We start from the raw sequence: 288358 nt of genomic DNA on the forward strand, positions 1-288358 counted from the left end.
GTGCCCCTCTCTCCATATGAGATCATATGTTTCAGATCTGTGTTTATGTGTTTGTGGTTATGGGCGTGTGCCCTGCTTTTCTGAATGTAATGTTTCTCAAGTTGTTTTGGTTATGAAGAGCACCTCAAACCTCAGTACTGGGAGGAGAGGGCACACCTCAACGGGCACTTTTACCTCTGCTGCACAGGGAAGATAATACACCTTGCGAAGAAAGAAAGAAAAAAAGGTTAAATCCTGAAACATCCATTCTCACATAAGAACGATCTAGTCTTATTTATATCTAAATCAAGTAAGTGCAGCTTTTTAAAATAACAAGTTATATATGAAACTTCCTCTAAACTTTGTCTGAGTTGACAAATATGACATGTGGGGATCCTCAAGGCTCCATCTTGGGGCCTCTTCTCTTTAACGTCTACATGCTACCACTGGCTCAGATAATGAAAAACAACAAAATAAGTTACCATAGCTATGCAGATGACACACAAATGTACGTAACAATTTCACCAGGAGACTATGCTCCAATTCAAACACTGAGTAAGTGCATTGAACAAATCGATGACTGGATGTGTCAGAACTTTCTCCAATTAAACAAAGATAAAACTGAGGTAATGGTTTTTGGAGCCAAGTCAGAACGTATAAAAGTTAGCGCTGAGCTTCAGTGTGCAATGTTCAAAACAACAGATAAAGCCAGAAATCTAGGTAAAGTCATGGACTCTGACCTGAGTTTCAACAGTCACATTAAAACAGTTACTAAATCAGCCTACTATCACCTAAAGAATATATCTAGGATTAAAAGACTAATGTCACAGCAGGATTTGGAAAAACTTGTCCATGCTTTTATCTTCAGTAGACTCGACTACTGTAATGGTGTCTTCACAGGTCTCACTAAAAAATCTATTAGGAAGCTGCAACTGATTCAGAACGCCGCTACTCGAGTCCTCACTAACACTAAGAAAGTGGATCACATCACTCCTGTTCTGAAGTCTTTACACTGGCTTCCTGTGTGTCAAAGAATAGATTTCAAAATACTGCTGCTGGTTTATAAAGCACTGAATGGTTTAGGCCCAAAATACATTTCTGACCTCCTGCTAAATTATGAACCATCCAGATCTCTCAGGTCTTCAGGGACTGGTCAGCTTTCTGTCCCCAGAGTCAGAACTAAACATGGTAAAGCAGCGTTCAGTTATTATGCTCCAAATATCTGGAACAAACTCCCAGAAACCTGCAGGTCCGCTGCAACTCTGACTACTTTTAAATCCAGGCTGAAGACTTTTCTTTTTGTCGCTGCTTTTAATTGAACTATTTATATCTTAGACTGCACTGTAACTTTTATCCATGTATTTTTTCTTTTAATGTTTATTTTATTAGCTTTTCTTTTTAATGACTGATTTTAAATGCCATTTTCTTAATGTCTTTCATTTTTTGTAAAGCACTTTGAATTGCCTTGTGTTGAAAAGTGCTATATAAATAAACTTGCCTTGCCTTGCCTTGCCTTAAAACGTACACATTAACCCAAATATAACAGTCTGAGGCATCACTGACAAACAATGCCGCAAATACAACTTTTTTTTGGTCTTCCCAGCTATCTGTGCCTTTAAGACCTGATATAACCGCTGCGTATTTTGTTTGTAAATCAGTTACCGGCCCGATTCAGGCAGAGATCTTATCCTCAAATACACTGACCCTAATATGTCTCCAGGATAAAGTCAAGCCATCATCATAATAAAAAACACAAGTGCCCGGCCCCGCTCTCCTTATTCCTGTGCGCTTCCGATCTTTACTGCCACATATGGTCAACAGTAGGCTACTGAAATGCTCTTTCATACATTTTTCAGATGTGGATTTGCTGGTACATAATCAGGGTAAATGAATGGATAAGCAGTGCTGCCTTTTTGTAGAAACCTTATATTCAGGAAGCACAGATCTAAGCCATACTGCAAAAAGCACTTCAGCTGATCCTTATCTTGTTTGCATTTGATTTATGTGTTGCTTATGAGGCCACTAGGGCTAATAGAAATCTCTTAGCTGTTTTCATAGCAGTGCTAAATCAGCAATATGAAAACAATAAGAAACAAGAAGCCATAGGACACTACAAACACTTTAAATTAGCCATTAGAGTGATGAAAACTGGAAAGTGTGAAATTCAAGTCAGTGTGATGCAATCCTTCTGACGGAGACCATGCATCTGTGTCAGGAGAATGTGCATTTGAGTGCATGATGGCAGTCGTGTGTGTCAGTGCGCAGGGGCATGCTGTGTTCCTTATTAAATTATGACAGTAAGCTTGAGCAGGGGCTGTGTTTAGGCTGTGTGTGTGTGTGTGTGTGTGTGTGTGTGTGTGTGTGTGTGTGTGTGTGTGTGTGTGTGTGTGTGTGTGTGTGTGTGTGTGTGTGTGTGTGTGTGTGTGTGTGTGTGTGTGTGCATGGATGAGTACGAGTAGGAAGTAGCAGTGAGAAGGTCAGAGGTTACTAGTGTTTGTGTTTCAGTGTCAGTGAAGTGTGCTCCAGGCAGAGATTTATGATCATTGTGTCTGGGAGGCTGCAGAGTGGGGGATAATGAAGATAGATCAGGGTGCTATCTCTCTCTCTGGGCACCACTGGAAACATGGCCTATGGCCCCGTCCGTTCTCGTATCATTAACTTCAGCCTGTGACATCATAACACACTGCCCTGACATCAATCCTGACACAGTGTGCTCTGACAAAAAGTCGAACGCAAGAGAGGCAATTCCTCACAGGAAGTCATCCGGCAAACACAGGCATTGTTCAGCTTTGCAGCTTCTCTGGGTGTGTTTATGAAGATATAAAATATTCATGGTAACATCGTACTCAGTCGTGTGTTTCCACTTTAGATTCAACATATTTGCATTCACAGAGCCATGGAGTAGAGGCCTGAGGCTTGCTGGCAGAGGAAAAGCATGCTAAGGAAAGGAAAGAGGAAAGGGGGGATGATGGTGGGAGCAAAATAGGGAGGAAGTGAGGTTACAGAGGTTAAAGTGAGATGGAGAGGGGGAGGAGGGTCTGAAGGCCAGAGTACAGCGAATGTGAGAGAAAGGGGTGTGAAATAGTAACAGGGAGGGGAAGAAAATCTGGGGGGTGAGATGGAGAGAGGGATGGATTGTAGGCGGAGGGAGAGGAGGGGGGTTTTTGATGGGATTGGTGGTGGGGGCATGTGGCGGCAGGTTTTAATCAGTAACAAGATGCCGGTAATGAGATCACTATTTCCCCACATTCAGATTGATGTCATGTTAAGTTTGGTGCCACACTGAGAGAGGCAGAACACACACACCCCACTAAAGACTAATTTACAAACACACATGCAGAGCCACACACACACACACACACACACACACACACACACACACACACACACACAAATATACACTTGCTTGCACTTTCTTGGTTACGGACTTAAACACACATCCTGTGAAATGAAGGAGCTCATTCATCCAGCCTGGCAAAGTGTGCTCATTTAGAGTCCAACTGCCTTGAAGTAAAAACATACACAGAGGAATAGTAGTCACAGGAAAATGAGTTACTCATGGCCAAATGGAGACATTTATGTGTTAGGGACCGAAGGGCATATGTACTATGTACTCTTCTAACAAAAACAAATGAGCACAAAGCTTGGAACAGTTAGAGCAAGAGCCAAAAGCATTTTTACTGCTGAAGAAACTAAGGGAAAAACGAGAGGGGAAGAGAAAATAAAAAAGAGGAGTGTGTGTGTGCTCTTTTTTGTGCATATTTTGGGGTGCATTCAGAGGCTGTCGACACAACTACCATGGTGTGTGCCAGCACATGAGCGCTCTGCCTATTCCCCAACATGTGTGTCCAATGAAAGGTGAACAGCTCTCCTGTCTATACTTTCCTCAAAAATCAGCCATGATGTCATCATGAACCCATCTTGAACCCACCTCTGTCAAAAAGCATTACGCCGGCCCTCCCTCTTGCTGCCTCATTTTCTGTTCCACCTCTCCCTCCTTCACGCTCCGTTCCTGCCTTTCAAATTCTTAACTGAGCTCCCATTCTTTTGCTTTCCTCTTTTTCATATTTCGGTATTCTTTAACTTTTCCCTTCTCCTGTCCATGTCTCTTTTTTCTCTCCCTCCTCTCTCACTGAAGCACACAAACTCTTTTCTTTTTTTGGCAAGCGTGGTCTAATTGAATCACCAAAGAGCACAGCCATTTGCCAAAAATGCCAGGATCTTCTGATTATCATAAACTTTGTTTAAGCTGTGGTTTTACAAAAAAATGCCCTGAGTGCATGAGGGGTTGCCAAAAAATAAAAGCAGAAAAAATGAGGAATAGGGGAGAATGCAAATGAAAGAGGGGAGAGGGAAAGAGAGAGAACACTGGGGAAGAGAGAGGTGGTGGGGGCAGCGAGAAGGCAGCCAGAGAGCCACATATGGAAGTGATTCTGTAATTACTGCAAATCTGTGAGCTCAAAAGGAAAGGTCTTCTTTTCCATGCCTCCTTCCCTGCACATAAAACTGCCCTTGTGAGAAAGCTGGGCACTAAATACTGAGCAGGAAATATGAAGAAAAAAACAAGTTTTCATTTGCTTTTGCTTTTTGGCAAGAGGTTGGTATAAAGATGTATATGCTTAGTATGTTAGAGGCCATATGTTTTTTGCTTGATCATGAGGTTGATTCCAGAACTCTACCATCCTGGAAAAGTATCTTAATTATTAGCTAATTAACTCGGGATCCCTGACCTTAATCCACCATACTAGAAGATTTTCCAAAAAGAAACTGGAGGGTCTATGAAGTGAAGTCTATCAACAGCCACACACCGAACTGGCATCATTCACATAAAGCACACATTCAACAAGGTGCGTGAGGGAGGGGGGTGGTTAGGGGATGGGTGACAGACATATGGAAAGACAGAAAGGCAGTGATGAAGACTGTCTTCCAAGCCTCAGGCAAAGCAGGGGTTTTGCAGGTGTGTATGTTGGCAACGACTTCTGTTCTGCACAGTCCCCAAACAGTTTCAGCAGCCTGTAATTATCTCGTGCCCTGCCATAACGTGTTCTCATGATGAGTGCTCGAGTCTTACTCACACAAATACAGTAAACACACCCGGACTGACGCAGCTTCAGCTACGTTTATTCTTAGACACATCCAATTAATCAGGCCAGGAGATGATTTATGTAAAGTACACAATCCTACCTTCTTTGACTAGAGAAGCGTTTGCCTCGGCTTCAGAAGCGAGCTCCCCGAGAAGTTTGAAACATAAATAGTGGATGACAAGCGCACGCACAACGAAGTTTTCTGTGAAGGAGACAAAACAAAGTCAGGGCCAAACTCCAGAGAAATCATCAACTACAGAACAGCAGCTTGTAGACACTGCTCCATTTGGTTTTATGCTTCAGAGATCATTTCAGTCATTTGTCAGGTTACCTTCGTTTGTTGCTAATCCGTCACTGGGTCCCGGCAGCAGCTCAAGGGCGTCGATAGGTGCTACCGTGCAAGGGGATTTCTGGCACGGTGTCTCCCCCTAGTGACGGAAGGGAGGGCTGCAGCACTCATTCTGAGGAGAAAGTATGGGCTTAGATATGTCTCATAATTATTTGTGTGAACATAAAAATAATTTGTGTGTAAATATGTGATTTGTAAATGTAAAACACCATCCACAAATGCATTTAAAATATTTGCAAACTCACAAATAAATTTGCAAATGTAAAACGGATCTGCAAATACGCAAAAATATTTTTACAAATAAAAAAAAAGATCTTTGAATATCTCTTTTAACATTTACAACTTTCGATCAGGCATTTGTGAATCCATTTTGTATTTGTCGACCAGAAATGCGCTTGTGGATCTCAAATCTCTGCTTGTGGATCTCAAATCTCTGCTTGTGGATCGTCTTTTTACACACACACTGTGGCCGTTTCTCAATGTCGAGTAAACCTGCTGCAGAGCCACTATTTCAAGTATACTACGTCATCGAGTGGAGCCGAAGGACTGTTTAAATGCCCAGCATTCGGCGCCACTCGATGACGTAGTATACTTGAAATAGTGGCTCTGCAGCAGGTATACTCGACATTGAGGGTGTTTCTCAATGTCGGGCAAGCTTGCTTGGTAGCACATGTCTTCTGAGCGTCTTGCTTCAGAAGCGAGGCAAGAATACTTCCTGGCATTCGGAAAACAAAGAGTGGAACAGGCGAGCAAGTGTTTGTTTGTTTGTAGCCTTTATTTAACCAGGTGAAAGCCCCTTGAGATCAAAAGATCTCTTTTTCAAGGGTGACCTGCAGGACATTAGTTACACATGTAACATAAAAACAACAGAACAACAATAAGGATGACATACAACATAATGTACAGGGTACAGTTTACAAACTCTATTTACAGTGACAGGTACCATGAGTATCAAACAGCATGTCACCCAGCCGAGTTTTAAAATGATGCAGGGGAACCAAAGTGCTCAGTTTTAAACATGTTTGCAGACTGTTCCAATTTAGTGGAGCTGCACAACTAAAAGCTTTCTTCCCTAAGACAGTCCTAGCACTTGGCACATTTAATAAAACAACATCATGAGATCTCAGGCAATACGTACTTTCAATTCGTCGAGAGATCAGAGAGCAGATATAAAAAGGTAGTTTACCCAACATGGCTTTATAAATGAACATGTACCAATGACTGAGCCTCCGTACAGTTAGTGAAGGCAGACCTGCCTTGGCATACAGGGTACAGTGATGAGTAAGTGCTTTACAGTTAGTAACAAATCTCAGAGCACTGTGATAGGCGGCATCTAACTTTTCCAGGCAATGGGCAGGTGCATTCATATAGATCAAATCACCATAGTCCAGCACAGGTAAAAAGGTCACAGTGACTAGCCTTTTCCTGGCTTCAAATGAGAAACAGGACTTGTTTCTGAAAAAGAAACCTAGTCTAACCCTCAGCTTTATAAGCAGATGAATGACCTGAAGTTTAAAAGTAAGACAATCATCAAGCCAGATACCTAGGTATGTATAACAGGTAACCACTTTGAGTACTTGTCCTTGCATAGTAACAATATCCAAAGCAGTGTCTGTAGTCTTTTTAGCTTTAGAAAAGAGCATTACCTTGGTTTTATCAACATTTAAAAGAAGCTTAAGCTCAGCGAGCTGAGTCTGAATAATGTTAAAAACAGCCTGTAATTTAACACCAGCCTCTTTAATGGAGGGACCTGCACAGTACATCACGGTATCATCCGCATAAAAATGTAAAGTAGCTTCATCCACATTTTCACCTAAACTGTTGATATATATAGAGAATAAAAGTGGACCTAAAACAGAACCTTGAGGAACACCATTAGCAATGTTTAACCACTCAGAAGACAGCCCATCAAAGTGAACACATTGGGACCTTTCAGAGAGGTAGTTCACAAACCACCCCACTGCATGGCTGGATATGCCAATACTGAGTAGCCTCTGCTTCAAAATGCGATGATCAACGGTGTCAAACGCTTTGGAAAGGTCAATAAATAGAGCTGCACAACTCTGCTTATTATCTAAAATACTCGTAATGTCATTTACTACTTTCATTGTCGCAGTGATGGTGCTGTGTTGCTTTCTGAAGCCTGACTGATGTTTAGACAGGATATCATTTTTACATAAAAACTCCTTTACTTGTTCACTCACTAGGCATTCGAGCACCTTCGCCAGAACTGATCATTTAGAGATTGGCCTATAGTTATTTAAAATAGTTGCCTCCCCTCCTTTTAGCAAAGGCAAGACATAAGCGCTCCAAGATGGTGGAATGAGCTCCCCATTGACATCAGGACAGCAGATAGCTTGCACATCTTCCGGCGCAGACTGAAAACTCATCTCTTTCGACTCCACTTCGAGCGATAGAACTATTAACAAAGCACTTATATACTAATAAAGGACTGGCTTATCTAAAGCCAGTTGAGTAGCACTTGAAATGTTTTGGCTCTATGAAACCTGATGTACTTATATGATTCTGTTTTCTTCAAGGTTGTGTCTTCCTGGTTGAATGTACTTATTGTAAGTCGCTTTGGATAAAAGCGTCAGCTAAATGCAATGTAATGTAATGTAATAAGCTGACTTCCATACTTTTGGAATTGCATTTGTGCTGAGGGAGAGGTTAAAAAGAGTAGTGAGAGGAAGATCAATAAAATCTGCAGCTATCTTTATAAAGAAAGATTCTACGTTGTCCAGGCCAGCCGGTTTCTTAGGATCTAATTAGATAATGCTTCATGAACAACATTGACAGTAAAAGGAGTCAAACTGAAAGGGTTTTCCAGACCACATTGTTCAGAGTCACGGATTGGGGTGTTCACAGAAGCAGAGTTAGTCACAGAATCAAACATAGAACCGCAGTACACAAAATGCTCATTAAAGCAATTTAGCATTGTGGTCTTGTCCGATATAGAGCCAGATGCTGTGGTAAGGCACGGAGGTAGCTCATTACGGATCTCACCGGTGGATATCGATTTTATGGCTTTCCAAAATTTCCTAGGATTATTTAGGTTTTCTGTGGTAACTGACAAATAGTACTTCGACTTTGCACTTTTGACATGTGAAGTGGTAGCGTAAAACGCAGCCATTCTACCTCTGAGCCTGATTTCCTAGCCTTTGCCCAGGCCTTGTTTCTCTCATGAAGGAGACTAGACAGTTCAGCAGAAAACCAAGGATTGTCTCGTCCCTTTACTCTAAATGTACGCAGGGGCGGATCTACGAGGGGGCAGAGGCCCCCCCACTGTAGAGCCTTGCCCCCCCAGTTGCCCCCCTAACTTTTATTTCCCTAAAACTGTAATAAAACAAACCTACATTATTTCCACAAGCTTCTCAAGCAACACAACAAGCATTACATTAGTTAAAATTGAATCATTTAAAATATAATTTTAGGCCCGTTAAAAACGCAGCTACGGCCCTGCATTAAACTGCGGAGCGGCGTTCACACAGACCGCGGCTCACACCGCTGCAGAGAGGAAGCGAGCTGTCCCAGCACCTATGGATCAGCTTCCCCTTGGAGCATTTCCCTTTCCACTAGTTTTGTTTTACTAAGGACGAGAGCTTGAAACTAAATATTAATAAAACGCTGCCGTTTGAATCGATAGCGTTTAACAGACGGGCACTGTTTGGGGCATTACCTTACAAAATACTACGCAGACAGCGTTAGCTGGGAGATGGATCACTTTGCTAAACTACGCGGTAGCCTACTATTAAATCCACGTAAACTACACATCACAGCCATGAGGCCAGATCAAAGAAACCAGGATACATCCTTTACCGTAAAAACTGGATCCAAACACAGCTGCCTGTGTGCGCTTGATCAATACTTTCTGATGTTATATTTATGATATGCTACATATTAGCTAGGCTACATGGCCCTAACGTGTAAAGTTATACAAGCATTTGTACCAGTGCTTTTCACAAGTAGACTCTTGCAGGCCAGAGTATAGGAGTGATTCAACAACAACAAAAAGACATATGAGAAGTGATCAGGACGAACAGAAAGAGGAAAAGGAAAAGAGAGCTGAAGAGACCAGGAGGGTCAGAGCAGGAGGAAGAGGAGGAGATGAAGACATTAGTGAAGAAGAAGAAATATATGTGAGGAATAAAGATGAAGTATCAGAAAGAGGGCCAGAGGCAGGGATCAGGAGGCAGATGAAACTCCAGCTGGACCACATGGTATGTTCTTATTCTCTTTACATATTCCATTACAGCAGCTCAATCTAGCAGCTCTTAGTATTGACAAATATTGATTGAAATGTGTTGCTGCACAGGTCACCTTTAGCTCTCTAAAGAGATGGGTGATGTCATTTGTGTACTTAATTATAATTAAGTACTTACAGTATGCAGAATTCTGAGTATTCTCTGAATCGGGTGCCTTTTGGGTCTTTACATCTTTGAAAAATGAAACCAAAATGTTTGGTCATAACATCTGGTAGTGGACTACTTACATGTTCCCACCTCAGGCACAACATATAAATAATTACTAGGAATTTCCTTGAAAAAATGTAACATGGTTGAAGTTTTTGACAAAAAGTAGGCATGAGACCTTGTTTAGCTAAGATATGGCACCACATGGAAGTCAAGGACATTACAAAATTGTAACATTTTGCAAAACTATTGTTTATTTTTGTAATAAACAATTATTTACTATTATTAATTCATACAACATAGTTGAAATGTTGAGCTTGTCAATCTTAATCTGAAAATACAAAAACTGAAATATAGGTATGTGATGTAATTCCATGCAGATCACACATGGACTGATCCATTATTTTTAATAGGAGGGTAAATTATATGGCGTGACGGGGTTGAAACAAACTGAGGGACAATATTGCAATTTCATAGATAATTCAAGTATTTTTTCAGAATTGATTTTTGATCAGTTAAAGTTGACAAGCATGTGATTATATTAGCAGCAACATTTTGCGATAATTGGCCATTTTGATTTGTTTAATATTAAATTATTATGTAATAATGCTTAGTGAGGACATGCAAATATGTCTGTCTAAGACAACCAATTTTTTTTAAAACAAAATATATATTTAATTTTACATTGTAATGCAAAACAACCTGTTCCATTAATTAATTGCTTTAAAATACATGTTGTAGTTTCCTTTCATTTAAAATGGTTGAGGTAAGCTTGGGGGACTCAAAGGGCACCCGATTGTTTGTCTGAACACCTTGTTTCTCTTGTGCATTAAGAACACTTGTGTTAGGGCATGAATTAACAATAAATAGGTTATATACAGTATAAAATACCACGTACTGTCCGCCCTCCTATGCCACCCTGGCATGACCTCTTGCCTCCCCTTTGCCCCCCCATGTAAAATGTTCTAGAACCGCCACTGCGCAGGGGTGCATGTCTATCAATCGATCTCCATAAAACCAAGATAAAAATAAGACCATGCAGTTTCTACATCAGCACACAGATACATTTTTCCCCAATCAAACCTAAACAGATCATGAACAAAACCCTGCTCCACAAAATGTTTAGTATCTCTCTTTATGATAATACGAGGTTTAACATTTTGGACCTTAGTGTCCCTAATTGTGGCTACAACACAGTGATCACTCAGATCATTCGCAAATACCCCCACAGATAAGTATTTATAGGGAACATTAGTTAGAATTAGATCAATTAGGGAGGATTTATTAGGGGACTTAATGTTAGGGCGAGTAGGACTGTCAACAATCTGAGTAACATTCAAAGAGATACAAAGGTTTTTTAAATCCTCTGACACTGCAGTTAACCATTCCCAGTTAAAATCTCCAAGTAGCACTATTTCCTTGTAGTCTAGCTGCGATAAAAGATTTGCTAGCGAAGACAAGCAGTCCTTGACAGCTGAGGGGGGTCTGTAACAGCCCACCACCATGACCTGTTTCCCCTTTGCCACTTCTATATTTAAGGCTAAAAATTCGAATTGCTTATTGATAGATTTGGAAACTAATGTGGTTACACTGAATTTATTCTTAACATAAATGACAACGCCACCATCTTTATTAGGCCGGTCGGAACGATACACATTATAACCATTTAAGGCAATATCAGAGGCCAAAATAGATTTATTTAGCCATGTTTCTGATAAAACAACAATCTAATTAGTGTCTACAGTGTGTGCCTATTGAGCTGTTTTGAGCCATTTGGGACAAAACCCGATCATGCCCCTCCCTCTCACTGTCTAAGTGAATGGTGTCTGTAAAAACTAATGTGTGTGGCAAAAAAATAATGACCATAGGGGCACTGAGCTGCCATCCCACATGTCTACCCTACTTTTATAATTTTCTAATCATAAATCTATCGATTAGATTTATGATTTGACTTTTAAAACTAAGAAGATAAGGAGGACTTTTACAAAAAAGTAATAGAGATTTTTGTCCAGAGGGATAGGCAAATGGACTTCATCTTCAAGTCAAGGTAAGACCACCATTTTATTGAAAATGGGACCTTACTAAAAGAGAACAATTCAATATTTAAATGATAAAATTACATTTTTTTGGGTATCCTTTTGTTGAACTGTCTGTTTAAAATTAATCGAAGCATCAGACTAAAAAAGCTTTTGAAAATAATGTTATATTTTGATTTAGGTCAAAATATAATATTTGTAAACCTGAAGAGTCAGTGCCTCGCCAGCCATGAACCTCACTGCACGTCACTGCAGAAGCTTATATAGACATCTACGTTTTTTGTGTCCCACCACTTTTGTACATATAAAAACGTAAGAGCATGATGGTTTGTTTAATGCGCTGTTTTTTTAATGAACAGCGGAACGTTAGATGCATTATATGGGTGTTGAGAGATGTATCCATAGATCTCTTAATTTTGCTCTCAAAGTGCACCAGATTGATGCATTTTACACCGCTCCACACTTGGAACAGCCCTCAATATGGTGGACCCTCCGCGTGAACGTGCAAACGGAGGGGTAGGGTGTAGGGGTAGGGTGTAGGGGTAGGGTGTAGGGGGCGGTTTGGGAATGGGCCTTTGTCTCAAAACTCTGTGGTTGCAGTCGGGTAATCAAAAAATCAGCTCCTAACTTCTAACCCTATAGCGTCTATCCCTTGACCTCTGAGTGAAACGTCATGGGGTTAAGGGATAGTGGATAGGAAAATTCAAAAGGACTTAGGAGAAGAGACTGCGGTACTTTAGAGAATCCGACTGCCCTTTCACTATCCGACGTGTTTATGATGCGCCAGCGGAGGTCATAAATGTGCATCTGCTGCATGATGTAGCCTATAATAAGAACGAGGGACTACTGTAAACTCATCTAGAGACTCTGCACCGTGCTCTGATGCTGTTGCTTTATGCTTTATGAACGTGGACAACAGAGAAACATATTCGTCATGACCAAAGTTGGAATTGAAATAAAAAAGGAAAGTGAAACTTGTGCTCGTCACCCTCTCCCTCCGGTCCACATTAATACAAATGATCCCAACGATTGTATGAACTATGAAAATATCTTAAAATCAATACAAATTTATTTATTTATCACCTTTCAAACATCTTTTAAAAGTTGAACAAACCCCACACAGCTCAGTAAAGACTGTGAAATGTTGACTTTATTTGATAATTTCAGTAAAAACTAACGTTCATATTTCTCTTTTTGATTATAATACTGATGAACGTTCAAAACAAAGCACTTTGGCAAGTTGCCACCTACGTAACTTTCATGATATCATTTCTCGGTCATAATCGGTTGTTTTTAAAAGGAGTGGAAGTTTGAAACCTCCTTTCCTATCATTTAGAGCAGAGGTGCCCAGTACGTCGACCGCGGGCGACCGGTCGTCCGCGGGGGCAATGCTGGTAGATCGCGAGTCATTCATAAAAATAAAAAATCCTGTTCCGTTAAAATAGACAAAACAGGTTTTGATCCCTCCTCCCTTGGCTCCCTGCCACTTAATTCATTAGTTTACTTGATTGACAGAAAAAGCGACCTATCGCTTTCCAGTCTGTTAACCCAGAATGCAAAGCGATACAAAATCAGTCAAGTGCCGGGAAAACTCAAATTAAGTTAAAGAGACAAACAACAAAATGAGTGCGGGACCGAGCAAGAAGCTAAAGACATACCACTTCCACCCAGAATGGGAGGAAGAATATTTGTTTGTGAACCGAAACAACATCCGGTTTCACTATGAGTGGTCGCATTTTCGAGAGCTCCCGCTTTGGCGGTTATTCCTCACGATTTTTTACATATTTCATCCTCCTGACAATATGGATTATGGACTCCTACCTCAACTCATCAATGAGGCAACATCACTTAGAGAAGGAGAGTAATGAAAGCGGGGATACAATGAACCACAATGACTTTTACCTTATCAACGGCTGGGAAAGGAAACACCTCGCTTTTGGAAGTGCAAGCATTCATGCATTATTAACTGCAAACCCGACGCGAAAGTACTTACCCCCGTCAGGCAAACTAGACCGAAGAAGTATGATCGTCTTGGTCTTATTGTTAGCGGGAGACATCTATCTGAATCCGGGCCCGGTGCAGACAAGAAGCCAGTCCTGCAGGCTCGAGGAGCTAGCATCTCAATTAGCATCAGAACTAGCATCTCTTCCGCTGCAACAACAACTACGCAACGACAACAGAGACCGTGGAGACAGCGGAGACCAAGGAATAAACGGAGACTTCGAGATTCCCCCGGGGACGCCTCGGCAGACAGACACGCATGAGGCAGTGACGAGAGGAAGAGAACCGAGATCCGAGGGAACAAATATCCGCCATGTTGTTAGCCACCCTGCTAGCATATCAACGGCTAAAGCTACAACGGAGCCTCCCTCCCCCCACCACCACCACCACCACCCCACACCACCACGACAAGCCGGTTGCTGTAACGGACAAAGACAAATATCTGCAAGCTGACGACATTGTGCATTTAAGCAACAAAAATGGACTACATATTTTTCATCTGAACACTAACAGCCTGAGACACAAACTGGCTGAACTCAGGCAGCTATTCATGAACGGTAAGGCAAGCATATTATGCTTTTCTGAGACCAAATTGGACAATAGACCTATCGCTAAGCCACGCCCCCTTTGAAAACTCGGACAAACAAAGCCGACCGTGAATGACTGTTGACAATGGCCGCGGGGGGAGTTCAAGTTAAAATAACATTAAAATAGAAGCAAGAGCTAATAAAAGCAACAGCAGATGAAAGTTAACAGTTAAAAGCAAGAGTAAAAAGGTAGCCATGTATTTCTTTATATAAAATATCTAATCTTGTTGCCTGTCGTGTGTAGTGGTGACTGTTGTGTAACCATTGAAATGATAATATGATGTTGAATGTTAGCAGTGGTGGTCACTACATTAAATCTATAACTATAACTGTCCTTGTTGGTCATCATTTTCACTGTTATGCACCTGGCTGACTGTAGCGTTACCTTTTTTTGGGTGAGGGTCTGTGTCTTTTCGGAGCAGCACACACGAGAGCCCGGATGGGATCTGATATTCCAGAGTTGGCTTCCCATCTCTGAAGTGCTTTGAGGTGAAAAGACAGTTAGCAAAAGTTAGCTAAAAACACCAGCTAACTAGCGAGGACGAAAAGTCAGACAGCAAACGTTGATGTTGATAACACTGTAGCTAGTTAGCTGGCTAACAAGTTGGCAGCTAACGTTAGCTAGCTGGGCTGGATATACGCTAGCTAGTTGGCAGTCAAAGTCAATCGTTAGCAAACTAATAGTTTGGTCTACGTTTCTAATACATACCGTCAAATAGGATGTCTTTATGAATTGACCTTACCTTTGAGCAAACATAAGTGTCCTTGATAATTGTCTTCACATTCAGTTGTGTATGTGGTTGACGACACAGCATAATCCACCGCTTGCATTTGTTGAGTTTTCTTTTGGGCTTCGGAAAAGGTACGAAATATACTCCTCCATCCAGTCTTTCAGGGTACCTGGTGTCCGAAATTACAGGTACCCCACGCACAGCGTTTCACCATCAGATATTAGCTAGATAATAAACATAGAAACTGAACTCTTCACAGTGGTTTCGATCACAGACGTCTGGTTTTGGTTTGATGCGCCCCACAAACGGCTTTTCTGGTGATGTCCGAGTTTTCTGTCAGGATTTTCGCTGTGATATGATTGGACAAATTCTATTTGGGGCGTGGTTTAGCGATAGGTCTATTCCATTACAGATTCAGAGATTGAAATTGGAGATTATCTTGTAGTGAGAAGGGACAGGAACGTGAATGGAGGTGGTGTCTGCATGTACATACATAAAGACACCAATTTCAAAAACCGTACTGACCTGCATCATGAAAATATTGAATCTGTGTGGGTTGAAATTATTTTTGACAATGCTAAATCTGTAATAGTCGGGACAATCTATAGACCACCGGAACAGAGTGACTTTTATGATACATTAGATGGGTGTTTGGCTGATGTGGGGGATGTAGAGACAATTATTATTGGAGACTGGAACACGGATATGCAACGTAAAGACACGTCCGTCTTCAAGTCCTGTTGTGAAACAACACAAACTACCATTGATCTCATTCTGACCTCTGACAAGTCCAGGATCTCCAGTAAAGGGGTTAAGTGATCATTATATGATGATATTCTGTACCCGCAAAAAGCTAAAACAAAGGGCCGGCTGTCACAAAACAGTCCTATCTAGAGACCTCAAAAACTACTCTAGCGAGGCCTTTAACCTAGAACTGGAGAGCCTGGACTGGTCAGATGAGCTCAGTGGTACACAAGTTGAAGAAACATGGCTTGGTTTCAAAAACAAATTCTCTGCAATACTCAATGATTTGGCCCCCCTAAGAACAACCAGGGTAAAAAATCGCGCTGAGCCGTGGATGCACTCCGGCACACTGACCGCCATGAAAACCAGAGACAAAAAATGCTCTGAGTTTCATAAAAGTCAGTCAATGCTTTCCAAAAGCACGAGCAGTGAACTCCAGGCCCACGTGACTGAACTCAAAATTGAAAGAAACAGACTAAGAAATGACGTAAGCTCCATGATCAAAACTGCCAAAAAGAATTTCATCAATGTCAAAACTGAGGAAAACAAAAATAAACCCCGTGAACTTTGGAAATTACTCAATAACCAGCTTGGCTGCAGTAAAAAACTCAAAACGAGATTTTCTAACTTAAACATAAAGACAGATAACAGGCTCATCACAGACAAACTGGATGTGGCCAAGTACTTGAACATTTTTTTCACAAACATAGCCGCAACTCTTGTAAATAAATTACCCTCCCACTCAGGGCTTTTTGGAGTAGATCACATCATGACCTACTACAAAAACCTAGGGGTACGCAAAGATGATTTCAGTCTAGCAAGGGTAACAACAGCAGAGGTACTCATTAAACTGAGCGCCCTCCAACCTAACAAGGCCACTGGCCACGACAATATCCCCTCCAAATTCCTCAGAGACACAGCAACCGCCATCTCACCAGTCATAGCTCACATAATTAACCTCTCCATAAAACAGGGAAAAGTACCCAAAGACTTCAAAATTGCAAGAGTAACCCCCCTGCACAAAAAGGGCAGCAAATTGGACCCAGGCAACTACCGCCCTGTTTCTATACTTACCTCCATCTCGAAAGTCATGGAAAAAATAGTATATGAACAGGTCGAAAAGTACCTTGCGGAAAATAAACTAATCTATGAATTTCAATCTGGCTTTAGAACATCCCACTCCACTGACACATGCCTTCTTTATTTGAGCGACCACCTCAAACAAGAGGTGGACGAGGGTAAGTACTGCGGCATGGTGATGCTGGACCTACAAAAGGCTTTCGACACTGTCAATCACCCCATTCTGATTGACAAGCTAAAAGCAATTGGTTTTGATAAACTATCGGTGAGCTGGATGCAATCCTACCTGGAGGGGAGAGAACAGATGGTGGAGGTAAACGGTACTCTGTCCCCCCCCCTCCCAGTGAGCTGTGGTGTTCCACAAGGAAGCATATTAGGTCCGTTACTGTTCCTAATTTATGTAAATGACATGTCATCAGCATGTGACTGCAACTTGTTCCTGTTCGCGGACGACTCAGCCCTGCTGGTCTCTGACAGGAGCAGATTGCAGGTTGAAAAAACCCTCAGCTCCGAGCTCGGCAGAATCTGCACCTGGCTCGCCGATAATAAATTATCATTACACCTGGGTAAAACAGAGTCCATTCTCTTCGGTTCGAAACATAATCTCAGCAAATCCGACGACTTCTCAGTTGCAGTGGGTGACATTATTGTCACAAGTAAGAAGGAAATTACATACAGGATCTATTCTTGAGGCAAACCTCTCCTGTGACAAAATGGCATCGAATGTAATAAAAAAAGTCAATCAAAGAACTAGATTCCTATACCGGATCTCCTCTCTGGTAAACAAAAACACCCTGAAAACTCTGGCAGGAGCACTCATTCAAGGGTACTATGACTATGCTTGCACGTCATGGTACCATAGCACCTCCAAGGCGCTAAAAATAAAACTTCAAACATCGCAAAATAAACTGGTCAGACTACTGCTTGACCTTTCATCTAGAACCCACCTCACCTCTGCCCACTTTGACAACCTAGGATGGCTTAGAGTAGACGACAGAGTACAGCTACTTGCAATGGACCTGGTCTACAAGATCCACTACACCTCTATGGTACCCATGTACATGTCAAAATTCTTCCCAAAGGTCAAGGAATACCATGATCATAACACCAGAGGGAGCTCCACAAATCATGTGAAACCCAGATTTGGCACAAAAAAGGGGGAATACACGTTTCGCAATTATGCCACATCAAGGTGGAACGCTCTTCCCACAACTGTAAAGGAAAGTAAAACTATACTTACCTTCAAAACCTCTCTTAAAGAGCACCTTCGGGGGAGAGCATTGCAAAACTGGCCCCGGTAATGGTACAAATCTCAACCTGTCGTTCAATGGACAGCTTCCCCCCCCCCCCCCCCCCCATCTATGTATATACTCGCATTTTAGACTCTGTTACTAACTGTATATCTGTAGACTTGGTATGTCTTAAATGTCCGGTTAGGATGTATTAGAACGAAATCTAAAATGTAAATTGTAAATAAGCCATCTGTATGTCAAATATGTCATATGTCTTAAATGACATGATGAATTGGAAATGGGGGACCCTGATGTAAACAAGACGAAAGTCTTTCTCTGGTCTGCATCCCCTTAACAATTGTATGTTTTGAGCTGTACTGTACTGTACCCAATATACAAGCTGTTAATAAACTTTTCAATCAATCAATCAATGTCACATTCAAAGGTTATTTGCCTTATTTGTAAAGCAAGCGTCGCTCTGCCAAAGAAAGGTAACGTGGAGAGGCATTATCGGAGTGTTCACAAGGCATATGACAGCGACTTCCCTCCGAGTAGCGAGTTGAGAAAGAGAAAGGTCATGTATTATTGCTACACAAATATTATCTCGCAATCTTAGTGTCGCCAACTCGTTTCTAACATGCAAAAAGACAAACAAATGTCGGTGTATTTTCGATCTTTCCAATCGAGACGAGATCTCTCTCCCCCGTCTGTGCGCGAGGGGGCGGGGCAGTTTACACACACGCGGCTGCTACAAGCAGCAACACACGGAGGAGATGGCGGAGAGAAGCGCTCCAAGGTGTGGTTAAATGTTACCCGTCTTGAGGTGGACAATGCTCCTTGCCAAGAGAGTTCAGCATGTGAGGGCGGTAACACGAGCAATGTGTCTAAACATTTAGCAAAAGTGCTCCACATCCAGACGGAGGAATGCACCGGGTTCGACTGTCTTTCTAGCAGCTCTGCAGCCCCATCCACGAGTAACGTTTCCACGTCAGGTGTTATGTATGCTAGCAGCAACACACGCAGTTAACTCAATGATTCAAACATGGGTTAATGATTATAGGAAACTGAGTTACTCTTTATTTTGTTAAAGTTTCAGCTATTCTGTTCACAGTTCTGTCATCAGATTATTTAATACGATTTGTTAAAACATTGTTGTTTCTTTTGATGTGAAATATTATTTATTTAATTTAAATAAAAAGCAATGTTAGTTTTGTTCACAATTTGTTAATTTAATAATATATGTATTTTTGAATCAAGTATTCATCTTTATTGTCTTCATTGTTAGTTTCCACATGCCTAAAACAACCTCAAGCTAAATCTAAAAGTTGATGGCTAAATAAGAGGGTTTGAGAAATTGTGCAAGGCAGACAGTAATAGTCTGAATAGTCGATTAGTCGTTTCATTAATCGATAGATTAATCGATTATCAAATTAGTCGTTTGTTGCAGCCCTATTATCCCATGTATAAATAAAACGTGTTATTCAGCAACCCTTGCAATTTGGGATTTTATTTTTGGTTGGTAGACCTCGGTGAGCTGGTCATTTCAAAAGTAGCTCACCAGCCCAAAAAGTGTGGGCACCCCTGATTTAGAGAATTCGAACGGCACTTATCATGGCTGTACCTCATTCACACCAACGCAACTCCGGTTCAAGCTCCGTGCTAGAGCTTTTCAGGTTCAGAACCGGTTCTTCGGTTTAGCTCCGGCTCTTTTCACACTGCCCAGAGTCCATCTGGTGCTGCGTCATTGCGTCATCGTTTGCGTCATGACGTAACCGTTTGCGTGCCTGCTTCATAAAGCCAAACTGAAACCCCTCACAGCTGACGCCGACAACAACAACAATGGCCGATTGTGCTCCAGCTTCCTCTGTACCTCTTCAGAAGACCATATTCCCAGTAGGTAGCTGGTCTCTTTAGTGGACCACTGCTGCTTGTTAAGTTTCTCCATTGTTGTGTTCAAACTGGATAAAACGCCGGCTTCTTGTTGTTGTTCAGGAGTTGATCCCGCCCCTGCCTCGACGTAAGCGTGACGTATGCGGTGCTTTTGCTCTGGCCGGACAATTTTTTGGTGCTTGAAACTAACCGGATTCCGGAACTAAGAGGCTGCTCCGCTGCGGTGTGAACAGGAAAACCCGGTGCTTTTCAAGCTCCAGCTCCGAACCGGCCCTGAAACACCGTTGGTGTGAATGAGGTATCAGAGGGACTTCCAGGTCATTTCACTCGGTTAGGAAGGAAAAATGTACTATTCGACTGCAGCCCGTGTGTGTGAAAAGACGATCCACAAGCAGAGATTTGAGATCCACAAGCAGAAATGTGAGATCATCCACAAGCGCATTTTTGGTCGACAAATACAAAATTGATTCAAAAATGCTAGATCGAAAGTTGTAAATGTTAAAGAGATATTCAAAGATTTTTTTTTTATTTGTAAAAATATTTTGCGTATTTGCAGATCCGTTTTACATTTGCAAATGTATTTGTGAGTTTGCAAATATTTTAAATGCATTTGTGGATGGTGTTTTACATTTACAAATCACATATTTACACACAAATTATTTTTATGTTCACACAAATCATTATGAGACATATCTAAGCCCATAAGAAAGGAATCCACGAAAAAACAAAAACAAGTAACAAGTAATTACCAGAGGTGGAAGAAGTAGCCTACTCAAAACTATGACTTACCTAAATGGCTAATGCACTTTCTGCCCCCTGCAGTTTAAACGACTCTTGTATTCCCGGTTGTGATTTATATATTTTCTATGTAGGATTGTGTATGTCAATTATTTATATGTAAGGAAAAGTGCAGGAATACTTTATTATATAAGTACAAAAGTATAAGCATCAAAACATACTTAAATGACCCCAACATAAGTACAGATTGGCCTATTTTAGAATAATATATATTATATGTTTTGATTATAATTATTGATGCATTTAAGTTTTATCAAAGCTTGTAAAAGTGCAGCTAATTTTAATTACTTTATATACTGCAGGGTAGCTTTTGAATATTAAGTTATTATTTAAGTGTTGATTATATTTAACATCATTAATCCAAATCTGCAAAGTAACTAAAGGTATAAAATACATGTAGTGAAGTAAAAGTACACGATTTACCTCTGATTTGTAGTGGGGTAGAAGTAGCAAGAAAATGAAATACTCAATTAAAGTACCAATCCCTCAAAATTGTACTTAAGTACAGTACTTTAGTAAATGTACTTAGTTACTGTACACCACTAATTACCATGTATGTATCCTATGTAAATAAATAGCTACTTAATCTGCTCATCCTTGTCAAAATTAAGCAGGATCTACTTTTTTGAGCTAATCAACTTTAAGACGTCTTTATACTGTTTAAATAAGTAACAATGACAAGGGGAATTAAAGAAATGAATTACTAGATGGAAAATAATCATGTACATACATTATTATAATAATAGAACACACTTATTACAGCTTTGTAATACAAAACATTAATTTGGTTCATTTTAAGAATAACCTTTATACCAAAGCAGTGTATTTTTCAGTTGTATGCTTAACTCATGTCTTACTGTTTAAAATGTATTTCTGATTATCAGCAATGTGTGTTGAAAGTAAATCCAACTTAATGTAAGTATTTACAACATATGAAAATATTTCATGACCAAGACTAAATATCTCTGAAGTAACAACATTTAAGTATGCTCTTCCATTAAAACTTCATTTTTTCTTGACAGACAGATCCTGTGTATGCGGCAATGCCATGAATGACCACTGGGTGGCGCTTTCTACACGCTGAGTATGAACCTGCATGTTACGCAGCAGGTTACAGAGTTTGTTGCTGACTGAATGTTATACAACTTAACTTTAGGCAAACATTTAAAATAAGGAGTATGCTTAAGTGAAATAAATATTTGTTTAATACTATGTCCTGGGGAGAGTGGGACTGTTTTCACGAAACAGATACATGCTGAAATAATATGGGATTTGCATTTCCCAGCATTCAATATTTTATCCGCAATTGACTGTTTACGTACGGCTCGTCATATATTATTGTTGTCGTGCCATAGGGTTAGTTGCGCATCTACAGTTCCCTTTGGCACAGGGGCTTTAAACTTTACACTTGCTTGTTGAATGGCATGTCAGTGTTTGGCATGTTTCAGTATTTGCCATCCGTTTGCAGGGCTACTTGTCAGAGAGGCAGCAGTCACGGTGAGCCACGCCTATTGTCCATGTGCTTCATCCTCCAATCTCTCCATCACACGCTCAGTATTTTTTGCATAAAAAGTGTATCAGTAGGGCAGCGCTCTCCCCGGCACATGCAGGGCTCACATGTAGCGTGGCTTTACTGAACTCATGCACGGTCGAATAAACGCATCACACTCCCCTCCGCTCCAGATCCCCGCCAATGAAAATGCACAAAAGCGTGAAGGAGAGAGAGGGAGAGAAGGGAGTCCGCGAGATACAAAGAGTGAGTCAAATCCCACACTAACAGACACAAGTTGATCACTCTAAAAGGCGGTCACATTTCACATACTCACCGACAAACGTGATAGATGTGGGTGTGTGTATCAGTGGGTGTGTATGTCATGCCTGACACTTAGCTCACGGATATGCTGATTTATCTTTTTTTTTCTCATCATGAGAATCTTTTAATCTTCGCTCGTGCAACACCACACTCGCTCGCGTCGAGGCGCAGTATCTCAAGAACAGAAGGCATCCATGTATCTTTGAGAAGACCAGTCTGTTCAACTCACCTCTGCCAGACCTGAGCTGAGCACCAAGAGAGACACATCTCTACAACTTACTGGGAGACAACTTTACGCTCACTGGAAACATTTCCATAACTTCTTGATATTTGTAGCTGTTTGGAGCAGGTGTTTTACGCAAAGCTGTTTTTTGACTTCCTCACCTGTCTTCAAAAGACTTTAGCTCCAGTCTTGTGACTTTCAACTACATCTATTTTCAAGTACGTTTGAAAGTGATAGCCATCTACAAGAGAACATGGATAACAGCCCTGGTGGTGGTAAGTTTCACTTATCCATTATATAAGCAATTCTGAACTAAGATTGCGGAATTGGTTTGCAGCGTTTTCAATGATTTTGTTGCTAACAATCAATAGGGGAAAACTATTAAGATGTGTCTGACTCAATCTAAACCTGAAATAAAAAATATAAAACTTCAGTTTAAGTGTAAGAAATATTTAATAGGCTATAATGCAAAAAGGCATTATTTATTATTTGACTGAAATCTCTACATTTAATTTGTTGCCAAATATGGTAATTGTCAACCGTGTGCAATCTAAAGTGTAAATTATAATTATAGGTCAAACATTAGATTCCAGAAATATAAATTTAGCAGGTTAGACTTATGAGTTTTTCTTTATTATAATAAGACTCGTGCGATTTGGTCTTCGGGAATTATCATGTAAACTTTAATAAAAGTACAATGCAGGAGGACTCTACGCAAACTTTGTTTTTACTTTTTAACTCAGCGGTGCCCCAGTTAGAACACCATAAGGTTGTGGGAAGGCTGGCCACTTCCTGTTACTCTCCATGAAAACAAACTCACGTGGAGCATCAGTGCACTGGCTCTCACTGTATTAATAATCTTCCAGAGCCAGCACTTTATGTGCACTAACCCTTTATCACCTCACGTTGGAAAAAAACAAAGAAAGTTTGGCGTAAAGGTTGTGTTTGTTTCTATTATCGGTGCCTGCAGGTTACATGATAACCGTGAAGATTATTAGACAGGGCTTTCTCGAGGTCAGCCAAAGGTGCACATGCTTTGTGCTTCCCCTTGCTAATTGATGGTGAATCATTTACAACAGCGATAGTCACGTTACAGTACAGGTGATGGGCGCTCCCTGTAAGCAGCGTCATCATGTAACTCTAATCTGAGGGCAATACACTCACCGAGTTATGACTTTCTATTTATGTGGATAAAGTAGGTCAGTGTTTGTCACGGAACAAGCAATGCCGTTAAATGTGTAATCACAGATAGTACAGATGTAGTATTAGCCTATAAAGATGCATACTGGGTTTACTGGTTTTGTGTGATGTTTGAAGGATGTTATTTGTTGTTGAGGGGAAAATTGGTCATTTCAAGCTTTAATTTGATTGTCGATTGATATATTTTCAATATTTTTATTGTATTGCTTATTTTCTATTTAACTGGCAGTGCATCTTGTATCTCTCCATACGTCTTTATGTTGTCTTCCTCTCAGCTTTCTAACTCTAAAAGAACACCTTGAACCGGTTTACCTGAGCTTTAATGTTATTGGAATTCACATGACTTGATTTTATCCATGGGGTCAGTGAAGTGATCAGAGACAAAGCTAATAAACATTAAACTTGGCAAAAAATATGTCTGCAGTGGGGGGCTGTACCGATCATAAAGTCTAGAAGATTAAATGATTGTGTGCATGTGTTTGTTGACACATAACCCCTTCCCTGCAGAAATTATTGGGTAATTGGATTGAACAAGAATTCAAATCCCATTTGTTATACTAGCATACAAAACCAACATAAATATGCAATTATAAGTTTAACGTTTACATCAACATAACATAAGCATTCAGGATCAATTGTAAGAGTTAATCCCATGTTTTGAAAGAAACTAAATCATTTAAATTACACATTTGTACATCCTCATTATGCAAGTTGCAACATACATCCTTGACATAAAGTGAAGAGGTTAACTTAACTGTACTTTGATGTGACTGTCATTTAACAAGACAAGCCCCCTTAATCTCTCAAAGGCAAACACAGTATGGGCCACATTTAAATTAGTATTCTCATTACTTTTATTTGGTAATATTGCAACTTTTTAACCAAAACAATACTGCCTGCGAAGCTTTTCTGAGTGGTAGCCTACAGTTGACCATTTCCAATATTCTTAGGCCATTTACAATAATTAAATTAGTAATTAATTATCATTATAAAAGATGGTTTTACGAAAACTAGGCCATCATTTGGAAGAAATAACGTGATTATTAGAAAAGTAGGTGTTCATATTGCATTTCCTCAGAATTTAAACCTGGGTCACTCTGGCCACATACTTCACATATTGTTCCTAACCTAGAAACAGCCAAGCTGACAGCACGCGCTGCTGATGCTGCTGCACAGACCACCCCGTCACATAACATGCTGCTCTATTTAATGTGGCTCTTTAATTGTGAAGCGCCTGGCGAGCTGTAGAAGCTCGGGCTTCTGGCTGGAGCGCAGATTCGAGTCTTCCCAGAGAACACTCCGTCAAAAGCCTCCTCACGTGGCTTCCCTCTCTGAGCCGCGTGCGACGCGTGAGTTCCCCGGGCCCTCCCCCCGCCACTTCCCCGCTCTCACGGACGCTTTTGTGCGGATGTTGCCTGCGGCGATGGTGAGCCTGGTCAGTGGGTCAGCGATTCTATGCATTTGCTTTTTTCTCTCTCGTCACGTTTTCCCGCCACATGCGCCGTTTGCTTGTATCGAAGCCCCCCCCCCCTCTTGAAACAGAGCTCGCAGTGCGGTAAGAGCTGACTTGATTTCGACTCTGCAACATCTGTAGGCCTACCCATCGCGTCGTTTTAGATCGGATTAGGGTGGGTTTCAGCTGGAAATTGGAACGTGACTCTGCTGTTAAACACAACATCTCTCCTCTCATCGGCTTCCCTCGCCAACGATGCTGTAACAGATATCGGATTAGAAACATTAAGGCTGCATCCCTCATATCCTACAAAAGGATGTTTTTCAATCTATGTTGGATAGCGTGTATGCCAGACATGCAGCAATTTCAGCCACAACAACTGTAAAACCCAGGGCATTAAGACTACTAAGGCTATATATTTCAAATCATATCCTGGTGTTTATGTATTATATCCTCTGTGATGCTCTGATAGCCTATAGTTCCTCATGGTCAGTGCATGAGCCAGAGTGTGTGACAGCATCAGAGATGCTGGAGGCAAATACACAGAGTTCTAACAAGTTCCTGTGATATTGACCTACTTACACAAGCCTATGGAGTATACTGCAAACACCCAAGTAGTGCTCACTCTTTCGCTATTTTAAGTAGCACAACTCTTTATTGGCTTTTACATATAATAAATATTAGTTATAAACGTTACAAGGGCAACACTTATTATGGTCACCTTAACTGTGGGTCTTTTCATGTCCTACATTATAAGTTGATTGAGTGAAAGTAAAAGATAAAAGACAAGAAAGGAACTGCTGTGCCTGTGCTCACTGCTCACGTTTCTCTGCCTCCCACCAGTCCAAGTCAGATTAGGGTTTGCATGGGTAGACTAAACTTTACATGAGCATAAATAGATACATGTGAAACACTGCCAATACTAAGAATATAAAGCAGGGCTGATGACACCTACAGCTTTCTTTGACTTCTTTAACCATATGTGGCAATGATGCTATGATCACAATACAACCACATGTATGAAGGGAGTGTGACATGTTTATATATTAACCTTTTGACTATGGCACTTGACACATGGAGGTTTGATAGTATTTGTCCATCACTACTCGCGGATTGTAAAAGGGATTGTTCATTGACAGTGTTTACAGCAGGGCAGCTATCCAGGTAATTCATAAATACTTCCTGTACATGTGATTCAGGTGGACCTGCAATGTGTTTGGTTGCAGTGGGGGTTGGGCTATGTCTGAATGTAAACTCAGGAAGAGTTGAGGCTCGGGTCTGCTGGTTCTGGCATGAGTCAACAAACCGCCAACATGTGCTGGTTGAGGGATTATCAAAACATAAGGGCTAAAACAAATACTTCCGCCAGCATCACACATACGAGGTCTGCTGCACTTGTGCATGATTTAAAGGCTGAGTTAAACTAATGTATGATGGCACGATTTTGGATGCAAAGTATTCTATAGGCTATTTGAATATTATCCATATTTCATCATGGAAGAAGTTTTACATTGAAACCATATTTGTTTGTATTATTTGGAATATTACCCATTATATAATGTGTCATTAAACGTCACTCTGCTGGACTCTACTGTACACTGAGTTGTTAGTATATTAATACACCAGTCCAGTACAGCTGAGACTTTTTCTCTGCAAAAACGTGACTCACATTCTCCAATTGTTGGTGGTGCATGAACAGCAGTGGCTGAGATATGGTGCCACTTGACGCCCGGGGAGCTTCCCAGTCAGCTTGTGTTTGTAAACAACGATCTGACGTTTAGATTGTTGACGTGTATTTCGACACGAGACTGCGGATTTCAGTCAGAGCACAAACCGTGTCAGCAGTCCATGCATGTGAGGTGGCGGTCAGGTGTCGTGCAGTTAGCTGGCGCAGGCCACGGTGCCAGAAGCGCGAGGCTATTATTGGAGCGGAGAAGGCAGCAGACCCTGCAGACACGTGAGGCCGCGTCTCAGCTCATCCACAACGCATGACTACAAGACAGAGAGGGGCGGGGGGCGAAATGTACAACCATCCTCAGATGAACGACGAAAAGAACATTCCACATATACGGGTTATTTATAAATAGCCTACTGCATGAGCATGACGCAGGAATTATTTACAAAAGGAGCCTTTCGTTGGTTCTCCTTCTCCTGCCTGCTTTGTTGCTGTGCTAACAGCAGTATTTGTGTGAACTGTGAAGACCACTGAGACAAATGTAATATGTGTGATATTGGGCTATATAAATAAACATTTGTTGATTGATTTTTAGCGCCTACTGTATCCGCTCGTGCGCAACATTATGCATATTGAACTCAGGACAAAGACACGGCAAATTAGCAGAGCTGTTCACTGCTGCCCAGAATTTGCGCGACTTTAAATCACGTTAAAAGTTATATAGTTGCTTATTTACAAATAAAAATAGGGATAGCCAACGTAAAAATGTGTGATGTTGATTAAGCCATCACTTTCATATATATGCATATACAAAAGAATAATAATAAAACATATTATTATAATATAATATAATCTTAATAATAATATTTCCAATATCTGGATAATTACATTATGTGCTGCTTTAAGTCTAGAGCTTGAAATGATATTTTTGACCTGATCGCAAACTTTCAGCTCAGAGGTCTGATGTTCTCCATTCTGTCCCTTGTCTGCAGGCGTCATCTTGTACGCAGGGACCTCCGGCAGCTCCAGCCCCAGCCTCGGCAGTCCTGGAAGCCCCTCCAGTGGGTATCAGACCCAGTCCCCTTCTCCACACTCCCAGCCATCATCTCCAGAGGAGGTGGTCTTCACAGAGATTGGGGTTGTTAAACAAAGGGCAGCTTCATGCAGAACCTTATCCTCCAAACTGGTATTCCAGTTTCCACAGCTCCAAAGTGCCCCCCCAGCGGCAGCCACTCCACAGCATACGTTTGCACACCCCATTGCAGGAAAGAGGCCATGCGGGTTCACAGGAGCTTTCACAAGTAAGTGTTTCCTCACTGTTGTTTTGCATTAAGATTTATACTTTAATCGATATTTTGCAGATGATCTAACAGTCTGTGAACCCTTCCTCAGAGACAGGTGGAATGGTCCTGCTTTGCAAAGTCTGTGGTGACATTGCATCTGGTTTCCACTATGGAGTTCATGCATGTGAAGGATGCAAGGTAAGACCCTGATAAGAAAAATCACACAGATTGATTCAACAATGTGTTCCTTTTCAGTGCACCAGTTTCATGTGATTTTATTTTTGTTTCAGGGTTTTTTCCGCCGCAGCATCCAGCAGAACATCAACTACAAGATGTGTGTGAAGAATGAGAGCTGTCTGATCATGCGCATGAACCGCAACCGGTGCCAACACTGCCGCTTCAAGAAATGCCTCTCTGTTGGCATGTCAAGAGATGGTGAGACATCCTGACACATTTTTCATGAGAGAGGCCCTTGTGCAGTTGTGCCAAAATGCCACAGTGCCCTGATTAGCCAAAGCATAGGGGAATTAGGTGGCCTGAAAGAGGCAGAGTGCTGATATCTAGGTCTGTGTGAAAAATGTAATGCGGAAAATCTTTTGAGGTCATCGTGCCAGTAGCTCAGCCACTAACTTAATCAGCAGACCTGCAACTGTCTTGCCCTTCTTTGTCACCGCACTGCCAAACACTACCATCTGGCCTTGTATCACTCTCTTAATGTTCTGTGTGTCTTTCTCGTGCCTTTGCAGCATCCTCCCACAATTTGCTTACCTCTATGCTCTTTCAGTACAGTACCTCCCCCTCCACGTACCCACCATCTCCCCTTCAGACAATGATTTATGAGAAGAGGAGCCTTGGCGTCCCCAAAGCTATCTATCATCCGGAAAACTGCAGCAAACACAGGAATTATTTTAGGAAATTGGAACAGGGTCAACTCGATTACATTGTGTATGCCCATAGAACGTCTTACAGCAATTAATGAGGGACAACATTTTAGCAAGGGATGCAGAACAGCCAATGCGTGATCAGGCATGATGCTCACATCAAGTAGTTTTAGATCTGATTGCTGAACTTTGATTGATGACATATCATTACAGATTAAGAATACAGCTGGGCTGACCTAGAAAAACAATACAGAATTAGGCCTATAGTGTACTCGCACACCCTGACCTACTTGGTATAGTTTGCCTTCCTTCTTCCTCTCAGTATGGTTTCTGCTTATCTCCACCCTCCAGCACCCATCATTGCTTTATCAAGTAAACAGGTGGCTGTTATTTCTGCATGTGCTTGACACTTCTGGTGCACAGAGAATATAGGGTGTCATAATACGACTCAATAAGAAAACAGTTAGGTTGGCCCTCATAGAGGCAAACTTGAAAATGCTAAATAACCACAACCTAGAAACCCATTTTTGCTCTGCTTCAATCATTACGAAAACAGGAAAACCGCATGCAACTGCCTGCAGCCCACAATAATTACTACACCCTGATTTCACACCACGCAGCTGTGTGACTTTAGCTCTGCAGCATAGGCAAATGGTTCAGTCCGTTGGCATGATGGCACATTATTCTTCCTCTAACCAAAGCATTATTTATTTACAAGTGAATCACCTCATTCAATTTAACACTGCAGTTGTATGTAAATGTCATATGTTTAACATAATGGGAGTAACAGTACATTGCTTTGTAATACAAAATATTTATGCAGAAGAATCTTTTGCTACACTTCCAAAAAAATACATTTAAACATACTATACTATAAAACTCGTTCTGCAATCTTTAATCCACCAGCACAGAAACACTAACACACAGTGTTACCCATCAGTCTCTCACATCAGTCCTCTTCATGTTCTTAAAACATGTCTCTGCAACTCGTGTATGCTCTTCAAACCCACCTCTCTCATCCTTCTCCCTATCACGATCTCAGTGCCGGTGACATCATGCTCACGTTGCCCCACTGCCCTACTTACAAAGGGAGGGAGGGAGCTTGAGAGGAAGGAGACGGGTGGATAGAGAAGAGGATGAGGCAGATGGTAGCAGGGGATCTATAAATAGCCTCTCCAGCTGATGGTTACTGTGGGAAGGGGGTGAGGAGAGGAAAGTTTTATCTCATAACTTGGGATGTGACTCTTTAGAATCTTCCACATGTTAGGGTGATTCTGTGGTCTGTGTATAGAGGTTTCATGGGTAACTGGTTCACCAAGCTTAGCTGAATCTATAGCCAGCCTCTTGATCTTTAAGAATGTGTCGAAGGTTTTGTTTGAGAACTTGTCAAAATATCATGTTGTTACAATAGCTGAAAACTGATCTTTTCTCACTGATTGTGTTTCACCAGCTGTGCGTTTTGGCCGCATCCCCAAAAGAGAGAAGCAGCGGCTCCTGGATGAGATGCAGAGCTACATGAATAGCCTGAATGAGTCAGCTGCCATGGAGATGGAATCCCCTTCAGTGAGGGAAACTGCCAGCTGCACAGAAGATGGCAACTCAAAAGAGGCCATCGGGGAAATCTCCAGAGCCTATCGCGACATCTTCACCAGCAGCAACAGCGAAGAGAAACCAACCAAGAGCTCTAACATCTCCTCCAACACATGTCCCTTTTCTCAGGATGCCAGCTTTCCCCAAGTGTCCTCTCACCCCGCCTCCATCCAGAGTTATCAGTCTTACCCTGTTGTCCCTAATGACAACACATCCACATTCCACAATGTTGACAACAATCGCTCCTCCTACTTAGTTTCAACAAATCAGAATCAAGATCAGTCCAACAGTACAACCTCTCAAAGGGGCAGCTCTGCCAATCATAACAGTTTTCACAATGCAGGAAGTTCCCAAAACCAGCCCTCCTGCCCATGGAAATTAGCTTCAGGAGCTAAAGTGCTGGTAAGTGCAGAAAGCATATGATCAGATCATAACTCTTGTGATGTGTCTTATTTGATCAGCAACTTATTAATTGTTCTATTTCTTTTGTCTTTTCTAAAAGGCATGTCCCCTCAATGCGTGGCCTGTATCAGGGGCAGAGTGCACGAGTCAGCAGATATGGGAATCCTTCTCGCAGTGTTTTACTCCTGCTGTCAAGGAGGTGGTAGAGTTCGCCAAGGGCATCCCAGGGTTTCAAGAGCTTGGCCAACAAGACCAAGTCATGCTGCTCAAATCAGGCACTTTCCAGGTAAGGACATACATTTTTGATGATTATGATGAAATATGTAAGGCATGTGGCTCCTTCTTTGCAAGTCCAAATGTTTGCTTAGTGTACGTTTTTGACTCAAACGCATCTTTTTGTTTCTTGTGTGTTTAGGTTTTGATGGTGAGGTTCTGCACCTTGTTCAATGCTGAGGAGCATACAGTAACTTTCCTGAACGGCCTAACTTACCCACTGTCCACCCTGCGGGCCTTAGGCATGGGCACTCTGCTGGACGCAATGTTTGACTTCAGTGAGAAGTTGGGCTCCCTGGGGCTAGAGCCTGATGAAATGGCCCTCTTTATGGCTGTGGTGCTGGTGTCTGCAGGTGAGAGAGGCACACTATTTACATAATGAAAACAGTGACAAAGGAGTAAAATGTTATTAATGAACCAATAGTGTAGTAATTGTTTCAGTCAAACACTGACCTTCCTCTGTGCTCCTTAGATCATTCTGGCATCTTGGACATGCAGGCTGTGGAGCAGCTTCAGGAGGGTCTGATCCGTGCCCTACGGTCACTGATCACTCGCCGTCGCCCAGATGAGAACACCCTCTTCCCTAAACTCCTCCTGCGCTTGCCAGACCTGCGCACCCTCAACAATATGCACTCCGACAAACTGCTGGCCTTTCGCATTGACCCTTAAGCAGGCTGCTTGTTCACGGAGAACACAGACACAAACTGTTTTACAGAAAAACATACAGAACACACACAATTACAGATATTATCTTCCATGGACAGGACCTTCTAGAAAATTGAAGAAAAAGGATTTGTAAAACCTGAGGAGTGGTTTTCAAAGAATAATTGAAGGCAGTAACAAACCTTTTGATTCACTATTGATTATACTTACTCATGTATACACATAAACCTCAACACCTCTTGAAAGACATTGTCTCAGTAGAGAAATGTATGACCACGTAGATTTAGTATTGCTGTTTTGGAGAAATTATGTGGGCACTTGCTCAATATGTCCAGTATACCTAAGAATAAAATCTGTTCACTTCTGTTTATTCCTTATGCTGTGCAGCTTCCATCACTAAGCAGTAGCTAAAAGACAGCACTCACTTAGGGAACATTAGGGCTGACTGACTTTGTATGTCTGTGGTTAAGGTAAAGGGAACCTGTACATAATACATAGTGAAAAGCGAAATATTAAAGGTAAATGTGTATCAATGTTTCACAAACATACCACCTGCATTACTCAAATGAGACCACTATTTTGGCACTTGTACACGACAGGATACATTCAGTCTCTTACTTTTTTGACAAATCTTCCAGGCGCACCTTAAGTCTAAGTTTGACTCCTTCATAAGTGAATGGCATGTTTTATTATTTCAAAAAAACATTGTATACCTGTCACTATATTGTATGACTGCTGGACTGGTCGAGACACGTAATGCATGTTTGGATTTGTAGTTCCTTTGTTTATTTTTGATGCTGTAAATATTATATGACCCTAATGTCAAGGTATCAATGACTGATTTGATGTGATGGACCGGACAGATGAGTTTGGTGTAAAGAAGAATGTACTGACCTTCCCGTAATAGGTTTGGGTTTGGCCATGCCAAGGGGGCTTTGCACAGGAGAATATCAGATAGGGATTTTGACATGGTTTAGACTCATTGATGATGTAACCAACCAGCATAATCCCTGAAGTCACCAGCATTCACTCCAACGTTCACCCTTCCTCTGCCCACAATGTTTGTCATACAAACACAAGAGATATTTTTGTGAGCAATCTTATTTGATTGGTCTTCTCACTGTTTGTTTGTTTGATTTTGGCTGATTGTACATTTTGTAAATAAGTATTCCTATATAGAAATTATATAATGATATAAAGTTCAAATAATCTATTAATCTGTTTTTGTGTCATTATTTGTATCCATTCAGGCAAAATGTAGTAAAGATGAAGTTAGAACCAGTGGTGGAAAGTACACTTATTCAACTATTTTAAGATCAATGTGCTGCTTTAATGCTGCTTTATTTTTTAGGACGTCTTAATTTAAGAGGGAAGTGTTAAACTATTTACCGTAATACATTTATTTGACAGGCATAGTTACTATTTACTTTGCCTATGATACTATTAGGCCTACATTATAAACGTACACATTGTTAAGAGTAAGGATCAAATGACTGGTTGCCAATCTCGTTAACTTTAACGCAAATTTAAAACAAATACATCCAGCATTAGAGAAAGGTCCAAATAATAAATAGCCTACAAATGTGCAGTGATTTGTTCTTTCTTCCTTCCTCTCCAGTTATTCATTTTACGGCCTCGTATTTATCTTGCAACCCTTTGGAGGAGTCCGACCTAAACTACATGTATTGTTAATACACCTTAATCAGCTTCGACAAAACAATTTTGCTTTCACACTGACACATCTGTAGTGACATTTAATACTGACATGTAACAGTAACAGGAACAGGGAACATTTTAGAAAAAGTTATTTCACTATTGATTTACTTAAGCAGGATTTTGGATGCAGAACTTGTAATAGATCCAGCACTTTTTAGGACTGTATGGATATAAGAAATGAGTAGCCTCGTGCAACTAAAAGTGTGCTTTGGCATACATTAAGTTAGACGTACCTTGTCATTATATTACATAATACCCTTTGTGTTGTTTGGGTGTGCATTGTAGGGTTACATAAACGAGTGTTTGCCTAGCTAGAAATCTAGGTCATACATTGGCTAGTGCATTGGCATTAGCCTTTAGCATGCTGTACGCCTACATATGTAGTCTGTGTGCCTATTTCAGAACACGTTCCGTTTTTTTTACAAATAACACTTACTTCACATAACGAACTACCTTTAGAGTTGATAGGTCTGAGAAAGTTGCAAAACAGGAGGTCTGGAAACATGAGAAAACGTGTTCATACCTGCTGGAAACAAAAGGTAAAGTAGTGATGCCATGCCACCTTGTGGTGAAATAAAATAACCCGGATCCCGGAAGTGAATAGTCTGTTTGCTACTCTTACCATTCACCACTTAGTAATGGGTTAATGTACGCCGTTTACTAATATGGGACCGACGTCAAACGGCACGGTAAGATATACCATAAAGTATATAACAATATATCAAAAACATATGGTAGGTTAGTTCCGCAAGTTGTAATTGTATCTCAACGTCTGCAGTAGGTTAGCATGTAGGCTAGCGTTACCATAATAACAAAAGCATTTCGACAGTGTACATTCAACGTGTTAAAGTAAACAAAACGACATTTTGTCACATGTCTAACTTTCCGTCATTGATGCAGGTAACCAAATACACCACTACTATGTCTAGCTAATATTGTATTTGTTGTGTTGTTAACAAAATGTTCTAAAGCAAAAGCTTATTAGCAAAGTTAGCAGCTAATTACCACGACGAATTACTGATTACTGATTCAGTGGCAACGTAAACGCTCTCATTTCTGTCTTTAATCTCCGTTCTCCTGTCTCTCCACAGTTGCTGAGAAATATAAAGAAGAGAGTTGAAAACACCCCAAGACGTCAGGTGTGAGCCCAAGTGGGTGCAGTTTATCACACCATGTTGGTGACAGCATATCTTGCCATAATTTTCCTGCTTGCCCTGTGTGTTGTCCTGGAGCACACAGCACGCCGCCTCACCCCACCTCAGTCTGCCCCTACTGCTGTAGCCAACCCCGCGTTCCGTCGATTCCAGAGTATATTCCTGCGGGCATACCTTTTGGCTTTGTGGGCAGACTGGCTCCAGGGTCCTTACCTCTACAAACTGTACCGCCACTATAGCTTCCTGGAATCCCAAATAGCGATCTTATATGTGTGTGGCCTGGCCTCCTGTGTTCTGTTTGCCCCTTTTTCAGGCTGGCTCCCTCAAGTCTTGGGCCGCAGACAGACATGTCTTCTCTTCTGCGTATCCTACTCTGCTTGTTGTCTCACCAAGCTGTCCACGGACTACTTTGTTTTGATTGTGGGTCGGATCCTGGGGGGTCTGTCCACATCTCTGCTCACCACCACATTTGAATCCTGGTACGTGCACCGTCATGTAGAAGTACACGATTTTCCCAAGGAGTGGATCCCCAGTACCTTCACCAAAGCTGCTACATGGAATCATGGTCTCGCCGTGGGAGCAGGGCTGGTGGCTAACTTGCTGGCTGAGTGGCTCCACTTGGGGCCGGTGGCTCCCTTTCTCCTGGCTGTCCCCTGCTTGGCGTGCTGTGGCTGGGTGGTGCTAACAGACTGGGGCAAGGAAGAGGCTGAAGAAGGTCTTGAAGGGGAAAAACAGAAACTGCCTCTTGGCACCCCAAATACAGGGGTAGCCCGTTTGTCTGCAAGGGCCCGATTCTCACGCAGCTGCCATGATGGGTTGCGCTGCCTGCTCTCAGACAGGAGAGTCATGCTCTTAGGTGGAGTGCAGGCTCTGTTTGAAAGTGTCCTCTACATTTTTGTTTTTCTGTGGACCCCAGTTCTGGACCCCCATGGGCCCCCTTTGGGAATCGTTTTTTCTTGCCTGATGGCTGCAAGCATGGCTGGCTCCTTGCTCTACCGCCTGGCCACCTCCACCCGTTACCGCCTGCAGCCGGGCCACGTTCTCTGCCTGGCTGTGTTGATGGCCTTCTTCTCTCTCTTTATGTTGACCTTTTCCACCACCCCTGGTCAACCTAGGCCACGTGAATCCTTTCTGGCCTTCCTGCTGCTGGAGCTGGCCAGTGGGCTCTACTTCCCTGCAGTCAGCTTTCTCCACGGCAGGGTGATCCCAGAGGAAAAGCGGCAGAGTGTGCTGGCCTGGTTCCGGCTGCCTCTCCACCTGCTGGCCTGCTTCGGGCTGCTGGCTCTTCATGGGGAGACGGCAGGAACAGGTGGAGGGGAGGAGGGGAACGGCACCAGACACATGTTTGGAGGATGTGCTGTTATGATGCTGGCTGCTTTCATGGCTGTCGTCAGTGTGTTCACTCTGGGTAGAAATGACACAGATCTGAGACTGGAGGGAACCAGAGGGGAGGGGGAGATGGAAAACATATTAAATGATGATTGACTGGTTTTATATCAAATGTACCAGTTTTATGTGACTAAAAGTAGAGAACTTGTGTGTTTCACTTAAAAAGTCATAAAACAATATTTTGCCAAATTACAGCGGAGGAAATCAATGTCTAAAGGGGATATTTTGCTAATTTGAAATAAATTTTCATTTTTACATGTTGCCTTATTACTGTTTTTGTTGTTATTTTTGGGAGATAATTTTTCATATCCTGTCTGTGTATGTATGCTTTGCGAACATGGCCGTATCAACTTTAATTTGTCAAGTAAACTGTTGGAATATCGTAAAACTTCTATCATTCCTTAACCAGATATCATGTCATTGCATCATTGTCACCATCTATAGGGAACAGACATGAAATACTTTACAGAGACCTCAATACAAATCTAAAGGAATGTCATGACTGTTAGTTCTTCCAATATTTCTGTATGTGGTTTTTTCCAACATATTTTTATTTTTATTGAAAAGGAATCTCAAGTTGATCCAAGTTTGAATGTTTCTTCTGCACCATTACAATATCTTCTCTCTGCATTACCTTAACAGTTCTCTGCTCTTTACACTCTGAAATAAAGGTGTGCATATTGTACATAATGAAAATGTTGTTAATTCAACTGGAAATATTATCTACTATTTCGTAACATATTAAGAATTGATAATATTTATTCAGTATAAAATGAATCCAAAATTGGAAGTACCAAATGTCTACTTATATATTTATGTTATAGTAAATGCTGCCCTAGTTACTTGAAACTTGTTTTTGCTTCAATTCATTAAACAAATGCTCTTTAGCATAAAAGTCTAATTTGGCACCAATCATTTCAACAAATATAAAACATTTATTATAGTGAAAATAAAAATGAAAGTGAGCTGTAAATTGTTGATCTTTACTTAAAAAGAAGCCACTTGTTTTATGTTATTCAAATGCAACAGGCCTTTTTACATTTACTGAAAAACATTTAAACCATATTTCACTTTCTCCTAGTTGATTCTGCAGGCCATTCTTCCAGAATTATCTGGATTTCACTTATCACGCACCATCCAGGCATCCATCCTCCCCTTTTTCCCTTCTACATTGGTACAGTCCCAGCTTTTCTCTATGATGCAGCTTCACCTGGATGCAGCTAGAACACCCATCAGTGGGTGAGGGAGGGGTAACTGCACAAGCCTTAACTGCGTTGTTTTGGTGGATTACATCACAAAATCGTCACATGGTGTCCAGTCTGAGCAGGCAAGAGGAGCATTATTAATCCACGGTCCTCTCTCACAGCTGTCAGTACTCTGGCCAGACACTGCAAAAAAAACCTTAAAGAAAGGAGACACCAGAGCCCCATTGACTGGTTGGACTACTGAACAAGACAACAGGAAAAACAGACAGGCATCATGACACAGGGCAAGGTATGACTATGCTTTAATGACTTGCAGTTGCTATTTCTGTCTTATTCTGCATTATGATTGTCTGAGTATTCCATAACAGTCACTTGATATGCTTGTCTCTATCCATCCATTGGTATCACTAATGCTAAATTATTTTTGGTAATACCACCTATTTAGTTGTGAAGATCACCATAATTAGTCATTTGAATCAACTAGAACTTGAGGTAGTGGATTTTTAATAAACAAGTATAATTCTAGCTGATTCATTTAGTGACCTTGTGTTTTTTTTAAAATAATTTCTGCAAATATATTTGTTTATGGTGTGCAATGCGTAACAGTTAAGTATTATGTGTATGATATAATGTATGAATGAAGTGCGTCATGTTGTTTTGCCATGTTGCGTCACCATCACAACACATTTGTTTCTGTAGCTCTGGAAACCAATACGTATTCTCAGTGTGTGCCTCACATAATTTTCTTCCAGCTGGTGAGAATAGTATTTAGAGGGTTTTTGAAAAAATCTGCGGAACATAGATAGCTGATTTTAAACGACCTTCTGGCTTTTATAAGCATAGCTGCCGGCTATTAGCCGGTAGATTATCTTCCAACGCAGTTGAAATCCGATGCTGTGATAATAAATAATGTAGCCTATTAGCGTCAATGACGTGCAGTGAGGGCTACGCAAGCTAGTCTGACGTAGTGACGTGCAATTCCAACTGCTCACATTTCCACTACGGAATCCTATAGTTAAATCCTATTGGCGATGATGATGAACATGCTTATAATTGTTGACATACATAGTTTCACATCAGGGTGAGAGTAATAAACTGAGCTCTATAGGGGTCTTTAAAACTAACGCTTGCGCGCACACTCAAACATTATACACTCAGCCATTTTTTTGGTGCCATTTTGCTGGATTTCCATCCATCCATCCATCCATCCATCTTCTCCCGCTTATCCGTGGTGCCCGGGTCGCGGGGGTAGCAGTTCCAGCAGAGAGCCCCAAACTTTATTTTCCCTGGCGACATCAACCAGCTCTGACTGGGGGATCCCAAGGCGCTCCCAGGCCAGCGAAGAGATATAATCCCTCCACCTCCTAGGTCTACCCCTTGGTCTCTTCTTTGCTGGATTTATTTGTCAATATTTATAGCGTTGCTGCCTGCCCATAGTGATAGCCCTATAGTTGAAATCTACTACCCCAAAATAAACATATGGACATGGGTTACTATTTAAAAAAAAATTGCAAATGTATTTAGGAACCTATCCATGTGAACATATTTTAAGTGGGGGTGGACCTAAAATCCTCTAGGGGGGTCCGGGGCATGCTCCCCCAGAAAGATATACTTTTTTATTTTGGAGTTAAATGCATCAATCTGGTGCATTTTGAGGGGGAATGTTGAGATATAACATACATACATGTACATGTATAGTGTATGACTCCATGTATTACTGTGTACCATATTGTCTATGTAAGTAGCTGCGACTACTACTGTGTTCATTGGTTAGCGCTGTACCACATGATTGATGATGTCACTACCTGGGGTATAGACCGTTGGAAGTCACGCCCCTTCTCTCTCTCTGTCCTCAAGTCTCTTGAGATGTGTGCCTATAATAAATAACGCCGTGATGAATGGCTAAACTTGAACTGCTGAGATTATTCACCTTTCTGCTGCAGGAGACAAAAGGTATAAGTCTAAATCTGCTAACAGGGAAATAAAGAGACTAGATCTATGGAAACACCCATATGAAACATAACTACATTTAAATAGTCATAAAATCATAAGAACATGGCATAACCAATAACATACCATATCCAATATTAAAAAACATTGAAACTTGTTTATTTATTTTCGGTTCATTTAAAGTTGCGAGTGCTGGGCTCCTGAACCAGCTGAAAGAAGGGTAGCAAGTTGTAGTCGTTTTTGAAGAAGAGAATGTGTCAGTGCTCCCCTCTGAAACCATGTAAAATATCAATTGCCATGTTGATGGGTGAAAGCAGGTGACATGTGAGTAAAAGTGTAGGCCTGATGATTCACCTTTAATTGCAGCTTATTTATTTGTGATCCCTTGCATCACAGATGTTCACTTTATTTGATATTTTGTAGGGATTTCTTTCCGATTAAAATCTAGTCTTACTCTCAACTAAAATGTGAAACACACTAAATGGAATGTATAACAAATTGTTCTTTTTTTGTGCTATTATATCAGCTGTTACTTGCAAATAAGAGCGCCAATGGCAGTGGAGAAGTCTTAGTGGCGCCAATTCCTCCCAGCTATGAGGAAGCCACTGCAGGTATACCAACAACTTGTCCTACATTTACTCTTACTGTTAGTGTCGTTTTCTTTTCTAAAGTACATATGGTAATGTTTATCATGTTAATTAATTGTTTTTCTCCAGGCACCAGTGCGCCTTGCTACAATGATTGTGAGATGCTCACAGAGTTCACCTGGGATGACCGTAACATCCGGAGGATCTTCATACGTAAGGTATCGAAATCTTTAGCATTAAATTGATCTCAATATTACATAGTGAATGCTGTGTATCATTGATAATTTACTTCATATTAACATGTTACTCTTAAAAGACCCAACCTGCACATATCTGTACATTTACCGTTATGCAAATGTTTTTATTTATAAGGTGTACACCATCTTGATGATCCAGCTTTTGGTCACTCTCTCTATTGTGGCTCTTTTCACATTCTGGTGAGCTTATAATAAAAATGTTGAACAACATTAAACATGTTTTCTTGGTAGAAATCTTACCTAAGACTGTGTTCTTTTTAGTGACCCTGTGAAGGACTACATTCAAACCAACCCTGGCTGGTATTGGGCATCTTAGTAAGTAACAGGTTTATTTAGTAATACACCATTACTCTGTCGGTTTTGGTTCATGTCTTTCTATCTAGCAAAAATATCTAACTATGTTTTTGTTCTTTAACAGTGCTGTGTTCTTTGTCACATATCTGACCCTGTCCTGCTGCTCTGCACCAAGGTAATGTAAAGGTTCTGAAGACCAGAAATTGACATCCTTGATTGATTCTCAAAAATGTTAAAATAATAACACAAATCACTTTGACTTACTCTTACAGGAGACAGTTTCCATGGAATCTGATTCTGCTTGGCATATTTGTAAGTGCAAGGCAAATATGTATCTTTACATAAATGTTGTTTTCTATATTATAAATGTTATTCCAAAATAAATGTATGAATATATTATATGTAACAAATGCCAGATTTTTCACATGACTATCATGTCTTTTTCAGACCCTCTCCCTATCATACATGACAGGGATGTTGTCCAGGTACACTTCTATATTTTATGCACCATTTTATGTAAATGTGTTCAACCTTGCATTATGTTTTGCTGCTTCAGTCTCTCTTCTTAGTTAGCATGATGGCTTTGCTTTCAGATAATTTTAGCAGCAATGTACTTTTCTACGCTATTTGAGGTTATGTGTTTGGTTTGACATTTCTTGAAACATTTTCAGTACGTTTTGTTGCATGTGTCTTTTTTTAATAGTTTCTATAACACCAAGTCAGTGGTATTGTGTCTGGGCATCACAGCAGCAGTCTGTCTCCTGGTTACAGTCTTCAGCTTTCAATCTAAGGTGAGAAAAAAACCCACTATTTCCTTAACTGTATATCATATATTATGTGATATACTGTATGCATGATTAACAGTAAAAATCATGTCAAGTCAGCTTTTCACATTGTGAGAATAACACAGGGTTGATGTCATGTGTTTCCTCCATCCAGATTGATCTGACATCATACCAAGGGGTGCTCTTTGTCTTCTGCATGGTGATGTTTGTCTCCGGGATAGTGCTGGCAATGGTCCTTCCCTATCATTATGTAAGTACGAGAATCCAAATAGAGCCACTACACCAGTTATTTATCAGGCAAGACTAAAACGTGCATTTTGAGTCCACCAAGATAAAGTTTGATCAAATACAAATGTTAATTTAAAGTCTGAGATTCACATAAGACTAGTGCAGACTTTACTAAAAACGGATATCACTGTACCATCATATGCTTTCAAATATGAACGAGTGTCTTTTGTGTGTGGTGACCTAAACACTGACATTGCATGTTTTTCCCATTTAGGTACCCTGGTTGGATGCCACCTACGCTGTCTTGGGAGCAATACTGTTCACCATGGTAAGAGTAATGATGCTGTTAGGCTATATCTAATATCAACTATAAATAACCAGATCCATGAGAATCAAAATAACCAAAAAGATGTCGTGCTTGCTGTTTTTTTTTCTGTTTCAGTTTTTAGCATTTGATACCCAGCTCATCATGGGTAACAAACGCTACAGCATTAGTCCAGAAGAGTACGTCTTTGCCACTCTCAACATCTACCTGGATATCATCTATATCTTCTCCTTCTTCCTCCAAATCTTTGGAACAAAAAATGATTAAACCATTGGCCCACTGGTATACAAGAGTTGGGATTTTAGGTGGACAAGATCAAAGTATTTTGAAGGTTTGTGATTTGTGGTGACAATGCTTCCAATTGTAACAACTTCATTTTTTTCCTGATCCTGATTAGGCCACACATAATTTGTTAATCTTATGTACAGCTATACACTTACATAGATATGTGTCAGTGTTCAAATCCAAAATGTCTACAACCTTTCCCTCTTCTCTAGCATGTTGTAAACCTACACCACATCATAGGGTTAGCTTACTAGCTTTTCCAGCAGGAAACAATCATTGATCTTCCTCCATTTTAAATAGATAAAACATACTGTGAGTGTTCATATAAAGCTGTATTGGTGTCTTTATGTCCATTCCTGCCTATAAATCAAATGTGTATTGCACACAATAGATGTCAGTGCTCTTCAATAGGTATGTGATCTACAATTAAATATGCATGGCTCTTAAAAAGCCTTAACTTTGCCAATATAGTCATCCTACCATTTGGCTATTGGGGGAGTGGATTTTGTGACTGAAGGCACACATATGTCTTTAAAAAATACTATTTTTGTGTTTCCAAGAAGATCCAATGTTGTCTGAATACTGTGAATTACAAGAAACACTTTCACTCTTGACAATCTGAAAATGTTATTTATTTGATTTGGGATGTTGCTTCACTTCTGCCTTGATTTGTTACCCATGTTTACTCTGTAGTCCATGTGTTTATTTTCTCATACTTTTATTCCGCTTAACTTAACTCTGAGGCTGTCATTTATTGCATTCACATTGTTTATTATGTAATTTGTTTAATATGTATGTTTGAATCTAAAATGTTTTGAGTTAAATATATTTAGTGAAAAAATAGATATGTGGCATTCTGGTCCTATTTATTTTTAAGTATTTCATTTGTTTGAAGTGGTGACACTTGATAATTAAATGAAACAGTGCCATACATGCATGGAATCTCATGTAACTTTTGATAAGGCCTGCAGTTGTAGAAAGGCTTGAATGCTGTATTTCATGACATTTGAAGTGTATTTTTTATGACCGAACGAGATATATATTTCAGAAAGTGTGAGTTTAAAACATGAAATGAATTCATAAGTCGTCTAAAGTGGCCTACTATCTTTATTTGATGATATTGATGAAATATATTGTGTTAAGAGCACCCTGCATTTCATCGAAGCATTGGTGTTACTGTTTTTAATTTATTAAAGAGTGGATGTGTATGAATGAACTCTCTTGGTCTCTATCATTTAACCAATAATACATCTCTTTAACTGATTACCTTTATTTAGTCTGTGTTACTCATGTAACTCCATTTAAGAAATTAAGTTATTGCTAAAGTTGTGTACGATAACATAATCTATACATCAATACATTTGGAATGTATTGTTATGATCATAAACATTCTTAATAAAACACAGAACAATAGAAACACTTAAGATGAGTTATTTATTATTGTATAGTGCTGATAAAAAATTAATTAGATTAATAAGGACATATTAATTAAAAGACGCGAGATGTGAAGATTCATTAAGACTCAATGAAACAATAGAGAGAAAATGAGTTGTGAACCTAAAAACATTATTTTAATTATTAAAGATTTGTTCCATACCGCCGGGTGTGACGTGAAGTTAAATGGTCTCCAACAGTCTGCCTTCAGCCAGTAGATGTCGGTTACACTGGGGTTTACAACACCCTGTCAGCCAATCACAATGAGCGATGGTTGAGCGTCCTTTTCAGCCATGTTGTGGTTTTGAATGAGGAAGAAGCGGGAGATAATATTTTTCAACGAGTTTATATACAATTTAAAGTATCGTAAAATATATATAAATGAGTTAGGGTGTAACTCAACATGATACACTTTTTCCCGAAGGCGTTGTTTGCGACTTGTCGCATTCCTGTTGGAATTTAAACATACTTCAATAAATTAGCCGTTTAGCTAGCTCTGTTAGCTAGCGGGGTGGTTAGCGTAGTGGGCTATCTAGGCAACTAGCTAACGGTTAGCTCGTTTCGTGGGAAAGGAAAATGTTAATTGTGAAGAGCGTTAGCCTTTGAAATAGCCTCAGCTTACCTGCGTTAATCGAATGATGCGCGTTAGCTTCATTTTTTTGGGACTATATTGACAGGTAGACTGAAAGCAACTTTAGCTATTTATTTTCAAACCGGCGGTTATATTTCTGAAAGCCATGTTGAATCAAATATACGGCTGGATAGAAACAAGCTTTGCCAATCTTCGCAACGGTGTCCCAGCTGCGGAGCACTCTGATGCTCACCCGGCACAAGCAGACGGTCCGATGAGGAGGAAAAGACCAATTGAATGGTACGAGCTACAACCGCAATATTCCCATGTGTAGTCAAAAGTCAGTATGTTTAAAAAGACCGACCCGAAATTTGTTTTCTGTTATATTATGGGTGAACTTAACAGTTTCTGTAGAGCTGCCATTCATTGTCTCGATTCAACATTTGTTATGTGAATATTTGTATCATCACTTGTCTAAATGAATGTGTTATTAACTGTATAGCGTCAATCTGTTTCCCCTTTAAGTTTGGAAGATGGGCATAACCTCGATGAAGATGGTGTAATAAAGAAATCTCGAATGGGTAAATAATAACTCACTTTGCTACTTGTTATGATGTCCGTGTATGTGATCATATAGTTGAATCAGTGTTATGCTGCTTACAATCTTGTCCGTCTGTTTTACATTTCTCTAGGAGATATTATTGACACAGTAAAGGTTGCAGCTGAAGGGGTTAAGAGTCACAGCTCCAGTATAGCTACATGGATGAGGAACAATGTGAGCCCTGCTCTGAGAGATATACTTCCTGCCACCCCTGGTCCTTCACCTCAAGATCCCCAGCCCTCAACATCTGCAGCAGTCTGGGCAGGGATGCCGGTAAGGATGCTCAGTCTTGGCTGTTGAGATTTGATAACATTTCACGCTTTTAATTAAAGATTTCCTATATTCTTTTGGTTTAAGATTGTTGAAAGGAACTGCCTGGATGAGCACTTTGCTGCTCCTTCGACCACTTTTGATTGGAAAGCATCCAAATCAGGTTAGATGGTCACTAAGAGCATTCTATTGTCATTAGAATGAAGGTTGGTTTGTGCAGACTTAAGGCTCTTGGAGAGAAGTTCATTATTGTACTGTTTTCTTTCAACTCTAGAATGGTCGCGCAATGAGAAGACCAATGTGGGATTCAAAGTCTGTAGGCGACAAGTGTGCATGAGTCCTACACATCGTGAAGTGCCAAAAACAAATGGGCACTCAGTCAACTTGCCAGCCTCCATAACTCCAAAATTGCATCCCTCTCCACGGCTCGGCAGGCCCCTAAACCTGCGACCATATGGAACACCAAGGTATTTCTTTCACCTTTTACCTCAAGACAAAATAGTTCAGGGCTCAACAATAAGGATTGCTGTTGCTTTTTGTTATATGAACTTCAGTAGGTAGATGATTATTATGCTCATTTTGTCTTTGCAGTTTTACTGGAGTGACAAGCAGCTCCTGCACCAGCATGTATGAGAAGAACTTTCCCATCAAAGTGGTGCAGAGCCCAACACACAGCAGCTCATCTGGGCGCCTTCACAATGCCCGGACCCACTGCACAGCACAGGAGGTCAGACATCCGGACTGTTTTAATAACTTCTAACTCAGTTTGTGTGTTTTTTGTTGATGTATTGCTTCTCCTTTGTGTTTGTGCAGTCTGTTTGTGAAGAGGAGAAGGAGGTCTACAAGCAGCTCCTGACCATGGTCTCGGGTGGTCAGTCATCTTCTCTTCACAACTGGGGCTCACACGCCATCGTGAGATCACACAGAGATTTGTACGCAGCCATACAAATGTAGTAGACTTGACCAGTGTCATATTCAAACTGTTAATAGGTATACAAGTGAATACAGAGTAGGGGGGGGGGGGGGGGGCACAGCGGGAAAGTTGTCAGAATTCAGTCACAGGCCAGTTGGGGGCTTCAAAAGCAAATAAGGTCAACCATGGTACTCGATTCAATTCAATTCAAAACCTTTATTTATCCAGGTAAAATCCCATTGAGATCAATGATCTCTTTTTCAAGGGAGACCTCGATCCAAAATGTGTTTTTTTGTTGTTGTTGTTCTGTTGCCAACAGTGATTCAAGCATGCTTAAGGGGTAGTCACATCTATGTTTTGTATTTGGAACCGGCAGGCAAAGAATACAACTAACAGATATATCCATCTATCAAAAACTGAATTAAAAAATAAATATTAATAGTTCCATGTCTATACTTCAGATCTGTGTTCTGGATGGTATCTTCTTCTTATTCCTGTCACTTTCTCATCAGTTCCAGCTTCCTCATTTCCAGCCGCAGAGTGCAACAGTTCACTTCCCCTAGCTTGTCAGCAGCGGGGGAAACTTCAGAGGGTCCGAGCAATCCCCCCAGCCCCAGGGGGACGTCAAGCCACAGTTCCAGCAACCTCCCGAGCCCAGGTGGGGCCTCCAGCAGGCCAGGGGTCCAGACATGGTCTTCGGACATGGACCCCAGTTCCAGCAGAGCAGCCACTCTCCCATCAACGCCCTCGCCATCTGCTCTGCAGGATAACTCCTCTCAGGACACACAGTCATCAGGTACCAGAGATGTTCACAAGTCTTTTTTTGCAAGTCCAAGTCAAGTCTTTGGTCACGAGTCCAAGTCAAGTCTCAAGTCTTTGTGAGGTGAAACTTGATCAAGTCTTTGGTCACGAGTCCAAGTCAAGTCTCAAGTCTCTAAAAAATAAAAGTCTCATGTCTCTTCTGGTTGTAATAAGCCTTCTATTGTCTGCTGCTATCCAGTCTGTTAAGAATACTGCACAGCTATATCTAAGACATTCAAAGCATTTACTGTATTATTATCACTCCTATATCTATTAGCATACAGTATCCGTACTGATTAGTTGTTTGTTATATGATCACTTTAAACAGGCTATTGCAATGCAATATGAGGACAAACATCACACTTTAGCTAAATGCAAACAACTTATAAGCAAAACACTTCAGAATCAGAAATCAGTATCACAAATACTTTATTAATCCCCCGCAGGGAAACTGTGTTAAAGTACTTAAAAGTAAACATTTGTTCTGTGCCATTTGCAACTAAAAAACTATTGCTGCAATATTATCTGAAATATACTGAACTGGTGATATTAAAACATGACCTGTTCCAAAAGAGATATCTACCATTAACACCATTTACCAGCCAAATGCTGGTAAATCATGCAAGTGGCTGGTACTGTATGTTGCACGCACCAGCCACAATTAACAATGGCAATCTATTGAGTGGCTGGTAACATTTCAACATTCACTAGGCTAGCCATTTGGCCAGTGGACTAAAATGTGACCTCTGCAACCGTATTGTTTAATTACACTGGGTCTCTAATGACATCTTTTAAGTCTACTATAAATAAACATATTCCTCTATCCTCTCACTCAAACCCAGTGTAATGGTAACCTGATAAACCTGTAACATTAACGTTACGTGGTCAACAATAAACCTGTAACCTGCCTATAAACCGACAGATGTATTTATGTATGTAACTATGTATTTTTCGACGTTTAACGTTAGCCAGTAGATGGTGGCAGCGGAACGTAATGATTAACGTTACCGACCTTTTTTATGTCATGTCAAGAGTTGGACGCCACTCAACGTAAACAAGTGTGACAACAAGCAAACATTCACTCATCTTTCAAATATTCAGTTACAAAGCTAGTAGCAAGCTAAGTTAACATTACATAGCTGATGCTGAGCTAAACATGTTTGCTAACCGTCCATATGCGTTAATGTGACTGACCTCTCCGAGTGAGTTTTCAAGTCCCTGATGAAATTTGACGTTGTTGCACCAGCATCCTTGATTTTAATATTGCAGACTTTGCAGTGTGCGCTCCTTTTGTTGGTGCCGCCGGCGTTTTGTTCGAAGTTTTTATAGTTGAACCTAATTACAAGCGGTACAGCTGCAGGTGTGCCGACGGTTGCCATGGTGTTACCATGATGTTAATGTTAATGTTAAAGGTGGGGTAGGTAAGTTTGAGAAACCGGCTCGAGATACACTTTTTGTTATATTCCATGGAATGCTCTTAACATCCCGATAGCCGGCCCGGCTAAAGTAACTGGATGGCCTACCTGCCTGTCAGCCTCCCATCGGGGCTCAAACTTATCTTGTGCCCTCATTGGTCATGTGCGCGTTCGTGTGTGTTGGAGGAGGGGCTCTGTGAGGAAGTGGCAGATTTTCTCCGGTTGTGTATTTTCAAATTTTAGCAATCTCGAGCCGGTTTCTCAAACGTACCTACCCCACCTTTAATACGCCAAAAATAGAAAACACAATGATTGTTCACGAGTCCCAAAACACGAGTCCAAGTCGAGTCCGAAGTCTTTTGAGCAGGAGTCCAAGTCAAGTCTGAAGTCTCTGTGTGTGCGACTTACGTGCGACTCGAGTCCGAGTCACAGACTCGAGTCCCCATCTCTGTCAGGTACAGTGGCGAGCCGTGACTTTTATACCTAGGCCCTCTGACCCCCTTCCCTCGAAAAAAAAGAAGAGATATTACGTCACAGCCATAGACGGTATATATAAACACACACACACAGTCACAGGTCACAGCGTATACTTCAGCGGAATATCAAAACAGCGGCCCGGGGTGCAAAACGCATCAATGACAGCGACCCTCTACCACACAAAACAACACCATTTATATAAACACCTATCATGACAGGGCACCCACAGCCAAGTAACAATTACAAATGAATTAAGTCGACACGGCGGCCCACATTGAAAATGACTTAGGCCTACCTTTGATGATAAATCACTGAAACACAAAGTCCATCCTCCTGTCCTTTTGGATGAAGCACTTGATGGCGGGTCATTCAGCTGATCCTTTGCCACTCCAGTTTATCATTGTAACTCAATCTTGAAAATGACTCGGTTAATCATTTCGCAACGATGTCATCACTATCACTGAAGTGAGCCATCATGAACGAACGTATGCTAATCATAAATCTATCGATCATAAATCTATCGTTTAGATTTATGATTCGAAAATTATAAAAGTAGGGTAGACATGTGAATATTATCCGTCTGAACAAAACGTGCATTTATTTATCAGGTTCGTTTTCCACAGACCTTATTTCGAGCTATTTTCCAAAATCCTCTGGAGAAATCCCAATGCTTTCTGTCGAGGGAATCCGAGTGAAGCTTACTTCCGGGTTTTAGGACGCGTCACTGCACCACTTGCATAGACCTCACAGCGGGCGGAACTTGTCATAAAGTCCGCGAAAATAAAGCCCGCCCATTTAGAGGGAAGATATGATTGGTCAATTGTACTGTCATTTGACATTACTCTCTCGTTCAGTTACTATAGCGGGCCCTCTGTGAATGTACAGAGGGACCAACAAGCCCTCCCGTCTTCACATAACTCGCAGAGACGGCATTTAACCCTTCACATTCCAACAGAAACTGAACAGGCAGATTCGAAGGATTTATTTCTTTGGAAATATTATTTTAAATACAATTAAATCAAGTTATTTTGGTAAAACTAATGAAAAATGTAACAACAAAAACATATATAAAAAAATATTTTTAAAAAAAATGTTTTTTTTGTAATGTTTTCAAATATTATTTTTTAGAATATCTTAGGCCCTCACAGAGGGCCTAGAGGGCCCTGACGGCTCGCCACTGGTCAGGTACCATTGCTACATTTTAAACAAGGCATCTTGATATGGGATGTTCATAATAAATTGAATATTAGCTTGCTTCTGTATTTTTTCCTTTTTGCTATAACAACCTTTTCTTTTCTTTCAGCTCATGACAGTGACTCTGTTATTATTGTTAATGAGAAAAAGGGTAAAAAGCAAGACGGCTCAAGGTTAGTATTTATTTTCACTAATCTTTGCAATGTTGTTCCTTGTGTTGTTTCGTCACCATAGGATTTCACTGTAGTTAGTAGAAATTAAACGAGTAATATCATTGTACGTTATCGAAGCATTTGGTGCTGTTAATTTAGAAAGTGTAAATGAGTTTAGTACCATGTAAAGTCTGCTATACTTGGTGGAGTAAAAACAGTGACTAAAGTCAACTCGGGTGTTATGATTGCAGTGTTTCCCACAGATCTGAAATATACTTGGGCGGGTGGTGGAAGCGGCCGGGGGGAAACATTTTTTTTATTTATTGACTTTTCATTCCTGTATAATCATTTTGCGCAAAGATGGCACTGTTTGTCAGAGCACTTCATCCTTCTGGGATTTCATGAAGAACAGCTCCAACGCCTGTGTGTATGGGAACGCCTCTGGTGCTGGTCCATTAACTGCCAGTGTTTCCCACAGATCTGAAATATACTTGGGGGGGGGGGGGGGGGTGGTGGTGGTAGCAGCAGTAGCAGGGGGGTTGAGGTGGTAGCAGCAGTAGCAGGGGGGTTGAGGTGACGTGCAACAACATTAACATTAACCTTTCTATTGGTCGCTTGTTAGCAGACCCTTCACGCGATGGCAGAGCGAACAGGTACAGGCAGGGCCCATAGTGATAGCCCTATAGTTTAAATCTACTACCCACACATGAACATATGGAAACGGTTTACTATTTAAAAAAATAAATGTATTTATAAATGTATTGGGGGTCAACCTCAAATCCTCTAGGGGGGTCCAGGGATTTTATTTTTTATTTTGGAGTTAAATGCATCAATCTGGTGCATTTTGAGGGGAAAATAAAGAGACTAGATCTATGGAAACACCTATATTAAACAGAACTGTATACATTTCAATAATCATAAAATCATGGCCATGACTAATAACATACCATTTCCAATATGAAAAAAACACTGAAACTTGTTTATTAATTTATTTTTGGAATCAGCCTCTCCTGTCTCTCCCCCTGCTCCTCTTTGAGGCAGCAGCAAAGACTAGTTTTCTCTCAACAAGTTTTAAAAGTGTATCTTACCTTTTTTCACCTAGTTAACTTTTTATTTATTTATTCATGCAATTTTACTAATCACTTACAATTTACTTAAATTTCATTTAGCTGACGCTTTTATCCAAAGCGACTTATAATGACCGATTACAGGGACATTCTCCCTGGAGTATTAATGGCTAAGTGCCTTACTCAAGGGCACACTAGTGGTGGTGTTCCTGGTGGGATTTGAACTCACAGCCTTCCGATCTAAATAAATGGTGACCACACCGTTTGAGACCCACTGAGAACTTAGACTAAGTTAACTATCTAAACACTCAGAGTCCTTTACCTCACCTGAGCTGAGGTTATCCCGAGCTTGAATGACACACAGAGACCAATCAAGGGCTTTGATTTATGATCTGTATGACAGTGGCCATGTCGGCAGGCCACATCATGTGGACACCCTGTGTAAGGCAGGCCACTTAACAGGCCAGAAGGAGGCGAGATCAGTGCAAGGGAGCGAGGGATCATTGTCCACAAGTTAATCGATCGCAGATGGCGTCGTGGTCACGGACAAATAAAAAAAAAAATTATTTAAAAAAAAAACAAACCTAAATGGGTCGTGAAATATACTTGGGCGGCCGTTACTATACCTGGGCGGCCCGCCCAAGTATAGTCTATGTGTGGGAAACCCTGGATTGTATGCACAATAACACATTTCTATTCCTTTACAGCCTGCCATGTTTCCAAGCCGAGTTATGGATAAAGGAATTGTAAGTACTTTCCAATGTGTTTAATTATTGATCCAGTATTCACTGATGTTATGATTGAACAGAGGAAACATGAATCTTTTTTTGGCACTGTAGGACGAGTATGTATGACTCCCGTGCCAGAGAGAGGCGGAGACACATTGAAGAGCAGGAGGCGCTGACGGGCCTGCTGCTGCGGCAGGTCAGTGCGCACCACTGCAGCTCTCTTTCAGATCCATTTATCAGCTTCTTCTCCTCCCAGTAACGTATGTTGTGTTGTTACTGGTTCCCAGCGCCTGTCTGAAGAGGGGCAACGCAGCCCAGATGTGGAGGTCCACGTTCGAGTTCCTTTGGAAAAGGAGGTTCCTTTGACTCGTGTGATCGAAGAACCAAAGCCTTTGGAAGAGAAGCCAGAATTCCCTGAACTCACAGAGGTGAGGACTTTTTGTACGACCTCAAGCTTTATGAATTTGGGGACAAATGTGTATATATAATAATACAAATATAGAGGTTAGATCAGGGATGGGCAACTTTGATGGTGGTGGGGGCCACATCATTGATGTACTGGCCACCAGGGGGCCGCAGATTCACAAAATGGGAACATCCTCTAATAAGCTCACTAAACAAATATCAGTTCACAGAAATGTTATTTCATTTTTACAAGTGGCATGTTTGTATTGAACAGGTTATTAAACAGTGGAATACAACTATTTTAAACTATTGGAAAGCACGGAAAATGTGTGTGCATTGAGATTAAGCATTAGATGACATACACATGAAGTCATGAACACTAACCCAGACATTAGTTGTCTAACTTGAACCTAAAACACTTGTAGTCAGTCTCTGCATTCCCCTTATTCCACAATAAGGGGAATGTCAACACGCCCGCACTCTGCTGTTCCTCAGCACCACTCCCCCTCCCTCCCGCTGAAATTATGAATGAAAAGCGTAGTAACCATAGATAACACGGCAGGGTCCGTGACAGTTTGTTTTCATCTGATTTCAAATAAACAAAGTCTTGGTTTTAAGAATATTAAACTTGTTTTGCCAAATTCAGATGATAAAAACAACCTTTAAGCTTGTAAAGGCATAATTACAAGAGGCAACTTAACGTCACAGCAGGCATAGCAACAGCCGGTGTTTCTTGTGAGGGTTTCCCCGGAAACAAACACAATACACACAAATGCGTCACAGATTATTTCGCGGTATTTGAAATCATCTACGCAGCTCGCGACATAACTAGGAGTCTAGTGGATGGTATCAGTACTACAAGTAAAGAGGAGGTGGGGGGCCGCATGCGGCCCGCGGGCCACCATTTGCCCATCCCTGGGTTAGATGAATACTTTGCTTTCTGCTTTTTCACTTGTATGCTCTCTGTGTGTTAAGGAAATGGATGATGAGGTGAACGGGGCGCTGGATGGAGCTCATTATGAAGTCTTGAGTGAAGGTTTTGGTCTCAGTCTCACCCGCAAAGACCTGCAGACCCTCAGCGACCTCAACTGGCTCAATGACGAGGTGAGTGCACTTTATCCCAGAGGTCAGATCTGCGTGTGAATGATCAGCAGGCTGTCCTTTATTGGCAGATGTGTACATCAGATATAAAAATAAGATATACGACCATGATTTTATTTAAGCAATAACCCACTAGTGATTTAAAAACACCTGAAGGGTGTCATTAGTTAGTTTCTTAATGCTTTAATGAAACCATCTTTATCAAATATACCTGGCAAGGTTTCATAAAAAGGAACAAAGCCAAAATAATTGTTATAATAATAACAATGTTCTCTATTCTGTCCCGCTAAACAAACCACTTCACAATATGTGACTAATGGTGCAGTGAAACAATTGTAATGCGATCACAGCTGTTTGAACAGTATTTAACATTGGACTGGAACTATCCTTTTCATAATGCGTCTGTAATTCATGTAGCACAACTTGTTCAGTGAATTGAAACTCTCCCTCCTTAATGTCTCAGGTCATCAACTTTTATATGAACCTGCTGGTGGAGCGCAGCAAGGACCCAAAGCTGCCGTCGGTCAACACCTTCAACACGTTCTTCTACCCCCGGCTGCGCAGCAGCGGCTACTCTGCCGTGCGCCGCTGGACTAAGAAGACAGACATCTTTTCTAAAGACATCCTTCTGGTTCCTGTCCACCTGGGGGTGCACTGGTGCCTCTCGGTGAGTTTTTTTAACATGATTTGAAACCTGGAAGTAACAATTTGGGGATTTTGTCTTGCAGTTTGTTTACTGTGCAACTCTCTCTCTCAGGTGGTGGATTTCCGCAAAAAGGCTATTATGTACTTTGATTCCATGGGAGGAAACAATGACGGCGCGTGCCAAATATTATTGTAAGTTTCAGTATCACATATAAGAGTTTTGTTGAATGGTATATTTCCTGGGAGCTAAATGTAACTAATGCTCATTGTTTTTCATGTGCAAAAAAAAAAATAGTATAAAATGTTATTTGTATTTGTCTTGCCAGAGACTACCTGCTACAGGAAAGTAAAGACAAAAAGGGCAAAGCACTGGATACCTCAGACTGGACTCTCCACAGCAAAAAGCGCAGTGTAAGTCCTAAACACACAAGGGTGCAGAGCATGCATTTGTCTTGCCATTTCATGTTGTGTTTTCAAATGGCATGTGTTTAGGAAGTTTGGCATAGGCTAATTGTCAACACAAAGCTCTGTATAATAGCTTTAGAAAATGGCCAGCTCGTTCAGGTTTGTTTTGCACTGCAGCGTTATAACCCAGTGAAGTCGTTTTTAATCATCATGAAATTCAGGATTCAGAGAGGTGCTGGAAATCCTTTAACACATTCATTTTATTGTGGTTTTTCAATGATTTAAAAAGTAGGTTTTCAGATAAATCATTGGGTTTGTCGAGGGGGAATGTCAAATAACCTCTTTATTTCTCTTCAGGAAATCCCTCAGCAGATGAATGGTAGCGACTGTGGAATGTTCACATGCAAATATGCAGATTACATCACCAAAGACAGGCCAATCACGTTCACACAGGTAATGACAAACAAAGATTCTGGTAATCATCATTTCAGTGGCCTCAAAATGACGTGCTCTTTCTTTTCTTTTCAGAAACACATGCCCTACTTCAGAAGAAGGATTGTTTGGGAGATTCTGAACCACAAACTGTTGTGATATCAGTTCGAGGCTTATGAACTTTGATAGTCAGTCTCGAACGTTGAGAAGTCTTGGCGATGGCTGAGCTCAACAGCAGGATCCACTCACAGTGGTCCTGCTCTGGAAAAGACATGCAGACCAGCTGAGGACATCGGGAACCAGCTCTGCTTCCCTTCATCCCCTCCTGCCAATCCAAACCCTCAGCTGCAACAAGCCCCGCCTCTCAGTACTCTACTCCACTTTATTGTTTATGTGGTGCAGCCGAGCATCAGCACAGCAGGTGAACGACACACTGCTGGTTTTGTAACGCCCAGCAGAAAACTGTACTGACTCACAAACCATACTCTGAGCTGCAATGTTTGGATGCCGTCATACAAAGTGTACTTGTTTTTGTCTTTACAGGGAGAAGAGCGCATTATGGTGTATCATTTGTTTAACAAAAGTAATGGTACATTTTGGTCTCTGTCATTCTTTAATACTCATAGTGCGTTCAAAGTAATATTTCACCTTATTATGAAAACTGAGATTTAAACGGCATCTAAAAGTCTGTCTCTGTGTGTTTTGGTTCATCATATGAACGTTTCAGAAACAGAACTATTTTTGTAATCATTTTTTATTAAAAGGCACAGAAGTCTTCAAGTATTGCCTCAGACTATGATTTATAGTGATAATAAAATGTTTCCCATACCACAGATTTGCTAAAACAAGTCTTGGTCGCACCCTAAAACAGCAGGGTATACAATCCTTATCTGCTTCTCTTTATAAAAGATGTAAATTGAGGTTCAAAGTCTATTTTATGTCATTCAGAGTCTCTTTTGGGCATATTCAGTATATTTTCAACTTTGTACATAAAACACAGCATCTTGAACAGTGTAATGTACTTTTTCTTTACATTTTTCTTATCTATTTTTTATTTAGATGCAAGTGTGTTTTAGAGTAATGCTTATGTATTGTGACTGTTTGTGTATTACCTCAAGCTATCGGGTTTTATATGGAAACTGCCACATTTGATAAAGAGAGAACCTGGTCATGTGTCTCGGCTTATTTGAAACGCTTCATGTCTTTTACGAGGAATCGTGTCGTGTAACAAAAAACACAAACTACAGGGAAAACTATTTATTTTTTAAAAAAATGACACGTTCCAAATCTAAACAAAGTTAAATGTTTAATAGCTGTAGGGTTTTATTCTATGAAGGAGACCGACTGAACATTTACTGAGAAGAGGTTGGTGGATGCACACTACAAACAAAACACACACACACACACACACATCTCTGAACATGAGTTACAAACTGACCCCATGTGACGACCTAAACATGTCTACTAGCAGCAATAGTTATTTACACGTATTACAATTAGCCATCATTACATTTACTTTCAACATTTTGGATGCAAATATTTGAATGATAGTGGAAACGAAGATAGTAATTTAAAAATGTTTCTATGTTGCTTCATGGATCCATGTTCAGAGAAGTTTGATATGACAAACTGTCTTCAACAATAGTGCATGAAATAAAACCAGCCCACCAAATCTGAGTAGCACTTCACTAACCCTTACAGTTAAATCTAAGGCATTTCTGTGAAGTTTAATTTTCTCCTGGAAATGAAGCCATGTCACCTACTTAGCAATTTGACTAACAGGACCAGATTGAAAAAATGTAACCAGAACATAAAAAATGCTACCGGATGGAAGAATGAATTACAGCTTCATGGTGTCCATGTAAAATAGAAGTTGGGTAGATAAGTGGACGACACCTGCCATTTTTATATTTCTTGGAGTTCCTACTTTTTACAGTCATTTAAACAACAACCAGATTTTGGTTTGAAATAGTTCCCTTTTAATGCAGCAATTGTACTAACAGTTAATGAACCAGACATGAATGTGTCAGTCAGAAAGCAAACAATTCTTATCAAAGATCAAATCAGTGAGCCAGAATGTGAAGTCATTGTGAGGTGATCACTTTCATGACGGAAGGGATATCTGGAGTATTGCATTTGTAAGGACCATAAATTAATTGCATAGATCGTCAGACCTTGGGAGTGTTTCCAAACACTGGACGGAGGAGTTGGAAGAAGTGGACACAGTACCAGCTGTGAACAGCCATGAGACCTACTGTTGTTGGTTATTGCCTGTGACCCATGTACACAAACTGAATCTACGTTTCTCTGGCAGGATGAGGTAAGTCGAGGTATTGAGCAGGTATTTCTCTAACATTGTTCCCAAATGCTTGGGGAACAACTCTGTATCTGAACCTAGCATATGTAACTATCAGGAGTAGTGCCAACATACAGAACTGAAATGTCTTTAAAAAACATTGAAGCATCTGACAACAGAACAAGAGAAGTATGCACACTTAAAAACAAATCACTATTTCAAAAAAAGATGAAAACATCTATTTCACACTATGTGAAGCACACACACTATCAAAAATAAACACACAACTTCTTTGAAAAACAGGAAGACATCTTAAACGTATTAAAACTGAATTAAAACAAAACAAGAAAACCTTTAAATAAGAAATGTAAAAAAAAACACGAGGGTGAAAAACAGAAATGCAGTACGTAGGTAGAAGTAAGTAAGCAGATGCAAACACAAAACAATGGCCAGTATTAAAATGGCCATAATAAACCTTGATAGTGTTTTCTGATGGAATAACAGAGCCACACTTTAGCAGTTGTTTTCCATGTCCATAACAACATCTAATTCTTGCTTCAGAAACATTTTTGGGATGTTGTGGAGAATCAGCTTCCCCTCATACAAAAAACACAGCAATACATACATTGCATTGTTCAGACAATTTTGTATAATATTGTTATTAAAAGAACTGAAGCATTACTAGACTGATGATAGGAAATCAAAAGAAAGCCTAAATACATTTAAATCTCTTATTTACAGGCAGCTCTGTGTGAGATGTAAGAAAACTTTGGAGTGGAGCAGCTCATCTTCCTGGGAATAATCTCTGGAATGCTTTAATCTAGCTCTTTAAAATAAATCTTCCTGTGAAATAATCTCTACATGTTGTCTTTTTTGTTATCTTATGATTGTCTGCAGCTTTATCGAGATTGTTGGAACTATAAATTATTTGAAGAGCCAAAAAGAAGCGAGACCACCTCAGGTAAGGTTTCATACCTGATCAAATTGCTGTTACTTTGAGAGACGTCTAAAGCGTGAGCTTCTGGAAATACTTCTCCTTTTAGCCTGGAGAGCCCTGTATTTATACATTTGCATCAGTCAAACTAGGACACATGAAGCAAGAAGCACACCAAAACAAAGAGTTATGTACAAAAAGGCAGGTTCAAAGCCTGAAAGCATCAAACTAACAAAGTAAAATCGGCATGTCTTACAAAAAAGTGAAAAAAACATGACTCAAAATAAAACATGGTGTTGAAATGGTGTTTTCCTGGTTTCATTCTAGCTCCCCGGAGTATTATTCGAAAATAATATAAAACTTTCAAGCATTGACTGTGAGTATCTGTGTTTGACTCTTTTCTTGACCTATATCAAAATAGATGCATCCTTGTTCTGTTCTTCCATTGCCTGCCATCCTCCAGCCGGGGTTGTTTGAAGTTAAAGAGTTTGTTTTAAAATATGAGTTTGTAGAAAATATATATTTTGTTGTCCTTTCTGTGTAACAGTCCGTGTTCCTCCCGAGTGTCTGGTGCCATACGTTCAGAGTCGTGTGCAGAGTTTCAGCACTTTGGGCCCCTTGAGAGAGCAACTCCGGCTCCAGGAGAAGATCTGACAAACAGTAACATCAAAGTGAAGCGAACATTTATTTTTGGATTAATATATGTTCACATACACAGACACAAAACAAGCAAACAACAACTGATTAAAACCCACCTCTGCCACCTCTTCACTTGTTATGCTGGTAGGTGTAGGCTGCGTGTTCTGTGGCTGTCTCTATGGCAACAGGTGGCTGGACGGCACTTTCCTGAGGCAGGAAACAATGATTAATGTTTGTGATTATTTAACATAACACTTAAACTGTTCTCGTGAGGACAAATATAGGTTGTTACCTCAACTGAGATGTTGGCGGAAGGCACTTGGGTGTACTGGGGGATGTAGGTCCCCTGCATAGACGTGTTAGCAGGCATGTACTGCAGGAGAATAGAGAGGATATGACCATTAGACATGGAAGCTACATTGGCGGTAACACTGTCAAATTAAGCTGTACTAGACCCGATGTATAAGCAACATTACAACTTGGTTTATCAGCCAAGGTAGCAAAGCTTAGCTGAAACTCAAGATAACATTCATCGGATTTTAACTCATTTGATTTATCTAATTTGCCAAATAAAAGTCTTCTTCATTATATGGATTCGGCAGATCTATAAAAAGAGTCAGTGAATCCTCAGGAAAAGTTTAGATTATTGCTTTTCTCATAACCTTACTATACACTTATGTAGGTGTCTGTTGATTGTGTTTATAGGTTTATACATATTTCTATATATTATTGTATTTTGTATTCGGGATTGTTGGGAAACGGTATTTTGATTTCTCTGTCTGTACACACAAACTGAAAGATTGACAATAAAGTTGACTTGGACTTTCTTGCATAACACAATCATAGACTGGTTAAACTATCTAACAGCTGAACATCAGCTAGCTAAATGATGAAGGTTCTGCTCTGTACTGACGGTGCCGCTGCTGCCCATGGAGAGGTGGCTGAGCTGCTGCGCCAGGGGCCCCATCATGGAGGTGGGCTGGATGGACATGGCGTGGTCCATTCCTGGCGTCAGGACGGCTCCCTATAAGGAAAACAAATACAGCAGGGTAAGCAGTTGCCGTTAAAATAAAGACACCGTTAGTCAGACAGACAGAGTGTGAAGGCAGCAGAATATTAAAATGCTTCTCCTGCAACAAAAACAGGAAGGAAGGCTTAAAGAAACCTGATACTCACTGCGGGCGGCATGATGTAGGACTGGTGATGTAGCCAGGATGGGTTGTGTACCTGTAGGAACAAGAAAAACATAAATAGTTTCAAGCAAAATAGAAAATAGTCAAGAAAAGCCCCATGCACTGTTTTAAAGATTTCAAGCATTTTTGGCCACTCGTGTTTTACAGTTTACAGGAATTTGACAGCAGGCCTGGGTTTGATTAAGCCACAGTTTAACATCTTTAAAACATATATTTGATTACCAAACAAAAAACAGACAGCATAGATATTGCCAAATTTCAGAATGTGAAAAAATAGTATAAAAACGTAGTTACAAATACAGATATAACATACATACAAAAATGTGTCTTAGTTACAATTAGATTGTATGCTTCTTTTATGTTCAATAACTCATTTCTGAAAAACTTATGAGTGCATCCTTGTGCACTGTTTATTGAATCAACGTGTCGGTTATTTGACAAAATTGTATGACTGTAAGTCAATTAAGAATGTCTTTTGTTAAGGACAACTTTAGTTACAATATATAGATTTTGTATTAAAGTCAGCAGTCAAGTTGACAAAGAGAACTGTCCCCTTAGGTATATTCAGGAGAAACAAGCTAAGCTTCTAGGCATTGTTTTTGTTTGCCAGATACGAGGATAGTAAGTTATTTTTCACAGAGGGGAAAGAAAAAAGGAATGTTTAGCATCTCAACTAACCAACAGCCCAGCTCTGAGGGTCTGAAAGTACCTGGTAGGTGGACATAGGTGAATGCATGTATGGGGAGAGGGAGGTGGGCCCCATCATCCTGTTGGGGGCGATGCTGTATGGAGAGGAGTAGAATCTGAAGAAAGAGACATAACGTTATTAGTCACCACAACATGGTCGCACTCCCTCTGGGTTTTAAAGGGTTTGTCTTAGTAGAAGTACTGACCCGTTCTGTAAGGCTGTGGTGGGGTCATAGGTCAGAGTCATTCCTCCCTGCAGAAAAGGGACAAAGGAATGTGTCACAAGCAAAGTTGCATACTAAAGTGTTTCCACAGAAGACATTAACACTAAGAAATAAACTCACAGTGTCGCCATCTCTCGCCCAGGGCCGGCCGTTCTGCAGATATTTTCCTTGGCTCTGACGCTTCTTCTGGCCTCCGTCAGCAAACTTACACAACAGGGGCTCTGGTGGCACTGGACCAGTGAGAAAATATGATGTTATTTGAAGATAAATATTCAGTACACTAGTAATAAAATGTTATGCTGTATGAAAACATATATTCAGTGCCAAGTAAGAGAATATTACTTGTTGTGTATTATAAATACTATACTCTTTCTTCCTATTATTTCTTAATAATGCTATATTCAAACAAGATGTCATATAAAAGAAACCTCACCTGGAATTCCAGGAGGAGTCTTGATATATTTTCCATTGAAATGTTGGATGATAGCTTCACATTTCTCTGTTGACTCCATCCTATAGAAAAATAATATACAAAATTATTATTTTGTTAACAATAGCAAGTTACAAGATATCGTGCTGAGTCAATATATCCAGTTGGAGATTGGCTACCCTCACTGGCCACCAGAGGGCTCACTCACCATGAAAAATACTGAAACTGGATATTTTCTTCATGGCTCGTGAGGCTACGCCATCATTAATCAATTTGACCAGCTGTCCTAATACATGTAACTCAATAACCAAAGCTTTTAACCTGGCAAAGCCCACTCCTCTGCTGGTTCCGTTGGCGTCACGGAGGATTCGGGTGGAAATGGCCTGGTTGAAGGGCTTCAGCATGCTCTCCAGCTCCTGCTCGTCCATGGACATTGGCAGATTGGAGATGTATAAATTGGTGGGGTCCTGCTCTTGTTGCTGAATGGAGAAAAAAAGCCACACGGTAATTAATGCACGATGAAATTGAGCTGACAGAGCTCTTCTTTTTCCTGCATGGCAGAAACCCAAATGAATTATGATGTCAGGAGCCCTTCAACAATCAAGGGCCACACATTAGCTGCCGGCTAAAGGGAATTGATATAGCGTTTAGAAAGTGTGTAAGGTGTCTGATATTTAGAAGGGTGGCAAGACAGTTGAAAACTGTCTGAGAACGACAGTGGAGTGTCTGGAGTTGATATCAATTTAATTTTGGCGTGAGGTCTAAGGAGAAAAGAGAAATTCAGAGATGGTGGAGATAGTATTGGCTGGACTTCAGCTGAACTAATTTCTCTATTTCTGCCTCTACTTTTACTCTTCCAACTTTACTTCTCCCTGCTTATCTCTCATACTCCATCACCCCACGTTATGCCCAAAAGGGTATCACAGGCTCATTATGAGAGACTAGCCTCTTTTTTCAGGATCCAGGTATTGTAATATCAAAGCATAATTACATTTCATATGGCTCTTCATCCATGGATGATTTAAAATGATGATGTGCTCTCGCTTGGTGGAGAATCATAGAAGAGACATTTTGGAAAGAGACCTTTGGAAATGATCTGAAGAGCATCTAAAGCATTATGCTATCATCGTCCCCACAAGGTTAACATTGTCATCCTGTTTCCTAGGTCATGGTAATATTGTCGCTTGCATTCATGCAGTAATATTCATGGAGTAATCCCGACCTTGAATGCAGGCATGAGGCCAGCACCGTCGGCTTGCATAAATCAGGCATATTATGCAGGTTTTTGAAAACTGACTTGGTAATTATTAATGAACAACATGAAAGAAACTCCTAGAAGTGCTTCAGTTTAGTTTTGTGCATTTGAACTATTTTGTAGGCTTCGTATTTCCTTTCTTTCTAACCCTCCTGCTGAAAATTAGATTTGAACAACAGCATCTTGTAAGATAACCAATCTGTATCACCCTCTAACCATAATGCATATTCATTATCTCAGTGCAGATGTGATTAAACCTGTAAATGCAGTGTGAATTAATTTTCACCCCATGAATAATGCATGCAATAGCTGCGACCTGTGCTGAAGGTGATTTCTCCTTCACCTCCCTCCTCCTCTTCCTCCTCCACAGCAGTGTTACTAGGAGATGAAGCTCGAACCCATGTGAGCAAAGAAGACCTGCTGTGTATTTCAACTGCAAATGAGTCACAATGAGTCAGAGAGAAATCTGACTCAAACATAAGCCTCGCTGTAAACCCGGAGAGAGGAGGTGAGTGAAATCAAGTTGTGAGCAAGAAGCCGTATGAGTGTCAGTGATCCAGCTTACAGGGAGATCAGCTTTCCCAGGGTGTTGGTGGTGTGCGTGTGCGTGACTTGTTTGTGTGTGTCATAATCCGTTTGAGGCAAGGCTGGTGAAGTGCGTGTGTGTGTGTGTGTGTGTGTGTGTGTGTGTGTGTGTGTTTGTGGACAGGGCGGCTGGCTGGGCACAGGGCCCTGCTGACTGGGGAGCTGCTCAGACACTGAGTCAGATGCCACCAGGGAGAACACACAGGTCCTTTGTACAGGGGGCAGGGACACACTCCCCCAACACCGTCCCCACTATGAAGCATAACATGCACATGCACACATCATGTACACGTGCACACACATACCTGGTTGCATCCATGCACTCTTGTTTGTGCACACTTATTCTACAGTGCAGTAATACCCATAAATACACTCATTTAAGCCTACACCAAGGGCACCGCCCAACACAACACACACACACACACCACACACACACACACACACACACACACACACACACACACACACACACACACACACACACACACACACACACACACACACACACACACACACCACCACCACACACACACACACACACACACACACACACACACACACACACACAGCACACGACACCACACACACACACACACACACACACACACACACACACACACACACACACACACCACACACACACACACACACACACACACACACACACACACACATCACACACACACACACACACACACACACACACACACACACACACACACACACCACACACACACTCACTCACATTCACTCACTCACTCACTCACTCACTCACTCACTCACTCACTCACTCACTCACTCACTCACTCACTCACTCACTCTCACACTCACACTCACACAGAGGCTTAATTGGCTTATATTCCTGAACCGTGGCACAAATAACAAAAAACATGGGGAGAGACGACAAGTTGGAGAAAGAGCTTGCGACAGCTCTAAAAGAGACTTTTATAAGCAGCAGATAAGACAGAGGAACAACCACTCTTCTACTGGTTAATAATTCAGCAATTCATTTTTTATTTATAATTAAACCTTGAACTTTTGCTTAGTCACTGTGAACATTTGGGAAAGTCGGATTTTCATGTGCTTATACTTTTACTCCCCACACATTATTTGATTAAAGCCAAAATGAAGTCGTAAGCAATGAACTCTAAATATTAACATCTCAAATGGTGTTTTTACCTTGGCCATCTGAGCCTGCACTCCTCCCGCCTTCAGCGCTGTCACTGCCTTCTGAGCTGAGCCCGAACTGTCAAAGTCAACAAAGCCATAGCCTGCAGGGAGCGATACATACAGCAAGACATACACGTTATGACAATGACATGCATACCGCAGGACTCTGTGGACACAGGCGTGTAATGTGAGCTCATGAAGCTCTTATAGTAAGATTGAATCAGAAAAGACAGCCAGTTAGGTTTGGACTGTGCTTCTTCACATATAACGTTTTACAACACACAATACACACCTGTAAGGTACGTATAGTTGTGAAGCTTAACAAAGTACACCTTTGGCAACGAAATAAAGACTTTAAATAGCTTTATAAAGAAGAAAGAAGTAGCAATGTGGTACCTGCAGAAGAGATGGAAACTATTTAGTGTTGCGCTGATGTAAGTTTCACCTTTTTGTGTTGTAGTGAAATTAAGAACGTGATAATATAGGGTGGTATGAACTTATTTACTGACTATATTAAAGTAATAATCTAAAAATTACAAAATGGAAAAATGCCTGCTGAGGCTTATCCTAATTGAACAATAGGAACTGATTGGAAGTCAAACATAAATAAGTTACACAAAGGGAGAACGTTTTTTAAGAGGGAGAGGAATTTACAAATTGGCTTAACTGACTGTCATAACAAAAGTAATGTAAATGAAACTTTGGCAGGCATTTTTCCTGTAAAATGGTTGCAGTCAAACAAATTGTGAAAACCTCAGACAGTTGTCAAAACAAATGCTACAGAACCTCTGATTCCTTTCCAAGCCTTTGTGTCTTCCTGTGACTTGGGGAGTGTTGGTGTTTCTCTGTCTGAAGTTACATGATTGTAATTTTAGTCTTTATATAACAATTTACTTGTACCACTTCTTGTACCACAATTGATTTGAACCTGCTGAGGCCTTTCCTCTGACCTTTGCACTTGTTGGTAGTCTTGTCCAAGATGGCCTTGGTGGACACGATTTTTCCATACCTGAAAAAGAGTAAGGTTCACACTCAATGACTGGACTGCACTGTTTGCTGAAAATAAAGCCTGGTTTACATTCAATATTAGTATTGCAACATAGCGTGGTTTCTATCTAAACTCAACACACCCTATGGGATTGTACTCCATGATGACTGAATTATAATTCACCTGACAGATTCAATGCAGTGACACTGAATACAATTACACCATCTTATAATAAATGATGTGCATAGGGAAATCTTTAGAGAGGAGGTGGGACATAAATTAAATGAAATAAGAATAATGTCACGTGGGTTTCTGCATGCTAGAAAACTATAGATTTCCCATATTTTATTTATTCCAGGTCTCACAAAGATGTCAATAGGGATCGTAACTCAAAGGGAATCCAACATGACGTGAACATATAGTAAAAATAAATCCCTCTGCTGCACTTTCAGATTGCTTCATAATTGTACTATCAATACAAAAACCCTGCATTATCCATCCAGCTGGCCAGCTAAAGACACTGCAGATGCATAGGATAGTCCCTGGTTTAGGCAAATGCTTGTGTGCGGCAGAGTGTCTATCGGTTCCCATCTCTCCAGGCATGTGCATGCAGTGTAATCTGATATGCCTCTCCTTGGCTGTCCTGTCCAATGCTGGCTTCCAGCCATACTCTCATTCTACTAACCAGCCTCTCAGCAGCGCTCTGCCCTCCACTGGGTCTTAGTGCCTCTCACAAAGCAATCCAGCTTTCATTCACTGACACTGCACCACTGCCACATATAATCCAGGCCAAAAGAGTCAATTTTTAAATATACTCGATTAGTAGGGATTAGGCAATGACCTGCTAAAATGTTATTCTGACAGTTAATCTCTGGGATTACTAAAAATTGGATATTAAATTGTTCTAAATGATTTAAATTATGAGATTTTCATCGAAGTTCGACTTTCTCTTCCTGCTTGGTATGTCAATCCACTGAAGCATGTTAATACTCAGTGGCTTTAAATAACCTCAAACGTTCTGTTTATCTTCATTCTTGGGTCTTATCTGTGTTTATCCCCTTCATAAAACCTCTTCGATATGTTCTCCATTTTTTTTTTCTTCCATAGACATTTTATTATGTCACTATTTCATGGAACATTTCTGATTGTAAGCCATAAAATGCCACTAAATTGTCTTAGAATAGTTTCAGATGCATCATTACTGGGCGCACAGCAATAACACCAGTCCAAGATTTCACATTATTTCTAGTATTCAAGCCGTCAGTTCTACTCACTCTACTCTCCTGCTTACGAAGTTGAGATAGCCGTTTAATGAATTGCGCTCAGAGGTCTTTGACTTTGTGATGCAGAACCATGTGCAGAACGCAGAGAGGGGCTTGAGACTCAGCCATGCGTGAGGGAGCATACTCCAGCCCCATGTCCATCCATGGTCAACCACTAGATACAGACTAGGGCGGCAGCGAGGCACCCAGAGAAACTACTGCAGGGGCCGGAGATGGAGAACCAACCCCCATCACGTCCTCTCATCCCTCGCTCCCAACACAGTACATCTCAGAGCGAGCATACAACAACTCTGAGTGTGGGGGAGGGGAGCTTTGGGTGTGTTGTGTCCTGAAACCATGCACACATTTGCTGTTCTAACTTGAGTTAACTAAGTCAAATTGTCTCCATCACTTGTATTCCCTACTGCTTTACATCCTCATCGAAAAGCATTTCCCCAATTAACTATTATTGGATACAGTATCCTCTCTCAGTCTAGTTTAACTGAGAGTTACATTGGCTCTAATGTGTTCTGCTAAAAGGCACATTTCATGCAGTGATTTTATCTGCTCTGTAAAAGCAGAAATTTGAGAACTACCCCTACAGAACACCACCTGACACACAAACCCTGAACTCCATCCACTCCTCCCCCTCTGATTCTCTCCATCCACCCCCTTCAGCCCCCCTTTCTGCTGTTGCCCTTGTTTGTCTTTCCCTTTCCCCTGGGCTCGCCGTTTCCTGTAGGGTTGGGCAGCCTCATGTGAGCCATATCTTCCAGACAGCTGTAAAATAGCAGGCCTCTCCCTCCCTCTCTCCCTTATTCAATCCCCCCATTTTCCCTCCTTTTCTCTCACTCTGCTCTTCTGGTCCTCATCACCAGGCTCCAGAATTCAATTACGTGAGCCCAGACCATTCATCTCAGCCCTACTTGTTGTGATGTCCTTCCACTGAAAGCCTTACAAACATATCAGATGGATTGGATGATGCCGTTGTTTGATGTGTGACTACATGCTGCCCACAACAGAGTTTTCAAAGACTCACTGATGAGCAACATGAGTGGGTTATTTATAGTGCAAAATATGACAATGAATGAGTAGAGCATAGTATTATTCACATCATACTGTTTGATGCTAATCTACAAGACTTAAACACAGAGGAGAAATAACTTATGTGGGAGCAAGAGGAGACATACAGAAAGGATTAGCGTGAGAGAGGGAGACTAAACATTCTGTACCTAGTTGTTGGAAAGTCTGTGCTGAGCTGTGCCAAAGTGAAAGGGCTACATTTGCTGCCAAAATGATTGTTGGTTTTTCCACAGGGCCACTAGATGATGGGCTTTAAAACACGCGGATGAAAATGTGGCCCTCTTATTCGCTCCAGAAATACCTGCTAAGGCTTAGGCAGGTAAGGAGGAAATGCAATACTTGACGCATTCAGCCAGTCAGCCATCTAACCATGCAGCCTGAACTCTGTTCTATCTTAATCTAGTCTGCAGCTTTAACCTGGTTAATGTTAGCAGCCAGCATACAGAGAGAGAAGTATTGGATGTGCATGTGAAGTTGGAGCAATTGGTATTTGGGTGACTTACGGCTGGCAGAGTTTGACTAGATCCTGGTCGGTGGTTCCTGGGTGGAGTCCGCGGATGTACAGGTTGGTTTTGCTCAGCTGCTCTCCCCCACTGCTGCAGCTGCTGCCATTGCTGATGGAGGTGGTGTTGCTATTGTTGTTGTGGTTGGGGCTTGGAGGAGCCATGTGATGGTTGGAAGGGGACACATACGTCTGCTGGAGAACAAACACAGGGCATAGTAAGATTTGGTATTGTTCAAATAACACAAAGCAGATGTTAATTTAGTTACATGGAATTGAATGTATACGCCAATGCAGTATCTTTCTGGATGTGGAACAAGAAAAATCATTGAAAGGTCAAACATACAAAATATCTTTGCAAGTTGGTGTGATGATTTGTAGACAATCAATCAATACATTTTGTTTGTACCATGTATTCATAAGGTACAATTCCAGTAAAATGTTATCCCAAAAGTTCATTCAATTTTTGTATAAAAAGAGTTAAAATGTATTCATGGTCTACAGGCTCTTAACGTGCCCTGTTTTGAGATGGAAATCATATAAATCAGCCACTACAAGGTTATACAGATACTTCAAACATTTACTGGTAAAATTAACTGAACTCCTCTACAAGCAGCGACATGTAAACTGTAATACTGTTTAAAATAAATGGTTGGAATTAAAGTTGCTTCGCTCCACACTGCTACAAGAGAGGCTTTTATGTTGTTGGATGAAGCTGGACTTTTTTTCATTGGGAGCATTTGAAACAGTTCCAATCCAAACTGTTCACAGGGAGAACTGTGGATTATCAACCGTAACCAGGAAATTGTTTCCGGACAGAAACTTTCATATTGGCTTTTTTAGATTACGTTTTTCAGTGCTTTGAACAGCAACAAAACTAACTCAATTTAACAGTATTGTCTGTATTGTTGGGGTGGCAAAGCTCTGTGTGGCTACATACTAAATGCTTTTTGAATGACTTGAATGAACTGGGACATATGAAGTATTCTGAAGGTCACATATATTTATCCCAGTCTGCCTACTGTATACATCCACAATGTTATTTGTGTGCCTGCTGTTCTCAATAATCGCATTAAAAAATCTTTGAATACTACAAAACATGGAATAACTAAAACTGGATGTCAAATGTCAGCTAAGTTTGGCCTTGGTGTTGCCTTCCTGCCAGTGCTGGTGGATGAGGAACTGTTTGATTAGTAAGGGTCAGCAGGCTCTGCCCCAGGGAACAATGGGATGGGTTGTTGGACACCACAAGGTCAGCACTGGACCACCAGCTTATTAACAGAGAGGAAGCTGTCAAAAGACTGCTAGAATCAAGCTAATGGTCAACTCTCCAGTACATATGTTCTACCCAGCTAGCACATGTTGTATTTGGGAAACACTATAAAAACTATAAAGTAACAACACATTTTAAGAAACTAACAATTGAAAGTTAAAAAAAATACATGAATTTATTTTTCAAACTCACTATGGTTGCAGTATAATTCCTACATTGTTGCAACATTCAAATCAATTCTGATATTCTTCAATTAAAATTTGGTATGAATGTGATAACTGAAAATAACATTAAAATATAAATATGACATCAACATTTAAGGAAGAAGGAAAAGGCAGTAAATAGCCGAACATCTCTGGGCTGGAAGTAAAGAAAATCAACCAATCATGAGTATGCCAACATACCACAACCAATCAACTAACAGAGCTGTTGCTATTCGCGTTTGTATTGGTTACATATCGAGTCAGTCAACATCAGAGGTCAATACAAAAATTCTACAACAACGCTAACTAGATATCACGGAAAGGGCATGAAGCTGCATTAAATTAAAAGTAACCAGGTTTGTAAGCACTTCATTTTTGCGATGAGTTATATATAAACTCACAAAGGTGTTCACGAGCTTTGACATACTGTACTTGTGCAGAAGAAACATTTTGAACATTTAGCGTTAGCTAGTTAGCTGGATGTCATGCAATGGAAGGTAGCTGCAGTTTTTAAAACGAACGTAATAGCCTACGAATGATGGAATTATCCCTGGGAAATCTCAAACTTTGTCCCACATAAAGTTAAACTTTAAGCCCTTACCTCATCTTATAGTTTAAGGAAACTATCAAGACTTTAAAACTGTGTTTCCGAAAACTTTCTGATAAAATAAAGAATCAAATACACTGAGTTCACTCTACATGAATATGAACATTAAACCGTGATCTAGCCAGCTGATTATCTACAGGCAATATAACTAGCAAAATGTACATTTTATGCAATATTTCCTAATACAAAGTCATTTTTACCTGACAGCTTAACACCGACTACAGGTTAAATGTGTACTCTGATAACTCGTATTACTTATGAGTTTCATATGTGTAAAATAACTAACTAACATTACTAGCAACAACAATAACTCTTGCTGCTTTATTTATCCAAATTACCTGATTGGCTTCCTGATGTTTTCCAAAGTGTCTAGGAATCAGCCTTCAGAACTTACTCCCTGTCTTTTTAGTCAAGCTTAGAAAATCACAGTGACTCACAGAGCCTATTCATCTCAGCCCTCTTCTCTAATCTCCTTCTCTTCTAAGCATCAATAGCACACTGTTTGCTTTTCCACAATCACAGCCTCTTCCTGTGCTTTCCCTTGCCTTCACTGTAGGTGGCCCGCACACACTATCAGGAGGGATGCACCTGCAGAGTCCTGGTGAGATAGGATCTGACTGGAGACCGAGTCCGGGCCCTAGCCGGGCTACTGAGGCCTGTCTAATTAGGATCTGAGCTTGTTAGCGGAAAACACTAATCCCTCTCATGTGCTCTCTAGTCAGAAGGTAGTGTCTCATTAAGATCGCTCTGCTAGGCTCCTTCTGAGGAAAAGATGGCAGTGATTCAGATCCACACCTACTCCCCATCTGCCTCAGAGCCCAGCTCCAGGTGTTTCACCACCCATGTAAGGTAATGCCAAATACAGGAAAATGTGCATTCAGAACAAAAAAGAGAAAGTTGTTAAGTGTCTTAAATGTGCATGATAGAAGATAACTTTTTTTTAGCTTTTAAGGTTGCAATTCTGTTCCGTTTGTCTGTGCCCATAATCTGACCTCATCTTTCTGATTTCCTTCCTACTTTTTACTTGTCAGTCCACAGCCACACACACTTTTCTTTACACTGTTCTTGACATGCACCACAGTGTCATCTCTGAACATTCCTTACATTCCTCTGAAATTCCCAAATGTTTATGTTTCTCTCCTTAAAGTGAACGGACATGTTTTTGATTTAAGATTATGGATCAAGCTCTCATCGTTAAATTGAACTACATTCCTGAAGGCACAGCTCTCTGGGAACTGATACATACAGGAAATCTTCCTGTACACATACAACATGTGCACATGTACAATTAACAAATGACATGATAAATGGATAGAAAATGAGATGCATTACTTCTATGTATAATAACAAATTATTCCTATTCTGAACAATTTATGCTCAGTTAATTCAAGCAAATGTAGTACTTACTGTACAGAGAAACTAGACATATATATTTTTATATATATATGTAGAAAGAGTCCTCACATCCTAATTAATATCAGAGACTATGGAGTATAGTTGCAGTAAGATGAATTGGCTCTTTGTATTATTTTTACAGTTGTGAAAGAAGTGTAACTACAGTAAATGGTCAACAGCGTGATGCAGAGAGAGGCAGTGTGCTCGCAGCAGCAGCAGCAGCTAGACTGATGAGGTGATTACAGTTGGGGGGACAGAGGTGATGCCTGTAGGCAGTGCAGGTGACTCAAATACTTTTTCATCCAGGATAGAACAGTGAGTGCCAAGTGAGGCAGGGTGTATGCATTTAACTCTTAAGCTATAGCTTAGATACTAGTCTGGTTGTCTGACGCATGAAAAACAAAACGTCTCTCTGGCAACACAAATATTTTATGCAACTGATAAGGAAAATAATGCAATTAAACAATCTAACAAAATGTTCTTAAAGGTCACATATAGTTCCCATCTAATTATCTTTATCTCTAGGGAAATAATAAAATCAATTAAAAAAGAAATATTAATGTAATACTAGCAATTAGTTAAAATCGATTACGTTTGCTTACTTTCAACATAACTGCACTTTCTATAATCATACCATAGCATTTAAAAAATGCACAAATTAACAGTCAAAGTCATAATCTCCATATTTAGAAAACAGTAATCATGCTATGCAAGAATATTTTCACAAATACATTAAATATTTAATCTTGAATGATAAATATACAAAAGATTAAGTCCTACCTGCTTTGCTAGAGAAACTTTAAAAGGCACTGTGGAAAAGATCATAGTGTAACAGAATACAAAATATTTATATTATATCCCTGCAGCTGCAAGAAAAAAACGTACAATGTGGAATAAACCAAATCAGAAAATTAATGAAAATCCTTGGCGTCCTGTGGCTAAAAGGTAAGAACTCTCCTTGCACTCCTTCTCCAGTCTCAGTCCAGTTTTATTAAAAACAACAGAAAAGTCTCTACAGACGACTAAAAACGTATTTTTCAACAGGTATCCAACACCCTGAAGACAGCAGAGATTCGTCAGTTAGGAGGAATGTTCAGGCTCTGTTCCGTGTGAACAGAACCACTGACAGACAAGAAATCAAGGTATGTGAAACACACCGGGGAGAAAGGAGAAGGACGCGGGGAGTTAATCGAAAGCAGAGGAAAGGGGGGATGTCTAAATCCTTTTCTTTTTCTCCGCCCTTTTTCTCGTAGTAAAAGACACAGACCAGGGGTTAGCACTTGACGTTGGATTTACAAGTCTTTCCTCTGTGTGACTTTGGCGCTCTAACAATGCAAAATGTGTAGTAAAAAAAAACATTTGTGTGTGTCTTCTTTCAAGGAAAAGGTTTGAGTTTGCAGAGCCCCTCTTGAAATGAGCACATTGTCTGAATCCAGGATTCCAGGAATTCCAGGTCATTAATCTGAGCAATCTGAATTCCTGCCAGCCGCAAGGCAGGGAAGGGAATAACACAGGGAAGGAGGGAGGTATTTGATTTCAGTATTGTTCTTGTGTTTTTCAAGAAATGTTGAGTCAGGCGTCGACATACACATTCAAACACATTTTGGCATGAAACCTTAGTAGTTTAACTATTTATTTAAGAATCACAAATCAAAATGCTCCAAATCCTATACATGACTAATACGTGCACTGTTTGTGCACACAGTCTTCTGTGATCTTGTAAAACCTTTATGCTAGAATAAAAACAAATCTATATAGTCTACACTACAGGAAAGGTGGTTGAACAATGTCACACCATGAATTATTCATAGGAGAAGACAATCTGATCAATATAAGACCTTATATATTGATCCAGCTCTGTTGACAATGCTCTATAACTGATCTGCACATCCCATACAGCCACATATGTTACATTAGTCTTATTACATGGGCTCTGTAACTTTCCTCTTTTCCATAGTGCCATGCAAAACCCACTCAGTCATCATTAGAAGGACCGAAGGGGTGGGGCATATGGGTACGCGTAAAAGAGGAAAAAAAGACTTCGCTAACTTCTGGGTAATTCAATGAAATATGACCTAAACATTACGCAGTTGATTCAACCCCCACGCATTCACATTAAAGTCGAATATAGTAAGCGTTTATTAGCTTATTCGCAGTCAAACGAGCATCTACAGCGCATTTATAAGCGGTTCTCTGCGTGCAGGCTAGATGTAGGAAGGGAAGAGCGAGCCTTTCGGGGAAAAAACGAAAGCAAACTGTTGTAGTAATATCCAGGCAACAATGTAACGGGACCCGTGTTAGTTTGTACAATGTGGCAACAAAATTAAAAAAGCTCAGAGCAACAGCAAGTAAGAGAGTTTAAACGTCGCCTGTGATCCACTTTCAAGGACACTGCAGCTTAAACAGCCGAGCAGCTTTTAACTGAAGGGCTCGAACAGCACCGCATCGAGAAATGACTGACTGTTAATGAAAAGGAGAGGGTAAAAGTAGGCTGTGTGTGTTCTTATTTACCTTCTTGATGATTGTGCCGGTGTAGCCGTTGTACGGGTTGAATCCTGTCCTTGGCGGCACAGAGAGCAGCATTTTTACGCGGCGCTGTGTCCGGAGGAGCGGAGAGCCGAGCAGTCAGCTGACGTCAGCCGGGGATATTCAACCGGGAACAGCGGTGGGGATTGGAGTCGCTCTTCGCAGCACTTTGATGTGCTCTACACACTCTACACTGGTTATATGATATTGTGTGTCATATCTCACTTTATCTCAGGGTTTTATGCCTGCAAGCCTCCTGTCCAACATTTTGAGGGTCATAAAGGAAATAAATAAAAGCTAGAATGATAAAATCCCACTGTACAAGTAATCCAAGTCACCCTGGATAATTTAGAATCTAATTTTTTTTTTTTGATTGTCCCACATGGATACAGCACCAAGTAAAATGTAGACTCTGTATTAAACCCACTTTAGGAGAAGTGGGTAGCTATTATTATTATTATTATATATATATATATATAATAGAGCGCCTGGGGAACAATGTGGGGGTCGGATGCAGGGCCGGCCCTACACATTATGATTTGGTGTCCCCCCCCCCCCCTCTATAGAATATATAAAGCAGGGGTGCCCACACTTTTTCAGCTTGGGAGCTACTTTTAAAATGACCAAGTCGAAGTGATCTACCTACAGGGCCGCCCCTGCCCAAAATTATGTGGTAAAGCCCTGTGTGTCGCGAGGGGGTGGGGGGGCGGGGGGACTGCGAGCACCGGAACCTCGAAGCGGTGGAGAAACTGTGGCGCGCTTACACTCATTGTGCCGCATTTGCGCTTCAGATGAGGAGGTGAGGCCCCCCTTATACCCTTTCTTTAATATAATTGTATACATTGGAAGGCTAACTAGATAATCAGCTCGCCGGTGATTTGCAGCTGGCGCGGTTGACCGTACATACGTGGTGAACTGCGTGTTAGAAAATATGAGATTTCACACTGGCTTACCTGTACGGCAATCAAGTGGCAAATGCCATAATAAGGATGGATGCTAATGCCAATGCAATCTACCCACACTACCCGGTCGATCGCGATCGACGTATTGGGCACCCCTGATATAAAGAATAAATGAAAAATCTCTACAAAAGACCAATACACTACAAAAACTGAAACGTATTGACATGTTGGTTGTATACATAAAGAAGGTTTCAAATGTATTCATTATTGTAGAACATGTTCTAATTGGGGTGTGGACGTCACATCCTCTAGGGGGGTCCGGGGGTATTCCCGCCCGGAAAGATTTGTTTAACATTTTAAAGTAAAATGCTTCATTCTGGTGCACTTTGAGCAGTATTACTAGAGACTAGATCTAGGGGGCACAACTCTAAAACACCCATATGAAAAAGATCGGTTTACATTTTAATAATCAAATAAGTATGTGAACCAGGGCAGTTTCTTCCTATAGGCGGACTGTGCGGATGCATAGGGCCCCCGTGGCCACTAGGGGGCCCCCAAGCTGAAAGTCCAGGTTCAGCCTCAGTATATTAGGGTTAGGGTTTTGGGAGCACAGGCTCTCGGGTCAATATTTTGTGTAACTCCTGTAGTAAAACCAATAAAAGTTTATAAAAGTCCTGTTTGGTCTGGGTTAAAAATGTATTAAAAAATGGAATAAAAGGGATAAAAGAGAGCAGTGGCTGCAGCACAGAGCGTCAGTGTTGGGTGTAACGCGTTACAAAAGTAACGGAGTTACAGTAATATATTACTTTTTGCTGTAACGAAGTAATGTAACGCATTACTAATGAAATATGGGTAATATATTACCCGTTACAATGCTCAGTAACGCAGTTACAACACGTTTTAACCCGAAATTAAATGGTGTTTTGTTTTTTAAGAATGTACTAACATAGCGAGACATTCCGACACCAGAGGCAAATTGTGCGGGTAGATTAGTAAACCTGGTGTTTACCCTTCAGGCTTCGCGTCGGGATCTTCGGGGCAGTTGAATGTTATGCACCCTCTATTCAAAAAAGAGAACGGAGCGACAAATACAAACAACAAATTGTGGTGCGCGTGACCTGCTCCGCTGCGCGTGCATCATTTCCAAAGTGCTTCTACAGCAGTGACACACATCTGATTTGTGGATAATCATTTATACAAAAATGGTTAAAGCAACCATCACTAAACGCCAGCAGCACTGCATCTACTGCAGACAGTAGCAACAGGTCAGATGGGGACATCACGATACCCTCCGTTGTGGACACTAACTTACTCCCGCCTGACTCGCCGGCCCCGGAGCAGCAGTCTTCGTCGCCCGAAACTACACCACCCCTCTGCGGCCCGCAGGTGCCAGGATATCACGGCAAAACAGAGCCTGCCCAGGTATATCTAAACAAGTACCTGCCTGTACAGTGGGGTAAGGCGGTCATTTTGCAGCTCGTGGTATAAAAATAGACAATGGCTAGAATATTCATGTGAAAATAGGGCCATATTCTGCCATGCCTGTAGAAATGTTGGGTTAAACATAATGCATACAATAGCACAGATGCCTTCACCACGAATGGCTACAAAACTATCTCATATCCCAAGCTTATCAACGAGCTATGTTGCAGCTGAAATGTTCTCCAGGTCACAAAGTCAACCTCACATGATGACGTGATACCAGTTTTCAAGCACAGTAAATATTCTCTTCCCAGAGTATATGATGGGACCAAGGTGATGATGTAGTACATGGTTTTAATAATACTTTTGCTTTTCAATGTTTGCCATTTCAAACCATGAGCTGGTTCAAATCATATTTGCCTTGATATACAATATCTTCTCATTTGTTTTATCAGTACAGTTTTGAAGCTTTTGTGCAAAAACAGTCTTTGCCACAGTCTACTTTGGACTATATAAAATATTTCAGGATTGCACTTTTAACACACTTGAAATGTTCTCACTTGCTTGGTTTCAAAACATAACAAATGCCATAATCTGTTCATTGGGGACCATCAATGCTATTTTTCATTGCTGTTGCCAGCCACTATTGCTCATGTAAACCTACTACTGCTGCGCCCCCTGTAATTTCAGAGGCACCCTGAGTCATTTTGTTCTGGAACCGGGCCTGTACACGGCCATATACTAAACACACTACAGAGCCCATTCCGTGTCCTGTTATTGTTTACTTCCTGTCTGCCTTCTTCTGGTGATTTATCTGACGTCCAGCACTCCGTCTTTTAACCTCTTTCCCTGTCTCTTTCTTGATCCTCCTTAGCAACCTTCATTATAGTCCTTGACAGTGGTCTGTACTACTGTATTAACAACGTGTCACATGTTAAGAATTTAAGATCAGAATCGAGTATTCAACTAAGCCGTGTAATACAAGTTGTTAGTAGCCTTAAGGGCCTACACAGTTGTTATTCTATACCACATTGCCCTTCACTGGATGTATAATGAGCTGCACTAAACTACATTTTAGCATTTAAAATACCTAGCTATTCTTTTGCGGTTATTTTTGTGAAAGTAACTAAAAAGTAACTAAAGTAGTGTAACTCATTACATTTCAGAGACAGTAATATTGTAATGTAACTTATTACTTTCAAAAGAGAGTAATAAGTAATAAGTAATATATTACATTTTGGAAGTAACTTGCCCAACACTGCAGAGCGTATGCGGCGGGGTTAAAACCTGTACTCCTGCCCCCCCGAGGGGGTCTCCCCCGGTGGGGTGTCCGAGGCTGCGTCCCACAGCATCTGGTAAAAGACCTGGTAAGTGGGTTGAAAAACATCTGGACCGAGGTTGTCTTTGTTTAAAATCGGCATGCAGGTAATTAAATAAGTGCTTTTAAAAATAAGTGCTGGTAATAAAAATCACATCAACCCAAAATGTTAAAATATGTATAACATAAAACAAATATGTAAAATATAAAATACACACGGGTTAGTGGGCACACAGGGAGGGGAAATATCTTAAAATAAAGTCAACCAAGTGTCCCTAAAAGTGTTTAAAACCCAGGCCGAGGTCTAGAGAGGTGGTGCAGGTGAGACATGGGACACGCCTCGGATGATGTTTAGAAATACTTTATTAAGGGGTTATTTCATTCAATGGAGGCTCCAACATCCATTTAAAAATGGAAAGTAATAACTAAAATATAAATAAAACAATATAAACAATGTTTAAATAGGAAACGGGGGATTAATAATATATAAAAAATAATAAAATATATAATCTCATTTGGAATCTAATGACATAAGAAAACATGCAATACTCAGTATATTAGAGTTAGGGTTAGCAATGATAGCAAAGCTGTGGCTTGTGTTTTTGGAGATCAATAAAGTCCAAATCATCGTTGGGCTGTCAACCAATCAGTGACGTCTAAGGAAGATGAAACAAGTAAATTATACATTGTTGAGAAAATGCTGCATCTCTTGCATTTATTGACGTAGAGGAGCCTTATTGTTTACCTTTTTAATTACTTTTGTGTAAGTTTCAATTGCTTGGTTTTCGTGAAATTAGCCTGTTTTCCTCTTAAAGTGTAACAGATTGATGCATCTCCACAGATCATCTTAAAGGCTTCGGAATCCCCCCATTGTAGTTAAAAACTGTAAAAACTAGGGCCCCCAAACAGCATCTTGCATAGGGCCTCCAAACAGCTAGAAACGACCCTGATGTGAACATAACCAATAACCTTCCATAGCCAATAACAAATAAATGTAACTTATCTTATTTTACCTAGTTAACATTTATTTATGCATTTTTTTAAATATCTCCAGTTTTAAACGATTTGGTTACTGTCCTATAGTATACATTGGAATGATTTCAAACCTGTTGTTATTTATCCTAATAATTATAAAGGTGTGCCTTGGAAATATTTGTTTACATAAATTGTGACCAAACCGTTTGAGACCCACTGAGATAACTTGGACTAAAGTGAACTATCTAAACACTTGAGTCCTTTACCTCACTGAGCTTTAGTTATCAGCCTCAATCCAACAACAATCCGCGGTACCAATGCGCGCTCTCTCTCTCTCTTGCTCGCTCGGAGGCTCGCTCGCACTTTGGCTGTGAGCTGCGGGAGCCTGATAAGTCAACATCCCCCACTTTCATCATTTACAGCGCCCATCGTACAGGGCAAATGCAAAATGTTGCCGCCCGGCCCGGGGTGCAAAGGGTGTTTACTTTATTCAATTATTAATGTAAATGTATTATATCAAGGACAGAAAATTAGGCAGAATAACATTTAAAAAATAAATAATTTTTATATATTTTTGATTTTTTTTCTCCCAGCGCAGCACCCCTCCAGATCTGGCGCCCTAGGCGACCGCCTAGTTCGCCAGTGCCAAGGGCCGGCCCTGGTCGGATGCCTTGCTCAAGGGCAACTCGCCCATGCCAAGGAGCTAAACTGGCACCTCTCAAAGTACCAGTCTACACTCCGTACTTGCTCTGTTTGTTGGATTTTGGTAAACAAATGCAGAAAAGCAGATATTTGTACAAGTCAGCTTGGGAATTGTGATTGTGAAATTTGTGCAAAAGCATCATGTTTACCCAATCAGTTGATACTCTAAGCAGCTGTTTTAGTGTAAATGAGCTCCAACTCAGGAGATGATAACTCACCAGAAGTGAAAAGGTAGCCTGCTACTATTTATAAGCAGACATAGTTAATTGAAACCTGGAAATGACTTCTAACAAATGTGTACGGTTTATACTGAAAAAGGCGGCATGGAGGTCAGGTTGATATGTTTTTTGGTTCCATCCTGGGCTCCTCCAGAGTTTCCTTGAGACACTGAACCCATAACCGGTCGTGATGAGCAGGTTGGCAGCTTGCATGGTAGCCATCAGTCATGTGTGAATAGGTGAATGTTTGGATGCAAAGTTTGGGGTTGTCAGTACATCGACCATGTTGCATATATTTTTCCTTAATTCCCTTATTGGAATTGTTATTTGAAGTTAAAGGAAAGTTAACAGAATCAGTTAATATTTCTCGAAAATAGTTTTCAGAGAATACACTATATGAATATAGATGTAGAATGGTAAAATAGTTACTATTTAAAAAAAGTTATGAAAGCTTTAAAGTAAACAAAATAAAAATGTAAAAAAGTGAGATTGTTTGATTTCGGCTATTGCTAGCGTACTCTTTCATTTTGGCTTTTTTTTCAAACAAGCACAATCACCTAAGATTGGAAAAGCCTTGAAATGGCACACTAAACAAAGACCATTTATCCATAGTAATCTTCTGAATACAGTAAGAGAGCAACAGCACATTTAGTGTCCTAATCTAGTTATGTTATTATGTTACGGTGTGCAGGAAGCAGGACCCAAATGCAGATTTAAGTGACAAAATAATTCCTTTATTTCAAGGCTACAATATTCAGAGACAGAACAGAACACTCACCGCAGTTTACTCGCAACACAAGACGAACCGACACTGAACACAGGAAGAGACAAGACTAAATACAGGAAGGGGTAATCACAAGACGAGACACAGCCGGGCAGGGGAGGAGAAACACAAGGACCACAGGTGAAAACAATCAGACAACTAGACACACCAGGGAAACTAACGACGGGAGGAAAAACACAGGAAGAAGGACCAGACAATATACAAGGATGAAAATACCCATAACCAGACATACAAAACTACAACACAGACAGATCCTAACACATTAAGCTACTTTTTTGGAATAAAATCTGAAAGTAATGCTTTCCTGAAAAAATACCTTATAGTCGTTATGGTAGTTTATTAGCCTATTATACTGGAGCTTCAAGTGGATCCAGCTATTTCTTATATCACTTCCTATGGTTTTACTGGGAATGTTAATGGTGGAAGATATGTCTGCAACTCTGCCAAAAAAATCTCTTAAGAAGATGAACTGTTTAACTAAGTCAGAAATGATCTTACATCCCTTCACTTTTGTTTTAATTAGTTGTCAAGCTTAAAGATGGCCCTCATCATGTGAATTCAAATTGTGTTTTCATCAACAGAAGTTGCCTGGCAACTAAATCCCATGACCATTTTGGTTGTCTAGCGTACCCTGACTGATGAGCACTCAAATGTGTAGAAATTGTTCATTCAGCCATACAGTGTGCCATAAACTATACCTTTTTTGACATCACATTTGCACAATACAATTCAGCAGCACAGAAAGAGCGGAAAGGCCTTTATACTTATGTTGGTCTGGAGGCACAAGAGATTTCATCCAGATTTCATCATGACGGTCTAGTCAGACAGACAGAAGAGCCTCAGCTGAATTCCTAATCTGTGTCCCTCCCTCTTTCCGTCTCCCCCACACACAATATCAAAACGTAATGCTTTGGTTTTATTCACATTAAAATAACAGTATTCATATACGTTACTCTCTATTGCCAGTTTTTTGACACTTTTTCAAGGTGGCGATTTTCTGACCACAATAAGCTCCCTCTGAGTTGTTCACTCCCCCCGTTTAATCTATGCAATGTTTTGATATGTGTGTTAAAGCCAGATTGGCGTGAATTCCGCAGAGCTCAAGGACCGTTTGGGGAGTGACTCAACACTGTGAACTCACCAGTATCGGGAATAGCAGGGCCTTCTGGGAGTATTGGGTTTTTGGATAGGGTTTCCTCCACTATTGGATAACTGAAAACAATCTTATGGGATTGCAAATGTTTAATAGCATTTTGTTGATCAAGCATTTTAATCTAGAGGTGCAAAGTCGGTGTTCTGGTTGAAAAAAAATAATAGAACACCTTCATTATCTACAAGTCTAAGAAGCCTGTGAAAATGTCATGCTGAACTTTGTGTCGGACTGGGGCTCTGGCTAGTGGGTTGTGTGGGGGAGGGTTACAGATGGGGGAGAAGTGAGTTGGGGTGAGTGATGAGGGGGGTTAGGAGAACACAGGCTGCTGGTGCATGTTCTGCATTCCTCAGGTGTTGTCAGCATAGCTTTCTCAGTAATTACCTCTCTGTGAAAACATGCACAAAGCCACACTTCACTAGCAGGCAGCAACCAAGAGAAGCTGTTAGGGTACATGTCAGAGACAGATGGGAGTACATTTATATTCTCATTTAGGCGTAATATGAGTTGAAATGGTTATTTTTCAAGAGATTGAGTGTGCCAAAGTAATATCTGTTAAAAGATCACAGGCATGGCGTACTTCATGCATGCAGTGTAGTTACAGATGCACAGTGGGGCTGTGTGAGAGACAGGAGTTTGATTTATGCAGCAATCCATCTTCTCTCAAGGATATTGGAAGGTTGGGTAATTATTATAGCCAAGCAGACCATGGTATGTTTATCCAGTGGTGTGATACAATCGTACAGTTGCGGAAAGATAGATTGCAAGGTTGCATGCAGGGAATCTTGTGATCCTCTCTTTGCATGTTTCTTTTTTGTTTCTCTCAGATGCGTTCCTCATTTCCTCACCAGGAAGCAGGTTCTCCCTGTCTGGGAACTCTTCTCCTCTCCCTCCTCTCCCTCATGTGCCCTGCTCTGTCTCCTTGGCTGGCTTGCTTAAATTGGAGGGATTGTGTGCAGATGTGCCTGGAGAGAGTCCAGCCCCTCTGCCCTGGGAGAACATGTGGTTCGGGAGTGTTTACGCTGGCACTCTCTCAAGCTGTCTCCCACACAGCATGCTGGCGGCTGTCTCTCCTGGGTGACAATACTTAACCCTCCTCTCACAAAGGGGGCATTCTCAGGTTGAGGTGACATCATGTGGATTTATTGACAAACAACAAAGAGAGCAATGTAAATATAGAGTAAATTAATTTGATAAAATAGTCTTTTGGATTAGCTAAGCTTGAACATACTATCTCCCTTTGACCTTTCTTTGCATTTATATTTAGTTTTGATGCTTGGGGTGAAAAGATGTGTGGATTCGACAGATATCCAGACACCTCAGGCATGTTTTTCACAGATTCTCGACATACTTCACATTCTCCCCTGTGATTCAGGCTCTGGGTAAACATCTGTAAGCTGAAATGCCCTGAAAGGCACGCTTATTCGTAACATCAGTAACCAGCAAGGTTACACCGTGTGTTTTTAGTACCCAGGTGGGAAAAGGGGAGACACACACTGCATAATGCCATCAACTTGCAGAAAGAGTCATTCATGTGCGTTTCAGTTACAACTGACTTCGACTTTGGTAGAAGCAAAGTTCCAAGATTCTCGATATAACCAAATGTCTCCTTTATCAGAGCTTCCTCAGAGGGTGTGCCATGTAAAATGTACCAAACATTGCATTACATTTGATCATTCGTTATGTTGTGTAAGTGAAATGAGTAACAGTCTACATTTGTCTTTCTGTAAAATAAGTATTCAGTGCCCCCTGCAGGATTGGATGGTTTATGAGTACCCATCAAAGCTCTAAAGAATAATTTCTCAAAGAATTGACATTGTTAAGTTTGCACTTGTCTTGAGGAAAATATTTTGGCTAACTGGTGACTTGTGAACATTTTTGAATTTGTATTAAAGCCAACTATATTTTCCTGTAAGGGACATCCTTTTCTTAATTTATTCATATTTTAAAATCCAGATCCAGCTATCTGTATAGTTTGCTTGTTTTATACTCAAACAGCGCAACATTACTGGATAAAGTGGACCTTAACAAACTTTAAAAACAAGTATCTAGCTTATTGGAATAATGTCTGCCAAATTGTAGTCTGATTGTTAAATAGATTGTGAATATACTGTAGGTGAATTCTTTATCTGACCTACAGAATCATCTTTTTTTAAATCTTAACAACTTGTTGGGCAATTGTATTTTTTGCTCAGCCAAAAACATATCCATATCAAAGCAATCATACCCTTGTCACTTTTTTATTTACCACCAGGGGGCATGATTTAGTGAAGAATGCAGAGGTTGAAGGGCCTGGCTGCCTGCTATCTTGAGCAACTCTGAATGCTTGAGCATGAAAATAAAACCATTGAATGCCAGAATTTATTGCAGGCCTTCTTTATCAAATGTGATTCAAAAATAATAACATATACTATTAGAGTCATAATTCATCATGTGGATTCCACAGTAAAAAATATGATTGATACAAAAAAGCAGCCTTGTTACATTATTGCATGGCGTGAAAATATGTATTTACTTCTTACTGACATATTCCTTTATTGGTAGAAAATGTATACATTTCCTAGATTTGACTAAACACCTGCAGACGAATACGTGTTGAACTAGGGGTGAACACTTCGGGCATGTCAGGGTTGCACAGGTGTTCAATTTGCTTTGAAGTATTCTCATAACGAAAGGAATCACGATTCTTCTGAAATATTGAGCCAACATGGCTGATCTCGTAGCGCAGTTGCAGGCAGCGCCGACTCTCTCCCACCTCCACGGCTCCACGGTTGGTGTAAAAGCGCATGAAATAGGAGAAAAGGAGGTGTGTTAGCGCATGCGCAGACGGTGCTCGCCGCTTAGTTATGCCTTTTTTTGAGGAGTCGAGTTTACGTCACGGGCTCGTCCACAGTCCTGGAGCTTGAGATTCACCATCCACTCATGCAACCACAAGCAAAGGGAGACATTGGTGCTCCGAGGGGAAAATACGCTTTTACTTTTTAATTTTTCTTTTTAGTTTGGCACGGAATGAGCTGAACGGATCCGGAGGCTGCTACAGTGCGTTTGGACGTGTGGACGACTCCAGTGGCATGGTGTGCTGAAACAGAGACCCTAGCAAGCACTGAGACAGAGGTTACCCTGTGCATCATGTTTGAATGCCGATAATCAATTAGAAATATATATGACTGTGCTACTCCATTACCTATAGCCTCGCCGGGCTGCAGCCACTCTCCTTTATACTGCTGAAGCTCGTCTGAAGCGGACACCGTGCTGAGGGTGCAGCTCAACGGACAATCGCACCCGGACCATTGGAGGGGTTCGGATGAGGTGGTTGCTCGGGCTTTTAGGTTTTAGAAATCCAGCCAACTTTTCCTCTATTCCTTTCTAACAGCAGTGCCGCCGAGCATTGCTCAGGAGATGGCGATGAGGTTGTTCTACTTGGGATGTATACTCTGCTTGGAGATCATATCTCCTAACGGTGCAACCGTAGGTAAGAAAGCCTGTTGTGTTATCTTGCATTGTGATACTCGTGAAAGCATGACCACTTTTGCTCCCCCTGCAAAGCATCTGTGCACAGGCCTATGTTCACCAGAGTTGGAGCCGACACAGCAGATAGGTTTGGCTTCACAATAACTGTGCACACAACGGTCTTCTCAGAGGAAGAGATAGATATTTGGGAAAACCTTTAATCAAATCGCACAAATAAGCAGCGTGTTGATTTGCTTAAAACCAGTCTGCGTTTTTTTTTAGCAGTCTGAGCAGACAGAATGGGCCTGTCTGCAAGGATGGCAGATAGTGAGGTTGCTCAATGTTAGAATACCCAGCAGGTAAAAGGCAACACTTGCATGAACGATCTATCTCCACAAAACGACATATTGACTGCGACAAAATGGCTATATCCCCTCTCATTTTTTTTTCAACAAAAACACAATCCGCATGTATATTGTCTGTATGGCTACAGCTGATAGCTACAATTCAAACGTGCTGTTGTTTCAAGGGGAAAATAAAAAGCAGCAGGCTTTCCTATAAAAACCTGTGGGAGCCGTCGGTCAGATCAGCTTTCATGTTTGTTTTCAGTTCCTCCTCGCGCATGAAAACAACAGTTGTGTCTGCTCCGAAAGGTGTAATATTAATGGCGCGGCTTGTCCCGACGTGTAGCGTCAGAGCTGCTGGGAATCACAACTCAGTGACAGCCAGGTACTGTGCTAGTGAAATGAATAGTGATCCTGTTACGTCCCGGGAGCTCCTTAATACTCCCGAATCCCTGATGGTAATAATGAGATATTAAAGGCACCATTGCTTCTGTGACAATGCAGTGCAGACCTGTTGAACTAACTGCCTGCCAGTTCTTTCTTGAGCACTTGAATGGAAATCTAGAGGTACAAAATAGCACATGTGGTATTCTACAGATATATCCATAGGTAATATTTCATGTTGCACCTGCATACATAGTATTATGAAATAGGTTTATCCAGAAGGCACATGCTACAATCAGAATGTATCTTTTTCTGGAGTCCATTGTGACTCATCCATAATATTTTGTGAGTTTAAAATACTAAAGTCATGCACTAGTAGCTATGTCCTCTGTCCCCTCCAGCACAGTCCTGACAGCTGTGATTATGAAAAAACATTTGTAATATCAATGTGACAGTTAATTTCGCTCTTTTAGCCCATGTTTACTTTCATGCCTAAAGCAAAAGCAACACATTAGAACCTAGATTTTGCCTCTGAAGCTAAAGTTAATGCTGCCAATGTCTTTACAAAAATAGCTCCTGCCCCTCTCTGAGATCTTATGTAAGTTTCATTAGATTTTAATGGAGCCTGTTCAAAGTAAAAGCCATAGCTGATTTTACAAGCCCCTCCTACCTCCTCCATCAGTATGTAACATCTGGACACAGGGAGACCATTAATCCAACTTAGATGTGACTGCAAGGGGGGGGGGGGGACCAGCTGAAGTGCTGGGGGTGAGGGCGGGTGAAGCGAAATAAACTTTCAAGAATCAGTCTTGGATGCTCCCTTAAACTGACACTTAGTTACATCACAGGGAGTCAGAGATGGAATGATATAATGTGTGTTACATCATTAGTAACAGTTGATTTATCATCATTCCATTGCAGCGGTGTTAAACCAAAAGGGTAGAGGTGGTGTGAGTGAGTAGTTAAAGCCCTAAGGCCAGCCACTTGGACTGGATTTGTCTGGATCTCCACTGGGCCGCGGCATACATTTATGAATTCAAAGTGATTATTGAGAGGAAGGTCAGAAGGTTATAGTTATCAGTTTATCATTAGACCAACTTCCTTTGTTTATTATTGATATTTTATGTTGATTTAGAGTTTATTTTTAGGCACTTCATATTTTTTGGACTCACAAAATCCAGTCGAATGTTTATGGGTCCTGATTATATCGTGAACATGAACACAATATGGAACTGGTGATTGCTTTCAATGTAGGATTGTTGAAATTTAGAATGCAACCAAAGATTAATCTACAGTTCCTTTTTGCAGTAAAATCAATACATGTTTAGTCCCCTAAATGTGTTAAAACGTGCTAAACGCACCATGCACCCCCACAAATTCCCAGTGCCCAAAGCGGCATATTCAAACCAATTTGTCCAGCCAATTGTCCAAAAGCGAAAGATAATCTGTTTCCCATGAAACTAGGACAAAGAAAAGCTTAGAATTCTCTTGAAAATTGAGATTTTGCTTGAATGATGAATCAATAAATCGGCACCAATTTTGGTTATCGATGAATTGTCATTGTATTTACATTTTAAAGTAAAAGTAGCGTTCCAGCTCCTCAATACCGAGGATTCGCATCTAATCTTTAGTGTATGTGGTGTTTGTTTTGGTTACCCGATTGTCATTGGGGTGCAAAATGGTCTTTTGTTAAATTAAATGCTCCTCATTGACTTATAGTTTGGAATTATACCATCAAGATGTCCATGTCGCATTACTTGAAACTACAGAGCTTACATATAGGGTCTTTATAACCTTAAGCAGAAGAACCCTGTTGGTAAAGAGTATAAATGTAGGTCAGAGGCTAAAGAGGTTGAATTCCTGAGGAGCCTACACTCTGTTTGCCTGACCTTTTTAATAGGAGCTGGCTTTACCTTTTCCTCTGAACTATCACTGGAAACATCTGCTGGAAAAATGCAGCATCCCTCATACAAATTCAACAGCTAATGGAACTTGGATTGCTCTCTTCAGCTCTTCCAAGTGGAGGTCACTGGGGAGTGGTTATTGTAACTATGTACACCTAAGGCTGTCTGTTGATGTACTCTTATCGTGTGACATCGATAATCCCCATTATGTTTTTCTGGCATTAAGAATGTTGTTGCAGGGAAACATGGAAAAGAACGAAGTATGTGGATTGAAATACAGCCAACGTGTTGAGCACATTCTTTAGCTTCGGAATGAGATTTAATGTAAAGCTTGTGTGCATGTGTTTTTCATTTTGGTTTTAACCTAGTGAAAGTATATGTGAAATGATAATAGTAGACACCAATGGGATTCTGTACCCTAGCTGCAGAAAAGATCCCCTTTGTATCCGTCTTCTTCCTGGCTGCATTGCAATCATCTGTTAGCAGAAGGTAAAACCAGATTAACATAAATATCCTCAGTGTTGGTCCCCACATATTGAAGGCGTGAGACCACAGATGAAAGATTTTGTTGATTGTGAATAGCAGGGGTGTTCTGTAATTGGTGTTTTCCGCTAGCTACATCACTGTTTACCCGGTTTTGTTCCTAAGACCCAAAAAAAGAAGCGGATCAGCCTCTTTAACAAAATGAGGAGTGTGGGTGTGTGTAAATGCAGAAAGATTAAATGGGTTATTGATGGTGATATAATCAGGCCTTTCCTTCCCGTTCCTGTCATTAATATGACGATGCCTACTTGAAATTAGTATATCTTTTTTGACATGACCGGTATTACTATAACACATCTTTACATTGCACCACATTGCATCATAAAGAGAGTAAACAGAGTTGTTCAAATGTTGCAAAGAGGTGCAACATTTGCCTGACACCTGACACAGCTGCGGGAATACTGGCGTTGTGATTCCTGTTTACTTTGACATCATTAATTGTGAACTTCTCACCTTTTCTTGACACTTTCAGTTCCTTAATTCTGTGTATTGTTTCAGTTGGCTTTACCAGGTCACACTCATGTACGGCTCAGATGTTGTGGATGCCACTGACTCTGTGTTGTTTGGGACATCGAGTTGATCACTGGTCAGAGGGAAAATCTAATATGGAGATAAGATTCCGATTTCATGGACTGCTGATGTGTCAAAGCTGTTTACTTTTACTTTGATCAAAGTATCAGCAATTAAACAAACATTTATCCTATCATTGTTGACGTAAAGATAAGGACACATTGATACGTTGGCGGTTGGTCCAATTTGTTTATCTCATTCAACTGAATTGTTGTCTGAAGTGTCTTGTAAAGACAAATGACACTCCCTCAAAATAGTGATATAAACTTTTCGGAAAAGTTTGGGCTTGACATCATTTAAGACAACACAATTGTGTTTCATGATGTCATAATTTCTTCTCAATACATTTCTATTAATAGAGGGTAAATAATCACAATTAAATGACTGCCATGTCATATTTTTAAAGGCTGTTTCTAATCTTTTGAGTTTATATTTCATGCACTTCCTTGTTTTCTTCTGTTATCACCTTTAAACTATTCTGCGTGTGACTGGGAAGTTAGATATACTCTGTGGTTCTTAACAATACTATCAAGATTAAAGGGTGTCTTTGACGTTAAATGTGCTTGCCAAGATCCAAAGCTTCTTTGTAAAAGTACAGTAACTACTGAAAGTAGGAAAATCATACTTTGCAAGAGTTAAATCACTCATGCTGGCATTATACTGCATTTTTCAAGGCCTAAGCTAAGGAAAATGGATGTGCAGATCTCACTGCTGAACAACAACTCTTAAGACAACCCCTTATTGTATTGTTTACAAGTCACTAGCCATTATTGAGCCAGGAACATTCATCCATCCTGTCTCCTTTAGACCGAATCCAAAGAGGTACTCATGGAGATTGACTTTCATTAAATCACCCAAACATTTCAGCCTTCAGCTGAGTTAAATCCTTATTTAATAACGTACTGTATTTCTACCTTATTCCTGTAGCCTTGGATTTTGTATTCCTGGTAGCTTGAAAATACATGATTGTCATGATTTACAGTCATCTCGGTTGCTGTGAATGCCTCAATTTATGTGATCCAGCCTTCATATATCGTGGCTCACATAGCTGAACCTGGTTTTAATTTAACTCTTATGATGTGCAGAGACAATAGCCCTGGTGTGGAAGAATTCTCGTTATAGCACCATGATGCCTATTTGCATTTATCTTTATGTCCATCAATCACAGTAACTCAGTGTATGTCTTTTTACTGCGTTGCCTTTAACTGCTCTGGCCTGTGACGTCCTGTGGATCCTCATCAGGTTACCTCTGAGGTCAAAGTTGCACCCTTTTGTTGTGTGATGACAAAAAAAACAAGGCTTTTAGGCACAAGAGGAAGTATTAAGTCAAACGTAGACCTCTCCTTTTTATGCATATTCAACCTCTTTGAAAATAGTTATGGTGGATTAGTACTTAAATAGCCCACGGACATTGGATGTGCATTGTGGGCTGGTTAAAGTGCTCCAGTGCTTGTCATGGGCTTGGTGTGTCACAAAGCTAAGTGGTTCTTTCCACTGGATGGGCACTGCACAATGTGGAAATTGAAAAAAAACATCCAATGGCCAGGACAGTGGCAATGGACGGACTTTATATTATTTTTATCACACTTTTCTAACCGTGAAATATCTATGTTTGGGCTGAAAAATAGTCTGTGAATAATTAATAGACCACAGAATATAAAATGATGACATTCCTGTACCCTCATTCTCTTCCCTGTGGTCATTGTTTGGTTTTAATTGTTATATATAATGCATCGATTCCTGCTTTGAAATCCTGTTAAACTGAGCGCAGAGTAATAACTTCAAACTTAACTTCAGGGGTCTAATTACATACTTTAGTTCGTTCCTCTTTTCACTCCCTGAAACACTCAGGAAGAGCTGAGTTCTACAATAGAGGACCAGGAGGGGTAGAAGCGTGGGATGATGAGAAACAGTCCTGGGTTTATTTTAACATTCTCCTATTGCTTCACTGTACCCAGAGTGCCATGTATTTACTCATCCATTCGAGTCATGAAATATTCCCATTAGTACTGTTAACAAAATCCATCCACTTCTGCTCATCCAAGAAATAATCCAAAGGGGATTGGGTTGGTTGACTACTAGGATGTGCTCAAAAAGTATACATAGCAAATAGTTTGGTGCACACAGACTCATTGGTGAAGAATGTTTTACGTAATGTGAAGCATGAAGTCAGTCTCGCAACAAAGAGAAACGAGCAAAAAGTAAACTTTCCCCTGAATTCACAAGCTGTTTTGTCGAGCAGCAAGAGCTTTAAATCCTGCTGCTCGTCTGTAACAGATTGTCTTTTTCAGGAAAAGCTACACACATGAAATCAATTATAAGGTGATGGAATGTGCTGCATGGATCTGGAGTTGATTTGTAGAGCAGGGATGGCTATATTGAGAGAGACGGATCGGAGCGGGGGGGAGTGGGTCAGTGTTGTGTCCCAGCTGGTGACGGTGTCTGGAGGCCTCCATCACTTGGCCTTGAATTGGTGATTTACTCGTCCTTCCCATCATGTTCCATCCCACAGAGTTCAGCATTTAAGATTTGTAAATGTTTTTTTGGATTTCAAAAGCAAGACAACACTTTGAATTGTTCTTGCCATTAAAAAAGCCATTAAAGTTATTTTTCTTTTTACTAGCCACTCAGGCTGGAAGTTTCTATAAGAGCCGGGCTCTGTGTACGTTTTTGCATTTGCTCATTCACTCTTGTCTAATGTTTTTTGCCATGCACAGTGCTGAAGGGCAATTCAGTGTGCACTGTTTAGACAGCGCAGAGCTCCAGTGGCCCTGCATAAGGAAATACAGTGTGTGCTCCATTCAACTGGCAGTATGCTGAAAATCAAAACCAAGTCAGCCAACTGGAAACTGGGAATCCACATACTAGGAAGCAACTCTATAGGATTTAAAGCTCAGTATTAAAGCATGTGTCCGGTTAGTATTTCAGTGACAGTATGACTTTAAGTCGTTTTATTTTCTCTTACACCGACATGCATAGTCCATCTTCATTGGTTGTACCACCTAATTCTGGAACACCCCTTATGTTTCTCCAAATAAGAGTCTGAAAACTTTGTAAAAACTTGAACACATGTTGTATTTGGGTGTAGAGAACCAGATGTTTAGTAGAAACCCTAATCCCGTGACTAACATTTTTGTTCTGCTTTACTTCTAGTATAGCGTTCAGGCATTCTTGGGTTTACATTTGTCTCTGCTTTTATATTGTAATTCCATTGCCGTATCACTCTCCTTTAAAAATATTTACTTTAACACTTAGCGTGCAACGTATTGAAACTACATTACAGTGACAGAGTCTAGCATTTTGTTTTTTTGTTGAAGACAGCTGTTTCATGTTTTTGAACCAGCCGAATAAAGTATTTTGGTACATTTTATGTAGGACTTATGTAGAGTAATGATGTGAAATTCAAAACTCAAGGTTTTAACTAAGTCTGCAAAAGTTAGTTTTCTCATTTCTTCTCTAATTTAATTAATGTTATGCCCTATCAGAAACCCAGAGTTAGAAATCTTATGTTAAAGTGTGTATAATATATCTAAGTTGACCATAAGCAACAAAATGTGATATTATTACTTATTGTTTTGAACATGTGATAAACATTTCTGCTGTTTATGGATAGAAGAGTTGAACACTGAGATTTCCTACCATGTTAGTCACAGCAGGGTGATCAAGTTGCATTCAGCTGTGGCAGGAAATGCTTTAGTTGGAATGGCATTATCAGGAGGAGACTCTTGGAGGCGAACACTCTGGGCTTATAGCAGTAAGTGGAGTATGCACCTTGATTCAATGGGTTTGGTGTTTGCTGTTGGGCCTATCCAAGTCTACTAAATAAAGACCTTCTTCATTCCCCTTTGTAGGTAAAACCTGACTGAAATGCTTTACTTCCCAGCCTGATTCGGACCCTCCGAAAATTGTTAGCATTTGGCAGGAACTTTGGAAAAAAACACGACTTTGCATACTGAATTAACAATTCACATCTCTGTTTGAGATATTTCAGTGGGCTTTGAAAGAGGACTGCTGAGGGGGAAGGCTGCCAGTCTTTCCCCCAGCCTCTAACCCCTCCCCTGCCACAACCTCCAATTAGGCCCAGAGGTTCTCCCCTTTGCGGTCTGTTCATGCTGGTGTGTAAAGGGATGATAAAATTAGAACCCACAATGTTTTATTTCCAGTTTTATGCACTCATAGGGAACAACAAGCTCAGCCCAGCTGCTTCAGACGGGGGACCAGAGGGATGTAGAGAATGTCTTCACATAGCAGTCTGCCGGAGGTTTCAATACTTTTACTCATTGAGGCTCACGGCTCAGTCAGTGTGGCCGTTTGTTTAGTAGTTGTTTAGTCTGATTAAATGGCAACATACAAGTGCAGGCAACTTCAGTGCAACTACCGCCATACGGAGTGTGACAGGACATTGGTAGTCTGAAAGGAAGCTACATTAACATGTTGGCCTCAGGCCATGGCTAGCCTCTATCTCATTCCTTCACTGATGGGTCGGGTGTGTGCATGTCATCTGAACTTTGTCCGTCACCAGTCCATTATTTTACAGCTCTGTCTCACTCTGATCTGTAATATTATAACCTTTCACATTCTTATGATATTTGATATGGCTGAGTTTAAACCTTATTCTCCTGTAAGCCTTGCCTCTGCCATTGTGTGAATAGAAGAACGTAGCGAACGCTCTGCATTTTAAAAGCCGGCACTCTCTCTTTTTCTAAATCTCCTCAAATAATAGGGTGTTGTTCACATATGGAAAGCTGTGATCTGATCCATACAACCCTTAAGCTCCTGTATTGTATTTACAAAAACATGACACTCAGAAGACTCAGTGTTTAGTGCTTACACATTCACTGCGCTGTCAAGTGAAAAGAGACCAGGGTCTAAACCCCTTAGTCTGACAGTCCAAAGGAACGTGATTGCAATGATACACTAGCCTCATGCTCTCTTGTGATTTCAGTCACATCCCAGCACCCTTGTGGTTCCCCCCCAACCCCACCACTCACCCCACACCTCTCTGCCTGCCAAGTATGTAGGGAGGCAAGTCATCCAGGGCGAGAGAGGGCTCAGTCCCTGCAGAGAATCACAATGAGACCTTGGGTCTGTCTCTCCCAGAGCATTACTGCACTACAGTACAGTAGCAGCAACCTCCTGCCTCAAATGGCCTTTGTGGTAAATTTGTTTATTGTTCGTTTTAACCACTTGCATTACGGGAAGAATTTCACTTGTGTGTATATATGGCAATCTATTTCCATTCTTCCTTAGACTTGCATACATTTTACCATGACATCTCAACTAACTATTTCCATTTTTTTTGTATTCAGGTTATTTCTTACAGAAATAAAGGTAAAAAATAAAATATGATTAGTTCTTCAAATTGCTAAGAGTGACCGGGACAACCATTTTGAAGATTTAAATTTGTCGTGAGAAAATTGTATTAGGGGTTGAGCCATAAATCTCAGAGACAGCTGTCTAAACCTGGGAAGATAAAAGTAATATCCTGGCCCAGACACAACAAGAGTGAGAAAAATGTGTTTTGGGGGCATTTCTAAGTTGCATATTTAAATAAGTTACTAATTCAGTGTTGACAGACTGAATCAACACCATGGAGGTAGAGCTCCATTGGACGAGTGTTTTTGTGAGTGCGGCTGAGTTAAAGCATGTGTCAGACTGCTGATGGGTCTGGAGCGTTGCTGTGGTGCTGTTAGCCTGTGGTACACCTCAACAATCTGTGCTGACTTACTGCCCAGGACTACCACGCTGTGCTCTTTCCCATGGGTCAGGCGCTGATTGAATGCCCAGTTATGTCTCTGCTGTGACACATGAAAGAGCCTCTGTGGTAAAAGTTGAAAAACACCTTAGGAGTAATAAAAAAAAAAAAGCGGAAAGAAATGAGATGTTCGTAAGAAGAGAGGAAACAACAAACAAACCCAAGAACTAAAAGGCCCCACTGTTAGCTGTAAACTTGTAGAGGAGATTTATTTTCCTGAATAGAGTGTGCCTGTGGGACTGTTGATACAAAAACATCGTTGTAAACTTGGGCTGACCCTTGCATGTTACTTTGCCTGGCTCAGCTAAGATCTATGCTGCTTGAAGCTGGAAATGTCCTATGAAAATAACAGTTGAACAATGCCTGAAATCACATTTCTCTCTAAATTGACTTTGTATTACAAAGCCTTTCAAGACACAGTTGACTTTTTGTGGCTATAAATTAACTTTCAACTCCTTTTTTTCCGCCCCCAAAGTTGATGACCCGCCGAAGACCTGCAGCCCTAAGCAGTTTGTATGTAAAGACCAGGTGACCTGTATCTCCAAAGGCTGGCGCTGCGATGGGGAGAAAGACTGTCCAGATGGCTCAGACGAATCCCCAGATATCTGTAAGTATTCCTACATGAGAGTACTTCTAAAACTGTCCCTCAGCAGACTTGTGTCCTCAGCTCTCCTGTTCTCTGCTCGACCTTGGTTCAGGGCACTGGGGACTAGTTTTACTGAGCCTTCTTTTCATGAGATAGCCAAATAGCAATTTACCCATTTTAAAACATTTTCATTATCACCAAAATGTTGTTGCCGCACATGAAGTTATATAACATCAAATTCATTACCTCTAAATGGCCTTCAAGAGACAACAGCACAATGTTCAGACAGTTTAATTTGGGCCTGAATAAGAGGGTGGGCTTAGCTGTAGCAGGGACACAGACTCGCAGTGTGTGCTCTGGCTGCTCTGCTGAATTATAGCTCTAATTATGCGGCCGTGTTTAGTCTGAATGTTCATGGATGTGTCTGCTCTTGTCTGGACTCTTATGGGATCTGTGGAGACCCTAAGTGTCCCAGCGACTCACATATGTCATACTCTCCATCCATAAACTCTCCCCGGTAAAAGCCTTCTCTCTGAGTTAATGTAGGCGCTAATGGTGATTTTACTGTCTGCATCTGCCACACCTTGCATCTGTCAGGGTTCTCATAACAGTCTGGCATGCAGAGACAAGCAGCTGACACCCAGCATTAAGGGACTTGTTATTCTGGGTGAAAAAGCAAATACGTATTAACTAGGGCTGTCAGTCGATTAAAATATTTAATCGCATGATTGTCCATAGTTAATCGCGATTAATCGCAAATTAATCGCACATTTTTTATCTGTTCTAAATGTACCTTAGAGGAATATTTTTCAAGTTTTTAATACTCTTATCAACATATGAGTGGACAAATATGCTTTATGCAAATGTTTATTATCATTTGAACAATGACAAATATTCTCATGAATATTAAACACAACAACCTCTGAACATTACAAATATTCGCCTCAATTCAACCTGGAACCTCTCTCATACAATAATACAATACAAATGGTGTGTGTGCGTGTGCGTGTGTGTGTGATGGATCGTTGGAGCTATGTGCAACTCAAGGCATATGCTCGAACGGGAGCTGCCTGGACGCTGCAATCATGTTGCGCACTATCCGTGCTGAGTGTGCTGACTTTTCGTACAATGTCCCACTGTCTGGCTTCCTGCATAAAGTCAAGTGCTCGGCGCAGTTGTGGCGAAATGTCGCTCCTCTGTTTTCATTTAAACAGCTCCTTAGATCCGTTAGCGCAGCTAGCTAGCACCAGATGCTAACAACAACAATGCACGTAAGGTCTCTCTCTTGCTAGCTCGGACCACACATACACACACCCTCCCGGTCCTCCCAATAGCCAGTCGGTGCCTGCCGGTGAGCGTGGAAGTGTGGTCTGCCACAAGCGGGCGACAGGAGCGGGGCTGTCAGCATCAGCTTGTAGATGGTATTTTAAACTCGATGCGCTCTGAAACTACGGGGCGGCCGAGGAAAAAAAATACACATGCGTTAATCGCGTTAAAATAATAGTGGCGTTAATTTTTTTTTGCGTTAACGTGTTATTAACTTGACAGCCCTAGTATTAACACAAAGGATTAGGGATTTATTAAATGGCTATGGGTGGCTTGATCTATCATTTTCTGATTCAGAGCTTCACACAATACAATACAAAGATGAAGCTGAACCGAAAAGTTATCTACCATCTGTCACTTCTATATTGATTTACACAGATAAGAATGTACTGCTAACAACAGCTATCAAATACATTGCTATCAAATGTTTGGGAAATTATTGTAGTGAACAACACGGAACATGATTGTGACCCACATAATTCAATCAAGCAAGCTGTGGCTATTTCATTTCTGCCCTTTCTTCTACTAAGCAATTGAACTGAGTGAATTTCCCATAGTACTTGTGTGATTTAGTGACACAGACAATGATGTGATTCATCTTCTGCATGGAGAGATGGAGAGCGATGTTTCACCAGAACATCAAGATATGTTCTCGTCAATTACCCGCTTCCCATTGGCTCTACCCTGCCTGTCACTTTACCTTTAGCTAAGGCACTATTTATGTGAGTTTCCATAGCAGTCATATTAAATATCTCTTACTGCAATGAATGCACTTTTGTGTTTGCAGTGTAACAAGCACAGTCCAAATGCTCCTCTTACTTTCACAATGATAGCAATCCATACTGTATATTATCCTGTCGTTTATTTGATCCATCCATTAAATGTGAGCCATGTTTGGAAAGGACTGCTGCAGATGAAGCTACAGAGTGAGCCTGCACCGATGGAAATGGGAGAGTTTGGAGGAGTATGTCTCCTTGTTATTTAAAATACTGCTCTGACTCAGAGGAATGCAATAATGTTTGACTTTTTATCCTGTTTTTTCCATTCACGGGTTGAAACAGTTTGCAGATCATTAGTCCAGTTTTTCCAAACGAGGGAGCACCATAAGAGGCAATCGGACTGCCCTCAAATGAGCTGTTATGGAAATGGTAGATATAAGTAAAGGACACATTGGTTCATCCGAGAGGACTGACATCTGGATAAACTGGGGAACTTTTGTGTTGTGTGTATTTTGTATTAAAAGCTGTCTTTTTATCAGACACAGTTTACAAAAGCATTCAAACGTTCTCTTCCAATCAGAAAACCAGAAGATTCCCAGCTCTCTTGACTTTTGTTCCAACATGCCCCCTGACCACAGTCTAGTGTGTGTGTGTGTTAATGTTGATGGGAATAAGAGTGGTGCATGCTACTATAATTACGGCATTATCTCCAGTTCAAGTTAATTACTAACTACAGGTCTTCTTTACAAACAGTACTCTCTGAGATTCCGAAAGGCAACAACATTTTCCTCTTTTTTTTGCGACATCTTTCCATTCTTCCCCTCTTCCTCCTGTGGTAGCTTGGCTGTGCGCCGGTCTTGGTGTGGGATTTTGTTTCCTAAATTGATCACTATGTCATTTAAATAGGGCACTTGTGAAACGGAAAATAGGAATCTCCCTGTATTATTCCACTCATCCTCAAGTGTTGTGATGAATGTAGCTAATTTGGCTGAAGCGCTAGTTTCGTTTCTGGTAAATACCACCTGTTTTATTTTACGATGATCAAGAATTGCCGTCAGGGTGGTGGCTGCTGTAAACGTGTGCCTCTGTCTGGTGTGCATCTTTGATCTTCACCTCTCTGGTACCCATGCTGGAAGAAAGTGCACTCCTCAGTATCGTACTGTCTGGAGGTCTAATTGCCTGTCGTTTCCAAACCATTCATCTGGGCTGTAATTATGTTGAAATGCTAAAGACAGACTTCTGTCACAGTAGTGAGGTTGTAATGTTGCATCACATGAGGCGTTGACATCCAGAGGTTGAGATGGCAGTTGACACCTAGGGTCAATGTTAATATCCTATAGCCTGTTTGTTTATAGAAGGGATACTGAAGCAGAGTCAGGGGAACGTATGTGTATAGATGTACGTTTTTGCAAATGGATCTGCATGACTCGTAAAATGACAGATGGGGTCTGGGCAGGTTGCCAGCTGTTGGGCCGTCAAAGCCTTCAGACCCCCGGTGTGCACCTCCCTCTTATGGCCCCTAGTACACTCTCAGATAGCCATCAGCAGTCTGCCTGTACAGGCCCCTGTCTGCAGGTGTGACCCTGTCATCCTCTCCCAGGGACTGCACTGACTCCCCCTCACTGCAGGGCTTCAATTGGTTTCAGACATTTCACCTCAATTACATACAGGCTTAAGGCTCAGGAAGTGGTTGACACATGCCCTTAAGGCAGGAGTATATGTGTCTCAGCGATGGTGCTCTATGCAGGACTGCTGCTTTTAATGCTTCAATAGGTAGTTGTGGGAGGTTGTAAAACGGTTATCGTTTGTCTAAGATAAAGTAACGAGGTGGGTTGTTCAATATGTCAGTGTATGGCTTTTCCTGCAGATTTTGAGCAGACGGTGTTCAAAAGTCCACACTGATGAGCCATTGTGGATTAGGGTTTCTTGATTGTGCATTCTGTTAGTGTCCCAGTGGGTTTTTACGTTGCACTGATCTCCGAAGCATTTTCTTTTTGGAATCCATAAAAGACACAACTATCAAAAATAAGTTTATTTTTGATGATGCTTTTCTTATTTCCAGCTCTATATTTCTTGGCTTGAGTATGGAGAGTAATGCTTAGGAGGTAATTTAACAACAATACTAGGATAAAGGTTTTTCAAATAGTCCAACTATAATATGAAATTGATTACACCAAATCAGAATAAGGGTATATTGGCATTAAAGTTTGTAAGTTGAACAAACATAGCTTTTTTATTTTCTAACCATTCCAGTGACAGTTTTTGTTATACTAGACTTAAAAGTGCTGTGTCACAACTTTAATTTCATTTCAAAGCTCTGTTGGAGCAGTTGATGTTCAAAACACTGACTCCCTGTCTGTTTCCCAAGTCTGTATGCAATTATGATTCTTGCCTGAACCACATTCATTGTGGTTGAGCCAGCGAATGGGAACAGCTTTTTAAGTAAGCCATAGCATGTAAGCACTTTCTCCATCATGAGAAGTGCTTGCCATGGAGGAATCCCTTTCATCATCAAAAAACCTTGTGCAACAATTGTCTGCGCCTAATTCTCTGTTAGACGTTTTAGCCCCTGACTTAGCACGAACATGTCCGCAGGAAGACTTCCAAGCAGGGGGTGAAATGCATCTCAATCATGGAAATACACTGCCTTTCTTTCACCGCAAAGTGCTTTCCACTTTCATTCAGGGTGAGTAAATGAGCTGCTCAAAGTAGTTAACATTTGCAAATGATAACCCCCCCCTCCCTACTTGATCTGTCAAACTGTCATTTAAGTCCAAGTATTACCCACATGTACCCATGACACATTTATTAGTTTACCTCGTTGATTCTTGAAAGTAATTCTGAGGGGATATTCTTTGGAATGCAGTTTCATAATGAATTTGAGGGACCCTCGGCTCAAGAGGCTGAAAGTATTTAATGTAACAATACCTAAATGTTGTTTCTCAAACACACATGCAATTTCATTTAAATCTTCCAGTAGACATGTGATTTGATTTCATGGACAATTTGCACTAACACACTGGAAACTCTTTCAAAGACTTTGTCTGATGTAATGGCACGATACTGTGGTGAAAGTAGCCCCCCAACACACATCCATACCCTGACCCTTGGCCCACACTGTGGTCCATGCCAGTGGATGCCATGGCCTGGGGCCCGAGCTGGTAGGGAGGTCTGATGGGAAGATTGAGTTATCATCTCAGTGCAGCTGCCTGAGGCACCGTGGGCCACACAACGAGGTTATCTGCCCATCTCTTGCCTCAAAACCCCCTCTGGAATCTCGTCAGCCTGGTCCTTTGTCCGGCCCATCTGACAGTTATGCCTCAGCAGCATCTCCAAGACGACAGGGAACAGCCGGCTGCTGAGGTAGTGGGATGGGATGGAGCAATGGGGAGAAGGGAGGATCCTACAGTAAAAGCTTTTGTTAAGGAGAAAAGATCTGATTAGCTCTCAGGCTAAGGAGGAATATGGAAATGTCTTTTGTTAAGCTTTGATCCATTCGCTGTAGAAACAGACTTAAAAAGTAAATGTGTGGTAGGGAGGGGGTCTTCTAGTAGCTTTTAATCAGTTTTGTAGCTTTTCTTGCAGGGGGCACCATGCAGGGAGAGTCTGTAGCGGCAGTGGTTGACACACTGCTTCCACAGAGGAAGGAGCAAAGCCCTGTAAATCCCTCTGGTCTGTGGCCCTGAGCCTCCTCAGCTTCACGGGCCTATCAGCAGGCAGAGAACACAGGGCTTTCTCACGCCACACAGGCACCACTTCGCTCTCTCTGCTGTCTCCTCCACGCCCCGTGTCTTTCTCTCCCTCATTCTTTCTTTCCTGTGTCCCACTGTCTTCCTCTCTGCCTGTCAAATTAGGCGGGGAAGCTAGACTCAAATCCTCTCTGTTCCCTGTTCCTCATATCTCGTCTCCAGTCTTTCCTCTGGTGTAATTGCCTCACAGCTTTCCACCCTGGTTGCAGATGTTTTTTTGGTTTCCTTTTGCTAGCCGTGTCTTTGTATGTTACTTTAAGGAAATGTTCTGGGGTGCATTTTACACAGTGACAGTTTACTCTTTTGCAACACATTTAACAGGCCTGCTTGACATGTTTTAACAAGCAGCTACACAGATTTATTAGATTTATATTAATGTTTTACTGGATGGATTTGGATTTTCAATCTTACTCCACCCAAGTTTTATCTTTTTATTGTTAAACACCCCTGTAGGCTTAAAAAGGTGTCTGTTAAAACGTTTGTAAAAAACATACGTGTGGATATAGCCAGATCAAATTAGTATCATTTATGGGAAGACATGTTCATATTCAACCTTTAGGACAACGGTAAGATAAGATCATCTTCTATTAGTTCTACAGAGGGGAAATATGCAGAGTTACAGTAGGAAAGGAGATCGTTTTTAAAACAAACAATATCAATAAAAAAACAGAAGAGAATATTAATCAGAATATAATAAGCAGACCGACTGAAGAGTTGAATTATCATCATTGGACATAGTAAATAAGCATGTTTCAGATTCTCTCACTCTGTGCCATACTGTGTGCTTTGGCTGCCTCAGTAGGGTTTGCCATAGCCATGTGCTTATTGTGCATGCTGCTGTTAAGTGTGATTCCAGAGAGGGGAGAGTTAGTCAGTGGGCCGGCCTGCCTGTCACCCTGCACAACATATTCATTCGAGCTGACAGCAGACTTTATGGGAGTCAGTCAGGGGCTGGCATGGACCCCGAAGAGCAGGAAGAAAAGACGGCTTTTATGCTAAGGACAAAAGATCGACAGGGGATCCAAATGTAAGGTCATTGCATAACTACGGGAACTGAGGGATGGGGGATGGTGGGGTCCAGAGGTTGAGGTGTTGGAGGGAAACACACATACGGAGAGACCTTCTTCCATGTCACAACCCCAATGCCCAGCCAGGCAAGATAGTGGAAATCAGAGCTAAAAACAAGGGACGATTCAACTCTGTGGGGGGGGATTATTTGAAGGTGACACGGGAAGTGATGAATTACTTAAATCTACACTCTTCTCAGGGGGAATGTGTAATATTGTCTTTGCACAAAGTCATATTTCACTCTTAAGAGTGCACGCTGCAAAGAGGGTTTCAATAAAGCAGGAATTAAGTTCTGCATTATGACTCATTGTTGATGTTTTAATCATGACGAATCCCAGCGCTCATTGCTTTAATGTGTGTTTCTCATATCAGGCTAAGAAAGTGAGATCACACAGCAGATAAGAGAAAGATTTTAAGAAATAAGATCCCTGAGGACACAGTGATGATATGCTAATATCGCTGTTAGCTGATCACACAGTTTAGTGCGATAATGTAATTATCTTCACTCTGCTGGCGTCTAATGGGTGTGAGGGATGTCATTTCCCCTCCTTTTCTTTTTCTGTTATCCACTGCACTACCAGGGTTCTTCCATTGTTCTCACTTGCAGTGCATTGTCTCTGAGATTGCCAAACTCACTGAAACTTCTCTGCAATTCTAGTGAAGTGGCATGTTAAGTTATTTTGGATATTGCTCTGTATTAATTATACTCATTTGCACCTTTAGCCATTTCTATAGCCTCTGCTAATGATACTTTAGGGCAAATCATGCCTATATTAATAGACATAGCAATCCAGATAGTCTATATCCCTATTCATCTAGTCAATCCTTAGTGCCCAGTGAAATATCCATGTTTTGAAATGATTAGTTTCACATGTATTTACTTGTGGCCTACTGCTTACTGAGAAAATGATTCAGGAAGGTATCTGCAAATATGGCCCTGAACAGATGCAGATGATAATTATGTATAATGTTATCTATGTTTTATAGCACAGAGAGATTAGTTTTATGAAGATTGTATCCGAGCAGTTGTACTGTAGTTTTTAGTTTGAGGTGAGAGTGAGGAGGCACTTTTGACTCAAGGCAAGGCACATGTATGAACAACTTTATCAAGATGAGTACACTATAAAATACATTTCATTTTTAAAATGTTTGTGTTTGAATATAAATAGATCTGTCAGCCTGTTAAAAAATGAAGAACACAAGTCTTTGGTTTTGGCTTTGCAATGACAGGCAACATAAATAAGTGTAGAAATGTTAGTTATAAGGTTTACTTTGCATTTAAGTTCTCCTTTTAAGTGTTACATTTATTTTTTCCAATGTGATCAACATAACAATGCAAAGAAAAGCTGTGCTGGTAAATGCATAACTTGCCACAAAGGAATGTGAATAGAAAGCTGCACCCTCTAATGCAAGTTTAGGGTTAAGATGAAGTTTCTCTGATGAATATAAACACAGTGTGCTGATTTCCCAGACAGGGTATAAATACAAAATGTTTAAAGATCTGAACTTTGTATTAGTTTACTTCCTTACCAAAGCGTATGAAAAAGTTAAACAAAAGAACCACCTGCTGTAGTTCTTATTGTGACAGACAGGGACAAATATTTCATTATATAAACACAATTTATCTTTCCGATCAAAAAAAGGCACTGCAGGCTTGATGAATTGCTTTACACGTTGTTGCTTCACTGACACACTGAATACATATCCAGTTTGACTATGAAAGCTGCCAAAACCTTCATGTGATCACATTGGGAGTAAGATAGACACATAGACAGAAACTAATGAAACATAGGAAAAGCAGAGGAGCATACTTGCACGATGACCAGTGAGGAGAAACGGCTTTAAATTCAGATCGGCCAATGCTGCTTCCTGCGATCAGTGATCTTCCCAAAATATAAACACTCAAATTAGATAGTTGATGACTGTGTCACAAAGATTAGTGAATGCTATGGAGTACTATGTTGTCTGTGTCAATAATAAAAGGACGGAAGAAGTTTGTTCCTGTCAGATTTGTGTAGTAATGCTTGGTTTCCACTGACAACAGATATGAGGAGAGGTTATTGTAATACACTGCCAACAACTTCTCAAAGTGGAGCAGGGAGTACAGGGTTCATCTCCATTGTCCTTCCTGCAAAGTGATTTAATCCTCCATATTGTTCTTTCTATTTAGTTGACTGCTGCTGGACTCTATTCAGCTCCTGCCAAGGTATTACTGTGTTGTGGAACTCAAACAATTCCTTCCGGCTGTTTTGTATCGCTGGCAGTTAAACATATTCTGCTTCTGCCTGGTGAGTGAAAAGGTAGAAGTGTGTGAGATGGAAAGCAGAGTTAATGTTTTGTCAGTGTTTGTTGGCAGCAGTGTGTAAGCACCTGGTTCCTCCTGGTATAGTGTACCACACTGTCAGTTAATTAGTTTGTCTGTCGGTCAGCTCAATCCGTGACACATCATGTTTTGTCAAATATGCTAACATGCATATCGTTGCAAAGACAGACCCGACCCGATCCATGCAATGGGGGGCCGTAAGATGACTTTCTGTCTTTTTATACTCAGAGAAAATGGTTTACATATAACAAATCCTAGGCAGTTGTTCCATTTCCAGTGTGCAGTGAGTTCATTCTGGTTGCTGCAGTTTATGTCGAAAGCCCCGGGTTGGCAGTTTATTGAATGTAAATCAGACTGGCTTAGAGGCTGAGGTTGTAGGGGGGCTGCTAATATACTTGCACCCCCCCAGATGGGAGAGCTCTCTCTCTCCCTCCCTAAGCAAGATGTATTTTAAAGCTAATGCTCTGTTGGAATATGCCACATTCTCCACAGAGGCTGCTGTGGTGGGATCATTATGCTAGCTCTTGTCACTTTAAGATGCTTGTTTTAACTGAGTTACATTTTATGATCTGTGTGGTTACTAATCTTTTGGATGGAGAGAGAGGACTTGGAAGGAATGCTTGTGGTTTCTTCAGGGAATGCCGACATGCATGCAGATGTTCTCCCTCATAAGTCTTTATGCACATCCACACTTTAATACATGTGATTGTATGTCTTGTATGAATATGAGAGATTTATTTTAACTTTCTTTCAAGAGCTTATAACTTCCCATAAGTCATACTGGATATGCATGACACAAAGAACTCACATACTGAATGTCAAGTCAATCATATTTTTGTAACTTACAGTACAACTCCCTCTAGTCTCACTTCAGAACTCATAAAACCCAAATGCACAAGGCAGAAATAAGGGTCCAATGATTTGCATTTTAGCTGCTTAATATTCAGACACAAAAAAAATGAAGTTCACCGCCTTCACAGGAAACGATCTGTAGAGTTCTGCGGGTTGTGTGCGGTTCTGGGAACGGCTGCAGCCAGAGCAGCTAACATGTTTCAGTTGCCTCCTTCAGAATCTGAGTATGTCAGATTCCGCAGAACTCTACAGATCGTTTCCTGTGAAGGCGGTGAACTTCATTTTTTTTCTTCTAGTGTTTTTCTAAAATGGGTCAGCAGATGTTAGAGAGAGAAAGGAAAAGAAGAGGAGGAGGAGGAGGAGGAGGAGGAAGAAGAACAAGAAGAAAGACAGCCAAAACAAACTGTTCGCTCTGCAGTGTGGGTTGAGAGGAGTGATAGAGAGAGGAGTGGGAGAGAATGAAGGAAAGAGACTGTATGTAGATCGGTAAAGAAAACATCTTTGCTTTCTCTGGACCAGAGGAGATCATGTTCTGTACATTGAATATATTGCTGAGTGTTTACTTTTGTAATATGTTCCTTCGGTATCTTCAAAATGATTGCATTTGCACACCATATTTCACTTGTTTGCCATATTGTGCAATATATGTGGGGAGGCGTGTGTTGCAGTGGGTTGTGAGTTGGTATTCGGATCAGGAGGTCACAGGTTCAAACCCCACTGCAGTCAGCATGTCGTTGTGTCCCTGAAGACACTTCACCCCAAATTGCTCCTGTGGGGATTGCCCACAGTATTGAGTATGTAAGTAGCTTTGGATAAAAGCGTCTAACAAGTGACATGTAATGTAATGTAATATATGTGCACAATATATGGAGTAACTGCATGTGCACATGTTACATGCAAATAATATTTGAGCTCGCATGAAGTGAATATCTAATGTGCTAAAAAATAATATCCAACATAACCCCTTATCTGCCTTACCTGCTATGGTTTTATATGTCAGTGTGGATTTAACCAGTACAATGTTGGTCCACCCTGGCAACACTTGATTGACGAGTGAAAATTAAGGTTTAAAGGCTGTAGAGAAGATGTGCTTTTTTTATTCACTCTTCTATGTTGATTGATGATGGTGCCTTTGTCACAACGGGAAATAAATGAATTGAACAATGTGAATGTGAACCGCAAAGGCAGCCAGTTCAAGAACCATTTGGTGATGTCCTCTTCTGTTTGATCCAGGCTGTGTTTTGATGTGTGTCTTATCTCTGTGTATTTATTCTTTTGCACTCAGGTCAAAACAGTTTTTGATCTCAAACAGACTTCCTGATCAAGTTACAGATATAATAATAATAATAATAATAGAATAGATGTTTTCTTCTTTTTCGAATGACTTATATCTTTCCAGGTGGGATGAAATCAAACTAGAGCCACAGCTAGGGATTCAACCTAGCCCATAGCCATAGTCCAAACATATACTCTAATATCAGCATGTGTAGGCTGTTGGTTTATCAAACCAAATACAAACATGTTAAATGCTTGATATTTTTCATTTAAAGGTGGATTTATCCACTTCACGTAAGTCATTTGTTGCATTTTGGTTTTCTATATGTTGCTTTGTACGGCTGTGTATCCTTACATGTTTATCTTTTTTTCTCCAGGCTCTCACAACCGGGTGAGCCAGTGTCCTGTCAATGAACACGGTTGCCTCGACCCAGATGTGTGTATCCATATGAGCAAACTGTGCGATGGAGTCCCTGAGTGCCCTGACGGCTGGGACGAGGGCCCTCACTGTAGAGGTAATTAACACACATGCATACACACTCATCTACTTACTCCCATTTTCTGCAAAACCAACTCGGAAGAGATTGTATGATCTTTGTTATGAGTAAAACATGCTAGCATCTACTTGTCTTCCCATCCAGAACCATAATCTCTGTCCAATCATCTCCTGTATAAGGCCCTTTAATGAGCTGTTCTGCTCTTGCTTCTGCTGCAATCACAATGGAATTTCTCTTTCTGGGGGAAAAAAGTCATTAATTTATCAATCAGCTCAGCTATGAGGATTTTCCCCCAATCCCTGTGGGAATGATGAGCATTCAGCCGGGATGCAGCTGGAGAAGAATCCCATCAAATCCTCTACTATTAATTAGAGTCGATTGAAGAATGTGTGATGGTACATATTGGGTCCATAGTGTCGGTCTTTGTTGCAGCAGACAAAGGAAGAACACCGGCTTCCTACAGAGGATGGCTTCTGTATTCAGTAAGGCAGTCCTTAGATACAGCTGTCTGAAGCTCTGTCTGTTTATAGCTGCAATAACTCATGTTGAGATACATACTTTTATCTTTTACTCTTTGTTGTGCACGCCTGTTCATCTGTCTCTCCATTCTACTTGTTGTAGTAAGAACACACTGAGATATTCACTATCAAAATCCCTTACCTAGAATATGAAATCACTTGTTCAAATATTTACAATCAAATTTCCATGAACCAAAGTCCTAGAAGGGTTGGTTCTTAAACAATGTCTGTAATCTTGGATCACCTTATCTCTTCTGCCAATGTTTTAATGATCAACCCTTCTGTTGTCTATACCAGTGTGGTACATTTGAAGAATTATAAATAGTTTAGGTAAGGTAGGTCTCTTTAAAAAAATGTTTTGTCATTTTTTAAAGTTGTATTTCTCTTATTTCTTGCAATGCTGTATCTCTAGATGGTGTTCTTCCTGTACACAGTTCGGCAATAGAGTTTTTAGATTCAAATATTTAGTGCATTAGTCAGAGGCTTTTATATGTTGCTCTTGGCGAAGAGCAGGATCATTGTTGGGCTGATGAAGTGGACAGTTGTACAGAGTGGGTGAGAGTGTTGGTATCCCACACATTGGTCATCACTGCAAGACAAGCCTTTACACAACACAGTGATGATGTCATCCAATCACAACATGCACTGCCTGTCCCTGAGGACATACGTCCAGCTGTCCTCGGTCGTGAGCTTATAATGCATGCATATACTCACACAAACTCACATTCCTGCAAATACACACCCAAACACACCCATTACCCCACACACAAACACACCAGCAGTGTGTCCAGTACTTTGGGCATAGCTGTTTCTAACCCTCTTTTTGGGGAAAGGGCTGGCCTTTCACAAGCATCCTTGTGTTTGCTTGTACAAACTGCCAGGTTGTGCAAAGTATACCTGGGCGCTGATGTCTGAAAGCATACTTTGTCGCTTGGTGTGTCCAAGTTATTCTGCCAAAGTTGTTGACAGGAGTGGTTAGAAAGGGGAGTGTAGCAATGCTAGGCAGGAATTGTATCATGCTGAAATCCTTTTTCTTAGCATTTTTATTGTGGGAGACAATTGTTCTGATAGATTGGCTTGATTGTGTAAAGCACAGCACTTGATCTGACATTTGATTTGAGTTTTTTGACTCTTTTCCAAAGCCATTTCAACAATCCAGTACATGAATAATATTCATATGCAGTCTTTGAAAATGAAAATGTTTTTGAAGCTTTTTTACTTACCAGTGAGAAACTATGCAATATTATTAGGTAGGTACGCTACTGAGCAGGGTTTAGATATCAGAACATCAGCTGGCCGCAGAATAGCCAGGGTTACTGCACTTACTCTAGCTGAGGGCAGCGTTGGCTACCAGATAAAAAATGTTTCCCTTTTTTGATTGCAAAAGAAAGAGGCATAAAGTCATAGTAAGGGATTGGCTCTTCCTCAGGAGCACCTTAAAGACACATGATGAGCATGTTTTTCTACTTGCTTTAGTGATCCAAACCTAAATCATGCCTTTTAGTCTGCTTGTTTTACTTTTGTTGCCATCCTTTGGTTAAAGCACAAAGTATAGTTTCAGGCCTATACTTAAATGCCTTTTTTTTTTGTTGTTGTATAAAGTCAGTGTAGCCAATTGGCAGTTATCTTGTTTTTCTGTCATATGGGTGAAAGTTGAGTCTTCATTGATCTGTAAGTCTGCATTTGTCCTTTCTGTCATCTTGCGGGTGATGGGGCCTCTGTTGGGGGGGCAAGGCCTTAGACCTGCCTCCCTCAGAAGTGACTGATTGATAGGGAAGAAGAAATGGGGTCATGGCACTTCTCTTGAGGCTTTTTTCCTTTTTCTCGCCATCTCAAATGGCTCCCTGATTATTGTAGTGGCCTGATGCCTTTGTTTATGCATGCAGAGGGCTTTCATTGTCCTTCATGTCCCACTAACTGTGGAAGGAGGACCGGTCATAGGCTACTTAAAGTTGCCTGTATTAAGACCACATTTTTAGTAACCTAAATGAGTTTATTGGCTGCAGTTAGAGTTGTCCCTCGTGACTAGGCCTGTTTTATTGCCAGTCTTTTCCCATCACTGTATTTAGAAACACTATAAAGTGTTGTGAAACTGTCAAATATTTATTTGACTCTAATGGGCTGCAGATTGAAGAAAGCCTGAGTATTAATTTTCTCAGGAAAGTTAAACTGTTGTGTGTTTGGGAATGTTTTGACACATTGTGTACTTTGTGTGTCTGTGTGTGTTTCAGTCTTTGAACTGGGGCTGCATGCTGCCACTGTTTGGGACTACGATAGCCGTTGTTTGCTAATTACACAAGCCACTGCCTTTCTCATGTTTGCAGATGGTTACTTTGCCCTCTTTGACTATGCAGCTCCATGCAACTGCCAGTATATACACTTTCAGGTCCGTCCACACCTGGATATACACATTATTATACATTTTAAGTCTGGTTTTCGTTCTCAAATGTCCTCACTGTTAATACACCACATTTACAACCAATCTCTGTGTGGTGGAATGCCCCAAATAATCACAAAGCACAGAAGTCACAGAATGCAATTGCCTGACTGTGTGTTTAACTTAGCATAGCTTTTTATTTTACTTATTTTATTTGATGTTAGTGAAAGATAAGTTTGTCCACATTCTTCATACTGTTATATGCAGTGCTAGAATGCATATGAATTAAGTAAAAGTTATACATATCCATACAAAATGTACATAAATATGTACAAACTATTTTATTTAAGAAGTAGAAATAATATGTAACCATAGGCTCCTGTCAGCTGCAGGTAGAGGACAGGGGCATGCATGGACTTGTTTCCAGACGGTGAGAGCACAAAGGTAACGGAGGAATGTGCTTGGAATTGCCTCCCTTTAAATGTCACACACTAGAGTAGCCTGTTTATAAAGTGAGTGTTCCCTTGAATTTAAGCTTTCAGTTAAGGCCTCTGGACACAGTAAATAGAGGCTATATATTTTTATTTTACAGTTTGTGGTCCTCAGACCAGTTGATGGATAGACCAGCTGATATTTTAAGGACTTATGTTTATGAAATCATTCAGTCATTAGAGTTTTGTTGTGTAACTACAGCCATGACCCCAACACCACCCAGGCTCTGTCTTAGTCAGACCCTGCGTCAACTTGTTGCACCCTTCCTTGTCAGCTTTCATATATTTCCTCATGGACTGGCTTGGACACCATCCAAAAGCAGTTTTTACTCTTCTTAATATCGACGTTACCTCTCTTTATTTTCTTTCTCTCCTTGTCTGTAATATTGTGTTGCTGTTCACGCTAATCTCCAAACATAGGACCACTAGTTCCAGACATATTTGGTATCATATCATATCAGATGTCCTTTCTTCTCAAACTAAAACTTTCAATTTTCTCATCAGCAAGTTATTGATGTCTGTTTAATTGTGCACACACATGTAAGATGTCTTCTGATTAAACCTGCCTTCCTTCAAGCATCGTTACACTCTCACTGCCTGCTTCCCTTTCAAGAGCTATAGATGAGTGAAATTGAGGGTTTCCATCCATGCAGTAACAGGATCAATGGCTTTGGCCTGCTTGTTTAGGACTGAAGGCATGCAGTGTGTCACTGTGCGATTTGTTGGCTTCCTTCATTAACCCCTGGTCAAACGTCTGACACGCTGCTGTTGCTTGTTTGCTTGGAGCTGAAACTTTCTCATCAGTCTATATCCTTAAGCCCTTTCCTCCTCTGTTTGCCCCGCCTCCCTCTTCTCCCCCCACCCTGTTTCTCTCCATTCTTCTTCTATGTTCTCTTCACATTGTCTGTCCTCCCTTCTCTCCTCTGCTCTTCCTTTTTGTATCACAACTGAAAAGCTCTCAGAATTAGAACAAGTATTTTCTTCCCAGTCTCTGAAAGGAAATTATGAAAAAAAAGGTTTTATAATGACTGGATAACAGTTTAAGATAACTAACACTAATAATTGGTAAATTCTAAGTTGATTAAACTGTATTTATATCACTTGTTATGTAAATGAGAAATACAACTTTTACTAATTATTAATAATGCCTTATTTGGTGAGGTTTGAAGAGTTTATTGTTTGACACATTATAACTTATTGTATATTAAGTACTTAAGTTACTAATTACCAAAACATTTAAAAAAAAAAAAAAACACAAACTCAAATACTATATAAAACAAAAAAATATTTATAAATGCACAAATTAGAAATGATATAATATAAATATTTTATATTCGGTATTTGTTTTAGAAATGGATAGATGTTATGTATTTTAGCCCTCTAGTTGCCTGAAGTCTCTCCAGTGTGAGGCTCAGTGAATGGATTCGATGTGGACCACAGGGTTTGCTGGGGGACTATTCCTTTCAGTGGGGCCACAACAAAAGGGGCATTGTTGCCCAGAGTGCCACAGGCTTTAAATAATAAGGGTCCTTCACTGATGCTATCTTAGCTCTTCACACCTATAATATCACCAGCTACTGTAAGCAATACTGTGCCCATGACCATTAACTGTTTTTTGTTGGTCACCGAGGTCCATTTCTTTGTAACAGTGGAAGCCTCTTTTATTTACAGTTTTGTTGTATTGGTATTTATACTTGGTAAATGATTAAATGGAATTTAATGTTTAATTTAATGTTGTTGTTGTTGTTGTTGTTTCTAAACAGTTTATATAGTATGGGGTGTGTTAGTGTTGGTAGGACCTAGTTATTGACATTTTCATTCTTTGGAGGTTTAAGGCTAATGGAAGCTGTCAGCAGTATGTTTTGTAATATCACACACACACACACACACACACACACACACACACACACACACACACACACACACACACACACACACACACACTTCATTTCCTGCAAAAAGGATGTGTCCTTGAGTTCCCTCTAGGGGCGGGAAAGAAGGGGCCCCTAACGTGTGCACATTCAAATCACCTCGTCTGTCACATGCACAGATGAATACACATGATCCACGTGTGCAACCCCCACTTTCTCTCTTTCTCTTGTGCCTGCACACCAACACACACACACACACACACACACCAACACACACACACCAACACACACAATCCTATCGGATCTCACGGTGGAGATGTGATAGGTTATGACAGTGTGGTTCCGTGAAGATAGCATTGGGATAAAGTTTAGCATTAGAAAGCTGATCTACACACAAACCTGAGACAATTACTGCTGCCTTTAGCCTCCACTGTTGCACATAATGTTTTTGCTCTATAATCTGATATGCTGCCCCCCCCCCCCCCCCCTTTCCATTTTAGCCTCCACACTATTTCTTATTTCTCTGACTTGTTGTTTTTCTCTTTCTCTGCTTCAGAGCGAGCACTAGACTGTGCCTCCAGTGGGTGCCAGTTTCACTGTGCTGTGACTCATGATGGGCCTCTGTGCTACTGTAGCAACGGCTATGAGGTCGCTGCAGATGAAAAGACGTGTAAAGGTGAGTGGGTGATTTGGAAGATGTATTTTAGCCTTGCCAAAGTAAAATTCATGAAAATCATCTGATTATTTTTGACTTTTTTCTTGCTGGCTGCATTCAGAGAAAATAAGAATTGTTGTTTTGTTTTTATCAAACCAAAACCAAGATAAAAGATACAATCATATTCCAGTGTTTGGTATTTCCCTTTGCTTTTGTTAGCTATTTCCTAAAATCTTAAGCACACCCAGTGCAGTGAGTTGTAACAAGTTGTGTAGAGTCTAGTCTCTGTGTATTTAATCCCTGACTGTGTCTACAAATGCATTGTTTTTCTCCTGTAGATTTCAATGAGTGCAATGTGTACGGGACGTGCAGTCAGACGTGCACGAACACTAATGGCTCCTACATCTGCAGCTGTGTCGAGGGCTACCTGGTGCAGCCTGACAACCGCTCCTGCAAAGCCAAAAATGGTGAGAACGCACAAACACAAAATGACAAGATGTATTTATCAACCCTAAAAAATGAGTATATCGGTTTCTCCTGCTGTATCGTCTTTTGGTTTACAAGCTTGTTCACTAAAGAGCTTTATTGAACTTTTATTTATCTTCATCTCCTCTTCCTATCTCTTCCCCCTTATGCCTCCTCTCTCTCATTTTGCCCTCTCTCTCTGTGTCCCCTCCCCAGACCCAGTGGATCGTCTGCCTATGCTGCTGATTGCTAACCTCAATGACATCCGCTGCACTTCTCTGAGTGGATCCACGTCCCGGCTGCCCTCCATTGCCACCAAGCAGACCATGGCTATGGACTTTATCTATGCCGAGGAGACCGTGTGCTGGATAGACGTCGGTGACACCCCTGCTGCCACCCAGCTGAAGTGTGCCAGCATCCCTGACCTCAAGAGTGTCATCAACATCCGCACCATCAACATTTCCCTCAGCCTGCATCGTGAGTCGTAGTTTCATTGACAAAAATGACTTTGATTGTAACAGAAATCTTTTGTTTCTAGACATTTTATTTTCTGCTGACAGAGAAAACATTTTTGTCAGGTTCTTTGAGGGCCATGAGTGTTTAGCTGTAGACTGCCAGCGAAAGAGAAACAAGCATACGAGCACTCAAGCAATGCTGAGGTAATCAGTTCGAGTTGTCAGCTCGCTCCATGTGAAAATGCTGTTCTTTGCTTCAGGAATCAAATGGTCAACTTTGCATCTGCTAGCTCAGACAAATGTAAGACGTGAAGCAATAAAGCCTCATCTCCGAAAGCTGCTCAGACCAGCATAAAAGTGCCAAATAGAAAACGCTGAGTCCAGCTTTATTTTTTAAAAGGTTTGTCTTTGAAGAACAGGGGCTTCCTGACACACTACTAAATCATCCCGTAGAGGCAGTAAATGTGTGTGTAGTTTACTTACAGTGATATGATTCATTTATGGCTGGCAGCATGCCTTCAGGCATTCATTTGCACATTTCTTGACAGACAAACTGTTACCTACTGTGTAGCCTGATTTATGTACCAACTGTGCATTGCTATTCATAAGCTTGGAAATGTATTTTTTACAGTATCTTGTTTAATGCATTTGAAAGTAATCGGTTGTAGCCAACTCTGGCTCTGATTTTGATATGACATTTGGCGCTAGGTTCTCCTCTCTGGCTTCATAAGCCCTCCCAAATACTTTACATTTGTTCTGAAGGGTGTTGTAGGAGGACAGCGCATGATTGTATGTAGAAGGATATAGGAGTTTTATAAACCACAACAGATACAAATTGACAGTGAAATGTCTTGCCTGTGAAGGCAACGTCCTGACTCGGGCTTTCACACAGACACAGAATAACATGCAGAGTATGAGCGCACTGCCCTCTGAGAGACTTGTTCATATAATGCTGACATGATTTATCACTGATTACAAGCCTGACAGGATTTGTTTTTATGCGCCTGGCTGACAGAGCCATTACTCCCTAAGAATGGGAGCAGAAATGTAGACAAAACATAAACGCGAGGGTGTGAGTATGTGCGTGTGGGAAGCGTTCCCTTGAGAACTAGCCCGAGGCATGAAACGGCAGACATGAAGAAAACTAGTGGAGATAGACGGTTGTGTAGACCCTGAAAACCTGTGACGTGATTTCTTGGCTTATCCTCCTGGGACCCAGCCCATTGAAAATGTCCACTGTAGTGGACATTTTGTTAACATGCATCTCCTTTTACTCTTTTGAGCTACTCTATCAATCTCTGATGTACTGTACAGAGGACATCCTGGTCTTTTCAGTGATATGTCATTGGTTAAAATTGCATGCTGGGAGGTTCCTCTTTCTTTTCATCCAAAATGGCGGGCATACCAAAATCAAAATGTTATAGAAGCAGGAGAAGTCAAATATTGTTAAATAATTGTAATTTTTACCATGAAAATCATATATGTTCTTGTTTATTAACATGTGAGGAACTATATAATTAGTTCTGAAAGCAATTAAATAATTCAAGTTTTGAAATAACAGCTCTTTCATAAATGTCCATTCTAGTGGACGTCAGGACCATCTTCATGGACTTAATGACTCAATATTGTTGCAGGAGACGGAACTGAAGCAGACATTTTCTGTACCAGATAGTTAAGGCAGATTCAGATTTGGAGCTCTCAGATGATGAGAGAGATGAGGATGAGTCTTTGAAGATCTGGAAAGATTCACCAAAAACCAAACTAGTTTTTTAGTGACAGCAATGTTCAGATCAATTCCTTATTTATGTTTTGAATAATGGTGAATGTATTCTTGTATTAATAGCCATAATACGTTACATAGTCTATCTGTTAATTTTGGCTGTCTTTTCAAACTAAAATGGTCCTGATGTCCTCTACAGTGGACATACTGTAACATTTATAAATTAAATTGAAAAATACTAAATTGCAAGATGTTTTTTTAACCCTAACTAGGTAGGAAATAAAGAAGATTGGAAAACATTTCCTCGGTTCCCAGATATGCACGTTAAATGACGCTTGTGCAACTGCTGTCTCTGCTGACAACCGGGCAGATCCCAGGCTCAGTGAACCCCAGCATTTTCCAGTTGATTCAATGCACTCTCATTTGTTACCCATATCCCACCTTACCCTCATTGTGTTGGCTTGCCAGTGTGGCTTCCAAATCCACCGCTCTGTTAAGTGGTCTGAGAGGTAAATGGGGGCGAGGGGTGGAACTGTAGAGTGGACCCTGAGAGAAAGATTGACACAAGGGAGACAAGGCAATGATAAAATGAGAGGGGGGGGGGGGGGGGGGTGAAAGAAGGTAGTGATTTTCTGTACCTTGGAGGTGTGTGTGTGTATGCAAGTGGTCATGCAGATGGTATTTACATTCCTCTGTTGGGTTATGTCAGCCTGAACAACCCCTACATTCCTCGGGCCGTCTCATGTCCTGTCCAGTCAGGTCACTTTAACACGCTCATAGCTGAGGCTCAGACGTACACACTGACCCATATTCCTTTGACTCACAAACCCATAACTTAGTGACATATTCACTTTTATGATTTGTGACTTTTTACTCATTCCTTTGCAATGCCACTGTACACATACTGTATATATCCATGTGCTGTCTCACTACTGTACACTTTAGATAATGAGATGGTTGCATTGTGCCCTTGTTTTTCCAACGTCAACCTGTAAATGAGAGGCAGCATCTAAAATTAAACTTTAATAGGCAGTTGCTTATACATTTAAGTTGTATCTTATCAAATGTTTGTATTAGAAAGTGCAGTTTGGAAAACAATTGGGTAATTGATTTCCTAATCAATCTAGGATATGGCTAGCCTAGTGAGCTGTGTCGGGCGTATTGACTTTCCAACGGCTCTTTGCTTTGCTTTGGTGTACAGTTAGGGTTTTCTGGAAAGGGTTTCTGCCCGGAAATTGTTTAGTGTTGGTAAGCCACCAAGATCTTGTTGCATCTTGTCTTGTGTCTAAGAACAATAAACACTCTCATTAAATGACGGTGCTTTCCTGTATGACATGGCACCGTTCACATTTTTTCCTGGAAATTAGTTTTGTTTCATAAAAATCTATTGAGATGTTATTTGATGAATTTAGAAAAGGTGTACCGCCACTATGAAACACTGGGAAAACCCTGTCTGCAGTCAATCAGGGAGCAAACAGACAAGAGGCTCTCTTTGTATTTTGGCTGACTCATCATTTGAAAGTTGCATCAGTCTGGCCTTTCCACCGTGATAAAGAGCAAACAAAAACCTCTGTTATTTGGTCTGGGTCAAAAGGCAATATACTGCTTTTACTGTATGATTTCCATTGTGGTCATTCGCTTTAAAATGCTGCAGGTCTTGAACAACCCATTTGCCATGTTTTTATTGAGCATTAGCTTGCTCTTTCAAAACATTTCTGATTTCATAAATGGGGCCAGCGTGGGCTCTTTGTCTGCCCTATTTGGTGTTTTATAACGAGTGGGGCTCAGGTGCTCTCCTAGGGCAAACCTAGGGATTGGCCTTAGATGGATATGGATGAAGGCAAGTGGGGGTTCACACAAACAGGCTGATTTATAGCTTCTGGGAGCAGGGAAGATAAGTAGACGAGGGTTCCAGATGTGTGAGTCTCTGACTGGGAAGATAAAAGGAGTGCAGAGCCTACTCATCCCACCCTTTTCACCCTCAGAGCGGAACTCCTCAGCAGGGACCAACCCCCCCGTGTCCCACTGCCCATCGTTCATACCTCCTTCTTCCTAGCCTTTGTTCTTCAGGGTTTTTTCCAGAATAAATCAGTGAACAGAAATGTCTATATATTAGTCAAGATCTGATTATTAATGTATAGTTTATTGGGAAAAATCCTCCAAGGCATTCGGTCTTATCAGAATCAGAGTTTACTGTATTTTATTTGTACTAAATACTAATGTGTTAGACTTCAATGTACTACATTATCCAAATAGAGCAGGATTTTCTGACCTAGAGGACATGTGTTTAACCCATTATTTCTTATCAATAGTTTTTAGTCATGGGTGGAATTATGTCACATTAGCCCTGGCCATCCGGTCTTCCTTTCCAGCCAATAACCTCTCTTTTCCACTTGCAGCAGATGGGGATTTGCCAATGGCATAACTGTTAGGAATTATAGCTTCTTAAATGGAGTTCATATGTCAGATCCTTATGGAAAATCATAATGGCTTCACTCTGAAACTCTGCTTATGAGAGGTCAAAGAGGGTTTTTTTGCACAGATTAATAGGATACTCTTGGCACGGGGAGGATTATGAAAGCAGCATGATGAAGATTATTTTTCTGCTTTGCGCTAAAATGTAAATAAAGGAATACGCGCACTGACATGCAAACAGAGGAAATAACATTCATGTACACATTTTAAGATGCTATTCCCGAGTCTAAGTGCTGCTGGGTGACTAGGTTGAAGAACTCAAAGGCTGTGGCCCTGTATTTAAATACCTATGCTATTTTGGCAGAAAGCATGTTTGTTGTTGCCAGTAAGACCCCCTCAGTTTGTGAAACGTTTTCTCAGAGTAGTGTGAGCTGTTAGGTGTTAAGGGCAGGAAGCGAAATGGGGTTGTGAAGGCAGGGTGGTTGGATGAGGAGAAAGGGGTGGGTTCATTCAGTTTCCCAGCAAACGTACCACTTTCCAGAATCTGAGTAAGTGAGCATGTCAACAGACTGGCTGGCTCTGGATAAGGGGGTCTACTAGATTTAGGCTGTTGCACAACGCAATAGAAACTGTGTTGCATAACTGGCTCCTCTACTCTGTATATGAATCGAATCAATGCTTTGTGCAGACAGGCTTCCAGCTGGATTTCTTTAAAGGAGTGTGGTTTCAGACCTGATACCAAAGGGAGTATCACTATCCCTCTCAACTCCATGACAAACTTCCCCCCATTGTCAGAATCGTGGTTCTGTTGTTTATGAAACATCTTGGACTGGTTTTAACTCCCTCCCTCTGTTCCTTTGACTATGAGTTTTTAATTGCCCCGTGCATTTACAGTTATCTCCCTTTTTTTAAACGTTAGATATCCAAGTCCTTTGCCAACTGTCAATATATTATGTCCCGCCTCGAGGCACACCGTTAAATGTTCTTATACAGATTTATTTCGCTATGATTATCTTTCTGTCGAACAGTGCCTCAACCCCATCCTTCATGGTTTCCCATTTTATCCTCACTGTTTATATTCTAGCACCAGGCATACTGTAAGTCCCATGTGAGGAAAGTCTTTTGAAGCTCTGTGTATGTTTGGTAGGTGGGGTGGGGGATTTTACATTAGGCCCAGATGTGTTTGCTCTTTTGTGAAGCTTGCTTTGGCTCTGTCTTTAAGCAGCATGGTTGTCATTGTTGGGGAGGCTCCAGCGCAGATGTTTTCTTTATGAATGGTCACAGCCCTAGGACGATTTGACTGAGGCTCCCTGTCAATGGTGTTAGAACTCAATCATGTACCCCAACATCAAAGTTGTTGCTTGGATTACCTGGAGAGACACGTGTGGTCACTTTGATACGTTATGTGTGAGTAGCGAGCCTGTGTGATGTGTATGTGTGTATACAGTGTTCTGCTTTGAAAGGAAGTGTGGTGGCAGCTGTTAAAACACAAGGCTGGACGTATCTTCTTAGCAGGGTCTCCCTGTGGTTGGGGATTTCTGTACCCAGTCTCCTACAGGACAGAGGTTCTCAGAGAGGGAGAAATATTTCCAATGTTAACTTAACACTTCAATCCTCCCAATGCTGGGGGTATGTCTGAAATAAGTCCCCATCAGCACATCTTCCTCTTTCAAAGTTGCCTTAGTAAGCAGTGGGGCAACAAAATGTCAAGTTCCTTTTTCACAAATGTTGCAATAGTATTTTTTGGGCACTTTGACCTATCTTCAAGTTGATCGGTAGCATTTCATAGCTCCATGTGTCATGTTTCTGTGCTGCCATGGCAAAATCTCTTCTTTTTTTTTTTTTGGTTTTTGTTATTACATTTCCTTCCTAACAAAAGTATGTTTATCCCTCCAGTAATTTTGAGAGACATTTGTATTTATTAGTTGATTTGAATGTATTGACTTCATTATTCAAAAAACAAATACAAGACTGCATTGCACTCACAAACAATGAAGCCCAAAGGCTTATTTCCATTGTGGTTCTCATTTATGCTATTCATACTTTGCCTAGTCACTTTTTGTTGTTTGGTTTTCCATTTATGGTCACACACATATGCTTATTGTAATTGTACTTGTTTTAACATATATGCACAGAGAAAAGTGTCATGTATTTTGCGTCATGTGATCGGCTCTCCCGATCAGCCTTTATAGAGAGCATCGATCGATCGGCAGAGAGTGAATATCGGCCGATATCGATCGGAGCATCCCTAGTAGGCACACTACTGCTACTACTGCTACTACTACTAACTACTAACTACTACTACTAAAACGACTACCATGTAAGTCTTAAGTATTTACAATAAGTGAGCCATGCATACACTACCTAAGAATTTCACAATACAGTATGTTCTTAAATTAATCAAAAATTCTTCAAGAGAATCTCTCCTCTTACAGCAGTTATTTGTCATTTCTCAAATCCACTGAAAGGAGTTCAGCTTCGAAAAGTGCAGGCCTTCTCCTCTCACTCTTTATCAGTCACTTGAGTTTTTCTTTACCTCCCCCCTGCCCTGCTTGCCTTAATCAAAGACAAGTGGAGTGCTGGCAATGGACAGCCTGTTGGACCCGGCAGTACATGAAGATGATGGCTCTTATTAGTTCAGCGCTGTTATTTTGTTTTTCAAGAGTATGGGCACTCTTGAGGAGAGGGTCATGGCATCATGAAGTGAGGGGTTTTGAAATGAGGCTGGATTATGACCAAGAGTTACGACTATACTCCAAGACTCTCTGTTTTTTCTTTTTAAATTCTTCTGTCCTGTACTCAACCTTCTCTCCTCTGCATCCCTCAGATGTGGAGAAGATGGCTATCGATTGGCTGACCGGAAACTTCTACTTTGTGGATGACGTGGACGACCGGGTGTTTGTCTGCAACAAGAACGGCCAGACATGTGTGACCCTGCTGGACCAAGAGCTGTACAACCCTAAAGGCATCGCCTTGGACCCGGCAATGGGGTCTGTACTTCCCTCAGCTCTTCTTGACCTAAGAAAGTACCCTCAGTACGGTTTTAGCATCATTTGAGAGGAAAATGCTGTCCTATGTTCAGACGACATGCTGACCAAGCAGTCGGTGGAAAATCAAAGCACTTACTCCAGATGGAAACTAAGACGGATACTTGTGCGCCACACACACTTCCATGTTTGCTGTTTCAGGTTCCTGATACCGACAAGTTGCAGAATGTAGTTCCCTTTTCTTAAGTATCACTTCTTTGTTTCAATTCTTCTGGAAATCATTTTGAATCCATTTCACTGACTCATACAGCCATCTCCGTTGTGGTCATTGGTGTTGTGCCAAGACAAAATGATATATGAAGTCAAATAGCAGTCATCCAATTGCTTAAAGTGGCTATATAAACGTTTAAAACCTTCCATAAATTAACCTTATCCAGAACTTAAGGGAGAAAGCAAGAAATAAATTCATATATATGATATTATAAGTCATTCCCAGTGGAGCCCAGAGTAATCTCAGTTCAAAGCTCCTCTACCAACAGTGCAGGGTGTCATTATTTTATAGCCAATAAACTGTGCAATCAACATTCACTTCATAGTGATGAGCTACATCAATATTGCTACTTTAAGTCGGTTCCTTCTCTCACTAGTAAAAAATACATTTTCTGTCAATTGACCATTAATGAACTGCCTCTTCCTTTTCGCTCCTCTTCTTCTGCTACAGCAAAGTGTTCTTCACAGACTACGGGTCTACGCCCAGGGTGGAGCGCTGTGACATGGATGGCCAGAACCGCACAAAGCTGGTGGACACCAAGATCGTCTTCCCTCATGGCATCACACTGGACCTGGTCAACCGGTTGGTGTACTGGGCTGATGCCTACCTGGACTACATCGAAGTGGTCGATTACGAGGGAAAGAACCGACACACCATCATCCAGGGCCTGCTGGTGAGGTTTAAAGGATGTTTGGATGGGTTTCAACTCATTTAAATACCAAGTACATCCAAACATACACAGAGATGCAGCCAAGGATATAGACTTCTGATTGTTCAGCCCTCTTTTAAAGGTTAAACCAAACGGCAATAGCCTGACGTCTTAACTAACTTCAGATTTTCCTTCGTTAACACAAAACATCTGTTTTCCGAATCTGTATCATCATTGATTTAATATCAGCTTGAGAGACGGCAATGTTTTCCAGTTGCCTCCCAGCATTAAGGCAAACAGAACCCGCCTTCTATCTCCTTGGTAGTCCTTTTTATTGCCTGATTAATCTTACTAAAGAGTGTGTGATCTTCCTGCTTAGTGTCTCTCTTAACACATTAGTCTGGCCCTAGTGAAGCTTGGCTAAAACGTAAAGTAGAGTAATGATCATAATGAAATCAGGACTGCAGAGATGGTGCTTGTGAGAGAGGTAGAGGAGGTAATTTGATCCCGGCCCATACATCTTTCTGACTGTAGAGGAGAGCTGCACAGAATAGACCCTTTAAAAGTAAAACCTCTCTGTTTAACAGCAGAAGGGAAGAGGAGCCATTATGCTGCCCTGTGCCAAGTTTACACAAACTCTCTCTGTTTCTCTGTCCATGTCTATATTTGTCTGTCTCTGTCTGCCAGAGATCTATTCACATCTTGAGAAACTTTTAAGATTTATTTTATCATGATTAATAGTTTAAGAAAGTTTCATTATGCAGAAATTGACAAACAGCGTTCAAGATAGAATAGTCTCAACAAACTATAACAAGAGCCATTAGTCCTTTGCACTTCAAGCTTTTTTACAGAGGTCTGGATTTTATTTATTTTTTTAATGTTTTTATTGTTTTTCGTTTTTGTTACAATCATGAACAGACAAACAATATGAAGGCAGACATGGTCATCCTGGGTAAAGAGAAATGCTTACTATGTTGTAGAAAACACAATATACATAGATACAATACGTACTTGCACACACATCTATGCAATCGTATACACATGTAGATGCTCCAACAGTACAGTATGTGCATACATGTATACATATTTAGGAATGTAGGGCTAACAAAGGCAGGGTTACATCACACTATCAGGGTCTAGAGGTCTGGATTTTCAAAAGCAAACCAAAAAAACGTTTAATTTATTTTGTTGCTTTATGGTCTTTTTCAGATTGAGCACCTGTACGGGCTGACTGTATTTGAGAACTACCTGTATGCCACTAACTCAGACGAAAGCCACCTCAACTCAAAGACCAGTGTGATCCGAGTGAACCGCTTCAACAGCTCCGACTTCCAAGTGGTGACCCGGGTCGATCGGGGGACCGCGCTGCACGTGTACCACCAGAGGCGCCAACCCCAAGGTACAGGCTCTTAGCTTGACTCCTTACTCACCTAATCCATTTCCGTTGATAAGTCAACATAGCATGACGGCTGGTTTTGTGCCCCTCTCTCCTGGCTTAGTGCGCAGCCATGCGTGTGCCCTGGATCAGTTTGGGAAGGCTGGAGGTTGCTCTGATATCTGTCTGCTGAGCAACAGCCACAAAACCCGTACATGCCGCTGTCGCTCTGGATTCAGCCTGGGCAGCGATGGAAAGTCCTGCAAGAGTACGTTTACAAAATATATAGTTTGACAAAAATGAACCCCATCCCATTAGTTTCAGCACTGATAATGGATGATGGCAATGAAGGTGGTTACACAATCGCTGGCAGAAGTAATGACAGTTTTTCATTGCAAGTGTTTTCTTTTTCGTGCAGAACCAGACCATGAGTTGTTCTTGGTGTACGGTAAAGGTCGTCCTGGGATCATCAGAGGCATGGACATGAACGCTAAGGTGCCTGATGAGTACATGATTCCCATTGAGAACCTCATGAACCCTCGAGCTCTGGATTTCCACGCACTTAGTGAATACATCTACTTTGCTGATGCCACCAGCTACATTATTGGCCGGCAGAAGATAGATGGCACAGAGAGAGACACTATACTCAAAGAAGGTAAGTACTTTCTTACCAAATCCTGGAATTTAAAGAGTTAAATCACAATCTTTTCATTTTATCCTCTTGATAGTCAATCTGAATTTGCCAGCTAATTTCTTCTCACACCGGCTTCTTTGGCTTATCTCAGGTATTCACACAGTAGAGGGGATAGCAGTAGACTGGATGGGAGGTAATCTCTACTGGACAGATGATGGGCCTAAAAGACTATCAGCGTTGCCAGGCTGGAGAAGGCTTCTCAGACCCGCAAGACGCTCATTGAGGGAAAGATGAGCCATCCTCGTGCCATTGTGGTGGACCCCCAGAATGGGTGAGACACTAAAGGGGAGGGTATTTCCATCTTAAATAGGTGTTATTTTCTCATAAATGTTTTGTTGAAGTTTTTAATGTTTGGGTGTAGCCGCATGTCCGAATGTATTGGGAGAAGATGGTTTGTGTCTTGCAGCTGTGTGGGCCGCCTGCATTGTAGATGTTTAGCACATTTGTTACATTGATGTGTCTGTGGGAGCTGATCAGCTTTCACGGGATTTTTAGAAACTCCCTGTTGTTTGTGTTGGTTGATGTTTCAAAGGGCATGGAAACTTAAAAGCTACATTTTGACTGCACTAGCTCTCACAGAATTGTCTTATCTTACTCTACTTTTGAATGTGTGCCAGATGGATGTACTGGACTGACTGGGAGGAGGACCCCACTGAGAGCAACAGAGGAAAGATCAAGAAAGCTTGGATGGATGGCTCACATCACCAAGTTTTCCTGACGAGCAAGACAGTGCTGTGGCCCAATGGCCTGAGTCTGGACATTCCCCAGGGCATCCTGTACTGGGTGGATGCTTATTACGACCGTATTGAGTTGGTTTACCTCAACACCACTGAGAGAAAGGTTGGTAATGCTTTTAATGTTTCGACTTTGATGTATTTCTGTGTATACAAATCATTTTAGAGATACTACTTGGGTGACTGTGGCTGCTAGGGAGAGCAGTTGTCTTTCAACCAGAAGGTTGTGAGTTTAATCCCACCCCATGCAGTCAACATGTCGATGTATCCTTGGGCAATCCTTGTGTGTGAATGTTAGTTTCCCAGAGCAAGTTGCATTGATATTTATTCATGTGAATGTGGTGAATCCTTTGTAGTTTGTTAAAGCGCTTGGAGGTATAAAGGCCTGATAATATAGTCCATTCATCTTTTTATTTACTTCTAATTCATGTGCAATGTCTTATCTATGGTGCTGTGACGAACAATAACCCCAAATTGGGATCATTAAAGTATATTTTATCTTACTATTTGAAAACATAACTGGAGATCTAACACCTATATGTTTACTCACTCATCAGGTGGTGTACGAGGGACAGGAGCTTAACCACGCCTTTGGATTATGTCATTACAAACAATTTCTTTTTTGGAATGAGTACCGTGGCGGCAGCATCTACAAACTGGACCAAGTCACTAAGACCGTCACCATCCTCCGCAACGAGAGGCCCCCTATCTTTGAGATAAGAGTGTATGATGCACACCAGCAGCAAGGTATAGCTCCCTTTTATCCTTTTCACGTCAAGAGTTTCTGATAAATAAAATGCGATGATAATATGTTCTTATTTTTTTTTTTTTATTGTAGGTTCCAATAAGTGTCGCATTAACAACGGTGGCTGCAGCAGTCTGTGCCTTGCTATTCCCGAGGGCAGGTCCTGTGGCTGTGCTGACGATCAAATCCTGGATGGAGATAATGTCACCTGCGGAGGTACTTAGCGGCTTCACCAAACATTAATTAGGAGGGTTAAGGAAAAGTCATTACTCAGCAGGAGTTAGGACTGTTAAAGAATGCTAGGCTGCACTTTCCATTTGCTAAACTAAAGTCCACTGTGTTTGGGAAATCTGGAGAGAAGTTTAAAAGACCTCCAATAATATTTTGCAACCTTAAGAGAGCTGATAGCTGACCTCACCAAGGCTTTGTTTTGTTTTGGTGCTCGGCTCTTGTCTAAATGGCCCATCTGTTTCTCCCCCTGCCCCTGATCTCATCTCCAGCCAACCCCTCCTACGTGCCCCCGCCTCAGTGCCAGCCCGGGGAGTTTGCCTGCAAGAACAACCGTTGCATCCAAGAGCGCTGGAAGTGTGACGGGGACAACGATTGTCTGGACAACAGCGATGAGGCCCATGATCTCTGCCGTAAGCGTGCCATGTCATTGTCATAGTTACACAGCAACACATATATAAACAAAATCTGTGTTTTTAGGGCCTTAGCTCACGAGAACCAACAGAGTGCAAGCTACATTTTCCAAGATTGTCTCTTTCCATGCAGCGTAATGTGTAATTTCACTCGCAAGCTCTTTGCCAGGCGATAGTTAGAAACAGGGACTTTTCTTGGACGTTGGTTTCTCTTCTCTCTTGATTAAAAGTGACATTTAAAGGGCGAAGATGATTAAGCCGGCTTTATATTATATCCATAACAGAAAACGTTTATTAACCAGGTGGCTTGAAGATTATTATTTTCCTTTCCCAGACCAGCACACCTGCCCAGCTGACCGATTCAAATGCCAGAACAACCGCTGTATCCCCCTGCGATGGCTCTGCGATGGAGACAATGACTGCGGCAATGATGAAGATGAATCCAACTCCACCTGCTCTGGTATAAACAAACATGGAGGTCCTTGTAGCTCAAGGAGTATTACAGTTTGGCTATTGGTTTGCAAGACCCCAGAAATTAATTGATCATCCCTGATTTGGTGTGGAACTAGGGTATTTGCTGTTAGATGATGAGTATTTTAAATAGTTTCAAAATGGTATAATTGTAAAAAAGCATCATGTTGAGATTGAGAGAAACATTAAAAGTTAAATAGAGAAACAATGGACTTTGGCCAGACAGACAAGTTGCAACTAAAGCAGACATGTTTGGATTTGTTCGTTCTGAGTTAATCAGTTACGATTTGTGTGTTGGATGCCAGCATGAATTTGCAGTCCAGGAATATTGATCTACACCATTGTTATGGGAATAGGCTGGACCATAGCAACAGTACTCAGCTGACAGTATTTGTAGCTGTCTCTGTGTCTCCAAATAATTTAAGGAGACAGCAATATTTATATTTAATTAATATTTATATATATTTTATTTATATTGTATTTAGGTAACAACTATTTAAAGTACTGATTGCAGCAATAGAATATGGGAAATTAGGTAGTCAATATCTTATTTAAGGGCCATTAGGCAAAGCAAATGTAAATGTTGAGTCATGGATATGGAAACACTTTCCCCGTTTTAACCCTTGTTCTCTTGCCAGCTCGCACATGCCCACCAAACCAGTACCCTTGTGCTAGTGGGCGCTGCATCCCCATTTCCTGGACATGTGACCTGGACGACGACTGTGGAGACCGCTCAGATGAACCAGACTCCTGTGGTGAGTCTTTATTTGCTCTTGCATATTGCAGCTTTTTTTGTAAGAACGCCTTTACCAAAAGGCAATAAATAATGTTATGATGTTTACCTTTTCTCTCTTTAACCATCCTCAGCCTACCCAACCTGCTTCCCTCTGACTCAGTTCACCTGCGCCAATGGCCGCTGCATCAACATCAACTGGCGCTGTGACAACGGTAACCCTCTTCTTAGACTTCCATTTGTGAGCTGCACATTTTAAAACAATGCAATAACCGAAAATGAAATATTTTACGTGTTTGTGTACAGACAATGACTGTGGGGATAACAGCGATGAAGCCGGCTGCAGCCATTCCTGCTCAAGCGTCCAGTTTAAGTGTAACAGTGGCCGCTGCATCCCAGAATACTGGACCTGTGACGGCGACAATGACTGTGGAGACTACAGTGATGAGACTCATGCCAACTGTACCAACCAGGGTAAGGACCAATGACAGTGTGTACCAATCAGACATAGCTCTGGTCTAGGACATTTGTGGGACGTTGTTTGTTCTTTCGCTAGCTGTATCCGAGTCAAGCTCTCATCAGACCTTGTATTGTGTTTCAATTTGTTTACATGTTTATTTTTTGCAGTAAAGAAGTTGTAACAATGAAAAAGGGATCATTTTTCGTTTTATCTGCTCTCCATGCCCCTGCCTGCCCTCTGGCTTTTAGATATCACTTACAGAAAATCCTCTCTGTTGCTCTGTTCAGGATGTGATTGTGTATGTCGTTAGATAACAATTAAACTCTTTCCTGGGCTTGTGCAAAGGGCACAGATGTTTTGACTTTGCTGCAGATTTACATGTTTAGAGTTTAAAATAGCTGGCAGCCACATTTAGCAGTTTGGGAACATTACGTTTCACTGTGACCATTTGTGTAACGACTGGGGCGGCGTCATAGCACAGTTTTATAGTTTTTCTTCCGTCTGCCTGAAACATTTGCTTGTGTTTATTGTGTGTTTGTGTTTTGATGTTGTATGTGCTGTCTGATCCATGCAGACACACAGCCAATTGCTGTCAAGTCCCAGCATGCACAAACAGGCCCAGCGTGACCTGTTGGTCTAATGAGCGATCTGTGCTCTGTGTGTGTTTGTGCCTGGCTATGTGTGTTTTGGGGCTCTTTCGCAGTCTGGAAGTCATTAGCTGAAATAAAAATGCAATACTATCGCCTTCCCCTCCTGTGTATTATAGTCCTGTGCTGAAAGGCCCATTTCCTGCCTCAGCCGAGCCAAGTGCTGACCTTTGCCATCAGGGGAAGTCATTGTGCCACATCACTGTTGGTGGCCTTTAATCTGCCTGTGACATCCGTCAGTGAGCTGTGTGTGTCATTGTTGTTTGGCTTGGCTCAGTGTTTGGTGGTTAAAACAGAGTCCGGGCATACCCACAGATTATTAATGACTATAATGGCCGATTCTTTGTTCTCTTTGTTTTTATCCAACCGTGTGTGGTCTGTGCGAGTGTTGTTTGCTGGTTAGGATTTCACTCCAGGTGTTTTGTAGCTGCTGACTTCTTCTAATATTTTATTGATTCTTTGACATTTGATAAACAGCACTCTTCCACTTTTTTGTTGGATAACACTTTGTATTTCTGTTTTTTCTCCAGCTACCCGTCCACCAGGTGGCTGCCATGTAGACGAGTTCCAGTGTCGGTTGGACGGCCTGTGTATTCCCATGCGCTGGCGCTGTGATGGAGACACCGACTGTATGGACCTGAGTGATGAGAACAACTGCGAGGGTGTGACCCACATGTGTGACCCAGCAGTCAAGTTCAGCTGCAGGGACTCTGGTGAGGGACTTCAGATGTTAAGGATGATTAGGGATTTTTGTAATAATGTTAGTACAAATAGGGTTTTATTCTCTGACACATGAGGACTAATCATTTCAAATGCAGCATGCAGCTTGTTTATGGTTTGTTTAATTTGTTTAAGTTATGACCGTAGCTTCTTATTCGACAAGGAGGATTATTTATATTGGATAGTTCAAGTTTCCTCTATTTATAGACTCTCCAGTTCAATCCGTTCTGACTTTAAGGGTCAAGACAATTTTACAAAAATGTAATTCACTTTGCATTTCTGAGCAAATCCACTGATAACCCAAGCTTTAACTTGTTTTCATCAATCTGGATAAATATGTTTGAAATAAAAGTCTTAATGTTGTGTTATTGACAGCTCGTTGCATCAGCAAGGCATGGGTGTGTGATGGTGACAGTGACTGTGAGGACAACTCTGATGAGGACAACTGCGAGGCGTTGGCGTGCAAGTTGTCTCACCACATGTGTGCTACCAATGACTCCATCTGTCTGCCTGCTGAGAAGCTTTGTGACGGCACTGACGATTGTCCGGACGGTTCTGACGAGAAACTTTGTGGTACACAAAAACATTTTACTTAAAGCGCAACCCAGGTTAAAAACATACTACTCCCCTGTGTAGGATATGTTCCAACTCTTTCATCCTGTTCTTCCTGGCAGACTTGTGCTCACTAGACAACGGTGGCTGCAGCCACAACTGCAGTATCATTCCTGGGGAGGGCTTCATGTGCTCGTGTCCCCTGGGCATGGAGCTGGGAGCCGACAACAAGACCTGCCAGATCCAGAGCTTCTGCGCTAAACACCTCAAGTGTAGCCAGAAGTGCGAGCAGGAAAAATCCAGTGTCAAGTGCTCCTGCTACGAGGGCTGGGAGCTGGAGGCGGACATGGAGAGCTGCAAAAGCACTGGTAATTAAGAACAGGGCCTGCTTTTATGCCATTAAACGTGTATTTACTGATGCAAATCAATTCTTTGTACCTTTAGATTTAGAGCACTATAATTGTTCTTGGGCTGAAGAGGCCTTACCATACTGATTCTACTCTATGTATACAGTATTAAATGCAACATCATGGTGTTGAGGATGTTTTTATTCTAGATGGGGAGCAGCAAACCCTTTCAGTTATTCAGTGTTTTTCTTTGAAAGGGACAGATGGAAAAGAAAACATTTCAGAGACAGGATTTTATCCAAGACCAACAAGGGGTTTGGGAATTTGGACTTTGAGATGAAATGTACTCTAACACTTTTCCGTTTACACCTTATTTGCCCTCAGATCCCTTCAAGCCTTTTATCATCTTCTCCAACCGCCATGAGATCAGAAGGATTGATCTTCACAAGGGGGAGTTCAGTGTGCTGGTGCCAGGGCTCAGGAACACCATCGCTCTGGACTTTCATCTCAACGAGAGCACTCTGTACTGGACTGATGTCGTAGAGGACAAGATCTACCGTGGGAAACTGTCTGAAAATGGAGGTGAGGCAGCCACTTAGCTACTGCTTTCTGTAATTTGAGGTTACGCAGAAAGTAAAAATGAATTAAAAAAGTATTTATATAGTAATATGTTCATTTTTTTGGTTACTTCCTTTTATAAGTAAAATAGTAAAATGGATTGTTCATTCAGAGATATAAAGTCCTATTTGTGCTTTGGACTGAGCATTTCTAAGAAATTAACTTCCACTGAGCACTCTCTAATTTCCCAGAGCCAAATGTTGTTCAAAACGAGTCTGTGGTCAGCGGTCTGTGACCCTGAATAAATGGCCAGGTCATGGTCTGCCTTTCCTGATCCAAAACCCCAGGTCTCGTTGCCAATCAAGGTTGTGTTCCCAGAACAGCACTTAGGGGGCACACGGAAGGCTTTGTCTCTTCCCATTTGTCTCAGTACTTGATGTGCGTGACTGCAGCCAAAACACTGATGCAGCGTAGGAGGCAAACAAGCTGCAGTTCCAGTTCCCAGCCCTCCAACTTCACCATTAAAGCAGGAGTCCAGAGACACTGTGACCAACTTGTAGATCAGCTCCTGCTGCTTGTTATTTAAGCCATTTCAGAAACTCTATAGTTGTTGGCATACTCTGGGTAGTGCTCACAGCTCAACAAAGACACCCCTACCCACACAAGGCAGCCATAACTCCAGCAAACTGTGAAGAGGGCCTATCCCTCTCCCTCTAATTACCACTGGAAGGCCATGTGAAAAACTTGTCTCATCGCCCTGAGCCAGAGATGATCGCGCATTTTGGTTTGCACTTAGTCTGCATGAGAGCCGTTTCTGGCTGAAGTATAAAAGAGTGAGAGATCTGGTGTTAGATGTTTGTTTTCTTATAGCTTGGGTAATGGCGCTGAGCAGATCAGACACAGCAGCACTGCATGCCTTTCACTAACAGATTTAATAAGTTTAAATCATTTTAACAATTCATTGTTTGTCAGGGTTTTTATTTTTTATTGCAGTGAGCGAACCACATTTGCGGGCTGGAAATGTGCTCTTTTTGTTGAAAGTGAAATAAGCCAAGCCTCTATACTAAATAAGAAGCTCCCTTTTTCAGCTTGAGTTTCATTTGTCAAAAGCATGATAAAGTACTAAACACCACTGCTAGCTTTAAGTCTCCTTTCTCTGTGTTCAGCCCTGACCAGTTTTGAGGTGGTGATCCAGTATGGACTGGCTACACCAGAGGGGCTGGCTGTGGACTGGATAGCAGGAAACATCTACTGGGTGGAGAGCAACCTGGACCAGATAGAGGTAGCCAAACTGGATGGGACCATGAGAACCACCCTGCTGGCTGGGGAGGTGGAGCATCCAAGGGCCATCGCCCTGGACCCCCGAGATGGGTATGAAGCATATATCTAAGGATAATAATACTGTAATCAACCTTTAGGAAAATGAAACTTACACTTCCAATACCTTTACAGCTCATGATATATCCCTTATACCTACTTACTATCAACCTGACCTGTTCTCATGTGATGATGCTGTTAACATCTGTAAGAACCCCTCCTCACATTGATTTATTTTCTGTTTGCAGTATTCTATTTTGGACCGACTGGGATGCCAGTCTTCCCAGGATCGAGGCAGCTTCTATGAGCGGAGAAGGCAGACGCACCATCCACAGAGAAACAGGCAGCGGTGGCTGGCCCAACGGACTCACTGTTGACTACATGGAAAGACGCATTGTCTGGATTGATGCCAGGTAGCATTTGGCAGCAGTCTCTCATTGCACTGCGTCCACCCACTCACTTATTACATCACCCACTTGCTTAGTCTTTGTTGCGTGTCATTATAAATGTTTGAATAAACAAGCAAATGTGCACTCCTTATGTAAAATGACATACAAGTAAAGACTCGTATAGTAGAAACATGTATACATTTAGGATGGTGCATATCATGTAACACTTTTGTCTCTGCTTAATTCCTCCTCCAGGTCAGATGCTATCTACTCTGCTAAGTACGACGGTTCTGGACTGATTGAAGTGTTGCGGGGTCATGAGTATTTGTCCCACCCCTTTGCTGTTACCATGTATGGAGGCGAGGTGTACTGGACCGACTGGAGGACTAACACTCTGGCCAAAGCCAACAAATGGACTGGACACAATGTCACTGTAGTCCAGCGAACCAACACACAGCCCTTTGACTTGCAGGTCTATCACCCCTCCAGACAGCCCCAGGGTAGGTTGCACACTAGATAGATATGCATAAAAGTTCAAAGAGAAATGCACTCACGGAGTGAGAGTGAGAGAGCTGACTCAGTTTGGCTTTAAATCAAAGGAGAACAAGATCACAGTTAATTATTGACTGTATTGATTCACAACTCCTATTCTCCAAAGACAGCTGACCTTTCAGAGCAGCATAGACGTGTTGTCTCCTCACACCAGCAGCAATTTGGACACCTCCTGCTGGCTTGTTGATCAAAAAGTCACTTCACTCTTTGGCATTTTCCACTGGCTGGATGGGAAATAAAACCTTCCTCCAGCGACTTAAATGTCGTTTGTTGATCTCGAAGAAACACATGATTGACAAGATGACAAAAAAGATTTGCAGTTTTTTGTCAGATTGCCACCTTTAAAAGCCACTGGCTACGGGATACATAGTGGCCAGCAGAGAGGCACTCGGATCTTCTCATGGAAGGCAGGAAAAGAGAGATCTCACAGAGTTGTTGATTGACAGCTGCAACCAATGGCCATGACAGTGATGAGGCAACAAGCTGGCTTGATCGGTCTGGCAGACAGTCTTCTTGGGCTCTCGCTTAGTTGAGTGAGATTGATTGAGAGGTCTATTAGACACTATGATATTCTGAAAAATATCTTCTCTCATTAAGCTATCAGCTTTGATTAATATTATATTGTATATGCTTATTTTATTCTTTTTGTGGAGATGGTTTTGAAAATATATACACGTGCAATCTGAAGAGTGAGGCTTAAAGGAAATACATCCCCTTTGTCTTTTTGTGTCTCTCTTTTTCAAAAATGTCCTCTACATTTTCTTATATTTTCAGCTCCTAACCCGTGTGCTACCAGTGACGGTAAAGGCCCTTGCTCCCACCTCTGTCTCATAAACTTCAACCAGACCTTCTCCTGTGCCTGCCCTCACCTCATGAAGCTCCAGCCTGACAAACGCACATGCAAAGGTAATGACAGTTAGTCACAAACACCTACCATTTTTTCTTTTTAAAACTTTCATCCAACACACACACATGTCATATTTAATCCAATTCAGCAAGTAGCAAGACACGGGCTCTTTGTTTTCAGGAATCTATTCTCACAACTGTCATGACTGGTATGGTGTGCTCAGCTCCCGAACGTGACATCAACGGCATAAGCTGTCATTTTCTACGACAGAATATCTAATTACTCCTCCTCTGTCTGTCCCACGTGGCTTTCTTCACTTTCATCTCCATGTAATTTGAAATAAAATACTGTCTCAAGGTCCTAATTTATTGCTGTGTGATTTTAATGAGGGGGTTTCAAGGGGTATCTGTGTAAATCTGTGTGAGTGTCTGTCTAAATGTTACGCATTCTACAGAACAATCTTCATCTCAGCAGTGTAGATTTAAGCATAATTGGATTAGAGGGTGTCTGATGCATTCCCCTTCAACACGATAACTTTCAGGGAGCTGAGCAGAGTGTCAGCTAAACTCAACTCGGACCACTTACAATGATTAGAGCACCATGCATTTTTGACTGAGAGGAAGTCATTTGTTATCTCCCCCCTCTCACCTCTCGGGATGTAATGAAGCCTTGGCAAGAGCAACATGTTTCTGACGGGTCAGTTTGACACTCTTGAGCTTTATCTACTGGGATCCAGCTTGTTTCACCCTTTGATTGCTCAGGCTAGTGCAGTGAGAAAAAGCCTGGACTTAACTCATCTTTTAATCACCATGTATTTGAATGATTATGAATGGGTGGGAAACACTTGAGCATGTTGTAAAAAGTCTTAAGTAAAGCAAGCTAAAAAAAAAAAGGACTTCTTCCCTTTTCACTTCTCTATTTGCATCATTTGTATACAAAATTGAAATAACTTTCAACAAGTGAGATTTCTTTTTCTCAGTACATTATTTTTTTCTTCTTCTCAGAGTCCCGCAAGTTCCTTCTATATGCCCGTCAAATTGAAATTCGGGGTGTGGACATCGACAACCCTTACTACAACTACATAATCTCCTTCACTGTGCCGGACATAGACAACGTGACAGTGGTGGACTTTGATGCCGTGGAGCATCGCATCTACTGGTCTGATGTCCGAACGCAGACAATCAAGAGAGCTTTCATTAACGGCACAGGCGTAGAGACTGTTGTGACTGCTGGTGAGCACAAAGAGATGAATATCAGTCTAACTTATTTTTAGTTACTTTTATTTCAGTTTACAGTTTCTGTAGCTCTCTAGAAATCTGATGAAACCCTAACTTTCTCCACTGTGGTTCTGACAATTCCCAGACCTTCCTAATGCTCACGGGCTTGCAGTAGACTGGGTGTCCAGAAACCTGTTCTGGACCAGCTATGATGCCAATAAGAAGCAGATCAATGTGGCCAGACTCGATGGATCCTTCAAGAATGCTGTCATCCAGGGATTAGACAAGCCCCACTGTCTTGTGGCGCATCCACTACTGGGGTCAGTGTTTTCTTTCACTTAATAAGGCCTGCATTCAGATTGAGATATGAATTCTGACTATTATGCGCTTTTTCAGTTTTCTATTTCATAGTCAAGAGCAAATGTTTGTACTTTATAACAATATGCTTGGGTGAAAATGTTCTAGGTACAGCTGTTGTTCCAGTTCTTCTTTAGCCTGCTTGTTGTTCCCCATGTGTTGCTTCTGTGCTGGCTCCTACCAGGATAATTATTTCATAGAACATTGCTCTGCTCAGAAAATAAACGTCAGCTCCTCTTCATGTAACGAGACATTTATATCCCTCCTCAGGAAGCTGTACTGGACTGATGGTGACAACATAAGCATGGCTAACATGGATGGCGGCAACCTCACTTTACTTTTCACTGATCAAAAAGGACCAGTTGGTAAGTAGATGAACCCCCCAATGAGAAAGATAACTCTGCAAAATGATACTGAACCCCTATTTAAATGTAGGGGCAAAAGCAAGGATTTAGCATATTTTAATAGATTGTTAATTCTTTCCACTCAGGCCTCTCTATTGACTATGAAAAAGAGCAGCTGTACTGGATCAGCTCGGGAAACAGCACCATCAGCCGCTGTCAGCTGGATGGAACTAAACTGGAGATCCTGGAAGGTGTCAAAGGAAAACTTACCAAGGCAACTGCTCTGGCTATTATGGGTACGATGAAACATATAAATGTTACACTCTCTGTTTTCTAATGTTTCTAGTATAAAAGTTGATAGTTAGATAATTTCACTGCTTACATGCTCAGACATCACTAGCCGATGTTAAAGGGAAGACATACTAATACACAAATCAACTTCCCTCACTGTAGGAGACAAGATGTGGTGGGCCGACCAGGGAACTGACCAGATAGGAACATGTGACAAGGAGGACGGAGGGAATTGGAAGGTTTTGCGAAACAACACCTCGCCTATGATGCACATGAGGATCTACGATGAGGATGTACAGAAAGGTAGGAAAATCCTTGAAGAAAATTGTTTATATGCTATTATATCAATTATCATTAACACATTATAAAGCAGTTTTTAATGACTTATAAGACCTAGCATCATAATACTTAATAGTTGCTGGTCACCTGCTGACGTTGTTTTCACAAGGATCATAGTGTTTTATAACTCCAATAGTTGTAATCAATTCTAATGTTTTTATAATGGATAATGCCTTAACCATATTGAGGTATAAGCAACCTATACGGTATATACATATATACATTACAAGCTGGATATTATATATGTTTGCTAAATATATGTATTAGGAAACTTAAACTTAATTGTAAATAATGTTTCTTGAATATTTGTATAAAGCATTATGAATATGTACATAAGTTAATGGTGATGCAGCATGTGTTTTATAGTGCATTATACTGTAGGGTCCACAGTGTAGGCTTTGGAGACATTTATACTGTAACCATTTGTTTTCGACATCACTGATCCTCTCCTTTTTCTCTTTTCAGAGGGTATCAACCTGTGCAGCAACAACAATGGAGACTGCTCCCAGTTGTGTCTACCCACCTCACCAACCACCAGGGCCTGCATGTGCACTGCAGGATACAGCCTGAAGACTGGACAGCAGTCCTGTGAAGGTAAGACAAGGCTCAACAGCTGCAATCATACACTAGGTAACAATACAGTTTGCCCTGAAAAACTAAAACATACTGTACTTTCTCTGAGCAGGCATGGGCTCCTTCCTGCTTTACTCCGTTCACGAGGGAATCCGAGGAATTCCACTCGACCCGGCAGACAAATCTGACGCCTTGGTGCCGGTGTCTGGCACCTCTCTGGCCGTCGGCATCGACTTCCACGCTGGTAAGTGACACTGAGCGACATCAATAACTTGATTGAGTGACATTTTAAAGCTGCCATTATCTCCGTGAAGTGAGTATTCATAGGATGACACAAAACACCTCTTTGTTTTCAGAGAATGACACCATCTACTGGGTGGACATGGGCCTGAGCACCATCAGCAGGGCTAAGAGAGATCAGACATGGAGAGAAGATGTCATCACCAACGGCATCGGCAGGGTGGAGGGCATCACCGTCGACTGGATAGCAGGTGTGATCCTAACACATTTGAAATCCTATTTCAGTTCAATTGTAAATATTACACAAAAGACCACATAGCTGATTGGTATACCTGTTCTTTTATAGGGAATATTTACTGGACTGACCAGGGCTTTGACGTGATCGAGGTGGCCCGGCTGAATGGCTCCTTCCGTTATGTCGTCATCTCCCAGGGCCTGGACAAGCCCAGAGCCATCACTGTTCACCCAGTCAAAGGGTAAGTCTCCCTGCAACAGTTTAATACTCTTTAATAACCTTCAGGTTCTCACAATCTAGACTGAATCTGAAAGAAATATACAGCTAAATTCCCATAAAATGCACTTTTAAATAATGTTGTTTAGGTATCTGTTCTGGACTGAGTGGGGTCAGTACCCTCGGATTGAGCGCTCCCGGTTGGATGGCTCTGAGAGGTTGGTCCTGGTCAATGTGAGCATCAGTTGGCCCAATGGGATCTCCGTCGACTACGAGGTTTGTGGACCACAGCAGACTTCATAGCACCCAAGAACTTCTTTAGCACATTTGTCATAATTAATAGTATCATGCTGGTATCTTCCTTGCTAATTTGAACAAATATACTGTGACTTTTCCAAAGACTGGATCATTCGTCAGCTCTTATTCTATGCCATGAGAAAGATCCATACATTTATAGATGTATATTGTAGTAGGGGTTCAGTATATGACATAAGATCTCATATATATATATATATATAATTTATGTTTGTAAATAACTAAATGTAATCTAGCCTCAAAATAGTTCCGTTTATTCTTTGTAAATTGTACCAGTCCCCCATATTACTTATTACTTTCTGCTTGGTATATGTGACTTAATACTATTAAAAAGTACTTATAACCTAGATTTAGAGCTGCCACAAGTTGTAATTAAGGCCAATGATGGTCTACTAAAATCACAACTTAATATGATCTAGTATTCTATATTTAATATGCAAGTTTCTTACCTTTTTATTTCTGCTTTTCTCTGCAGGGGGGGATGCTGTATTGGTGCGATGCAAGGACAGATAAGATTGAGCGTATCAACCTGGAGACTGGAGAGAACAGGGAGCTGGTGCTTGCTAACAACAACATGGACATGTTTGCTGTATCCGTTTTTGAGGAATTCATTTATTGGAGTGACAGGTCGGTTCTGAGGATAATTGTTTTGTTGAACCAACCATTGAACCATCTTTTTCTATTGCTCTATTATCCAGTCATGCATGACAGCTTTGAGTCATGTGGAAGATTTTATTTTGTATTGTGCTGTTAATCTTTTGTTCAGGACTCATGCTAACGGCTCCATCAAGAGAGGCAGCAAAGACAACGCTACGGATGCTGTGCAGCTCAGGACTGGCATTGGTGTACAGCTGAAAGACATAAAGGTTTTCAACAGGGCCAGGCAGCAAGGTAGCAACACAGAAAACCCCCATTCTCATCCCAAGTCACCCACAAACCCCCTTTTTTGCAATGAAGTCTGTTAAAAATGTCCTCACCAAAATAGTGAGCTGCCCTGAGTTTGTTCTCACATAAGCAGGCCCTATCATACTCCCAACCATCAAATCTTTTACCACTCAACGTAAATCCACACCCCTCAGGAATCAATGACATTTAAAATGTGTTTAACAAGGTGCATTATTTGTTTAACAATATACCACGTAAATGTGTTACACCTACCCCAGGCACCAACGTCTGCAAAGATAACGGCGGCTGTGAACAGCTGTGTCTTTTCCGTGGCAACGGGCAGCGCACCTGCGCCTGTGCTCACGGCATGCTGGCAGAGGACAACCGTGGTTGCCGTGACTATGACGGATACCTGCTTTACTCGGAGCGTACCATTCTGAAGAGCATCCACCTCTCCGATGAAACGAACCTCAACGCACCAATAAAGCCGTTTGAGGACCCTGACCACATGAAGAACGTCATCGCCCTCAGCTATGACTATCATGGCGGTGGAGGGAAGGGAGCCAACCGCATTTTCTTCAGCGACATCCACTTTGGCAACATCCAGCAGATCAACGATGATGGCACAGACCGCAAGATTGTTGTGGACAGTAAGTATGGAGTGATTAACCACATGTCATTCTTTTCAACACTTCATGAAATCTACAAAACTCTCCACCTCACATCACAGAAACATTTCCCTCCACTCTGTCTGACTACATATACTTCAGCTGGGTTGCCTTTTTGTATTCTGTCCATTAATAATTGAATGCTATGTCTCGTCTTCTCAACACTTCAAACAGCCATCATCACACATTTTGACAACACAAGCACCCACAAGGATTCACTGTGTGTACACACAGCTGCAGCTTCGCAACTAAAGGAGATTGACATCACTAAGGGCTGCCACTTGAAGAAGAAACACTTTCGGACACAACCACAAACTTACTGTGCTTTTCCTTGTTTCTACACTAAAGTGTCTTTTAAATTCCCATCTCTTTTTAAATGATTAAAGAGTAAGTTGTAGAACTACATCCAGAAGCACTACATTTAAAAGCCCAGGGGCCTCATTTATAAAGGGATATACGCTTAAAAAATGGCGTACGCCAGTTTCTACGCAATGTTTGTGATTTATAAAATACTAACTTGACGGGAAAACGTGCGGTCCTCCACGCAAACTCTAACCAATGCGTACGCACTAAGCACAAAAACGGGAGAGACGAGAAACTGCGACACCGTTGGCAGATGGAAGAATGGAGAGAAATATGTGGAAATAATACCATAAATAAAATGTTACCTCTCATTTATCATATGAAGAATTCATTTTCAAACATTGATTAAAGCCAATCTTAAAATGATTAAACACACGCCTGTTTGAGACTCCTCAGTGCACACAAAAACATAACTTGGAGAAATAAATAAATACGGATATGTTATTTAAAACCACCTCGAATATATTGTGTTAATGTTATGAAATGTTTTCTCATGAATGATGCGGTGAGCAGGAGGACAGAATTACGTCTAAACTGACGCCGTTTTGCATTTCTATAGGTTGTAGATACGAGCATGGTTTTATATCATGTTTAATCGTGTTTTATGCCGTTTGCCGCCTACTTGATAAGTCGCTCGTAAAACACAGGAGGTATGGAAACTAAGAACACCATATGTGGTCAATTGTACAGCTGATATAGCACAACACATTAGTTGTATTTCCTTTAACTGGTGGATTATGGATATATAGTTGCTGATCGACAGCTGGAACACAAACCACCAAATACAAAAACATGTAATTCAGAGGGATTCCCCGATCATTTCTTACAGTTTCTCATCAAGGGGGTGTCTCCTGTCCCCGGTACAAACACACTGCCTGAGGAAGGCTATGTGTATTTTTTTTGTCATTGACCTTTTTCGGACCATTATTTATTTATGTTGGTGACGATCCGACCTCCATGCTGCTACTTTGGTTCAAACTGCATCCACCAAACAATATGATTTATCTTGACCTCCCCAAAATAACCAAAATCTGACACGGTGTGAGATGTATTTTTTTAGCTGTTCTGTCGTCATTTCCTGCTATCTTCTTCATAAAGTCAGTCAGAATGAATGAATGAATGGGCGTTTCTTTGACTATTTATAGGCAAATATGGGCGTTACGTGAAGCCCGCAAAAGCTGCACCGCATTTCGAGTCGATTGTGATTTATAAAGGGAAACCGGCGTAGGAAGTGCCGTACGCACTTTCCTCGCCGGTACGCAATGTTTTGTGAATCGGAAAATGTCTGTACATATTTTTTTTATTTCTACTACGTAAGCAACCTTCCCGTGAATCCTATGCACAACGTTATAAATGAGGCCCCAGGACCCTAAGCTGTTCTCAGTAAGCAGTATGCTAAAATGAATTCAGAATGTGAAAGGAAAGGAAACCAGTACAGAGCATGGGGTTAGTTTGTTTATTGATGTTGTTTTGAACATATTTTGAAAAGGATGAATAGTTTTTCCACATTCTTTTTTATCTACCTACTAGAGAACATTTTCCAGGTCAGGAATTGATACAGCTGAGGTTAGAGGAGTGTATTATTCCTAGATAAGGCAATAACACATAACAACTTTGAACCTATTTTAATATATCGCAATGAAAGGAAAGTCATAGCATCACTTTGACTACTGGATATGTAAAATGTTATACATTTCCATACAGCAACATATTAATATATGAAAAAAAGTCAAGCATTAAGTGAGAAAATGAGGTAGCAGTGTTTTCTTTGGGTCCAAAAAGTCAGTTTTGGCCGATCTCTGAGGTTGTGTCCAGCTCAAAGCGCTGTACCATGTCCCTGCCCATAACATCAGGGCAACCAATCAGACAGCTTCTGCACATTGCCCAGTGTTCTCTCCCCAGCTCTAATAAGTCTCGTCTAAACTTCTGAGACATAAACCCATACAGTATAGGGTTTACCACTGCTACCGACGATGCCAACAGTCTGGCCAGGATGGCAATAGTTTTGTAGCCAGGTGTGAGCATCATGCTTCCTCCAATGAAGGAGAACATGAGGCCGTAGGAGGGCAGCCAGAGGAGAGTGAAGACCAGGACGAGGAGGGCTGAGGTGTGAGTGACCTGGCTCTGGTAGCGCTCCAGCTGGGGAGCGTTCCCCAGCAGCCGTGCATGTCGAAGAAAACAGTAGATCTTGGCATACATCAGTACAATAATGCCCAGTGGTAGAGCGAAGCCGAACAGGAAGAGGGCGATGCTATAGACCAGCTGGCTGAAGTCAGACAGGAAGGCAAAGCAGTATACTGCGCTAGAGACGGTCACTGTGCGGAAGGCAAACTGCGGCGCTGCCAAGGCGGAGGCAGGGACCCAGAGCAGAGCTACAGTCAGCTTAATGCGTCGGTGCATTCTCGATCGGTACGTCCAGGTGGGGTGTACCACTGTGAGGTAACGTGTCACAGCCAAAGCTGCCAGGGTAAAGACTGAAGCAGACGAGCAGGCCACACCCAGGAAGCTGATGGCCTTGCACATGAAGCTGCCGAAAGGCCAGAAGCCCAGGGTGATGGCGGAGGTGTGGAAGGGCAGGCAGAGCAGCAGCAGCAGGTCGGCAGCACTCAGAGCCAGCAGCAGGGTGTCCGTACCATGGGGGGGTTGACTTTTCTTCCTCCTCCTGCCATTAAGAATGGTAATGACCAGGGTTTGACCCACCAGGCCTGTCACCAGAATCAGTCCATCCAGGATGGGCACAACGGTTTTCATCAAAGACTCATTTTCCCTTTGCATTTGAGCAAAGCTGCTACTGTTTGCGTTCTGTTCTAAAAGCTCCATTTATTCAGAATTAAAGTTCATTGAGTAATTCATCTATTGGCCTGTTAATGTTTAGCATCAGAGCACTTGGCTGCAGTGCATGTCTTAAATTGAATTCATCACAGGTATGAACACTCTCCATTTAGGCAGCTAATACCCTCATAATGATAGCAATTAGCTAAGCGGTTACGATTGTGCTGGTCATTGACATTTATAATCTAAGCAAAAACAAACATGTCGTAGTCAGAATTAATTTTTACGTTGCCAGAGATAGTCAAGTGGTGAAGTCGCTCCCCCGCGAGCCACACATCCTCCTCCTCCTCCTGTCTAGTTGAATCCCTCTAAAAATGTACCTCTTCCACTGTGTCACCTTCACTGTTTTTTCCAGATGTTAGAAGAAATGATATCTACATAAAGATGACTGGATATGACACTCGGTTCCGAAAAAAAGTTAAATGTCTAAAACTCCCGTTCAAAGGCTCTGCTTTTTTCCAGTTTGAGTAGAAAGCAAACATGGCCTTACAGTGCAGTCCTCGCACACTGGCTTTTCCTTGGCTGCATCAGCATGTCCTTAATAATCCAAGAAATAGGAAATGAAAACTGGAACGATGTCATTGCAGCACTTACTTTACTGTATGGCTGTATTGATTTCTTGAAACCAGGCAACAGTTCACAGATTCATCCCAGTGGTTGCTAACAGAAATTCCACTTAAAAAGCAGTCAATGCTACTTGATGCTAAGTGGTCGCCTCGGCAGGAGGCATCTTGTCCATTTAGAAGCCCTCCAGAGACTTGAAACCTTGCCACAAGCAGAAGAGATACTGTACGATTCACATGACCTTCGATCGTTGAAGCAAGAAAAGCGTAAAATAAACAGTAACAGAAGATAAGCTATTCTCAGGTCTCCCTTGGTGTACTACACTACTGCTGTGATCGTAAGAGAGGCTCTGTCCTCAGTGGAAAATGTCTTTCCGTCAAGTTTTCCCACTGTTTGCACAGTAACAAGGGGATGAGCTGATCCAGGCAAGGGGAGGAGAGACATTGCTGTTTAGTATGTCATCTTCTCCTAACCGAAGCAATGAGCTGCCCAGGTACACCTTTTTCTGATTGTTGAAGATGGAATAAACAAGGTTGTCTTTGTTTGCCTGACTCCTTAGGCAATCGTTAACCGGTCTCTTAGTCTCATTTCGTTGATTAACAAAGTATCGAGCCTTAAAATGGTCCCGCATTAACTTTGATTATGGCACTTCTTCATTCATTTGAAACACCTATTAAAGGGCAATTATTGACTTTCAGCCAAGGGCAAACAGTTGTGTGGAGCCTTTAGGTTTTTATTGTTGGGTGTAAGTGGTCATAAATGTGGTTGCTAGTGTGACCAGGAACAGATGGATACACACATTGGAACCTGTAAGGCTACACTAAAGTGTCCTTTTCCATGATGTTGTCTGTCATGTAGGCCCCACAGTTCATATTGTTACTACAACTGTATGTACTGTAAAGATTTTGGAGGTTGCAGGACGAAAGGACGATAGAAATTGAGAGCAACCACTTTATTTGTGTCCTTTAACTATTGTCGTCTTAACCCTGGCCTATGTCCCTAAAGTCACTGAAGCTGTTGCAGTGTCAGAAGAAGTCACCACAAATGAGAGTCCACAGGGAGCAGTATTTGTATGTGAAGGCAGTCAGCCATTAAATGACAGGTTGATGCATACGCCTTAACTCCATCCAGGAACAGCCGGCATGGCGTATACTCTGCTCTGTGTGGTACCACTTCCATTTCACTCTGTCTTTTTAACTTTCCTTTTAGCCTTGTCCTTCCTCACACTGTTTCACCATGCATGAACTAATGCAGGAAGATAAGGATAAACATAAAAGCATTAACTACTGCCTCTTTGAAAACGTCTCACAGAGTTAACCATAAGGCAACTTGTTGAACTATGACGATGATTTGTTGAGTTCTTGCTGATGGCCCTCATTAAATTTCCTTCATACACCCCTGGGAGTCGATATATTTGTCATACTGAAATAAAACGGCTTCTCAAGCGTTTTGCTTTTTACAGCTTAGGCTGGAAGACGACAAAAGGACTATTGTCTTAAAGATTATCGTCATGGGTGTATAATATTAACACAGGGCCAATTTCTTCCTTCTCTGCTCCACAGATGTAGGGTCAGTCGAGGGCCTGGCGTACCACCGTGGTTGGGATACTCTTTACTGGACCAGTTACACAACCTCCACCATCACTCGCCACACTGTGGACCAGAGCCGCTCTGTGGCCTATAACCGGAATACAGTGGTCACCATGTCTGGAGAAGACCACCCCAGAGCCTTTGTGCTGGACGAGTGTCAGGAGTGAGTCATTAATATTGAAACTTGGGGCTCTGCACTGTATCAGGGCCCAGCTCCAATCCTGTTTTTTCTCTTTCTTTTGAACAGTTGATTTATTTGAGTTCAATCAAGCATAACGTTTATACCAAGTCATTTTTGGAGCTCCCACTGCACATCATTATTCTTATCCTGTTTTTGCTCCCACTACAGTCTCATGTTCTGGACCAACTGGAATGAGCAGGCTCCAAGCATCATGAGGGCCTCTCTGAATGGCGCCAATGTGCTAGCCATCATCGGCTCCGACATTAAAACTCCCAATGGCCTGGCCATAGATCACCGTGCTGAGAAACTTTACTTCTCCGACGCCACACTGGACAAGATTGAACGCTGCGAATATGATGGAAGCAGCCGTTACGTAAGACAGCCCTTTATTTTTTCCATTGCGCAAATCGAGGGGGTTGACTTGCATTTCAGTGTTCTGTGAAATGATGCCTACATCTTTCTGCTTCAGGTTTTGTTGAAGAATGAGCCTGTTCATCCATTTGGCTTGGCTGTGTATGGAGACTACATCTTCTGGACTGACTGGGTGAGGAGGGCCGTCCTCAGAGCTGACAAATACACAGGAGGAGACATGAAACTGCTGCGTGCTGACATCCCTCAGCAGCCGATGGGGATCGTTGCTGTGGCTAATGACTCCAACAGCTGTAAGTATTGTTCACTGAAGTCACCATAAGGTTTGTGTAGGTTTCTCCTCCCCTTGGCAAATAATTCATAATAACAAGGATCAGTGGAATGTTAAAGGCTTGTTTTGCAGTGTTTCCAAAGTCAGTGATTTTAATTCATGATTGTAGCGGGGATTTAGGAATGTCCATGACAGTCTGTTTTTTCACCAATTCAGTGTGAGGTGTGAGTGTTTTTGATATTTTGGCACAGATATCCAGCTCAGTATGAAATGAAATCACTTTGGTGATATCCGGAAAATCTTCAAAATTGTATTTGTCAAACTTTGCTTAAGATACAAATACCTGCAAAAAAGTGCCCATTCCCACTAGCTTCAGCTGTACTTGTCTTTATTGCTAATTAGAAAATGTTAATATTCTAACAAGATAAAGATGGGGAGGAGGGTTAACCTGCTAAAACCCAGCATGTTAGCATTGTGAATGTGACCTTGTTGCCTTGCTGGTGTTAGCTGTGATTTATTGGTCTTGTGAAGCCTACTTCCACAGACATGGAAAATAACTTCAAAAGGATATAACGCATTACATTATTACCTCCTAATCCTCCTGTGTCATTCTTCCCTAGGTGAGTTTTCCCCTTGCCGATCAAATAACGGAGGTTGCCAAGATCTTTGTCTTCCCACATCTGATGGACGGGTGAACTGTAGTTGCCGTGGAGACAGAACACTCCTGGATGACAACACCTGCTCTGGTAAGAGAAAGTCTTAAGACATTTAACAATTACATTTTCCTTTTGATTAAAAGGTTGAGAGTTGCTGAAATAAAAATGTTCCTACCTCACCAGCTTTGAACGTGTCGTGTGGAAGTGTGGATGACTTTGAGTGTGGAAACGGCGACTGCATCAACTACAGCCTGACCTGCGATGGCATGGCTCACTGCAAGGACAAGTCTGATGAGAAGCAGTCCTACTGTGGTGAGGATTCTTATTAGGCTATTACTTAGTAAGCAATGAGCTGTAACAAGTCATTGTTTAAATGTATCAATTGCAGATAATTAGCTGATGGTTGTAATAAAAGCAATTTGAGAATGAGTTTAACAATACAATTAATTGTAATTAGATCATTAGGGTGTGGGAGAGCAAGAGATACAATGTTACTTTAGAATAGCCAAGGAAACAAGTGTGAATCTTTAGCTAAGCGGAGGGGTGAAGAGACATTTAGTGTTTGATACAGAATATGTAGTCTGTTTCATTTATATAATGAATTGGTGGATAAGGCCGTTTTTAGAATATGCAAAAAATGACTCTTCAGGCTCTAATCAACTGTTGTTCATCCACAGCCAATCGACTCTGTAAGAAAGGCTACAGACGCTGCATTAATGGCCGCTGCATAGAACACCAGTTCTGGTGTGACGGCACAGACGACTGTGGTGACCACTCAGATGAACTACCCTGCAACAGTAAGACACTATTTCACTAGCTGCAACTGATCGGGAAAAAACCTTTATCTTTTAGATGAAAGCTTTTGGCACCGTTGTTTCCCATTTGTGATAACCCTGTGTTCCTCCCACAGTGACCCTGTGCAAAGTAGGAGAGTTCCAGTGCAAAGATGGAAGCTGTATCTCCAACTTCAGTCGTTGTGACCAGGTGGTAAACTGTGAGGATGCTAGTGATGAAATTAACTGCCGTAAGTAATCTACCATCATGATTTAATCAAATGGGGGGAAAGCTGATGAAAATAATATTAATGGATTTGTCGAGATTGTTTTCGAGGTTTTTAAAAGCTTTTCCAATATTCACAGACCAAACTGATTGCGCCCGTTTCTTCCGCCTGGGAGTGAAAGGAGAGTCTTTCCAGAGCTGTGAGAAAACCACTCTGTGTTATCTGTCTTCATGGGTCTGTGACGGCAACAACGACTGTGGAGACTTTTCAGACGAGAGAAACTGTCCAGGTCTGGTGCTTTGTCAAACCTCTAAAATGCTTAATGCTTTTCTTAATTTGCCAAAGATTCTACAATACGATTTCCTTTTTGTTTTTCAGATAAAAAGAAACTCAAATGTCCAGTCAACTTCTTTGCGTGTCCCAGTGGTCGCTGCATTCCTATGAGCTGGACCTGTGATAAAGAGAATGACTGTGAGAATGGAGCTGATGAGACGCACTGTGGTCAGTATACAAGTTTTCCTTGTGTTACCAAAAGAAAAACAGGCTTTTTTCCTTCAGGTTTCAAATATGGAAAAACCTTCTGTCAGGCTAAATGAAATACTTAGCTGTCTCCTAAATGCTAAGCTCTCCTTTTTCTTCGTTACAGACAAGTTTTGTACATCCACCCAGTTTGAATGTGGGAACCACCGCTGCATTTCCAGCCACTGGGTTTGTGACGGCGCCGATGACTGTGGTGATGGTTCAGATGAGGACCAGAAATGCAGTAAGTGGCATATTACTTGCAAATGTTAAACTACTTTCTTCCACACCCAGTGAAGCTATTTGACTGTGTGCGTATGATTTCCTGACATTAAATCATCATGTAACTGTCCCGTAATGACGTCACAGAATCCAAGACTTGCAGTCCTGAAGCCTTCCAGTGTCCCGGCTCCCACATGTGTGTGCCTCAACGCTGGAAGTGTGATGGAGACAAAGACTGTCTTGATGGAGCTGATGAGAGTGTCAAGGCTGGCTGCAGTGAGTGGAACAATTACAAAATAACCTTAGAAAATGTTGTAAGTGGAAAAATAACCAAACCCTACCAACCAAGTTCCATCTCAGTTCACCAAAGTGTGTTCTTTTCCCTTCCAGTGTACACCAACAGCACGTGTGATGATAACGAGTTCATGTGCCAGGACAGAGAGTGTATCCCCAAGCACTTTGTGTGTGATCACGACATTGACTGCTCCGATGGCTCTGATGAATCCCCAGAGTGTGGTGAGTGGTTGTGATCCTGAAGAGATATGCAGGAAGACTGAATAGAAAGCTGGACAATTAAGGGTTGTGATTGCTTTTGAACATACCTGATGAACATACTCTTCCTCCGGTGTAGAATACCCAACATGTGGTCCAGAAGAGTTCCGCTGTGCCAACGGCCGCTGCCTCAACCAGAAGAAATGGGCGTGTGACGGAGAGTTTGACTGTCAGGACGGCTCTGATGAAGCTCCAAAGAACCCACGCTGCACTGACTCAGGTTGGGATTAAGGGGATTATATTCTTGTTTAGAAAGGCCATAGCTGCATCCTGCTTCGAAGTGATACTAATGCAACATGCCATTTGTCTATGATTTCAGACAGGACGTGTAATGAGTCAGCCTTCATGTGCCGCAATGGGAAGTGCTTGAATGAGACTCTGCTGTGTGATCGCAACGATGACTGCGGAGACGGCTCTGATGAGCTCAACTGCTTCATCAACGAGTGTCTCAACAGCAAGCTCAGTGGCTGCTCGCAGCTCTGTGATGACCTCAAGATTGGCTATAAGGTAAGCCGTCTAATTGGCGGTTTTAATGCCTTTTTTGACCCCAATTTTTCAAGAGAATTAAATCAAATCTAATTACTTTTTGAACTCAATGACTTTAATTGTGCAAGAAATATGGGTCTAATAAGCACGCAGACAAATTAGGGGCTATTAATGGTGAGAACCTGAAGTAAAAAGGTCGGGAACCACTCACTTCAGGCATGCGGTTATGTAAGACAAAAACAGGTTTTGGCTCTCTTCCTTGAAGGTAGGAGGCCAGTCTTTGAACAGCTCGAACTCTGTGTGAACTCTCATGTATGTGGTGGTGAGGCTTTGGCCAGCTTTATCTCAAAATAATAAGGAACAATTCTTGCCCTAAAAGGTTATGACCGCTTTATAAAACACAGATGTTTATGACAAATGTAAGCTTAAGCAGATTTGACGAGTAATGAAGAGCTCTTTTGCCGTGCTTTCTTTTAGATGATGCTCATGCCACTTATTTGACACATTAGGTGCCAGCTTATTTTTTAGTCATGCTTTTCTTACTTTTGTGCAGCTTACCTTACAACTGAAATGTCATGACAGTGTCAGGATAATCGACAGAAATATAAATTCCACTCTACATTGACGAAGAACAACACATGTATCAGATTGACTGACTGATTTCTTATGACAGGCAGTGGCAGACCCTTTCCATTGGTCCAGACTAAAGGTGAGAAGTGATAACTGACATTGTCCCTGTGCTCTTGGCCCCTCCAGTGCAGGTGTCATGCTGGTTTCCAGCTTAAGCGGGACGGCAAGTCGTGTGTGGACATAGACGAATGCACAACCACCTACCCCTGTTCCCAGCGCTGCATCAACACACACGGCAGCTTCCACTGTCTCTGCGTAGATGGCTTTGAACTCAGCCCCAATGACCCCACCATCTGCAAGTCCACATCGGGTAAGCCATGCTGGTGTGTGTTTGGCAATTGGCTGGTTGCTTATATCCCATTCATTCCTAACCAATCTTTCCTGTCTGGTTTATACGTGTAGAGGAAGAGCCCTACTTGATCTTTGCTAACCGCTACTACCTGAGAAAACTCAATCTGGATGGGTCCAACTACACCCTTATAAAACAGGTGAGACTCACTTGCTCTCAGTTTGATTGACTGAAACAGAACAAGGTGATATTGTTATTGTTCGCACACCATACATTTTTTTTATATTGTTCCTACCTCTGTTTCAGGGTCTGAATAATGCAGTGGCACTGGACTTCCACTATGCAGAGAATATGATCTACTGGACAGACGTCACCACTCAGGGCAGCATGATTCGACGCATGCTTATGAACGGCAGCAACATAGAGGTCAGTGAGGAGTCTAGGAGGAGTCTCTCCTTTAAGCCAGCCAACATGTTATCCACAGTATATACCACTTTTAATGATAGCTATGTGACTTAAATCTTTATTTTTGTCTAATCCTGTGTCCTACTATTGTGGCAGGTGTTGCACCGGACCTCTCTGAGTAACCCGGATGGCTTGGCAGTGGATTGGGTTGGTGGGAACCTGTACTGGTGTGACAAAGGCCGGGACACTATTGAGGTTTCGAAACTCAATGGCGCCTACCGGACTGTGTTGGTCAACATTGGCCTGAAGGAACCTCGCGCTGTGGCTGTGGATGTTCGCTATGGGTGAGGAACACAGCTTGAATTCCATTTACATGCTATCAAAACAGTCATATCTGATTATGTGTAACACATAGGATAAATTATTTACGATTCACTTTACTCTAACTGCATCACCTGCTTAATCCCCGCTGCTTAGGTTCCTGTATTGGTCGGACTGGGGAGATAACCCTCACATTGGACGAATCGGGATGGACGGCACCAACAGAAGCGTCATCGTAGAGGATAAGATCACGTGGCCCAATGGGCTCACCCTGGACTTCATCAATGACCGTATATACTGGGCCGATGCCAGGGAGGACTACATTGAATTTGCCAGCCTGGATGGCACTAACAGACACACAGGTAAAATACTAATTTACAAATGGCACAGAAACAAAGACAAAGCTCATTCCAAAACAACAGCAAATCTTGGGGTTTGAATTTGACACCTAACAATCACCATAACCCTTGTTGAGACTGTGATAAGGGGCCAATAGTTCCTACTCATTTTGCGCTTTAGTTCCTGAGATAGGAAACAGTTGATTGCTAGATTGTTGCATCTTCAACTTGAATTATTAAGCATTTATTGATTAAGTCTTAATTAAGTGTTTTTATCTTATTTAGTTAAGAAGTGAAACTACGAATGACATTGCCACACTAGTGCTGAAACTGAATATATAGAAAACTGATGTTTTGTTGTGTCCACATTTTATAGTGTGACAGGCTAATGGGATTGTCCTTCTTGTTTGGCAGCCACCGAGCATAAGCAGGCAGGTCAGATTGTTGCACGTCGGGCTAAAGTCCTGCAGCACAGGCCCAGCAGACAGAAGCCTTTTTTGTTCTGACCAGTGAGGCCTCCAGCATGTATGACGTCTGCACAGCACTCTTAGCACACTTACTACAATAGTTGATATTGTCAGCAACCCAGGCGTGCAGAATAATTCTGGAGCGCTGCTGGGCGTCTGTATTGTTTAATTTCAGCTTCTGAATATTTTATTTAACACAATGTTCTAGCAGGCAAACTGCACTAATGGAAGCATTGTGGATGGAAAAATACTATTCAGAAAATCACAATTCATAATAAAACATCTCCTGTAATAGCTTGCAGTGTAAGCCCACCAGTAGTTTGTCCAGGGAGTTATTCGCCCATCCTTTGATACACACAGACGCATACACAAACATACAGAGCCCCTAAAGGTTCATGGGGAGAAAAAAAAGTATCTTGTGTGCACGATATACTTTCTCGTTCGCACAAAATACTATTTTGTGCGCACGAGATAGTATTTTGTGCGAACGAGAAAGTATTTAGTTAGTTTCTCGTTCACACGAGAAAGTTACCGGTGCGCCAAGTAGGACGTGGAGCACAGAGGAGACAACCGTTTCATTGCAGACTGTTATGTTTATGTGGAGAAATGGCAGTGCATACATTATTTGAGATATATTTCAAACTCAGACTTCATTTAGGGACATTTTGGCCAGGGGTTTAGAGCTATTTGTTTAAGCAATGGATTCGCAAAACAGAAGAGTCAAGTAAACCATTCTTCTTTGATCTATGAATTCCTGTCCGTGACCCTCACAGTATAGATGCTGCCCACAGCTGTTTTATAGAAGGAAAACCTCCTTCACTTCATGAAATCTCTGCGGCACCAGTGGCCTGTACTACGAAGCAGGATTTGCTATTTACTATTCATTCATGAAGTATGACGCTGCGCTGTCAGCACGCTTCTCCATGTTTGTGATTGGTCAAATGTTGCTAACCCCGTCCCTTTCACGTGAACGCGCTCTCAGCCGGACAGAGAAACCCTGGTTAATTTAGTGAGTTGATAACCAGCTTCGTAGGGCCGCTTAGCGCACGAGAAAGTATCTTGTGCGAACGAGAAAGTATGTAGTGTGCACAAATTAATAAAACTTGGCCTCGTTTTATTTATTTTTCTCTCTATGAACCCTCCAGGGCTCCGTACAAACATATACACACCATACAAACACCAATGTGGCCTTGTGAGTTTGCAGAACGAGACAGGGCTGTTTTGAATTCAGATAAGGGTTGACCAAAGGGAGTCTCATGTTAATCTGACAAATAACAGTTCAACTTGTCTGATCACATGTTAACAATTTCATTGAATTAAGCACCCCACTTTGTATAATCAAAATAAAACCATCACCTTATCACCAGTTGTTTTCAACATGTACCATGTGTGTGCTTTATGTGTGTCGTATTGCGCGTGCCTATCCAAGCGTGTGATGTACACAGATTGCTGTGTTTAACAACAGAAACTAATGTGTGTTTTCCATAACGCAACAGCCTCAAACACTGAGAGCAAACACATGAAATGTAAAGGCTAGGGGAGTTGAAAAGGTGAAATGTGCAATCAGAGTGTAAGCCTAATGAGGCATATAGTAGAAACTATTACATAACAAACAGTGGAGCCGCTTTAGCTGTGCATCCCAGCCTGCCTTTGTTTTACATTAGCAGTGCATGAATGTTTCAACAGTTACTCTTGGGGAAAAGCTTGATTGCTAAAATCACAGAATTATGTAATTGTCTGTTATTTTTCATTGAATTTTTTAAGTATTATGGAAATTCAACACATTTATTACTAAAATAAAACTGGGGTTTTTTTCATATCTATTTGATTAGACGCTTATACTGTGAGCTGGCTCGTCTCATCTTCTGAAATTCCTTGTTAGGGAGAGCATAGAAAGGATGTCTATCTGTGCCTGTTATTGAAGCACATTATATAAATCTAAGCAAATCAGGAGACCTTTGTGTTAACAAAACTGCTCTGATAAGTTAAATACCAATGGGTAACCTTCTCATAACATATTTACTGTACCTAACAAATCATGAACCATGTGATTCCATTGTTGTCTGTTCCTTTGCAGTCCTCAGCCAAGACATCCCCCACATCTTTGCCATGACTCTGTTTGAGGAGCACATCTATTGGACCGACTGGGAGACAAAGTCCATCAACAGAGCTCATAAGTCTCTGGGTACCAACAAGACCACCCTGATCAGCACCCTGCACCGGCCCATGGACATCCACATCTACCATCCGTACCGCCAGCCTGAGGGTAAGACACGCACTGTAGTATAAAACATGTAGCACTAAATAAATAAAGTTATGGGAATATTACAAAATATATCATGTAGTGTGTCAGTCCTAAAACACATAACACATTGTTGTGCACCAGCTAGTGTAGAGTCGATATGTGATTTTTAGAGTATTGTTGTGAAATAAAAATTGTTGTTAAAGCACAAAAGCATAGGTGTTAGCAATGTTTAAAAATATTAGAGCAGTACTTTCTTCTTAACACATTTTATTTGGATTAAGTGGAGGCACAACAAAAGTGTAAACTGTCAAGAAAAAAGTTCATATGGTATCCAATTGGATAAATATATTAACCACTTTTCCAACTACTTCCAATTTATCATATTTTAAATTTTTTACAAATTCCCCAAAAAGTTAAAAACATATTTTAGTGGCTCAGTTTTTAATACAGAATAATGTTTACCAACTAAACAACCAGTCCAAGAATGAAGCTTTGAAAAAGCTTTGAATTGTGTTTAGTATATTTTTGTATGGGCAGATTAGTATAACGAATCCACTCTCAAACACATATTTTCCCTTCTTTAATCCAGATATTATATAACCTCAGTCTGAAAATATATCTATGCAATCCGAGGTTAAACCATTTCCCCCCTTTCCATCTCCTTAGTTTTAAACCACCCTTGCCAGACGAACAATGGCGGCTGCAGTAACCTCTGCCTCCTCTCTCCTGGAGGAGGGTACAAGTGTGCCTGTCCCACCAACTTCTACCTGGCCAGTGATCAGCGCGCATGCATGTCCAACTGCACCGCCAGCCAGGTGAGGAAGCGGAGTAAACATCATCATCAATGCGAATATCTCTGAATGGGAACAGTTGATAGTGGATTTTCATATCTCCATGTCTCTATGGCTTTTTTGAGGAACTGCTTATGCCTGATCAATCAATCAATCAATCAATATTTATTTATATAGCCCAATATCACAAATGTTGCCTGATGAATGTGTATTGACAGCTGGCTGGCAGCCCAGCTCTCTTCAGTAGCTACAGTAGCTCCTGCTGTTATGCCCTATCATCTCTTTGATTGTTGTCCCTCTTCCTGCTTTAGTTCGTGTGCAAGAATGACAAGTGCATTCCTTTCTGGTGGAAATGTGACACGGAGGACGATTGCGGTGATCGGTCGGATGAGCCAGCAGACTGCCGTAAGTGTTTGAGAAAAATAATCAGGAGGGTGTTGCATTCCTGTAACGTGTGTATGTGTGTGAATTGAGTGTTAATAATATTGGGCTATACCTCTAGCATGATCCTGACACACTTTGACTTGTTTTTTTCACAACAGCGGAGTTCAAATGCAGGCCGGGGCAGTTTCAGTGTGGCACCGGCATCTGCACCAACCCTGCCTACATCTGCGATGGAGACAACGACTGCCAGGACAGCTCGGACGAGGCCAACTGTGGTATGTCTCTCTTATTATTATATTGTTAAAAAGTGTTGACCTGTGGAATAACAATATGATGAGCTGAAATATTGTACAAGTCTATCTAAACTAAAACTATTATTTAAAAACCAAATCATTAATGGTTATGAGCAGGACCTGTGAACTCATATTTGTTATTTCTTGTCATTGTAAAAGTGATTTCTTTTTTGAAAAAAATTATATTAGTTTACAACGACAGTGACGAACATGTATGTTCGTCATGTCCCATAAAGGGACATGAAAAAAAAGAAAAGAGAAGAAAAAAAAGTCGGGATAACGGGTTAGTATCTCGTGCGCACGAGAACGTTTCTCGTGAGCACGAGATATCCCAACTTTTTTTTCCATGTCCCTTAAAGTTTAGGGGCTCCGTACGAACATGACACTAGGGGGTAGGACCAGAAACATTTATTTAAGCAGCTTCTTGCCCCTGTTGAACATGACAGAGACTGTTTGAGAATGTATTTATTTTAATTTTGTTTTGTTTTGCATCTCTTTGTTATACTTATTATTATTATTATTATTAAAAAAAATATATAAAAATCTGACAATATTCAATAAATTGATTAATAATAATAATAATCATTTTAAACAATTACTAAGGTTATTTACCCCCTAATAATGATCTTACACAATTAGAAGATGATGATGGTAGTCTACAACTATAAAACGACAGGGCAACATGTACTTTATTTATCAAATCTCTTTCTCGTTTCTGTTTGTCTCCCTGTGTAACTGCACTGCAGATATTCACGTTTGCCTGCCCAGCCAGTTCAAGTGTTCCCATCCAAGCCGCTGCATCCCAGGCATTTTCCGCTGTAACGGTCAGGACAACTGTGGAGAAGGAGAGGATGAGAAAGACTGCCGTAAGTCAAAGCTTTTCTCATTTACATAATGTAGGATAGAGATCCGGACCTGAAATGCTATATCATTTTATGATATATTTCACAGAGTAACTCTAAATCTGTAAATCCCTCCCACAGCCGAGGTCACCTGCGTTCCCACCCAGTTCCAGTGTGCCATCACCAAGCGCTGCATTCCTCGTGTCTGGGTGTGCGACCGCGACAATGATTGTGTGGACGGATCTGATGAGCCCGCCAACTGCAGTAAGTCATATTTTTTTAGGAATGTTTGCTTAGTATGAGTCATCTAAATCAACTATTGAATGTAACAGTGTTAATTTTGGCAGCTATTTTAGATTCAGTCGTAGTATTTAGACGAAAATGGTTATTAGTTTTAGTCACATTTTATCCTTTTTATCCTTCATAGTTTTAGTCTAGTTTTAGTCGACGACAACTCAAAATGATTTAGTCCAGTTTTAGTCTATGAAAAATCACATTTTAGTCAACTTTTAGTCCCAATGGTTTCTCTCTTTAAACTAATTTAGTTAGACAAATACAGGTATCTGAAATTGGAATCAAGGTGACAGTATCAAGTGTTGAAATTCGTAAAGCAACATTTCACTCTCTTAACACTTTACTTGTGTAATATGAGTGACATGTGCAGATTCCCAGAATCCCTACAATTGGGGGAAAATATCCTGCATTTTGAATGTCTGATGATAGTCCACCACCAACACCTTAGTCCCGTCTCGTCAACGAAAACAAAATATACATTTCGTCATAGTTTTTATTATCAAAAATCTATTTTTAGCTCGTCATCGTCTCGTCTTATTCATGTAAAAAAGGTCGTTGACGAATATTTTTCGTCATAGTTATCGTTGACAAAATTAACACTGGATTGTAACCACCCCCAAATGTGTCCCTCTCCAGCCCAGATGACTTGTGGTGTGGACGAGTTCCGATGCAAAGACTCCGGGCGATGCATCCCTGCTCGCTGGAAGTGTGACGGCGAGGACGACTGTGGCGATGCTTCAGATGAACCAAAAGAGGAGTGTGGTAAGAAAATCATCTCCTTTTAAAATTAGACAGACGCAACTAAGGAGGCCTTTGGTGTACTGTTGTTGCTTTTTTGACATGTTCTGTTATTTTCCCAGCTGAAAGGACATGCGAGCCGTACCAGTTCAGATGTAAGAACAACCGCTGTGTGCCGGGCCGCTGGCAGTGTGACTACGACAATGACTGTGGGGATAACTCGGATGAAGACAAGTGCAGTACGTGTCACTTCAGTTCAGAGACAATGCCTCCATACTGTACTGTCGGCATCTGTTATCTCACCTGGTCCAGTGTCACTTACACTCATGCCTTGTCCACTAGTAGCATACTAACCTGTTAACTCTGCATAATAAGTCACACATCCATTCTCTGTCATTTCTGGTGCATCTCACTTCATCTGATATTTGTTTCATTTCATACTGTCCTGTTGGCATGAGCTAGAGGTAAGTTACTCCACCTTCATATGTCACCTCTCTGCTGTGTCTGCTGCCCCATGCTGTCTCCACTCTCACGTTCCTGTCCTGCAGTGACCCCCACCATCTGTGAGAGTCTGAAAGCTGAGCTCTAGATAGATACATTTAGTAACGATACAATAGCTTGCTTAACAGCTAGCTATTCTATTTCCTTTTAGATGCCACTGCATACCGTTATACTGCTCGAATAAATACAACTGAATGTCCAAATAAACCAAAACACTTTCAAATGTATCCTTGTCCGCAATATCCTCTGACATCATCTTCCCTGATGGAACTTTAGCTAGTTTACAATACAAGCAAAGATAACAATGAAGTACTATCCAAGAGTTTGAGAATAGAAATCCAGGATGAACTAGTTTGTCATCCTTTGTTTTTCTTTGCATGCAACTGTGCCAGTGCTTTGTCCAATAAAGGCATTGGATACACACTTAGAAATGTATTTTCATAAATTAATAAAATGTACAAAACTGAATCCACATGGAACATTTTAACAAAAATACTATTACAATAACATGTAAAGACCACAAATAAATCAAGTCATTTAAACGACATTGAGCTCCTTTCATTCTCTCACATCACCTCCTTCTGTCTTCCTCTGTGGTTGTTTCAAAGTTTGTCTTGTGCTGAAGGCTGGAACAGTCATAGCTAACTGTTAGTTGTGTTAAACTTTGTGTCATGTCACTGACCTTGTTTGCTTATCTATCTTCTTCTGTAGTGCCTCGACAATGCTCAGAAAGCGAGTTTGCCTGCACGAACGGCCGCTGTATTGCTGGGAGGTGGAAGTGTGACGGAGACCATGACTGTGCTGATGGATCTGATGAGGTGCAGAAACTTAATGTCCTTTATATCATTTCTGGTATTCATCTGGATAGAAAGTTGAATAGTATGTGATATGTGTTATGTGTTACTTATGCCACTGATGCTTCTTCAGAATGGCTGTGACCTGAAGTGTGACAACGACCAGTTCCAGTGTAAAAACGGTCACTGTATCTCCATCCGCTGGCGATGTGACGCCGACCCCGACTGCATTGACGGCAGCGATGAGGAACATTGTGGCAGTGGTGGTAAGTGTCTGTTTGTGTCTCTATATGCTGTTATATTTAATTGTATTAGTTAGTTAGTTCTATGCTAATATTTGTATTTTCAACCTTGTCTGGCTTGAAGTAGTAGTTTGTATTTTTTTGTGTTGTTCTTATTTTCCTACGATACTGTTACGATTGGCTGTGAATAAGAAAATATGAAGGACAGACCATTTATTTCTATTTATTTATTTATTTTGAGAAAGGGGCAGGTAATATAAGATGATTTTCTTCTCCCTGCTCCTTTTCGGGTATGGTGTGTTTATAGAGACATGTTTTGTAAATAATTGTTATACATTAAGTTGTGCATACCATGAACGGAACAAATAAAAATCAAATGAAAGTACTCAAAAAGCTCTTCCTGTTTTCCTCAGCTGGGCGTCACTGCCCTCTGGATGAGCTCCAGTGTAACAACACGCTGTGTAAACCCCTCGCATGGAAGTGTGACGGTGAAGACGACTGTGGGGACAACTCTGACGAGAATCCTGAAGAGTGCAGTGAGTGCAGCCTCGAGAAATCACACACTTCAAAATGTTGAATATCTATCCTCCTTCTTTTGACCTGACCTATTTTCCATCCTCTTATTTCCCCCTCTTGTCCTCTTTCTCTGTTCGGCTTTTAGGGAGGTTCCAGTGTCCTCCCACCAGAGCTCTCCGCTGCCAAAATGACCGTGTATGTCTGCAAGTGTCAAAGTGGTGTGACGGTGTCAACAACTGTGGCGACAACTCGGATGAACTCAACTGCCGTAAGTTGAGGAGTCGTTCAAATTGCTGTTAAATCCTTTCCTTCCTCGACTTTGATCAAGGAGATTGTTGACTCGTATGTGTGTGTGTGCGGTTTTATGTCCACAGAGACCACTCCAGCTGTTCCCACATGTGAGAAGGACGAGTTCCTGTGTGCTAACGGCAGATGCATCAGCTCCACTCTGCGCTGTAACATCTTTAACGACTGTGAGGACTATGGCTCTGATGAGATCAACTGCAAGACAGGTACCTCATGTCAAAACTGATTTCTATGTTAAATGTTTGTCAACAGCTTTTAAATCAAAACTGCTCCACCTGTTAAAAATCTGCTCAAAGGTTGTTGGTCAACCCTGTCAGAGACTTTATGACTCAGCCTATCATAACAACCTAATAAGGCTGTCCAACAACATAATCTCGGACCCAAACCATGTTCTGAACAGTGAATATGAACTGCTACCATCTAATGGGAGATTCAGGGTCCCGCGTTTCAATAAAGTCAGAATGAAGCACTCCTTTGTGCATCAGTCAATCCTCACAGTAAATACAGAGCTAAATCCCAGATCAAATGCACACGAAAGGGTGGAAATGTTTTCTCTCAGTGATAGTGATGTTACTTGCTGTGATGCAAGTCGAATTTCAGACTTGATCTGACCATTAAAGTATTATCATATCGTATCATTACAGCTCAACACAGATGTGAGGTTTGAAATTTTAAGTATCAGCAGTATTAGTTGTTTTAAAAGAAATGTTCCAACTAATGTTTGACTTTTTTGTGTTTAGACACCAAACTGAATGACTGCAGGAGTAACAGAACTCAGTGTGGAGATGGAGACGAGGCCCACTGTGTCACCAATGGCACGGACGCCTTCTGCTCCTGCAAACCAGGCTTCCAGAAGACGGGACACCACACCTGTGGAGGTATATATTCCCTAAAAAAACACTTCAATGCTTTGGAGGCGACAAGCTGGGCTTTGATTTTTTTAGTTCTATTTAATCTCTGACTTTTCTTTTGGCTCTCCATTTTTCAGACAAGAATGAGTGTCTGCAGTTCGGAGTGTGTTCCCACGTCTGCAACAACACCAAAGGCTCCTACAAATGCAGCTGCCACAAGTACTTCACCAGAATCAATGACACCTGCAAGGCTGACAGTGAGGACCAGAGCTGTTTTATACAATGCTTTTCCTTTTTTATTTTAAAACCCTCATAATAATAGTCCATTTTAGTTTCAATAGCCATCTATATAAAATCAAATCAAGTTTTATTTATATAGCACATTTTAAAAATGATTTTTGGTCGAGCCAAAGTGCTGTACATGCAATAAAAAACACTTTACTGCAATAGCAAACAGAAGACAATAAATTACAAAAGCAAATATAAAAATCAAACACAGGGAAATGTCAGGAGTCGTGCTCCGCTCTGATTAGAAGGCCAGGGAGAAGAGGTGAGTCTTTAGTGTATATTTAAAAACCCCTAGGGTCTGGGCCGACCTCACATGGAGGGGCAGAGTGTTCCAGAGCCTAGGGCCAGCTACTGCGAAGGCTCGGTGACCTCAGGTTTTGAGCCTGGTCTTGGGCACTACCAGCAGCAGCTGGTCAGCCGGAGCCAGCCCATTTAGGGCTTTGAAAACAAATAAAAGGAGTTTAAAATCAATTCGGAACCTAATTGGAAGTCAGTGCAATGAGGCCAGAATTGGGGTGATGTGGTGACGCTTTTTGTGAGAAGACGCGCAGCTGCGTTCTGCACTAGCTGCAGGCGTCTAATTGACGCCTGGTCCATACCCACGTACAGAGCGTTGCAATAATCCAGCCTCGTGGTTACAAAAGCGTTAATAACCGTTTCTAGGTCTTTAAAAGATAAAAACGACTTGGTCTTGGCCAATAGTCGTATTTAAAAAGAAAGGACGTTTTGACTACGGTGCTGACCTGCTTATCAAATTTAAAAGCGCTATTGAAGGTCACTCCAAGGTTCATGACAGAGGAGAGGATTTTTTTATTGAGGGAGCCCAGAATATCAACCGGAGAGGCTAGAGGTTGGGGTCCAAAAAAGATTACCTCGGTCTTGCTCTCGTTGAGGTTGAGGACATTTTGGCTCAGCCAGGATTTTATCTCTGTCAAGCAGTCCATCAATAGCTGTAATGAGTTGACATTTGAATTGAGAGGCAGATAGCTCTGTACATCATCGGCATAATAATGGAAGGGGATGTTGTGTTTTGTGAGAATTGAACCTAGGGGAAGTATGTACAGTAGAAAAAGGATGGGGCCCAGAATAGAGCCTTGGGGAACCCCACAGGTAAGAAGGGCTTTGGCAGAGGAGAAGGCACCTAGCTGCACTGAGAAGCTACGGTCTGTCAGGTAGGACCTAAACCATGCAAGGGCAGAGCCTGTGATGCCTGTGGACTGTTCGAGCCGCGACAACAGGATGCTATGGTCCGGTCTGTCAGGTCTAACAGCATCAGGACAGCTGGGCTACCTGAGTCGGCGGCTAGGAGCAGATCATTAAAAACTCTTAAAAGGGCTGTTTCAGTGCTGTGCATAGGTTTGAAGCCAGACTGAAGCTTTTCATGAATGCCATGCATGGTTAAAAAAGACTGCAGCTGTGCATAGACTACTCGCTCCAGGACTTTAGATAAAAAAGGTAGCTGGGAGATGGGCCTAACATTTGCGAGAATGGAGGGGTCGAGATTTTTCTTTTTAAGTAGTGGCTGCACCACGGCATGTTTGAAGGCAGCTGGGACACATCCTGAGCTAAGAGAGGTGTTTATTAGTAATAAAATACTTGCTCTGACTTTTTCTACTTCCCTTCCAGGCATGAACAGCAGTCGACAGATTCTCTACATCGCCGACGACAATGAGATCCGCAGCCTGGACCCCGGCATGCCAAACTGGCGCTACGAGCAGACCTTCCAGGGCGACGCCAGCGTGCGTATCGATGCGATGGATCTGCACATCAAGACCAACCGCATCTTCTGGACCAACTGGCACACGGGCCGCATCTCCTCCTATGAACTTCCAGGACCTTCCACATCTTCAACCTCTAGTGAGGGCAGGATCACCAACCTGCAGGTAATAAAGACAAACAAACTCCCCATCACACCGTTACAAACACACAGTCCCATGAGCATGCTGTGATCGCCTCTCCGCTCGTTTCCAGATCAAAGAGCTGAAGATGCCTCGTGGGATAGCGGTGGACTGGGTGGCCGGTAACCTGTACTGGACCGACTCTGGCCGAGATGTGATCGAAGTGGCTCAGATGTCCGGCCAGCACTGCAAGACCCTCGTATCTGGCATGATAGACGAGCCTTATGCCATCGTAGTGGATCCACAGAGAGGGTAAGAGATAGATTGCTGAGCCTCAAAGCAGCAGTCGTATAGAATATAAGATTGATATCATGGCTTTGTTGTTGTATGTTTTTTAATTGTGTTTTCCAACTCTGTTTCCCTTCAGAACCATGTATTGGGCAGACTGGGGCAACCACCCTAAAATTGAGACAGCTGCTATGGACGGCACTCTGAGACAGACTCTAGTCCATGAGAACATCCAGTGGCCAACAGGTCAGTACTGCATCACTATGACCAGCTTTCAACATATTTTAATAAACTAGGACTTCTTTCATATACGTTTTTTTGCAGTACTAAATACTGCTCGTCACTGTACAGTATGTAACATTAATTGTGTGACCGTCTATGTTTCTTGTAGCTATTTAATTGCTCTTTTTACTTCACTGTTAGTGTGCAGTTTTATTATTATGCTGCTGTGTTTATTGTTTTTTTGTAACTCTGGCATAACAATTTCCTTCGGCATGGTTAAAGTCCTATCTTATCTTATCTCTTAACATATTAAACCATTATGTTTTTTATGATGTTCTTTACAATTACTTTTTGACATACAATACTACGATGTGGACCTTTTTTCATGTACAGTGCCTTTTTTCAGCCTTTATATTGTTACGAGACATTCTATATACAGTACTATGAAACATTCACAGTTAGACAGCTTTACCTTTTTTGAAGCTACACATAAAAATGACAGCATTTTCTTCCATTCTGTCTCGACAGGTTTGGCTGTGGACTACTTCAACGAGCGTCTTTACTGGGCAGATGCTAAACTCTCAGTGATCGGCAGTGTGCGTCTGGATGGCTCTGATCCTGTCGTTTCTGTCTCTGGAATCAAAAACAGTTGAGTTCTTTCCACACTCTAATCAAACATGTGTGACACATGATATTCAGAAATCTAGTATAAACATGTTGTCCGCTGATGTATTTCTTTTTAACGTATTACTATTTTTTCCCCCCTACCAGACCTGCTTCATCCATTCAGCATAGACATCTTTGAGGACTACATATATGGCGTCACATATATCAATAACATTGTCTTCCGGGTCAACAAGTTTGGCAAAGGCCCCATGGAAAATCTCACCACAGGCATCAACCATGCTACTGACATTGTCCTCTATCATCGTTATAAGCAGCCAGAGGGTGAGTTACCCTGCATCCTGAAACTCACAAGACTTATTCATTTATACATCTTAAAAGGATTTGAAATTCCTTTTGTACAGTTTTTCTTATATGATGCCCTTTTTTTCTCTGCATCAGTGACGAACCCCTGCGACAGGAAGAAGTGTGAGTGGCTGTGTCTGCTCAGCCCTAGTGGGCCGGTGTGTACCTGCCCCAACAACTATGTGGCCGACAACGGCACATGTGTGGAGAGACGGAACCCCACCACGTCCCCATTCAGTGAGTCACAGTACACTGAAGTACACATACAGTTAACTGAGCAATAACCCCACTTTTTTTTGTGTTGGTTTTCTTCTGGTAGGCCTTATATTCAGAAGCTGTATACAACATTTTAACTTCATCATGGCATTGTCCCCCCCCCCCCCCCTCCACAGCCCCCCCCTCAGGGCCCTGCGACCTGCAGTGTCAGAACGGTGGAAGCTGCTTCCTAAACTCCCGCCAGGTGGCCAAGTGTCGCTGCCTGTCCAGCTACACCGGAGAGAGATGTGAGATCAACCAGTGCAGGGACTACTGCAAAAATGGAGGCACATGCACCGCTTCTCATACAGGTAAGACGCAATGATCTCAGCTGTGTATTTTCTGTACATTTCCAAAACGCCTTTTATGGCCTTTCAATGCTTTGTAAGACCAACCTAAGTGGGAATACCTTAATCTGTCTGGATGTCTTTAAATAGAAACCTTTTAGTGAAATAAATATGGTATGGCAAATGTTATGTTATAATTATTTTCAAGCATTTACTTTATCCGATCCAACTTTATTTATGTAGCACATTTAAAAACAACAGAGTTGACCAAAAAGTGCTGTACATCAATAAATATATAAAAGCAGCATAAATACATTTTGACAAAACAGAGAGGACATAAAACAAATGTAAAACACGAGACAATAAAACCATACTTAAAGCCACAGACTGAAAACTCTCATACAAGATGTAAAAACAATATAAAACACAAGAAAATGAAAAACCCAATTCAAAAGCACAGACTGATAAGTCTTATACGTGGTCTGCAAAAGCACGGGTCTTTAAACTTAAAAACAGGCAAAGTGGGAGCAAGTCTGATCGGGGTTGTGGCAAATCGTTCGACAGCCTGGGAGCAGCTAAATGTATTCCACTGACGGCAGCTGAACAAACTTTCTTTCTGAAAATTGTTAGTACCATTCCTATCATCCTTTTGATATCTTTGAAAATTCTCTGGACGATTACCGTAGTTACATCAATCACATGCTTCAGCGGGTGATTTCCAGATATCCCCTGATTCTATAATTAGCAAAATATGTTTTTATTTAAATTATTAATGAACTCAAATTTGGCAAATCTGTAAAAGATTGTAGTTGTTGAGATAAACAGCTGCATCCTTTGTATAAGTTCATTACATTTCTCTCCAATGTATTTCCTGTGTCCCAGGTGCTCCGACCTGCAGATGCCCGAAGGGTTTCACAGGGCCAACCTGCAACCGTCAGACCTGTCAGGACTACTGCATGAGCGGAGGAAACTGCTCCGTCAACATGGGCAACCAGCCCACCTGCAGCTGCCCTCCCGAGTACCAGGGGGACCAGTGCCAGTACAGTGAGTGAACCTCAGAGGCTGCTACATTTAGGGAACTAGACTCACTCGTAGACTGTAAATGGCTGATGAAACAAATCTGTATGGATGCACTTGTTCTTCTGTTGTACTGGATGCAAAATCCCCACCATTAATACAATCCAGTGAAACAAAGTTAGAATCTATGTCAGTTCTTTGCCCTTCTCACACGTCTCTCTTCCCGTCCTCAGCTAACTGTGAAGGGTTCTGTCACAACGCTGGAACCTGCTTACAGACCGCCAACTTCACTAAAATCTGCACGTGCCCCTCACAGTTCATCGGACACCTGTGTGAGCTGGACAAATGTTACTTCTGTGGAACGGGCAAGTGTCTGACGTCAGCCTCAGGCGAGGTGTCCTGCAGGTAGGTTCACTTAGAAGTCTTCACAAAATAAATGATATTTAGATTTGTAATATAAGTGAATGTTTATTTTAAAAATCACCTTACATGTTGCATTGAGACATAGCACCCATATTTGAACATTCTTAATGTGTTAATGCTGCTATATCAGGACTTATTATCAAGCAACATAAATAACTGTTTTCTGTATGTGTGTGTGTGTGTGTGTGTGTGTGTGTGTGAAGCTGTCCCAACGGTCAGACCCAACCCAGCTGCTATTCCTGTTTGGACTATTGCTCAAATGGACAATGTTCAGTGGACACCCGCACACTGCTGCCTCAGTGCAAGTAAGATACAGTATGACACACAACGACACACATTATTACACTTTCTTTATCCTTTTTCTGTCTTTTAAACTCACAATTTTTTCAAGCAAATTCACTTGGAATTAACATTTCTACTGTACTGATAAGTCGAACCAAAGTGTTTACATGGACTTCACTGTACAGACATTAATGCACATTTCTACTGGTAGTGACCCCGATTTATTAATAATTTGCATACATAAATCATCACACATACTGTCTCATTGTGTGTCCAGGTGTCCTGAAGGATGGACGGGGTACAGATGTGAAATTGCAGCACCTTCTGTGGATTCTGCTACTTCCAGTGGAAGTAAGTTACACATTTCAGCCTGTCTTGTTTGAAAAATATGAACTTTGGTCCTATTTGCTCACGTTATTTGCTCTCTCACAGGTTCTGCCTCCGTGGTGATTCCAGTGCTACTGCTGCTGTTACTGGCCCTGCTGGTTGTTGGTGCCATCTTGTGGTACAAGCGGAGAATGCGCGGGTGAGTCTTCTTAGACTTTAGATCATAGCTCCATTGTTCATCTGTTCCTCACACTATCTAGCTTCTCTTTCTCCCTTATCTCTCCTGATAACCAATGATTTCCTGTCTCCCAGGTCTCTATGGCAGGGCAAATCTCGCTCTCAGTCCTCGCGGTAACTTCATAGGGTTACATAATTTACCTGTTGACCCACAAATTGTGTCCCCTCCCCTTCCCTAATATCCAGTCAGATTGGCCATACTGTATGTCAGTCCATATGTCCAGTGTCTGTTGGTATTTGTAGAAATCCGTCTGTCCTTGCCTGCCATTCTCCCACCCAACCACACAGGGATGTATTGACTCTTATCTGATGTAGCTTTGCTGGTGATGCACAAACTATTGAACCGTTTCGTCCTTCTTGCATCTCCATACCTTCCCCTTGTTTACATGTTAGGCTTACGCTATGTGCTTGCATAGTAAAATATATGACTGTGCATCTATGAACAACGTTTATGTGCTTGCAAATAGCAGAATATTTGCAATGTGGAAACCCTAAATGTTCCACAATAGACATGCTGCAGTATATTCTCTGGGTTTGATCATATGACCTTTTTGCAAAAAGCTCATTTGACAACCTTAAATATATGTTGTATTGATTGTGTGATTCGTATGTTGCTGATGCTGAGTCAGTACCTGGTTCATGCCAAGTCGTTATACTTAATTAATTTGTAATTGGTTGTTTTGTTAATGAATGTGTTTGTCTTTGTCTGTCTGCAGTGCAAAGGGCTTCCAGCACCACCGAATGACAAATGGAGCCATGAATGTTGAGATTGGGAACCCTGCCTATAAGATCTATGAAGGAGACCCTGACGATGACGCTGGGGAGCTCCTGGATTCAGACTTTGCTTTGGACCCAGACAAGGTAACAAGTTTAAAGTGCTCTTAAATAGTGGTCTGCTCACAGAAAAAGAAAAATAATGTACCCCAAGTTGTAAAAAGCAATGCTAATGTATGATTTGTATGTACCTGCATTTCTGGGAACTCCTGCAACCAAGGAGAAGAGTGCAATTTGATGTTTGGTAGCATTCATTTGGTAAAAAGTAGATCGAATAGAAACTACTCTAAGACAGGCCTATGAATTATCCAGAGTGACCAGGACAATGTATGTTGAAAGGCACACTCAATGCTTTGATCCCAGTTTGACTTGCGATGGTAGCAGAAATATTACTCTTGATATGTCAAACCCTCAGCTTATGACGTTATTTAGCATCTATATTATATTTAGGGATAGATAGAAAAAAAATGCATATATAAACTGAAAACAGCTTTTTGATGCAACAACCTGTTACAACTTGAATTAATACAAAAACAGGGTTGAACCAAATTCAATTCAAAAGTAAATAAGATAAAATCAAAGTAGTGTGGGCTTCCCTGCAGACTCTTATGACTGAGAGCGAGCGAGAGAGATAGTGAGGAAGAGGAAAGGTCTTTGTGAGGTGCTTCGGACAAAAAAACAGGGGCCCAGGCATGTTGGCGCAGGTACTGGTGGTAGGAGGGAAAATCTTTGGTTGTTTCTATTTGGGTAAACTTCCCTTTAAGAGCCTACATTTTTTTTCTTGTAATTTGAATGTTCTGACCTTTTCAAACACAACATGCAGTAAATGCCACCTTCACATGTTAAGAATCTCTGCCTCTATGTGCCATTTGAGTCACCATGTAATTTCCTTTGCTCTGCAGCCCACCAACTTCACCAACCCAGTGTATGCCACCCTGTACATGGGCGCCCAGCACAGCCGCAACTCTCTGGCCAGCACGGACGAAAAGAAGGAGCTGCTCTCTGCGGGCGACGAGGACATGAGTGACCCGCTGGCGTAGAGCTCGGACTGAACTCTGCCAACCCAGCGCTGAGCCCACGAGCTCTCTCATCTTATGCCTTTACCAACTGAAAAGAAAAGCAACAAAAAAAGCGAGAACACTGTATAAAATGTATAAAATGAAGGACTACTTTTTTAAGTGATTGCAGTATTATATTTTGTTCTTTGACAAAAAAAACCCTCTGGTGATGAAAAGGAACCATTTTATAGACATTTATTCAGTTATTCTCTTTAATTTTTGCTCTCCTCCTCACAACTCTCCCTCCCCTCTCACGCATATAGCCACTACCTCTGTGCAAATGTAAAAGATAGAGGGATACAAACGGCAGTGGAACAATTTTTATTTTTTATTTTTGTATGAATTCTATAGGGGAGGAGGACAAAAAAGAATATTGTTCCATCCTAGAAAACGTTGCCAAGTCTTTGTTGTTCCTGAAAGAGAAAAAGGGTCAGTGCGCACTAAAAATGCTTCCTGGTGTGGCTCGGTCTTTCACGTCATGTGTACTATGGGATGTGCTGCTGGAGGTCTGGAGGAGTTCACATGGAAGCACGCAGAATCCAAGATGGCGTCTGTTGTGTTGTCTCGAAGAACTACATTCAAGTGATTGTCTTTTACCTCCTTGCACAGACTAAAGTTATACATATATATATATATATATATATATATATATTTGCATATATATACACCTATTAGCAAAGTGTCTTGAAAATATACCCAGGAATACAAACATCAGTAACAAATAGCAGTCCGTACTTTTAAACTTTGTTTTCGTATAGGCTAAGCGGCATACTTTTTGTCAGCAATGAATGAGTCAATGGCAGTGTGCTGGATGAAGATGATTGTAACAAAGTCCACATTCCAGGAGGAACAGTCTGGGAGTGGGATGGGTATCCGTGGCCTTGGTTTACTGCAGGACACTCTGGAGACGGATTTTGCTCTGAAACTGTTAAAGGTCTTCTTTTTTTTTTTTAGAGTGACTGTAAGCTTCTGTGAATTTCCGGTCATCACTGAAAAACACCCTGCGATGATCAGCTAGCTGAGGATGGTTGCATTTGGCTTTTGTTCCTTGTCTTTTGATTGTAAATGTAATTTCAGGAAAGTGCGGGGAGGCAGTTTGATGGTACGTACTTCTGTGCGAGATTGAGGTTTTGTTTGTCTTTTTAAATTGTAGGCCTATGTAATTACATGGACGTGTAATTTAGGTTGATGCTTATTGTTAAGTGCATTCCCCGGAAGGGGAAGAGCTTCCTGATAAGCATTCCTTTGTTAATTCCTTTGCCTTGCTGCTAACGCTAACCCTCTGTCAGTCAAACTGGTTTTTAGTCTTAAAGTGTTGCTCTCTCTGTCTCACTGCTCACCACAATGCTTTTAACTGAGTTTATCAGCCATACCTGTCATATCACTGCATGGTGCTCACACACACACACCCATCCTGTAGGAAACTAGCTTTGCCCCTCACTTGTCAAAAGTATTCATCACATTGTATTTCTTTACATCCTGCTCTGTTAGATTTTCACATGTAAATTAGAACAATCATTTTTCAGTTGGAGAATTTCTTTTGGTGGAAAAAACCCACATGGATATTTGTGGTTCTGATTGTTTTGTTATGATTTTATTTCTTTTTGATATAAGAAATTAAATGGATTTTTATAGTAGAAAGGTACGGTGGCTCTGTCCCTCATTTTGAGAGAAGGAAAAGTAATCTCTAATTATTTCTGGTTGGAGTACATCACAAGTAAACAAATATCCTTTAAGAAATCAGAAATAAAACATTGAAATATAGTAATCACTTGTTTTGAATGTTGCTTCATCAAAGAAAGAACAGCTTTGTTAAAACTCTGAGATATAATGACAGTCTTGTATTTACATAATTGTATCATATTTATTATTTAGGCATTTTCATCTTTCAGTAAATATACAATAGCATTGAGCATATATTTTAAAAAGTAAATTTCTTGATTTGAATGTACATGAATATAAATGTCTACTAAGACAAAAGTGTCTCATACATTGAGCCAAATTAAGTAGTGTAAAGATCTCTCGCTCCCTTTGTGCCAATGTCATGTAAGTTTCATCATCTCTATTAAAAACAGAGATAACAAATAAAAAAAGCTTAAAACCTCATAGGAATGGAAACGTCCTTCATCCATCACCACATCTATAGCAGGTTTAAATCATCCGAGCCCTTACGCAGCAGGTTTCTTTACACATTTGGCACCTCCCAAATGTCACTTTAAAGTGTGACAGAAAGTGTTGTCAAGGCATATAACATTAATCTTTAAGAACTACTTGGACAAGGCACAAATAAAAGTCAATTTTTAAAGACATTTATCTACTAGAGAGATAAACAAAATCTTATCTTACGTTCTAGTTGTTACCTTAAAGCTGGACGTTTCATCTTTTGCATATTGTTGTCAGTATTATAAGACTAATGTTATACAACAAGGCAATTGAAAATACAATCTTTAACAAATGAAGGCTGTCAAACAAGAAATGATGGCTGATAACACAGTTTACACAAAAAGGCACTTCTTAAGCAAAACATTGAAGACATTTTGGTTTGATTAGCTTGTCCAAAAGAATCAGAAGAATAGACGCTCTTCCCTCCAAGGTACATGCGATTGAAGTCTTGATTGAATGTGTTGAAGTAAGGAAACGTAAATGCCTCATGATATAGAAGCTTGTCTATTATGATTAGAAGTCTCTTTAAGGCAAACATCCCAGCAGCAGCAGAGTTGGCATATTCCCTTGGCTGACTCTCAGTCCTGCTACGTCTGCATAATCTGAGGAAATTAACAGTCTCTGGGAAAAAGATCCACATGTTGGCAGGCATTTGTTCGCAAAAGCAAAGTTCTTCCTGCTCTGTGGTCCGCCAGTCCTCAACTCACCTGTCTCGTAGTCCTCTCTCCCCGTGGCACAGAGCAGGGAAAGTCTTGTGTCTGCCTTGAGACAGAAGTAGCCCGTCTGTAATGATGCCTGCTCACTTAAAGTGGCTGTAAAGGGCCTCCATAAATAAATAAATTACCCAGCTCTGTCCCTCCTCTCAGTCTTTGTGATCTGCAGCCTCATGGTTGAGATAGACCATCAGCACACAGGGGGGGAGGTTATAGTGGGGGGGAGTATAAGTGACGAATAAGTGGTTTTAGGGTCTCTTCCAACCGCTCCGGATCAATGCGTCAGCTCGCAGGAAAGGCTGGTTTCGGAGATCTGTGAGTAGGGGGTGAGAGACGGGGGCACACATGTTAGAGGACCCAGGGGTCAATCTGCAAAATGTCTTCTTCCTATCTATTGTTCTCTTTTCCAGTTCAACAGCTAAACCTAATTACCTAAGGTGTTTCTATTATTTTGTCCAACACTTATTTTCAGAGGGTAAGAAAAATAACAGAAACACCTCAAAAGTGACACAAACATCCTCCAAAACTGAACGTTATAAATATAATGAAGGTAGGATTGTTGCATTAGATTTATCTAGGTATCAGTAATAAACTGGCAATTGAGTGTATATGTATATTTTGGTCAAATTATAAAAAACTATTACTATTTAATTACTTCTGCAGTTAAACTTGATCTACTGTTATACTCAAAAGTATACAATTGGCAAATAAGGGCATTAACAATAAGGACTAAACATCAAATGACACGTTCCCAAAACCTTGCATTTCGCCTGGAGGTGGTGATGCATAAAACAGTGAAATGCAAGGCTTTGGGAATGCTTGTTAGGACAACTTTGTAACACTTATATTGCAGCAGTACCAATAAAAATAGCCATTATTATTACAGTTACAGTAAAATGGTCAACAAGCTCTTTAAATCGCTCAGCAATAATTGAGCTGAATGTGCCTGAAGTAACAAACACCTCTCAGCTCTGTGACAAATAACACAGAGCTGAGTTCATGTGACTGAATGTGGGATATTTTCAGAGCCTGATGACCAAATAGCTGTTCAGCACAGCGCGGATGACAGTTAGCAAAGACAAAACATGGCGGACGTTGTTGACAAGTAAGGGTGAATGAACACTGGACAACATGCAACACATAATAGGAGGAGTGAGGATGATGATAAAGATGACCTTAAGATTCACAAGGGGGCATTTCAAATCTACAAATATGTTCTCAAAGACTTGGTGGAAAAGAAAAAAAAAGGGAATTCATGTTTTAATGGCTGTTGGGGCAAATCATATTGTATTCCAGTCTTTAATGGTCTTGTTTTCTAACGTGTGTGTTGTAAAGCAAATTTCAGTGCTGTGAAGCTTTCTCTTTTTTTTTATGTTTTGTGCATAAAAGCTCGAGCTGAAGCAGCTGACATCACTGTAGCAGCACACAGGAGCCGGAGGGCCAAGCAGGCCGGGACTAAGCCAGGCTACCTTCCTTACCCTCTCATAGGAGTGGGAAATACTGTCATTAATCTTCTTTTCAGCTGGAGGTGGTAGAATAAACAGTGGTGGTTGAGGAAAGAAGAGTCACATGTTAGCAGGAAACCAACACCAAACAAGTTAGTTTCATGGAACAGGCATTGTTGATTAAATTAGCCAAACCTCTTTGAGCGACCATTTTATATCCAGTTAAATTAAAGAAATATGCCATAATAATGCACAGCCTTTTACATTCGTCATGCAAGAAGCTCTCATTAAATAATTGTATCATAGTAATGGCTGGTTGTACTCATTTTTATCAATATATTTTTTTCACACACAAAAATATATTGACCCTGTACAACTTTTTTTCCAATGGTGCTTCAGGCAAAGAGGTTTGGCTGACTCCTATCACCTGACGCCTGATAGGAGTCCTTTAAACAGAAACAACCAAATGACGGCCCAAGTTAGTTCACAGTAGTTATAGTGGTGAGGGTGAGGTTGGGGAGGTGACAGGGATCATGCTGCATGCACAGTGGGTCATGAGGCGTACGAGAGACCCCTGGACAACCTTGGCATTAGGGGGAGGGGCTAGCAGTTGGCGTCGTCACAGAGGTTGGCTTCACAGAAGAACCGTGAGCCGCGTTTAGCAGTGCGCGCTGTGAAGGGCACACTCTTCAGTACTGGGGGAGGAGGGGGGGGAGAGAAAACATGTCACACCTGAGACACTGCCCTTCATGGGGGACAAACACTGGATCTCCTTTAGGTTTCTTTCAGGGGTCCGTAACAAACCTGTGACATTTCTGTATGTCGCACAGATCTGTAGAAACACACCTGGTAAAACCCTTAGGAGGTATTTAATAGGATTAGGGACAACACTTTACTATAAGTCGCCCTATTTTGTAAAAAAATAGACATGTTACAAAAACAGCTGTAATTATATTAAATAAGTCTTCATAGAAGAAACTATAGTCCCTGATAAATACTACATTAATGAACACTTAAACATGTCCTTATATTTACATACGACAACATTACATTATGTTATAAAACATTTATCAAATACTTGCTAAAAAAGGGTACTTAATGTAAAGTGTTATCAGATAAGGGGCACCGAGGATATCTTTGAAAGGTATCATTTGCGAAATAAGCTGTTAACAGCTTAAATAGTAGTAGGATATAAGCATTATTAACTATTACAATAACATTAATGCAACATTTATATTATTTTAAGCACTGATCCTAACAAAACATTAGTCAGTTAAGGTGTTATCCTGAGGCTGTACAGTAGATGTGTCTTTCTTCTTTACATTAAAGCTCAGATATGTGGGAATCCAGTATTATCCACGGTCTGTGTCTCAGTTCCTATAAACAGAAACTGTTATTTGAATAATAAAAATCACTTAAACTACACATGACTTAAATAATGATACTGTAAATAATGATTCTGCAGACTAAATGTAATGTTCATTTGGAATCAAACTGCCCGTCTGACTATCTACATGTTGAGGCTCGAAAGCTTTAGTGCAGTGCATTTCTAAGCCGGGAGTGACCGGAGGCTGCTGTGCTGCTCTGGGCTCCAGATGTGCTGCTCTGGGCTCCAGATGTGCTGCTCTGGGCTCCAGATGTGCTGCTCTGGGCTCCAGATGTGCTGCTCTGGGCTCCAGATGTGCTGGTGTCTGGACTACGTAGCACAAGGTGCATTTCAAAGGAGCTGAGCAGTGAATGACCACAGTCATCCTCGACCTGGGACCGGGGCTGCTGGCCCCCACATGGGGTCTTTTTAGGGTGTTGTCTGTCCCACCTGTGATGATGTCCTCTATGGTGCCATCCTTGCCCTCATACACGGGCCGGTGGTCTTTGGCCTGCCGCTTGCGCAGCTCTGCGATCAGCTCGTGCTGCTGCTGCCTCTTCTTCTGGGACTGGACCTGGATCAGCGGAGGAGAGGATATTTGTCCAGTTTACTTTATTTAGCTCTGAGTAAACATTTGACTATTCTGCTCTGTTGCACTTTGACTGTACCTTGGGCTCTTGCTGCTTCGCCTCCTGAGCCAGTAACTTTTCTCTCATTGCTTCCTCCTGCTTTTTCCTCTGCTCGTTTTCTGCCACTGCATTCTGGTGAGAAGAGAAAAACATGATCAATACATCTGTGTGGCCCGAAAATGTATGAAAAACAGGACAACATTTCAACTAAGACTTTTGATTACATTTTCATAATGCTTTACTATGAATTTATTACATTTTATATTCAAAATACTGAACTATGATTTGTTTAACATGACATTTTTCATATTTAAAACAACTATACGATTTATTCAATAAAGTCTTATTTTTGAATATAATATGACCTTTTTCATTATATTTTTCTAAATACTACATATGTCTTCTTTTATGATATTTTTGACATACTGTATTATACTAAGTGTTTTTTTCGTGTTTTTTTCAACATACTATAATATCGTTTTTATGATATTTTTGACATTTACTATGATTTTTTTAATATGCCATTATTTGTTGTTTTTCCTATTAATTTTGAAACAACTGCTACAAAGTTTTTTACACACACATACACACACACACACACACACACACACACACACACACACACACACAGAAAAATCCTTGTGTTGCACGTTTCCTTAAGCAGATCCCATAAATCGAGACTGAGAACAATCTCAGGAAGTGTGTTTTGTGGTGGGGCAGGGCGAGGCAGGGGTAAAGGGGGAAGAGGGAAGGGGGGGGGCAGTCTAAACACCACAGCTGCAGCTCTGGAGTCAGACCCAGCTGGCCTTTCCTGTTATTTGGCCTCCGACTATACGCCACGTCCTGTGTCGCAGAGGCCTCCAGCGGTCTGCCCTGCTCTCAACGAGACTGACAGCCTCCGAGCGCTAAACCAGGAAACCACTGGTCTGACCTGCACCCTGTCAATGAGGAAAGATACATAGATGCTGCTTGGTGTCCTCACCTTGTAGGCCTTGATAAAGCGCACAAACACGGGGAAGAACACCGAGGGCGGAGTCGTCTTGGCACTCTCTCCGAAGTAATTCACCACATTGTTGAAGGCTTCCTAGAATCGGGAAGGACAGTGCCAGAGTGGAAGCATTGTATGTAAACACTGTCGAGTCATGATTGTTTGTGTGTTAGAGGTCACACCTGGGGTAAAGTTAGCTTTTCTTTCTTGTATTCTTTTTGAGGTGAGGCGGTAGGACTGTGTTGTTTACCTCTGCTGTCTTGGCGTCTTTCTGTAGCTTGTCCAGCTGTGTGTCGTGGGCCTGGATGAAGCCTTTCAGCACCGCATGGTCATGGAGACTGCACTCTCTCCGGATCAGGTCCATGCCTTTCCCCAGCTCTCGGACATCAATCAGCACATTTTCCAGGGATACTTTGAACGCAGTCCATAGGGAATTTGTTTTATTTACAGCAAAATAAAAATAAAATCCAATATAAAAATAGGATGAGAAATGAAACTGTCTTGTTATCTGAACGTGGACTTGTAGGATTTCTTTACCTTTTTTTTTTTTACTTTATTATCCCTGGAAAAGGGTGTATGTATACATACTGTATGTATATATATAATTTTGTTTATCTCTGTGAGTATTTAATTAAGGAATTATAATTGTTTTCTTTATCCTGCTAATTTTGTTTGTTTTTTCGGATGTATAAACGGTCTAATTGTTGAAATAGTAGAATAAATACATTTTAAAAAACAACAATATATGGACGCGATTTGATGTAAATGTGAAGATACCATAACTGACATTACTATTCACTTATAAGGAATTGACGGATCTCACCTGCTGCAGCTTTATCCACATAGTTCAGTTCATTGTGGAAGTTAGCCAGTTCAGGGTACTTCTCTTTCAAAATGAGACTTATGTAGTGGAGCAACGTCATCTTTCTGTCTGTAGACTTAGTGTCCAGCAGCTGTGTGCCAAGAAGAAAAGGAAAATCAGTGAGAGCACTGCACATATGAACTGTGAAATGAACTTGCTATTTTTAGTAAGGGAAAAAACTAAGCACTAGGAAAATGTCTCCAAATTCTGCTACCTATTACTCACCAGATCAAGACTTTGTAATTTGAAGCCATAAACGCAGCCTCGCTTGTCGCTGTTCATGTAGTTTCCCAAGGCTAAGATGATCTACAAGTAAACCAAAAAGAATAAATGAACATGCACTGAGAATACCAACTCTGCTGCAAAAAAACTACTAGTCAAATAAACATTTCTTACCTCAAGCACTCTTTTTAACTTTGGTGCGGATTTGACTGATCCAGAGGCAGCAATGACTGCATTGAGCTGCGGTGTGAGCATGTTAAGGTTTTCAGAAAAGTTCCCAACAAAGGTGATGATGTTCATTCTCTGCGTGAGCCTCTCAATCTTGCTGAATAACAACATGAAGCGATCTTCCTCTGTCAGCTGGTCGAGTGGACGCCGCTCCCGCTCGTACTGACGCATCACCTTCACCTCCGTCTCCGTGGGCAGGAATCGCATCAGGCACTCCACAAAATCGACGGGTAAGGCCTTGAGGTCAAACCTGAGTGAGGATAACATGTATTTAAACTGTTTTCTATCTGGTCTATAGCTCAAAATGTATTTCAATATAGGGTAAAGTGCATACTTCTCTATTGATTTGCAGATCTCCTCTGAGGGCTTGTTAGCCTTCCGCAGTGTGATGGCTAAGTTCTTGGAGCGATTAGCGTCAAGAAGGCTGATCTTGTTTACCGCCTTCTGGGCTACTTTGCTCTTCGTGCAGGAAAATTCCACAATTGGACCCTGGGCTCTGGTCTTAAACAGCTCCTCAAACCTCTCCAGATCCAGCTCCTGCAGAGGGACAGTTATTTACAACATTTATTAAAAGGTCCCAACCCATTTGCTCTAATAGCTTCTTCATATGAGCTTCTAGTATTTTCTGTTAAATATTGAACAGGTATGGTTCATTTCACACAAGCAATATCTGTATTTTTGTTTTTCTTTGTGCACTTCTCATCTGTTTGGGCGGGGCATATTGCAAAGAGGTGATGTCATGTATTTCAACGCACCAATCAGGATTGATCTAATTTACCTGAGCTTTTGATTGTAAACGATACATAAGAATATTCTTTGTCAAGACTTTAAGTCATGGGTTTTCAGGATCTTTTTAGTTATTTGATTTGCTTGAAATACCTCCATCACACGTTCATCATCAATCTCGTTGAAGACTGTGCCATTGATCTGATTGGGCTTTAAGGCCGTCCAGTTGAACACAGGCAGGCGGAACTTGGTCTTGATGGGCTTCTTGATTCTGATAGCTATAGAAAAAATGTATAGGAAAGTGTCATCTCAGTTACTTGCGGTGGAATAGAAAGCACATGTATACATAAGTATTGGTATTGGCTCTCACCTGAAAGACCCAAACTCAGGATAACTGATGGAGAAGTGCCTGGCAGAGGAGGAGCGGGAGGAGGTGGCGGGACGGGTGCACCATGGCCTGTAAAAAAAACAATTATTAATACACTTTTCACCGGAACACTTGAAAAAAACCTGTTTAGAATTGTATTCATTTATTTATTTGTTTCATTGTGTTGTTTCTTTTAATCTTGATTATAACTTTAATTTTCTGTGTCTTAATTCTTTTTAGTTCTCCTTATTTTTAACCTTCTGCAAAAGAGATTTTTTTTCATCATGAAGCCTTTTCCTGCTTAGATAAAGTTGCAAAAGGAGCTGAACACTGCTGTCAATACTGTTCATCCTGTGCTATTCTGCTTGCACCCTCACACACAAAGGAAACAACTTGTATTTCCCTTTCCTGTCTGGGGTAGAAACACACTGCTGTGACCTATCACCTGGCATGTCACGAATCAACAACGAAGGGGAACTGAAAATAGACATCCTCTGAGGGACTTCAGTCCACTTTCACATATATGTGTCACCCGACATAACCACTGTGCGTCATGGTCTGTCACCTGAAGCAGAGGGAAGAGGAGGAGGAGGCGGTGGAGGTGGAGGAGGGGGTGGAGGTGCTTCACTGGCTGGGGGTAAACTTGTGTCTAGTCCTGGTTGGATTAACCCAGCTGTTGAACCCAAAGAGAGTTGACCAATGTCTCCCAGTGGGATCCCGAGGCCACTTGTCCCAACACCACCCCCGACAACCAGAGGCTCAATGGCAATGTCTCCGTCAGCCTTCTTGTGCAGGCGGATGGTGCCTTGCTGTTCCAGCTCCAGAAGTCGCCTCTCGATGTTGACGTGCCTCTGAGAAGCGGCGTCCTTCTCCTTGATCATCCTCCTCAGGGTGGTGACCTGGGTGTTGGTCGACTCGTACGTCTCCTGGAGAGTCACCAGGGGGCGATAAAGAGCGGAAACACAATGACTTTACATGCCAAAGAAACATCCTGTTTCCTGCTGACCTAAATTGCAATCACAGCAATTTAGCTACAAGCATCTATACAGATCTCTGCTGACACACAATGAAGGGAAGCCTTTCTGGAGAGACACAGGCTAAGAAATATGACATCAGTAAGACTGCCAACTTACCCGTATTGCATGCAGGTCCTTTTCTTTCTGAAGCACCACCTTCTCCAGATCAGCCACTTTCATCATTGTTTCATTCTCAATCTCCAGCAGCTTCTCCGTGACCTGGGCGAGAAGACGGAGAGAACAACAACAGAGAGATGAGAGGAGGTGAATTCAAGAATCGATCCAGAGCATTGGCATCTTTCCCAGTTCAACTCCCTCCCACTCCCTCCCCTAGACACTGTGCATCATCAATAAGAAATAAGATATATTCAGCAGAATGACACAGCATGAGCATGACACAGCTTTCAGTTTTGTTTTTGGACAGATTACACATGTTGCATAGGAATCCCCAAAGATTCCTCACTCTCGTCCTCCCCCATCATTCCTGACCCCTGAGAAATGAGTTTGTTATGAAATTCCTCAAGTGATGTCAGATCTGCCCACAACCGTTATGAGAAGGTCTTTGCATAGCAGCGTGGGATACGAAGGCCACTGCCCAGAAAGAATGAGCCAAAACTAGAACAATATTAAGCTTGTTTCACACGCAGTGTTTTCCAGCATTCTCCACCCCGTCATTATTCCAAACCACTTGTGAAATGCAAACACTGAGTAGATGTTTTAATCACCACGTAGAAACACACAAGTTAAGTACATGGCTGGTGAACCACAACAATGTCATAAAGGAGAGCTGTGTTGGTGGTCCAGGCTGGGGGGTGCACTCACATGGGACAGGTGCTCCTCCAGTTCGTCCACCTTCTCCAGAGCGGCATTCTTTGTCTCCGCATCTTCCAGCAGACCACCCACGTCAAACACGTTATCCAGGTAGGCCTGGATCTGCACCGACAGCTTGTCACTCTCCGTATGCTTGCTTTTCTGAAACGAGGCAGAATAAATCAGCATTAAAGATACTCTTCAGCTAATGTGTGAATAGGCTTCACCTGGGGATTGCCTTTTTCAAGGTAAGGTACGTTTATTTATATAACACAGAGGCAATTCAAATTGCTTTATCATCATCATTAACACTTAATAAGAAGACAAAAGAAAGGAACACAATAAATAAACATAATGGAATAAAAACCATGCATAAAAGAGATACAGAGTAGATTAAAAATAACATTGTAAATACAGTAGGTGCTAAAAGAAGTGAAAAGACTTGTAATGTGTAATGTGTTTAGACCTCAGGGTTTCTGGAAGTTTGTTCCATTTGTGGGGTGCATAAAAACTAAAACCCATCATCCCAACCTCACCTCCAGGTAATCATCCAGTCCCAGCTTGGTGAATTCATACTGCAGATGGACTCTGAAGTTCATGTCCTCCACTGAGTGGACCACGATGTTGATGAACTGCATGCAAGCAACCTGGACCAAGGACACGGACAGATTTAGATGCAAATATATTTAAGTGGATAGATGGATGGACATGCATTCACATTAAAAATAATACTCATTGATAAAACAGAGCTTATCTTACCATGTAGTCGATGTTTCCCTCCTCACAGCGGAAGTAATCCATCAGTCTCTCAAAGCGATGCTTCTCCTTACACACCTGAAATTCATAAGATGTGGAAATAAAGAGGTGGTATTTTTATTCATTCAATAACAAAACACTAACATGCAGAGAAAGGTCAAAGTAAGTTTTTTTTTTTTATCCTTCAATTAGGATGGTTTGCCTTCTTTTTACTATTTAGAATATATCACCTATTCTCCTTGTCAGTGAGATCACACATCTCTATATTATGAGGTGTGAGTTTTTCACATATGCCTTGAATTGATGCAATAAAAGTTTTAAATATTTGATCAAACCAACCATCAGAGGTCCTCAGAAGTCCTTTATGTATCTACTGTATTATAATAAGACATGCCAAAACATAATACAGTAGTTTTCTATGATGAAACACATTCCAGATTCAAACAAGAGCTTAGCTGTATATAAACAGAGGATAGCTTCCTCCTTTTGCAACAACAACCTCTTCTAATTCATGGGAAGTGAAGCCAGGGAAAGATAAAGACATGGGACACATTTATTTTAGCCAAATTCTTACACAAAAATGCACTGAAGGAGACCGAAAAACAAACACTGCTTTCTCTACTCTTTTTTGTCATTACTGTACAAATAATTTCTGGCTAACTAGAAATGGTAGTAGTCCCGGTCATTATACTTGATTACAGTACAGATGTGGTTGAGTAGGTAGCCTGCTTGAGATATTTACAAAACCTGTCTGATTGAATTAATGTCTCATTTAGAAAAATACCACTACAGAAACACCATTTTGTTTTGACTGGTCGGTTGATTAGCTCGTGTCTCTCTGGGGCTTTTTGACTGCGAGGTAATTGTCTTGTTCCGGAGTTTAGATGAGTGTGAGGCAGAAACCGAGAGGCTAAGCAAACCTTTGTGGTCCACCGGCTCCCATCGGGGAGTAGATCCTTATCATTGTTCAAGGTTGGCTCACATCTGGTGTCCTAATGAGACTAATGACCTCGGACAGGCCACCGTAGAGCTTTGCTTGCACCCCCAGTCGACATGAAATCTACCAGAGCTGCTCTACTTTCATCCCATTACACTGCTCCTTTATGCCCCCATGCACACCAGTGATGTGGGAACTGCTGGCAATTTAACTAATGTCAGCTTAAATTGTTTTTCTTTGTGCATTCAATTCTCACAGGGTAAGCCATATTGCCACCAAAAAGTAAAAGTGCAACTTGTTATGGTTCAAGTTGAATTAAAACATTGCTTTGGGCACCTCTTTGAAGTTGTCAAACGCTGAGAGGATGATCTCGTGACCTCCTCGGACGAGACAGACCGCAGCCAGCAGCTCGAGGACCAAGGCTTTTGTCCTGGAATTACAGGAGACACGCGTTAAAACATAACTGGATAAGAGTAATACTCAAAACACTTATTCTCTCAAATTAATAGGTGAAAAATAAAATGTTTTATGCTATCTCAACAGAAAAATGTACGTCTTCAGAACGTAAATACTGGAATTCCCAGGAGCAGAAATCCATAATCCATACTGAAGTCTGAAGCAAGGGCACGTCTTTATAGTTTTTTAAGTGTTTACGCTCCAATCCTTCATTATGAAGTGATCAGCCTTAGCGGTTTACCACTAATCTCTCTTTAGTAAACATTCCTTTAACAGTGTGTATATACGCCTCTGATCCCAAGCTTCAGAGAGAAGCTGAGCCCCATGGAGAATGAGAGGCATATCATATGAACTGGCTGTAGGGTTCCCCCTATTGTTTGACCCAGCCCTGCGTCCATGGAGACGGGGGGGCCTCAGTTCTTACCGTGAGTTCTTATTGTTCAAGCTGAGAGCAATTTCATTGACTGCGTGTGCGTGAGACATGACCATATTGAAGCCATACTGCATGAAGAAGAGAGAGAGAACAGGATGTGGTCAGAAAACCTAAGATCGTATTTAGCAGTTGATTGCACAGGAAACAGATAATGCTCTCGTTTATAACAGATATCTGTGTCTCATGGTGTGCGGTGGCGTTACCTGGTAATTCATGATTGCTCTCAAGCACATGATGCACACGTGCACGTCATCTTTTTGGCTCACCAGGCGGGAGTTCTTGATAGTTTTGCTGGTGGAAACCGTGCCATAGCTGCAACGAATGTCAAAAGTTAATATCTGGTAGTGATTCAGTTATCAAACTTAGTGTTTATGGTAAATAAGATGTTTAACCACAGCTTGTTTCTTTCATCTGCAGAGTTTATCTGGTGTTCATATAACTCTTGTTTGAAGTGTGTCACGTAGGAAGAAGCAGAGAGAGAAAATTACAGAGAACAAAGTCTGACAGAAAAAACTTAGATTGCTTTTTTTTTGTTTTGAGGTCACAGATGCATGATGGGAAATGCCTAGTTTCCTTGCTGCTGTCAACAGACCAAGGTCTCTGCACACAGACAGCTGTAATGCAACTGCACTACTCAGTCATCCCCATGTGCTATAACCTTTCTTGTTCCGTTTATAAATGGCTTTACAGTATGTGGTGACCCAGCGTTTCTGAATCATATACGTACAGCCTATGTGATACATAGAGTTATACTAATACAGATTCAGAAGTAATCTTAACAGTATAAAGGCTGAAGTTTCCTTCTGAAATATTTTTCTTTGTAATCACACTTCACATCTTGTGTCTCTTTATCTCCTGTCTGTGTGTGGTTGAATAATGAAGAACACAACTGTCCAGCATATGCTGCAGCTCACAGCTGCCTCTCATTTGAAGACAGTGCGGACGCACATCTGGACAGATGAGGGAGGAGAGAGATCCATAATGCAAAGATTTTAGTATCTATGTCTGATACAGTTCTTCATCTGATTGAGTTTGTGCAGAGCCTTGAGGTGAGGAGAGAGGTCAGCAGACTCATTAACCATTCAGGCAGCGTCCTGCAACAAAACAGCACCAAGACAACTGGCTGGCATGTTAATACATAGCATTAAAGATTAGCAGAGCGAGGCAATACCAGGGATAGGTAACAGCGGGGAAGCTTTAGCAGTACGTACCGGAGGACAGACTGGCGGGCGGAGCGCACCAGGGTGTTGCAGAAGGGCTGGGTGCTGTTGTGGTGCAGATCCTCTATGGACCTGCTCCAAGATTTAGCCTTGTCCAAGAAGCCTTCCTCCCCATTTTCCAGGCCCTCAAAATCCAACCTGAGCCACATACAGACAGATAGACAAGCCAGCACAGAGGCGAAGGGGGGGGGGGGGAGATGAGAGGCACGGGGGAGGTTAGGTCAGCAAGGCAGCTTGGAGAGCCAGGGGTTATCACAAGGACTGTCATCGAGCTGCATGATAACGCTCAGCACACAGACTCTGTCCCATTCAGGCAGGGTATAGCTCAGCACCACACCACATAGCATCTACCCAGATATGCATTCAGTTTGCCGGGTAAACCAAAAGGCATACAACCCATCCAAAGAGTGCGACTTGCAAAAAGCACATTTTTAGATGCACAAGCAGTTTATTACAGGCTCTAGAGGACATGATGCCAACCCTAGTTGTTTTGGAAGCTTTTTTGGGCTATATGAGAGAAGTGTGTGTGTTTGTATAAAGTGTGTTTTTATAATGTACTCACATGACAGTACACTGGGCAAAGGAGAGGTACTCCACCAGGACGTCAAGACCTCTGTTCTCATCATTGAGGAACTCCCTGACCCACCTGTGACGCACGGGAACAGAGAGGAGTTAACAGGGCAGCAAATCAAGAACACACCCTTATCCTTTTAGGACAGGACAACATTTTACACTATTATTTTTGATGGATCGTAGTATAACAACATAGAGGTAAAATAGTGATTGGTGTAATTTTCTAAGATCCACAAACGTTTTCTGATTTTTCTTTCAAAAAAGATTCAATAGCAATTTCACTAAACGATTAGCTTGTAGCAATGTCACCATTTCCCAATGACTCAGCAATGATTCGGTAAGTATAGTGTTACCATAACTGATCAAAATAATGAAAACTACAAGAATAGGATCCTAGTTGTAATAAAGTGGAATTATGCTTTAAGGCAGCTCTGAGGGGGGTCTGCCCTCCCCGGAGTGAAGGGTCTTGGCAGGAATGTCGTGGAAAGTAAACCAGAGCAAGGCTTCAGATTTCCTCCACATTTAACTCTTTTTTTGGAGAGAGAAACAACTCCAAACAAAGGAATTCCCATTGCGATGAGAGGAAGAATGTGGAGGGCATATGGCTGAGGGAGTGGGGCTCAGGTCAAACCCCTGACAGTCAACAGTATTTAGTCTGCCTCCCCCACGGACCCCCTTCACCTCCTCCCCACTTCTTCAGAGAACTACAGTGGGGGGGACAGGATTGGGGTAAAAGGTTCTTAAAATAGTCTTGGATAGCTGGTTAGGATGACAGGAAAGCAATCAAGAGCCTTGAAGTAGCAGAAGGAGGGAGGGAGGAAGGGAAGGAAAGGGAAAAGGGGTGAGGAGAAGAACTAAGGAAAGCAAACAAAGCAGTAAGAAGATTGGGTGCAGGAGGGAAGAAAGGGGGGGTGGACAAGAAGGCGGGCTTGATCATCAGTTTCCTGTCTACCACCACCCCTCCCTCTCCTTTCTCCCTCCTTCCCTCTGACCCCTTCCTCTCTCCCTCCCTTCACTTCTCTCCAACCAGTTGCTATTTCAGATTTTCTTGGCAATTTCTGGAATAACACATCAGAACGGGCTCAGGATTCAGACACACACAATAAAGCAGCATCTGCTAAATCCCATCCACCGAAAAGCTTCTAAAAAATAGTTTCCTTGCCTGTGAGTCTTTCTGGGAAACGCATTGAAACAGACCTTTATTGATGAGGCCTAATAGGATATGAGTTCAACTTGGAGCTCAGTGAATACTATGAAAAATCAAAGCCTCTTTTACAGGCTACTCTCTGATGAGAATTCAGAGGCAAGTCACAGCAGCACATTTTTAACATGAAAGTATCTGTGTGATTCATATCATCAAGTCAAGGATCACGTCTGCAACAATGAAGATAAAGAAAGGCTTTACATAACATCCACAAACACAGTGGGTGTGTATTGAACTGCGCAGTATTGAATGTCTCTGACAAAATATGACAACACAATAGAAAAGGATTGTTTGCTTTAAAATGTGAGAAATGTGTAAACATGAAAGTATCCTTGTGTGTGTTTTTGTGCCTTGTTCAGTATTGGTCCACCAGGCTTCCTGTCCCTCTGGCACACACAACAAAGCTTCCTGCTCAACACTATGGGGGAGTGGACAAGGCAGCACAATGGCTACCATCTGGGCATTATGAGGAGAAGCTCTATGAAGTGGAGCTGTAGAGCTTGGCAAGTTAAAACAATGGGGGATATCTGGGCACCAGCAAGAGCTCTGGGTCCCTGCAGCAGCACGAGCACAGAAAGGACTATTCTTTACCAGGGGAAAATGTGGTTTCCTTGAGCTGTGTGCACCATTAAAGAGATCTGTGTAATTTACGGGGAGAGACAGGTAATGATTACCCAATGTGGTTGGTCCTCAGTGAGATCTCCAGCTCCCTCAGGACTTTTGTAGACTCCTGCACCCGTCTGCGAAACTTCTGCAACACATAATGAAGGAGAAATGTAATTGAACATGTACTCAAACAGAGATATGAGTATCCCAGAGGTCTGGTTCCCTCACGTTTTCTACAGCCCCAAAAAATTTTTTAAATATGCAAACGTGTAGTCTTCAGCCCCACAAAAGACAGTGTCTGACTTTAGGTGCATATGTAAACACACTGTGATCTGTACAATTGTTCGAGTTCTCTTTAATGTGGACACTGAATTTAAAAGGTCATCGGTACTTTCCCACCTTTCGTGTGACTCCAGGGTCTAAGTATCCTCGTAGCTTCTGGATGTAGGTGTGAGGCGGATTCTTCACCTGAAATCTCTCCTGAGGATACACAACAGAGTAAGCATTGTAGTGAGCAGTTATATAAAGGCATTGTGATGGTGCAGCATGAGTAAAGGGATAACAGCAGGTGTGTGTACACTACAGTGTGAGCGCTGGTTTTGTTGTTCATGAATAAGAGTTTATGAATGCACCTGGTCGCAGATCAGGTCCCACTTCTTGTCGTTGTCGTATTGTCTGAGGAGCCGTGCTTTGTCTGGAGGCAAGTTCATAGAATTCTGAAAATGAAAATAATGTAAGCGTTAGTTTCATTAATAACCACACATTTCCCTTTTTCAGTTTATTTGACTGTGTGTCAGATATGGGTCTTTACAGGCCTTTGGCGCCTGACATTTTTTAGGGACACCATGACCTCACTTCCTGTGTTGACACTCAGCATCCTGCCGCAGGAGATGAGCTGCATCTCCCCTGCAAACTCAAGTCTCGGTATCGCTCAGGCTTTTAATCACAACAAGCCACCCGTCAGATAATCCAGTCGTAAAACACTTGAACGCCACGCGAGACCTCCTGAGGCAGCCACTTTACTGCGGCTCAAATTAAACCCTAAATGCTCTAATTTGTGTTTGGAGACCAACCAACGTAAGCACTTTATGTCCTCTTGACAACAGTAAAAAAAGAACACAAACGATATGAAACCGTCTTTGACTAATCACTTCCTCGCCTGAGCCAAGATCTTGTAAACAGCGGTTGATGCGGGAATCTTAAAAATGAGGAAGCCCAACAATATGAAGGAGCTTCCCCTGAAACTGATCACCTCAGCGATTATTTTTCACGAGACATGAGGGATTGTTTGAACTTGGAACCGTCATTTACCCCCCGCATCAAATGAACCCGGCCTCAAACGTCCTGTCAGCTTGACCTTTAACCTGCAGCTATAACTCAGCCTCTCGTGTAAAACACAGCACCCTGTTAACCCATCTCAGGCAAGATGTGATGCTCACACTAGCTTCTTTCCACTGGTGGAGGTTTGGATGGATGGAAAATTACATATTCCTGTTCCAATGACAACAACGCAGTCAGTGGTGAGGGTGGAAAATCACATGTGACTATTTTTAAAATAGGTTTTCCACATCAGGACCACATTGTTCACTGTATCAGCACATCACGAGTCATGTTGTCAGAGACTGAGGACACTGAGGTGAAGAAAATGGTGATTCTGTGATTCTGTATTTCCTGACAAATGACTCCTCTGCCAAGGAGGTTAAGTTGTTAGTTTGTCAGCAGGATTACAAAAAATGTCTTGCTCAATTTCATGAAACTTGGTGAAAGAGTGTAACGTTTTCGACCAGACACAAATCATTGGATGCATAAACAGATTATTATGTAACATTAACATTGCAAGGAATGGGACTGCAAGGCAGACTTATTAATACATCAAACCTATTTAAACTGTTGTTGCCCTTCAAAATGTGAAAATGCAATGCCTGACAGAGCTTAAACTGTAGAGTAGTACATTGCAGAGATTTTGCATAGGGGCCTTTGACATAACCTGATTTATAAATCCCTTGCAAGAGAAAAGACATGCATACCAGATGTCAAGTATTACAGGAGAAATATGTCTGTTTATAGTAGTAGTTTATTGAAGTACATTTTTTCTCTCGTCTGACCCCAAAGCGGCTTTCTCTTCCTTCGTCTTTCCTGGGAGAAATATACGAAATGATCTTTAGGAAAGTCATACTAGGAAATGAAGAGTAGTTTCTCCTAGGGCTGCTCGATTATGGCAAAAATCATAATCTCCATTATTTGGGTCAATAATTGATATCACGATTATTAAAAACGATTATTCATTTACTTTGAAAACATCAATTTATTGAAAAAAGAAAAAAGTGTAGTATGTTTTTAACAGTTGATTACCCTGAAATTTAAGTATAATTCAATTGAAAAACCAATAAAAAAATATATATATTTTATTTTAAATAAATAATAATAAAAGCAATAATAAAAATAATCGTTTTATTTCGATTATGTTGTTTTCATAATCGTTGCAAGCCAAAATCGTAATTGTGATTAAAATACGATTAATTGAGCAGCCCTGGTTTCTCCCTTATGTTTGTCTCTGAGTATTTTTATCCTAGAGTGGACGCTACTGTAGTCATCATTTATCACTGATAAGTTGTGCTAGTACAGTAATTAGTAACTTCTGATTGGTGATCAAAAGAAACAGAAATATTTGAAAAAGAAAACACATATTAAGAGCTTTTACTTTTTCATTTAGGACTCAATGAATTATAACTCATTAAATAATGTATGGATAGAGATCTTTAGGATTTACTGTAGAGCTAAAACGATGAGTTGATTCATTTATGAGTTGATTTCCAAACAACACATTTAGCAACTATCGTGAAAATGGACTATGGTTTCATTTCTTTCAAGTAATGAGTACAAATATGTGCTGGTTGCAGCTTTTCAGATGTGCAGTTTGCATGATGTTCCCTGTGTCAAATAAGGCATTCAAAGACATCATCTTAGGCTCTGGGAACCAATGGCCGAATGTTTTATTGACAAAGAAACTAATGAATAAATCAAAAGAGATTCATCAGTATTACAAATTATAAATTGCAGCAGCTCTTAGTAACTGTATCTAGGAATATAAAGTTTCACCTGAGCCCACTGAGAATTAAGGGATTGCCCATTAGGCTAAGTCATAATGAAATAATGACTTTAAAGTACCAATAGCACTAGGTGGATATCTTTAAACTACTCCAGATTTTCTTTCTCTTGAATTGATTTAAATACCTGGGTGGTAAATGAAAAAATAAGCCCAGATATCTGCTCCAGCATCTGTCCAGGCCCAAAGCCTCGTACGATTTGTTTTCTTGCTCAGTCATGCATACTAAAGTAGAACTGCGGGGCAAACAGGCAAAGAGCAAGGCCTCCTTTTGTCGTCATTTTATTCAGAATGACTGGAAAACATGCAGACCAGGCGGACGCAGATGTTCATCCATATAGACAAAAGGAGCAAAATTAAGTCAAAACCTGCCGACTGTTATTGGATTTAGAGTTTTGACAACATGAATTAAAAGTGAAAGAAGTGTAGCATTTCAGTTAGCGATCAGTAAATGGGTCATTCCAGAATTGGAGGACATTTCATGTCCCCCATATAAAAAATCTAATAATCCATGCCCAAAATGCTAAAACATGCACTTGTTGTGTTAAACGTTTGTCTTGAGACAAAATGTATATAAACTTGACAACTTGCATGTCAAATATAACATTTAAAATAGGGATTTTACTTACTTTTTTTGGTATTATTCTATTGATATATGTCTCTTGTAATGGTAAAATCAATTTGTTAAATCATAAACATATTTTAAATAACAGTAATTTTGCACAGAAGGTGTGTCCCTCAACATGCGTTCAACCCTGTTACCCAAACCTTTTTAGATTGGCACAGGAAGTGAAAAAACTGTAAATCAGATGACACAGTGGAAATGACATCAGCAAGCCATGTGCTAGTGCCATGGGTAGACCACAACTAAGTCCTCTCTTTTATTTTCATATTTTTACAATCTTTTCAGTCTTAAAAGAGTGTGGCACTCTGACCCACTCAACCCTGTTACTGATATTATCAGAATAAAGCATATTCATTTCAAAGTTATCTTTCTTGCATTAGATATCCAAGTGTGTCCTTGCCTTGAAAGTAGCATTACATGCTACATCTAGCAATAATTCCTGAGGTTAAAGCTCAAATTAGCATTGATTTTCAACCCTGTTACTATAATTAGAGTAACAGGGGTAATTCTTCATTGGAAAATATACATTTGATGCCTAGCTGGGAAAATCACTTTTTTTGATGGTTTATTATCTGTTTTTCCTAAATACATAAAAAGAAATTATAAAATAAAAGGTTAATTTTTCAAAAATGTTGGTGTCTAAATTGTCCTCCAATTCTGGAATGACCCAAATGCAATATTCGAGCCATGAGGACACATATAACACTTTAATATTTGGTATAAAGGTTAGTCTCTGTCAGTTGGAGCCTGAGGTAATGTCAACAAATACAGGTGGGTCCGGAGCAGATGTGATGAGCTACAAATGTTACAGGTATTAAAGTTTTCCTGGGATGACAGAGGGGGTAGATAAGAGGGGATGTTTCCTTTCTGACTTGATTTGGGTAATTTGAGCCAAGTAACCCAATTAAACTAATTTAATTTCACTTTCTCCTACAGTGATATAATCTTGCCCTTCCTGTGTTCATAAGAAGCTCAAAGAAGTAGCTTCAGTGGGGGAGAGGGAGCTGCAGTACTTCTTCTGCCCATATAAGGGGTAAAATACTGCAGAAATGCCAACAATGTTTGTGGTTCATATGTTGCCATGTTGCCCACATATGCTCTCCTCCAGCAAGGCTTTTCTTGTTTAACCTGAGACTGGCTTGACAAGAGATTCAATGTGGCGCTTTGTTATGATTTGGTGCTGTGCCATTCCCATCCTTTGACATTTGAGCTATTTTTTTCCACATAGAAATGTGCTAACAATGGCTGGTGGGCAGGGTCAGCGTATGCCCCCTGGTGCTGTGTGGAGCAAAATCCGGCTAACACAACACCAGCACACTGCACAACCAGATGAACTGGTTCTATTATCACCACCATCTACCCAATCAGGAGGGACCCATTGTGAGCCAGAACTGGAGGCAGAGTTTCCAAACAGAGAAAAAAACCTTCCATTGTATTAACCTTTATCATAGTTTACTTGTTTGAAAACAATATTAACTTTGTTCGCTTTGTAAATAGAGATCTCTAGCACACAGTGAACAAATATTAATGGAGGAAGAAATATGTAGGCTAATAATGAATACAATAAGGTTGAAAATTGATCAAAATTCATTGAGATTGATTTATTTGTTTTTCGAGATATAAGACGTGGTTTTGAGAAGCAATGATGACACCAACACAGACTAAATAATGTGATAATTGTGAAAAAAATTAAGTATTTACCATTTAACTGATAGAAGAATGTGATCCAGTACAAGAAAAATAACAGGTAAATAACCCCAAAAAGTTCAATATTTTGGACAAACAAGTACACAAAATGGGTTTTGGGTAGATGTAGTTTGTGTAGGAGAATGAACTAGGTGTAACACCGCCCAACAGAGAGATATCTGAGCTGTGTACTAAGGAAGACGGAGGCTTTAAAGACTCAAAAGTTAAAGTCGTTGAGGGGGTCGGGTTGCAGGTTAAGGAGACTGAGGAGTCCAGGAGAGCCATCAGGGACTCAGCAGAGCGGACCGACCCCCACAACCGAGGGTGGGGGGATGCTGCAGAGCCCACGGTCACCTCAGACATCAGTCAACAGAGCATCTGCCCTGAACTAGACAGCTTCCTAATCCAAACTGATTTACAATTAGCCTTGACTTAAGTTTATGACTAGAAACTCCAACCAGAGGCTCCCAGAGAGACAAATGGAAAAGAGTGACGGCATGTTTCCTCCTGATCTTTTTCACAGCTTCACCCTTTCAGTCAGGATAAGACATAACACTACCTCAATCTAAATGACAATTTGTTTAACAGCCGTCAGCCTGTGCTTTTTTTGTGGTCACTAGTTGCTAAAGTTGTTCAAAAGGTTTTTACCAGTCATGCAATAGAAGGCTTTTTGATAAATGTAAATGCTTTTGGTTTTGTTTGACTTCAAAATCCTGGAAGCGAAAGCTAAATGAACTTTTTGACAAGTATTCACTCTGTATTATATTGTGAATGTCTTTATCTTTGGAGGTCTGACAATGATGATGATTGTGAAATTGTGTTTTTTTCGTTTTGTTAAAAAAAGGAATTGTGCCTTGAACCTGTGGTTAATGCCCATCTAAGCAGATGCATTAAATATGATTCTCTTTTTTGAGAGTGGATTGGAAACTCCAGAGTTTTGTTTTCTACTTTGACACAGGCCAGACTCTGTTGTCATCAGCTCAGCAGGAACGGAGTGGGAGGCTAAAGATCTCCCTATGGCCGACGAGCACAGTTCAGACATTGAGACCCAGACAGTCCTCTTTACCCCCAAATAGGCTGAGTCTGCTCATCGGGGTGGGGTCCTGGAAAAAGGGACTGGACAGGGACATAATTGATGATCACAGCCACACAAAACAAATAGAGACAAAACAACAGTACAAGATGAAAGTCTTAATATTAAAGAAATCATCTGACCTTTTGTATAGACCTTTTAGTTGAACGTTTTGAAATGTAATAGTTAATGTTATATTATTGTTACAGCTTTAGCAGATTAAGCCTAAAACAAACTACTGGAAATAAATGGATCTACTTTGACTACTAACAGATCCTGTTAGAAATGTAATCCATGCTACATTTTTCAGAGAACAATAGGTTTACATTGTGAGTGATTTCATTTGGCTGCTGACATTCCTGAGTCCAGGATAACACTCAGATATCTGGCTGCAATTTACCTTTTCGAGAACAAACAGTGTTATCATTAATGATATCAGACAAACATTCCTAACTGGTTTCGGATCTCTGGTCATTTTTATTAACCCAAACAAAAACACTGACATACAGTATATTGTTTCAAAAGCACCTCAGCTATATAGGAGACACCAACACATTTATGAACACAATTCAATTATCCAGTTAAAAAGGAAAGTATAGGACCAGTCAATGAGAGGGAAGATAAGACCGGTAGCTCTTTAATAAGGTTAGTGTCTGAAGTGGTTTGAAAAAGCCGAGCCACTGAACCCCGTCAGCCAAAAGGAGGCAAAGAAAACACTATGAATATGGGACTTGGCATGAACGTGTTTTCTTTAAGCATATTTCAGGTCCTTACAATGAAAATGAAAAAGAAAGCGATGCACCAGTTATTATGCCAGAGGTGGCTGGATACAGTTCAAGATAAATGTGTCCCTCAGGAAAAATAAGAGAAATAAATAACCGTCTCCACCCGGACAAACAGTAAGAAGAACGGAAAGGAACAAATATATATAACGAACCCCGGTTGTCTGTCAGTCACACCCACTGATGATGACTACATGAGGTGAGGCTAAATAAGCCAGATGATCTAATTACATGACATCATTCATTGCAAACAAGTGTGAATGACATTAAACCAGGTTTCATTGATGCATAATGCTGTCAGTGCTTTTGTTTGGATCTCTTTCCTTGCTAGTGAAACACAATGAGAGGAGACAGGATGAGGGGTTGTCGTCACTGGGCTTCAGGGACTTTCCTTACTCACCAGGATATCAAAGTAAAGTCAGAATTGTAATTTAATTGTTACGTGTAATGCAAGTGTCTATGTTTTTTAGCACATCCACTACAACAATGTTTTTATGTGTGAATGAACGAATTGTAGGTGTTTTTCCAGCTCCCAGGTAATCCTCGTGGAAATGAAAGTGACAGAGCAGAGTGTGAGAAAACACTGCCCACCCTTTCTTTGAGCAGATATCCGATCACCCTATCACTCTTTGCAAGGTAACTGGAACCAGGCAATCACAACAAAGCATGAGTCCCTGCACAAAGATGCTGGAAGACCAAGAGGCTACCAACTCTCCAGAAGAGACTGAGGGTGGGAGGGAGCAGAGAGGACAAGATGTTTTTCTAACAGGCGGAGAGGTACAGTTTGGATGAAGCATTACTCATCCCTGTCCGCCCCTCCTGAGGCTGGTCCTTGTTGACAAAGCAAATAGACTGAGTTAAGAGCTTGTTTATTTATATATTAGCATAACAGGTACCTAATTTACATGCAAGCGTGGAGTCAGTGAGCAGAACACAGTCTTGACATGTCAAACTCAAAGCATTTGGGTAGGTGAAAACAACGTTCAATTTCCTAACCATTTGTCAACCCTCAACCAATACACATCACAAACTCTTCTCTGTCAATGTAGTTTTATTATAAACAATCGATAAGGGCTGAATATAGATATAATAAGATAAGATGTTTTAAACATATGTCATTAATTGTTCCTGATTAAATGTTAATATATTATTAAGCTAAATGTAAAAAAAACGTGAATGTTAAAAGCACTTTTTCCAAAGCGCAAGGAACCTTCAAATTGTTTATTCTGAGTAACCTTTGAATCTTTTAGTCTATACTTCTGAAATTGAAGAAAAAAAAGCACCCAATATAGTTTCCTAAAATCCGGATACTGTATCTTGAGAATTGTCCCTCCGAATGTAAAAAAATCAAAGCTATAACATATCAAATCAAATGAAAACAGAGAAATTAAGAGACTTGTGCCTGAAAGATTTACTTGACATTTTAATAAATGATGATGATAAACATTACATCAATAATCAGAATTGCTCTCCATTTATTTGTTGGCTCTTGCGTATCTAATAACTTGACTTGTTTCATCAACAGAGCACAACTGGTCAAAAGTCAACAGCTTTTCTATTGGCTGAAACTTTTCCTAAGTGGTACAGCGCAAATCATAGAGTGTTAATTCCCCATTAAATCAGGAGTTTAAAGACAACACAGTTTACAGCTGTGGTGTGAGGTTTCTTCTCTGCCCTCCTGTTAGTCCACAACCTTCTCCTGCCTGAAGCCTTCTCTCTTCTCCCATAAACAACGTCCTCACTAGTTAACCTCTGAGTCACTCCGTAGGGAGAAATAACTTTTCCTCAAGTCTTTTCTTTACAACTCTAGACCAAATGGGCATTCCACAGTCAGTCAAGGCAACAGGAAGTTGGTTTTTCGGTTGAGGAATCAAGAACTACCTCCCAAAACCCATTTGCTAATCCGTTTATTTGCCCGGTGACACAGTCATGATTGACAGTGGTGATAGCTGGGTTCAAACCGGAGACGGTTATCATCACAGGGTTCTTAAAGTTGCAGCAAGAGATAAAGACAAACATGTCCTGAGCTGAAGGTCCTTCTGAAGCCAGATGTTCTTCTAGCTTCAAACGAAAGCAAACTTGAAATGCGCATTTGTTTACATGAGCTTATCGAAAACGTTTTGGGGAGCTCAGCAGGCCACTTGACAGCTATATTGTTCTTATTTTTGTTTTTTTAAATTGTATCTAGGAAATGTGAACATAAACAAGGATATATGTGACGGTAGGACTGAGTTATAAATAAGTACTACAATCAGTTATGAAACGGAGGTACTCGTTCATTCTTGTGTTTGCAAACATCCTGTTTGTCCTCCTCCGTGCGTCCGAGCAGGGCTCAGGGAAGCCCCGGCCAACAGATGATACACACAGGGAATGTCAGGAATGCAGGTACATGAATGCCTTAATAACTCATGCCGGACAGGCCTTTTGACTCACTGCCAGTGTTAAAAAGATGAAGGTCAACCAAAGAAAAAGGGGCAACAAATCTGAGCCTGATCTGTGTAGAAATAAAGTTTTGAATCAAACAGGATGTATCTTCTGGGTGGAGGTTTGAATTGGAGGGAGGGGGAAATGATGATGATAAAATAAAGAGGAATAAAAACCAAAGGACAGTCATGACACGTTGACTTCACATGAGAATGACTGAATCACATTAGCAGTCATATGTCTTAAGAAGTTCCCCTTTATTTCTTAATCTGACATCATTTATTTTGAGTGTTACTGTAAAAATTCAGAAGCAGAAGTGTTGACAAATGAGAGGTAAAGAAACCGTAGGGGAAGGCCTGGGAAATAATTCCAGCATGTCACTGGTGTGTAGGAGAGGTAGCTGCTATATAATCTACTGGCTCTTTAAATGGGTTTACAGCAGTTCTTCTGAGCGTCCGTGTAGAAGAGCGTAGCGGCACAAAGGGCACCAGGGGATGAGGCCCCCTTTCTAAAACAACACTGACTGACAGAGTCCCCATTGTATTGAGGAGGAAACTACTTCTCCAACCTACAGCCGTAGTGCAGCTGCATTAGAGCAGCATGCAAACCCCCCACTGACACGCACAAATGCACGCACCAAAAAAACACTTACATATGCACAGGAATGAAAAACACATGTCGTTTCTTTGCATAAATTAATATAAGTCCAGATCTCTTCACATTTCTGTTATGTGAACAAACAACACATTCCCTATTAGTTGCCGTTTATGAGGACAGAGAAGTGGAAAATAACAAGAACCTTGGAAATCTGGAAATGGAAATGAAATAACCAATACTTCTCTGTTTATCTCTGTTGGTCAGTCTGACGTTGAATTTAATAAATGTCATTTTTGAGGAATACGCATATAGCTAATCAATGCCAACCACTTGTTTTCTAAACATGACAGGTCTGATATGAAACATTTGTATTTTACAGAAACAATATAAAACATGTTTTTAAGTTAGCTTTAGAAGTGCTGGTCAGACTTGGATTTGTACAGAGCCGTATGTTTGCAGTATTTATGCTAAACGAAGCTAATTGGCTGCCAGCTGTAGCTTTGTATATTTACCAGAAAGAGACGAGAGTGGCACTTACATGGATCTTCTCATCTAAATCTTGGCAAAAAAATAAGCATATTTGTCAAAATGTTGATGTATCTGGATATGTTATATGTGCTCAGCCGTGGTCTTTAACTTGACCTTTGCTTTACAAAATATCTGCAGGGGTGAAAGTTGAGGAAGCACTAAACCTCGCCATAAAGCCTGCTCCAGATTGGGGAATGGTAGCCCGAGGGTGGAGAGAGCCAGGTGGACAGCCTTGTGCTGAACCCCCTCTGCCTGCTGCTCTAAAACCAAGTTAACTGTGTCCGCTCAGCTCCCATAATCCCCCTCTTCCTGGGACATAGTAGTGGGTGGCTGAGCCAGATGCAAACCCTCTTCCAACTTAAGTGACATAAAAAACTCAGCTTCTCTTTTTAGAAAAGATGATGCATGTGAGAAAGGGAGTGGTAGACATACTGAGCACATAAATAAACAGCGACCGCCATTAAACAAATACAAATGATTTAGGTTTTATGTCCTATGAACACATCACACAGCTTGACTCCATTAGTTCCACTTGACTGGCATCTATCAGACACAGCTTTCTTTAGACATCAGCCATCAAGAAGCAGTGATGTCAGACCGGGCGCTGGAGTCACATGTCAGCATTTCTGATTCCTCTACCACTGATCTGTAGTTTTCCCAACATTTTCTGTTGCTTCATGGTGACACATCCTTTTAAAACAATCAAACCTCAAAAGAAAAGCTGCACCAGCCCATCTACGTGTGATGGAACTCGATGTCACGGTATGAAAGATGCGGGAAGTTGAGCAGAGTCAGACAAATCGGTTTGGATGGTTTCCAATGCAATCAAGTGGTGAAATAAGCCCACGCTGCTCCTGCAACAGCTATTAAATATGTGTGCGCTGTTTTACATTTTTGGTAAAGTCATTCCAACCATGAACAGTGGCAGACTGCCAGTTCAAAGGGAATTTTCCCTTTCTGAGTTCTCCTGTGGCCTCACTTGAGACTAGACCACAGGAATCCAGTTGGTAGATTGTGCTCGGTACTTTGAAAGAGGATCCCAGGCCAGACCTGCACCTTTGAAAAGTGACTCACTCATCTCACATCATTTTCTTACTGAGAAGGTTATTTTGTAGTTCAGACCCAAAGTTAGACTTCATTTGTGGGAAAGGGGAGGTCGGAAACACTCAGTGGGTGAGTGAATGATAGGTTTCAGTTTAATTTGGAATCACACAAAGCCAAAGATACAGTAAGAGCTAGCAAGGACAAAGAGAGGGGGAAAAGAGGCTGAACTATTACAAGAATGCTACCAATGACTAAGATATCATTTTGGAGATAAGGCTTCTATGTTGTGCCTCTGTGAGGTCTAGGTAGATCTGTGTCCCTGGCTGAACTAATGGCATGTTCTGCCCCAGTAGCAGCCTGCAGGAACACAGTTCTTATTGAAAAGCCAACCAACCGCAACGACCATTGCCTACAATGCAATTTCCTCTGTTAACGAAGAAAGGAAAATGCCAGGCAGCTGTTTCCAGCCACAGAAGACAGTTTGTGAGGATGCTGGACAAAGGAGACGGCATGGAGATGATGCCTTTAGCACATGCTGCCGCTCAGAAATGACCCAGGAATTTTATTAGCAGACCGCATGAAGTAGTAGAAGCCCCTCCTCTGCTCCCCTCCACTGTCTACAGTAGAGCACGCCTGGTAAAGTCATTAGCCTGGGGATATTACTACACTGGCAAAAGCTTCTGACCATGACATCATTATGGGCTGCTGTCAGTCCAGAGGGACGTCTGTGAGCTGTGTCTGAGAGGAGCGGGCCGTCCCACTACGCAGAGACAGACACATCCCGTCAGTATGCCATCACACAGCCGGAAACACAGTGTACTAGAGGGAAATTACCCATTTTAAGATATCCATTTATGAAAAGTGTTATTTCTGAGGCTGCAACAAAGTGAACCAGCTGAAGAAAGAACATCTTCAAAATTTAGAAAAAGCTAAATGATGTCTTGCAGACTATTTTTAGAATATAACAAAAAATGGCCATAGCCAGACAACAGATCCATGGCTTTGTCTTCCTTGTCTTCCTCTAAACACGAAGACAGAAGCTATTGATGTACCTTTATCTCTGAACAAGGGGCCGGCAGGGCAGAGGGCCGAACATTGTCTGATAAGAACACTCAAATATACAAGCATGTTCTTCTTTCCCACAAAGTAAAGGAAAGCTGGAGCTACTATGGGGTAGAGTGGGGTGGGTGGGGTTAGAGAGCTTGAAAAACGTTCCCAGTCAGAAGCACAACTAAATTGTTGAGTCTACTGCATATTGCATAGAAATCATCTGCTCTGCCCGGCTGAACATAATAACAGGGATTGACTTTGTGTTGCAGGGCAGTCAAACAACTACAGACTGTTCCCGTCTCTAGGCAGGATGTGTGTTGATCTGTTCTCCTTATGGGAAAATGTGACGACTGCGATCACAGGGAAACATTTGATCAAAAAGGCCCCAAACAATGAGCCATCTGCGCGACAGAGCCACAACTTGAGCTGTCATAATAGCGCGTACAGTGTAGTGGAGTGTAACATGGTCATAATGACTGAGGCTTAACACAGCAGTCAACAAGCAGGCCTTGAATAGCTTATTGCTGTGCTAGTCTTTTCATATGAGGGATTTATTTTGTAGCGGCTGATAGCTCTGGCAGGCAAATAATGGCTTTATTCCAGAAACATGGAGGATCCACAAAGTGTGCAAGAATGAGACGATCTGAGGAATGTTGTGAAGATCCCAGCTCTTTGCTGCTTGGTGCTGTAATTAAAGTCTTAAAAAGCTGAAAATCACAGCCGGGTGTGGTTATATTAATAAGTACCTGTGAGAAACCGGTGCTGTTTAACCAAAAACAAACGTGTATCGCTTCTATGATCAAAAACATTGTTGCATACTGTAAATAAGTATGCTTCTCTGAATCTGTGGTGCTGGATTACTCACACTGTATCAGAGCAACAAGTGGGAGGGATGTTAAGCTTTCTGTTTTCTGTTTTGATGGAGCGTAGCAGAGGAGGCAAAATAACTCAATTATGCAACTTACACGCAAGTTCTGTGAATAATACATGATGAATGTGTTCTCAACTAAATGTAACAGATAGTAGCTCTTCTGAAGCGTATTCAACCACTGTGTCAATGTGTAAAGGCCAGTCTATGGTAAAGGCCAATGTGGTTTCCTATAACTTTGTCAAAGAGTAACACCCTATGTGTTCTAGTCCAGCTCTCCTCAAAGTGGCAATGATTTCTTTTCTGAGATATTGCTTAGACGAAGATTAGATTTATGGCCAATCAAAATGATTGTGCCATTACTGCTTTTCAACCTTTTTGGCTTTTCACTTGTAAAAATGCATGTTTGGCGAAAAAGTCAAATGGGGTATTTCCAAAAATATTGAACTATTTCTTGAAGGGATTTCTTATGAATATGATGTTATGACTAAACTAAATGTATTTATAGTTTTCTTTTCCCTTTAACTATCTGGTGACCCCTGAGTTTATCTTGGGACCCCTTCATCTACCAACCACTGCTGTAGTCCACTCTTATTACACAAGTCAAAGACAAGTAGAAAATCCTCACTTTAGAGGAGCTGGAAACCAGGAAATATTCTGTCTTTTTTATATTTCCATGTGCAATAAATATTTTCAATTTGCACTGAACCTTGATTGACTACACTTCTCAGCACCACTTCGTCATTGTTACTATTACAATCATTTGATACTTTAAACGGATGTTTACTTTTTATTATTATTTTTCTACAATGAATGTGTTGTTGTTTGCTTTTTCTGTTGTGGTTAATGTCCCATGTCCTCTTGTATCTTATGTTTGTGTTTTAAACTTCTCTATAAACCAAATCCCCCCTTGGGAGATAATAAAGATGAAAGATATGATTAAAATGATTACATGATCAAAGTTGCAATAGATTTACAGACTAATGAAAGATCTACTTATTTTCCACCCTTAGAGATGAATGACCAACTTCTTAGGCTTGGCCCATAAGAGAATAAAAGAACACCATTTGTTCCTGCATACAAATAAACTACGTAAAGTCCCTAATAGAAGATGATCTGCTGTAGGATGACAGAGTCACTTCACTGTGTTGATAGTTGGTAAAAGTGGGTGTTGACTGTGTGCTCATTATTACAAAGCGCTCAGACAACTCAACTCCAGCCTGATGTGGAGTGTGTATGGAGGGAGGGGAGAGAGAGAGAGAGAGCGAGAGAGAGAGCGAGAGAGAGAGAGAGAGAGAGAGAGAGAGAGAGAGAGAGAGAGAGAGAGAGAGAGAGAGAGAGAGAGAGAGAGAGTCTTAGGGTGTGGGAGTTTTGGGGGAATTCAGAAAATGCTGCTTTCAGATGGTTAGCCTGCAGCGAGAAAACTTTAAAGAAAACCCAGACGTAGATGTGCTCTGTCAAAGACAGTAAAAATGACCCCCCCTCCCCTCACACACACCTCCCAACTCTCCCCATGCTGTGCTCAGTGTTTGCCACTTCAGCCAAACGCTGAGTTGTCTGACTTTAGGGGAGACAAAAGAACCGCAGGAGAGGAGGGGGACAGCAGGCAGAGAGAGGGGCGGGACAGCACAGGTCGCTTCTCTTAAAACATCAGCACTTCATAATGGACGATAAAGAAATGTAAAATAAACATTAGGCTACTCTTTCATGTGTCAGAAACAAAAACAAAAGAGAAAATAACCCCTCTAACGCAAACCACACACCATTCATGATTGGGGATGTTTGTTTTGGCACTATTTTGACTTTAAATTAAGTTAAGGATTCATGTATGAGACAGATGGTGGCAGAACAATTGAAGTTAGAATTTTACCACATGTTTTAAGTTCCCTTTATCTGACATTTGGACCACGTATGAGAAACTGAGGTGATCACAACTTACCAAAACAATGGCAAACTTCTCCTCCAGCTCGGTGGGGTCTGGCATCGGGACCTTCAGAGGCATGATGTGATGCTTCATCTCCGAATGGCCATCCACACTCTCTATGTTACCCATTGTGCCCCAGATGTGCTGAGTCCTCCGGTCAACTCGAATCCTTCAACTTTTTCCCAGTGATGATAATCCAAGTAAAACAAAGATCTCCGAAATATTCCAACAAATTCATTAACGGATCAATCCAAAAAATCCACTTTTCCAAACGGAGATAAATCGCTGACAGTGCAGTAGTCTCGTATAACAGTCCAAAAATGCCATTTACTCTTACTCACGCGTTTAGGTTTACAGTGTACACTGTAGTTTCCCTTCAAAAAACTTACTTTTTAAAAGTAACAATCAAAGTGCAGATGCTTTCTCTTCCAGAAAGTAGTTTTTAATTTGCCAGGCCAATCCATTACTTAAAACAGATTTCCCCTCGCGACAGATATCTCTCAAATGCACACCTAACCGTTACTTGAGTTGCTGCTTAACTTTCTTGGCTACGACGTGTTTCCATTCATTATTGTTGTGTGATCCTGATTAAAGTCTTTTGCTGTTGCCTCCACTCAGAGGGCAGTTTTCTGCTCTAGCCCCGCCCCCATCTAGGATAGGCGTCACTTCTGTTGGTTCAAAGACCTGTCAATCACCACATCTCTTTTCCTCCACCCCTCACATCTGCAGGCAGGGTGCCCACATTGAAAATTGAAGGGTTGTCTGCACTTTATTGCAACCTGGTGGCCAGATATGAGAATGACATTTATTTGAAAACCCCTAAAATGTTATAGTATAATATGTTATCAGTAGGCTATGTAGTTTAAACAAAAACTTTTACAAACAAATGAAATCACAACACTGGTTTGATTCATGAGAGTGCAAACTTTAATCAACAATTTCAGCAGATAGATGATGAGATCTTCAAATAAGGTCAAAGCTCAGCAGTTTTCTTCTTCAGTTCTGACACTTTTTTCTTTCCATCACCACAAAGGCCTGGGCACTGATTTGTGGGGACAACGGTAGGTCATAGGAGCTGTCCCACTGCTGGCATACAATATCAGCTTGCTTCTTACAAGGTCATAAACTGTTTTGCTTGTAAAATAAACTCTAAACATGGCCGACAGCTTCAGCCTGTTTCCTCTAGCGCCACAAACACGTACAAACACAAAGAAGCGCGGGTGCAGTAACACCGCCAATGTGTTTTCAGTATCTACAAAGTTTTCTCTTCATAAAAGCACAGTGATTTAGACTCTGCTTACAGTATCCTACCTCGGTTTTCAGTGGTAAATGTGAGGGTCTAGGTTTGTAATACTTTGATTTATAAAAGCAACTTCGATAAAGCTCTGGTTAAAGCATATAAAACTTCATTTGGAACATAATTTATAAACAGTGACAAACTGTGCGCAGATTTGTAATACTTAAGGCAATCATATAAACATATAAACAAAGTAATCTTGGGAATTATTTTCAAAGTTGTAAAAAATAAAAATTCAAAGAAATGTCTTTCGTTGGGTTGGATGCTGTAAATCCATAAAACACATCATACCTTAAGATATCGACAACAGCACCAGCCCTTTTTCTGAATACAATTCAAAGAGGGCTTTGACATGCTTTTGAACACATACAAACTTGGTAGGCTGTGCAACATAGTTGCATTATTATCAAATATCTATTCAGCCAAAATATTCTACTGAAGAATCTGTCCAGGACAGCACAATTTCACCACATATTTTAACACTTTACGGATGACAAGCTACATGTAAAGTTTCTTAAATACTGATGGTCTATTTTTTGTGGAGCATATATGTTGTGATTTTTTCTTCAGTGATGGTGGACATTTTTATTAAAGCTGAATACGCAAACACACAGATCACAGATCACAGAAGCAACACTTAACATTATATATTACTCAGAACGTCCCTTCCTTTAGTTGGTCTCTGCTACCAAATCGTACCTGGAAAAACAGAAAGGATACAATTTATTGTTCAAATTATCTTGCAGAAAGAAATATATGAACATACATTTGTTGACAGCTCTATTTTATACAATATTGATCAGAAGTTGTTTAAATTATTACCATTGTGTGACACCAGTCTTCAGGTCAATTTGGTCCAGGTCCAGCAGCAACTGTCGGCAACAAGTAACAGAAAAGAGGATGTTTAATGTCTGGCAATATTCAAGTCAACACAAAGGAATTTATGCGATGCTCTGAAATAACTAACTGCATTTCAGACAATTTTCTATACCTTGCCGATAAGCTCCCTCTCTCTGCTCATGAAGGAGACACTGTTCTTCACAGACAGGTCCAGTCTTCTCTGTGCAGACTCCTCCAGAGAGAAGTCAAAGTCAAACCTACAGAAAGAAAAAAAAAGTACATTAAAATCCTCACATTTTCTTCCCCATCATGAGTCTAATTTTCCTGTCTTACCTCTCGCTGAATTCTGGGTTGAGGTCTCTCTTCTTGGTGGCAGTCCTCCTCTTGGTGGTCGCCTTCTTGTCCGGCAGCAGGATGAAGGTGACATAAGGGTCTGCCCCGTCCTTAGAGCAGGCTGCCAGGGCTCTGTGGGTTCACAGCAGCACATTTACAACATGTGTTGGTATTGAGTACTTCAGATCAAAAATGGTGATAATTAAGAAGTAACATATGTTATATCGAGACCTGCAGGCGTGAACTGTGACGAATAGCTTGCTCTCCTCGATGGAGTAGCTGAGGGTAAGCTTCACCTGGCCTGCTGAGTTTGGGTTATCAGCCCTAAAGACACAGAGCAGTAAATGTGATTATTTACATCATGATGTCTTTAAATCTATAGGGAGAAATAGAATGAAGTAAAAAGGAAAAACATTCCACTAAAACAGACCCTGATATGTTAACAGTATAGTGGCTACACAATGGAGCATTAATGCTTGCATGTGTAACTCACGCGTTATATCCACTTCTCCGTCTGAGGTCGAGATGAGAAGGAACCCATCTGGGAATGACTTCTTCTCCCTCAGTTCCTGCCTCCCCCGGGGCCTGACGACACACCGCCAGCTGAGTGTCCAACACCTGCAAGATACGGATTATAGCTCAGCATGACATTGCTGCTGCATAATAATCTATTACTGGTCTTAATAAGGACTTTATTTTACAGATTATCCATGCAGCAAGACTTGAAATTGCCTGTGTTGCAACTTTTTTTGAAGGGGAAATCCAAAGTCAGTACTGGTTCAGAGATGTATGGAATCTGGGGCTCAGAATGACTTTCAACCCCCATGTGTGTTGATTAACAGCTAAGAGCACAGATTCAAGAAAAGTGTGTGTGGCACCATCCCATGTAAAATTACTACTTTTGGTTTTTACACAATAGTTTTGGATTAATTTAACAATGAGTAATGTTATATTCCATATTATTCAGAGGTGCTGTAAGGCCTATGTTTTAAACCCCATAGTTAGTCATTACAGCTTTAAGAATACCTACTGAAAGGTCAAATAATTTAAATGAATGTCTGTATTTATGTATAATTTCTTTGTCAAGATTTAGAAGGAAAGGAGTAACGTATGTCTGTGTATGTGAGCAATAACATGTAGATTTGAGTGAACTGTAAACTGAGGCGGGTGTGATTTTTATGTACATCTACATGTATGTTATATATTTGTGGAATAAATAAAAAGTTCTAAAAATAAAAGAATACCTGCAAAGCAAAACCCAGTTTTTCTAAATGCAAAGACATTGTGCAGGATATATTTTATCTTCAGTGTACAGCACATGATAGTACAGTACAGTATTCCGTGCAGTGCAATGCTGGTTTAATAAAGAGAAAGTGATACTGTACCAGTCAGGGCATCACTCACATGGTCACATATTGCAGCATATTTGTAGTGTAGATAAAGGATGAAATGTTGTCAGTACCTTGAGAGTGGCCCTCAGTAATATCTGGCTTTCTGGCAGTGCTCCATCCAGATTAATCCAGCGGTCCAGCACTAAGCCTGGCTCCATCATCACCTCTCTGAGAGGGAGTGTGAAGGACCCAAGGGCCTGGCCCCAGCTGTGGGAGAGCTAGAAACAAACAAACAAACACAAACATCATGGAAATGACGACGTACTTCAGACTGCAATTCATCTTTAAATTATGACATTATAAATAATATGGATGCTTGCATTGCGATGTTTATGTCTTTCACCTTCACTATGACTGCTTCATCTCTGGGGTCTCGAACCAGAAAATTAAAGGCTTCGTCCCATCGAGGGGATGTGGAACGCTCACAAATCTGAGGAAAGAAAATGCAAAAGAATGTAATGACTTTTCAAACGGCATTATTCTTTTGTTGCATTCACAGTCTCAACTAAGAAGCCATAATCTTACCTTGGTTTTGTAAGAAAGACTTTTGAGGATAATCTCAGCCCCGACTTTAGGCTCCTTCCCATTCTTCTTCAACTGAAAATGAGAATATTTTTATAAAAAAACTGTACTCAATACTACACAATTTAAAGCACATATTATATCACCAGTCATTCCATATACATATGAGAATGCAGCTGTACTTTGTGGAAAACATTGCTACAAAAAGCAACTATTGTGCACACACACACACACACCATAATAAATAATAAATAGAGCCCCAAGGACCCATAGCTATGATCTCACCGGCAGGCCATGGGCACGCTCCACATACACAAACAGCACCGCTGCTGATGGCACAACCTTGTTATGGTATGACTGCTGAGACTGAAACTGCAGGATCTGTAGGAATGATATCACAGAGAGACATAAAGAGTGAGAGTTTAGTGAGATTTAATGTGCAATAAGAATGTTGTGGTTAAATCTTCCTTTGCAACCCTACCAAGAAAGATGTGAGCATACATCTAACAAATCTAATCTACACAAAGTCTCTCACTGTAAAAGTTGTTCCTGTTTTGTAACATTTAGTATCCGCCAAAACACCAAACAACAAGGCTAGAAAACCCTGTAGGCTCTTACAGTAAAAGAAGCATCAATTTAAGGTTAGATTTGAATATTTTCTAAGTTTGCTTTTTATTCCTCCCACTCAAATGGAAATACATTTAACTTGTTTACGATGGAAAGAAAACGTTCTACTCAAGACGGCAACAGGATATGTTTTAAACTTAGTCAAGGCTTTCTGGCAATTTTAAAACAACTACAGTATTTTGCATGTGAGAACTGTTTATCCAAATAAAAACTGAACAAAAAATTAAGTTAAATGTTGAGAGTTAATATCTTACCTGCTCCAGTCTGGGTAGGTCAGAGACTCTGGGCAGCCACTCGAGCACCAGGTGAACTCGGCCTGACTTCACATCATTTAGAGTGTACCACTGTAACAAAAGGCACGGAAATGTCCAGGTTATGATATAAATAAAAATAATATTTGTTATATGATCTGTTCACTATGTGTCACTCACCATGTCCATGAATTGTGAGCTGATGATATCCCGTAGGTTAATCTTGAACCTGCAAAGAGAGGACTCAGTCAATACTTCCCTTTCACTTCATTATATCCCCTTTCAGATATGCTGTAAAGTTTTTATTTGTTTGTCCAGGCGCACCTTCCCAGAAAGTCATCCTGATCAATGTCCTTGTCAAACAACTCAAACTGGATCTCCTGACCAGGAAGCTGGGTCGAAATCACCTGAATCATAGAAGAAAAAAATGTCCAGGCTTAATCCAGGCTTAAACATAATCATCTTATTAGTCGAGTCGAAGAGAATTAAACAAAGGTAATACCTCATAGAGTTCATTCCAGATGGGGTTGAGGTTTTCTTTGATGGTGTGGCTACGGAACGTGATACCAGCCACACGGATCTTAACGTAGGGGTCACTCTTTCCCTTCACCATGCCCCCCATGAAGTTGTCCTTTGCTATCAGGTTTTGGGCCTCCACCAGATGGATCCGCAGCACGCCCTGTGAGCAGAACAAGGGCAGGTAAGGCTACCATAGTGTGTGAGAGAGAGAGAAAGAGGCTGTTGGTGCTGCAACAGCTTGAATCTTTATTTTTACCTCAGTTGCAAACTCTGGGTCGGGTGTGGTTTGCTGTGGTCGTATTGGCTGAGGTATACCTAACCCACCGGGCCCCATAGGGTTCAGTTCTGAGGTGATACCCCCCTGACCTATCCCAGGCCCAGGGTTCACAGGCCGAGGAGAGGGAGTGGTAGGAGTGGCATCCTCACTAAGCCACAAAATCTAGGAGGAAACAAATAACCAGTTAATACATTAAATGCATGTTTCTCTTTTCTGTTTATGTGGACTGCATGTTCTCACAAGGATATGAGGATGAGGCAGAAAGGAGATGGTCTACTTTAGTTAAGCCAGGGCATGAGAAGGGGAGGAGTTAAGAGTTGCTGTAGAACTCCATAAACTCTCCAGTATCCCACATTCTTTAATTTCAGGGTGTCATGTTCAACAGGATCTAATTTCCATGGATAAAAGACACACACACAGCCATTCATGGTACGTTTAATTTGATAGCCAGGCTTTGAAGGGTGGGCGTTATACTGAAAACATGTGTAGTTTCCTGAGGCAAAAGCAGTCCTTTTGGAGCTGGTAGGATTTCAAAGTATTTTACACAGACACTGTAGCTGGTTTTATTCTTAGCAACAGTCATGGAATTTTTACAACAACACCGTGTGACATGTGACCATGCAGAGAAAAATAGTTTGTGGGAGAAATACCAACCCTAAGAACAATTTTGGCGTAGATACGGCTGGCAGACCCAGAATTCTCCAGCTGAAACCATTGGTCCATGGTGAGTTCAGGGGTATCCATTAGAAGACTCAGAGGGATAGTCAGATTGCCCAAGGTCAGAGCACGGTCGTCATCTTTCACCTGATTTTAAAACACAGGGACATACATGTGGAGTTAGGATAAAGGAATGATCAGGATGGGAAAAGGGCCATGAATAGGTAAAAAAGCAAAGAAAAAAGAGAGTGTTATATAAATAACAACGAATAAGAGGAAAAATGTATTAAAGTAAGAGGAAAAATCAATAAAGTATTATGTGATCTAATGACCATATAATTGCAGCTATAGCACGATCAATATATTCAATCATTAGCCATGACTTACTTGAATGTCAATGTCTTGTTTGCGAGGATCCTGAATAAAGAAGGTAAAGGCATCCTCCCACAAGGGACTGTTGGTCCCATAGCAGGTCTGCAGAGGAGAGGGGAACAACTCTTTATAATGCTCAGAGTTAGGTTCAATATACTAAGAAAAGATTATTTCATTACCTTGCTCTCTTTGGTTGCATCCTGTATAGAAATCTGCACCATTGGGCTCGGGTCCTTATTTCCTTTTCTCATCTACAACACGTGGAATAAAATGGATGTGGGTAACAGACAAATATGAAATGCACATCAAATGAAAGAGTCTGAAATTCTAATGATCTCACAGGTAGTGCATTAGCTTGATCAAGATAGATGGCCAAGATAGCAGCAGATGGAGGGTCAGCCGTCTTACTGGTCAAGTTCTGGTTCTTCTGGATCACCTGGTGAGGAAACAATTAACACAATCAAAGAGCAGTGAGGAAAATGATCAACCAAGGGCCACAATTTAACTTTTCCATACAATGGAAAGTTGATAAAGAATGTATTTGACAGTTTAAGATTGGTCTTATTTTTTTGGTTGATATTGGTCATATATTGTCTTTAAATTAAAGGAATTGTCCCTTAAACAAAAATACCTAAGCATAAAGAAATACATTAAATCTTTGATCAAAATATGTCAAACCAACCACATAAACTCACATCAAACAATGGACATCAGGTGACAGCATAACATAAAATCTGTACATCAAGCAGTCTTCATCCAACCCAAAGGTTGGATTGGTTTTAGAATATTTGTTTGAATCTTGAATACTTTCTTTGTTTAACACTGACATATTTGAAACGTTACATTATCTGTTTTGTTTTCAATCTGTAAGTTGTTTTAATGTTCCTTTTTGTGTCATTATCTCCTGTCAAGGACAGTAGTGAACAATAAACAGGGAATCTTTTATATGATAATAAAAAAGTTAAATTATAACTTTTTTGGGTGTCATCCTCCTCTCTCATTGCATTTCCTGTTTTTGAAACTGCCAAATGCCTAAAACAATATGGCATTTGAATACAAAAATAATGCTCTGATCCTAAACAGTGTTTCAATGTTGTCCACATCACTACCCAAGCCCTGCAGCTGCTTCATTACCATTAAGATGCAGTTCTAATAGGCTGTTCAGCAGACTCACCTCACTCAGTCTGTCAGCAGAGGACAGCAGAGAGAGCCACTCCAGCCGGAGGTGAACGCTGCCAGATGGGACGTCCCTCAGGTTGAACCACTGTTTACAAAAACAACAGATTAATTAACACACATCTCCTCTGGCTGATGTGTTTTAGACTGGCCAGGGATAGAAGATTAGAGAACATCACGAGGAGGCCCAGGAGGTCTGCAGTGTCACATGCTAACAGGATTACGGCAGTATTCCTCAGATGTGAAACAACATAATAACTAGATTCTTGTGCTTGCTGATCATCATATGATGAACATTTTTTAATAAACAAACTTTTGAAATACTGAATCTGGGCTAACATAATGCAAACAAAACTTACATCATCCACAACTCTGGCCTTCTTCACAATATCAAGATCCACCTTGACCCTGAAAAAGAGAGAGATAAAGAGATATAGAGACAGAGAATCAATTAAGCAAACAATCAAAGATACTAAGGTGTTCAAAATGAGACAGAATCATGGCCCACCATGGCAATAGCAGAGATGTGAATGGCATGAGAAGCACATAGAGACCAAGTAAATGAATGAGAATGAGTAAGCTACCTCCCCAGGAAGTCATCCTGGTCTGGGTCTTTGTCAAAAACTTCCACTTCCAACTCCTGACCAGGTACTTCATGGACAATCACCTGACACACACACACATTCACACACACAAATAATTGGACAAAAACACACAACAGATATACAGATATAGATACAGCCACACATGGCACAATAACACAAGGACATGCAAACAGAATCACAAATGCAAGAACTTTTCACTTTTGTGTTAAGTAGATGTTAATAGTTTAGTATCTGTTCGACGGTTCTAATTGGATAAACAACAAACAAATGCATCCCTGCACAAGCTGTTTTTGCAAAAGCACTTTTTGCAAAAGCTGCTTATCTTTAAAAGAGGACCTCCCTGCTTTCGCAGAAAACAGATAACAGAACTGTTTCTCAATATGTGGCACATTAAATACTTAACCACTTCACTACACAACCCCTATGAAGCTAGCAAACTAGCAGCAAGCTATAACTTTTACCACTTTAAATGCATCACTCAAACATCAAGCTCGTTTTTAGATGTATCTCTTATTTCCCCCTCCTCTTCTTACCTCATACATCTCCCTCCACTGAGGGTTCAGGTTGGTGTCCACATGATGAGAGGTGAAGATCTGTGTTCCTACACGCAGAACGGCATACGGGTCAGACTTCCCATCGATTAAGCCCTTGATGACCGTGTCCTTGGCAGTCAGGTCCTCAGCCTCCAACAGGTGGATACGCACGACTCCCTAGTATGTGCATACACATGCAGGAAAACACATGCACAAAGAAAATGTCAATGTTAGTCAACTAGCTTCCTCACAAAACAAGGATCCATGTTTTTCACAATGTGAATTTGCTGTTTGACTCTCAGGCTATGTGTTTGCAGCTTATATGCTTGGACAGTTTCAGTCAGTTTAGGTCCATGTTTCTCCAGGCCATTAAGACAGTTACCCTTGGGAGAGGGGAGCGGAGTTGCGCAACGTGCAGGTCGGCCACCAGGGGAATAGTAAGACGGTTGGGGAGCACCAGGTGGGAGGCTATTGCATCCATTATCATAGTGTCCGACATGGCACTGCAAATGAATGCGAGGATGATGATGGAGACACACAGGAGACACACAGACAAACAGACAAAGTCTATATACTACTGCTGACAATACGAACATGTATAATAAACATGTTATTCATGTTCTCAGCAACAAAACCAACAGGAAACTCCCATTGGTTAAGATGAGGACAATTCTAAAGTAATACAATTAAAAAAGAATGACACATTGTCATTTAAAGCATCACCAGAGAAAACCGGTGTGCAAGCAACAAATGTACCTCTGACAATGCTTTTATTGTATTTTCATAAATGCATGGAGTCATAATATACATACTAAATAAGTACAATAATACCAATAAGGCATAAAGTTGTCAAATTAAAAGTTGAGGGTGGCATTTCAATATTTTTTTCAATTATTAACATGCCATAAAAATAACAAAACCAACAATGTCATATTCTGTCTGTCTATACTTTTAACTCCTCTACCATATCTGTGATCCTCAGCCCAGAGGCCATCAACTTCTACTAAAGATGTAATTTTTACAAAAGAGGTCACAAATATATACTTTCATTAAGGTTGAGTTATTCACTGAAACAACTAGGAATGTAGTTTTTCAGCAGAAGTCAAACATGCATAAATAGTCATTTGTTTAGGACTATTTTCCAAAAAGAATTATCTAGCTAAACTCCTTGCTAGTGGGATCGATTCATTGCTGGTTTCAGTCTTTTTACAGGATGTGTTGACAGAAACAAAAATATAGGATATGGCCACACTTAGCTTTAAGGGATGTGAAAACACAGATCTGTCGATTAACCGAAATAGTTTCGCTCACATTACTAGTTAGTTTAGCAACTAATGACCAAAAACAAAACAGACTATCTTTCTAATCAATCAATTCCTAAAAGTGCACCACCCACACCTTTCTAACTTCATCAGCTGACTTCACAAACAGGCACTCCTAATTCAAAAACGATTCAAAAAACACCAAACAGACGCAACAGATCAATGTGGCTGCACACTAAGAGTACACAGAGCTCCATCATATAAACTTACTTCAGCCCGGGGATATCTAACAGATTAGTCAATCCAGTCCAGTTGATGTCCAGTTTCTGTGACACAGATAAAAACAGACATTAGATAACAATGCAGTGCACAATCAGACGAGCTTCACTGGTGCTACACTTACAGGCTTGCGGATGAAGAACATTGTGATGGCTCCAACCAGCGGCACATCTCCGATCAGAGGCTCAAGGATGACACGCAGCTTACCGTGAAGCTACGAAAAGAAAATATAATAATGAAAGGACGTTTCATGCTACTCAACTGTCGCTAATGCATTAAGATTGTCTTAATATTCATTGTCATACCTGGACTCCTTTCACTCCAGCTTTGCAAAAGTACTTCTTGATTTCTACATTTATCTCAACATCACCGGCATAGCTGCAAGAAGAAGAACAGTGACACACTAGAGATACATGTTACCTAAGTGAAGCCGTTGATATGGTATTCAAATAGAGCTGTGTAAACAATGATCTGTTGACAAAGGATAAGCCCTAGCTAAGTGTCAGAACTGCAAAGTTACTCAAAAATATGTCAGTGTCTGACTTGACTGACTGGGTGCTTATAAACATGCAATATGATAGTAGCGATTCATTACCTCAGGTACAAATCCAACATAACTTGTCGCTTATCGTGTTCTGTGTGAGCCTTTACACCAACCACCTTCAAAGCCTGTGAACACAACAGCTGCTATTAAACAAAGAAAATAAGAGTGATAGACTTTGTGCAATAACACAAGCAAAGATCCACATGAAGATTCATTCTCTGTGATGAAATCATCAATCTTTAAGCTTGTAATTAACAGGCTATAGTGAGACCAGCCTTCCACTGTATTTTCTTGGCTGTGAAACATTAACAGAATAAATTGCTGTTTTTATGACAGGCCATTCAGATACCTTGTCTCCTAGGTTGACCTTGGTGAAGCTGAGAGTCTGCAGATGAATGCTGGAGGCACGGATGGTGGGGGCAATGGTTTCCACCAGCAGCTTCTCCAGATACTGACCAATGAAGGGCCAAGCCTGCTGCAGGATCTACACGATAGATAATATCCAATGTATGTTATACATAAGATACATAAGATAGTATGAAGCAATGAATGAATACAAATGATCAAAAGTGGTTTATGTTTTTATCCGCAGTCATATGATTCTGTGAGCAACAATGCATGCATCTTTTATTGTGGCAAGGCACTTCCAGTGAATAAGAAATCCTTATCAGAACATGACAGCATATCAAAGAACAATAACCAAAGCACACACCATAGTCACAACACACAGAATCTCTCTCTCTCCCTCACATACACACTTCACAATTCACAATGCCAAGACCACTTGTTTGAAATGTTAAGGCTTTTCAAAGAAGCCGAAACCAAGTTTCTGACAGAGATCGGAATCTAAACATTGAACAATAGCTCACCCATTAATAATTCAGCAGGGCGGTTATGATGAAGTGAATGAATCAAATGCACCTCTCACTTTGGAGTCAAATTAAAAAGGAAAAACAATCGCTAATGTTTTAGTTTATGGGTCAATCATTTCCTAGGAGATGTTTCAGTAAGAGCATCTATAGCTATCATTCTGGGGAGTGAGTTGAATCAATGTTTTCACTCCACACAGATCCCATTTGTGTTAGCTTCAGCGTTTCAGTGTGAGGTGTAAGAGCGAGATGTCCTGTCAGCTACTGTTTACTGACCTTTTGACCTCTACACTCCCCATGAGACTAGTGATGCTAGTGGCGTAAACCTTAGGAGAGTATCTTATATTATTTATGATACAGTTATTGACATTCAGCTAGGAATTATGCATGTAACTCCTTTTTTACTGTGTTGCTCACAGCCATCCCCAGCTCTTTTTATTTGCAGATTACTATTTTTTGTTCTTGTCAAATATAATAAAAGGTGAGAACATTTCAGGGCTGATGTGTGTTTGTTTACAAGGGAGGAGGGGTAGTGTGAGCAGCTGGGTCACACGTCAGGAAGCCCAGAGGAGAGACGTGGGCTGCTGAAAGGTGAGTCCTGCAAATTGCCCTCCCATAAGCTGGGCTTCTGTCAATAAGTTCATTACATTTTTCCCTCCAGAAGGGTGCTTTGTATTATTAGTATTCATATGCACACTTGCCCTATACTGATGCGAGGTCACTGTACTGACAAAGACAAAGAGCGCTGAGATATGATCTGAACCACTCTCTCTGCCTCTTAATTATACTGGGAGATAATCAGCTGGGATGGAGAGGCTGCAGCGGGAGCCGGGTCAGTTAAAGTCCACACAAGTTGTCTCCATAAATAATATGAGGCATTGCAGGTACTGGGTTACTCAAGTGAAACGTCAACACTTTATCTTGGAATCACTGCTGTTTAAGAGTTCAGCTGAATGAAGCGAAGCAGTCTGTCTTCATACAAGCGTGTTAAAGAAGATTATTGTCAAAAAGTAGTTCCTAATCATAATGTATGAATACACAGCCATAGCTGCGCATTTAAGTCTGACAGGGGCATACCTTATTCAGCCACTCCACCTTTTCCACATCAGGAAAGTTGACCTGTGAACAAGAGAAATTGGTCAGGCATGAACTCAATACAACACTGCTATAAAATGACCTCCAGCTCTGAGCAGAAGAGCTACTACTTGAGATGAATGTTATATCTGGTTGTGTGGAATGACCTGAAGTAGATACAGTGGTTCTAATTTAATTTTGGAGAGTCATTTTAGATCATGCACAATTAAAAGATGAGAAAAAACACAGGCTGAGCAACTTAGATGTGAGACAACATTTCAGGAAGCCATCAACCACGTGCACATCAGCCTTTCCTCTAAACCACAAAGACATGAGATCTGATGATAGGGTCTGTTATCCCAAACACACACACACACACACACACACACACACACTGTTTATTCCCTCGTGCTCTCTCTAGATATGGTGGTCCTGGGGAAATATGTTGATGAGTCATCACGTGTTTGGAGCCGAATAAGGTCAAAGGCTGCTAGTGAAACAGGAAAGGGAAACAAAACAGAGAATCTCTCCTACTGCTAGATATAAATATATTTTTCATAATTTTAGAATAGACGTGCGTTTCACTGTCTACTAAGTCTAAGATCCCCTAGTTTCATTCTCTAAACCTTTCCACTCCCTCATCTGACATTTAAATATACATTCCTGAGTGCAGTTAATTCTCCAGGCACTGCACTTTAGGAAAGTCTTAATATGGTGCTGGATTTGGATAGTAGGAAGATACTGTGAACAAAAAGGACAGTGTGCACTATGAGTGTATAATGGAGCAAAATGCTCTTTCTTTTTATGCGTGAATATCTTTACTTGATGAAGTCTGGATCCTACAATTAAACAGCAAGCCCCAACTAATGAGTAATATGCATGTAAGAGCCTATCACAGTCAGAGATGCAAAGAAACTGAGTTGCAGCTCAAGTTCCGCCTGGAAGAGGAGGCAGATGTGACAGGTGAAACAAACATGCAGGCGGTGAGCCAGTGCTTACCCAGGGAGGCAAATCCCTTTTGGCTCTGAAAGCCTTCTCGGTGGTAAAACTCATCTCGTTGTCCAGGAGGTACATGGCAGACTTGAGCCTCATCACTTTCTCCAGTCGACTGTGTTTCCATCCCATGTAGATCATCAGCCCGAACAGCACTACACTGATGCTGAAGCCATAATATCCGGCCAGGTACACTGGTAGAAGAGCACCGAGGCATTTTGCAAACGACCACAGCACACTCAGAGCTCGTTCACCTGGGGGCTGGTTGGGTAAGGCCGGGGCTGCGATCGCAGTGCCTCCGCTCATGCCAGACTCTGCCTCCGCGGTTGGCATCGCACGATCCGTTTGAATTCACTGGCTCTAGCTGGCCTTCAGCTTCACTGCGTCTGTGACAAAGTGGCACTGAAGAATTACCAGCGTATTCCTACAGAAACCATCGAGAAATCACCTATAAACTGCGGGCTTTGATCGTTGAATTCATGATCACGGAGCGTTCACTGCTGCACCCCCCCTCAGTTCCGCAGGGCACTGAAGCAGGCAATTCCGACTTTCATTTACGTATAACGCTTCTCTCACAGAGCAGGGCAAAGCATAGACCAGGAACCGAGAGGGCGGGCTCTTCTTCAATCCCTCCTTCACAAGAAATCCAGCAAAAACCTAAAGCCTAGAATTAACTGAGCGTCATTCACCCACTCAGGCGGAGCGTATTGCGACTCATGTGCAAAGTGGATGACTGTTTATTTTAGCTCAAGACACCAAAGGGAATTTTTGTTAACTTATCATTATCCTGTTAATAAAAATAAACACTCCGCCCAAAAGGATGTATACACTGCCAATGCACATGCTGCACAACCCGTTATCTTGTCCACAACCGGATCAAACCCTGCCGCATGCGCAAGCGCTCATGTCCTCTGCAGCAGCTTTACAACTGAGCGTAACAGTGCCAACAGGTCTGTTGACAGAAAGGTGTAAGCTTCCTGCTTTATGTATGTTCATTCATCAGCTGCCGTGGTGATAAGCGTCTTAAAAATAAAATCCAAGCGGCAGAGTCGTGATCTGCGCAAAAGGTCACTACGCAATGTTTACGCAGTACATTACAAGTCGGTCTACAGTAGCCCAGTTTAGGATTTGTCATTCAGGTGCATTTCGGGAGGTGGTTTTCCTTGTTTTTCATTCATAGCTTCATTAAGCTAAGCGACTGAAACAGCAGACCCCCTGGTTGCCTATAGATACAATGCATTACAGAAGGCTTATTTGCACAGAGGCCTAAAACGTTATCTAAATAGACACATGAGGACAGAGCCAAGCAGTCAGTTAAACACCAACAACCAGTAAGGGCCTAAAGGCAACCATTGAAACAGTAGGCTTACACATAATGAAAATGTCTTGATTTGATGGTTTAATAGGATATTCAGTGATAGGATTATATATTTCTAAGATTGTGTAATGCAACAAATGTATAGGCTGTAAAGACTCTGAATGATTGTGCAGATAAATCTAAATATTGTTGTTGTAAAGAGGTAGTAACAGCTTGGTGCTACATTTTGACCACATTGTAATGCCTTGTCTGTCACATGTTTGTGTTGTTGATATAGTAAACCTCCAAACTGGTATGACTGTGTTTTGTCTCTGCTTGGCAGCTGACTGTGTTCATAAAACATATTGGCTATCTGGCCCCCTTAGTCTTTTTAAACTTCCAAATCGGACAGGAGCGTTGTTTACAACTACAATTTATACAATATGTATGTTGGCAGTAAACTGGTCAGTGATTACATTACATTGCATTTAGCTGACGCTTTTATCCAAAGCGACTTACAATAAGTACATTCGACCAGGAAGACACAACCTTGAAGAAAACAGAATCATATAAGTACATCAGGTTTCATAGAGCCAAACATTTCAAGTGCTACTCAACTGGCTTTAAATAAGCCAGTCCTTTATTAGTATATAAGTGCTTTGTTAGCAGTTATTTGTTAGTAATTCTATCGCTCGAGGTGGAGTCGAAAGAGATGAGTTTTCAGTCTGCGCCGGTAGATGTGCAGGCTTTCTGCTGTCCTGATGTCAATGGGGAGCTCATTCCACCATTTTGGAGCCAGGATAGCAAACCCACGTGTTTTTGCTGATGGGAACTTGGGTCCCCCTCGCAGCGAGGGTGCAGCGAGTCGTTTGGCTGATGCAGAGCGTAGTGCACGCGTCACAGAAGTGATCTATCTGTAAAATGCCAATTGTTTGAGAATATGTTCTTATGCTTTCACATTATTAGTTTAGTTTCTATTTTCTGCAGTATCATCATGACTCACTGGACTGTTTGATAGAAATCTGTAGCAATCACAAAAACGCCCCAAAGCGCACAGAAGACAACTATAACACACATTTCACGTGTTAGGCTACAACAAGGAACAACCATTATCATTGCATCTCAATAATGAAACAGTTCTAATGAAAACAGCTGTTTTGTTCTCTACAAGCAGCAGTAGCAGTCACAGCATGATGTGTTTTTCTGTGATGTTGAAATAATACATATACAAAAATGAAACACAGGGCAAAGTTCAAGAACAGGTCTGATTCGTATTTTCCAATAAGTCTTTACATGGACATGATTTACATGGACAACGTTGCAAATGTATTAAGGGCAGCAAGAAAAAACTGTTAATTTGATAGACAAAATAATTTATATCCCTATGAATCAATAGGGACTCAGTACATTGTATGAATGTACAACAATTAGTTACTACTTTTCATGAAATAGCTAGCATTCCAGTTATCAATACTTTCATGCTTATTTATAGGCTAAAACCTTTCCCTCATGTAACAAGCATCCTGTATTTACCAATGTGTTGAGTGAAGTAAGAGCTATATAGTGAAACTGCAAGACAGCATATTTAAAGAGGATATAGGCCTACTCTTACAGCTAATTTCTGGGCACATACAAGAGAAAACTCACTGGTCAACAACAACTGAGTGTTTTCAGAAGCTGCAGTTGCAAACTCAGCTGAGGCTATCTGAAGTGAGGATATTTGGATACCATTGAAGTACACATAGAAAGTAAGGCTATAAGAAGCTATATTTAATAATTAATGTTAAGTGTTTACTTGGCCATGCTGCCTCAAGACAACAGGTTTGTCATCTGTTGAACAGGCCTGTAAAAATCACTAACTTAAATTACATTCTGCCTTGAGTGATCGAGAAGATGTAAGCAGTGTTGAGTCTGTGCTCTTTGTGTTATAATCCTATATGCTCCACTTTTTAGGTCACTGCTAAGAGACAGGATCTCTTGGAGCTTGGCCAGCACACACTTTCATTAACACCACCTTAGCAAATGAGAAAACACAAGGGTCGTAAATCTAATTACAGCTACAGATGATATTGTGCATCAGTCATTTATACCTGAAAGGACAAGTCATGTCCTGTTTTGAAACTGTGTTTTCCGTTATAGAAAATGCAGTACTTACTTCTGCATTAATAGGGGAAGCATGTCTCCATCAAACATGATGTAGTACATATTAGTGTACTAAAGAAATCAGAATTCTCTTCACAGTTCATGTAAAAGAGAATCAGTTAGTAAAAGAAAAGAAATTCAATCCGTTTTTTTAAGGTTATTCCAGTAACAGCCTGATTCGTTTCACCTTGGCTCAGGACAGGATGAATGATTGGACTGCCTTCAAAGTTAAATACAATATTGGAGTAGTTTTTCCTTTGACTGAGCCTCATAAAAAGGTTAAAGCATTCGCACACCCACTCGAGGAATAAGATGTGGGTAGAATCTGAAATGCTTTTAAGAAATTCACCCACAGCTTTCCATCAGATACCATTTTTGCATATTCAACTGCCTAGAACTATATTTTGTGGTTGAAATGATGCACCACTCATAAGAGGATCCATTACTAATACAAGACCATTTTGTTTACCCAAGGATGTTTTGACAACTTTAACCGTTTCATTGAAGCAGTTGGTCACTTGTTGCCAATATGACTTTTTCTTTGTGATTTCAAAACACTTTTAACCATCACATGGACAGGCACTGCCGTGTCTGAACTCTACACATCTAAGCATTTGGAATAGTTATCCAACACATATACCGCATCAGAGATTAAACAACCCATATGTTTATAAAGTTATTAACTTGAGTTACCTCTGCACCACTAAAGTGATGGACACAATAAATCCATACTTAACCCACTGGGACAATTATTAAATTAGTTAATTTGAGCACATTTTGATCCTTTAAGATTTTAAACAGTACTTCTCAATATTTACACTGTAGTGAGTCTACTTTTAAGCAAATATCAAAGTACTACTATAGATTATAGGAACACCTGGGAAAGGCACCTCCCTTGAAAACAAACAGCTAGTAAAAACCAAGATCTGCTAGTTATTTAGAAACCAAAACCTTTAATCACAGTATAAACAAAAGTTGAGGAATTAAGAACAATGAGTCCAGAATGTCCCCGAGGAAAAGCCTGTTATCCAGCAAGTCTTCAATCAGCGCTCCAGCATGTGTCAGCTGCTGCAGCTCCTCGGCCTCGTGTTGGGATGGGCTCCTGTTGTTAGGATGAGCCCAACTGACAGACTTCACACCGGGAGGGTCCTGGCCTGGGTCTTCAGCTGCTGCTCACCGGGCTGCTTGTTTCACCACATGTGCTGCCACAGCCATGGCGGAGAAAACAGCCTACTTGGACCTCTGCCTCATCTTCCTCCTTTTACGCTTCAGTCTGAAAAAGGTTTACAAGAGGCAATGAGACTAAAATCTTTCAACATATTGTAACTTGTATTTGGTATACTTGATGTGTATTTTGCAAATTGTCTTATTTTTACTCTAACTTTTTGCATACTTGTTAATTAATGTTAAGCGATCTTTAGCTCTTTAGTTGCTGCAATATAAATGTCGCCTCTGTGGGACGAACAAAGGTATTTTGATTCAGATACCATTGCATTAAAAAACATGCGCCATTAAGTCTTACCTGCGCATGCGCTTCTTCCTCCACTGTAAAAAAAGAAAGAAAGACGACGTTAAATGACTTGGTTAAATTATGTGCATTTTCTTAAAAGACAAGCACATGTTTGTAACGGCTGTTCAACTACACATACAAATGGCATAATACAATTGTTACAACTAAACGCATGTGAGAACGCCGTGCTGGGCCGTCGACATGCTCAAACTGGCTAGCTCGCTAATGTTAGCATCACCAGGAACAATGATTATTTAATCATACAGACATGAAGTACAAACCTTAGCTCTCATGCCGAGATGAGAAGACTGAAAAGAGAAGGAAACATGTGAAGGATTAGTTGGATTGATTCAAAAACACCATGATTCACATGGATTGTGATCAGCAGCTAAGGTCTCACTTACCGAACGCTAGGGAACCGTCTGCAGGAAGACCGTCAAAACATGGCGACGTCCTTTTTATAGTGGTTTTCATACGTCATCTTAATGTGACCGCGGGAAAATATGGGAAATGTAGTTTTCTGGAAAGGAAAATACTAGGTACGTGAAGCCAGCGCCATATAGATAGTTATAATAAAATATAATATAAAGTTATATTATAATTCTATTATACAGCTCTGCGTCAAGCCATAGCTGTAGCCTTTTATGTGATTTGGATGTATATTGACCTGATCGACCCAGTTTATATGTTATTTCTTCATAACTTTGTACTGTGCACTATGTAAAATAATACATTATTAAAAATAAAAATAAACTAGGACGTATTTTATATTAATAGATTTTTTAATGGTGATTAGTAATACTATATTGATTCAAATATATTGTCTTTAGGGCCCTAGCTAGCATTTATAACAGTCATGTCGTATTTTTTACATTTAAACTGTGTTGTGTGTGTGTTTGAATGTCTTTTTATACACGTTTCTGTATTTTTAGGCATAGTATGCTCCTACAGACCAACAAGAAACTAAATACTGATGCTTCTGAATTTGTTCCACCCTAAATATTTTTCCTGCCAGTGGTGAAGGATTTAACAGAACATTTACAAAAAGTAAATTAAGTTTTGAATCAAAAAAACAATATGAATATAGCTTTAGTTTCATCATAACCTCAGTAAGTCTTAAAATACATTCTACAGACTTTTCTCATACCAACAGTGTGTTTGTAGTACACAAGTTAATGCTGGTTGTTAAACTGCTGTTTTCTATCAAGTTCCTGATTCAGATTTTAAAGTTTAGGATTTATAATCACAAAATGATCTAAGAATACCTAATTATGCCGTATATATGGTCATATTCCCCAATAACGTGTTCATAATAGATGATTCCTTATTTATTTCATAACCCTTTTTACTCTGTACCAATCTTATGGTTTATGACTGATTTATGCAATGAAATAGGATTCATATTATTTGAGGGTTGATCATTAGTATTCAAAATCATAAAAAACACATTTTTCATCAGCATAAGGTGAATACACGCAGTCCAAAGACACAACTACACAAATGATGTCAGGTGGCTTTTTAATGTCTCCAAAAATAGTCTCTGAAACTAGGATTTGTTTTACAAAATCATCCATATATCATCAGGTATGGAGTTCCTATGTAAACACAGACTCGATGGTGGCACCAGAAAACGGAATGCTGAACCCTTGGCAGGAGTTAGACCATCCACAACTGAGAAATATTTTCTTGTTAAATTGCTCAACTACAAGGTCTTCAGTTGTCAGTTTGAGAAATTGTTAGCAGAGTAACCTACAGTTTATTCCTAGTAGAGTACACAATGTACTAGAGTAGACGGACTAAGCAAGAGCAATATAAATGCGGTAATTAATGTGACTAATGTCAATCAATAATGATGTCATGCTTAAAACTTCATGGTTCAAGACAGGTGTTACACATTTCTGCCCACAACAAGTTAACACTCATTTCAAAAAGGCATGTCTTCAGTTTTAGGACCTCAAGGAATTTATCCAAATGCCACACAAAATACACTGACACAGAATTGTGCATTCATCATCCTTGGCCGCTCTGTCAAACTCATTTTATTTTCCATCTTTCACTACAGTTATGTGGAGAAAGGGACGAAGGCTCAAGGAGAGTCGAATTGTTAAAATGTTCCAGTGACTATTATGTCCTTTCACAAAACATCCTCTTTTGTAGCAGAATTATCCACTGTTAAGAGGAGAGGCTGTCTCAAGGACAATGAGATTTACTAGGGATGTACAAGTGTGTGTGTGTGTGTGTGTGTGTGTGTGTGTGTGTGTGTGTGTGTTATAGGTGGAGTGACAGAATTTAGGAGCAGCATCATCCCAGACTGACATCAGTTAGATTCAGAGGTATTCACAGCGGCTATGCCCGCAAGTGCCTCAGACAGCTGGGACAGAATGATTCATGACGTCTGTTCTTTGGGTCATCACATGTCTGCTAGACACATTTATTCTGCAGCTTCGGTCTCCATTGCCTGTCCGGTTGCAGTCTCAACAGTCTTTGTAGCCTTTAAAAAAAAAGAAGAAGAAAAAGATACAGATATTAACAATGATTGAAATTTAATAAAAAGGAAAACATTTGGAGCAAGTATTTTTTGATGCTGCCCTGTAACTCACCTTCTTTTTCTTCTTCTTCTGAGTCTTGCGGCTGGCTGAGCTTTGAAGCAAAGTCTTAAAATGAAAAAAACAAAACAACAATGACTCTCATATCCTCAAACAAAACATCAACACATGATGGCTTTGAGATGTAGCACATTTTACCTTCAGCTCTTCGTCCTGAACCTCATGCTCAGACTTGTAGAGGTCTGGGTCAAAGAGGCTGTTTGTGATTCGCAGAGGTCCATTGGCCATGAGCAGCACGGTGAACTTGAACTGGGCAACAAATTCACCTGGACAAAGAAGGGATTGAAAGTTGCATTAAACGGTCTGACTCAAGTTTAGAAATCAAAATGTTACAGTTCACAGGGCAAAATAAGACATGGACACAATTGTACAGATATCTCTAGAACAGACTCTACAGTCAATGCCTTCATCCTACAGGTACTGTCAGGCTCGAGACTACGGTCACTGCGGAGAAGTCTTCTGCATCCCAAACCCATTTTCCATTGACATGACACGAGGAAAACACCCTGTTCTTCCCTGATAATGCTACATTTTGAACAACAAATATTAAAAGAATACACTAGTGCTGTTAGAATAAAATGAAATCTTATTTATTATGACTTTTCTTCTAACTGCATATCAGAAGAGACAGGTAGAGTCTTATCAACACTGCCAATCAGAAGGATGTATGAATATGCTTCTCTTAAATTCAAATTCTTTCATTTAAAAACTGCAAATGACTTCATTCTTTTGCAGAATGACAATAATGAAGCAAACTCTTTCAATGTCATGTAGTTGTGCTGCTACAGGTACCAATGACATAGAAATACAATATAATACAGTCTGACAGTTTGAGGACACCCCTATACTTTATTTTCCATGGGACAGAAAATGCTTTGTCTACATGATAACAAATTGAATATATTTTCTTTTGGACAATATGTCTGACGATTGAAGAAGTCACCTTGGGCTGAGAGAAATTCTTTTGGACGCTTTCACCATTTGATGGGCAATTCTATTTATCAACAAAAAATGTCCTAAATGGAAGTCTTAATATGAACTGATGTTTCCCTAAACAGGATGCCATTTTCTATTTATTTGGAGGCCATATATCAGAGGATCGAATTCTGTGTATGGACCACTAGTTGCTCAAAGCCAGAAGGTTAAGCAAATAATAAATCACAATGGCCGACAGATTTAAGTATAAGAATATCTTCCAAAGATTTCCGAAGAAACGTTCAGACTTCACTTCATTTTGTTCCCATATAAACAAACGTATACGATTGTTCTTCAACTAAGCCCTTAATTACAGCCCTTCTTGTTCCCCTCACCTTCTTTCTCATGCAGCACGTTGAAAGGCTGCAGAAGCTCATGTTTGGCACACTCCACCACACCCAACCTGGCCTTGCCTTCATCCTCAAAAGCTCTGGTGATGCAAACAAAGAAAATAATGAGTGGGTGAAACTTCTGTTTTTTAAAAGAAAAATTCAAGTGAAATAATTGATGTTTAGTTTTAAGAAGCTACCTCAGAGTGAACGGCATTGTATCGAAGCGCCTCTCCATCTCACTGAAGAATGTTCGAGATGTCTTCATCTTTAAGCCGTACACCTTGTTGGGGTCTCGTTTGTAGACGGTGGTCCTCTGACCTCCATCCCTTGCCTATGTTGCAAAACATTATATTAGATATGCTTTTAAGAAATTGTAAAAATGAAGAGAAACAAATCACATCACACCAAGTTTCCTCTCACCTTTCCCTCTCCAGTGCTGATGAGCACATCCACTGCATATACCTCATGCACTTCAAACTCAGCCTTCTCATGGTCCTTTCTACAAAAACAAAGGGACAAAATCATCAACTGTTAAAAACACCCATCCGGTTCAATGTTAGGTTAGACAGGAAGTAGTGGTTGAGTGAACTCACTTTTGCTGGTCTGTTGGGTTTTGGATGATTGTTTTCTCCCCATCGATCACATGTTGTTTGAGCTGATGGGACAGCATCCCTGCACACATTGAAGGAATATGCTGAGTCGAGCTGGTCAAATTACATTCGGAAATGTATACCATTGGAATCACAAGGGTTGAAGGTGCCAAATGTTCATAAACACCCACCTTCAATAGGGGAGCACTTAAATGACTTCGCAATCTTGTTCCAGGCGTCTGTGACCTGGGAGTTCTGATGGAAGAGAGGAAATAATATTTATTAGATGAATAAAAAAAAAAGTCATGGTGTTGCTTTTGTCAGTGGTCATGGCGGGTGAGTTTTACCTTGTTTCCTGGCTTGACAAGACGAATAGCAGCCTCAGCACACAGGTGCGCCGCGATCAGAACGTCAGCCTTGCGTCCAGTCAGTGGGGTTTCCTGAAGCGACACAAAAGGAACGTTTATTAGTTAGACATAAGAGGTTACGTAGCAAAGTTTTACTAGCCATTAATGGTGTCCTATAATTCAACACTGGCGACAAACCTTGGTCACTCCAACAACGAAGCTGTGAGCCACATTTGAGATGAAGCCATCAACGTGCACACCCAGATCACTGTGTACAAACAGAACAGGAAAACATGAGCCAGAGAAAGTATCTGCAAACCAAATATAATCTATCGTGTATCTAGTTCACAGGATGGATAAGGGAAACATTTTGTAGCTTACATTTTGACAACGTCTCCGTCCTTCAGTATGACATCAGGGTCACTCTTCAGAGGGGAGTGATGGCATACGGTGTTGTTAACCGACACACAAGTAGGAAAAGCACTTCCTGCGAGAGAGAGAAAGAGGGTGAATGAGGAGTGCTGACAGAGACATTGATGATGACTGATGAACTGAAACAATAGGCATACCTTTCTTCATGTCTTTCTCCTTCTTGAAGATCTTCCCCGTTTCTGCCATGACAAAGGCATCTCCCTTTTGGCACAGGCTGAGAACAGAGACTCCAGGCAGAGCTGCCTCGACCACTGTCTTCAGAGCCTCTGCAGGACGAGAGAGAAAAAGGAGCCATGATGAAGTAAAAATGGTAGGTCAGTAAGCGAGTACATATGGGCTGCAGCTGATGATTATTTGCCTTATTGTTTATTTGAATGATTATGTTTGGGGCAGTTGATTCATATTTTTGTTCCACAAAACATAATTTATGAAATTTCCAAGAAGATTTTCTAAAAGTTGATTCGCCTAACCCTCAGTTCTAAACAATATATTTTCTGTTTATTTCTTTGATGAATCCCTAATCATTCCAGCAGTATTAAACAGGCTCACACACTGTGGAAACATAGCACGGTTAGTTAAAAGAAGGCTCTTGCTCACTGTTCAAGGTTCAATTAATGGCTTGTCCACAGCATTAGAGCATCATTACACTGAACAACTAAACTGGAGTAACGTCAAGTAGAAAACAAACATCTGACAGATTGTCTGACAGCTCACACACATACATGGTAAATTAGATGTCTTAACCTCAGATAAGTAGGTCAGCTGTGATAAATGTCAATACAAAATCACAAGGACACAGTCATTTATGCAACACTGATGTAAAGACCCTACAGAATGAATCTCCACAACCTAGCAGAGGTCCAAGGACAGACTGGGAATGAAAACCGACTGTCACTAAAAATGTATACTGAGCCACATGATTTTCTTTCCGTAAAGATCAGGATAATTGGAACATTGAATATTTTAAGGCTAAAGTTAAGTGTTTCCCTAGCAACACAAATAAATTATCCGACATTAGTTTAGTTCAGATTAACTGTGGCTAACACGTGGAGGTTTTACTATAGGTGTATTTAAATGGCACGAAGGTCAGCTGTTCATTAGACTGTTGGCTTGCCAAACAAAGACTGTAGAGCAGCCGACAGATGTGAGTATTTCAGTGTTAAGATGTGCAATGTGAAAAGGCGTGTTTTAACATGCCTTTTAACTGGATTAATCAAATGTAAAAATGTTATATTTGTGTTTTGAATGCTAAAAAAAAATCATGAAATATTGATATGCCTTAAACTATAAATGCAAAAGACTGATGCTTTTAGGTTTGTTAGATTAAGATTGTAATCACATACAAAACAACTTCAAGGTAAACTATTTATTCCACACTAATGATGTTGTGTGCATACACGTGGTCTGAAAACACTATTTGTTTGAACCACAAGCAATAACAGCATGTTTAGCAACGTTTGCGATTCATGTTGGTTACTAAAAATGTACAATGTGATTTAGTTCAATACGTAATTTTAGTTGGACACGCAGTAGTGGGTATTTAACTCACGCTAGATTATACTACTTACTTCTGACTTTAAATGACACCGTATAAAACAACAAGATTTACAGTTTCTCAAGTTACATAACACTTATATATATATATCTCAGTTTGAAAGCCCTGTATGTTTAAATTAAAATGTCGGCTACTCAGTATTTGAAACAAGCCCATATTGTTGTTCAATTGTATACTTGTCATTGTTATCCGTTACGTTAGCAGTCGAAGCTAGCTAACGTTTGCTAGTGATGTAGCTAAGCCACATAGCTGCTCAGCTAGCTCACCAGGCTAAATTGACAGCAATGGGTCCTTTAACAAATATGGGCTATGTTAAATAAAAACTCGACCTAACATTACAAGCTATAACAAGCGTTATGCTGTATTGATATTAAAACAAGGCCCGCTATCTAATATGATCTGCAGTTGGTACTGATGCGGCACATGGCACAGCAGCTGCCTGGGTATGACTAGCCAACACTGCTAGCTAACACTGCTAGCTAACATCACACGGGTCCTGATACTTATGGACAGTCAAAACGGTGCGTTAAAGCTGCATTTCACTCACGATTCGCAATCTCGGCCCCCATCTTATACTTGGTGACCACCAAGTCATCAGCGATGGTCTGCTCCTGTGAATCGTCATCTCCAGACATGTTGGCAGTGTTGTCTGCGAAGTCAAGAGTAACTTTTTGCCCGGCGGTTGTCAGTCAGTCACAGTACGGACCACGCTGCTCTCCGATCGGCCCGCCCGACTCCAGCAGCACAGCTCTAGATCCCGCCTGCTGCCCAAGACACACTTTACGGTCAAGATAGTTCACGGCATAGCAGCGTCTTCGTCGTCGTGTTACACCCGAAAAAGGCAAGGGTGATATTTTAAATATTTCACATCATCTGTGTTTAAAATTAAACTATGGACAAGTATTCATAGCCAACATCAAAGTATGCTCACTAATAACTGTTAATGTCTTCATTCTGGCTATGGCAATCTTTGCTAAGCACTTACTCACATGAGTCACTTAATTCCTATGCTATGGAAGAAGCAACATTGACTGAAAAGCTGATAATGTGTTACAGTATGTATGTACATGTTCTTTCAATCAATCAATCAATCAATCAATGTTTATTTATATAGCCCAATATCACAAATGTTACATTTGTCACAGTGGACTTCACAGTTTGTACAGAATATCAGTATGACAATACGACACCCTCTGTCCTTAGACCCTCACATCGTACAAGGAAAAACTTCCGGAGAAAACCCACAGTTTAAAGGGAAACATTTGAGAAACCTCAGGGAGAGCAACAGAGGAGGGATCCCTCTCACAGGACGGACAGGTGTGCAATAGATGCCGTGTGTAAATTGAAAAGATAATACATTTACAACATAGCCTAGGTAGTCCAAATGTTTGGAAATGCATGTGTCTATAATAATAAGATGAATCCACGAGGATATCCATCCAGGACTCATTATCATTACACCTGGGTAAAACAGAGTCCATTCTCTTCGGTTCGAAACATAATCTCAGCAAATCCGACGACTTCTCAGTTGCAGTGGGCGACATTATTGTCACAAGTAAGAAGGAAATTACATACCTAGGATCTATTCTTGAGGCAAACCTCTCCTGTGATAAAATGGCATCCAATGTAATAAAAAAAGTCAATCAAAGAACTAGATTCCTATACCGGATCTCCTCTCTGGTAAACAAAAACACCCTGAATACTCTGGCAGGAGCACTCATTCAAGGGTACTATGACTATGCTTGCACGTCATGGTACCATAGCACCTCCAAGGCGCTAAAAATAAAACTTCAAACATCGCAAAAATAAACTGGTCAGACTACTGCTTGACCTTTCATCTAGAACCCACCTCACCTCTGCCCACTTTGACAACCTAGGATGGCTTAGAGTAGACGACAGAGTACAGCTACTTGCAATGGGCCTGGTCTACAAGATCCACTACACCTCTATGGTACCCATGTACATGCTCAAGTGAGAAAATGGGCACTTCCCATAATCATTTATAAAAAAACGTTTTAAAAGTTAAATATAGTTGCACATCTCTGACTTACTGACCAATTTATTTGAATACCCTCACACTCACGCAATTGTTTAATACTCAACAGAATTCTACAAAATAATCAGCTAACACAGAGACAATGGTCTTCTTTAGTATTCACAATGCACAAGAGCAGACAACAAACTAGTAAAATTAATAGTTATTAAATGAGCAGACAACAATCAAAATTATGAAGTTACTGTTTAAGGACATTTCAGGCAAAAAGATCGTTTTGTCATGCTTTCTTTCACTCTAATGGAAAGAAAACTTCCAAGAAACACATATAAATGGTGTTCGTTTTACTACCATGTCTGAATTAATCTATAGATTTAAAGATAATCTGCATTTTTAAACATAACATTTTCGGGGAAAATACTGACTTGACGTAAGTAACTATCTGGGGAAGTTGTGAGGTGATGTGTTTTTTTGTTCTATCCTTTTCACCTGCAATGCCTTGGTAACTGCATGCAAATTGGTGCATTTTAATTAAGCATATAGTTAACGCCTAATTTGCATATCGATGTGGCGATTGTGATGACGTTATTAGATACACATTTTACTGTATTCACTTTAAGTGTCTCCCCTTAAGTAGGCCTACAGTACATTAGCCTGTATGCCCATGATACATTGCCTTAGCTCAACCTTGAGCTATCCATTAGATAGTAGCCTACCTTAGTTAACTATATTTGTTATTGTCTTTTAGCTAATTAGCTGTAAACTCGAGGCACTGGCAGTTTAGTAATTTGATCATCACCAGTCACCTTCAAAATAAGCCAATAAAAGCCGGCATAACATGGGACAGTAAAGTGGGAAGTGCTGCTATCTGTCTGTCTGAAGGGACTGCCAATGTCCGCACCGTTGTGGAGACGTGGAGGGAGGGAGGGAGGGAGAGCTACGGAACTTCACATTCTAATCTCCCGATCTGATATTTTAATTTTGTATTCAATCAATATTGTTGGAAAGGGAAACTGTGCGCGAACAGCAGTAGATATATATTAATTTCTAAAGATTTAAAAAAGGGGGGGGGGGGAGGGCACTTTCTCCGGAGGAAGAAAAAGGGCAGGGGCTCAAGCCCACTTTGATGTCTATGTGTGCACGTGCCTGATTCGGAACATGAGAGTACACAGGTACAGACAGAGAGAAGGAAGAAGTAAGGTGTCCCCCGACAGTCTAAGCCTAGCAAAACTAGGGGCTGAATCTAATCAGCCCTAACTATAAGCTTTATCAAAAAGGAAGGTCTTAAGCGCACTCTTAAAAACGGATAGGGTGTCTGCCGCCCGAACACAAACTGGAAGCTGATTCCACAAATGTGGAGCTTGATAAGAAAAGGCTCTGGCTCCCATTGTACTTTTAGAGACTCTAGGAACAACCAACAACCCTGCATTCTTGGAACGCAATGCCCTAGTAGGACAGTATAGGGTATAATGAGATGGCGCCTGCCCATTAAGGGCTTTGTAGGCGAGAAGAATACTTTTAAATGCTATCCTGTGTTCTATAGGGAGCCAGTGTAAGGCAGCCAGAACAGGAGTAATGTGGTCCCTTTTCCTAACTCTGGTTAGTACACGTGCTGGAGCATTTTGAATCAGCTGAAGGGATTTAACTGACTTCTTGGTACACCTTGATAATAAAGAGTTACAATAATCCAGCCTTGAAGTAACAAATGCATGGACTAGTTTTTCTGCATCGTTTTGAGGCAAGATATGCCTGATTTTTTAGCTTTTGATTAATATGTTTATTTATGATTCTTAGAGATTTATATGTGTGTTTATGATTCCAAGACACTTATGTTTTAGTTTATTATTTTAATGATTTACACTAATATTGACCTGTTCCCTATTTATCAAAACAATGACATTGTTATAATTAATGTGAGAAAAAATCAGAATATATAAAAAAGGAAAGATCCCATTTAAAATAAATGGAAAAAGGCAGCACTGAACTCTCACTTCACCGATCATCTTTTGTCCTCCGACCAATCGCGCGTGAGTGTGTAACTGCGTTCACATCAGGTTCACATCCCTCCACCTCATTTTCTGCTGTTATCTGTATCACAAATACCTCTGTATCCTCTGTACATATTCAGAGCACATGTGTAAAAATCATTATTCTATTTTTAATACATGATAATGATTTAAAAAAGTAAATATAATATAATGTATTATATACAAATATAAATATGTCCGATGTTTGTATTGATTTACTACTCACACAATGAAATGACACAGTTTATTTGAAGTTTGAAAAATTACTGCATTTATTTATTTGTATAATAAAACATATTGGCAATAACAAATTGTACAAAAGACTGCTCTACAGAAATCCGTCCTCATCATCAAACTACCCTAAACATTTCACAAGTCTTGTAACAATGCCACAACATATTTATAGAAAATGCATGGCAACAAAGACATACAACACTACCATGCATAATACCTTTTTGTTGAGGAAATTTAAACGTTTAAAATGTTCTAATTTGTTATAAAGTTTGATATGAGTAGGCTAGTCACTCATCATGACACATTTGGCATACATTTGCTGTCCAGTGTCTCATAAGTCCATGGGCTGGGCACCATATGGTAAAGTACACTAAAATAAACAAATCCGTTAATCAAAAATACGCAGGTACAGCGTTAAGGTGAACTTTATAAGTCTCAACAGACACTTTCAAGCACACAACATGTTTCCCTTTATTTTGTGGTTCTGCACCGCCTCACAGTTGGTTTCATAAACATTTATATACTGCATAAAACTGTGAAATGTTGCACAGGTGTATTTCTTTTATCACTTGAAGCTTTAAAGTTTTTTGGATGCTCAAATTCTTCAGGAAAACTTTACAAAATAACGCAAGTTTATGGCAGGAAGGAACATCAAGCGGCAGTATGTGTCCCAGTCCACGTCATTAGGTAAGTACAGCATCTGGCTTGATGAACAGTCTGCTGTGCCAGTAGTCCGGGTTGTCAAATGAAGAGTTACTGCCAGGCTCCCCCATGCCAGCACACACCTTGATGTATCCCCCGATCCCCGCACACCTGCCACTGCCCATCTCTTCAGAAACATTCCTCCCCTTCACTGGGAGGTTCTGGTAGTCTGCCTGCTCCCACCCACTGGGCAGTGCTCCAAATCTGGTCATCTCCTCATACTCCTCCACCATTTCTCCCCCAGCTGTGAGCACATCTGGCCTGGGCATGACTATACTGCTCGTATTTCCCTGAAGTGCAGGTTGTTTATTTATGTTATAATCCTCCTCTTCCTCTTCCTCCTCAAGCTCTTTTTTCCACACCTCCACTGTTTGGTCGGATGCCTCTGCGGCACTCTTTGCAGATGTTTGACTCCCACGTCTCTCCCATGCTGGATCCTGTGCCTCCGTAGAATCAGATCGCCTGATATCCATGTATTCATACCTGCCTACTCCTTGGGCTGCCTCTGCGTTGTTATCCGCAGCTCTGATGCCATTATCAGAGGAAACCGTGAGCGGATGTTTCTCCGTGGAGTCTCTTTCCTCTGCAACACCTGCTTCACAATCCTCATCTACTTTTTTACTTGTCACAGCTGAGACTTGTTTCAGAGTTTCAACATGTGTTGCGTTCTCTACAGGTAATGGATTCATGAAGGTTGGTGAGGGTAAAGGTGAGGTTTTATGACAAACAGCAACAGAGGTGGCTTCTTCCGGTAAAAATACACTGCTGTTTGAGCAAGAATGAGCACTTGACTCTTTGCTCATTATTTCATACTCCAGAGAGGGATTCACCACCACGAGAGACAGATCATTCTTGAGTCTTGAGTTTCTTCGCCCAGAATGAGACACTCTGACTGTGAGCCAGGACAGAATAAGTCAAAGAAAAAAGGTCAGGAGGAAGAAGCCTTGATTATGAATTGCTATTGATAATATGTATTTACTTTTAATACAGTCAAGCAGATAATATGATAAGTTAGCATGCTGATAGTTTACCTCTTTCAGGGGTCACAGGTGATGCAGCCAGGACATAGCCACAGTTGTCCACCTCCTCCTCCTCTTCCTCTGCCGTCCACACCTTATAAGAGGAAGGGCTTGATGCTGTTGAGAGTTTCCTGTTCTGTCTGATGGACATACGAGGAGTTCCCCTCTCGGAGCCGAACCTGGCCCTGTGAAGTCTCCCGCTCTGTGACCCCTCCTCTCGCGGCGCTGCCTCTCTCCCTCTGAACTCTGACCTCTCCGGCAGCGTCCGCACGGAGCTCAGTCTAGACCTCTGGAGCCACAGCTGAAAGAGAAAAGCAAATAATTGATGAAGCAGCTAGTACAAATCAATAGTATTATTTTCAAATGAGACCAGTGGGACCAGAATGATACATTTAGTCTTACTTCCTGAGGCCATGACCTTATTGCAGGGCTGGGTTGTAATATTGATTTTTAGGACTATCAGCAGAGTGTAGCACTAATACTGATTGAAGAAAATGCTGTTTAAAGTTAGAGCTAAATATATCTATTACCTGCAGCGGTGGGAGAAGAAGCCAGGCCTTTTACTTTACTCTGTTACAAGATAAAATCATGTATTCAAAATGTATATATTAAGTTGCATGCAAAATAATGTACTCAAAGTACAAAAAGCAAAACTACGGCATGGTTTTTTTCCGAATAATATTACTATTTTTTATACTATCGGGTAGCTTTGGAATTTCACAAAGGGATCAATCACCCACAATAACACTTGATAATAATAATTTGTTAGGTTTTATTATTCATCTGAATTCAGAGTAACTAAAGCTGTCAGATACATTTAGTGAAATAGAAAATCTTCCCGTCACCGATCCCCTGTGCGATTACAGAGTGTGTGAGTGTGTGAGTGTGTGAGTCTGCATCACCTGACGGATGCTGTCCACAGGGCTGGGCGTCATCGGCAGGTATCCCACAGGTCCAGCCTGAGAGGTACCACTCTACAATTCAATGTAAAACAAAGTATTAATTAAGTGCTGTTTCCTCTGCCTCTGATGTATTAACAACAATCCCAAATAGTCTTAATAACAATTCTAAGGTGTATTTCATTACCCTGTAAGAATTAATCCGTGAACGGGACAAACTCCAGGATGGAGAGTGTTGGAGAGGAGGAGTCGTCAAGCCGTCCTCCAGCCCCTCCTCGTCTTCGTCCTCCAGATCTGCATCCAGAAGCCCTCGCTCAGATTCCCTTCGATGGCTCTCTACCAAGGCAGCCTCTTCTCCTTCCAACTATATAATAACATGGAAGTAAATAGTATAAGGTCTTAGTAAACAGCCAGTGGGACTAAGCAGTACAAGTAATGCAGGTGACAGCCTCACCTTAATGACCAGGTATCTGGGGGGGTCTCTGGCCATGCGAGTAAAGTCACTGGCCAGCTCTTTGAAGGTCGGCCGAATGTTTTCATCAATCATCCAGCCTAAAGAAAGGAGATCATTTAAGTTATATTAAAGGTAATGTACAAAAAACATGTACTTTCTGATAGTATCAGTAGGTTTGTTAATGTTTGTTTTGCATTGAAATTGTATCAATACTTATACATGATTACTATTATTACTAATACATGTCTTACTTAATTTTGTATTTTACCAAAATTACCAAATGTTTAATTCATTTTTTGTAACCAGGTTCATTCATTGTCTTTCACAATGATAATTAATGTTTGGCAGTGAACTGTCATGGTAATACAGTTGAATGGAAACTTGATTTATGTCTTTGTGTGTTTGTGCAAACTGGTCCCACTCACATTTCACCATGACCATGTAGACGTCTATGGTGCAGATGTGTGGCTGTGACAGTCGTTCGCCCTTCTCCAGCAGACTCGGCACCTCCTGAGGTGGCACAGATGTGTACGGCTCCGCCCCAAATGACATCATCTCCCAAACTGTCACCCCTGTCAGGGAAGAGAGGTCACATTTAAAAGCTCCCTGCCAAAAGATTGTTTTATTGGTACATACTGTCTAACACCGTACCTGGCAGATCTTTTAAAACCATACACACCCACACGGTCACTGAGGTCTGCTGACAGACTCCTTCTGGTAGTCCCAAAATCGAGGCTAAAGCAGTGGGGAGACAGAGCCTTTGCTGTTGCAGCTCCAAAGTTATGGAACGAATTACCCCTCCAGGTTAGACTTGCTCCAACTCTGCCTGTTTTTAAATCTCGTTTAAAAACCCACTTATTTTCCCTGGCTTTTACTGTATAGACCAGGTGACACTTGTGCTGTTAAATGTGGTTTTTATTTATTTATTTTTTACCTTACTAGTGTTTTGTATTGTTTTTACGTCATATAGGAGAGTTTTTCAGTCGGTGGCTTCTGATCTGGTTTCATTGTCTCGTGTATTACATTTGTTTCATGTCCTGTCTGTTTTTATGTATTTATGCTATGTTTTTATACAGTTGTTGATGTACAGCACTTTGTTCAACTCTGTTGTTTTTAAATGTGCTATATAAATAAAATGGATTGGATTGGATAACACTACACAGACTCACAGGGACACACAGCTCCAATAACTTACCATACCACTTACCATAACTCCAAACATCACTTTGATGAGTGTATCTTCGAAACAAAATGCTTTCCAGTGCCATCCATTTCATGGGTGTCTGGATTAAGACACACATTGCAAAGTCAGACAGATGGCTTTGTTTACATCACCGGGGTTTAATAATTCAAAGTGTATGCTGAACTGAATGAGTCATTACCACCTTGGTGTCAGTGAAGACATATTTCTTGTCGTCGGGATAAAGCAGGTCTGCTACGCTGTAGTCAGAGATCTGGACCTGGTAGTCGTTCTTCAGCAGGATGTTTCGGGCAGCCAGGTTCCTGTGGACCATGCAGTGCTCCTCCAGATAGTACATACCCTGAGATACGAACGTACATACACTATGTATAATCTGGCATCTTTATATATAACATTTAGTTGAAGTCTGAAGTCTGTAATTCTGGCTGAGCTCACTTTAGCAATCTGCACACACCAGTTGAGCAGGCGCTGGGGGTCCAGGCTGTTCTTGTGCTGCCTGATGTGCTCCAGTAAAGACCCCTGGGCACTGAGCTGGGTCACCAGCTGCAGACTGGGACCCGGACAGATGCCCAGCAGCCTCACGATGTAGGGATGGTCCAGGCTGCCCATGCACAGCATATGCTACAACACATAATGTGAAAAATCACAGTTTACTTTACAGATACTTATCTTTTATCTGTATTTTTGAATGAAATGTCAAATGTATTGCTATTTCTGTAGTTATAACTTCTTTCAAGAAGCTTTCCTTCTCACATCAGTAATCTCATTGAAGGTCTGTCGGCCCGAGCTGTCCTGGATGGTTTTGATGGCCACAGGGATCTTCACTGTCTCTCCCCAAGGAGTCCAAAAACCCTAAAACAAAACAAATGTGGAGAAGAAGTCTCAAATGAGTCTGTGAAGCTTGATGCTGTTTCAGATTAAAACTGTGTATCTATGAGGTTCCGGTAGTGCATACAAAATCATCACAAATACATTATTTATGCTACATAACTATACATGTATGTAGTATAAGAATTGTAAACAGAGCTGATTATCATCATCTAAACAACATGTTATCTAAAAACCAAAATGCTCTCAAATGGAGATATTTGGTGGACATTAAAGCTGCACAATGAATGTGTTAAGTCATTTAATGTAGTAATAAAGTAATGGCACTTAAATCATTGGATAAAATGTGTATGTGCATGGAAACAAAGACGATAATGAATACCTTGTGCACGATGCCAAAAACTCCTGAGCCAAGGGCTTTGATTTTCTTCAGCTCCGAGGGCCTCAGGATGCGAGCATGAACCTTGGTACCTTTCTCTCCAGGACCCAGAGGCTCAAAGCTCTGCCAAAATACACATAACGGTTCATTTGTCTCACTCTCTGTAACAAATGCATGTAGTGAGGGCAGCTCATGAGGTTGAATGGTCTCACCTCTCCACTCTCCAGGTATCTCCTCATGGCTCTCTTGCGGCGGATGGCCAGGCCTCGGTGGTACAGCACGCCCAGGAAAAACAACACCAGGCAGAAAATCAAACCAGCCGGGACGCCTAGAGCTATGCCTGTGATCTGACCACTGGAGCAGAGAGAGATGCATAGTGGGGATACAAGCGGAACATCAGAAACAGGGCTTCACATTCATATTCATTATTCACTGACTGTAGTAAAAACATGAGTGCGTGAAAAACAAATAACATCTATCAGGGTACATTTTTTCAAATCCTAAGTAGTTTACTATAATGTCCAGTGAACTTGTTATTCATTTACATCACTTTTTTAGTTCTTGCATTCATTTTGTGCATGATTTTTAGGACAAACAACTTCTCAATGACGAGGTCAAAGGTCACAGGCATAGCTAAGCTCATTTACTGGCAGCACTCAAATGATATGAACTTTAGGATTCATGCAACTACTAGAACAAATTGAAAGAAGCACCTTGGTCTGTACGGTAGGGAGGATTAATCCGTTTTTATATTTATATTTTCCACTTTTAGTTTTGTTTATATTCAGTATCTTTATGGTTGTCTCATTAAAGTCTCAAATTAAACTTAAAGGTTCAGGTGTGCAGTCTGTAAAGTTATTAGTCCATGCATCACATTGCAGTGTAGTGTTTTATATGCACCAGCAGGGGGAAACACTCACCTGCTGACTGCCAGTCTGACTGCCTCTAAGCAGTCATTCAGTCCTGGGCCTGAGCATCTGTCACAGATCAAATCATTGATTTAAATGTTGTTACACAGATGGACACAATAAAATACAAACATATATGTTTAGTCCAGTCTCACTCCTGTGTGCAGTTGTGGTGACATGGTTCACAGTGACCCTCCCTGTTTGGGTATTTGAAGATCAGTCCTCTCTGCCCATCGTTCACTCCAGTGGGACAAGAGGACATGCAGTACGGCCCGTCTCGAAGGTTGGCACATGCCACACACTGGTCTGCACCCTGTCAGAGGAAAACAGGACATTGAGTCTTTGCGTATTCTGACCTGAAATGAACCAAAGTATACTGCAAGTATACTGCAAGTATACTGCTTTTGTGCAGTACTTATAGATTGATTCCAACAACGATTTAGACCATAGTGCATAGGATTTTTTATATATTGGGTAAAAGGTGGAAGAGATTGATGAAAAAAAAGTCTTAATGGAAGTAATCAACAGTTTTGACAGTATTTTGTTAAGATCTGTTGCAGATTTTACATTTGGGTGGACATTGTGCCAAGGGCATCAGAAGTCTAAAGTAGTTCAAAATCAAATAAGTTTTCCGTGATTTACATGGCCATCATTTTTTTGGCAAAACATAGCTCATCTTCTGACAGTATTTATGTTACTGCATCAAGATTTAAGGTTTGGGTTCTGAGGTGGTGAGACACAGTAAATCAAACTGAAATTAAAGGAAACATTTGATTTTGAGGGTTTGTGAGTGTGACATGTCCCTGCATCCCAAGTGGAAATTAGACCCTAGCACTCTAGTAAAGGTATAACATTTTTTAAACCTTTAACAAAAAAAGAATGCCCCCTAAAAACACAATGAGTGGGTATAAACAATTCATATAAAGGCACTAGGCCCCAGTTTACAATCAAACAAAGTGATTACCGGTCCAGTACAGCTGTCTTTCCCCTTCTGAGGCTTACACTCAGGATGACAGGCGACACACTCGCCATCAGACCCAGCAAATTCCCTTGGAGCTCTGGGGACACAATATAAAAAATATAGAGTCAGATTCATTACCATAACACACAATCAGTAAGAATATAAACACATAGATATATCTACTGACCCAGTGTTAAAGTTACAGCTGCCCACACACGTGCCGTCTCGACTGAAGTTCCTACAGGAGAGACACTGGTCCGGCCCCGAGCCCCAGCACCCTGAGTCTGAACACAGCGGGTCACACACATGGCCCTCTGCAACTGCACACAAAAGAATGATGTTTGGAGAATGTATTTTTTTATGACAACAGTATAGCCTTTTTAGTATAATAATAAAGAGTAATTGGTACAGTATATATCAAAGTTTGTTCAGCACAAAGAATACCAAAGGATAAGATGGTTCATTTGCATTATAGGCAGGTTTACAGTGTCTCTCCTCACCACACTCTGCCAGCGGCCGGTTACTGGTGAGTTGGTTTATTCGAACTCTGCGGCCTCTGAACAGCTTGGTCCAGTTCACAGTGTGGTGGAAACAGAGGTTGTTATTCTGACTGATGTACACACTGCCGTCACTGATCTCACGGAGAGAGCGCAGGCCCAGTGAGGTAAGAGTGCGGATGCGCATCACCATCAGAGAAAAGTGCCTTTGGTGGGAGGATGGAGAAGGAAAGAGACACAAATAAATCAGAGAGATAAAACATTGAAGTCAGCCAGGGATAGAGCAAATTAAAGAATTGGTCACACTGAAGCTTTGATTACAGTGTTATTGGGATCACACCACACACACACACACACACACACACACACACACACACACACACACACACACACACACACACACACACACACACACACACACACACACACGCACACGCACACACACACACACGTACACCACACACACACACACACGCACACACACACACACACACACACACACACACACACACACACACACACACACACACACACACACACACTCATGAGCCATACCTGATCACAGCTGCAAAGCATGAAGAGAGAAGATGGAAGTTATAAAGTGTTAGCACAATGCACAGGGCTCATCATCAGGTGTAGATGTTATGTGAGAGTAGTGATGGCACATGCTTATGCAACACCCTTTATGTCTAATACAGAGAGATATCACTTTAGGCAAGAACACAAGAATCAGACTGAGGCATAAAGAGCATTTATTTTAAGTTACATGAAATCATTGTGGCTTTTATTCCGTTTAAAAATAAATGCTCTTGTTGACAGATTATTAGTTCTATCAGGTTCATCTTTTGTCCTTTACCCAACTTTTGCTTGGTCATCTTCAACTTACACAACAATAAACAACAGTGTTAGTGAGTGAGCCTTACTTGAAGAGCGACCTCCCTTGAATGGTTGTGAGACTCGAGAAAACGGACAGATCATTCAGTTCTTTGGGCCACGACTGGATGTTCAGGATATCTGACAATAAAACACAGTGAAAGCATTAAAATACAAGGTCAATTAAGGTTGATATCATTGTTTTTGTCCACCAGAAGCATTTGACATGTGCTGTAATGATGTTCTTCCAGATAATTAGATGGATAAATGCAATAGGCATAGAAAACAACACAACACACATTCTGCCGTATCCAGAACTTGTTTAGTTTACTGTATTTATCAAAAAGCAGACTGAATTTAACTGTGATTAAAATGTTGTGCAGTATACAAAATTGACATTAACTAACATTTATTTTAAACAATTGTCAACAGGGAATAATGACATATACATTTAAAACGTACTTTGAAAAGTATTATATAGACATTTTAAGATAAGTAAATATGCCATCACAATAATCGTAATAATTGTTGAGAAAGATAATTCCTTTTCTTGGTCATTTTTGTCTGCATGTATCCGAATCTAGTAATCCATTATTAACAACATCAATCTTCACTGTATAAACAAACCTGTTATTTCTCTGACGGTGCGAAACACTTCCAACTGTTTGGCATCCAGGGGCGGGATGTTTTTAAAGTCATCTCTGAGAAGAATAAAAACAAGGTAAAATTAACAAGCCACCTGTACATCACTACACTTAAAGATCCTTCAGGTAGGACAAATAGAAATTACCCAAGAATCCCTGTGACCAGGAAGTGAAGGCTGCCCTGGATCTTGGTGCAGTTAATGAAGCTGTCGATGTTGCTGGAGTCCACCGTCTGTCTGTGTTCAGCGCCAGTGCCTTCACACACTGCAGGGAGGACCAAACACTGTCATTATCTCTGAGGACTGACTATAAACTCAGAGTAGAAAGTATTTATTAAGTGTCAACCTTTTGGACAGAGTCCGCTGCAGAGCTCACACTGCTTCTGGCCTTCTCGCTCTACCTCCATCTTACCTGGAGGACAAACGCTCACACAGGAGCTGTCGTCCACCACAAAATGTGCTACAAGGAGGAAGACAAAAACCCTGTTAGGATTCAGGCTTGCAATATCAGGAAGGTTAACATATAAGACAACATGTTGAGTATCAAACACTCACTGGGACACTGGGAGACACAGATGGACCCATACTGATACTTGGCGTTGGGGTTGGTCTCCATTTGAAACGTCTGCTTGTTATAGATCAAAGTCTGGGGACACTGGGGCACACAGGCTCCAGAGTCGTTGAAATGACGACATGCCTACACGGGCACACACACAACAGAATGAGATGTGAGACCCATTTGAGAAGAGATTGTAAGAGATTGGTAAGGGCGGTATTTGCCGTCCAAATGACAAAAGAACAAGGTAGATGAACAAAACAAACACTTAATCAGCTTAACATCATGTTTGCAATGTATTTGTGAGTGGTAAGGCACAGATGTCGCTAAAGGCCTACAAACTCACAGCTGCTAGCATGGCTGCAGACATGTTATGTTGTCAAATAAACTAAACCAGAAGTTACAAATATGGAAATATTTTTTAAATTATAATCTCCATTTGTCTTTCCTTAAGCAGCTGCCTCAAATATCAGATGAAACAAAAGAAGAGGGTTTTGAAAACAGTTTGCATGCACAGCTGTACGCTGATGACAAACATAAAGTGGGTGTAGTGTTCAAAGTGAGCAATTGTCTGCAAGGGGATTTCCAATCTACACTATTGTACACAGTATTACTGTAACGGAAATGTGAAGATGCATGGAAAAACCAGACTGGTTCGTTCCATAGTTTGTAATTGTAAAGTCCTTTTAAAAAGTGTGAATATAACAGTCAAATAAAAGGAATGAAGGAGTTTGGGGAAAAGGCTTCTTTTTTTACTGAAGAATAAAAGACCTACAGAGTATAGACTGCCTTTCTCTTCATGTGATCAAAGATGGAGTACTCACAAAACAGTCCATGTCCAGAGGGCCTTTACATCCCGCTGCACACTCTATGTGACAGCAATCCCTGGGGCTCGTCCCAAAACAGCGGCCATTACACTGCGGAGCGCACACCGTCTTAGTCACTGAGACACACAGGAAAGACGGGGTGAACAGAGGTCAGCAATGTGTGTGTGTGTGTGTGTGCGTGCGTGTGTGTGTGTGTGTGTGTGTGTGTGTGTGTGTGTGTGTGTGTGTGTGTGTGTGTGTGTGTGTGTGCGTGCGTGCGTGCGTGTGTGTGTGTGTGTGTGTGTGTGTGTGTGTGTGTGTGCAGAGAAAGAATGAGGGGCACTCACAGATCTGACACTGGTCCTTATTTGGCCCCCAGCAGTAATCTCCACAAGCTTTGTGGCAGGGGCCTGAGATAGAGGGAAAGAGAGGCATTACATAAGAAAGAGACCAACTAGAGATTATTTGGGGACGTGTGTAATAGGACTATTCTAACACCGACCTCTCTCTCCATTGAACTGGATTTCAATAGGAGCACTGTTGTCCCTAATGATATCTTGCCAGAAGATCCAGGGGCCATAACTCAGGTATTTGTTGTTGATAATCTGCACGCCTCCCTCCAGAATCTCTGTGAAGAAATGGTGAGACATTATGCTCAAAGAGAGAGCAGACAGGATATGTTAAGCAGACACTTCAGATAACGAACATGTTACACACTCCATGCTTCTGTTTAATCTCTAAACCCTCTTTTACCTGTCAGATTTGCGAGTCCTAGCTGCCGCAGGCCGTTGGAGCCGTCCTTGGGATAGTTAAAGAAGACAGAGAGGGCAAAGCGTCTCTCGTAAAGGCTGTTTCCTCTGATGACCCGAAGTTGGCCAAGAGGAATCTCTTGAAAATGGTTCATGGCAATAAGGACGTAGCCAGTCACCTCTCGGATTGTCTGGAGGGGAAAAAGAAGAGCACACTTAAACACCTTCTACATTTAAATCAGGAGAAAGAAAAAGGCAGAGAGGATGTTTACCTTGAGGTAGGAAAAGTCCCAGTTACTCTCAATCTGAGTGATCTCCAGGTTTCCCATGATGATCTCACAGCCATCATATCGTTCCTTAATCAGATTGTACTGAATCTCCTGAGAACCTGTGGAGCTCAGTCCGTTCTGCGTACCTGAACACACCACTGACATACAAGAGACACACATATTACTCTAAGTTTGACAAAACCAAGGGGGGATGTCTGGTGCCTTGCTCAAGGGCACCACGGCAGGGCAGGAGGTGAACTGGGACCTCTCTAAGTAGAAGTCCACACTCCATATTTAGGTCTGGTCGGGGACTTGAACCGGCAACCCTACAGCTCGCAGTCCAAGCCCCTACTGACTGAGCCACTGCCACTGCCAAATAATAAGCTGTGATATAATTTACTTTATATCACAGCTTATTAAATCTCAAACTATGCCCTTGTATTTTCGCATTTATTTTCCTGTCTGAGTTCCATTCATCTCTGTAATGCTTGATATAATTTAGCAGACAATTAAAGCTTTTTTCAATGTGTGTCATCAAGTGTGTATTTGGTCACAGTTACACGGCACTGCAATACAATGTGTGTGGTTTGGACAAAGAATAATATAGACTGTGATGCATTGCTTGATTAAGTGGTAAAGGAGCTAAAATATACAAAAACATGTGTATGGTACTTTAAAGATGAACCAATGATGAGTGTTTGAGATTTGGCGTTATTCGGTTTCTGCTGTATTTATGGGCGTGGTGAGTCTAGTCTGATATTGTGTGTGTGCTGCTGTGTTGGCTGGAGAGTTCGATGTGAAGCACAGTAAAACAGGCAGGCTGAATCCCTGGTACGTGAAGCAGGCCTGGGGCTGATGGAGTGGATGGAGGGTCGAGGCAGAGGGGCTTCCTCAGACAAAGTTCCTCATTGTGATAAAGCTATAAATGTGGACTGTGTGTCCCAGTGACTGAAGAGTGATGCAGTGACAGTGGCTCTGTGTGTGTGCATGTGCGTATTTATGTGTGAGTGTGTCTGCTTTGCTGAGATCATACCCACAGACAATGGGCCGTGTGTGAGTAGGACTTTCTGGCAGAGGGAAGGGAAATATCGTGGACGGAATGAGACATGCACACCATCTCGTACTCATCAACAAAAACTGTGGCACTGGCCCTTGTGTGCAGAGATAAGACACCTGCTCGTCAACACAAGACACGTTTCCTGTCTTTGTTGAGAATATGCAACGGTGTAAAGCAACACTTAAAACATGTATCACCTATGAACTGGTTTGTGTGTGATTTATGGAAAAGTGCAAGTTGACCGATGACTGTATAGCAATGTTCATAGTTATTCATTAATGCATGGGACTGAATATAATAGACACAGCTTATCTAAGAGAGTTTCATTATAATTCAGACTGTTGACACAATTAAAACTCAATTAGGGTGTTTAACTTTTAGAAGAAAAATAAAATCATCTGAAGATTTCACAAATGAACATGATCAGGATCCATTGTCCTCAGTAGCTTTTTACAACTGGGGTCATTGCCATGAAGGCTATTTGGTGGCCACTGCTGCCAGTCATCACTAGCAGCATATAAAGTGGTGATATATTGCTGCCTTAAGACTGAGCCTTGATTAGAGCCCATAACAGTAAAAAAGCTCTCGAGCAGGAGAGCACAGTGAGTGCTGTGTGAGGATGGACAAGGGAAAGCAGAGTTGAGGGTTTAGAAAATATAGACCCCTTAACCTCTGATAAATGTAGATTACATCCTCAATTAATGATTTGATCCTTTTCTATTCTCTATCAGTTATCTTTTGTCCTATGCTATTCCACAAAATACAGACTATAAAAGAAGCTGTGACCTTTAAAGGCAGCCAAATGCAAAACCAAGTATCTCTGAATCTCGTTATACTTTGTGTATAATGACAATAAAAGGCTCTAAATCTCTAAAGTAGTCATTCAAGCAAGACAAACAAAACAACTTTTTTTCAAGTGAATTATCAAAACAGGCTTCACACGTTTTCTGATAAGGAATGATAAATCCTCCTACCTTCATGAGTCTGGGATGATGCTGTTTCTAGCCTCCATGATAATGACACACACACAAGTATGACTCCCCATGAGATCATCTTGTCGATGTTGAGCCTATTTAGTTAGATTGTATCACATCACACAGATTTAGGTAGTCCTCCAGGTAGCCAATGTTGTGTAGGAAAGTGTGGATGTAAACAAAACAAAAATGTTCAGGGCTCCTTCTCTGAAAAAATCCAATATCATTAAATCAAAATGAAGCAGAAATGCAACTCCTTCTTTAAAACGTCGCACAAAACATCAGTAATAAGACCAGATAAATCGCGCCAATTGCAAAACTGAAAACAACGAACAAGTGGCAGTTTATTTTGACGCTCGGCCCCCCCTCCCCTAGACGCACATGTGATTGGCCAGGAGCCCTATAAATTGACCAATCAGAGGTTGGTCCGTCGTTTTTTTAATAAAATGTTGCATTTAGCATCAAACTGGCTAACATCCTCTTAGATTAAAGCAGAGTATGTATAAAGAGATTGTTTTTGTTCCCCTCAACAAATAATGTACCTCACAACGAACACATTAGGAAAATATAAAGCTGAAAAACACTTCAATCCATGCACTTTTACTTATGCCAAAATGACTGTATTTGTGCATACACTAATGATGATATGCAGATTATTATATGGCAAAGAAATGCGTGTGATAAACTTTTGCATGTGCATCCATGTGAACAACGTGGACCCTATATGTCCCTTTATGTGCAGTTATTTTGGTTTCATGTTGTCAGCTGCTGTGTGGAAGCATGTGCTGGGGTCTCCCAGTAGCACCCAGTGCAGTGAGTGGCTGCACTGTTTCCCCTGTAAAGAGCACTATTGTCCCCACAGCGCTGTCAACTGGTTAATCACTTCTTTGATGCGTATGGAGCGGCCTGTCACAATGGGCCACATTGTCAGATGGTCAAGTGACTTCTGAACCCTAAACAAGAAAATGCTTAATTTGAGAAAATGGTCTCAAAGCAGACGAGATTCCTGAACATGGAGCAGCAAGTGAAAAGTGGACGACTCACTAATGGATAGATCACCAGTAACTGATTCCGACACACGTACTGTTAATCAGATTTTGTATGAGAAACAGATAGAAGAACAGTTGCTGTTTGTTAGGGAATTCAAAACATATTCAATTGTAATTATTAACTGTTTTCAATGAAAATGTGATTGTAATGTTGATCTCTTGATCCATCTGATATGTTCTTAAAGCCACTATATACAAAAACATGATGATGATAATTACTGTAGCATGGTTTCAATTAACAGTAATTATCTGTGCATCAGCCTGTAATATTAAATGACATTTAAAGCTGTTCTCCACAATCAGTTTCTGTCCAGCAGGGGGAGACAGAGACAGAGGATTCAGAGCTCAGATATCAGATCTGCCTCAGGGCCAGGAGGAGGACTGTTTGCACCTACAATGATGGTTTTACATAAATATTCTTTGACCCATACCAATACATATTTTATTAAAATCAACTGAGACTCGTCCAGTTGCCTCTGTAATGATGCAAAACTTTGCAAAACATTTCTCAGTATGTTGGAAAACATTTTCACAACTTCATTCAATTAAATAACATCTGTGTGATTCTTCCATTCTTCCATACTTAAAAAGAATAAAGTGAAAATATCAGTGGGAATTAACAGATAAGTGCTCAGGGATTATTTTTCACATTCTCTATTGTCAGGGCAAGAAAAGTGGCTTCAATAAAGGCCTCCATGGTTTCTGCAGTCAGGCAGTTTTGCGTCGCCACCATGGTGTCCCCTTCAGTGTCCCCCTCAGTGTCAGCCTTGGTGGCCCTGTCCCTTCCAAGGTGGGCTGTTGGGGGGACTGCTGTGGCCTTTTGCAGAAACCACTCCCTTCAGAGATTGATGAATTGATTGTGGGGCTGCTGCCAGTGTGTCTGTGCCCTGGGTGAAGGCGTCCCGGTTACGGGTGGGAATCCCAGCTATGGCATCCGCCCTGGGGCTACTATTGTGGCCGTCCTGCAGGGGGCCCTGGGGGCTGGTGGCCCCGGGAGCAGCTCTGACCCACATACTGCTGTCACACCCCTGGAGACACAGCGGCAGTCTCCCCTACATGGCCCTCGGATTGGCCCAGACTAAATGACTCTGTGTGGAGCGCTGCAATTCCACAGGGAAACTACCTGATTGTGCCAAACTTCTTTTGATGGCAGCAGTTAGGAAAGGCCAAAAGAGAAAGATGATAAAGATACATGTTCCTCCCACCTCTTTACCAGGCTCTTTTCAAGACTGTGGCCCCCAGGACATATTCAACAATCGAGTTTTTCGATTTAATTGTAAGAATGTTTCTCCGGTTATTCTTTGATAAACAGACACAAATAATTATTTTAGAGTATTTTTTTGTATCAAAGCAAATGTGTAAGGGATAATTAAATTCAGTTTGATTCAAAGTGGGGAAAAGGCTGAGATCTATAGTTAAATAAGCATCATCTCATAATGTCTTCACGGAGGAGGCAATTAACAACAAGGGAACAATGAGTAAGGCAAAGCAAATGTGTGTTTCATATTTTTATTGATTGATCCACATAGTGCCAGAAATCATTCAAATATCAAATTCTGACATACAAACCGGTTATCAAAGAGAAAATAAAAACACTGGCATTATAAGGCCACAAAAACAATTTTCACACCAAACTGAACGTAATGCACATCACACACGCAAGCTGCTGTCAGTTATACATATCTGCCAACACACTGACCCCGAGTCTATGTGTATCAACAACACTTTCAATTTGACCGCAAATGCCATGGTTTACTCTTCTTGTTACATAAACCTATATACAGTCTCGCTGACATAGAAAACCATGCTTTTGCATATTAGAAGTTTGTTTGATAAACTTTACACTAAATCCATAACATTTATCAGAACAGCATTGTTCCAACCAGCAGCATTAATTAAGACAAATATAGTCTGAGGAAATAGGCTATTATAATTCACTTTTATTACAGATCTTGTACAGTATTAATATGCCTTATGATGCAGTATTACGATTATCCTCTCTCATATGTTTTCAAATCATGGGGTTTGTGAAAACTGCAAAATCAACACTTGCCTTTTGGTTCAAAATAAATGAATACTCCATTCAAACAGACATTACATTTTGTACAACAATAATGCATCTAGAGATATTTTATGCAACATAATACACAGAAACACTAGAAACACAACATTTCACGCCAATCAGCTATGAATAAATCAGGATGACAAGCAACATGAGTTATGTTGACGGATATATTGCAGCTGCTCGCACAAACTGATTTAACAAATAAACATTCGTAAACAATGTAAGCTGTCTGATATTGCTAATCACATGCTCTGCTGCATCACTCTCAACAGGCCAATAGCAGTGTTTTTTCTCCCTAAGACACAGAGCTGGTACGATGTGCCTGTTCTGTCATCTGTATCAGTTCAGCTATCACACCTCGCTGACGCCAGACAAATTGTTTAACCCTTATTTAGCCAGGCACGTCAACTCAAAGTAAATCTGTATTTACAGCAGCGGCCTGCAGTAGTTCACAGCTTTCACAAGCCCACAAACCAGTACTGGGGTCTTCTCCATCTCCATGCAGACTGGGAAGTAACATACAGTGATACCAGGGCTTCTTTTTTCACTAGCTGCCTTAGCAGTAAATGCATATTGCAATAAAGGGAGAGAAACCACACCATGCACTAAGAAAATCAAAACAAATGTAGGAATAAATAAATAAACACATGTCAACAAAAGTATAAATAGTTTAAGAATTTCCAGTTTGTCATCATCAAGTGTTGTTTCGAATAAAATAAATAAAAAGAATAAATATATTTGCATATAATTATTTTACAGCACAAAATGAGCTCTGAAGCGCATAGGTTTGTGGCAAAACAGAAGTATGGACAAAAAGACAATTTTACATTTATTAGAGCCTGTCTGAGTAAGATGTTTTAAACAACGTTATATTATTCTGAGATAGTAGTAATAGTAGTAGTTCCACTTATACTGTTATGACATTCTTTATAATTTACATAGGTTTAGTGTATCAGATGGGTGCTTTATGAGTCTATATCGTCATTATTCAGAAAAAGTTCAAACGTGATGGAGGTCAAAGAGTCTGCAGAGTAGGGGAATGTATATGCTTTTACAATAACAAATGTACGTATTCAGCATGTAAGTCATTTAGGTCAACACCATCGGTTTGTTATCCTTAAGTAAATGCTCACTCCAGATCCAAACAATTTAAATTAAGTATAATAAAAGAAGTGAAACGAGTATTTTGGGGGTAGAAAGTCATTGAGAGTCTCCCCCCTGTGGGCTTTTCAGCACAGCCTCTCCATGTAAACTCAATGGATCCACTTAATCCCTAACCTGGGAATGGCACCCAGGCTCTTCCCCACTCCACTGACCTGATACCTCACTTTTTGTTTTTCAGCTGATTGGCCAGCCAGTCCAGGCCCTCGTACAGACCGTCTCCACTGGTGGCGCAGGTGGCCTGGATGTACCAGTTGCGATGGCGTAGGGAGTGTAGACCCAGCTTATCTGTGATCTCTGCAGCATTCATTGCATTAGGCAGGTCCTATAAGGGAATCCCATCAGGTGGGTCAATCAGGAGGTTTGAGTCGGTATAAATGTGCAGAAAGAATTGAATGCAGATGAGGGGAATCGATGGCGGCTATACCTGTTTGTTGGCAAAGACAAGAAGAACAGCATCCCGCAGCTCGTCCTCAGCCAGCATCCTCATCAGTTCCTCCCGAGCTTCGTTTACACGCTCACGGTCATTGCTGTCCACCACAAAGATCAAACCTGCAGGGACAAATAAGTGTATTTTTAAGGGTTAAATAAATTAAAAAGTTATACCGTGCCATTATCACTTTCCTCCCATGGTTTAACAATATGCTGACGTCATATTGCTTAACCAATTTTTTTTATTGCCAAAGCTTTCAACACAACTAAGCTGATAATAATTTGAAACAGTTGGAGGCTGTATTGATTTAAAACATTAGTCAGATATGCCCAGAGTTGCTGGGGGGGGGGGGTTTCAGGATTTGCCACAGGACCCCTTTAGCTCCAACATGGCCGACTCGTGCATCACCGGAGAGGCTGCTGGTCTGGCTCACCCTGGGTGTTCTGGAAGTAGTGTCTCCACAGGGGACGGATCTTGTCCTGGCCACCCACATCCCACACGGTGAAGCTGATGTTCTTGTACTCCACCGTCTCTACATTGAAACCTGAGTGAAAAGCAATAATCAAATGAGTTACATAAGCGCAGTGACAGGTGGATCCGTAATAATCTTTTCCCACGCACCGATTGTGGGGATGGTGGTAACAATCTCCCCCAGCTTCAGCTTGTAAAGGATGGTGGTTTTTCCAGCAGCGTCCAGCCCCACCATGAGAATCCGCATCTCCTTCTTGCCTATCAGGCTCTTCAACAGGTTGCCAAAGAGATTCCCCATGATGACTGATGGCTCTCACCTCAACTGCAACAGAACTGTAAACACAGGTAACGGAAGAGACCTCTTTCCATATATAGCGATAAAACAAACCTTTGGACCACATATAGAAAGTAAAAGATGCGGTTAGTCACGGTAGCTCTTCAAAGCAACTCTCAACATTAACACCTCATAAAAGTAAAAGCAAACTTCACACCTCGTCAGGCAGCTGATCAAACTTAAAAGCTGTTGTGTTACATTTTTTACAGCTAGCAAGGAAAAGCAACCGCCATGTTGGATCTCTGTTATGTGGATCAGCTTTCATGTGGTGCAGAGTAACCACCTTTAAAGCTGTCAATTGAATGAATGCCAGTGTAACAATCAATTCATATTACATTAAATAAAACATAACCTCAGGTTGAGAGAACATGTAATGCAAACAGCCTACAGCTTTGTGAGTGTTTGAGTGTGTATGTCATTGTGAGCGTCTTATGTGTCTGACTAACTCCTGATTAGGTAACAGATGGGAGATTATGGGATGCAATGTTGTCAACTTGGTATTATGCACTCTGTTACAATGTTTACTTTGTTTTATTACTAATGAATACAAATTATGTATATTACATTGATGTAACCATTTATATTATGCTGCATTGAGAATACCAGTTTATTTTAGGGAATTCTCCTTCACATTCCCTTGAAAGTTATATATATATATATATATTGTGTTTTTTTTACAACATTGAGGATGTATGTCAATAAAGAAACACACAACACAGAAGCTTGAATTAGTCCATGCTGTCTTGGTATGGCTCCTTTAACTGGCCACCTGTCAACTTGGGCTAATATTGTCCACCTGGCAATTTGTATGTGCTTAAGTGATATACCAAGAGTACAGAAATGCACACAAAGCCAAATGTGATGCTGCAAGAGGATCACTATTTCCCTGTATAAAGACGTTATTTGTATGATAATAATCTAGTTTAGTATCCATTCATTTATATCAATCGTATAGGCTTTACTGTAGCTGCTAGCACAGCCTGTTACAGCTGCAGTGCCCGCACAGCCTGTACATCTGTCATCATAACGCAAGAGGCTGATGCTGCAGTCCAAGCAGGCGATGCATTTGAATGAGACACAATTCCTACATAAAGCGTACAACGATAAATATTCGAGCTAAGATTAGATAGCGACAATATTACGTGTTCAGTTCTGAAAAAATAAATGTCTCTGGGTCAATTTGTTTGACCCACAGTAGGCTACTGTCACGACAAGGCAGCACATCAGTCGGCCTATAATGTCGTCGATTAGCGGTGGTTATTTTACCGTAAAGCGTTACAAGGCGTTTAAACAGCAAAACAACGCTGCGGTCATCTTTATTACTTAGTATACATCTTGGAGCATTTTCACAATTTGCATCTCATTCACACTTACCCGTCCACGGCAGGCAGGCTACCAGCTGGATTCATGCAGAGGAGAGGACTCGAAGAAAGTCTCGCGATGATAAGAGGATGTGAAGTGTTGTATTCTCGCGATAGTTGAATGTCAAGATCACCTCTCACGTTTGCCATGACTTGTGAAAAGCCAGGAGGAATTGCTGGAGGGCAACAGTAATTTAAATGTCTCTTTATAAAACATGAATATTTTTGTGTAACATCAGCATCGACCTGCTTTGAGATTTTACCAGCTTCAGGTTTAATAGTGTCCAGCTTTAATTTGAACACAATATTCTTTATGATATACACATTGCATATTACATTTTATTTGTGTGGTGTTACAGCAGGTCAACAACTAAACCAATATGAAATGTTACACGGAGTCTGCAGTCAAACATGCTTAAATAATTAAAACAGGAATAATCTTAATGAATAAGTAAATGGCTGTCAAGTGATACTTCCTGGCCTGTTTCTGTCAATGAGGTGACAGGAAGCAACAAAACACTGAATAAATATCGCAGATTACTTACATTGAGTACTAATTGTGTCATAGTATCATATATCAGAAGGTGATACTGAACATGTATGAAGTGGTTAAATAAATGTACAAATAACAGCTGTGAATCTACTCCACTACAACTAAAAAGTGCAGCATTCAAAACTTTACAAAAGTATTTAAACATTACCATACTTAAAGTATTAAAAGTCAAAGTACATTTTATGCAGTAAAATACTCCCTGTCTGTGTTTGACTATTATATACGATGCTTTTGGATACATTCCCATTTTAATATTTAAGGTTGTGCGAATTTCAAAATAAATAAATAAGATAATTACAGATGTCAGCTTTGTAACAATGCTTTTTCAATTTGATCCAATAAAGTTTTTTAATACTTTATTCAGCTTAAGATATAGGATAATATTCTTACCCTAAATGTGCTTAGTTACATTCATAATTGCATTGATGTGGTTTTACAGGTGGCAGTGCGTGTCAAAGTCAGGAAGAAACCTCCCTCCAGTAGGTGTGGGTTTAACTCATTACCTTGAGAAAAAAAAACCTATAGTGTGATTAAATGACACGCCGGATGCCAGCCCTAAAACCATAGGTGACTCCAACATTTATCCCCCTCTTCCTCTCTGTTGTGTGTCAGTCAGCGGTCCAGTGATAGATGTGTTTATCAACTCAGTGGTGAAGGCAGAGGAATAAAGAGGGGAGCAGATGTTTGCAGCTGCAGACCAGATTATGGGGTGGAGTGGATGGTGGGGGAGCCTGCCGAGTTTGTGCGCGGGGAGTTTTGAGAGGGTTACAGGGGGGTTACAGTGTGGCAGAGAGCTATGACTTAAAGGAGCCTTTCCTCTGAAGTGTCTGCCAGCGTGCACCCCAGCAAACACAATCACAAGTCTCGTTGGTTCTGCTAGCTGAACTAATGAGGGCCTGCTCGTTGAGGGCAGGGGCTTTGATGTTCTGGGTAGCTGGCTCCTTGTGTTTTCTCTCCCGCTCTCCTTCTCTGCCTGTCCCACATCAAAAAATGAAAGGGGAGTTGAGAAGCAGATGTTTTGAGGCATGTATTTATACAGAGTACACTTTATTCACCCCCTTCACCATACCCCATTTGTCCTTTGCTTCTGCATCTCCGCCGCACGTACAGCGAGGATCTATCTCCCCATCTTTATATCCAACTAAACACACTAAATCGCCTTACTTTATACATATAATCATCCTGTCAATCAAAGTGGGTCACTTTTATCTCTCCTAACTTCCTCTCTCGGCCTTCCTCTCTTTAATTTCAACCCAGTCTGGTTGTCATTACTCGGGGGGGGGGCAGTCAATGTGTTGCTATGCATGCGTCTATGTCTGCAGCGATGAGGGGGAGAATGGGAACGAGAGGAAAAAGAACGCACAGAGGGAGCGAGAAACCAATCCCAGGCTGTCCACCAACCTCTGTCTCACACATGCGAGAAACAGTGACAGGAAATTCCCTTTCGCAGCAGCTCCAGGGTGAAATGATAAAGGAATGAAGAAATGCAAAACAGAAATCTTTTGCCTTATCATTCCATACGAGTTGCTGTCTCTTTTTTATTCCCTCACTAAATACCAAACAGACAAAACAGTTGATTCAGCCACTGGCTCCACCATTCCTCAGGAGCTGAGGGAGGTTTACAGGAATCCATACAAACAACACTTGAATGACATTAAATCTTATTGTGTCAGATAAAATATTGAGTTTGGATCATCCAAGATATCTAGGAATGCTGCCATCGTTAATTAAGTCAGGTGCTGACATGGGAATTTAGCTAAATCTGCAGCATCTCGGGTCACCAGGAGTTCTATCTGACAGTTCATAAATGTGCATGTTTTTGATTGTGCATCAGTGCCAGTATTCCTACATGTAAGTGTCTTTGTGCATAAACAAATGCACGTGTTTATGTGCCTGTGTTTACATTTGTGTAGTCTGTCTCCCAGGTAACCATGACACAGCATCCCACGTGGTTTAGCGAGTCCCTTGGTTGGCCATGAACTCTGGGACAGATGATCCCCTCAGATGCTCGCACAGCAGAGACTGGTATAATCAGCCCCACTCTCTGCTGGCTTGATGCTTCTCTCCAGTAATAAAAGTCATACTTTAAGGAAACAATATCCTGCAGCCATAAAAAGTCCTTCTCTCAGCATGAAGTGGCCATAAAAAAAGCTCTCACCTCCCAAATCTGTAGTGCGTAGAACTTGCCCCTCCATTTACACAGCAACAGACACACACACTCAATACACACTTCCTTCAGCATCAGTTCAAGACTAAAGCCATCTCTCACTTTGACATGTACTACATGTGGGAAGAATTTAAGGAGTACTCGGAGTGATGAAATTGACAAAAGAAAGCACAGAATAAGAAGCGCTCTGTCATCACTTCATAAGAAAAATGACACATCATATCACAGCTATATTCATAAAAAAATATGACTACTTGCGACCATCTTCTAACGTTCGAACGGTTTGCATAACCAACATTGTGTTAATGGTTCAGCCTTAGGAATTTAAGGACTTTGCCACTTTTAGTTTGACCAGTATACAAGTGTTCTCTCTGTCCTGAGATCTATTAGATGTATCAGTCAGTTAAAAACCACAAAAAACAATTTCCTTCTTCCATTAGTTAAAGCCTTGTCTAAATGTTCTGACTTATTCAAAATAAGTATTGTGGCCCTTTTCTAGTCACAGGTGCAAGACATTCAAATGGAGTTAATATCTTGGAAATCTGCTTACTCCGCGAACCCGACTCCGGATACCGGTTGAAAACAGATGGATGTATCTTGATGATCATCCAGAAGAGACCAGTTCAATGTATTGCTCTGTTTTACAGCACTAAGCCACTCTTACGCATAAGTCTGTCAGTAACTATAACCAAAAAGAAAGGCACAACACAATCTTAATATTAATATTAATACATTTACAAATATACATGTACACATTGAAATACACACCTATTGTACAATGTGATGAGTCATCATGTAGACATTAAAATAGAAATGCTTCTTTGCTGTTCACTGTTGCTTTGTTTTGTGGGATAGAAAAGATTGGGTATTTGCTGTTTTCATGGCTGAGAGGGCATCGTCTAAACAACCATAGCAGGACAAATGTCATGAGTCACCTCTTCAATCTCTGACTTGGCATTTTGAGAATAACAGCGGCTACAAAGAGAAAATAGATCCCAGATGATGGACTCAAAAAAAGGAAAGGGGGGATAAACAGACTTCTGGGAGAGTTACACAAGGAGGAAAACAAAGGCTCGAACAAAAGGAGTGGGTGAGGGGACAGGCTCACCATCTTGAGTCTGGGATAGGTAAAGGCATCTGGGACTTGGAGATCTACTTGCACACACTGACCCACTCTGTGAGACGACACTCCTCACACAGCACGTAGCAACACCAGTGGAACCTGCAGTTGCAGCGCTCACTGCGTGTCTGTCTCAGGATGTTGTGTCCACGGCCGCAGCACAGCGAGCCGCAGCTGTCTGTGCTGTAGCTGGTTTTGTTGCAAATGCGTCCTTGTGTACCTGGAGAGTCTACAGAGGCATCGCGCTCACAGAAGTCAGGAGACTTCTCAAAGTACACCAGCTCTCTGGACATGGTCCGTCGGCGACCTCTGTTGGGTCCGCCTGTGCTTCCGCCAGCGCTGTTTCCTGTTCGAGGGTTGAAAACCCCATTGTTCTTGTTCTGGGAGTTGACAAAGATGGCTGACAAGAACTTTTCCCTGAGTAGAGAACCCACAAGCCGGAACTCTGGAGACACATGCCAGCAGGTCTTAAACTGGCAGCTCCCTGATGTCCCGTGACATTTGCACTTCCTCTTCATGTTGTCAGTCACTATCTGTGTGAAGAAAAGTCAATTGTGTTACAAATCAGAAATGCAACAATGTCACCTATGATTATATAGGCCAGTGAGAGTGTGGAAGTGAGACTGCTCTCTGAGCAACACTAAGACATTGTGGATAATTCCTCACCTGTCGTCCCACACGGTTGTTGTGTATCCTCATGCGAGCATGGATGTCTCTTGGAGAGCCGCGGGAGTCCAGCCAGTCCCTGGAAAAACGGTCCCCAAAACGGACGTCATGGCTGCAACCCCCCCACTCCCACGTCTCCTGCATGGAGCTCAGCTCATCTGGTATGGGCTTGAGCAGGGCCGAGGGATGGGTGGAGCGCAGGTTGGCGGGCAGGTCGCCATGGTGACCGTTGAGCTCTGAGGGTAACGATCGTGACATGGCGAGGCCTACTCCACCCTTCTGCAGGGTCTGCAGCTGCAGCTGTGTGAGTTTCAGGCGGATCTTGTCATCGTCCTGGCGACGCTTGGCCTCACAGCCACACCCCCGCAGCTTGCCCATGCTGCAGGCCGAGGCCACAGAGTGAGCCACGCCCGCTGCCAACAGGGCCAGGGAGAAGGCACTCTCGCGAAAACCTGGGAACAAGAGATAAACACTCAGAGGGTGACAAAAATAAACAGACCAGCATCTGTGTGCAGAACAACCTCTACTCCCATATTTACATCTCCACCCCCTGTTAACCCAGGTCACATTATGACCATCAAGCATGCCTCTCACCCCTGTTGAGGATGGTGTTGTGGTGGGGAAGCTTGCCAAGTCCCTCCAGTGAGGAGCAATTCCAGCGCTGATCCCGGAGCTGGTGCTGGCATTCGTGAATGGCCACCTGGATGCCCTGCAGAGCGGAGGCCGTCACATCGGGGCTCCGCACACACATCCTCATCTGACGCTTGCTGAGGCCTGCCAGCCTCAGGCACACTGAGTTAGGGGTTAGCACTGGATCTCCTGCCACCTTCAGGCTGAGAATATCATTACACAGCACCCTGCAGAAAGGGAGAGAAAGAGAAAGGGAGAGAAAAAGAGAGTTAGTGGGGGGGCCATCAGAGCTGGTCAGGAGTTCATTAGTCAATTCCGGAGAAGCATGTCGAAAGATGCTTTTGGATACTTAAGAAAATCTAAAAATACAAAACAAGTAAGATTTAGGATGGATATACTTCACAATAATGTATCTCATTTCTAAGTGATTTGCTGAGGCTACAGTTAATAAAATGTGATAATCAATTGCACAAGAATTTACAACAGAGTTTCATCAGATGTTGTTTAAAGCGGGGAAATATAATTCTAAACAGAGCATAGCTGTGAAGTCCCAAAAGCAGAAATATACTTGCCAAACACATCTTATGGAGAAATAACAATAGTGTAAACTGATTTCTTTATGGCCTTGCTAAAACTTGTAGACTAAAATATTAGTAAAAATTGATTCTTGTTTCAACATTACACACAATCTGCCTGTGAAATCAGGCAGAGCTTTCACTTTTAAACTAAATATGTTAAGTATTCTTTTAAATTGTAAGGTCATACACAGTAACTTCCACCAACTCTCCTCGCGCTCTCAAGTGCACTCACGTTAATGCAGGTGACATAAGTGCTGCTGCCAAAATCAGGAATTGGTCCCAACGGAGTTTGTTTGATAGCTCCATTTTGTTAAGCGTCTTTCGCGACGTGACATTAAAACACTCGTAATAAAGTCCTGTATTGAATGAGAAAATAAAAAAAGAAGAAGAGTGGAGTATTATCGATGCACCGCCAAACGAGCGAGGAGTGAACACGGAGAACAGAGGAGCTCGGGGGCGAGAGTAAACGGGAGGGGGAGAAAGAGGGGAGGGCAGGAGATGCCTCCACAGGCGGCTGTTTGCTAAATATTGGCCAACATGAGAGTTGGATCAACAGTTGATTATTTTATCATTTGAGAGTGTGAACTTTTGTGCGAGCGTAAAAGGACGTCTCCAAACTTTTTACGCACTAGTTCCAACCCGCGCAATTGTCAACAGTTTTGGTAGATGATCAAAAGTACTGGATCACACAAACATATTGAATAGCTTATATACATATTATTTTATTAATACTTGGTTTGTATTGAGGGGAAGGTCAATTGTGAAACACATTCCTTAATTTTCGATGACAAATAACAAAAAACACTCAGAAATATAATGAAATATGAAAAGTCAAAAGAGATTTTGTTCATAAAGGGTTGAGTTAAATGATGAATGGGGGAGGGGGAGCTCTGTTGGTTCCACTGTACGGCAGGGAGGCAGCAGCAGGCAGGCGGCTCCGCTAACAGACCCTCCAACAATACTGTTTTTAGTCATGTGGTCCCCCTTCCTCCCACCTCCATCAGTGCGGCTGTTCCTCATTGTTGTGTTTGAAACAACTTCACTTTGTCACTCTAAAGTCTTTATTTCAGAGAATAACATTATATACATAAATTACGGGAGTGACAGCTCTTTTTTTGGGTCATGATTTATCACATTACGGCGTGACATGCTCCAACAAAAATCTAAAGGCAAATAACACCTCTTGGTTTTAGCAGGCAGTGTGTAAGTATGGCCTCAATGGTCTTTAAACATTTCATTTATATACAAAATATCATATCTAATCAAATCAATGTTCATGCTCAATAATGACATGGACTCAGGCACTCACCAGCATTTAGGATACTGTGGCAGCTCGGCATCGAATCAATCAGCATATTGATATAAATAAGGCAACACTAAATCAACATGTCCATCGCTGAAATAATTTTCTAACAAATAAAAAAGGATTCTCGACCAGACATTAAACAATAAGAGACACTGCTGTTGGAATCGGGAAGGTGCATGTGGGTTACTCTCATAAAATTAAGTTAAAACCCCCCTCGAACACCGTTCGCATAGTGACACCAATTCATCTAATCTCCTTCCATTCCCTAAGCTGCAGCAATGAAAAGTGCATTAGCATTCTGCCTTGGCGTGTATATCTAAGTGGCTTAAAAAGTGATTTGAAGTTGATTTGTATATAAAAGGCCCCCTTTATCCGGATTGAAGCTCTAATCTGCTCGGTGTCGCTTGACTGCTCCAGGAAACTCGTTTGAGCACCTTCATATAAGGCTGGAGTTTAAACGTAGGATGGCTGTCATTAAATCCTTTTTTTTTCTTTTACAAAAGCCCACTTCCTTTTACTGTCATTTGAGGGGAAAGAGGGAGAGAGAGAGATGAAGCAAGAGGGATGGGGAGAGATTATCCAAACTCCACCGCTGCAGTGACTAACGTTGGAACATGCAAATTAGCAGATAAATGTCACATAATGAAACATTCCGCCATGAACCAACATGGAGAAGTTTGGGGACATTGAAGCCTGCTCCTAGTCTGGGGTTAGATGGAGATGCCGCAAAGTGGCTCAAACTGTGATTACACTGCTACATGTGCATCGAGGGAGGTCTGCAGGCCAGATGTTTGGAATGGTTTTTATTCTTACTCGTCCCCCTCTTTCCTGGTTCATCATACATTACACTTCTGATTGGAGACCGTATATCATCCCTACTGCGTTTGAAAAAACATTTAAGTAGCCCAGCAGGCAGTGTGAGTAATATGACAATTTAGAGCGTATTATAACAACTATGCAAGTTTCGTTGTGCGTGTGCATGGTCATGGGTTTATAAACACTGGCGATAATAGTTGTGTCTAATGGGCCTAATCTTAATAAGAATCTTAATAAATGAAGAGCACCTCATGAAAAGGTTTTAATAAAATATTGTTCATTGGTACAATTACCTCGTGTGTATTTATAAAGGGATTTGTGTGAAAAGGAAACGAAATGAACAGAAATCTCCTTAGTCACTGCACATTTTTAGAGCGCGTTTGGAGAAAGGAGGAGGAGATGTGGTTAGGGAGTAGGCTAATCCAACCACCGGGTAAAAAGGGCAGTTTTAGATGGCTCATATTCCGCTGTTACTGTATTGCACCGTGACACCAGCTTGGAGCAGCGGCGGAGCACCAAACCGGGCGCACCCACAGCATCTGTACCAACACATCACTGCTGCAGGGCACTTCTCCTTTCTGCCAGACTGGATGTGGAACCAAGCGCACGGCCAGTGGGAAAATACTTGCAGCCGCACACATTTACAGGGAATCGATTATGTGGTGACCGTGAGATTCCACAAGTAATATGCGAAACTCTTGTGGATTGCCCTATTTCTTCTCTTCCTTTCTGCCCAGTTGTGTTTCCTTATTCATTGTGCGCCCTATGAAGAGCATTAACTATCCCTCCCTCCAATCCTATTGAAAAGGCTCCGAAAAAAACAGAGGGAGATGAGAGCAGCAAATCCCTTTTTTATTCCCTTCGTAGCGCTCAATAAGAGAAGAATGTGTTGCCTATCAGTCACCGAGGGGATCAAGTCTTCGGGACTGTCCCACGCGTTCAATGCGCCGTGCAGAGCATCACTGAGAGAGACAGAGTGAAGAGGACTGCAGCAGCACTAGCATCCTGCCTGGACACTTCACATCATTTAGCAACCTGTCTCCACTCAACATCCATTTAAGTCAATTAGGGCTGTCTTCTCTCACCTTTCAAGTCCCCTCACCGGACCGTGGCGTGGTGAGTATCCACCTTGCATTACTTTAACTATTGAATAGATCATTAACATTTTAATCTATTATCACACTTAATGGGTTTTTCGCGATGCAAGGAAACAATGTAGCCTATTGCCAGGCGTCTGTCCATGTGTCCCTGTTTGAGACAAAAGGTTTATTATGGGTTATTAGATTGTTTAACTCCAAGATGTGCTAGAGAGTTCAGATGATACAAGGTATCTGGGACTTGACTATAACTTTGTCTGAACAAAACCCATTTGACATTTCACTCCTCATTTGACCTGAAGACACGATGAGGAGTCTGGCGCTGCTGATAGGGGTGAAAGCTGCCTGCATCCTGCTGGTGTCCTCGCTCTCAGGCACAGGGGCCGTCAACAACAGCGGCCGGTGGTGGTGAGTTCAGCAGACATCGACATTCATTCAGTGATCAGCATCCTACAATCGGAAAAGTTCTGTTTAATGCTGGTTTGGGCAAGGAAGACCATGCGCTACAGTATAACGGTGTTTTATTGGCGTTGCCACATCCCGTGCCGCATGCTCTAAATAATGTGTTAGTTTTGGCATCCTTTACAACTTCTGAGAAAGTAACCGCATGATATTAAAGTCTGTAGGCTTTTTTTAATGTATTGCTCTTTCAGTGTAATTAGATTATTTATTAAACAGTAAACGAATTACATTTGTAATAATTACAGGATTACCTTTTATTTGCGGTAGATTTAATTTGCTCTCTCTTTCTCGCTACTGCCCTGTCATTTGGACAATGTGGTTTGAACAAGAGACAAGATGTTTCAGTCCAATGTGGGAGAAATTATATATGGATTTGTTTCATAGCTCATAGGAATCCCATGAGGTCTTTTTCAAGGGTCACGTTGTTCTGATACTGTAAATTCGACTGAAAACAAATACTAAAACGGCCAATCACAATATTTTGTTACAGAACAACACTATAATGGGATCTGTTTAGTTTTGCGTCAGTGGGCACATTGCCTTGCTTTTGTTAAAAAGTGTATAAACTGTGGGTTGGGTTTGTGGAGGATATGATTTAACGAAATAGTTTGTATTTTTTGCGGTCTCATTAGATGGACATTATTTGCGCACAACGGCGGGCGTTTCCAAATATTTAAAATGTCAACTGATATAAAAAAATGGGAGGAAAAAGACACCGTGGAGTTGTTGGAAGGAAAAAAAACATTAAAAAAGTCGACATTATTATTAATGCTCCCAGGCCTCACCACACAACTGTCTGGGTTGGCCCTCTAACAGGCCAAGACTCCCCCGATTTTCCGGATGATAATGCTTAACAGGAGACGCATACACTACATGTGAATCAAAAACACATACATCTAAAAGAGGTCGCCAGGAACTAAAGTGGAAAATGATGCAGCCTGTGTACTGAAATACTAAACTAGAATTGTTCTGAAACATGGCCAGTAAAAGGAGTGCATTTAAGCCATGTTCAGTGATCTGAATGTAGCCCATAATGGAGAAGAGCAGGTGCCACTAACTGATATTGTTTTGAAGCCAAATACACATAATACTTTCTGATTGCAACAAATACTTAGTTATTAATATAAAAGCAGAATAATAATTGATGGACGACTTGTGACATTAAGTTGTCTAATGAATATGAGTTTTTACATATTTGGCAGAGAGGATTTTAAATGTACAGCATAGCCTACAAAGCTTAAGGCCTTATGTTTAGTCTAGTACTTGTTGACAGGATGGTCATATTGGAAAATGTGTTTTTGACACTTTAATCTAAAAGTGCATGCAGGCAATTTTTTCTCAGCTTTTGGGTATTACTTAATATTTGAAAATAACTAAATAAAGTAAATGAATGGTATCCATCTGGACAATACAGATTCAACATGCTGATGCACCATTTTACCAGTTTGGAGGTTCACAGAAGGAGCTACATCTATAAACCGCTAGCTCCTTAACACTAATTACCTTTATTTTTGTGCTGTGCCAGGGGTATTGTCAATGTGGCCTCCTCATCCAACCTCCTAACCAATTCCAAGAACGTGCAGTTGGTCCTGGACCCGAGCCTTGCCCTACTGAGTCGACGCCAGCGCCGGCTGATTCGGCAGAATCCTGGCATCCTGCATGCCATCGCCGCTGGGCTGCACACTGCCATAAAGGAGTGCAAGTGGCAGTTCCGCAACCGCCGCTGGAACTGCCCGACCACCCACAGCCCAGCAGTCTTTGGGAAAATAGTCAATCGTGGTGAGCCTCTCTTGTCTTTCTCACTAGCATTATTTGGACAATTTTGGCCAGGATGTAATGGAATCTGTTGTGCACTGTGTCTCTAAATATTTTCCAATTTTAGGCAAAGAAATTAGCACAGTTGAGTCTAAAAGGCTGGAATTGGTTCTGATGGGAAGTTTTGATGTTGTTTCTTTAGGTTGCCGAGAGACAGCATTTATTTTTGCCATTACCAGCGCAGGGGTGACCCACGCTGTGGCTCGCTCCTGCTCAGAAGGGGCCATTGAGTCTTGCACATGTGATTACCGTCGCAGAGGTCCTGGAGGGCCAGACTGGCACTGGGGGGGCTGCAGTGACAATGTAGACTTTGGCCGGATGTTCAGCCGTGAGTTTGTGGACTCCAGCGAGAGGGGCAGAGATCTTCGCTACCTCACCAACCTACACAATAATGAGGCAGGCAGAATGGTAAGAACTTGAAACTCAAACTTTCCAAAATTGTCTATCTTCATCAGAAATCCCAAAAGTTTAAAAAGCATTTGAAATCTCCACTTTGTTAAAAGCTTATGTTCTTCCTGTTTGCAGACTGTGTCATCTGAGATGCGTCAGGAGTGTAAGTGTCATGGCATGTCAGGGTCCTGCACCGTGCGCACTTGTTGGATGCGCCTGCCCAGCTTTCGCACAGTAGGAGACTTCCTCAAGGACCGGTTTGATGGTGCATCCAGAGTTGTTTATGCCAACAAGGGAAGCAACCGTGCTTCTCACAGAGCCGACCCCCGCCATCTGGAGCCTGAAAACTCTGCTCACAAACCACCCTCTGCCATGGACCTGGTCTATTTTGAGAAATCACCAAACTTCTGCTCCTACAATGGCAAAACTGGCACTTTGGGAACTTCTGGGAGAACATGCAACAGCTCTTCTCCAGGCCTAGATGGATGTGAGCTGCTCTGCTGTGGACGTGGTTAAAGACCCGGACCGAAAGTGTGACTGAACGTTGCCACTGCACTTTCCACTGGTGCTGTCATGTCAGCTGCTTGAATTGCACAAGTACACAAACGTTACACCAGTGTCTATGATCACAGGAGGACATCGACATATGAAAGGCAAAGAAGAACTTCTTAGCATGACAGGCAGTAGGCTGAGAAAACCACTGGCACGGAAGGGATTTGAAATGTTAGGTAGGAAAACTTCAAGGCGGGTATACTGATACAGGGATCAAAATATCAATCAATGTTTTTGAATAGAATGAAAAGCACAAATATATGAACAGGGTAAAGAGGGAGTACATGTGCTTGCTCCTCGCCTTTGATGCCTAAAAATATCAAGAGGGTTTTTGAACACCACAAACATCTGTGCAGAATGGAAATAATTCATATCCCTCAAGTGTTTACACTGTGGAAAAATAGATTTAGCAGTAAAAAGGGAGAAAAATGTTTTGGTGGCGAATCGATTGCTGTAACCAGGTAGAGCCTCCTTCTCTCCCAGACTGGACACAATGTTTCACAGATGTTTCTGTGGCCAGAGAGCCTCTCTCATAAACTGGTGAAGACCTCTAACAAGAGGAGAGTAATTTGAAAACAAATGATCCCTTTTTTGTTTTCTTATGCGGAAGTTTAGCTTCTCTTACATGAAACTGTGTGAAGTTAATCTCTAGGGATGGGTCGTCTGCTCCCAACTTGTGTACTTAGGACCTTGATGCAGCCCAACCACTTATAATGTCCTCACCACATTTGCCCTTTTTATTTAGTTTCTCTATAGTTGAATACACTTCAATCCTGATGTGCCACTCTTGACTTACCACAGGATGGTCCTGATGACTGGGGCCCAGTGCTCAATCAAGGAAAACGAAACTGAGTGAACAATTGTTACTAAGGCAATGTCATTTGAATGTATTATCAATACACTGAATATCACAGCATGACTAGATGTAGTTTAGTAAATCAGAGGGTTCAATATTATAAAAATAAACTAAATGTGACCTGCAGAATCTCACCATTCTCTCAAAATGAAAACAAATGCCATTCCGAGTATATTAAATGAACAAAAAGACACACATTCCTGTTAATAGATGCGTGGTATAAAACTGGTGCAGGTTTAAAATGAGGTGTATGTGTAATACTCTAGGATAAGCTGTTAACAGCAGATGACATTTTACTTTGAAGGAAACAACCTTTGCAGGAGAGATGATTCTGTATATCAGCTTTTAGAACCGAAATGCTGTAAATATTAAAATATATGAATATATTTATAATGATGTCATTTGTAAGTTTGCTGAATGATTTATGCACCTGTCAAAGGCTGGAGAATTTGCCATCAAAAGTGTCAAGAGATGTTTCGATCTTTTTTTATTTAGGTGTAATGCAGCTGACACAAATCCGACTCTTACTAGAAACCAAACATTATCACGTCTTTCTGTCCTTTTTCTGTTCCTGTAAAAACACTTGTGTTCATGCACTGAATATTTACTTTTTTATTAGTGTAAATACTAAATATTTATTTCTGAGCATTTTTATACTGTTATAGAGATATGTAAAAGAAGAAATGTTTTGTTTAGATGTTAATCAAAGGATTTAGGCTCCAGTTGGTTTTGTATTGTATGATAGAACAATAAAGTCTATATTTTCAATTAAGTTGCCCTCCTGAATGTGTCAAAAGATGCCATTATGTCTGTTGTAGTCTGTGTTTGAGATAGTTTTGACAACCAACCAAGTGAACATATAAGCCTGTCCCTGGGTGTCCTTCGCCTAATCCTATTACCATCACCAAAGCAGCCTTTTTTCTCCAGCTCACAAAACATCCCTGCATCTGTGCTCCCAACCACAAGAGACGGCCCCTGCTTGTCCAGCCACATACCTTATTTGATACAGTATAGGACTTTACTGAATTGAATATTGTGCTTAATTTGCCTAATGTGAAAAGGAACTATAGAAATAGTGTGAACAATCATGGAAAATCTTAGTCTCCCTCAGCGCCTGGCAACCTGACTAACCACAGGAGTTTGGAGAACTTTGCACTTTCACCACAGCACAGAAGCACCCAGGGTCATGCTGATAGAGCATGAGTAAGGCCACCAACACACACTCAACATTCACAAATAACAGAGCAAAATAAGTAGTTGCATGAAGAGAGATAGGGGGTCTGGATGAGACTTTTCTGTGAATTACAGTCATGATGTTACCCAAATAAAATGAGGGAGGTAAATGTCTGAAGAAAGCAAGCATTTAAGCAATACATTAATAAATTGAGCAGTGAATGGCCAGCATCTGAAAGAAAGAGTTCATATAGAGCTGGAAGGCGTAACATAAAAAGGTCAAAAACAACAATATAGACCAAACTGAATCAAAAATACTGGGGTCACATGAGGTTGGAAGGCCCACTTAAAGGGAAATACGAAAACTTAAATTATATATTGCTCACAGATTTACACACTGAATTGCTTCCAAACCCTAATAATCTGTCTTGTATTACTGCATCAGGGGTACAAATATGATATGGCTTTAAGTAGGATATAATAAAGAAAGTAAAAAGTCAAGGGAAAGCAACAGGTCAGAAACGTAAATATGATACAAGTCTGTCTGGAGAGAGAATTAACAGTCGATCAAAGATACACAGAAAGAAACCAAAGACATAGAAAGTGGCAAACAGATTAAGGAAAAGAAGAGGGAAGGCAGAGTTCAAATCCCAGGCGTGAGAGTGAGGTGGGAGAGTTTGGAGGAGAGAGTGAGTGGAGGGGGTGCTGCCTGTGGGAGTGCTGAGGAGTCAGTGATAATTAGCTCAATTAGTGACAAAGGCAGTGTAATAAATACCGACTTAGTGTCTGGGTCCCTGCTGGCCTCTCCCTGCGCAGCCTGCGATGTGGCCCTGGCCTGACGGACAATTCATTAAACTGACAAAATACCCCACCGTCCAGGCGTGACGCAGCGAGTTAGCCCCCTACAGGCCCGGCTCATTGTTCTAATTGTCTGGGCTGGAGTCACTTTGTGGCCGCCTCCTCCTCCTTCACCCACCCCGCCTTCACGCTCTGCCTTCAGAAAACCCATGGAGTTAATGCCCCTACCTTACTCTGTAAGTAGGTGATCGGCAGGTTGGAGAAAAAAAAGCAGTAAGAGTTCCTTGGGGTGGGGCGGCTGGTGGGGGAGGCAGTGGGATTAGCGAATGGAGGTTGCCTGGGAGTGCTGGGAGCAGCCCCGATCGGAATGTAGGAGAGATGAGTCCAGAAGCTCGGATGCAGGACAAAGCGAGAGTTAATAAGGAAAGATTGAAGGGGCTGGCGACAATGGGCCGCCACCCGAGTCGAGATGAAATTGCTTCCGAGGATTATTGGGAGAGGGTGTGAGCGTTGTAGGCTTTTTGTGTGAGTGTGTGTTTGGTTGGGCATTTTGTGTGTGCAGGGGCAGGGGGGGGTGCTGGATTGATGGCTGCCCCTCTGGTAGGGGAGCAGGGGACCAGGGGAGGCTAACCGGCTGTTCCCACAGTCTGTTCTGCTGCAGCCACCTTTGACACACGGGGCTGCCAGGCGGCGAGCAGGCAGCCATGGTGGGGAGGGCACAAACAAAAACAACAGCTCCACCACACAAAAGTCACTGTCTCTGGGAGGCTGGTGGGGAAGTGCATGATGGAGGTGAGGGTGTGAGGAGGGAAAAAAGGGTAGGAGATCACGACAAGTGTGACAGGAAGTATGAAAAAAAGAAATAGCCATGGCACAAAATCCCCTCTGTTACCGTATTGCCAACATTTAAGATGATTTCACTTTTTAAGTGAACTGTTTTTGTGGAAAATGACATGGTCCTTTCCCTATCAGGATAAATCTTTTTCCCAAAGAAAAAAGCTTTTTGGCGTTGTCTTTAAAGAAGCCAGTAAGCATCATTAGAGACAGGGGGTTAAGCAAATTTACACTAACAACTACAGCCACACTGCCTGCAATTGACCTGAGAGTGAGTGTCACTTAGAGGAAAAAGGTTTTTAATGATTTAAGCTTGAGAGAGGAAACACTTTTCCCTTGACCACATTGTGCTGCTTACAATAATCAGGTCAATCACCAGAGAACATGCAGACATGATACAGGACAATGAAGGCTCAGTAGCTTCCTATTAAAATTCCTGTTAAATTGTGGAAAAATGTTGCCCCTTGGGTGGAGTTGCCTTTAATATGAAGGGCGTATAATGTGGAATTTAGAATTGGGTCTGGGTGACCGCACTGAATGATGGGCTGCTCACTGTGGTCGTGATGGACAATGTGGCATGGCTTGGATCTGGCGCACTATCCTGATTTGACTTTCGTGCTGCCTCAACAATTTATTGTAGCATTAAAATTGTGGGCACACCGCCAATGAATTGGGACATTGTTATGACAGAAACACCCTTACACCACTCATAATGATCTGAAGCATTTGTGGGCATGGACTGTTATGTATTAAGTTGCATTTATAGCCGAATGAAACATAAGGAATAATAATAATAATCTCAACTTCACCTCAAAAAATGAATAGTGGACACTACAGTGAGTCAAACGTACTGAAACTCAATTCAGATTTATAGGAAAGAATGGAAAGAGTGTGAGTGTGTGAATCGTGTACATGTGTGTGTGAGTTTCAGCGCATACTTGAGTGTGTGTGCATCTCTGTGTGTGTGAGTGGGTGTGTGGATGGCAGCTGGGAGGCAGACACGGTCCAGGAGAATCGTCCCCTAGCAACTGACCTTTCGGCAGATGGCAGTTCCAGACTAACAGCCACCCAGCATCACAATGGCCGTGGCCTCCTAACATCTCCATCACTTCATCATCTACCAGCCTGCCACAACCTGTCACACACAGGAGAGAGGGAAGGTTACATTCATCACAACACGCATACACGCACTCAAGTGTCCTCTCGCCTCGAGTCCACAACATTCCACAGACATCAGTTCGGGTCTGCCCTCGACTGTTCCCATGTTCCTGGGGTAAGCAGCGGCGCAGTCGAAGGGGATGAGAGGAGGATAGATTTAGGAGAGACACAGCGGACACTCACTGCTGTCCGCAAACCTCCAGACACTCTCAAACCACTGTTTTCCGTTGTTGGGTTTTTCTGCACATACTGAATCAGGGTGGGAATGTGGACAGACCACTCGACCATGGTGAGCAATCAGTATGATGTCTGTGGTCGGGCTCTGCGCCCCTGTGGAGCGAGATGGAGAGCGAGCCCTGCAGTTAAAGGGATATATATTTTTGCAGTGTTTTTGCATTTGTGATATGCCAGCACTCTTCACGTGTATGAAGATGTTGTGAATAGCAGTGTCAACACACACAGTGATATATATTTGGACTTATCAACACTCCCCGCCCTCTGCACTTACACAGCATGACCTCTTGATAGTCTTGGCTTGAAGGCCATTTTCTCTGCTGGCCCATTATGTGTCGATATTAAATACTTTTCACGACCAGAACTGCTGAGATAAACACCTCATCGCCATGAAACATCACCTCTAACTAAATACCTGAAAGTGGTCTTCAGTCTATTGCAAATACCTAATGGTCAGCTTTAAGTACCATTCAGCCAAAACATTGGATTACACAGGCAGTATTTATCCAACAAGAAAAAGGTTAAAATACCCAATCACACATCTGTGAATGGTTAACCTAGCAAGACCATGCAAGAAACAACAAACGGATAAAGTGACATTTCAGAATCGGTTCCACAGGGATTAAGTGTTATAGTTGGAAAACTGTGCGTCAGAGTGCGACTTTAAACCACTGTATATTCTGAGGGAGATCCTATGCTAGCAAACACTGTTAGCATTCTTGTAAACAGAGTGGTAATGACAGGGAAAGACACAGGGCAAGGACAACCAACAATGAAATATGTTTACAGACATCTGACAATGTATGGGTACAGCAAGGCAGCATTTCAGCTCGGAAATTCGTCATGAAATATGACACAACATAAAGCTGCACATTATTTCACCTGTCAGCAAAGATGACACCTGCATTTATCTAAATAAAGCAGACTGGTTTGTGATAAATAAAATGACAGCAATATGTGTCCGGCTATATCAACAATATCTATGTTAACAGTTATCTTCATCAGAATCTAAACTGTCAGTATGTTTGATGTTTTTGTACAGTTACTGCATTTCTTACTAGATGTGAGATAATTGTGCTACACAGTAAACTATGATTAACTAGAATTACTGTAACTGCACTGAACCAATAAAGATGATTCTGATGGATTTATTATCAGTTGGCTCACTTTGACACATATCTGGACCAAAACATGCCAATAAACAGTACTGAGACATTTCTGAAGACATAGGGCCCTCTATTGTAGTAATACTGTTGGAAACAAAAGGAAAAATGCTCAGTTTTTGGTTTTAATTACAAGCTGTGTTTTACAGCGACAGTGGGCGAGGGCTCAGCACTGACACAGCAGTAGAGGAATGTTTATTTGCTGCAGTTTAGGAGCTGAGAGGCTTGCAGGCACTATGACACATTCCTGTGTCACTGGCTATTGCTCTCGCAGACACATTATGGCATTCACACACTGGCGCCCCATGTGTCGCTTCACGGCTGCACAGACACAACTCCCCCCTTATGCACACATCAACAAAATGTGCCACCTCTGGAATCTGTAAGCATGCCCAACCCATATGCTCATTCAATCGACTTAGTGTGACATGACTTACTAGGCCTAATAATTCCCCTGTGTGTCAATGTGTGTGGTTGTATGTGTGTGTGTGTGTGTGTGTGTGTGTGTGTGTGTGTGTGTGTGTGTGTGTGTGTGTGGCAGTTGTACAACAGTGACTTCAAGATGAATTATGCACGCCTTATCTCAGCATTATGGAGAGCCCTGCCCACAAAGTGTGCAACGTGTGAATGTGTGTGTGTATTCATATGCGTGTGTGGCTGGCTGTACGCACCTCTCCATCTTTCCTTCTGCAGTCCTATCCATTATCCCTAGCATCTGGCAGCCAAAGCCTGTAAAGAAGACCTTTCTCTTGGCAACTGTTTTTTAAAGGCAGTGACACAGGGGACAGCCAACCACAGGAGCCACACATCTTCCAATTTACATGCATACTGAGAACTGCTTGCATAACTGAACCGGCCCAATCTCCCTCTCTCTCAAAACACATACAAGTTCTTTCTCCATTTCCCACTCACGCATGCACACATGATACTGCTCCCACCCGCCCTTGTCTCTCTGCAAAATACTCATACAAGCTTTGAGGGCTAATCACTTCCAGAGCAAGAGCTGTCCTACAAAGTGTGCCAGCAAGCTTTCAGTACATTTTGCACCCTAGAAAGTTCCTTCTGGCCCCTAAATGAGTACTGTGTGAGTGTCACACACAAGCTGGGTGAGCTACACTGCAGAAGTGCTGTGATTTGATGTACAAATGTGTTTAATTTAGGGACATAAAATGTGGCATGTTGTTGACCAAATTGCAGAGTTAAATTATGAAAATGTCATAATTTGGGATGCTACAGCTATCAACAAATGTTGAATGGACACTGAACCCTCAGCATTGCCTTGCAGACAAGACCACCAAAATAATAATTGCATGCTGGGTTCACCCTAATGTGTCCTTGGCTGACACTTAGCTGTTGAAAAATAAACACATTCTTTGTATATTTGAAATGGCACAAAAATTCCATTAATTAATATCACATGCATATTGTAGCCCATTAAAGCTCCAGTAAGCAGCTCATTGGAAGACATATTGGTTTTGCTTGGCTGCTACTTTTCTAGCATCTGGATCATCTAAAAAGGCAAATGGGTGTGTTAGCATGATATAATAATTGTTTTTATTTTGATAGGCTACCAGTTACACATTTATCAGCCAGGGGACTTGAGGTTTATTAAAATTCGAATTGATTTACTGTTTAGAAGATAGATTAATAATGTGGCTTATAGAGAACTGCAAATGTAAGATATGTCAGGTGAATTGTACACTGTATTGTCCGCACATTAGTCTAGATACTAATGGTGTGGGAGTGTTTACCTGTGTTTGCACTGCAGGGGTGGATATTTTTCTAAGGGGTCTCCTTTCTTGTTTATGAAGAAATGTGGTCTTCAGAGAAATAGCAAGACTTCATCTTCAGGGTTATATTTCACCTGCAATGCTCCCGTGGGTCCCTGGAGAAGGAATGATAAGGATAGGAGATATACAGTATCTGAGGAAAGATTGCTTCACACAAGCACACCTTAATAAGTACTTGTTTTGGAATTTTAACACAAAACATCCTTGAGACAATAATGCTAACTAATGAGCCAATATATTTACTTGTACAAAGGAGTGTAGTCGACCATTTCAAATGTACTGCTGAACACATTCTACATAGGCCTACAATTCAGTTACCAAAAGCCCAGTGGTCTCTAATTTAGGGTGAATGGAGAAACATGCAAAAAGAACATGCACAAAATATAAGCTAAACTCATATCTGGAATTCACTGTATGTTTTACAACTGTGCAGCAGTAGCTCATGCTAAAAAGTGCTGCCCAGCAGAGCAAAGAGAAGACATGGCCCTAGTCAAGTCAGCGTTAAAGAGCAGTGTTGCCATCTAGTGAAATAAACGTCGTGTTACACAGTATCAAACAAAACTATCTATATTTGCACTGCAGAAGTGACACACTTGTTGAGAAAGTTAATGGTACACAAAAAGAGACGAAGATATATGCTACAAGAACAGAAAGACGGGTTAAACTGCCTTTTTTACGCTTACAGTTAGGACACTTTAGGAGGGAATAATGGGTTTCCTCTGCTCGAGTGTCCCAACAACAAAGTGAGCCGATAGACGACATATTAATATCCTTGACTAAAACAAGGTTTATTATAGTCTCAAAAGAAAAAAAACGGAAAGAATACAATACATTGACGTTAAATTATGTTAAATGGGCAGTTAACTTACCTGAGGTCTCGAGTCACTTCTCAGGTGAGTGGAGCAGTAATGCTAACGTTAGCAGGTAACGTATAAGCTGCTTTAAAACACAGGAAGCATCAAATCCTAGGTTTCCTAACACAAATAGTTTATAAAGTATCTATGTGGCAGAATATTGCGAAAGGATAAAGAAAGGGAGAATATAACAACTTAGTAGGTAGGCTACTCTTACAGAAATACATAGCTTGTTTCACCATCCACAATGTGTGGCTGTGTAGGCCTAACGGTGTGCTCACAATGTTTGTTGATGTAACGTTACTAACTTTTTGAACAAACACATTTAAAAAGAAAAGCCAAGGACGTGAATGGTAATCAGTTATTTCAGGTTGGTGTTTGACAGACATTCACTCTGGATCCAGTCATCCAGTGGCGTCTTCTTCCCCAGTTTCACAGTGTCTGTAGGACGGTTAGCTCACATCCGAGGCCTCGATCTGAACCACCTTTATACAGTAGATGTTAACCTCAGGGGTTCACTTAGGGACAATCAATACATTCGGCTACCGTTTAAATAATATGAGATTCCAGGGCTGATTTTGAGTCCCATTCCGCCCCTCCTGGACACCGACCTAAGAAGACCCACCTCGACTTTATTTTTTAATTGTAGCAATTCATTTAGTAAACAAATACAAAATTCAGCTGTTTTTTACTGATCATTTTTTCATCTGTTTCCAGGTCTTGTGACCCAAAGACACCAATAATTGCAGCATTGTGTTACGCCACTGGGCAGGTAGGACACAACTCTTGTTATTGTTTATCAGTGTTTTTCTATTTAATATAAATCTATGTAATATAATAATATTCTTTTTATTTTAAATAACTTTCTTATCATGTGACTCAGTGACTCCACATACATAGTAGTAGCTAAAATGGAAAAACAAGACAACTCTTTTTATTGTACTTTAGTCCCCTTTGTATGTAATATTTGTATTGTAAATTGGGTGGGTTAACACATTACAGAATGAATCAAAAGAACAAGCTTACCGAAAGCTTCCTGTTGAAAGGCAATTATTTGGAAACGTAAATTCACAACTAAAACTCAGTCTATTCAAATAGGGATTGTGGGCAGATTATTTCCTCAGAATTGTAAAATCTGTGCATCCCACAAGTACGGATATTTCTCAAGTTCTCAAGTAAATCCTTACCTTTAATGATTGAAATCCCCCATCATGTGTACATTACATAGTTTCAACATCTCTTATCTTTAAAAAATATTAATGTTTATAGAGGCAGTGACAGCCTGACTGAAAAGGGTTACCCCATTCAGAAGCCGTGAATTAATAAATGTTGTATTTCCTTGTGCTGTTTATTGTTCTAGTGAAATTTGCACTAACAAATGGTTCGGATTTGCACGTGTAGTCAAAGGTCAGAAAATTGAAATCTAATTTACATTTTAAAATTCTACTTCAGTACAAATGGGGGCATTTAAGGTCACTTAGATCTAGAAGTGTGAGTTGTCAAAGTGAGACACTATATTCTGAGTAGTCATATGTGGATTTTACATGTAATTATTATTTTGTACATGAAGATTGGTGTCATTCACTTGGGGCTGGCTTTGCTAATATTTTTTGAATTGCACCCCGAAATTTGTAGGAGCTCAACGGAATTTCCACTGCAGATGGAAAAAAACGGGATTCTGAGCAGTTTTCAAATGGTTCCACTGCAGAAACAACCAACCTGAAACTGACTCAACAAAAGTCTCTCTAAATCTAGTGATAGACACACTAAGAAGTGGTTATGAATTGTAGTCAAGGATTAGAAACATTTCAAATTAAAACACATTGTTGAACTCTCCTTCAGTTCACTTCAATTTAAGGTCACACACTGCAGCAATGTGTGTTGTCAAAGCAAGGAAGAATACGCTGTGTTTTCGTATGTGGGTTTTACATAATTTGGTTATTTGCACTTCTGATTGCTGCCATTCACTGAAAGGGTTGTCTTTTTTTATGTACTTTCTGAATTGCAGACAGAGTTTCCACTGCAGAGGGAAAAAGGTCAAAAGCAACCTGAATCTGACATAACAAAAGTCACAAAGGCCAAATGTCGGTGTGAATATAAGGCAGACTATTTTAAGCCTTATTCATTTTTAACACTTTCCTGTTTTCAAATGTATTTCTCGGAAGAAATTAACTGCTTATTTATCTTTGAAGGCTTAACATTCAATTTAAAGTTCAAATATATTAAAAACTTGTTAAGATATATTAAAGCAACACTGGAAAATACAATAGATAAATACATAATATTTACTTTAGGGTGACAATATATAATATATTTTACGATTTTATGTTTTTTTAAGACCTTTTGTTCATTGAGAAACTGATGGAAAAACTCTTAATGTATAAGTCAAACCAGAAAATCACTTTAACAATAAACTCAACTTTATTGACAGTAAAAAGTTTGGAGAATATCAAGGGGCACGCATTTGTAACGGCAAGAACATCTTGAAAAGCAACACGACTTGTTAAAATAATGAGGCAGTTTTACATCTTTAACTTTGAGGTAAAGTGTTTTGTCATGTTACATCTTTCACAAAATATCGTATAACATTGAAAAGTCCACACAAGGAGACAAAAACCCATGCCTCATTTTCACTTCTTGAAATCACTTCACATTTTCAAAAATAATTCGCAATCCAGTGAAAAGCAGAAAATTACAAGCACACATGCTATATTCCATTCACACACATTTCTCTATTTATCAAACCAAGTGCATTTTTAGATTACTTTTTTCTCGAACAGTTTCAAGTATATTTTTGCCTGCAATCGAAGGAAATTAAGTTAAACTATGAAGCAGCAAACCAACAATAACAAGTAAGAATACTGAGTTTGGTGTCATTCATGTTCCCAATATTAACATTATCAGATAACTCACCATACTGTAGCAATAAGGTATTAGGGTGCTATAAAGAAGCAGGAGGTAACATTTCATGGACTTGAGGAATATGCTGGATAAGATTTGGAATATAGCTGATTAAATACACCAAGGCTAAAACAAACAACACTAAATAGATAATCACAAGGGATAACTGACAGATCCAAACTGATTTGTTAATTTTTCAATATTAATTAAATTAATTTGTTTTCTCATTATGCAAACTGTTTAAAAACTCAGCCTTACCTGCTGAGTGCAAAACTACAAAATAACGATTGTAGTTTAACAGATTTTTTAATTCTCAGTTACACATTGCAGCAAACTTGAGTGTAGACCACAGAACCAGTGCACATGGTGGGTTTCTGTAAAATGTCAGCTCTGTTAAAAATACACTGGTGTTGCAAATTAGATGATCAATTATTGTGATTACTATGCAATTTATCAGTGCAGTAAAACAAAAAACAAATTGTAAAGCCATCAAGTGATTAGGCAAGGATGTTCATATATAAGCAGGGAACCTAAAAAGTGCAATCCTGTAAAAGCACTCTGGGCCATCTCATGACAAGGCTCCTGGTCTGATCTGCACCAGTATTCTAAGGCTCACTTTAAAATCCTAAAAAACTGTTCTAAGCCTAAGCCCTGAAGGCCCTAAAATGTTTTCGAGTTCATTTCCCCTCACAATTTCATTTTGTCCTGATAGTCTCACTGCGTTGTCTCTCTGTGAAGCATTGAGGTGACTTCACACATGCTGTAAACAATGTATTCCCACAGCAACACACTACTGTAAGAGTTAAGGCAATCCATTTCTGTGCTTTGTCTCTGACAAAAGCTTTTCCTAAACCCAGAGCTACAAAGCTCTCAGTGCATATTAGGCTTACCTGACACACAACACAGTACCCTCCTCAACCACAAAGACAAAGCTCTTAGTGCATTCTTAGCGTACCAAATAGAATTAATAAAATGTACATGCCATGCTTTCCTTAACAGCCTGTGCACATGACCTTTAAAAGGTGCTAACTAAATCACTTAGTAAAAGATGGCTAGTCAAGTTTTTTTGAGCACCACTTCCCCTCCATTTTTTTTAAGTCGAGAGGAAATCCCCAAAGAAGGCACTTTTGAAGCAAAACCAGTTGTTTTGCCAGATGATTTGATATGGGAGTGCAATCAATCATAGAATGTATTTTGCCTCCACTGAACTTTAAATGATGCGGTAAAAAGATTGTTTTACTCACTTTAGTTTAATAAATATCCTCACAATAAAACCACATATCCTTCTACCTACACTAGGGATTTAAAGCAACTGATCTGGTGCAGAACAAACAGGAGCCTACAACTTTAAAGCGCAACAGTCACCTCTCCTAATTTGTCTACTATCCCCTCTCCTCAGTCCACCTGATGCTCTCCGCGGCTGATGTGAGACGAGAACTCGTAGCGGTCCTGGCTGCGGTGGCCACAGATGTTGCATTCGAAGGGTTGGCGGAAGCCGTGGCAACCCATGTGGATGGTGAACATGACATGGTCAAGGAAGAGGATGCGACAGTGCTGGCAGTGGAAGGAGCTCACAGCCCGGCCATCCCTGTCTAACACCTGCACAGTCCCCCTGGAAGAAAGGGGTGAGACAGGGTTCCTCTTTGCTATGGTGGGGGGCACAGGACACGCTCTCTCCCACTCCAAGTCTTTGGCCCGCCTGGGGCTGGAAGTGGGATGGTTGCGGGGCAGTGCTGGGGTCTGGTAGTGGAGGTGGTGGTTGTTGGAGGTACTTGTCGGGGCTGTAGCCCTTGTGCTCTGTTCTTCTGCTGTGCTCTCTGTGTCTGTAGAGTCGGGGCAGCCGTTGGGCGAGGCAGTGTGGCTGGGGGCTGAGCGTTGGTCATCACGGCCTTCACCTACCTCATGCCCAGCGAGGCCTAGTGACACTGCCACCAGCCCACCCCCACCACGTGCTCTGGGGCCTTGAGGATTCACGTTGCTTTTGATTGAGCCCATAACCGTGCGTAGCTCCGTCAGGAAGGCAGGATGGAGCTGAGACAGGGCAGGTGGCTCAAGGTGTTCCCCTTTACCCCTGCTGCCTTGGAGACGGGAACCAGCCAACCCAACAAGGTTCCCTGCTGTCTGAGAGCTCATGATGTCCCCCTCTTTCTCAGAGCCGGAGGACAATTCATAAGGTGCTTCAGGTAGGTCAAGGTGCATGTGCTTTTCACCTGTGAGAAGGAATATCAATAATCACTATTTCCCGCCTCGCGGTCGAATGCTTTGAATTTATTTGAGATTGTCATGATTAGCATATCAATTATTGAGGAACAGAAAATAAAAATGTTGTAAGGTCACAGTGACCTTTGACCTTTTTGACAACCAACATCTAATCGGTTCATCCTTCAGTGGAAGTGGATGTTATTGTGCCAAATAAGAAAGAAAACTTGAATGCTTTCCTGTGATATTGGGTTCTTGAGAATGGGACAAATGGATGTAAAGAATGAGAAAGTGATTGACAACACAACGCTGATGCGGAGGCATTATAACAATTAACATCGATTCTGACTTGTTACTGCAGGACAACTGTTGACATTAGACAAAACATATCAATATAACTATATAATGGACATTTTAAAAAGGATTATGCATGCATAGTATGTTATACAGTACACTTACTAATTCTGACAAACATGGATTGTCTTTATCAAAAATAAACTCACCTAAAAACTTCTGTGGCGTTGACCTCTTGCGTTTGGTGATGCTGATAGCCAGTCTATCCACAAACTGGACTTTTTCATTGGATGGCTGGAGCAGAGCTTTAGTAATTGTCTCCATATTTACTGACTCTTCACCTTAAAACAGAAAACACATAGTCATCAATATACCAAATAACTCATGTGCATAAATATGTTAAACTTTCTTTATTCAATCTATTTGCATTTACAACAATGCAGAAACGTATACATTTGTTGATGAGTTTCATGATTGCTTGATATGTTACCCTGTGCTGTCTGGTGCTCCAAACTCTTCAGATAACTATGGCAGCGCTCTAGATGTTCATCCAGTGTGCTCTGTTGTTTGTAGCTGCGACTACAATAGCTGCACTTGAAAGGTTTGCCCACGGTTGGAGAAGAGGCTGCAATTCAGAAAATTCAGAAAATATATTAAATCGGATATGCGGGTAGCTCAGTGATTATTGCCAGCGGCCCATATGTGGTCTCCACTGCCAAGTATGCGGGTTCAACTCACTATCATAGAACGTCTTTCCATCTGTCTTCCCCCTTCGCCTTTACCTATCAATGAAGGCACTATCTGGCCCAACAAAAAAACCTTAGACGAAGGAAACTGTTGATCAAACCTAAACCCATAGTGGTGATGTTTATTATTGTGTTTGTTGGAGGGGATTTTTGCAAAATATAACTTATTTATGGCTAGGTATGAGAAAATGGATTTCCCCGTTGATTGGCAATTCCTGAAATCGTTTTATATTGCTCGCCACTGATGACAGAAAACGCCTCACCCTTCACCGCAACGTTTCCTCTCCGAAAGCCGTCGAAAAGACTGACGTCAATTCGCTGAAATCCAGTTTGCAAGAATCTTTTCTTCGAAAATGAACCTGAGACCCGAGGAAATCCACCAAACAAGACCTACTGTAACTAGAGGGTGTCAACACCTGTTGAATGTGTGTTCCAAAATCTATAGAGCCAACAGGATTTCCTGTTTTCAAAAACTGTTAAATGTCATATTTAGTCATGTGTTTTACAGTACATTCTGGTGAAGATGACTTCCTACTTTCTTCACAGAAGGGGGCCGTTCTAATGAATCCCCACTGTTACACACTTTATAGCCTTCATCATAATACAAGTAATAATAATGTTATGGGACAACTGCATCCATCAGGTTCACTAAATAATTAGGTACATGAAAAAGCTCTTCATGCTTTTGATGATAGTTCCTGTTGTCTGGCACTTAAAGCTCACTTTACCTGCATGTGTGCGCAGATGTCCAGCCAGGGCGTCTCTCCGGCGACAAGCGTAGTTGCAGACGTGACATTTAAAAGGCTTCTCTCCTGAATGCAACTTGATGTGGCGCAACAAGTTCCCCTTCTGGGTGAAGGAAGCTCCACACTGGTTACACTGGAACGGCCTCTCACCTATGAACACATGGATAAATGGACAGAGGATTTAATGACATTGAAGGTAGTATTCTGTCTCTAAAATGTACTTGTTGGCTTGTCCTCACCTGTGTGGCTACGCTTGTGCACCATCAGCACGTTGGGTCCAATGCAGATCATCCCACACACCTCACACTGGAGCTTCCCATTGGGGAGCCGGATAGGTCCTGGTGAAGAAGTATTTGGACTGGCCATGTCATTGTAAATGCTTCCTCCGTCTTTTCCAGCCCTAGCGTACTCTGTGCTCCCTTCCTCCATGGGGTCATCCCTCCTGATATCGTCCCTCACAGCCTCTCTGTTCTCCGGCTGTGGAGCACCTGGTGACTCATCATCGCTGCACAGCTCGACCTTGATGGAGTTTTCTGAGTAGAGAGGGTAAGGGAAAGAAAACTCATTGACTTAAAATATTCATTTCATACAGACTATGGGGCCACAATGAAAACCGGGGTATAATAACTGACCACTAAGGGAGCGGTGTGGTGAGGACTGCTGACTGTTTGGAGATCTTACTGAAGGGCCCTGCGACCCGCTATAAAAATCCTGTTCCGTAGATGATTCTCCTCCATTACCTGAAACACAATAATGCCCATGTTATTAAGGGAAACATTGAAGCCTGGAGACTGTACCTACCAATATACAAAGTTACTTCTTTACATATAAATGTACCTGGTGCATATGAGCGTCCATTGCAGTCATCAGCATTCATTCTCTCCCCAGATGCCTACAAAAATAGGATACAAAAATCTAAATGTTACTATTTTCAAATTGTTGTTGAATTAATTTCTTAAATGTTAATCACATGAAAATAGCATATATCAACTTGGCTGCTTACCATATAAAATATCCTTACCAGCTCTTTGTTACAAGAATAAGAATAGCAAATATATAGCTCTTTGCTTTCGGATCTAAGTGTCTTAGTTCACTGTTATATATTAATTAAGTAAACTTCTGCCCTTATGTATCATGTAGATTCTTCCATGCCGTGGCCAGCAAATGAATATGAGAAGTCTCACATTTCTACAGACTTAAAGTTTTAGAGGAGGAGTTAAAACTCCAGGGTTGGACAAAATAGCTGGAACATCTTAAACCTCATTGACTCAAGGAGGGAAATTAAGCAATAGAGCAGAACAAGAAGACAGAGATTGAAAGAATACGTATGGATAAGAACATTACTTTATGGCTACAATAAAGATTTTTGCAAATCCAAGTTATAAAGCTATAAATAGTATGTTCCTTAACCAGTGTTCATACATGTATTTGCAAATCCAGCATATGTATGATATATTCCGTAATTATATAGCTTCATAAACCTTCTAATTTTTTTTTGAGAATACAGGATATATATATATTTTTTAGTTCTACTGTTCCTGTTATTTGTCCACCCCCTCTGCATACTTGTAATTGGATAATAATTATTCATTTGGGTTTTTAATTCTAGGTTACATAGTGCAGTTACCTCAAGTGGTATGCAACACATTTTCAACATTGGCGGTGTAGAGTAACAAGGTTTCCAGAGAACATGTTGATTTTTTTTGTGACCACAGTTATGGTGAAGCTAGGTTTATTTTCATGATGGAAAAAAAATGGACAGAAAAATAACACAGATGCTGCACCTTTTGCTCAAATGGATGACAACAACAATGGACAGAGGAGACTGTGAAGCGGGAAGGGGGGGCGGAGACAACGGATCGCAGGGAAAATGAATATCCTGGCATTGGCCGCGCATGGGGAGCAACAGGCGCTGATGCAGCCCGGAGACGCGCCAGTCACACCAGGGCACGGCGATTAAAAAAAATAAAGGGGGGGGCGCGCACCAGCGACAACCCTTGTCTGACAGTCCTTTCAGGGCGACTGTGCTATAAAACATACTGCTTTACATGTTCAAATAACTATCAAGCCTCTTCTTCTGCCATAAGCGTGGCTACTTGTTGTAGCTGCTTGGTGGATGTGCTCCGTTAATGTATGACACCAATCAGCTTATAGACGGTCGAGACAGCGGCTAGACAACACGACAATTTGTTGCAGGAGTTGCCCCAGTCCAAATTGTCCGCATGAAGGCGGCTGTCATCCAACATCGAGCACGTCAAACCGGCCAGGGCTATACAATGTTTCTCATGAGCCGTTGCTATGGCACCCGACCACACGACAAATGGCATTCACCCAACCAACTATTCAAAAACATGCCGCACTTCCACATCAAAACCGACGGATGGTCTTACCGAGCGCCGCGGTGAAGTCCACAAGCCTTCACCTTACCTGGCGACCGATCGGTGTTTTCCTTTTTTAATTGTCTGGATGGCTTTTTGTTTTCCCAGGCGACGACAGCATCTCCGGGATTTTTTTTTTTTTTTACCTGGGAATCCCAAACAACTTCCGGGCCCATGCTGGGATACAGACCGAATAATTGTACAACAGAGCTCTTGATTCAGTGATCGCCGAATGCATCGATGCATGTCAGCTTCGTGTACAGGTGCTAAAAATGTGATGTTATGTTTGCCGTGGCAATAACTAATAGGCAGACTTATTTTGGCTGATGAGCATACATATTTGTTTGGATAAAGACACACTGGCTGCACAAAGGCCAGTTTACCTGCTACATGTTATCAAGTTATTCAAAGCAGTAGGTTTTTTTTTTTTACAAGTTATTTCCCTTTTTTGGCATCTGTCTTTGAACTAGCTATAATAATATGAACATAACATAATTTAATTTTTTTTTTATTGAAATGCTCTAAAATTACAGGATATGTAGGCAACTTGGTGTTGTTAGGCAAGCATGTAATAGCAAGAAAGCACACAGTGAAACAAGTACAATTATTGTGATGAAATAGTTTATGGTGACATTACACCTGTAACAACACAAGGTGGCAGCAAAGTGCTGCTTGAGACTAAATATGCCAAGTACTCTGTGAAATGCTGTGTAAGTCTTTTTGTTTGTTTTTTTGATTGATTTTCAATACAGAATATAAAAAATGACTGAAAATCAATGTCATCAAGAGTCTCACTTTATTCAGGGTACTATTTGAATTTCTGAGGTTTGTGCCGTCGTAGAAGGATCTCATAAGCCTCATTGATCTTCACAAACATGGCCTCAGCATCCTTGCTGGGGTTATGGTCTGGATGCCATGTCTTGGCCAGTTCCCTATAGCTGTGTGTTATGTCTTCTAGGGAGGCCTCTATTTCCAATGACAAGACCTGCAACACAAATATGTGTACATACACAGTTTTGAGATTATGACAAAGCCAGATGAGTTGCTTTACATGCTAAAAATGCTCAGACTGATGCACAGTATACACCTTAAGGCATATGTCACCTAGCCTTTTCAGAGGTATGTGTTTACTCACTCGCAGAGCCTCTTTTTCTTTCTCAGTGTAATCTTTCAAAAGTATTTCCAACATCCTCCTCCAAGCGTCTTCATAGTAACCCCCTCCAGTAATTACACACAAGAGCCGATATGGCATTAAAAGAATGTACTCAAACACATTTCGGAGCCAAGGCAGGAACCAGAACATATCCAGCAGTGCTGCTACACAGTCAGACAGATAGTACAGTGTGGCTGTGGTGTTATGGAAAATACAGTAACCCAGCGGAGCAGAGAAGGCCAGCCAGGCCAGACCAAGCCTGTAAATCCGTGGTCCTAAATAAGACAGAAGAACATTTAATTGTAGTGAATCTTAAAGGTTTGGTGAGGGACAGTGAAAGTACAAGTAGAACTGATGGTGTTGTCTTGCGAGGTGTTCTCACCTAGTTTCTGTGAGCTCCCTGGTGGCGGTGGAGGTCTGTGCCTGCGGTACGATGCAGCAGTAACACTGGCAGCCAGGCTTATAGGGAGGGGGGATAAGCTGCTGCCATAGAATATTGGGGAGGTTATGAGACAAGTAGTCAACGTTTTCCTGAGATCGGAGGTCTGCTGGCCGATACATGACACCAGATGTACCCCTGCACCCACACATAAAGGCAGGACAATCAAGTAGAAGAAGCTGAGGGAGTTCAGTCCAATCAGAGCCACGGTGCCAAAATAGATCCCAACAAACACCTGTCCAACAAATCTGACAGGGCTCACAGGTGGGAGGACCATAGTGGGACGTATTTTTCTGTCTTTTTCTGCCTCTTGATTGGCCTCGCCAACATATGCAGGAATACGTATGAACTCTCTGACCCAGCCAAACCCGAATCCTCCCAGGGTGAGCATCCATAACAGAGCATGGCTGTCTCTTCCTAAATATACATGGTGAAGGCCCAAAGGCCCACCCATTGCCCACAGGACATAGGCTACCATGACACTTTTTGCCATCCTGTGGCCTTGGTGGATCACTTCCTGGACAGTTCAATATAAATCCTTCACCTGCAACAACAAAAAAAGGAAATAGTTAAGTCTTCATTTATGGCATTTTTTACATCTCAAAACCACATCATAGAAAACCCACCATAACAATCCCTGAACACCAGACAAAAGAAAGACATGTAATAAAATAGTGTAAATATGAGGTCTGACTAATACTATAATCGAAAATAAAAAACAAATAGACATAACCAATAAACTAAGGTGAATCAAAACACAGTACATACAATGTTAAGTACATTTGTCACATTACTTCTCCGATTCTCTGTTATGCTGCGTTGCCTGCTGATAGCTATTTTACATTATGTAAGCATTTTACCTCTTTCAAAAGTCATTGTTGTACATGTCATACTTATACTGTCAGTGTGTTTTCTCAATGGCGTGTGTGCTCCTGGTATTAATCTCTTTCCTGGTTAAATAATATATTATATAAGAGGGATTTATTTTAGCTCATGATTTTATGCCATTACATGATTGAAAATGTTGCCGGCTGTAACTGACTATGTTTTTAGATGTGTTTTTTCATAGAAAAAATCTCACATGTTTTACAAAAGGTCAGAATTTGACAAATGCCCCAACCTTGTTTATAGAACCAATCCACAGTTATTCCAAAGGTTATATACATAAAATACAACTAAGATCTATTTTATTTAGCAGATAAAACAAGGTTACTTACTTAAGCCATGATTTTAAAATCCTTATCCCCATGAATCCTTTCCTGTTCTTTCAGCAGTTGAAGTTGTTGCATGTTATTGCAACAGTTGGACTTTGAATCATGACAATGAAATTACGCTGAGGCTTCATCATCATTTAGGCAAGACAAGGCAAGTTTATTTATATAGCACCTTTCAACACAAGGCAATTCAAGGTGCTTTACAAAAATGAAAGACATTCAGACAAAGGCATTTAAAAACAGTCATTAAAAAGAAAAGATAATAAAATAAATATTAAAAGGAAAAATACATTAATAAAAAGTACATGAATAAAAAGTTACAGTGCAGTTTAAGATATGAATAGTTCACACAGAAGTTCCACTTTACTGATGCCTTTCTTTAAGGTTTCTCCGAACATGAGCTGTGTACGCTTGTATGGCACATACGTCCTGAGCAGCATACACAGAGAAAATCAGCCAGGACACTGATTCCCTGGGGTTACTAGCCCCAAATGTTCATTAACCAAAAACGAAACACAACCGCTCTTCAATTAAAAGCAGCGGCAAAAAGATAAGTGTTCAGCCTGGATTTAAAAGTAGTAAGAGTTGCAGCGGACCTGCAGGTTTCTGGGAGTTTGTTCCAGATATTTGGAGCATAATAACTGAACGCTGCTTTACCATGTTTAGTTCTGACCCTGGAGACAGAAAGCTGACCAGTCACTGAAGACCTGAGAGATCTGGATGGTTCATAATTTAGCAGGAGGTCAGAAATGTATTTTGGGCCTAAAACATTCAGTGCTTTATAAACCAGCAGCAGTATTTTGAAATCTATTCTTTGACACACAGGAAGCCAGTGTAAAGACTTCAGAACAGAAGTGATGTGATCCACTTTCTTAGTGTTAGTGAGGACTCGAGCAGCGGCGTTCTGAATCAGCTGCAGCTTTCTAATAGATTTTTTAGTGAGACCTGTAAAGACACCATTACAGTAGTCCAGTCTACTGAAGATAAAAGCATGGACAAGTTTTTCCAAATCCTGCTGTGACATTAGTCTTTTAATCCTAGATATATTCTTTAGGTGATAGTAGGCTGATTTAGTAATTGTTTTAATGTGACTGTTGAAACTCAGGTCAGAGTCCATTTAGGTCGTTTGTTCATCTGAACTGATAAAGTAAAGAAAAGGTCTAAAGAGGACACGTGTACGAGAAAGGACACTGATTTATCTTAAGTTACTCTGTACACAAAAACAATTGTTCTCCTTTGTTTATGATCTCAGAACAGTGGAACAAAGTGTATTCCATGATCATTGCAAAACATTGGGCAGATTTATTTTCAAGATTATTTTTGTTGTGTGCACCACTACCCCATGTTCCCAATAATAACAACAGCAGAAGATTAGCAACAATAAAATGAATTTTTAGCCAAAAGAAAAACATTACTGTCATGTCATATCTTGCTGACACACAGTATGCTATGTGTTAAGGTTCAAATTAAAACCTATGATTCAAACTCATGGTGAACATCTTGTGGCCGAAAGTAATATTGCAACAACAAACAATCCCCTGCTTCAACATTTTCCCCTATACCTCGTTGGAGAAAAAACCTTTTTTTTTACGAAACTTGAAAAGATTATTGGTGTCAACGATGAATCTTCCACGCAAACCAAAGTTAGCCATGGAGTGCCACAGGGCTCAGTGCTCGGACCTATTTTGTTCACATTATATATGCTTCCGTTAGGCAATATTATAAGGAATCATTCTGTAAACTTTCATTGTTATGCGGATGATACTCAACTATATTTATCAATCAAGCCTGATGAAATTAATCATCTAAATAAAATTCAAGACTGCCTTAAGGACTTAAAAACATGGATGACCTTACATTTTTTTATGTTAAACACGACCAAAAGTGAAGTTATTGTACTTGGCCCGAAGAATCTACGAAACAAATTATCTAAAGATATACTAACTATGGATGGCATGAATTTGGCCTCCAGTGAGAGTGTAAGGAATCTTGGTGTTATATTTGATCAGGATTTATCCTTTAACGCCTACATAAAATCAATTTCAAGGACCGCCT

General features: G+C 41.1%; 15 protein-coding genes and 2 long non-coding RNA genes across 28 annotated transcripts; 7 read left to right on the top strand and 10 right to left on the bottom strand.

The window, feature by feature from the left end:
• The first annotated feature begins 22562 nt into the window (after nt 1-22562).
• Nucleotides 22563-33579, top strand: nr1d4a (nuclear receptor subfamily 1, group D, member 4a). Of its 2 annotated transcripts, none has more exons than XM_034208852.1 (8): nt 22563-22679; nt 28280-28588; nt 28680-28768; nt 28861-29005; nt 30902-31443; nt 31544-31729; nt 31859-32069; nt 32189-33579. In XM_034208852.1, the coding sequence occupies exons 1-8, from the start codon at nt 22565-22567 to the stop codon at nt 32383-32385; spliced, it is 1794 nt and encodes a 597-aa protein (XP_034064743.1). In that variant the 5' UTR covers nt 22563-22564; the 3' UTR covers nt 32386-33579. The 2 variants fall into 2 exon arrangements, with proteins under 2 accessions (XP_034064743.1, XP_034064744.1); XM_034208853.1 differs by lacking the exon at nt 22563-22679 and adding an exon at nt 22711-23234.
• Nucleotides 33580-34651: 1072 nt separating this feature from the next.
• On the top strand, nt 34652-37328 carry mfsd5 (major facilitator superfamily domain containing 5). The gene is made up of 2 exons (XM_034209305.1): nt 34652-34784; nt 35187-37328. The coding sequence occupies exon 2, from the start codon at nt 35268-35270 to the stop codon at nt 36732-36734; it is 1467 nt and encodes a 488-aa protein (XP_034065196.1). The 5' UTR covers nt 34652-34784; nt 35187-35267; the 3' UTR covers nt 36735-37328.
• Nucleotides 37329-37838: 510 nt separating this feature from the next.
• LOC117541942 (protein lifeguard 2-like) lies at nt 37839-43766 on the top strand. Its single transcript, XM_034209306.1, has 12 exons — nt 37839-38132; nt 40320-40404; nt 40510-40598; nt 40753-40817; nt 40899-40952; nt 41056-41106; nt 41204-41243; nt 41379-41416; nt 41635-41722; nt 41871-41966; nt 42219-42272; nt 42387-43766. Exons 1-12 carry the CDS (start codon nt 38118-38120, stop codon nt 42534-42536), a joined length of 825 nt encoding a protein of 274 aa, XP_034065197.1. The 5' UTR covers nt 37839-38117; the 3' UTR covers nt 42537-43766.
• A 475-nt stretch (nt 43767-44241) lies between these two features.
• si:dkey-21c19.3 (sentrin-specific protease 1) lies at nt 44242-56336 on the top strand. The gene is made up of 18 exons (XM_034209051.1): nt 44242-44859; nt 45085-45140; nt 45252-45433; nt 45518-45593; nt 45705-45897; nt 46022-46157; nt 46244-46362; nt 46856-47139; nt 50340-50403; nt 52157-52195; nt 52289-52373; nt 52465-52605; nt 53558-53686; nt 54147-54350; nt 54441-54520; nt 54655-54739; nt 55091-55186; nt 55262-56336. The coding sequence occupies exons 1-18, from the start codon at nt 44726-44728 to the stop codon at nt 55322-55324; spliced, it is 2166 nt and encodes a 721-aa protein (XP_034064942.1). The 5' UTR covers nt 44242-44725; the 3' UTR covers nt 55325-56336.
• A 71-nt stretch (nt 56337-56407) lies between these two features.
• Nucleotides 56408-80755, bottom strand: rbms2b (RNA binding motif, single stranded interacting protein 2b). Of its 6 annotated transcripts, none has more exons than XM_034209057.1 (14): nt 80733-80755; nt 68415-68608; nt 65529-65587; nt 64588-64679; nt 61890-62047; nt 61572-61651; nt 61259-61368; nt 61121-61167; nt 60937-61030; nt 60211-60261; nt 59948-60058; nt 59327-59407; nt 59151-59241; nt 56408-59045 (listed from the first exon to the last, which is right to left on the bottom strand). In XM_034209057.1, exons 2-13 carry the CDS (start codon nt 68576-68578, stop codon nt 59164-59166), a joined length of 1125 nt encoding a protein of 374 aa, XP_034064948.1. In that variant the 5' UTR covers nt 68579-68608; nt 80733-80755; the 3' UTR covers nt 56408-59045; nt 59151-59163. The 6 variants fall into 6 exon arrangements, with proteins under 6 accessions (XP_034064948.1, XP_034064945.1, XP_034064943.1 ...); XM_034209054.1 differs by lacking the exon at nt 80733-80755 and adding an exon at nt 74403-74574 and having other exon boundaries at nt 59151-59226; XM_034209052.1 differs by lacking the exon at nt 80733-80755 and adding an exon at nt 74403-74574.
• A 4004-nt stretch (nt 80756-84759) lies between these two features.
• On the top strand, nt 84760-170330 carry lrp1ab (low density lipoprotein receptor-related protein 1Ab). Its single transcript, XM_034209128.1, is given in 91 exon segments — nt 84760-85360; nt 95314-95445; nt 107114-107251; nt 113047-113166; nt 113484-113612; nt 113827-114087; nt 121028-121190; nt 121909-122131; nt 123317-123506; nt 123607-123750; nt 123901-124137; nt 124268-124336; nt 124339-124447; nt 124794-125016; nt 125468-125657; nt 125749-125871; nt 126156-126296; nt 126631-126756; nt 127406-127522; nt 127635-127715; nt 127807-127974; nt 129138-129320; nt 129703-129900; nt 130002-130247; nt 130611-130808; nt 131951-132155; nt 132350-132514; nt 132746-132990; nt 133817-133948; nt 134894-135121; nt 135252-135426; nt 135734-135828; nt 135954-136103; nt 136261-136401; nt 136903-137031; nt 137123-137254; nt 137367-137501; nt 137597-137726; nt 137851-137977; nt 138492-138643; nt 138783-138907; nt 139180-139551; nt 144891-145080; nt 145267-145471; nt 145568-145760; nt 146359-146484; nt 146578-146706; nt 147072-147191; nt 147305-147418; nt 147534-147683; nt 147773-147895; nt 148041-148157; nt 148283-148411; nt 148526-148651; nt 148767-148907; nt 149007-149194; nt 149930-150113; nt 150206-150291; nt 150399-150518; nt 150654-150841; nt 150975-151180; nt 153701-153889; nt 154535-154683; nt 154971-155064; nt 155202-155318; nt 156083-156202; nt 156320-156442; nt 157109-157234; nt 157333-157449; nt 158423-158529; nt 158639-158771; nt 159161-159283; nt 159409-159531; nt 159638-159775; nt 160310-160447; nt 160558-160677; nt 162335-162591; nt 162680-162858; nt 162974-163080; nt 163585-163704; nt 163828-164004; nt 164122-164262; nt 164418-164591; nt 165450-165611; nt 165818-165989; nt 166211-166312; nt 166567-166640; nt 166722-166815; nt 166929-166967; nt 167570-167714; nt 168530-170330. Coding segments are annotated over 91 exon segments (13653 nt in total). The 5' UTR covers nt 84760-85287; the 3' UTR covers nt 168668-170330.
• A 199-nt stretch (nt 170331-170529) lies between these two features.
• fmnl3 (formin-like 3) lies at nt 170530-202694 on the bottom strand. Of its 5 annotated transcripts, none has more exons than XM_034209132.1 (26): nt 202127-202694; nt 187038-187121; nt 186805-186885; nt 186474-186550; nt 184585-184668; nt 184014-184160; nt 183006-183114; nt 182794-182870; nt 182250-182343; nt 180980-181054; nt 180757-180867; nt 180233-180382; nt 179528-179629; nt 178960-179320; nt 178398-178484; nt 178181-178305; nt 177636-177838; nt 177248-177551; nt 177077-177157; nt 176813-176942; nt 176240-176400; nt 175984-176085; nt 175041-175133; nt 174823-174946; nt 173040-173083; nt 170530-171874 (listed from the first exon to the last, which is right to left on the bottom strand). In XM_034209132.1, the coding sequence occupies exons 1-26, from the start codon at nt 202238-202240 to the stop codon at nt 171836-171838; spliced, it is 3159 nt and encodes a 1052-aa protein (XP_034065023.1). In that variant the 5' UTR covers nt 202241-202694; the 3' UTR covers nt 170530-171835. The 5 variants fall into 5 exon arrangements, with proteins under 5 accessions (XP_034065023.1, XP_034065022.1, XP_034065024.1 ...); XM_034209131.1 differs by lacking the exon at nt 173040-173083 and adding an exon at nt 173590-173701; XM_034209133.1 differs by lacking the exon at nt 173040-173083.
• A 321-nt stretch (nt 202695-203015) lies between these two features.
• esyt1a (extended synaptotagmin-like protein 1a) lies at nt 203016-217390 on the bottom strand. The gene is made up of 31 exons (XM_034209343.1): nt 216539-217390; nt 215543-215584; nt 213946-214080; nt 213648-213721; nt 213358-213430; nt 213177-213266; nt 213044-213099; nt 211894-212014; nt 211512-211688; nt 210958-211040; nt 210733-210781; nt 210372-210461; nt 209538-209633; nt 209377-209448; nt 209213-209299; nt 208823-208972; nt 208148-208330; nt 207875-208051; nt 207697-207779; nt 207553-207601; nt 207376-207465; nt 206780-206875; nt 206498-206569; nt 206316-206402; nt 206044-206190; nt 205075-205199; nt 204813-204905; nt 204582-204713; nt 204400-204505; nt 204231-204280; nt 203016-204107 (listed from the first exon to the last, which is right to left on the bottom strand). Exons 1-31 carry the CDS (start codon nt 216863-216865, stop codon nt 204080-204082), a joined length of 3240 nt encoding a protein of 1079 aa, XP_034065234.1. The 5' UTR covers nt 216866-217390; the 3' UTR covers nt 203016-204079.
• Nucleotides 217391-220904: 3514 nt separating this feature from the next.
• Nucleotides 220905-221943, bottom strand: LOC117541719. The gene is made up of 4 exons (XR_004568339.1): nt 221886-221943; nt 221763-221789; nt 221494-221516; nt 220905-221244 (listed from the first exon to the last, which is right to left on the bottom strand). It is a non-coding gene; the product is annotated as an uncharacterized LOC117541719 (long non-coding RNA).
• A 1039-nt stretch (nt 221944-222982) lies between these two features.
• Nucleotides 222983-229135, bottom strand: pa2g4b (proliferation-associated 2G4, b). The gene is made up of 13 exons (XM_034209049.1): nt 228866-229135; nt 226901-227029; nt 226713-226818; nt 226530-226599; nt 226332-226424; nt 226176-226239; nt 225988-226066; nt 225815-225893; nt 225592-225725; nt 225398-225492; nt 224226-224353; nt 224082-224135; nt 222983-223972 (listed from the first exon to the last, which is right to left on the bottom strand). Exons 1-13 carry the CDS (start codon nt 228951-228953, stop codon nt 223913-223915), a joined length of 1179 nt encoding a protein of 392 aa, XP_034064940.1. The 5' UTR covers nt 228954-229135; the 3' UTR covers nt 222983-223912.
• Nucleotides 229136-232585: 3450 nt separating this feature from the next.
• On the bottom strand, nt 232586-246648 carry erbb3b (erb-b2 receptor tyrosine kinase 3b). The gene is made up of 28 exons (XM_034209048.1): nt 246348-246648; nt 244320-244474; nt 244052-244238; nt 243801-243926; nt 243646-243708; nt 243317-243435; nt 242492-242633; nt 242283-242396; nt 242084-242201; nt 241921-241994; nt 241344-241434; nt 240424-240626; nt 240111-240243; nt 239927-240020; nt 239118-239275; nt 238975-239031; nt 238267-238408; nt 238058-238177; nt 237601-237699; nt 237283-237468; nt 237032-237187; nt 236854-236929; nt 236072-236218; nt 235647-235744; nt 235380-235556; nt 235196-235267; nt 234306-234594; nt 232586-234166 (listed from the first exon to the last, which is right to left on the bottom strand). Exons 1-28 carry the CDS (start codon nt 246424-246426, stop codon nt 233256-233258), a joined length of 4386 nt encoding a protein of 1461 aa, XP_034064939.1. The 5' UTR covers nt 246427-246648; the 3' UTR covers nt 232586-233255.
• A 2243-nt stretch (nt 246649-248891) lies between these two features.
• Nucleotides 248892-253310, bottom strand: arf3a (ADP-ribosylation factor 3a). The gene is made up of 5 exons (XM_034209095.1): nt 253235-253310; nt 251677-251859; nt 251489-251599; nt 251050-251174; nt 248892-250947 (listed from the first exon to the last, which is right to left on the bottom strand). Exons 2-5 carry the CDS (start codon nt 251822-251824, stop codon nt 250786-250788), a joined length of 546 nt encoding a protein of 181 aa, XP_034064986.1. The 5' UTR covers nt 251825-251859; nt 253235-253310; the 3' UTR covers nt 248892-250785.
• Nucleotides 253311-255311: 2001 nt separating this feature from the next.
• On the bottom strand, nt 255312-259357 carry wnt10b (wingless-type MMTV integration site family, member 10b). Its single transcript, XM_034209093.1, has 4 exons — nt 259168-259357; nt 258322-258584; nt 257728-258179; nt 255312-257594 (listed from the first exon to the last, which is right to left on the bottom strand). The coding sequence occupies exons 1-4, from the start codon at nt 259239-259241 to the stop codon at nt 257094-257096; spliced, it is 1290 nt and encodes a 429-aa protein (XP_034064984.1). The 5' UTR covers nt 259242-259357; the 3' UTR covers nt 255312-257093.
• Nucleotides 259358-261310: 1953 nt separating this feature from the next.
• On the top strand, nt 261311-267001 carry wnt1 (wingless-type MMTV integration site family, member 1). The gene is made up of 5 exons (XM_034209094.1): nt 261311-262173; nt 262457-262562; nt 264142-264395; nt 264574-264839; nt 264957-267001. Exons 2-5 carry the CDS (start codon nt 262462-262464, stop codon nt 265335-265337), a joined length of 1002 nt encoding a protein of 333 aa, XP_034064985.1. The 5' UTR covers nt 261311-262173; nt 262457-262461; the 3' UTR covers nt 265338-267001.
• Nucleotides 267002-273977: 6976 nt separating this feature from the next.
• LOC117542116 lies at nt 273978-279830 on the top strand. The gene is made up of 3 exons (XR_004568376.1): nt 273978-274272; nt 274951-275005; nt 278534-279830. It is a non-coding gene; the product is annotated as an uncharacterized LOC117542116 (long non-coding RNA).
• ikzf4 (IKAROS family zinc finger 4) lies at nt 276636-283852 on the bottom strand. 2 transcript variants are annotated; one of them, XM_034209595.1, is made up of 8 exons: nt 283510-283852; nt 281957-282011; nt 281752-281859; nt 281359-281652; nt 281102-281269; nt 280118-280252; nt 279837-279968; nt 276636-279344 (listed from the first exon to the last, which is right to left on the bottom strand). In XM_034209595.1, exons 2-8 carry the CDS (start codon nt 281994-281996, stop codon nt 278530-278532), a joined length of 1692 nt encoding a protein of 563 aa, XP_034065486.1. In that variant the 5' UTR covers nt 281997-282011; nt 283510-283852; the 3' UTR covers nt 276636-278529. The 2 variants fall into 2 exon arrangements, with proteins under 2 accessions (XP_034065486.1, XP_034065488.1); XM_034209597.1 differs by lacking the exon at nt 283510-283852 and having other exon boundaries at nt 281957-282408.
• Nucleotides 283853-284096: 244 nt separating this feature from the next.
• dnajc22 (DnaJ (Hsp40) homolog, subfamily C, member 22) lies at nt 284097-286404 on the bottom strand. Its single transcript, XM_034209598.1, has 4 exons — nt 286307-286404; nt 285033-285633; nt 284633-284925; nt 284097-284482 (listed from the first exon to the last, which is right to left on the bottom strand). Exons 2-4 carry the CDS (start codon nt 285580-285582, stop codon nt 284306-284308), a joined length of 1020 nt encoding a protein of 339 aa, XP_034065489.1. The 5' UTR covers nt 285583-285633; nt 286307-286404; the 3' UTR covers nt 284097-284305.
• Between the last annotated feature and the right edge of the window lie 1954 nt (nt 286405-288358).

The sequence above is a fragment of the Gymnodraco acuticeps genome, unplaced genomic scaffold (genome assembly GCF_902827175.1).
Source record: "Gymnodraco acuticeps unplaced genomic scaffold, fGymAcu1.1, whole genome shotgun sequence".
In the NCBI taxonomy this organism is placed as follows: Eukaryota; Metazoa; Chordata; class Actinopteri; order Perciformes; family Bathydraconidae; genus Gymnodraco; species Gymnodraco acuticeps.

Coding starts and splice junctions, on each gene's coding strand:
- esyt1a (XM_034209343.1), bottom strand. CDS start 216,865: ATGCCAACCGCGGAGGCAGAGTCTGGCATGAGCGGAGGCACTGCGATC. Junction 209,300..209,376: donor ATGCAACCAAAGAGAGCAAG/GTAATGAAATAA, acceptor TCTCCTCTGCAG/ACCTGCTATGGGACCAACAG. Junction 204,281..204,399: donor AGAGGGAGCTTATCGGCAAG/GTATAGAAAATT, acceptor TGTTGCCGACAG/TTGCTGCTGGACCTGGACCA.
- pa2g4b (XM_034209049.1), bottom strand. CDS start 228,953: ATGTCTGGAGATGACGATTCACAGGAGCAGACCATCGCTGATGACTTG. Junction 226,600..226,712: donor GACGGAGACGTTGTCAAAAT/GTAAGCTACAAA, acceptor GTTTGTACACAG/TGATCTGGGTGTGCACGTTG. Junction 224,354..225,397: donor CGTGCTGCATGAGAAAGAAG/GTGAGGGGAACA, acceptor TTCTTTGTCCAG/GTGAATTTGTTGCCCAGTTC.
- fmnl3 (XM_034209129.1), bottom strand. CDS start 202,240: ATGGGTAACATAGAGAGTGTGGATGGCCATTCGGAGATGAAGCATCAC. Junction 183,115..184,013: donor GCCCGCCAGTCTGTCCTCCG/GTACGTACTGCT, acceptor CATTCGTTGCAG/CTATGGCACGGTTTCCACCA. Junction 178,485..178,959: donor TCCTCTTCCCTCTGCTTCAG/GTGACAGACCAT, acceptor TTTTTTTTACAG/GCCATGGTGCACCCGTCCCG.
- wnt1 (XM_034209094.1), top strand. CDS start 262,462: ATGAGGAGTCTGGCGCTGCTGATAGGGGTGAAAGCTGCCTGCATCCTG. Junction 262,563..264,141: donor AACAACAGCGGCCGGTGGTG/GTGAGTTCAGCA, acceptor GTGCTGTGCCAG/GGGTATTGTCAATGTGGCCT. Junction 264,396..264,573: donor TGGGAAAATAGTCAATCGTG/GTGAGCCTCTCT, acceptor TTGTTTCTTTAG/GTTGCCGAGAGACAGCATTT.
- nr1d4a (XM_034208852.1), top strand. CDS start 22,565: ATGCACGGTCGAATAAACGCATCACACTCCCCTCCGCTCCAGATCCCC. Junction 31,444..31,543: donor CTTCAGGAGCTAAAGTGCTG/GTAAGTGCAGAA, acceptor CTTTTCTAAAAG/GCATGTCCCCTCAATGCGTG. Junction 32,070..32,188: donor TGTGGTGCTGGTGTCTGCAG/GTGAGAGAGGCA, acceptor TGTGCTCCTTAG/ATCATTCTGGCATCTTGGAC.
- rbms2b (XM_034209052.1), bottom strand. CDS start 74,474: ATGCTGCTCTCTGTGCCGCCAAGGACAGGATTCAACCCGTACAACGGC. Junction 64,680..65,528: donor GACTACCAACAAGTGCAAAG/GTCAGAGGAAAG, acceptor CGCTCCCTGCAG/GCTATGGCTTTGTTGACTTT. Junction 59,408..59,947: donor CCATGGGCAGCAGCGGCACC/GTCAGTACAGAG, acceptor ATTCTCCTGCAG/TACATGCCTGCTAACACGTC.
- LOC117541942 (XM_034209306.1), top strand. Junction 41,244..41,378: donor TGATTCTGCTTGGCATATTT/GTAAGTGCAAGG, acceptor TGTCTTTTTCAG/ACCCTCTCCCTATCATACAT. Junction 41,417..41,634: donor ATGACAGGGATGTTGTCCAG/GTACACTTCTAT, acceptor TTTTTTTAATAG/TTTCTATAACACCAAGTCAG.
- si:dkey-21c19.3 (XM_034209051.1), top strand. CDS start 44,726: ATGTTGAATCAAATATACGGCTGGATAGAAACAAGCTTTGCCAATCTT. Junction 52,196..52,288: donor GAGTTATGGATAAAGGAATT/GTAAGTACTTTC, acceptor TTGGCACTGTAG/GACGAGTATGTATGACTCCC. Junction 54,740..55,090: donor TCCACAGCAAAAAGCGCAGT/GTAAGTCCTAAA, acceptor ATTTCTCTTCAG/GAAATCCCTCAGCAGATGAA.
- erbb3b (XM_034209048.1), bottom strand. CDS start 246,426: ATGATCTCATGGGGAGTCATACTTGTGTGTGTGTCATTATCATGGAGG. Junction 237,700..238,057: donor TTTTTGGCATCGTGCACAAG/GTATTCATTATC, acceptor GTTTTGTTTTAG/GGTTTTTGGACTCCTTGGGG. Junction 236,930..237,031: donor ATGTCTTCACTGACACCAAG/GTGGTAATGACT, acceptor GTCTTAATCCAG/ACACCCATGAAATGGATGGC.
- wnt10b (XM_034209093.1), bottom strand. CDS start 259,241: ATGGAGCTATCAAACAAACTCCGTTGGGACCAATTCCTGATTTTGGCA. Junction 258,585..259,167: donor CTTATGTCACCTGCATTAAC/GTGAGTGCACTT, acceptor CCCTTTCTGCAG/GGTGCTGTGTAATGATATTC. Junction 257,595..257,727: donor ACAACCGTGTGGGACGACAG/GTGAGGAATTAT, acceptor TTCTTCACACAG/ATAGTGACTGACAACATGAA.
- ikzf4 (XM_034209595.1), bottom strand. CDS start 281,996: ATGAATGCTGATGACTGCAATGGACGCTCATATGCACCAG. Junction 281,860..281,956: donor TGGACGCTCATATGCACCAG/GTACATTTATAT, acceptor ATTGTGTTTCAG/GTAATGGAGGAGAATCATCT. Junction 280,253..281,101: donor ACATCTGCGCACACATGCAG/GTAAAGTGAGCT, acceptor TCTGAATTGCAG/CCTCTTCTCCAACCGTGGGC.
- dnajc22 (XM_034209598.1), bottom strand. CDS start 285,582: ATGGCAAAAAGTGTCATGGTAGCCTATGTCCTGTGGGCAATGGGTGGG. Junction 284,926..285,032: donor AGGGAGCTCACAGAAACTAG/GTGAGAACACCT, acceptor TGTCTTATTTAG/GACCACGGATTTACAGGCTT. Junction 284,483..284,632: donor AAGAAAAAGAGGCTCTGCGA/GTGAGTAAACAC, acceptor TTTGTGTTGCAG/GTCTTGTCATTGGAAATAGA.
- arf3a (XM_034209095.1), bottom strand. CDS start 251,824: ATGGGGAATCTCTTTGGCAACCTGTTGAAGAGCCTGATAGGCAAGAAG. Junction 251,175..251,488: donor CTACTTCCAGAACACCCAGG/GTGAGCCAGACC, acceptor TTGTCCCTGCAG/GTTTGATCTTTGTGGTGGAC. Junction 250,948..251,049: donor TTGTCTTTGCCAACAAACAG/GTATAGCCGCCA, acceptor ATTCCCTTATAG/GACCTGCCTAATGCAATGAA.
- mfsd5 (XM_034209305.1), top strand. CDS start 35,268: ATGTTGGTGACAGCATATCTTGCCATAATTTTCCTGCTTGCCCTGTGT.